The 278,943-nt window shown below is 57.3% G+C and overlaps 5 protein-coding genes and 1 long non-coding RNA gene across 7 annotated transcripts; 1 reads left to right on the forward strand and 5 right to left on the reverse strand.

Moving 5' to 3' along the window:
* Positions 1 to 21,497: 21,497 nt before the first annotated feature.
* On the reverse strand, positions 21,498 to 25,830 carry LOC142453056 (uncharacterized). The gene is made up of 3 exons (XR_012785359.1): positions 25,565 to 25,830; positions 25,354 to 25,470; positions 21,498 to 21,934 (listed from the first exon to the last, which is right to left on the reverse strand). It is a non-coding gene; the product is annotated as an uncharacterized LOC142453056 (long non-coding RNA).
* A 1,845-nt stretch (positions 25,831 to 27,675) lies between these two features.
* On the forward strand, positions 27,676 to 105,866 carry ITPR3 (inositol 1,4,5-trisphosphate receptor type 3). Its single transcript, XM_075555481.1, has 58 exons — positions 27,676 to 28,077; positions 49,360 to 49,430; positions 69,641 to 69,762; positions 70,991 to 71,077; positions 71,582 to 71,740; positions 71,870 to 71,968; positions 72,237 to 72,320; positions 72,795 to 72,941; positions 73,097 to 73,192; positions 74,084 to 74,134; positions 74,322 to 74,464; positions 75,341 to 75,440; positions 75,515 to 75,675; positions 76,600 to 76,741; positions 78,085 to 78,246; positions 78,765 to 78,937; positions 79,360 to 79,479; positions 79,855 to 80,037; positions 81,372 to 81,623; positions 81,711 to 81,855; positions 82,373 to 82,514; positions 82,871 to 83,070; positions 83,593 to 83,722; positions 84,239 to 84,296; positions 85,449 to 85,614; positions 87,081 to 87,245; positions 87,333 to 87,407; positions 87,812 to 87,937; positions 88,626 to 88,748; positions 88,830 to 89,030; positions 89,841 to 90,092; positions 90,259 to 90,384; positions 90,495 to 90,620; positions 92,792 to 92,912; positions 93,672 to 93,862; positions 94,621 to 94,769; positions 94,855 to 94,963; positions 95,099 to 95,189; positions 95,284 to 95,453; positions 96,264 to 96,435; positions 96,576 to 96,760; positions 96,874 to 97,074; positions 97,170 to 97,280; positions 97,550 to 97,645; positions 97,731 to 97,832; positions 97,911 to 97,997; positions 98,577 to 98,687; positions 98,766 to 98,958; positions 99,148 to 99,273; positions 99,845 to 100,017; positions 100,547 to 100,711; positions 101,187 to 101,379; positions 101,799 to 101,900; positions 101,991 to 102,118; positions 102,668 to 102,833; positions 103,249 to 103,409; positions 104,378 to 104,539; positions 105,055 to 105,866. Exons 1-58 carry the CDS (start codon positions 27,689 to 27,691, stop codon positions 105,121 to 105,123), a joined length of 8,310 nt encoding a protein of 2,769 aa, XP_075411596.1. The 5' UTR covers positions 27,676 to 27,688; the 3' UTR covers positions 105,124 to 105,866.
* UQCC2 (ubiquinol-cytochrome c reductase complex assembly factor 2) lies at positions 101,193 to 126,544 on the reverse strand. 2 transcript variants are annotated; one of them, XM_075555484.1, is made up of 5 exons: positions 126,371 to 126,544; positions 109,687 to 109,761; positions 108,494 to 108,563; positions 106,586 to 106,713; positions 101,193 to 102,775 (listed from the first exon to the last, which is right to left on the reverse strand). In XM_075555484.1, the coding sequence occupies exons 1-4, from the start codon at positions 126,506 to 126,508 to the stop codon at positions 106,586 to 106,588; spliced, it is 411 nt and encodes a 136-aa protein (XP_075411599.1). In that variant the 5' UTR covers positions 126,509 to 126,544; the 3' UTR covers positions 101,193 to 102,775. The 2 variants fall into 2 exon arrangements, with proteins under 2 accessions (XP_075411599.1, XP_075411598.1); XM_075555483.1 differs by lacking the exon at positions 101,193 to 102,775 and having other exon boundaries at positions 106,536 to 106,713.
* A 9,572-nt stretch (positions 126,545 to 136,116) lies between these two features.
* IP6K3 (inositol hexakisphosphate kinase 3) lies at positions 136,117 to 147,214 on the reverse strand. Its single transcript, XM_075555482.1, has 5 exons — positions 147,016 to 147,214; positions 141,219 to 141,420; positions 139,838 to 139,989; positions 138,742 to 138,917; positions 136,117 to 136,584 (listed from the first exon to the last, which is right to left on the reverse strand). Exons 1-5 carry the CDS (start codon positions 147,212 to 147,214, stop codon positions 136,117 to 136,119), a joined length of 1,197 nt encoding a protein of 398 aa, XP_075411597.1.
* Positions 147,215 to 184,728: 37,514 nt separating this feature from the next.
* LEMD2 (LEM domain nuclear envelope protein 2) lies at positions 184,729 to 205,893 on the reverse strand. The gene is made up of 9 exons (XM_075555486.1): positions 205,149 to 205,893; positions 202,802 to 202,845; positions 199,327 to 199,402; positions 191,271 to 191,347; positions 190,263 to 190,342; positions 188,684 to 188,829; positions 187,746 to 187,847; positions 187,557 to 187,659; positions 184,729 to 185,963 (listed from the first exon to the last, which is right to left on the reverse strand). The coding sequence occupies exons 1-9, from the start codon at positions 205,846 to 205,848 to the stop codon at positions 185,813 to 185,815; spliced, it is 1,479 nt and encodes a 492-aa protein (XP_075411601.1). The 5' UTR covers positions 205,849 to 205,893; the 3' UTR covers positions 184,729 to 185,812.
* Positions 205,894 to 208,994: 3,101 nt separating this feature from the next.
* MLN (motilin) lies at positions 208,995 to 220,701 on the reverse strand. The gene is made up of 4 exons (XM_075553848.1): positions 220,585 to 220,701; positions 217,653 to 217,763; positions 214,189 to 214,279; positions 208,995 to 209,017 (listed from the first exon to the last, which is right to left on the reverse strand). The coding sequence occupies exons 1-4, from the start codon at positions 220,699 to 220,701 to the stop codon at positions 208,995 to 208,997; spliced, it is 342 nt and encodes a 113-aa protein (XP_075409963.1).
* Between the last annotated feature and the right edge of the window lie 58,242 nt (positions 220,702 to 278,943).

The following is a 278,943-nucleotide window of genomic DNA, read 5'->3' on the forward strand; positions in this document are numbered from 1 at the left end:
GGTAAGGGCAGCCGGACGCCATCTCCTCCTTCCGGTCTCGGGATTGTGGAGCCCGGTATTGGTGTGGACTATTGGTCCGTTGCAATCATTGTTCCCATGTGATTTTCTATTTCCATCCATTCATCCTTCCTTGGGACACCGATCAATAGCTGCACCTTAGATGGCTGCTCACGAGCTTTTAAGGGCCCTAGTTTCTACCCACCCTTGTTAGGATGTAGACCATCGCCTTTGTGACCCGCTGGGCCAATTGACCTTACTGTCTGTCCGCTGAGACTGGGGTCCTGGGCCCCAGGCCCAGTGGCTCCCTCCCTCCAGGTGTTAGGTTCTGTGTAAGAAGTTTTCCAGGTGTTTGTTCTGTGCACGCCACCACACTCATGGACACGTTTGCCGCCGGAGTAGATACCCATGTGCAGATCTCCTGGCAAATCTAGCACTCCCGATGGACACACTCCCACTCTCCCTCCCACCCCTGGTCAGCTGGCGTGTCTAGCCAGGCATCTACTTGTAGACAAACCTTTGCAGAGTGTGTCTGTCCACAGCAGCATGTGCCTCTGTTGGCTTCACTCTGGCAAACCTCCCTGTAGCTTCCCGCTCTCCATCATTTTTTGGCCAACCTTCTTTGAACTGTAACGGTGGGGATTTTGTTTGATTTGCTCAGTGCTATGTCCTAGTCCCTTGAGCCTTCCCTGGCACTTACTACGTATTCCTTAAATATTGCTAAAATGGGTGAACTCACGTTATTGTTAGGTGCTGTTGAGCTGGTTCTGACTCATAGTGTGGCAGTTACATAACCTCCTGTCAACTTGGAAAGGGGTGGAGTCTAGCCTGTCAATGAGGTCACAGCCAATGAGGCCTCTGTGTGGGCATGGCCTTCTCCTGAGGATTCTGGGAACTCCCATCTTCCTCCCTGGAGGCAGGAAGCACACTCCCTCGGAGACATTCCTATTGAGGAGCCACATGGAGCTAACACTGATGGAGCCAGAACCCTGGAGCTGGAGGAGCCACGTGGAGACCCACGCCAGCGCTGAGATGCTGCCGCCACCACTGGATCCACAAAATTTCCCACCCATTGGCCTGTGATCTTCCTGCATTTGGCGTCATTGCATGTGTTGTGTTAGTCTGAAGAGGAATTTATAGACTGGTATTGAATATCTGGGCTAATATCGGACTTCTGGACTTGAACTGGACTGGGCTGGGATGTTTTCTTAGTCCACAATTACTCGTTGATATAAAGTTTTTTCCTGCACATATATGCGCCTCCCTGGATTTGTTTCGCTAGTCTACCCGGACTGACACACATTCGGGCCCCGTGTTCTGTGTCGTCCTCACAGTGGCGATCATGTTTAGGCCCTTTGCTGCAGCCTCTGTGCCAATCCATCTTTTCAAGGCCCTTCCTCTTTCCCGCTGCCCCTCTGCTTTACCAAGCACGGTGTCCTTCTCCAGAGACTGGCCTCTTCTGATAACATGTCCACAGCACACAAGACAAAGTCTCGCCGTCCTTGCTTCTAAGGAAGAGTCTGGTTGTGCTGCTTCCCAAACAGATTTGTTTGTTCTTCGGGCAGTCCGTAGGATACCTTCAATTTTCTTCTCCAGCACCATAATTCAAATGCATCAGTTCTTCTTCATTCTTCCTTATTCAGTGCACAACTTTCCCATGCTCACGAAGCAATTGAAACCAACACCACTTGGGTCAGGTACACCTTCGTCCTCAAAGGAACCTCCTGGCATTTCAACACTTTAAAGCGAGCTTGGGCAGCTGATTTACCGACCTCATTCACTCTAATGAATTCATCGCACCAGGGGTCAGAAAGGTAGGAGGGGAATGGAGAGAAACTGGAATTGTGGATCAGGGCAGGGGTCTGAGGAGACCTCTGAGAGGGGGCCAGACTCCTGGCACAGACTGGGGGACCGAGCCTTGTTCCTTTGTCCACTTCAGGCCCTCCCAACCCTGGGGCTCTCCCGTGCCTGTGCTCTGTTCTACCTGCCAGGACATGGCACCTCCAACCCTGGCAGGTGGCCAGGCCTGAACAATGCACCCTTTCCCCTCAGATAAGCTGCTCCTTTCAGGGGCTCACAAGGCAGGATGTGCCCTGCTGCTCAGGAAGTACCTGGGTGAGTCTCTAGAATGGGCACAGGGCTGGGCATCTGCCACCTTGGCAGCAGCCCTGCCCAGAGGCCAGGCACAGAGGCTCAAGGGGAAGGGGCTAGGCCAGATGCCCATCCACTCCTGTTCTAGAAATACTAAACCTGTTGCCGTCTGGTCAGCCCAGATGCCCCGTGGGTTCTGAAACTCACAGCGCCATGGGGTTTTCTTGGTCATAATCTTTCATACATTGGATCATGAAGCCTTTCTCCCGTGGTACTGTTAGGTTTCGGGCCGCAGCTGCCAGCATGTAGTGGTCACACACAGGCTGTCTGCGACACCCAGGGAGCGGACGTGCCCTGCTCCTCACTAATTCATGCTACGCAGCTTCCCCGAGAGCCCAGAAGAGCTCCCGTGGCACAGTGGTTACACACTGCGCTGCTCACCTGCCGGTCACCAGCAGCTGGGAGCCACTAGCCAGTCCTCGGGACAAAGATGCGGCTGTCTTCTCTTGCAAAGAATTACCATCTCAGAAGCTGGCATGACCCAAAGGACAGGGTTGGCATGGACTGGAGGGCAGGGAGGACGTTCTTGTTGCTGCAGAGAGCCAGGGATGCTGACCTGCCTTGGGCAACTTCACCCTGGGCTTCCCTGGTGTGAGGTGCGCTGGGGGATTGGAGCAGCCTGGAGACTGCAGGGCAGCCTGGTCCTCAGGGGCACTTTGGGGCTGGTGAGGGCACTGAGGACCGTGAGCACCCTCAGACCACCGCCCACCTGGTGGGTAGTGGGCTGCTGAGGAGCTGAAGTGGCTTCTCTGAGTGGCTCCGTAGCTGGCCCACCTGGTGACCTGAGACTCAGGACCCGAGTCCCAGAATGCCTTGCTCAGGACCCTCCCTTGACCTGGCTGCTTCCGCCAAAGCCCTTTCCTGCCCAGGGTCCTGGCTCACATTGCCCACTGTGGGACCCGAGGGGAGGAATCCATTCCAGATCCTTTAGGGACCAGAGTAGCCCGAATGCTGGCACCCCATGCACACATGGTGGTGGGACACTGCTGCTTGACCAACCTGACCAGCCTGAGCCCTGGGGGCCAAGGAGCCTTCACGGGAGGGAGGAGGTGAGAGTGGAAGGCCCTTGGGTCCAGGGTCTGCCTTCTCAGAGCTTCGGTCTTCAGATCTCATGGGGTCCTTGGAGGCTGATGTTCCCGTGGGCACAGAGAGGCCCTTTCTGCGATGTCTTCGGCACTCTGCCCACCAAGAAGTGGGCAGTTTCTGGGTGGCACCGATGGCTTGCCCTCCACCACCAGCCGGTGGCGCTGCGGAAGAAAGGCCTGGCACCCCTCGGCGCTGCGGAAGAAAGGCCTGGCACCCCTCTCCGTCACAGTCCCAGTGGAGGAGTGCCGGCGTGTTGGCTCCCTCTGACGGATGCATGTGGGTCGCAGCTGCTGTGCTCCGGGGGCCGGCTGCACAGTCACTGGCTTAGTTCCCTCGAATCTGGGTGGGCGAGGGACCGCCGCCACCAACGAGGCCCGTGGAAGAGACACGATGTGACCACAGTGACCAGGCCATACAGGGCCTCACGATTTCCACCTGCTTCTCTGGGGCGCTGCTCAGGGACACAGGGCTAATAAGCTCCACTTCCCCAAGGTTGACAAGTCATTGTGACCCACAGCCTCCAGGGCGTCCACAGGCCCCAGCCCCACCCCTGCTCTCTGCGGAGAGCCCAAAGATCTGGAGCCTCCAGCCACTCCAACCCGGGCTGTCATCCACTGCCATCATATGCAAACATCGAGCGGAGACTCCGGGCCAGGCCTTCCCCATTCCAGACCTCCCCAGTGGTGAGCAGGACTCCCGTGCCGCGTGAGCCAGCGCTGGGGCTGTCAGTCACCCAGACACTGGAAGACCTCAGGCTCGGCAAAAGGCAAAATCGGAGGGGTGACGCTTCTAAGTGACAGAATCAAGAGAAGGCTTTTCCACCCAGAGAAGCCGACTTTGATGGGTGTGGGAGGCCGGCCAGGGGGAGGCGGGGGTGGGGGGTGGGGGTGGCGCAGGGGGAGGAGGAAACAAATAAGCAAAGTCACACACAGGTAATGCAGACACACCCAGATAACACACACACACATAATACACACACACACCCAGATAATACACACAGACACACACAGATAAGACGCACACACACAGATAAGATGCACATACCCACAGATCAGACACACACACATGCCCACAGATCAGACACACAAATAACACCTGTGGGCACACAGGTACTCACACCCACCCACACACATGCAAATGAGCAGAAGAAACTGGGAGTGGCTTCGCACCCCTGTTGGGATCACTTCTTGTGCAGCACTGTAGTCAGAATGTCGCCTCAGAGCCCGTCCCGATCGTCCCATGGGTGCTGCTGCTGCTCACCCTGTCTGTCTGTCCATCTGTCCACACCCACCCAGGCAGGACTGGCCTCTGAGCATGCTGTGGGGCTGGGGATGCTGGGGCTGGCTGCCCAGGCAGTAAACAGGAAGGGCTTGGCTCACCTCCATGGCAGTGGCTAGCCAAGTACCTGGCAGAGGGGCTGATGGTTGACTAGAGTTACACTGGCCCTCCACCTGGCCCTGCCGGGAACCCCCTGGCAGACTGGAGGGCCAGTCTGTGAGCACGGCAGAGGGAGGGTCCCCTAGACTAGCCCGTAGCCAGCGCAGAGGTGCCTCAGGAGAGTGGGCCTTGGTGTGGCGGGGGTTGGAGGCAGCACTGGAAATGCTGACTGGTGTGCAAAGGACAGACATACTCCAGATGGGGAACAGCTGCTTCTGGGGAGGGGTGGGAGTGGGCGGTCTCAGTGGGGGGCTGGTATCCCCCCCACTGCCCTTTTGAACATCACACCTGTAACTGTGCACCTATTCCAAGATCCTTAGATGCTGAGAGTATCATGTAGAGAAATAATAAGAAATCATAACTTCCAGCTGTGGGGGGAGCAGGGTGAGAGGAACCAGAACCGCCAACTGCACCCCATCTCCTCGGTGTTTCCTGAGGTGTGGGGGCTCTTGTTGCCGGAAGGCCTCTTCCTGTGGTGCAGGGAGCAGGGTGGGGTGGGGGGGTTGGGCTTGGCCAAAGAGCAAATGGAGCAGCAGCCAGGGTTGGTGAACGGAGCCTTCCTGCTTCACCTCTGAGGAGGGCGAGTTCTGACCTGGCTCCCGGAGGGCCTGGACTCCAGTTCTCCCGGGGTCACTGGCTAGACAGGTCTGGGGAGCGTTTTTCCTGCCAAGACCACTTGCATATTTGTAACGTCGTTCACGGACCATACTGGTCAAACGTTTCATTAACTCGCCCCTCGTGTGTGTGATGGCTGGCGTCGTGGTTACCGCAAGGTCAGCGGTTCCCAACCAGCAGCCGCTCCGTGTGAGAAAAGAGGAGGCGCTCCACTCCTGTAAGGGGGTGTCATTGCTGTGGGTGCGTGGGACCTGACTGGGTGGCAGTGAGTGTGGTGGTAATGTGTGCACCAGCTGGCAGTGCTTCTCTGTGGCGAGGTGTGTGATGTGGGCTGGCACTGATGATTTTGGGGGCCTTCAGTGGCCCCTGGAGGTAAGCAAACAGAGCCTGTCCCCACAGCATTCACCTCCTTCATGGTGACCTCGGGGGTGTCAGAGTACAGTTGTGCCCCTGGGCTTGCCAAGGGCTGAATTTTTTGTTGTTGTTTGTTTGTTTTATTTTTTCTCTCCTAACCCTAACCCTAACCCTAACCCTAACCCTAACCCTAACCCTAGCCCTAGCCCTAACCCTAACCCTAACCCTAACCCTAGCCCTAGCCCTAGCCCTAGCCCTAACCCTAACCCTAACCCTAGCCCTAGCCCTAGCCCTAGCCCTAGCCCTAACCCTAACCCTAACCCTAACCCTAACCCTAACCTAACCCTAACCCTAACCCAACCCTAGCCCTAACCCTAACCCTAACCCAACCCTAAACCTAACCCTAACCCAACACTGGCCCTACCCCTACCCCTAACCTTACCCTTCCCCCTACCCCTAACCCTACCCCTACCCCTAACCCTAATCCTACCTACCCCTACCCCTAACCCAACCCTAACCCTAACCCTAACCCTAACCCTAGCCCTAGCCCTAGCCCTAACCCTAATTCTAACCCTAACCCTAAGCCAAGGGCTGAATTTTTGCAAGTGGGAAACCAGGCCTTTCTTCTGCAATACCTTTTAGGTGAACTTGAACCACCAGCCTTTCAGCTAGCTGGTAAGCTCTCACACTAACCACACACACACACACACACACACACAAACACACACCACCACCACCCCTCACCCGCTGGTAAGCTCTCACACTAAACACACACACACACTACCACCACCACCACCACCACCCCTCACCCGCAGGACTCCTTCCAAGAAAGCACAGGCCCCTGAATCCCCATCTCCGGGTCAGGATCTGGGGAACCCAAACCGAGAGAGACACCACTGGAGTCAGCTGGCAAGAAGGCTGGGGAAGGGAAGGCCCACCGTTGGTGACTTGCCAATGGGAAAGCCAGTGGACAATCAGTGCGACCACACAGACCCACGTCTTTGTGCATGGGACCTGCTATGCCGCGGGGACTCTGCTGTGTGCAGCTTCAAGGAAACGGAACCCGAGCTTGGTGGGTTCCCCATTGGGCTGCTGATGGCAAGGTTTGCGGTTCGAAATGACCATCTGCTCCTCGGGAGAAAGGTGAGACTTTCTTGCTCCCGTAGAGTGACAGTCTCAGAAACCCACAGGGGCCGATCTACCCTGTGTTACAGGTCGCTCTGGGTCAGTCACCTCGGGCCGTGGTGATTCTGGCAGTGAGGGCGCTACGCGAGCTGCAGAGACGGGGAAGGGTTGGGTCTGCCGAGAGTCTGCGCTCCAAGCCCCTCCTGCCCTGTGGCGCGCACACAGGGACATCGTGTCCAGTGGGCCTTGGGGAGGGGAACATTGAAGCTGAGCCTGGAAGGACGAACAGACGGGAAGATGGAGCGGTCTGGCGAGGGCTTTGGGCCTCAATTTCTTCATCTGTTCAGTGGGCACCCCTTTCACGGGCTACAGAGGGTAAAAATTGATACAGGCGAAACGGAATGGTGCAAATGGTGGCTGTGCTCAGCTGCTAACTGAAAGGCCGAAGGTTCAGGTGCACCCAGAGGTGCCTCAAAAGAACCTTCTGGTAAAAAAGAAAGAAACTTCTGGTGATGCACATGCTGAAAGCCAGCCGTGAAAGCCCTGCAGAGCACCATTCTGTTGTGTCACCCATGGATGGGCTCCCAGGGGGGCCGCTGGTTTTCCAGGGACAGAAAGCGCCTGTGGGCATGCTCAGCAAATGCACAGCTGCCGGGCGTGGCCCTGCCTGCCTTCTGGGCAGGCTCAGGTCCCTTCCAGCGCTCACCCCAGCTCTCAGGGGAGGGAGCGCTGGAGCTGAAGGCAATGAATTCGTCCACAGTCCCTGCACTTGGGTTTTCATAGTGGGTCCCGGGGGAAGTGCCTTTTAAAGAGCTTCCAGCCTCTGTCACCCAGTGTTCATGCCTCCTATCCCCGACAACCGGAAGTCCTTCCAGATGACTAACCTCTTCCCTTCTTGCTGTATGATTTGTCCCCCAGGAGAGCGAGTGAGTCAGGGTCAGTGGCTCTGGCGCCTGCTGGAATCAGACTGTGGTACCTGGCGAGAACCCATCCCATCTGGGCCAGCGAGGTCCCCAGGCTCAGGAGGGAGGGTGATGGATAGGCAGGATGGAGGATGGGCTCCGCTGGCAGGTGGGGTCCAAGAGAAAGATCTAGGTGGTAGCTATGGGTGGAGGCTTGGGCCTGTCCCAACTCGGTGGCTCCTCCCGGGCACTAGAGGCAGCGTCCACGAGGGAGGGAAGCAGCCTTCTGCTGCTGGGCTGGCGTCCAGGCTGCAGGCACCACTCCTGGTGAGCGATGATTTCCTCCCAGAGTCCCTATCGGAGGCCCCTTCTGACCTGCAGCCTCGGGGCTCTGGCAGATCTGAGTCTGAGCCTCCATTCTGTCGCCCCTGCATGTCCCTCCTAGCTGCATGGCCACGACCGACCACCATGATAAATTACCGAGTTTCCCTTCAGCACGTGTGACTGGAGGTAAACTGTTCAATTCATTAGCTCCTCAATCATAGGAGATTCTCTATTAGCTGCTCAGCCATTAGCTAGCTGCTCAGCCATCAGCTCGGTGAACCTGTTTCCTCACCTGTAATCTGGGATGGAGATTCGATCAGACAGAGTGCAGACCCCCTCTACCATCTAGCAGCCGGCCTCAGGCAGTGGCGGTGGTGGGCTATTGGGAGGGCCTGCTTCTGGCTCCAGCTCCCGGTGCCCTGTCCCTAGTAGGCCTGACTCTGTTCCCCCCGCCCCGCTGGCCCTGAGCAAATGTGGTGCGGAGGGGTGACTGCTCTGCAGGGCTCCCCCAGCAAGGCTGAGACCCCACGTTCTTTACAGTAGCAACGAGAAGGGAACCACCTCAATGCCCCCCAGTCGAACATGTACAAATAAACTTTAGTCCATGCATCCAAGCCAGCCCGGGGGACCAGCAGTTCTAATCTACCGGCTGCTCTGAGGGAGAGAGATAAGACTTTCTGCTCCCCTATGGATTTACAGTCTCGGCAGCCCACAGGGTCAGTTCTACTCTGTCCCAAAGGTCACTGTGAGTCAGAATCAACAGTCTTTTGGCCTTTTGTGTGGTGACATCCATAGAGTGGAATACTGCTTGGCATTAAAGAATAATGAATCCAGCAACACCTCATAAACCGATGAGCCTGCAGGGCCCGAGGCTGAATGAAACTGGCCAATCCCCGAAGGGCACGTTTTGTATGAGCCCATGATTGTAAAAAGTCAAGAGGAGGTTTTCACATGGAAGGAAAGATTCTTTGAGGGTTACCAGGGGTGGGGGAGAAGAGCAGGGAAGTCACGGGCCAGAGGGAGACACGTGGCAGCTTGAGTGAGTTTGGCAAGAATGATGGAGGAGGGGGGTGGGCTGTGGGGACACCGCTGGAGTCGGGGGAGGTAGCTGAGAGTTAAAGGCCACAGAAGCCAGTTCGGACACAGACACAACCCTGCAAACATGGGGACCTCGTCGATGCTCGGATGACCTGGCGGGTGCTTGGACGGTCAGGTAGGCGGAAGAGGGGAGCCTGCGCAGGAATGGGCGCAGCTTTAGCAGAGGAGAGTTGTACGTGTGTACGTGTGTATCCAGGGATGCAGGGGAGTGCACAGGGGGCAAGGTTTTGGACGCTTCTTCTGAAGACATAACCACACACCTTGGGGAGTGAGCCACTGGCCTGGGGGCTCAGGACCATCGTCTTGGGGGACAGCGGGGTCAATAGGCACGACCGCTCTCAAAGGCAAGAATCTACAAGCTCAATCGATGTGTAGGGACTGGGGTCTTGGGAGCAGCCACCTAGATGAAACCATGGGTCTGTTCCTGCCCGGGGGCAAGAAGAAGGGTTAGAAACAGGAAGACTGCTTCCAGTGGACTCAGAGCGCATGCATATCTCCTCCCAATGCCGAGACCACAAGAGATGGCCCCTGAGTACCACGACCTGCTCTGGAAAGGCCCTGGACAGAGAGGGAGGAAAGCGTAGAACAGAGGTCAAGACGAGGCCGACGGGTCAGACTGAGGCAGGTTGGTGGGACCCCCCTCAAGGCCATGGCTCTCAGTCGCCCTTCAGGCCAGGAACTGAATTCACTTCTGTGTGTTGTGATCGGCAACCACTGCAGATCAAAAGGGCAGCGTTGACCCAGGGGCAAAGTTCAGAGGGTGAGGAGGGGAGGAATGGAAACGGGGGGCACATGGAGGAGGCAGGGTAAGCGATGGGACATGGAGGGGACCGCAGTGGGTGAGTTGAACCGAAATGTGTATACCTTGAGGCTGTTCAGCTGATGATCTACTCTGTAAGCCTTCCCCAAATTCTTTTTTTTTTCTTTTTGTTTATTTTTCCCCAAATTCTTACTAAAAACTTCTTTTAAAAAGTGTTAGAGAAGGGAAGTGATAAAGATTTTGACCAGGAAACAAAAGAAAAATGAAAAGACAAGAGCGAGGTGTAGCAGGTCAGTAACGTCGAGCAAAGACAGGAGCTGCCGAGGTTACTGGAGTTCGGCTTCCCCTTGCCCAGGTTGGTCAAAGGCCTGCTGGGGCATCAGAGGCCTGGTGGGGGCTTGGCACCATGGCCACTAGGATCTCTTAGGCCCCACCCTTGAGAAGTCCTTACCCTTTGGCAGGGGTGGGTGCAGTCAGTGAAATGACTCCAAGGGACATTAGGGATTGTGTATCCCTAAACTTCAGACTGAGTAGGGGTCACACTTGGCGGGAAACCTCTCAGGCCCTTGTGAATATCCTTCCAGTCCCATGGGACCCCCTTCTTGCGACCTGCACTCTTGTGCTTCCTGCAGAAAGTGACAGGGATTCAGGTGCCACATGCATGGTGGGTTCCGCACCCAGCATGGCGGCCCCACAGCACAGAGCAGACCTACCCCAGAGGCTTTGTGGCTGTCCTCTCCATGGGCCCACATCACCAGGCCTTTCCTCCGTGGGGCTGCTGGGAGAGTCGAGCCATCAACCTTTGTGTGAGTGGTTGAGTGCAACCAGCACCCTCTGCAGGGAGATGCTGGGATTACATTTCCAGTGACCACCTGTCACTGCTGAGTTAGAGGTGAAGACCTGGCTTCCTGTCCTCTGGGGGGGGGGGGGGCCCTTCTGAGGAGAGTCCCTGGCAGGACTGAGCCCCAGGGGACCACAGCTCATTCCCTATCAGTTGGCCCCCTCCTCACTTTCCCTGCCTCCCTCTCTTCCATCCCTCACTTATCCTTCCTGGGATTATCTCCCCAAGAAACTTCTGCCCCCCCCCCCCCCCCGCCCAGGCCTGGTCTCAGGGTCAGCTTTGAAGGGGAACCAACTTTTCCATGACTTGCTGTGTCGCTCTGGGCAAGAGAAATGGTTCTGAACCATGATGGCTCCTGAGGTAGTTAGTTTATGGTGCCAACCTGGCTGCTAAACGCACGTGCGGTTCATTGAAGGGTGGAGGGATAAATGGCTCGGTCAGCCTCGCCTTTTGAGTTCTCGGGTCTCTTGCTTTCTGATGGTCGGACCAGAGTGCAGCTGCCTTAGCCAGTTCCCTGCTTCAGCTGGAAAGGTTCACTTCCTGCAAGACATCCCCGAGGAGAAGCTGCATGGACCTACCCCGATGCAGCCCTGGGTGCTGGAGCAGCCGTGTGGAGACCCCTGCCAGCGCTGAGATGCTTACACGTTCACTGACTCGGCTTTCCTCCTGCAGTCGGCATCATTGTGTCTGTTTTGTGAGATGGAGGAGGACTTTGTGGATTGGTGTTGGACATATGGGTTAATGTTGGACTTGTGGGCTTGGGTAGCACTGGGTTGGGATGTTTTCTTGATGCGCACTTAACCTTTATATAAAACTCTCTTATGCACGAGTTTCTGTGGACTTGTTTCTCTGAAGTACCCAGACTTACATAGCTGCCTCAGCAGTCAAGTGTCTCCTTGGTGCCCAGCTCCCAGCTGTGGGTTGGGGAGGGTGAAGCACAGCCAGGGACTGGCACTGTCTCTGGAACTGCTCTCATGGACCCTGACTTGCGTGATACTCTAGGGATGCACGAGGCAGGACAAACCTGTATGAGCAGGACGGCCCCACAGAATGGGCGGGCCGTCGTGGGGACGCTGGACTTTGGTTGGTTATCATGTGTCAATATTGGCTCATCCATTGTAGCAAAGGTACCACGCCACTGCAAGGAGTTAATGATAGGGGAAACTGTGCTGGTGGAGGGAGCCCTGGTGGCGTAGGGGTTATGCATTGGGCTGTGATCCCAAAGGCCAGCAGTTCGAAACCACTAGCCACTCTATGGGAGGAAGAGGAGGCATTCTACTCCCCTAAAGAGTTACAGTCTTGGAAACTTTCAGGGGCAATTTAACTCGTTTACAGTGAGTTTGGGTTGGGTTGGCTTGAGGTGCACGGGAACTGTGTCCAATTGTGCTGCCAACTAAAAGCTGTTCTACAGAATCAAATTATGTGGTTAAAAAGCCCAACAGGTAAAAAGCAATCTCTGGGCAGATCGAAGACGGCTGGAGCTCTCTCTGGAATTGCTCTCCCAGGACGGTAGCAGGACCCAGGATCTTAGCCTGCCCACCTGCCAGGACAATCCGCTAATGAGCGGGACAGTGATTCAACCACTGGGACCCCGTGCATCTACCTGGTCCAGGAACCCAGAGGGTCCAGCGCAGCCAAGACAGAACTCAGTAAGTCAGAACCTCCCCGTAGACCAGGTGGTTCTACTACTACCTGCTCTGGGTGCTTCTTTCTACAGAAAAAGGGGATAGGAGGAGATCAGGATCCCATCCCCACAGTCCCCACTACACGCACGCACGTGAACACGCACGCGCACACTCCAGACAGCTAGTCCTGCCTGCTCATGTCCCACCGCCCTGCGCAGTCTGGACGTGCCTGAGAGCAGAAGGGCACCTTCTTTCCTCACGTCTCATCCTCCAGAATCTGGCTGTGACGTTCTTGGTATTTTTCGGGGTTGATCGGATTGCTTCTCTCCATTTCAGGCCCCTAACACACGCGCGCACACACATGCGCACACACACGCGTGCACACGTGCACAAGCGAGTGAGCCAGCGAGTCCTGGTGGGGTAGTGGGTTATGACTCGGGCTCCTACCCTCAAGGTGAGCAGCTCAAAACCACCAGCTGCCCTGTGGGAGAAAGAGGAGGCTTCCTTCTCCCCTAAACCTTCACAGTGTCCTGGAAACCAGCAGGCAGGACCCTGTCCTCTAGGGTCACTGTGGATTGGAATCAGCTCGATGGCGGTGAGTTTTGAACACACACTCGCGCTCACACACCTGTGCTCCCCAGCTCCAGCAGCTCCCCTTGGGGCAGGTTTCAAAGGCCAGGTCCCTCCGGCGGAAGCCCGCGGTGCCGTGTGGGATCACCCTACGAGCAGGGTCACGTGGCACGTGTGCTCCTCTGGAGCGAACAGTTTCATTCCCCCCACTCCCTCCTCATTCCACATCAAAGGTTCTGCTTCCAGGCCTGGCGGGCATCTCTCTCTCTCCCCGGGTGCCACCGCACCTTCCTACAGAATCAAAGCCTCTCTTCTCATGCAAGACTCTCCCCTTTCCAAGGGCCCCTTCCACAGGTGATGGCTAGCCCGGTGAGACACAAGGTACGCAGTTCGAACCCACCATTGGCTCCTTTTGAGGAGGGTGTGGTTGTCTGGGTGGGAAAGAGCCTGAGTTGCAATCCAGTGGCTTGGGTTTGGGGGCCAGCAGGGACCAGATGTGCAGGTAAGCATGGGCTTGCGTGTGCTTTCTTATTCATCTGTAGTGAACACTTATGTGTCTTTCACCACATCAAAGACTGCACTACAGATGAGTAAGTAAGCACGAGTAAGCCTGTGCTTACCTGGCTTCTTGGGTCATCCAAGCACCCACAGATGGCTTCTCCCTGCCCAAGAAAAAGACTAAACCCTTCCCCCATGGCCACAAGGCCCTGTGTGACCTCACCTGTCACCATCAAATCATTGTACTCCTTCCAGCCGGAGCGCTCTCCCCATCTGCTCACGGGTCAAGGGTCACTTCCGCAGGAAAGCCCTCCTGTCCCCCACAGCCTCGCCACACCCCACGCAGCCACGGCGCAGAGCGTCACGTTGCTCTAATGTATAGCAGTGATTCAGCTCCACATCCGGACGTGAACTCCAGGAGGGCAGGCACATTGTGGAGGGGCTGAAGGCGGTCCTTGCACAAACCAGACCCGGTGGCCCTGGAGGAAATTCACCTCCTCTGACTATGCGTCCTCACAACGGGTGGGGGTGAGGTGCTTTGCAGAGTCTAGGGCCTGGCCGCCCCAGGAGTTCAGGCCCTCTGGTTGGAGGTGGGCACTGTGCCCTGCCAGCCTCAGCAAGACCAGCTCTGTTCCCCTGGGGCTGGAGGAGCCCGATGGGGTGTGGGAGATGGAAGAGGCCCAGGGCCCCCTCCTCTCCCGCCCGCTGCTCTCCATCTGGCTCGCAGCCTCCCCCGCTGCCCAGAGACAAGGGCGCCAGTGTCTGCCAGCGGCTCCCTGCTCCTGGGCAAACAGCGGGCCTTTCTCTCCTGCTCCCTGCAGGAGTGCCTGGGCCGTGACCCGTCCCTGCCCCCTGTGAAGGGCAGGCGCCCCCCTCCAGGAAGGTCCTTCTGAGTCACCCAGTGAGAGAGGCTGGGTCATCAGTGCCAGAGCAGGTCCTGCTTGGGGGTGAGCTTCTCCAGTTTAGCCATTTCCAGCTGCGGCCGGGCAGCCTGGGCGAGGGCCCCATTGGAAGGCCTCACTCTTGCCAGGGTGGATGTGGGCCGAGGCTGGAGGCCTGGGCCTAGCCCAGGTGGACCACATCATCCTCTTCATCTCCTGGCTGACAAAAGCTGCTCCTCCCTGGCCCTGGCCCTCACTCTCACCTTGGCCCCGGTCTTGTCTCTCGCCCTGGCTCTGGCTCTTGCCCTGGCCCCGGGAGGTTTGGCGAGCTGTTGCCCTATCCCATAGGCACACAGGGCTGACCCCCCCTCTGCTGGCCCCCTCCCTTGCTGCCGCGTGGGCTGCTGAGGCCTGCGTATCCTCGAAGAGACCTGGGCTGCTTCCTGCAGTCTGAGAAGCCACGGACTGGGCAGGGGTGGCCTCTCCAAGGGCTCCTACCAAGGGCACTGACCTCAGAGGACGACTGGGGACTTGAATCACACCCGCCACCCCCACTGTGTCAACAGCTCACACTCAAGGGGATTCATAGCCCTGCCCTGCCCTGCCCTGGGACTTCCTCCTTCTGGCCAGCGAGGGTCCCAGGCCCTCGGTAACTGTCTGGCAAATGAGGGAGGAGGCTTGGGAGGCCTGCTCTGTGATCAGTAATGGTCTGCCTCCCAAAGTCCCCTCGTTGGTCATTCATTGTTTTCCTGTTGGGAGAACCCCCCGCCCCCTCCTCACTAGGCCAAGAACGGCCATGGCAGAGAAGCGGCCCTGGCAGAGCTACAGTGGCTCCTTAGGCCATGTGGACTCGTAGCCACCGCTCTAGACCCACAGCTTTTTGTTCTGCCCTTGCCTTGGGCCTGACTGTCCACTCAAAGGTTGTTGGTTGAAACCCACCCAGAGGTTCCTCGGAAGAAAGGGCGGGTGAGCTGTTCTGTTGGAATGCCTTTGAGCACAGTTCTACCCTGCACCACGTGGGGGTGCCGGGAGTCGGGGTGTCACGGCAACTTTTAAACAAACAAAAAACAAGCAACCACCCCTTGGGGGACCATTACCAGTCTCAGGGTACTGTCAGGACCCTACTGCTGTGGGTCTACATTCTGATTTCACGCACGGGGAAACCGAGCCAAAGAAAAATGGGCCCTTCTCTATGCAGCTGGTGCATGGTTGGAGTTAGGACCCAGGCCACCTTGACTGGGTCTGTGAATGTGCCCTGGGAGGGGTCCCCTTGGCCTCAGAATCCAGGAACCCTTTGGAGGGGGGGAGTACAAATGGCTAACACGTCTGGCTGCTCACCAAGAGGTTGGAGCTGCTGGTCCACTCCGAGGTGCCTCAGAAGAAAGGCCAGGCAATCCACTCCTGGAAAACCAGCCAAGAAGAGCAAGCTTGGAGGGGGAGGGGCTCCCCCCACCCCGTGCGTGACCTATGGGAGCCCCAGGGGTCGATTGCTTTTATGTCTTTCTTTGGCCACCATGTGCTAGGGCTCTCTAGCTGCCTGGACAGAGGTCAGTTCCCCTCTGGTCCCTTGCATGTGGTAGGTGGTCAGCAAATGTCTGAAACAGATAGGGGCCTGGTGCTGGGGGAAGGGGACAGAACCGGTTCTGTCTGATGTCTCTCTAGTCCAGTGGTTCTCAACCTTCCTAATGCCACCACCCTTTCATACAGTTCTTCACGCGGTGGTGACCCCTCCCCCCCAACCATAAAATTATTTTCGTTGCTACTTCATCATGGTCATTTTGCTTCTGTGATGAATCGGGCAACTCCTGTGAAAGGGTCGTTCGACCCCCCTAGGGGGCCGTGACCCACAGGTTGAGAACCGCTGCTTTCGGCTTTCCCAGAGGGGGAGTGTGTAGAGGTGAGAGTGTGAGGGTGTGTGAGGCTCCTGGGGCAGGCAGCCCTGCGCAGGCTTCCTGGCTGTGGCTAAGTGGTTGGTGTGGGCTGGGGTGCCCGCCCAGGGAGGTTATGGCATGGGGAAGGAATTCTCTGGGAACCCCAGCGGGCCTGGGCAGGCACCCCACCCACAGCGGTGACCAGGCAGGGTGGCTGCTACACTGAGTCAGCCCTTCTGGCCTGACTCCGCCCACCCCTCCCCTGCAACCGGCTCACGAACAGGGTGCAGAGGAAGCCCATGAGGACTCCCTGTTATCTGCCCCAAACCACGAGACTGTCAGACAGTGCAGTGCGGCTAGCATGGGCGGGGGCTTGGTGGGGCGCGGAGGGGGGGGGGCGGCGTTCTCCTCGGGTCGCAGAGAGGCTGTGAAGGAACAGTCAGTACCAAGGGTGAAGTCTAGACAGGGTGTGATCCCCGTTTACAAGGCCCACAAGGTTGCAGAGCAGAGCCGGAGGCGAGGCGGGTAGCCTCCAGAGGGCGGGTGGGTGAGGGGTGGGGTGCAGCTAGGCCTGTGATGGAGGGTGCAGAGCTGGCAACGCCTCCCCACACTCTACTTCCTTTTATCCTCCCCACCCCACTCAGAGTCCTGGGTCCTCCTCCTCTGCTTCTCTTACCCCCTCAGGCCCCAGGAACATGGAGAGTGGAGGAGGGGACTGGGGGGGGCTGGGGGGGGTCTTCTGGCTGGGGTCTTGGAGCTTGGGGGTTGTCTTTGTAACACCACAGTGGGGGTGCTTTAAAGGATGGCAATTTATTTTCTCACAGTTTAGGGTCAAGAGTCTGAATTTCGGGCTCAGGTCTGCGGGGGGGGGGGGGGGTGTCGGGGGGGTGAGTGGGTGGGGGTTGTCTCAGTCTCTGTCAGTGTCTGTTCTCAGCTCCCTGGGGATCTCCTTGTGACACTGTCACCGGGTTGAGCTGCTGGCCTGGGCACTGCCATCTGTTCTCTGCATCGCCAAGCTGATTCGGTTTAAGGGGCATTGCACCTATCACGGGCATGGCCCCCTTCACATGCCAAAGAAACCCCTGTTTGCAAATGGGATGATACCCACAGGGACAGGGGGGCAGCATTCCAGGCTCTATTTTGGGGGAGACAGAGTTCAGTTCATACAGGGATGAATGCTTGGAACATCTTTACTTTTTATTTATTTTTAAGGTTATAATTTATTTATCTTTAAGGTTTCCATGCCAGGTTACACAGCCACATCGTTTAAAAATAGACTCACTTCAAAAAGATGGGGGCAAAGTCATTTTCCCTCGCCCAGCCCCGGCCTTGAGGTGCCCCACCCGCACTCACAGCTTCCTGGGTACCCTGAGCTTGGGTTTCTGACGGGCACTTCTCATCCCTCGGGGACAGACTCACAGGAGAGGCTGGTGCCAAGGGGCTGGCTGGTGCTGACACAGCCACCACTGAGACTGGGGCCCTGGCCAGGCTGGCTGGTTGTCACCATGATGATGGTGGCCTCCTTCCTGGGTCAGAACTGGGTCCCAGCCGAATAGCTCCCCACTGAAGCCCCTCAGGAGGGGCGTGGTACATCAGTGGGCCCTTCTCCCAACTCCTTAAAGCCACCCTGGCAGCCTCCCCTCCCTGCCTGGGGCCCAGGTGTCCGACACTCTAAGCCGAGGCTCCCACCGACTCCCCTTATCTCCCCGTGCGATTGATGTACTTCCTCTAACCGTCCTTCTCCTGGACACTTTCATTCCACAGAGATTTATTAAGCACTTGCTATGTGCCCGGCCTGGGAGCTGGACACAGTGTCCCGAGCAAGGAGCTAGTGGAGACACCAAGAGAAGAGAAATGAGAAGCCAAGAGGTGTTTGATATCCCTCTGATCGTGGGGAATAAAGTAACTGCATGCTTAAAGGCCCAGGAATGTCTAGTTTTCAGGAGCAAGTGTTTGGGAGGGAACATTCATACGCAGCTGAGAACGTCAGTCAGACCACTTGAGAGAGTCGCTTGGCAATTACTAGGAACTGGATGGAGGAGCCTGCTGGCATAATGGGCTGGGTATTGGGCTGCTAACCACAAGGTCAGCGGTTCAAAACCCCCAGCTCCTTGGGAGAAAGACGGGTTTATCTACCGTCAAGAGTTACCGTGAATGGGCATCGAGCGGATGGCAGTGGGTTAGGTTTGAGCAGATGATGCGCCCCCTTCTGATGTCGCCATTCTACTCTCTTTGTACGTTTTCACTGTAGAACAGGGTCCTCTGCACGTTCTGCCAGAGATTCTCAAGGAGAAACACACCGACCCTGAACACACGCACCCACAGCCTCCGATCAACACTTCCCCCGTGGTGCGCCACCTACCCTGAGATTCTCTCGCCCATTTCAAGACTTAGCCAAATTCTGATCTTCATCCTCGAAATTGATGTCACCACCCATCAACATCCAGTTGACTGACTCGCGGTGGACCTGTCTGTCACAGCCGGGCTGGGCTGCGCAGGGCTCTCTGTGACTGGTCTTTGGGTTGCAAGCAGGTTACCCGGTCTTTCTTCTGCGGCACCTCCGGGTGACTTTGACCTGCCGAGGGTGTTAACCGTTTACAGGGCGGCCCCCGGTGTGAACAGCTCAGACCTAGAGACTCTCAGGTGCGGGTATATTGAAGGAGGCGGGAAGGCTGACTGCAGCGTTGTGCTAACAGCAAACATTGGGGCGAGCCTCGTACGTTGACCAACAAAATGGACAAAATGGTTTTGGAATGGGCTCCCACATCTCAGGTGCATTTATCAGAAGGTACAGAAGAGTCGCCCCTGCACAGGAGGGGCTATCCCCCCCAAACCCCTGGAATTTCTTTTCTTTTCTGAATCATTTTATTGGGGAATCTCACAGCTCTTATCATAATCCATCCATCCACCCATTCATCCATCCATGCATCCATCCATCCATTGTGTCAAGCACATTTGTACATATATTGCCCTCATCATTTTCAAAACACTTTCTTTCTACTTGAGCCTGCCCTTGATATCAGCTCCTCGTTTCTCCCCTCCCCACTCCCTCCCTCATGAACCCTTGATAATTTATGCATTTTTTCACCTATGTCTTACACCAACCGCTGTCTCCCTTCCCTCACTTTTCTATTGTCCATCCCCCTAGGAAAGGGTTATATGTAGATCACTGTGATCGATTCCCCTTTCTCCCCACATCTTCCCCTTCCCCTCCTGGTATCTCTATTCTCATTATTGGTCCTGAGGGGTTTGCCTGTCCTGGATTCCCTGTGTTTGGGGCTCTTATCTGTAGCAGTGTACATGCTCTGGTCTAGCCGGATTTGTAAGGTAGAATTGAGGTCATGATAGTGGGCAGGGGAGGGGGGACGAGGAAACATTAAAGAACTAGAGGAAAGTTGTATACTTCATTGGTGCTATACTGCACCCTGACTGGCTTGTCCCTTCCTTGTTACCCTTCTGTGAGGGGATGCCCAATTTTCTACACATGGGTTTTGGGCTCCACTCCGCTCTCCCCTTCATTTACATTGATATGATTTTTTTGTTTTGGGTCTTTGATGCCTGATACCTGATCCCATCAGCACCTCATGATCACACAGGCTGGTGGGCTTCTTTCATGTGGACTTTGTGGCTTCTGAGCTAGATGGCCACTTGTTTATCTTCAAATCTTTAAGACCCCAGATGCTCTATCTTTTGATAGCCGGGCACCATCAGTTTTCTTCACCACATTTGCTTATGCACCCGCTTTGTCTTCAATGATTGTGTCGGGAAGGTGAGCATCATGGAATGCTGGATTGTTAGAACAAAGTGTTGTTGTGTTGAGGGAGGACTTGAGTTGAGGCCCAATGTCTGTCTGCTACCTTAATGCCAAACCTATAGCTATAAGCACATAGATCTATTCCTCTCACGTGATATAAAATATATTTACATATGCACATGCCCATATTTAGACCTCTATACATGTCCTTTGCCTGCTCGCTCTTCCCTCTATTTCTTTTTACTTTCCTCTTGTCCCACTGTCATGCTCAGCCTTCATTCAGGTTTACTAATTCCTCGTGGCTACATTGCCCCTCATTAAGCCCCGCTAGGCATTCTACGCCTTTCTCTCCAGCGATTGTAGTTCATTTGCTATTCCCTTGTCCCTGGGTTGGTTGGCAGCCCCCTTTATTCATCCCACCTCCCCCTCTCCCATGTCCCCCAGGAACCATGGGTCCAGTTGTTTTCTCCTCCGAATGATTTATCCCACCTATCTTATCTAGATAGACCTGCAGAGACAATAATAAGCATAAAAACAAGACAAAGCAAGACAAGAAAAAAAAAAGCACCCCAAAATAACAACAACGACAAAAAAGGAAAAGCTGATAAATAGTTCCAGGTCTGTTTGTTGACCTGTAGGAGTGTTTTCCAGTTGAGTCTGATGGGGTGCCACACTCTGTCCCCACAGTCTATTTTTGGTATTCCCTTGGGACTTCATTGCTTTGCTCCCCTTGCTGCTCTGTTGCACGCCCTTAGTGATTTGCTCCAGTGTGATGGGGTCAGATTGGCCACAATTCCTGCACTGTGTCTAAAGTGCTGCCTCCCATAGCTCTATGGTTAAATTAAGGGATGTGTCTTGTACTGGGACCAGCCCTATGGTCCTCTCTGTGCATGGGCTGCTCTGAGCAGGAATATGATCCTCAGGACTTGGTGGGCCAGGATGTGCTCCACTCTCTCTTCCTCCCCCTTCATTTGCTCCTGTGTGCTCTGATCAGACGTGTCCCTCTCCCCGAGCTGTAGCTTCGGTGCTGTCCTCTGAAGTGCATTCTTTCGGGGGGGGGGGTGTGCGGTGTGGGACCCACATAGTTGAGATTTGAGGCAGTCTCCTGGAATTTATTTTTCGAAGCTATGTATCTAAATTATTTTTACAAAACAATCTTATCACCTTCAAAATACTTTCTGTTACACTTAATCTATTCGTCAAATCTGCGATTCTGGGAAAGCTTTTTCAAACTCCTCTGTTTGGATGGCTGACAGCACCTTTTCTATGCCATCAAATGGCTGTCCTTTCATGTCCCTCTTCATGCGAGGAAACAAAAAGCAGTCGAATGGAGCGAGGTCAGGTGAGTAAGGTGCATGGGGCAAGAGAGGCATGCTGTTTTTTGCCCAAAATTGACACACTGAGATGGCTGCATGAGCAGGTGAACTGTCCTGGTGGCAAAACCAGTCCCATCTGCCAGATATCAGGTTTTTTTGGGGCACGTTGTTACGCAACCTTTTCAGAATCTTTAAATAGAAAGCTTGATTAACAGTCTGACCTGGTGGAACAAACTCCAAATGCACTATGAGTTGACATTTTCATCTGTTCAGGAAGTTGACGGTCGTCCAGAACAAGGTTTGTCATCTGTGTTAGTCTGGGTAAACTGCAGAAAAAAAATCCACAGAAACTCATATACGTATGAGAGAGAGTTTTATATAAAGGGTAAGTATACATTCAGAAAGCATCCCAACCCAGTCCAGTCCAAATGTCCGACACTGATCTACAAAGTCCCTCTCAAACTCACAAAACACACACAATGACACTGAATGCAGGAGGATCACAGGCCAGTGGGTAGAAAGTGTTTGAATCTAGTGGCGGTGTAAGCATCTCAGTGCTGGCAGGGGTCTCCACGTGGCTGCTCCAGCACCCAGGGCTGCATCGGGGTAGGTCCATTTGGCTTCTCCTCAGGGATGTCTCGCAGGAAGTCAGCCTTGGCAGCTGAAGCAGGGAACTGGCTAAGGCTGCTGCACCCTGGTCCGACCATCAGGAAGCACGAGACCTGAGAACTAGAAAGACGAGGCTCACCAAGCCATTTATCTCTCTGCCCTTCAATTAACCCCACATGTGTTTATTGGCCAGGTTGGCGCAATAAACCTTAACTATCTCATCATCAATCAACATTTCACCTTTTTTGAAATGAGAAAACCACTCGTACACTTGAGTTTTTCCCATAACCTGGCATTGTAAGCTGTGTTCAACATCACAACAGTTTCTGTGGCATCTTTTTCCTGAGCAGGAAGCAAAATTTCACAGTCAAACGCTGATCTCTTAAATCGGCCACCACAAAAAAACAGGGTTTGAGCGAAACTGCGTTTAAGAAAAAACTCACTGTGACCAGAGAGAAACTTCCCAGGCGATGCCATGGTGTGCACTGACTCAGAGCAAGTTGCTGGATGCTCGTCTAGTGGGGAAAATGTGTACTATGCAAGCTCTGCTCTGACCAGCGCAATTCCATTTTTCAGGGGGGAGGGCACCCTCATACACAATGTTCAGAACTGTATGGGGTACAAGCATAAAAATCTGCCTGGAATGTTCCCGCCCAAATCGGGAAATTGGTTACTTCTGGAGGGAGGCCCCGTGGCCTGCGGGTTAGCTGCTGGGAAGTTAATGGCAAGTTCGGGGGTTCAAACCCATCCGCTGCTCCTTGGAGAAAGACGAAGCTGTCTGCCCTATGAGAGTGGGCAGCCTGGAAGACCTTCTGTGGGTTCGCTGTGCGTTGGAATCCCACTGGAGGGCAGTGGGTTTGGGAAGAGGTGGGGAGGGAGGGGTGTATTGGGGAGGGCTGCCCACAGAGCTTCAATTAAACTTATAAGGTTTTGTTCTTAAAAATATAGCTTAGAAGCACGTTTGGCAAAATACTGGGTTTTGGTCAAGCTGGAGGGCAGAAGGGCTCAGGTCCTCACGGCATGTCCTCTTACAATATTTCAGTGGACTTTTCTTTTTTTTAAGTGGTGATCTGGTACCTCAGGGAAGGGGGGTGTGTCCTGATGGTGAAACTAGAAACAAGGAAGTGGTGGAGAGCACCCTGGGGAGCTCGGGCACAGAGGGAAGGAGAGGATGATGCCCTTGGGCAGGAGAATGAACCCGCTGAGCCCTCCCCGACCTGGGCTGCACTGTGCTGAGCAAGGACTTTGTCCGGCTTTATCCCTGCACCACAAAACTCCCTGCCGCCGTCAAGCGGGCTCATAGCGACCCCACAGGACAGGACAGCACTGCCCCTGTGGGTTTCCCAGACTGCAACTCCTGACGGGAGTACAAAGCCTCGTCTTTCTCCCGAGGAGCAGCTGGTAGTTTTGAACTGCCGACCTTGTGGTTCGCAGTGCAACACAGAGCCCACTATGTCACCAGGGCTCACGTGGGTTCAATTATGTTCCCATTTAACGGGTAGGGAAATAGAATCCGAGGCTCAGAACCGGAGTCCCCGTGTGACCGGAATGGCTGAGGTGGCTGACTGCTAATGTTAACTTTGGAGATTTGAGACGTCTCACAAGAAAAGACTGGGATCTACTGCCAGAAACTCAGGCTTTGGCACCTCTGTGGAGCTGGATCTCCTCCAGCACTCCCAGGGTCGCTGTGAGTCTGATTCAGCAAACGTGTGTGTGTGCGTGTGTGTGCGCGTGTGTGTGTGTTTTAAGTACTGGGGAGCGGCGGGCTGGGACTTGAACTCAGGTATATCAGAGCCAGAGTCCGCAACTGGACTGGTTCACAGCACAAATGCTCTGTCTGCAGAAGGTGCAGGGCAGGGAGGGCTGGGGACAGAGAGCCAGGCTTGCAGGCTCTGAGGGACAAAGTTGCGGGGACTTTATGCTTACTCTGCAGGCCGAGGGGATGCACAGGAGGGATTCGAGCTGGAGAGCAGCAGTGTGAATTCCCTGGAGCTGAGCCATCTATGTCTTCACCTTGAATTATTTTCTTAACCCTCTGAACCTCCCTTCAGACACATGTTCAGAACCCTGATGCACAAGAGCTTCCAGTGGAGTTGATGTGGCCGAAGCAGGTGACTGGGCCCACGGGTGGCCCTCTGGGAACACAGCATGGATGTCATGTTCCTGAGAAAGACCTAGGAGCAGTGTGAGCGGCAGGAGGCTGGTACAAGCAAGCCCTGTGCAGGACTTCCGAGTCTAATGCGCCTGAAGAGGGACTCATGCCTGGGCTGGGGACAGGGTGGGGGGTACCAATGTGCCTGCCCTCCACTTGCCCCGCTGTGAGACCCTGGCTGAATTATGAGCCATGCGTTTGAATCTCAGGGGAGGACCGACATGACATGGGCAGTGACAGAACAATGATGTCACGTGAGTGGCACGATGCCCCCCCCCCACCCGGGCAGTGTAACCCCCTCTCCCTCGGACCTCCTCGGGCTCCAGCATGCAGCATCCTTCGTAGTGTTGATCAATTTTACGCATAAAGTTACTGTGGTAAATCACTTCGATCGTTACTGTGGTAAATCACTTCGATGTAAAGTTCTTAGGCTCACAGCAAAACGAACAACAAGATTGTTTTGTAACCTCCTTCTGCGTTGAGTCACCCGTGAGTAACACAGGGGAAGCCTGAAAAATAAAAAAGGTTTCCCCTTCTTTTCCTTTAATTACGGCTTCATTCTCAAAAACATTACTGATATCAGTTCACACATGCTAATTACCACAGCAGAACTGAGGCACCAGAAAATTCGAGGGAATCAGCAGCCATAAAAACATCAACAGCAGCAAAAAACAACCGAGCTGCGCTTGTCCTGTGTGGGAGACGAAGAGGAAGCAGCAATGGGGTGGTGGTCATGGCAGTTCGGCCCAGGGTCCTTTAGGAGGTTCGCTAAACAAAGAGGCAGCGTTTCAGCTTTGTAGGTCTATCTGCAGGCTTGGAAACCCCGTGGCACCTGTCGGAATCGCCTCAATGGCAGTGGGTTTCCTCTTGTTTTGCTTTACGTTGGACCCAAAGAAACAGGGATAGACCCCAAACCGAACTCATGGCCACTGAGTACATGCTGACTCACAGCGGACCCCTGTGGGTTTCTGAGACTGTGACTATTTACTGGAGTAGAAAGCCCAGTATTTCTCCCTCGGAGCTGCTGGTGGTTTTGAACTGCCAACCCTGTGGCTCGCAGCCCAATAACCACGATGCAACCAGGGATAGATAAGTTTATTAAAAAAAATCAGTGTCTGCCGAAACACTGTACAGAAATGGTACAGAAAGTCATTTTCAGACTACCTCTGACGGTGTTACTGAGTGCTGCCTGAGCCTCCCCTTTGCATCACTCTATGGCCCTGAATGTGGCCAGAGCGAGGGACAACCCAAGTCTCCAATGAGGCCACTCACTGCCATGGAGCCAACCTTGACCCCTAGCAACCCTCTGGGCTTCTGAGACTAAATCTTATCAGGAGCGGACAGCCTCATCTTTCTCCCAAGTGCCTGGTGGGTTTGCACCGCTGACCTTGTTTTGAGCAGCTCGATTTCCAGCCCACTAGGCCACTAGGGCTCCTTAGGGAAGTCACTCAACCTCGAAAGATCCAGCTCACTGCCACGGTGTCGATTCTGACTCGCAGTGACCCTATAGGAGAGGGGAGAACCGCCTGTAACTCTCTAAGGAAGTAGAACGCCTCATCTTTCTCCCGAGGAGCAGCTGGTGATTTTGAACCACTGACCTTGCAGTTAGCAGCCCAATGCGCAACCGCTATGCCACCAGGCCTCTTAGTGAAGCCACTCGAGAAGGTGATTCTGGCTCGCTCTGAGTCATCCTCGCTGCCTTGGGAAAGAGAAAAGGCAGTTAGTCTGAGCTTGGTGTCCAGCTCTGGCCTGGCACATCGTAAAGTCTAGAAAGGGGCTTTGAAATGAATCCATGTGGTTCTCTAGTAAACCTGGCGAGACAAAGGAGACCCCGACTTGTAGAAGAAGTAAAGGAAGCCGCCCCACTCCTTCCCGAAGTGATCCAAAGTAAGACAGCTGTCGCTTCAGTATAGTCTGGGGTGGGTCACCCAGAGAACCCTGTCTTGGTTTGGCCTTCGGGGGACAGGGGTGGGAGTGTGTGGGGCAGGTGAAGCAAAATGCAGCAGCAGCAAATCCAACAATTCCCTGCCATCCAGCCAATTCTGACTGGTAGTGAAGTTAGAGGATGGAGTAGAACGGCCCATTTGGGCTTTGCAAGCTGACAGCAGAAAGCTTCTCACAGTGGGACTGATGGCTCCAAAAGGCTGATCCCCTTAGATGCCCATCACATAACCCTCGATGCCACCAGGGCTCTGGGCTCTGGGCTCCAGCGGCCCTGAACCTGACCTTGAGGCTGGTCCGCTCCCTCCCTGAGCTTTGGTTTTATCTTTCTGGTCAAGGTTTGTTGAACTACCGTTTGCAACCCAGGTGGTCAATTTAAAACACATCTTAGGGAGCCAGGGCCAGTATTTTTTTTTTTAAAAAACAACCCAACCCAAAGCAGCACTGAAATAGAAAAGGCATGCCTCACAGGTCAGAAGGGTAAGTATTGTTTTGTGAAAGCATTGTTCGCTTATACACAGACTGGTCTGCTGTAAAATGGATATTCTGACTGGGAGCCCTTGTGAAAAAAACTTGTGGGGAGGGGGGCCTTAGTGATCCTCTCCTCTCAGAGGCCTTTCCCTCCGACACCAGGGGGGAAGTCTTTGTAAAAAAGCCAGTCCTCTGGGACCTTTCTTCCCCCAAGTCAGGAGTCCTGGGGTCTCTGAATCCCCTCCTCCTTTCTCCCAGGCGCTAGTCACCCACCATCCTCCTCCCTAGAAGGGGCGGTGTATGTGTGTGTGCGCGCAACGGAGGGAGGAAGTAAATGTGATCACATGGACTCCGGTCCCAGGAGTTCAAATAAAAGAACTACTAGAGAGTGACCACCAAGGATCAGAGACTAGATCAGAGAACTGGTGACCGGAGAGCGACTGAAGGCCAGACTTTGGCAGCGGCGGCGGCAACCCGCCAGCCAGCCGCTCCCCAAAGGCCCGCACTGGCCTGGTCACTCTTGGCTGTCGATGCACTATTTTCACTAGCGAAGGTAGATTTCTCCCCACCTTTGCACCTTTTCTTTAAAAAAAGAAAAGAAAGACAGACAGAAGCCAAGAGTTTTGGAGCCAACTCCTGGCGAGGGAGCGGCTGAACTGATTCGGAAGTTGGATCCCTTTGTACACAGGAATGCGGAGAGAAAAAAACAAAACCCACCCCATTGCTTCATTTCCCCTCCAAGCCCAGCACTTTCTATTGTGCAATGGGAAGCCTTTCACGGTGAGAAAAATGCATCCTGATTTGCACCGCGAAGGAATGAGCGCGCGGCTCGCCGTGAGACGACTCTCAGCTGGACACCAGCGGGCGGGCGCGTCCCCTGCGCCCGGCTCGCGGCAGCGCCTGCAGGGGCGCGGGGCTCCCCTCGCGGCGGGGGAGTCGAGAGTCGTCCTTCGAGGGTCCCGCGGGGGGCGGGCGGCCGGAGGGTCCGCGGTGCAGGCCAGGCTTCCCGGGGATGGGCGGCGGAGAGGGAGCCGCCAGCACGGCGGATCCGTGAGTCCGTCTGGGAAGTTGCTGGAGCTGGGCCTCCGCCCCCCGGGAGTCTGCAAACAGGGCGCCCCTGGGGGCCCGCGACACCCCGAGCCGCGCCGGGCGCTCCTGGGGATCGGGAGGGTCAGCAGCCGCCACTGGGGGCCCGGAGGCTGGGCGGCGGGCGCGCGCGGGGCGCCGGGGCGGGCTGGCGCACATGGGTGCTGGCGGGCGGGTGCGCGGGGGCCGGGGAGTGGCCTCCCCGCCTCTCGGGCGGGATTTGCATGAGCCTGTGGCCGCCCCAGACTTCCTGCTCCCTCTACGCGGCAGGTAGGCGCGGGCCGGGCCGGCGGGCGGGAAGCCGGCGCCCCGAGACGCGGGCACCCCTTCACCCGGACGCAGCCGCCGGCCCCCGGGCCGCGCCGCCTCCCGCTCTCGGGGCCACCAGCCCGCGGCTGCCGCGCCAAGCGCCCGGCTCCGGAGTGGGCACGCGCGCGCCTCCGCCCCCCCCGGCCCTCGGTCCCGAGCCTGGCCGCGCGGGCCCCGGTGTCCCCGTCGCCTCGAGCCCGCGGAGGGCCGCAGCCATGAGCGAGATGTCCAGCTTCCTCCACATCGGAGACATCGTCTCCTTGTACGCCGAGGGCTCGGTCAACGGCTTCATCAGCACTTTGGGGTGAGTGGGCCGCGCTCGAGGCGGGGTGCGGGTGGGGAGGGGACGCGGCGGGCCCCGTGCCAGCCGCGCCAGCCCGGCTGCTGCCCTCCGACGGGCGCCCCCGGGCGTCCCCAGCCTGCAGACGGGGAGGGTGACTCCCCTCCTTGGGGAGAAAGGAAGTGAAATGTTTGCTCAGGTAGGAGATAGGCACTCGGCCCGAGCTGGCTGGGGGCCCCCCTCCGAAGCCGTCCCGCCCCGCTCTCGGGCTTTCTTCAGCGGGGGGCAGGCCCAAGACTTCCGGTGCAGGTGGTCCCGGGCGCGCGCAGGTGGGTGAATGGGGCTAGAGTTGGGGGAGGGCGTTGGGAGCCGGGACCTGCCCCCGGCTGGGGCCGGGACAAATCCGTACCTGAACCTGGCGGCTTGGAGGACTCATTCGGGATTAAAGGGGGCACACCTCCCGCCCCGCAGCTCTGTTGCGGCCCCACCCCCTTCGGTAGGAGTGTCTTTTCAGGCGCGTCCAAGGGCCCAGCCGGCTGTCCCCCTTCTCCTCCTCCCCTCCCACCGTCAATTTCCTGCGTGGCTCGGCTGGCGCCCCTAGGTCCCAGGGTCTCTCCAATACTTTGCAAACATTAATTAATTCCGGCCCGGGCTGGGTAAACAGGGAGCCCGTCCTACCCCTGGGGAGGGCCAGGCCTGAAGCTGAGATAGGGCAGGCGAGAACTGAGGCAGATGAAGGGCTTTCTGTTGAGGAGAGCGGTTAGGGGTGGCGTGCAGGGCAGAGTGGTACCTAGCTCTCTTCAGTCAGGGCCCACTGAGGCCAGGGCCTTGACACCCCAGTCCTGTTTTCAGTCTAGGGGCTGTTGTTAGTCCACCCCCAACTACTCCATCTATCCAACCATGTGCAGGTTGTAGCCTCCCCCGCCCCCTCACCCCGCTGGCCTCCCTCTGCTGGCCATGTGGTGTCTCATCTCTGGGGGCTTTGGAGAACAGCGCTGGTACCCATGGCCTAGGGCTGGCTCTGGACCCGACCCCCCCCCCCCACCTCCCCGGGTTCACCGTGAGTTCAGGCGGTCACGGTCAGCCAGGCTCCTGTGGTTTCACTCAGTGCAGTTGGGAGTTCAGCTGTAGTCCTGCTGGAAGGGCGGCTGTGTGGGGGTAGGAGGACTGCCTGTGCCAGTAGGGGATTTTGATCCGGAATTGTAGCATACCCTCCTCTCCTAATCTCCGCACCATCTGGGCCTCTCCCATTCCCCTCCTCAGCTGTGGAATCCCCTGGCCACTTGCCACCCTCACCCCGCCCCCACACACTTGAACTGATGTCTCTGGTGCCCGAAGTTCTCCAAAGTATGGAAGCACATCAGGACCAGCTCTGTGCTGGCCTCCACCGTCCGGGCCCTGTGCCTGAAGCCAGGGCTTGCACACAGTAGGTGCACAGCAAAGACCTCCGGTCATGATGAGGGAGCACAGGGCTTTCACACAGTAGGTGCACAGCAAAGACCTCCGGTCACACGTTGAGGGAACGAAGGGAAGGGGTGGGGAGGGCGGAGAGCTTGGGGCAGATGGTATAGGGCTTCCCCTCTTCAGGCTTCGAAGACGCTTCCAAAAGTTTGCCGAAAAGTGGGATGGAAAGATAGCGGAATTTCCGCACACCCTTTTTGGAGCTCTCTCGTTTGGTATTTGAGCAGCGCTTGGAGGCTTTTGGGAAAAGATCGGCTTGAGACCCCTGGTGAGTGCCTGGCCCAGGGCTGAGCCCCCAGGTGGCACTTCTTAAGCACCTGTGGGATTTAACTGGGAGAAAGATGAGGTTTTCTATTCCCCAAACACGCAGTCTTGGAAACCCGCAGGGGCAGATTTACCCTGTCCCATAGCGTGGCTAGAGGCGGAATAAACTCAATGCCAGTGAGTCTGGAGTTTTGGGTGCGATTTAACAGGATCAGAAAACATCACCGTGTCTGCCCTTACCTGCCTTGGTGCAGGCGGCATCTCCTCAGAAGGAGCTTCCCTCCGTGGCCTCCTCCCAGCATGACACGACTCCCTCCTCCCTGGCCCTTCCTGCTCCAGGAAGCCTGGTCCTGAGGAAACTGATCCCAGGGAAGGCCCCGGAGAGTCCTCCTGGGGGGGGGTTCCCCTTCCCCCTGCCCACAGCTCCAGCCCCTCCTGAATTCTCCCAGGTGGACCCCCACCTGCCCAGCCTGTCCTTCCAGCCGGTGCAAGCCCCAACAGAGCTTTCTGGTCTCCCTCTTCAGAGCCGCCAGGCTCCACTCCTGGTCCTGGGAACTCATCCCGCGCGGACTCCTTCTTTCTCTGTGCTCCTGTGTGTGCCCCCTGCCCCCTGCAGCTTTGGGTGCTGGGTAAATCTCTTCCACCCTCAGAGACCTAGGACAGTGAGCTCCGGACAGAATTAACCCCTTCTCCTTTGTGCTTTTGCCCTGCCTGGTATAAACTCCTCTCGGTGCTAACAGCATTGTTTTACAACTAGCCGGCGATTCTGCTGCCCATCTGACGCCGGGCACCTTGCCAGGATTAACGAATTAATTACACCATTCATCCATTCACCACTGTACTGGGCACCGGGGATTTGAGGCAAAGTAAGGGAGCTGCGTTCCCTGCCTTTTCAGAATTTAGGGTCCTCAGTGAACGGTTTCTACAGCATCCCCTAAAGCTCTTGAGAAAGACAGGTGGGGTCCTCCCGAATGGGCACCTGTGGTTTTAACTCTGTCCCCAGGAGATTCGAGGGCACTAAAGGTCAGCGGCGTGAAAGCACCGGTCCATCCCTGGAGAAAGTGATTTGTCTGAGTTCTCTGTCTTGATACCTGAAAGTGTCCCAGCCCACTGCCATCGAATTGAGGTGACCCTCTACAGCAGTGTCTCCCAACGTGTGTGTGTGTGGGGGGGAAGGCCGGGGGGGCTGCAAAACCCAACCCCTACACTTTATCTTGGATTATGGGCTGCCGTACAAAAGTGTTTAATTGCCAGGGGGTGCTGAGCAATTTTTTTCCTGAAAAGGGGGCAAAAGGTCAAATAAGTTTGGAAATGGATGCTCTATAGCAGGGGTCCTCAAACTTTTTAAACAGGGGCCAGTTCTCTGTCCCTCAGACCCATTGGAGGGCCGGACTATAGTTAAAAAAAAAAACAAACCAAAAACTACGAACAAATTCCTATGCACACTGCACACATATCTTATTTTGAAGTAAAAAACAAATGGGGCAAAAACACCTGGTGGGCTGGCTAAATGTCCTTGGAGGGCCGCATGTGGCCCGCGGGCCGTAGTTTGAGGACCCCTGCTCCATAGCTTTACTAACATGGTCTTTACAGGAGATGTTTGGCTCATCTTTCCCCCAAAGGTCAGCTCGTGGTCTTGAACAGCCAACCTTGGGGTTAGCAGCCCGATGTCTAACCCACAGTGCCACCAGAGCTCTTTGGGAGGTGCCCAGCAATGATGAAATTATTTCGGCGAAGACAGGGGTTGTGGTAGGCAGAGGGGCCAATGTAGCAGCGGGGTGGGTGGAGAATGGCAGTCTTTGGTCCCAGCCAGGCCTCTCTGCAGGCCAAGGAGGATGCCACTCAGACCTGCCTGGATAATTAGAACTCCTCGGGGGTAGTGGGGGGGGGGGAGGTTGTCCATTAACTCTGGGCCGTGGCTGGGGAGTGGAGGGTGGGAGGTGGGGAAGGAGGGACTTGAGAAGGGGATCCCAGAGCGAGCTGCCAGCTTGCCGGAGAAGGCAGGCCCACGCCTGCTCTTGGCAGGAGAGCATGCCCAGGGCCATGCCCCTGCCTTGCTCCTCCCTGAGGTTGGAGGCAGCAGAGGCTGGGCTGGAGCTGAGGGATCTGGGAGGCTGGACCCCTCGAGGGAGACTTGTGTCCAGTCCCCTGAAGATGTCTTTAGAGGGCCCAGACCCACAGGTAGTAACTTGGTGGCATGGAGGTGAACGGGTTGTGCGGTTGAGTTCCCATTGCTGGTCACGCTGCAGCCACCCTCCCCGTGGCTGGGCTGTGGAGCTCCACGGGCTGGGGGCACTCACAGCCTAGGGCTAGGTGATCAAGGGAGTAGAGTCCATGGCCTCTTTGCCTCCACAGAGCTCCTTGTTCACCTTCTAATGTGACCTGTTTCCCAGGTGAGGAAGTACTGAACTCAGGACCCAGGTGTAAGCTCCGTCCCAGAGGCATGATTCTTGTGCCTCTGTTTCTCCTGCAAGACCTGCTTCCCGAAGCCTGGGTGCCCCAAAGATGCTCTGACCGCACCCTCAAACTCCTGGGGGGCACTTTAGGAACTTAAAAAAAAGCCAGAGCCCAATACTCACCCTATGGAGCTAAGGGTGGGGTTTGGGTGTCGGAAGCTTCAAAGCTCCCCATGTGACTTTAATGTGGTCCCAGACCTGGGAGCTCTGATCTCAGACTGGGAAGAGCCTGCTCGCCCTTTAGCTTGGCCCTCCCTCCGCCCAGTAAGTCATTGAGCACACACTGGTCTAGGCACCCGGCCCTCAGCAGTAACCGAGACCCAGTTTCTGCCCTGGAAGAGCTGACAGCTTGGGGGGAAAAGAGTAGCCAAACCATCCAAGAACAAAAAATCATATCATTGTGAATGAGGGAGCGTGCAGAGTAGAGACCCAAAGCCCATCTGTAGATAACTGGACATCCCCTTACAGAGCCAGTCAGGGTGCAGTGTAGCACCGATGAAACATACAACTTTCCTCTAGTTCTTTAATGCTTCCTCCCTCCCCCCACTATCATGATCCCAATTCTACCTTACAAATCCGGCTAGACCAGAGCATGTACACAGGTACAGATCAGAGCTAGAAACATAGGGAACCCTGGACAGATAAATCCTTCAGGGCCAATGATGAGAGTAGCTATACCAGGAGGGAAAGGTGGGAGAGAAAGGGGGAACTGATCATAATGATCTATATATAACCCCTTCCCTGGGGGACAGACAACAGAAAAGTGGGTGAAGGGAGACATCAGACAGTATAAGACATGAACAAATAATAATAATTTATAAATTATCAAGGGTCAATGAGGGAGGTAGGGCAGGGAGGAAGGGGAAAAAAATGAGGAGCTGATATACCAAGGGCTCAAGTGGAAAAAAAATGTTTTGAGAATGATGATGGCAACACATGGACAATTGTGCTTGACACAGTGGATGGATGGATGGATTGTGATAAGAGTTGTACGAGCTCCCAATAAAATGATTTTAAAAAATGTAGCCAAACCAAACTCCCTGCCACGGAGTGGCTGCCGACTCTTGTGGGCCCTTCAGCACAGAGTAGAAGTGCCCTGTGGGTTTCCGAGATGGCAACTCTTCACAGAAGCAGGAAGCCTCCTCTTTCTCCCAAGGAGAAGCTGGTGGCTTCGAATTGCTGACCCTGAGGTTAGCAGCCCCACCGGTCACTGCTGCGCCACCAGAACCCAGTAGACAAACAGCAAGCTCGATTCATATCCTCGAGATCAGACTCTGTAGCAGGGTAAGGCAGGGAAGGGGACAGGGAGTGGTGGGAGGTGGTCCTTTCCCTCGGGTGGCCAGAGAAGGCCTATTGGGGGGGCACTGCGGCAGGCGCCGAATGAAATGCTCAGGAAGATGCTGGACACAGGCCTGCCCTCAGGGAGTCAGCACCCAGCCCGTGCCTCCCCCTGCCAGTGAACACACCCAGGGTGACCGACCGGACAGGACAGAGAAGAACTGCCCATTGGGGTCAGCCACCCCCCCCTCTATCTAGAAGACCCTGGCTCATAGCGCCCTCATGCACCACAGGATGAAATGCTGCCTGATCTTTAGACTGCTCGTGATCCAGAAGTTAGTCCCCAGGCCTTTCTTTCTAGTCTGTCTGAGTGTGGAAGGAAGTTCAGCCTCCTAGCTTCACACAAGCTCGTGCTGACTCCGGGGGCCTGGACACGAACAGCACTGGCTGGGGATCGAGCCCAGGGCTTCAGCATGGAAGGGGAGAATTCTGCCACTGTCTCTGTGGGTGGGTGCAGAGCTCAGCAAGGCTTCCTGAGGAGAAAGCAGGGTGTTGGATAGGCACTCAGAGAAGAGGTGACCAAGCTGGGGTGCGGGTTGGTATGGGAGACAAGATTGAGGGTGATCTTAAAAGGACATCTTTCTCTTGGTCCACTTTACGAGATGGGGCACCTCGCTGCGTCTTCTGGCTGTTGACTTTGGGGTGTCCTGGTCTCCTGGCATGGGGCCCTGTAGTGCCGTTCATGAACGCTGGCTCACTGGGCCTAGGAGACTGAAATTCGTTTTGCAGCCCCTGTTCGCTCGCTGCCTCCTCCCAACAGCTTGTTGGGCTCTTTGTTTGAGACTGCCGCCCCCCTGCCCCCATTCTTCCTCTGCCACCACCCTCTGAGTGAGCCTTGCTCTTCTGCTGGGCGCCCAGACCCTCAGGATGGCCTCGGAGCTGGGCCAGTGAGCTGGGCCCTGGATGAATAGTGGGTGGTGCCCTCCGGGCTGCAATGGTTTCCGAGTCCCCTGGGTCTCCTTCAGGAGGAGCTGGGTGAGACGGCCGGCCGCTGAGGGTCTAGTGGGCCCGAAGTCCCTGGAACACAGGCAATTCCCAGAGGCGGGGCTCACCCCTCCCATGTCCACCGCACTCCCCAGGTGGGTTTCAGACCCGTCCTTGGTGCCCATTTAATTGTGATTTCCCTGGACTCCCGCTTGCCCATAACGCAAGGGGCTCCGCTAACCCAAATCTCTCAAATCAGTTTAGTGTTTGTTTTCCCTTCCTCCTGATTAAAGAATAATAACGTCCCATGGAGAAAACACGAACGCCGTAAATAAAAAATGACCTGTCACGGTGCAGTGGACGCACTGACATTCCGAACAAGACCGCGAGCCTGTCCGTCTGTGTTCTCGCCTTCGGGCCTTCTATAAGGGAGGAGGAAGGAGCCCGCTACTTTCGGAAGGCCGTCCTGTGGCGGAAACCCCCAGGGGCAGGTCTACCCCGTCTTCAGGGTCGCTTTGAATCGGAAACCACCCAGTGACGATGAAGGAGTGAGCCTCGTATAGTTGCACCCAAGTGTTTATCAAACGATATCAAACTGCACCGATATCAAACTGCACCGTGGCTTCCTGGGCTGCCTGGTGGGGGTCCGGGCCCAGGAGCTGCTTTCCACAGGGCTGCTTCCCTGGCCGCCCGGACCATCCTTCATTAAACCCACCCTGGGGCTGCTCAGGGATCCGAGCGGAGGCTGTAGATTCTCATGTGAGAAGTAGTTTGCCGTGAACTTCAGTGTCCATGCTGCCCAAGAGCTTGTCCAGGTGTCCTCCGAGGATAACCCCCCAGAAGTGGGGCTAGGAGATCAAAGAGAAGGCCCGCTGGTGCTGGGGGGAAGGTGGGGGGTGGAGGGGGTCTCACTCATGTAGTGTCCGGCATCTGAGAGGATTGTACCAGGAGGCATGGGCAGTAAGACCGGCCTCACCCTCCCTCGAGGGGGTGGGGGGCGGCTGAGAGGTTCCAGCAGTGGGGGGGGGGCTGTGATGGGAGGGAGATGAAGGAGGCCGCCTGTGGAGCTGGCCCTGAAGATTGCTGTTGTAGCCACTTGCTCACTCTGCCCTGCCCTACATTCCAGACCCCGCTCCCCTCCCCTCCACCTTGGCCCGGTGGGTGGGGCTGTGGCGGGTGGTGTTGGTGGTGAAGTGCTGGATTGTGGGGTGGGGCCATGCCAGCCTTTCCTGAGAGCCATCCTCTTTGGGGGGAGGGCTCTGGGTTTCTGTCATCCCTGCACACACACATGTCTGGGTGCCCTGGCTGGCCACCTCCACCCCACCTCTCCATGTGGAGCTGTGGGTGAGGGGAGGAGGTGGGCCGAACCCAGATCTCCAGGAAGTTCACCAGCAAGCCTGCCTGCCATCTGCGTTAGACAGGGTTCTCTAGAGAAACAAAACCAGAACACTATTATAATTATATATATATTTATACAGATAGCTAGGTATATAACATAAGAAATAAACAGCTAATTAAATTAGAAAGCAGTACAAATGGCTCAGTGCGACTCACTCCCGTGAGACAGTTGTGAGACACTGGCAGTCCTTCGAGTCTTGAGGGCCTCTGGGTAGTCCTCTGCAGAGCAATTCAGGCTATCCTGGCACAGGCAGCAAACAGCAAGGCAGGTCACCAACGGTCAGCCAGATGACAGGGTCCGACAGTCCCCAGCTCAAGAGATGTCAATTCCAATGGTGTGGCAAAGCAGGTCTAGAAGTAACCTCAAATTACAGCGACACGGTCCATGGGTTGTGTCCCACAGGTAGTGTACCTTGCAAATTGAGGCACAGAACAAGCCAGGCAGCCGCACACTGGTCCAATGATCAAAGAGCAAGAGACAAGGAAGGTGAGGCTCGCCGAGCCATTTATCCCTCCGCCCTTCAATTAATCTCACATGTGTTTATTGGCCAGGCTGGCACAATAGACTAACGGTGCCCAAGATCTGCACAGTGAGGAATTGCGAGGCTCAAGAGAGTTTTAGCGACCGCCCTGCCTGGGGTCAAGTGACCAGCATCCAGGGGAGGAAAGAGACCACTGGGCCTTTCAAGTCTGGGGACTTCAGGCAGCAAGAAGACTGGGTGTTGGCAGGGTATGGGCTGAGCAACGGGGCTCCGTGGAGCCAGGCTACAGACCTGGGGAGCCAGCCAGGGGTGTTTTGACGTGGGAGTCAGGCTTGAGTGAGGGCAGAGCATGATCATAGGGATGCGTTTTTGTTTTTTTGTTTTGACTGGCAGGTGGGCAGAGCCAGCAGGGGCAGCAAGTACAAATCTGAGCCCGGTGAACAGCTTCAGGTGTCTAAAGGCAGGCACACACCTGTGTGGATTTGCTTAGCAAATCTCTCTCCCCACCCTTCAGCCTACCTGCCATCCTACCCTCCAGCCTGCAGGAGAGCCAGCCTCTCTGGGTCTGAATGTAGAAGCAGGTGATGGTGGTGATGGTGGTGATGCAGGTGATGGAAGAGATGATGGCAGTGTGTAGCACTGGGGCGGGGTGACTCCACCTTTACCTGTGCCACTACCTTGACAAGCCGGTTGGTCCTCAGGCAACGTGGCGAGAACCACTTAGAATGCACATAGTCCTGCCCAAACCAATCTCAACTGCCATCAAGTCGACGCCAACTCATGGCCACCCTATAGGACAAGGTAGAACTGCCCCTGCGGGTTTCCCACACTAACTTTACCGCGGTAGAAAGCTCCGTCTGCCCGTCTTTCCCCCGAAGAGAGGTTGGTGGTTTCGAACTGCGGACCTTGCAGCCACCAGGGCTGTTGTTAGAACCTGATGTTATTAAGGGGCCCCGGTGACGCTGCTGAGTAAGTGCGGGATTGTGAACTGCAAGGTCAGTGGTTCAAGCCCATCAGGGCTCCCTGGGCGAAAGACGAAGCTGTCTGCTCTGTAAAGATTTACAGCCAGAGAAATCCTTTGCAGGGCCCTGTGATTTGGAGTGGACTTGGTGGCATTGATGTTGGGGGTGCTCTTGATGCCAACTCACGGCGACTCCCTGTGTTCCACAGTAGATCCGCTCCAGCCACAGGGGTCTCTGGGCTGGCATCCTACAGGAGTCCTGATGGCGCGGTGGTTCAGCACTCAGCTGCTAACCACAGAGTAAGTGACTCGAACCCTCCAGCCGTTCCTCGGGAGAAAGGCGCGGCAGTCCGCTTCCGTAAGGAGTCCCCGAACTCCAAGCTCAACGGACAGCCAGGCGAGTCTAATTCATGGTGACCCTGTAGGATGGGGTAGAACTGCCCTTGTGGGTTTCTGAGACTCAACTGTTTGCGGGAGTGGAAAGTCTCATCTTTCTCCCGTGGGGCATCTGGTGGTTTCGAACTGCTGACCTTGTGATTGACAGCCCAAGGTGTAACCACCTGGGGCGTTCTGTTCCGTGCAGAAGCACCTGGACAGCACACAACAGCAGCCCCGTCTTCAGGGAAGCAGATCTCCAGTCGGCCTTTCTTCCTCGACACTGCTGGGTCGGTCCCAACTGCCCACTTCAAGTACAAGCGATTCAGGGCCACCTGGGAGGGAACCTTGCCCACCACGGAGACCTACTCACTGCCCACATTTTGCCATATTTGCTTCATCAGGGTTTTTTTTGGCTGAGATAACACGGCACAAAGCGACATTCTTCAGCTGTCCATCCTTCATTAGTCACCGCGAAGAAATAGGAACACGTTCCGTTCCTTGGGATCACAAAACTGCCGGCATACTGATGAGTAATTTCCTAATCACGTCGGACGCCTAATCTGCAGACAAAGGTGCTGTTTGTCCTCAGTCTGCCGGCTGGTTTCTTTGAAACAGGGTCCCACCAAGACCCACTTAGTGCCTTTGGTTCTTCTGCCCCTTACGGTACACCGCCGTTAGTCCCAGAAGCAAGGAGCCCTGGTGGTGGCAGTGGTTTCCACTTGTTCGAATCCACCGGCTGCTCTGCAGGAGAAAGCCGAGGCTTTCTGCTCCCCCTAGGGAGTTACGGTTTTACACACCCACGGGGGCAGCTCTGGCCTGCCCCATAGTGTTGCTGAGAGTCGCCATCACCAGCAGGGAGGAAGTCTGTCTTCTTGGGCGACGACACTCGGAGATAAAGTAGCTGGGACATTTTCGCAGGGGTGCAGATACGAATCTAGTTTCCTCTTTTCTGCTGAGTCAGGATGCCAGCCAGGGAATCGGACATGCCTCCCCCTCATCCCTTCTAGCTTCTGTGACCTGGAGTGTCTGGAGAAGGGGCTCCCAAGGTCCCCCCCACCCTGCCCCCCGCCCACCGCAGGCTCCTTCTCTGTGTTCTGTCGGTGCCTGTTATTGGGTGTGGCCTTCCTTGGGTCTGGCCTAGATCTGTGGACCTGACCCAGATCGCAAAGGCCCAGATTCGGGAGATCTGGAACTGGGGTCTGGAGCTGGCGGTTCCATTGGCTTGTTGCGTGTGCTGGGCTGGTTGGTTTCTTGGCAGGCTGGTTGGTTTTCACAGCTGTAGGGCAAGGAGCTTCGACCAGAGGGGAGCCAGGGTGTCATGGTCCCTTGGGTATCCTCCCAGTCTGTGGTTCCCCCTCCCCAGGATACTGGGAAGATGGTCAAGCTGTAGGTGCAGGTTTTGAGATTTTCGCCGTCTCTCTTCCAGCTCCGTCCTCCTCTAATCTCAAGGCAGCTCTGACCCCCCCACTGCCTTTTCTGTGGTTCCCACCTGCATCTCAAAGTCCACCCTAGGTTGAACAGGGCCACCCAGGACCTGGGCTGGGTGTGCAGGACCAAAGTCTGAGGGTGCAGACCCCATGAATCTCAGGGATAGCACCCTCCTTCACACCCTTGGGGAGCAGAGGGGTCGGTCAACCCCTCCGGAGATGCAGGGCAGCCCTGGCCACAGGCCTCCTGCCAGACCCTACTCTTACACCATCCCAGCCTCCTCCTCATACCCACCCCCCCACAACAGTGCAAGCTACAACTGGGCCGGTGACTTCCAGTGGGGGGAAGGCACATCGCAGGGACTCTCCTCAGGCCTCTGAGGGTCGGCTGGGCTGGCCATGGGGGACATGGCTGAGGAGTGGCGGGAGGACCTGGCTCCCGTCCTCAGGGCCTGGTGGGCATGAGCTCACTGAGGGTGGGGACCACACCCAGTGCAGAGCAAACAGGCAGGGCAGTATGGCGACCTGGGGTGTCCGGGATCGTGCCACCGGCTGACCAGCCTGGGAGTTCCACCTACCCACTGTGACCACACAGGACTGTGGGGAGGAGGGCAAAATGACTCATGCTTTGTATGGGCTTCTGCCCACTGGAGGGGAAGCGTTTTCTCCAGTGCTCTTGGCTGGATGTCTGGGACCATCCGGTTAACCAGCCCTGTAGGGGGTACGGGTTATGAAGGATGGGGGTCGGGGCACGCACTACAGCAGTTGGTGGGACTTGGCTGGGCAAAGGCTGGACTGCGAAGAAGAGGTCAGTGAGGTAGGCGGAGGGTGGGAGGTCAAAGACTGAGGCACAGGAGAGGAAGCGCAGGGGGTGGGTTGGAGCCCGGAGCTGGAAGAGAATGGACGGACGGAGGTGGGCACAGGCGCGGTGGCATGTCCCGCGCCCGCCCCTGCGGAGGCAGCAGCGCTCCCGGGCAGTGGAGCCAGGCCCCAGACAGTAGCACGTGGGGCGGCGAGTTTCACTCTGGGCGGGGGTGGGGCCGCCAGAAAGCTGTCTGCTGCCTTCCCTGGTCTGCGGTGTCCTGGGGGCGGGGCCGATGGCAGCCAGACAGACTCCCTCCAAGAGCCTCGCCCTTGGCAGCTGGGACGTGCCCACTGTCAAAACTCACCTGTCCGGTGCCCCAGCGCTCAGGGCTCCCCGCTGGCCCCAGTCTCCAGCTGGGAGTGGGGGTGGGGGTGGGGAGACCTTGGAGTGGGGAAAGGGATGGTGTTAATAAAATAGATTAGTACATGGACCAGATACTCCAAGGTGTCTTCTTGGCTGTACTGTTTTCGGAAGGTTGTCAGGCCTTTCTTCCGAGGTGCCAGGTGGGCTGGCTGTTGCCACCACTTAGGGGCCTCTTGCAGCGATCCATCCGTTGGCCCCTCCTTTGCCAACACAGGAGATGAGGGGTGCGCCGAGCACCAGGTGGGGGGATCAGGAGGTGAGGTTCACTGAAGAGGAGGACAGAATGTGGCCCAGGCCACGTGAGAGCCCCCCCACCCTTCCTGTAGACAGGGCATCGCATGACCTTGGGAATCATGTTAAAATGTAAATCCAGTGGATCTGGGTGGGGTCTCGTGCTGCTGGGTCATCTCCCTCACCTCCAACACACACACACACACACACACACACACACACATGCACGCATGCACGAGCGAGCGCCAGCTCGGGGATGTGAGAGGCCAGGTGGATGGAAGCATCTGAAGTCCTCACTGTTGACCTTGCTTTCCTGATACCTGCCAGGAGTACCCCTGTCCCCTGCTGCTGGCCCCTCCTGCCTGGCTTTCTTTTTTGCTCCATCCCTCTTACCCACCATTCCTGCCCTTCTCAGCAGCAGACCTGGGATGCTTTCCCTTTGAAATCCTGCCTGAAGAATTTGCGCCTCTCCCCATCGCTCGCCCAGCTCTAGGTGGCTTTGGTCTGCATTCCCTGCTTTGTAGCTGCGCTGCTGCCGCTTGGCCACGTGAGCCATGTGGAGGCACTGCTGTGGTCCCTGCCTGCTGGGCACCGGAGGGAGGAGAGACTGAAATAGAGACTTCAGAGGCTGTGAGAGTGGAGGGGACAAACCAGACAGACGGACACCCGCAGGATGACCTAGAATGACCGGGCTAGGCGTGTGAGGGACTGCGTGCAAGATGTCTGACTTTGCCTGTCTTTTCCCAACATGCACGGTCCAGGCGAGGAGTTCTGGAGACGGTATATGAAGGTTGAAAGTTTCTTGTTTCCCTCTGTCTTCCTCTGCTCGCTACCCTCCACGAGGCCTTGTGCATGGGCCAAGATGAGGGGTTACTTGGGGGGCTCCCCCAGCCTCTCCTCATCTCTGCCAACGTACACAACAGCCCTAGGGACACCAGAAACCCGTGCCGTGCCAGGCAGTGTCTTCTCTCTCAGTCGAAGTACTTTTACCTTGTGTCTCTTCCCCTCAGGGCTGTGCTAAGAGACAACCTGCTCATCGGATTCACGACTGTCTTAACAGGAAGTTCCATGAATTATTCAAAGCTCTGCATCCCTCCTGCCGCCCCTTCTTACCTTCTCTGATTGGCCAAGCTCTGAACTCGGGCACAACCTACAGCTGGTCCCACCAGTTGGCATGAGTACATGTTTCTCTGGCTATTAACTCTTCCGCCGAGTATGTGACTTGTCTTCCTGATGAGATTTTAAACGCTGAGCCGGAGGCTCTTCCTTCCACTTCTCCCGTCCTTCCCAGGGCCTCAGCCAGGATGCTGAGTGGATTCCGTCCCCACGTGTCTCTGCTGTGCCCTCTCCGTGCCTGGCCGTAGTCTAGATGCCGGGGCAACTTCAGGAAACAGGTTGAGACACGTCCCTGTCCTGGTGGAACTTTTTTTTAATCCCATGAGGTGGGGATAGGGGATGGTCAACAAATGAAGTAACTTCTCTAAGGGAGCCTGGGTGGCGGAGCGGTTGCCCCGTGGGCTGCTAACTTCAGGGTCGGCAGTTCGAAACCAGCAGCTGTTGCTGGGGAGAACGACGGGCATTCTGTTTCCGTCCAGAGTTACAGCCTCACAGGGCGCTTCCACCCTGTCCCGTAGGGCGGCTCTGACTCAGCATTAACTTGATGGCCCTGGGGTTTGTTTTGTTGTTTTCAAAGCAGGTCAAAGGCACCTGGTGGCACGATGGTGAAGCGCCCAGCTGTAAATCAAAGGATCTGGGGGTTGATTGACCAGGAGTTGCGTGGGAAAGCTGTGGCAGCTGCTCTCATAAGGACCAGGCTGTGGAACCCCTGGGGGGCAGTTCTGGCATGTCTCCTGAGCTGCCTGCGACTTCTCAGTTGGCAGTGGGTTTGGGGTGGGTGTAGCAGGTCAGGCGGGGCCGAATGCTGTGGGGCACAGTGAAGCCGGAAAGGAGAGAGTGAGGCAGGGTGTGGTTGGTGTGTGATTTTTAAGTAGGATGAAGAGGGGAAGGTCTCCGTCCTTCTTAAAATGATGTCTTAACAACACAAATAATGAGCAGAATAAGTTTATTAAAATACTCTGGACCTATGTCTTAGGTTTGTGATATAGAGTTAATTAGTACAAATGATCCACTATAAAATATAGTTTAATAATCGAACCATCCTCCATTTGAAGGACTCAGACGGGTGCTTTGAGGTCTGAAGGAGGTGGGGGTGTCTGGGGACAGAGGGCTCCAGGCAGAGTGAGGAACTGGGCTAAGCTATGTGGAAGTTGGAAGAACATGCTAAAGGTCTTGGTGGGGCTGGGACAGAGGGGGCAATGGAGGGTGGGAGGAGATGGGGGCTGGGAGGTGAGAGGTCACGGAGTTCATTGGTTCTCATCAGAGTGAGACAGGGGTCTCTGGAGGCTCCCCCGCAGAGGACTGCCCGGCTTTGGCTACCTTTTACAGGGATTCCCTGGGGCTCTGTGTGGAGACAGGCTGTGAGGGCCGACTTCTGTGGAGATTGGGGAGCCGGCTGCTGGGGTCCTGGACCAGGGTGCCGGCAAAGAGCTTGGATTTGAATCGGTTTTGGAAAAGAGCCCACAGGAGGTCCGGGACCCTCAGACAGGTGGGCATGGAGGAGGCTGGAGTCTGCATTTGGAGTGCGAGCTCCAGGAGGGGAAGACTTGGCAGCTCCGGTGGAAGGGCCTTGTCAGTTCCTTGGTGCTTGTCCTGTGGTGTGGCCGCCTGCCCTCTCCCATCGCTCTTAGGTCTCAAAAGTGATTGGCTTACGACACATCCCATACGGATATGTAATAGTTGCATAACAAAGAAACGCCTGTTCCCGTGGAGGGTTATACCCACAGGTTTAGGGGTTAGGATTGACAACACATATTTTGGGGAGGACACAGTTTAGTCCATAGCGAACCAAACTCCCCGCCATCAAGGCAATTCTGACTCACAGGGACCCTAGAGGACAGGCTAGAACTGCCCCTGGGATTTCCAAGACTGTCGCTTGTCTTCGTGAGCCATTTTCATTGATAGTTTGCGTATCATGAATGTAACCATTCGATCTTATTAAGAAGAGTGTGCAGGCGTCACCACAATCCATTTCAGAACGTTTTCTTCTTTCTGGTCCTCATTGTTATCAGCTCCCCATTTCCCCCAACCTCCCCTGCCGGACCCCCCTAGGAGCCATGAATCCAGTTCCTGCCTCTAGAGTTTTACCTACCCTATATTCCATATGCAGAAAAACATACAACAGCAATAAAACAAAAGGAAAGCAGAAAGCACTAAAAATGAGAACAAATGAAAGTGGGCCAAAAGGGAGCTCAAAGGATAGAGTGTTCAATGTTAACCTGCCTGTATCTGCATGGCCCCCGGTCCATGGTCAGAAGGGATTCACCAGAGGCCTAATCCATGAGTAGCTCCTCTTCTCTCTCTTTTTAAAACTGAACAACTTTAAAATGGGTCAAGAGGGAGATCCAGTGATACCACATTTTAACCAAACTACATCTGCCATAATCGACTTTACAGTGTTCTCTGTCCGATGACCAGGCTATTCACGTCTCTCACCTGTGGTCTGAGGGGATTCACGGGAAGCTTCATCCATGCGTGGACCATGCAGACTGCTGCCGGCTGCCACTGCCATCCATAAGCGTTTGCAAACCAGGTGTTCGCAATTTAAGCTCTGACACTTTTCCCTCCTTCGGAGTTGGGCTTTAGTGTTTACAGTCCTAGGATCACTCAGGCTGGTGTGCTTCTTCCCCGTGGATGTAGTTGATGCCTCACTTGGAGGGCTGCCTGTTTGAAGACACGTCTTAAAAGACCCCAGACGCTGTTCTCTCCGAGAGCCGAGCCCCATCTGGTTTCTTCCCCCACGTTTTGCTGCGGCACCCATGTCTTCAGCGCCCTGCCCCTGAGGACGTGCGTTAAACAGGTCTTCTTAGATTGAGACTAGAATTAAGTGCGAGCCCCCAGCGCATGAATTTACCCATGGTTGGTATACATCTCTGGTGCACTGTAGAGGCATGATTGTAAGTTTAGGATAGAGAACATTATCAGTCATCCCCTGGGGCATATTGGTAGTGTCACTAATTTAGCCAATGGGATATATATATATATATATATATATATATATATATATATATATATATATTATATATCCCACTATGGAGAAAGGAAATTATAAAGTATAGGCTAGCTGCGAACGGAAATCCATGAACTGTTGACGTGTACCAATTAAGATCGTAATGTGGCTGGGCCCTATTGACACAGACAGTGGGGGTGGGTGATAGGGCAAAGTGTTCACTAGCATTCACCTGCACAGGCAGAACCGTGCCTACCAGACGGATACACATTATAATAAAGCCAGGCAGGCATGCCCCTTGTAAGTCTATGGTCATCTCGGGCTCCCTCACAGCCATTGGGCTCCCTCACGGCCATTTGGCTCCCTCAAGGTCATTGGGCTCCCTCAAGGTCATTGGGCTCCCCCAAGGGAAAGAGATCTGAATGCAAATCCAAGGGCCACCAATTCCACAACCACAGGACAGCAGTCATCTGCTTCTTAGAAGCATTAGGGCGTCTCAGGCTTAAGTCCAAGGGCTACAGGTGAGCGTGAGGCACAGCCCGGTTTGCTTCGTGGGCCTCTGAAGGATGCTGTGCGCCTGGCTGGAGCAGAGTTCAAAGTAGAAGGCCTCATCTTCCTCCCACGGCGCATGGTAGATTTGAACTGCCTACCTCAGTTAGCAGCCCCATACGTAACCCACCCCGCCACCAGGGCGCCTACTCCCGGGCAGAGCCTTAGCAAGGGGAAGGCTGGAGACGGGCAGGACCTCCAGGGGAATGTGCTTAGCGGCCAGGAGCTCTGTTGGGGCATGTTGAGTAGGGTTTGCTGTGGACCTCCAAGTGGAGACGGTGAGGAGGCGTTTAGGTCTCAGCGTCTGGAGCTCGGGGAGTCATCCCTGAGTGGCCAAACGATGATTTGGACCCATGCGTGTGGCTGCGATGACCCAGGCCATGGGATGCAGCAGGGAAGGGGAGCAAGGACTGAGCTGGAGGTTGGGGAGAGGAAAGGAGACTGGGTGGAGGGGTGGGGGAGCCTCACAGAGCAAGCCCCCCTCGGGCCCCGCCTGACCACTGTGCGGTCCAGAGCACTCGCTCTAAGGCGGGACGGCCTGGGTGCAAAGCCCAGCCCTGCCGCTTGCTGGCAGGTGCCCGTGGCCAGACTGCTTCACCTCTCTGTCGCCCGTCTTCCCTGCCCGCAAAATGGGAAGAACACAAGTTAACAAAACGAAGGGAATTGAACAATTTTATATGGAACGCGTTAGAAACCGAATGGCGCTCGCTGGCTGTGACGAGGATCGATGAGGCGCCGTGCAAAGGCTGGTGGGCCTGAAGGCTGACACAGAGTCCTGTCCTCCTGGAGCTCGGCGCTGCTGCTGGCTGCCAGGGGGCTGGTTCTGGCTCAGGGAGACCCTGTGCCCAACGGGATGAGATAGCTTCCCGTCCCGCACCATCCTCACCATTGCCCCTGTGTCTGAGCCCACCGAGACAGCCGCTGTCCCATGTCACGGAGGTCTTCCTCTTTACCAAGCATGACGCCCTTTGCAGGGACTGGTTCCCCATGTTCACACGTGTAGAGCGTGTGCGAGGAAGGCTTGCCATCCTTGCGTCGCAGGGCCATTCTGTGTGCGCTGCTGCTCGAATTCAGGGCGGTTCGAATTCCTGGTACAACCAGGGCTGATGAGCAGCTGAGAGAGGAATGGCCGAGAGAGAAGGGAGAAAGACACAGCTTTCTCTTCCTGCTTCTTTTACACACAAGTTGACTCTTCAGGGCGCAGCGGGCTCCGGACAGCACTTCATTCCGACCATCGATGGCGAGAGATGTCGTAGCAGGGAATTCAGGTGCTTCAGCAGGAGTGGGATCAAGGCTCACCATGGCCGTCGGCTTCTTTGGGGACCGCATTTCTTCATTCCGCCTGCGGCCAAGGGGCCATATGTGTGCTGCGCTGCTGTTTTCTGTTCCTACCTGAAAGCCTTATCTCCCTGATCCATGTCCTTAATCTCCTACTTGGGTTCTTTCTGGGGCTGCTTCCCCTCGTCGGGGCCCCTTCCCCAAATCTGCCACCCAGAGCAGAGCTTCCGACCCCCAGCTTTTCTGTGCGCCCTGCCGGCACGTCTGTCGACGATGCGGATGCACCTGTTCCGGCGGTCCATGGTGCGTTCAGTGTTCCTCGCCAACACGGCAATTCAGAGGTTCCGGTTTTCCTTAGCTCTTTCTTAGTAATTGTTTAGCTTTCTTTTTTTTTAAACATTTTATTAGGGGTTCACACAACTCTTATCACAATCCATACATATACATACATCAATTGTATAAAGCACATCCATACATTCTTTGCCCTAATAATTTTCAAAGCATTTGCTCTCCACTTAAGCCCTTTGCATCAGGTCCTCTTTTTTCCCCCTCCCTCCCCACTCCCCCTCCCCCCTCCCTCATGAGTTGTTTAGCTTTCACACACATATGAGGCCATTGAAAACGCCCGGCCCACCTTGGTCCTCTGAGTGATGTCTTTGTGCTCAGAGTGACAGTGCGGGCACAGTAATGGCAGTGGACAGAGATGTAGGTGGCTGCAGGAGAGGCCAGGACTAGGTTCTCCTCCGGAACACAGGGAGGGAAACCCAGAGGGGGCTGAGGGTTAGCTCAGGAAGATGCGGTCCCAAGGCCAGGGGTCACCAATGAGAGCAGGGGCCACACCCACGTAGGCACCGCTGGGAACAGTATCTTCATCATGTGGAGAAGGGATGGGGCCCCGTCACGTGGGCTCCCACAGTGGGCAGTGGTCCCATTGGCTGGTGGTCTGCAGGCACCCCTCTCAGGCTGCCCTTGAGAGACCCTGGGCCAAGGTCGACTGGCTCAGTGAGCAGAGTCTGCAGAGGCCTTGCAGCAGGGCTGGGGTGAGAGGAGCCGAGGGTCGGGGGATGAATGGAGGTTTGCCAGGCTGGGTGTGGGTGTGACTGGCACGGTGAGACTGCCGCATCGTCTCTGGGGAGCCTAGGAGGTCAGGGACTGTGGAATCAGCTGGAGGCTCTGCATGACTCAGGCAGGGCAACTGGGAGGCTGGTGGGGGCGGCCAGTGGAGGCCATATCGTGAGAGGCCTTGTTAGCCGACTTAGGGAGGAGAGGTGCAGAAGGAACATGGGCTTGGAATCCACTCTGGCTTCAGACAAGTTAGTTCATCCTCTGACTCAGTCTCTCCCTCCCTAAGCGTCACTTATCCCTGGCCCCGAGAGCAGGGGGTGGGTGAGAATCAGAGACGGCAGGCATGAAGGGTTGGAGTTAGTGTCTGAAATGGTGATTGTTATCACCACTCCATTCCCGAGGCGAGCCGGAAGCGCTTTCAGCACCGGAATGGGTGGGTGGGTGCATGGATGGACAGGGCTGAGCGGACAGATAAATGAATGCCTTTCAGAGATGTAGGATTAAGCACATGCTTGGGACATGTCAGGAGCAACCAGCCCTTGGATACGGCGCGTGGTGAAGTAGCGGGGCAGCAGGAGCGAGGACGGCCCTCAGCAAGGCGGGCTGGCCGTATGAACGTTGCGAGGACAGTGCCGGCCCCGCCAGTGCTGTGTTCCGTTGCGCACAGGGCCCTTCTGGGTTAGAACCGAGTCAATGGCGTTTACCAACAACTACAACATGGCTGTGGGAGGGAACTGTAGGCAGCATGGGCCCACAGGGGCCTGGTGGCGCCGTGGATAGAGCGCTTAGTCCACCAGCTGCTCCGCAGGAGAAGCAGGTGGATCATCTACTTCCTGAAGGCGGCAGCCTGGGAACCCCGTGGGGTCTCTGAGAGCTGGGGTGATGGCGTGCGGACAGATCATGCCCTTGGCTGCCCCTCGAAGCAGTGGTGCGCCACCTTCCTCGTGCCGCGACCCTTTCACACAGTTCCTCACGTGGTGGTGACCCCCCACAACCATAACATTATGTTCGTTGCTACTTCATCACTGTCCTTTTGCTACTGTTCTGAACCGGGAGACCCCCGTGAAAGGGCTGTTCCACCCCCGAAAGGGTTGGGACCCATCAATTGAGAACTGCCGCTCAGAAGAGTGGCGATTGACCCCCCCACCCCCCCAAGGGCACCTGAGCAAAAAGGCTAGAGATTTACTTCTGAAAAATACGGTTGAGAATCCATGGGGCACAGTGGTACTGGGCACTGCCGCTGTCCTCTGCATGCCAATGGAAGGGCAGGAGCGGTGCCCGGTGGGAGGGTTGGGGGGCAGGACGAGGCTCACTGCCCTGACTTTGGGACCCAGCGGCTCTTGCCCCCGTGGCTGGCATCTCACTCACCCATGTCTCTCCCTCTGTCTCTAGTCTCTTTCTGCCACGGTGCCCCCTTCTCTTCCTCCTTCGGACTTAATTTCTGTCCATGTCCTAACTCTTCCTCGCTCTGACTTCGCCTCTGTGCCCTTCCACCCCCTGTGGGGCAGCTCCAGCTCCTTGAGGCTGGTAGGTGTGTCAAGGGTGGGCTAGGTGTGTCTCTGTGCTCTTCCTAGGGGTGCGAGGTGCTTAGGGCCCCCAAATTTCACCTGCGGTGGAGGGAGAGCGAGAGAGAACTAGATCTTTAACCCCAGAATGACCCAGGTGTGTGAGTGAGGCTTGTCAACAATAGAGGAAGGTGGTTTGGGACCCTCTGGTATGGGGGTGCCCCTCGGCCCAAGGGAGGGGTGCTGTGGGGAGTTGGGTCTCCTCTCCCCTGCTGACCCAGCTGCTTTGTTGCAGGCTGGTGGATGACCGCTGCGTGGTGGAGCCTGCTGCCGGGGACCTGGACAACCCCCCTAAGAAGTTCCGAGGTAAGGCTTCCTCCTCCATCATCCCGGCCCCTCCTGGGCCTGGGCCTGCCCCTGTCCAACTGGGTTCAGCACCAGCAGGCCCTGCCCGACAGCTCTTGGACCGTCTGCTGGTCCTGTCGCCATCTTGGCCCGGCGTGGCTTGTTCTTTATTTCCGGGGCCATACCCCACGTCTCAGGGCACACCCACTTGGGGGTGGATGTGGCAGGGCTGGCTGGCTGCTGGACGCTCTCCCTGGAACCTCCCACTGACCACAGGACTTTCTCGGCGTGCGGAACAAGGGTGGTGGGGAGAATGGCTTCTGGTTCCGGGAGGCCTTTCTAGCTTCTGCCTCCTTCTCCTGCGCTGCTGGAAGAGGGGGTGCAACCCCACCCCTGGCCCCGCTGTGTGGCGATGCCGGCCGGGAGGTCTTGTAGCGTCTCGGTGGCCTTGCTCAGGGCCTGTGCCATCCACGGTTGCTGGGCCCCTCGGCACCTGCCAGCTGGCTGGCTGCGGCGAGCCTCGGGGAGGATTTCGGGCAGCCCTGGCTGTGAAGATGTCATTGTTGGGACTGCCTGTGGAGGCCCACACAGATGGGTCCCGGGCGTGGTGGGCGCAGGCAGGAACACGCCGGGCGCGCTGCCACGCTCTGCCCAGGGATGCCGGGAGGGCGTGGATGCCAGGCGGCGGTGCTGTGGTGTCTCGCCTGCCCGTCGGCTGGGGCTTTGTCTGTGACACAGGTGGGAAGAGGTAGAAGGCTTCCTGCCAGCCTGCAGAGGGCCTCCGTGCCACCTTCCGTTCCATTCCCGCCACGAGGGCAGAAGGTGGGGGGAGGGGGTTGGAGAATCTCAGGTTGGGACCTGCGTGGGTATGTGGGGACTGCCTCTGGCCTCGGGCACCGCCTTCCTGCCCCACAGGATCTGGTTTCCCTGTCTCTTAGGTCGCCCCTCCCCACTGGGTCCCATCGGTCACGCCGGCCTCCCTGCTATCCCATGTCCCTCTTCTCTCGACTGCCCCTCTGCCGGGAAGCTCTCACCTCAAATGTCCACATGGCTCCCCGCTTCACCAGCCATCACTGACCGCCTGATAGGAAATTATGCTCACCGGCACCCCCCGCCGCCCCTGCTGGTTTGCCCTCTAGCCTGACCAGCCCCTGGTGTTCTGTCAGGCTGTTTCAAGTGCTCTCATCTGCCTCCCTCTGCAGGAAGGGAGCCCCACCCACCAGGGCAGAGGTTCTGTCTGTGTCCTCGGCCCCCTGGGCACCTGGTACCCATGGGAGGAGCGGGGGAGACCAGGGCACCCACTGGGCCCCTCTCAGGCTTCTGCTGCTCCAGGTCCTGTGGATGTGCCCTACCCAGAATTCCTCTCTTGAGCCGAGCCTGGGCACTGGGCCCAGGCCTGGGATTTCAGGGTGCTCCTGTGGGCCCCGCCTGTCGGAAGAACAGTGCTGGCTTCCGGTCCTGGGCTCCTGAGAGTTGGGGGTGGACTGGTCAGCTGGTCTGAGCTTCTCTTGGCACCAGAAACAGGTGCCCTTTGAAGCTGTGGAGGGAGGGGCTGAACGGGGGTTCAGGGGGTAGGAACAACAGAGAGAGGGTGTGGCAGGGTCCGGCGCGGTGGGCTCTGCCAGGACAGGACGGTAGGAGGGAGAAGGCGGCGAGTCAGGGGTGTGCCTGTCGGGTGTGTGCAGTCGGCCTGGTGGTGTGGGACTGGCTCCTGGCAGGGAGGTGGGTGTGGCCGACGAAGCCTTGCCTAAGGGCTTCAGTGGCCAGAGTTCAGGGCCAACTTTTGACAACAAAAAGCCACTTAGCAGAACAAGTGTCTCTTTGACTTCCTGTCCTTCTCTGCTTCTCCCCACTCCCGTCTCCACTGCCTCGCCATTGTCCGTCCCCAAGGCTGTGACAGGGCCACCCTGGGGTCCCGGGCTGCTCACAGGCCTCCGAAGCCTCACTGGGTCCAGCCACCTCCCTCTGATGGCATGGGGACTCCGACACCAGCCTCCACTTCCTCCTCGGCCCAGGCCTTGTGGCCATGGGGCACTGGTGTCTGTCTGTGTGGGCAGAGGCCCCTCTGTATTCCTTCTCTGGTCCCCCAGGGGAGCCGTTTCACGCTGGCGCAGGTCTGAGCGGCCAAGCTGCCTTGTGTCCACTGCTCTGTGGTGCCTGGTGCTGTTGAGACCCTCCGCCCCATGCCTTAAGTTGAGGCCCAAGGCCGCTCCACCATCCATAGTGCCCCTCTCCCATCCCCAGGGTGCCACCACCCCTCTGCTCCGTAGCCCTGGCCAGGATTGAGCTGTGGTCAGGCTGGAGGTGGGCAGGGTTGGCCTCAGCGACAGACCAGGTCTCTGTGCAGCCCCACGGCCGGGGCACCTGGAGTCCGTGTGACTCTCCACCCACCCGTGTCCGGACTCTCTCCTCTTCCGAGTGGACATTGATGCTCGCGAGGTGGGAAAGGTGGAGCTCGGCCTCAGTCTGGGAGGCCTGGCCACTGTCGTTTGGTGTTGGTCCTGCAAGCACCCTAGCCCTGGAGAGGAGGCACCAGTGGGGGCAAGGGACCATGGCAGGCACTTTAGGAGTGGGCCCAAAGTCTTGACCTTGCCTGAGGCGCCCCCCACCCCACCAGAAGGGTTGTCTCACTAGCCTGGGGTGGGCCTTACAATTTCTCGGACTCGGGGCCTGTCCCTCTCTCCCCACAGCCTCTGGCTCAGCTCCCTGCCCTCCCACCCCGTCACCTGCTAGTCCTGGACAACCCCGTGAAGCTCCTGCTTGATTCCTTGTTTATAATATTCTCTCTAGCCACTGTCTAGGACATCCCAAGCCCCAACATGTTCGGGAAGTTCTTTCCAGAGTCCGCAGGGCCCTGGGTGGCCCAGGCTGCTGGTGCCCCACTATCTGGAGCAACCCACGCCAGCCCAAGCCCCTGCTCTCAGTCTCCCTGAGGCTTTTTTACTTGGGGGGCGGGTTGGGGGGTCATGGCTGCTGTCAGTTCTGTACTACTGATTGGGCCTGGGGTGAGTCCCCCCCCCGGAGAATGTTGGGGGGCATTGCCCCTTCCTCTCCCAAGCCCCTTTCTTTCTCTACTCTGGGAAGAGGGGAGACCCAGGACAGCAGTCCATGGGCAGCTCTCCTCTGCTCCCCCATCCATCCTCCAAGCCCACCGCACTACCATCTTTCTGATGACGAGGCCACGGTCAGCGCTGCAGGAAAGTAAAGAGAAAAACCCAAGCCCTCCTTTCTGCTGTGAATAATCACTCGAGGGGGCCAGAGAGCGGATGGTTTAGAGCAACAGAAATTCATTCTCCCCACCCCCGGAGACTGGGAGTCTGAAGTCCAGGCATTCATGGGGCCTTGCTCCCTCTGACAGTTCGAGAGCATCACCCGTCCTGGCTCTGCCAAGCTAGGGCCAGGTGGCGCTTGACGGCCCTTGACTTGCGGCACTCCAATCTCTGCCTGCGTCTCCTCGCGGTCTTCTTCCTTGTATCCAAACCACACCCGCCGTCCCCGTGATTGTGAGACAGGGTTTCTGAGGCTGGACGTCCAGGAGGGAGCAGGTAGCCCCACCCCGTCGCTCTTAGGGTGAGCCACCAACCGTTCCCCTCCCCATCTCACGCTTCCTGGACAGCGCCTCCAGGCTGCCTTTGCTTCCGCCCACCCACTTACTTACTTGTGTCTGCGGGACTTCAGGAAGGAGGCCCCGGTGGTGTGGGGGGTTAAAAATTGGGCTGCTACTGACAAGGTTAGCGGTTCGAAACCACGAGCTGCTCCTTGGGGAAGAGAGGGGGGCTTTCTGCTCCCATAAGCAGTTGCCACCTTGGAAACTCACAGGGGCAGTTCTAGCCCGTCCTGTAATGTTGCTGTGAGCTGGCATTGGCTCAATGGCAGTGAGTTTATTTTTAATTTATTTTTTGAAGGAACCTCGGTTGCCCGATGGGTTAGCACTCGGCCAGTAACCAGCGGGCCAACGATTTGGCCCCACCAGTGACTGCAGAGAACAGACCTGCTCATTGCTCCCGTGAGGGTCATGGCGTGCGAACGCCCAGTGTTCTGTGTTGGAATGGATTCGATGGCCAAAAACATCATCGTCGTCGTCGTCAGCGATGACAACACCCTCCCCTTCACACGGCCTTCTTATAGAGCCACGAACCTCAAACTCAGGCCCGCTGCCAGTCGAGTCCCTTCGGACTCCTGGTGATCCTGCAGGACAGAGACGGTCGGATCCACAGGGCGAGAGGCTGCCCATCTTTATGGAAGCTTAGCCCCCTCCCTCAACCCCCCTCCCCCGCCCATGGAGTGGACTGTTTGGCAGCCTGACACTTTACCCACCACACCACCAGGGCTCCTGCCAGCGTACCCACTTTTGCATACCCCAGTGCAATAGGACCTAACTTTAATTGAACTCTCGATGTTTGCAAGACTGTTCCTCACGAGGTCACATGCTGGTGGGGGGCGGGGGGGCGGGGGGTGGACATCCTATTTACTGGGGCAGCATCATTCAACGCAGGACACCATGTTTACTGTAGATCCTTTTAAAGAGATGAAACCATGTAGCCACCGCTGAAGATCCTGGCATCTTCTTCCCGGCCTTGCCCCCCTTCACCTTCCGCGTCCACCCTCCCCACCCCCCAGAGCTCAAGGCTCTTCAGTCAGGGTGTGCGCAGTCAGCACCCCCGGGCCGTGTCCGTGTTTTTACCGCTAATACACGGGCTGCCTCCACGCACCGTGTGGTGTGGTGCTTTCCATTTTTGAACCCCATCTATGAATGGAATAAGAACTAAAAGAAACCTGTGAGCACTGTCGATTCTGAAGCCCACATTTCCTTCTGCGCTTTAAAATGCTGGGCTCTTGTGAGGTGTGTCCGTGTGGGGACCTGCCTGCTCACGGGTCTGGTGACAATGATTCCGCTGCAGCGTATTCATCGGTTCCCCTGTGATGCCGGCTTAGCTCACCTGCAGATCTTCACGATTGCCACAAGTACTGCAGGAGGGTCCTTGTGCCTGCCCCTTGTCCTCCTGTGCTTTGAGGGTGGGGCGGGGGCTGCTGGGGGCAGGAATGCTGGTCCTCTTAGGAGGAATGTGCAGTTGTCTGCTCCCAGGAGGCTGTGCCTGCGCGTCCCCTGCCGTGGACCGCGGCCCACTCCACCCTCCTTCCCACTCCACTTGGCTTTGCCCTACTTCCATCTCGTCCAACCCGCTGGGTGTGAAATGGCATCTGACCGTGGTTTTAATTGGCGTCTCTCTGACTTTTTCTTCTCATCGCCACCGCCCCCGCCCCGCTTTTTTTAAAAATAAAAAGTAATGCAAACACATGATCTGGGATTAGGATGAAAGCAACTCGCAGTCCCCTGAGGCCCCCCTTACTGGTCTCTTCTCACCTCTGCAGGGATCAGTATGTGAAAATCAAAACAATAAGCAAGAGTCTCGCTCCCCCCGCCCCTGTCCTGTCCAGCTCTCCCCTCCTCACGCTCTGGTTTCGGGGTACTTGTGTATTTTTTTTAACTGGGTTTTTTTCATCGTTTTATTAGGGGCTCATACAACTCTTATCACCATCCATAAATACGTAAATTGTGTAAAGCACATCTGTACATTCGTTGCCCTTCATCATTCTCAAAACATTTGCTCTCCACTTAAGCCCCGGGCATTAGCTCCTCATTTCCCCCTCCCTCCCTCCCCAGGGTACTTGTGTCTTGTGCCTCTTCTGTGTCCCGTGGCCTCCGTGGTCTTTGTGCCCCACCAACAGACTCAGACCTCCCCGCCCCACGTGCCATCTCCTCCCACCAAAGGTGCATCCGGGCACAGGCCACGCCTCTCTGCTCTCCGCCCCGTCCACCGCACAGTGGCAGATCCTACTGCAGGTCTGCCCGGAGTTAGTGGGCGGCGAGCTCGAAGCTGTTTTTCCGTCTCCCTTGCCTGACAGTGTCTCAGCGAAGACCTTTGTGCCCCATCTTTTTGCACAAGCACAGGCGCGCCCTCCGAACGTCTGCCCAGCAAGCTGGGGCAGCTGCGTGAAAGGGTGGAGGGCTGGGCTGGCTGGAATGCCCTCCACTCCCCCCCCCCCACACACACACACACCAGTCCCTGCAGCTACTCCTCAGAGGGACATCCCCGGAGGGCAGCTTCCGCACCAGAGGAAACTGTTCCTTCTTATGTTACATTGTGTCCTTTGCTAGTTACCGCCCCACCCCCAACCCTGTCTCCAAACACTATGCTTACTCCACTACGAAATCACTGTGGAAAGTATGTAACAAAACACTTGTCATTCTATCCGCTTTCCCCATTTTATCATCTCTGCGTGAGGAAGCCCCGCCCGCAGCCAGATGCACTGAAGCGATGGCTTCCCAGGTGGTTGCCGGTGGGTCACAGATGACCGTGATGGGGCAGGCCGGGGCACCCTTTCCATCGGACAGTACAGAGGGTTGCCAGGAGTGGGAGTGGCTGAGCGGCAGCCAATAATATCAGTCACGTCCCGCCAAAGCGGATGAGAAATTAGCTCCCTTGCCCGCCCCCTCGCCCTTCCAGCCGCTTCCTGCTGCTATCCTCAAGTCTTCTTTGTCAACTTCTAAGCACTCCCCCCAAACCCAGTGATCACAGTTACACCTGGCTTCCTCCTGCACTTGACCTCTCGCTGCCCTCACACCTATTGCTGTTGGTGCCTCACTGCTACACCACCAATGTGGAATCGCCAAATGGTCAGAAAGGCTCTCACGGTCCGTACTGCTGGGCTGCCCTGCGGCCTTGCTGCCCGGGGCCTTCCTGTCTCCCAACTGCCCCCAGTCCCCTTCCTCCTCTCTGGAGGGTCCTAGGTTCCTACTTGGGGTCTGACAGGGCTGGCTTTGGACAAAGCACGGCACACACACATACACACACACACACACACTCGTGCATAGGGTGGCCCCAGATGGTTTATTCATTGATTTGCTCTCTGGAAGCATTTTCTAACATGTATTATGGGCAAGGCTCTATGGGAGGCCCCGTGTGAGGAAAATGACAAATCTGGTAAGTTCCAGGTAGCGTATACGACCTTTCGTATTTCCAGGAAAGACATGGAAGAAGTAGGGGCAGATAGGAAGCACTTCTGGCTCCGTCTTCCAACTGGAGATGTTCCAGGGCAGGGCTTGTTAAGCCCGAGGTTGGACTCCTTAAAGGGTGTCAGGCCGCTTGAACGCAGCACAGGCATCCTTCCGTGAACCGCGTGGCGCAGGACCAGAGGGCATCCGCAGGAGGAGGCTGGGTGTGAGTCTTTAGCTGAGTCGACTCTCTGGTTAAATATGTCCAGTGCGTTAAAGTTTGGTTGTTAAAGTTTTGAGGGAGGGTTTTTTGTTGTTTGTTTACTTCTAGAGATTCCATGTGGTTCTTTTTCAGTTTTACTTTATTACTATTATGTCAGGGATAAGAGAATATCTACAAGAAAGATGAGTTAATACAACTCTTATTCAGCTATTACACACCAATCACTAATGCCCAGGATGAAGACACTGGAGATTTTTTGTCCCAACTTCTGCAGTCTGAAATCCATGAAACACCCGATCAATATATATGATAAGTATTGCTGATCAGAATTCAAAAGTTGAAACCAAGAAGAAGGATCAGTAGTTGGACAATAAGTCCCAGGTGGCAGAAATGACACAGGAGATTGTATGACCGAATTTCATACAATTTGTTCATCAGTAATACCTTTTACCAACAAAATCAACCGGGCCCAGACCAGGTGGACCTAGCTAAGTGGAATATCCAGGAATCAAATCCACTACATCTGTGGGAACAGACGATGCCGGAAAATCAATATCAGGCAGAACAAGGTCAAGGGCCAACCGTGGAACAGACTATTAACTGCTCATATGCAAGTTCAAGTTGAAGCTGAAAAAAAAAATTCAAAGGAGTCCACAAGAGCCAAAGTCTGACCCTGAGTGTTTCCACCTGAATTTGGAGACCATCTCAAGAATGGAACTGATGCGCTGGATACTAAGGAAGCTGTGGTGAGACCTTAAGAACATCACGAAGTGGGGAGACCAAGTGTGCAGCGGCGGTGGCAGACAGACCCCACGCCGGCCATCCCTGCCGCTCGCCGGGTGGCACACTCTACAGCACCACCCTGGGAGGTACCAGGATCATCCATGGCCGGAAATTCCTGACAGCGTGTCGGAACTCACCTGTGGCCCAAACACCCTCCCCTTGTGGGACCTGTCCACTATTCCTGAGTCACCTGCCCTGCCAGCGAGGATCTCTTCATGGACGCTGGGCAGAGCCAGCCCCCGCCAGCCCAGAAAAGAACCAGGCGGCAGGTGGTGAAGAGTCCCGGTTTGAGATAGACATTTAAGGGCCAGCCACAGGGCGAGCAATGCCCAGGCCCTTCTGGAAGGGCCCTTGTTAGAAGAATTCCAACCGGGTCTAACAACAACGTTACCACCCTGGCTGGCATTGGGTGTGTGGGGTCGGCTGACTGGCCCTCTCCTCCCTCACTCAGGGCACCTGCTTCCCTTCTAATGAGCACCAGCAGGTAGCTCCGGGCGCCTCTGGCTGCAGGGGGGAGTTGCCACCCACCAAGGGGACCCTCGAGCACACCCCTGCAGCCGAGGGCTGGAAGTGCAGCCCTCCTGAGGCTGGTGCTGCTCTTCCGGCCCCTCCCCTGCGCACGTCCCTTCTTTAGATTGGTGTGCCCTGGGAAGCATCCCTCCGCCAGAGAGGAGACAAAAGCCACCTTCATCCTGGGGCCAAGAACTGGGCCCTGTCCGGGTTGGGAAGAAAGAAGAAGAAGAAGAAAAATATAAAGAGAAGGCCAAAATGGATCTCGAGAGCCCCTGCATTTGCACCGGAACGAGCTCAGGCAAGAAGAAATGAGGTCAGCGGAAGGTTTTGAAGAGTGACTCAGGATTGTAATGCAATGTGCCGAGGCCCGGGGTGAGGGCCACAGAGGGGAAGACGCACTGGGCATAGGGACACACAGGCTCGCTGTCCCAATAAGACTTGGTTGGTACCCAGTCCTTTCCAGGGGTGGGATGCGATCACGACCCAATGGTATTGAAGGAAGACGTGCAGGCTGCCCTGCTGGTGTTGGCGCAAAGCAAGATTCCAATGGAGACATTTCGACCAGAGCGGTAGCACTGGACGTGCATCCTTGCCGAGGAATTCGGCCAAGCAGCCGGAAGAGATCCATGCCTGCGTCCTATGGAAGGAACGGTGATCTAGAAGAATGCCGAATTTATTGACCAATACGGTGAACGCCACGGGCAGGTGAAATGATGCTGGCCCATCCGGACCCGACCCACAGCCCTCTGGTCAGTTCTGACTCCTAGTGACCTGGGACAGAGTCACACGGCTCCAGGGCCTTCCCAGGGCGGTCAGGCTTCCAAAGCCAACGGTCTCATCTTGTTCCTGAGGATTTGGGCTGGGTGTTTCCACAGCTCACCTTTCAGTTAGCAGCCGTTGTCCCCGCAAGGGCACTTTTAAAATGACCTAAGGATAATTTAAAAATGGTTGCAGGAGTCCATCGAGAGATTGAAATTAAAGTTGGACTCACAAGAGGACATGGAATGAAGAATATTGGGGAGGGAGGGGAAAAAAAGAGGACTTGATGCAAAGGGCTTAATTGGAGAGCAAATGCTTTGAAAATGATTAGGGCAAAGAATGTAGATGTGCTTTATACAATTGATGTATGTATATGTATGGATTGTGATAAGAGCCCCTAATAAAATGTTTAAATAAATAAATAAAAACCTTGACAAAAAAAAAGAAAAAAATTTAATTATGAGTTGGGTAAAAGTTTACCGAGCAGATCAGTTTTCCACGGAATCGCTCAGACACGTTTTGTGTCATCTCATTGATTGCCGTCCCCATAACGTGGCCTCACTTAACCCACTGTTTCCTGTTTCCATTCCTCTTTCTTTCCTAGGGCGCCCTGGTGCCGCAGGGCTTGCTACCCTTGAAGGTAGCAGTTCAAAACCAGCAGGCAGTCCAAGGGAGAAAGGTTTCTACCCTGTAAAGGTGCCGTCTCAGGAACCCACAGGGGCAGTTCTGCCCTGTCCTGCAGGGTCGCCATGAGTCGCAATCGACTCGATGGCAGTGAGTTTGGCTTGCTTTATTCTAAGCCCTCTGAGCCTTGTCCTTGGGCAGATGCTGCCCTTGGGGTCTGAACTGGTTGATTATTTTAGGATGTTCGTGCTTCCCTAGTTCTGTGTGGTCCCCTGTAGTCCGAAAGATTGAGCCATGGGGGTGCGCTCAGTTCCAGACCTGAAGGGTGACTGGATTTGTAGTCTCGAGGTTCCACCAGTCTGTCGGCCCAGTAAGCCTGGTCTTCTCTTAACAAGATGATTTTGGGGGGACTTTTTGTTGCACATTTTTCTCTCACCCTGTTCGAGACCTTCTAACACAGTGGCTCTCCACCTTCCTCATGCCGCGACCCTTTAATCCAGTTCCTCATGTGTGGTGGTGCCCCCCCCCCCAACCATAACATTATTTTCATTGCTACTTCATCACTGTCATTTTGCTACTGCGTTGAATCGGGCGACCCCTGTGAAAGGGTCATTCCACCCCCAAAAGGGTCGCGACCCCCAGGTTGAGAACCGCTGTTCTAGCGTGCTTCCTTTCGGAGCAGTTGGAAGGGACCTCGTTGGTTTCAGATGGATCCTGGCTGAAAGAAGAGAAGATCCGAGAGATGATCAGCGCACCTGCATTTTACTGACGATGCAGAAGTACTCTGCTGGGTGCCTCAGGGCCGCATTGAGGAGCATGGGACTTCCCCTGCAGCTTGTGCAGGGGCCACGCGGCAGTCTGTCTGTGGAACCGGACAAGGGGCTGCAGCGTGGCTTACAATCAGGAGAAGTGCTGTGTGCTTGTATTGTGTCTACAAGAACCTGGTTGTATGACGAAGTAGCAGGACTGAGTGGGGGAAGGCTTGTGAACACTGTGATGTGCGAATGATACAAACTTGCCATTGGAAGGTGAAACGGGCTGAAGCGCTTCCTGAGGATCAAAGTCTTATAAGATTGCTCGATACAGAGAAACCAAACACCCTCACAGCGGAACCAAGAAGCTACGGCAGGGTACATGGGGGAAAGGGAAGTCATCCTCATCCAGGATTTCATTTTCCTTGGGTGCCCAATCAGAAGCAGCAGCCAGGAAATCAAATGATGAGGGCATCGGGCAAGCCCGCAAAGCTGCCCCTTTGAGGACTCAAGCGTGCCTGACCCAAGCCATGGTCTTTGCGATCACCTCATCTGCGTTAGAAAGTTGGGTGACGTTGAAGTATGCAACCGTTCTGGGAAACAGGAGGGCGTGTCCTTAAGCAAATTCAAATCAAAGGACAAAAATCATAAGATTGTGTTCTCGCCTTCCTGGTACGATCGCTGAGGACACATGGGGCATAGGCAAATGTGGTGGAGAAAGCTCATGGTGCCCGGCTATCGAAAGAGATAGCGTCTGGGGTCTTAAAGGCTTGAAGGTAAACAAGCGGCCATCTAGCTCAGAAGCAACAAAGCCCACATGGAAGCACACCAGCCTGTGTGATCACGAGGTGTTGAAGAGATCAGGTACCAGGCATCATCAGAACAAAAAAATCGTATCATTGTGAATGAGAGGAAGTGCAGATTGGGAACCCAAGACCCATCTGTAGGCAACTGGACATCCCCTTATGTATGGGTCACAGGGAGACCAGCCAGTCAGGGTGCAGTGTAGCAACAATAAAACATGACTTTCTTCTAGTTCTTAAATACTCCCTGCCCCCAATATCATGATCCCAATTCTACCTTACAAATCTGGCTAGACCAGCAGATGGACACTGGTACAGATAGGAACTGGAAACACAGGGAATCCAGGACGGATGATCCAGTGGAGAGAGTGGCGATACCAGGAGGTTGGAGGGAAGGTAGGGTAGAAAGGGGGAACCGATTACAAGAATCTACATGTAACCTCCTCGCTGGGGGACGGACAACAGAAAAGTGGGTGAAGGGAGACATTGAACAGTGTAAGATATGACAAAATAATAATAATTTATAAATTATCAAGGGTTCATGAGGAAAGGGAGGTGGGGAGGGGAAAATGAGGAGCTGATACCAAGGGCCCAAGTAGAAAGCAAATGTTTTGAGAATGATGCTGGCAACAAATGTACAAATGTGCTTGATACAGGATGGATTGTGATAAGAGTTGTACGAGCCCCCAATAAAATGATTAAAGAACAACAACAAAAATGGAAATACAAATACGTTCCGATCCTGTAACCTCTCTACTTGGTGCATCCTTTGAAGAAATCATGAAGAACAAAACACGAACAGACAGGTGCACACCTCCGTCGAGTGCAGCCATTTTTACCATAGCAAACAGACGGAATAAGAGAACAAACCCACTCTAGCGGAGCGGGTAAACCAGCTCTGATTCCTACAACGGAGTATTACGCATTCTTAAAAAAAAAAAACCGACGTCGAGTCTTTCAAACACTTTAAGGCACGGACAAAATTAGAGAACTTTGTGCTTAGCAAAGTCAGTCTTCTCATAGTAATAAATAATGTACGATGCCATTATTAGAAAGGGAGAGAAAGAATGGTTTTCACACCAAAGGATAAAACTTTAAAGACAATGACAAGGTGGGGGAGGGGTGTGCAGGGAAGGGAAGCTCTGGAGGGACGAAGGGTGGGAGAACCACATGTAGGGGGATCTTGTGGGATATTGTTACTGATTTGATTGGATGAGGGGCTGTGCTACTACATGAAAGATGCTCTTATTTCTATGTATTCCACCAACAAAGGGGCCAGTTATATAGATCAAATAAAAACAAAACCGAAAAAGCAAAGTTAAAATCAAAAGAGAGAGAGAGGTCCCAGCCTTAAAATCCCTCCGGATTCCTTTGCCATCAGATCTAAACGTGGGTCCCAGCGGTGATACAGGGAGGAAAAGTAAAATTGACACGGACTTGGATTCTTTTGTGACACGCAGGTTCGTTTCAAGCAAACAGTACAAGAAAGTTGGGCAGTGACTCACGACAACCGAAGAGCTGACGTATTGAGTCGTGGTGTTGGTGGAGGAGGTTGGGTGTTCTGGGGCCTTCCAAAAAGCAGGAATGCCCCTCGAGGCAAGGGTGGTGAGGCTTCATCTCATGTACTTTCCACCAGTCCTTGGAGAAGGGTGTCGTGCTTGGGCAAGTGGAGGGTCTCCACAAAGGATGGCCCTGGTGGCGGCTACATAACTTCACGTCAACTTGGAGATCTTTTACAAATGTAGGGTGGTGCTCAACCTGTCCGTCGGGCAGGTGCCTCCGTGTGGGCGTGGCCTCTCTGCCCTCACCTGCCTGCTGGCTGACGCTGGTGGTTGCCAGAGCCCCGTGATGCCTCCCCTGCCGTGGGATCCACAAGGCGGTGCACCCACCAGCCTGTGGTCCTCCTGCGTTCTGCGTCCTTGCATGTGGATCGGGTCGCTGTGAGTTGGGACAGACTAGATCCCTCATAGCACGACACGCTATTGAGAGCTTCTCTGGGTGGCGACAACACACGCATATAACACAGTATGTGCTGTCGTGACAAACTCTGCATGTACAATTCAGGGGTGTGGATTATACTCTGGGTTTCATAAGCCCCTCTCTAGCCTCTCCCAAAGCATTTCATCACCACAAATAAGTCTCCGGAGTGAAAACCTTCCCTTCCTCCGTTCCACCCCCAGCCCCACTCCGGCCCCTGGAACCACTCCAACGGCCTGCTTTCTAGGCAACGACCTTTCGTATATGTTGGGCGGATGTTTGCCTGTTTGTGAACCGCGTCTTTCTGTCACCGAGACGTCTTTGGGTTCACACACGCAGTGGCATGTGTCTGGACTCCATCCCAGGTTTGTGACGGAGTGGGATACACACTCCCCAGTTGATGGACATGTGCAGTCAGCTCCCCAGTTGATGGACAGGTGCAATCCGCTCTAGTTGATGGACACGTGTCCAATCCGCTCCCCAGTTGACGGACACGCGCTGTCTGCTCCCAGGTTGATGGACACGTGGGTAGCATGAGAAGCGAGGCAAAGGACACGGGTGTGCAGGTTGAAAGCTGTTCTTATTTGACTTCATTGTGTGAGCCATTTCAGGGTTATCGAGAAGCGGCCCTGGCCAGGCAGCGGCACTCACGTCCCCCCCCCCCCCGTCTTGCGTCGTGGATATCTGTCCCCACCGGGGAGCCAGTTGGCTGTTTCCTGTCCTCTCCGGGCTGCTTCGCGCTTCGTTCGCTTGGGTTAGGCAGCGGGAGCGGGCTGGTCTCGCCGTTGGTATCTGTAGCTGAAGTCTCTGCGTGTCTAGCTCGTGTCTGTTTGGGGGACTTGTTCTTCCTCATGGTACTTGGTTCCCCCTCCTCCTCACGGACCGTGGACTGGTTACTGCACCTGAGGATGTCTGTCTGCACACTAAGGATGGACGTGTTGGTGTAGTGGTGACGGGGAGTGCTGCTAGCTCCAGGGTCAGCAATTGGAACCGCTCAGCAGATCCGAGGGAGTTACAATTGTGGAAACTCACAGGGCCAGTTCTACCCTGTCCTCCAGGGCTGCTATGAATCGGAATGGACTCAGAGGCAGTGAGACAAACAAAGTAAAGTAAGATTATGCACTAAGACAAAGTACCCTGTTTCCCCGAAAATAAGACAGCATCTTATATTAATTTTTGCTCCCAAATATGCACTCGGTCTTATTTTCAGGGGATGTCTTATTTTTCCATGAAGAAGAATATGGTACATATTTATGGTTTATTGTTTCATTAAAAGAGACCTGACACTTCCTGTCTGCTCCGGCTGCGCTGCGGCCAACAGTGAGCTGCGCTGCGGCGCCCGCCGCTGTGGTCCAGAGTTACGGTAGCTTCGGGGGGGCTTATTTTCAGGGAGGTCTTATTTTCAGGGGTGCCTTATATTTCAGCGAGAGGCAAAACTAAGTAGGTCTTATTTTGGGGGGGATGTCTTACTTTCGGGGAAACAGAGTACCTCCCTCCAGAGAGGATCAACATAGCCTATCGCAGACTCCTGGGGTACTACCAGTCTGAGACCACCTAACACCAAGGGCAGCTGTGAGGTTTTCTGAGCCACGTAAGTTCCTAAAGGACTAAAGGCTCTAGTTTTCTGTGGGGGCTGCTCGGCCCTGTTGGGGTCCCAGCTCACTGAGCGTGTTAGGCCTCCCCCCATCCCCCGGTCTTCTGTAGACCAGGCTCTGATTTATGCCCCAGCTTCTGGTGAAGCTGTCAGAATAGAAGTCGGTTTCTTGGAATCAGCAAATAGCTCCAAGGCCAAAGTAGCTCGGGTGTGTGTTTCTCCCCTTTGTTTCCTGTTTGATTTTGTGTTGGGGCCAGGTCATTTCTCATGGTCTTGCCAATAGGAAGTTGAAAATGAACACAACGCCTCCCAATGTGGCGCCTATCGATGTTTTCTGCAGGTGGGTTAGTTAGACCAAACAGACCAGAACCGTGACTCTCAGCTCGGGGCTCCGCAGGGCCTGCCCACCATTGCCGGGGGCAGGAAGCAAAGGGGAGGACCTGAGATGTGTTCTTTATGTGCCTCACCTGGAACACACCCATGTGAAATCAAGCTAGGAGGCGAATGCACTAGGGACTTACACTGGTGTGGAAAAAAACCTGCCAAAGGCGTGTGCTGTTTGCACACAACACGGTAGGTTAGAGGGGCCCGGGCACACGGTAGGTTAGAGGGGTCCAGGCACATGGTAGGTTAGAGGGGTCCGGGCACACGGTAGGTTAGAGGGGTCCAGGCACATGGTAGGTTAGAGGGGTCCAGGCCAGGAAAGCGTAAGAACCCTCCTTTCTCATTCTCTGGGGCAGGGGCGTAGTTGGGCACTGTGGGTCATGGTGTGAAGCTCAACTAGCCTGCCAGGCTCCTGAACTCACGGCCCTCATCTGGTTCCAGATCAGCCTAGACCTCTCATACCCAACACCCTGTGCCCATCAGCTAGTCAGACCCGGTAGGTGACTGGGCAGGTGTCTGGCCGGCTCCTCACCTTGCTGGTTGGACACCCCGCCCCCGCTCCCCTTCTCTCCATGCTGGTCACTCCTCCTTCCTTCAAAGCTAACTCCAAGCCTCTCCTCAGTTGCGCATGTCGTTGTCAGGTGCCAGTGGGCACATTCTGGCTCAGGACCCAGTGTCCACTGGAAGGAAGCACTGCCCGGTCTTGAGCCATTCTTGCAGTGGGGCTTTTGGGCGAGTTCATTGGTCCAGCCACTCTGCCAGGCCATCATGTCGAGGGCCCTCCTCCTTTATCGCTGCCCCTCTGCGTGACCGAGCACGCTGCCCTTCTCCAGGGGCTGCTCTCTGCTGACAGCATCTCCCGGGTACGGGAGACCAAGTCTCGCCAGCCTCACCTCTCAGGGCACACTCTGGCCGTACTTCTTCCAAGAGAGGCTTGCTTGTTCTTCTGGCTGTCTGAATTAGTTTATTGTGCCAACCTGGCTGATAAGCACATGTGGGATTAATTGAAGGGCGGAGGGATAAATGGCTCAGCGAGCCTCACCTTTCTAGTTCTCGGGTCTCTTGCTTTGTGATGGTCGCACCAGGGTGCAGCTGCCTTAGCCAGTTCCCTGCTTCAGCTTTCAAGGCTGACTTTCTGCAAGACATCCCCAAGGAGAAGCCACATGGACCTACCCTGATGCAGACCTGGGTGGTGGAGCATCCGTGTGGAGACCCCTGTCAGCGCTGAGATGCTTACACATTCACTGACTCGGCTTTCCTCCTGTAGTCGGCATCGTTGTGTCTACTTTGTGAGATGGAGGACTTTGAGGACTGGTGTTGGACATATGGGTTAATGTTGGACTTGTGGGCTTGGGCAGCGCTGGGTTGGGATGTTTACTTGATGCACGCTTACCCTTTATATAAAACTCTCTCTTATGCATGAGTTTCTGTGGATTTGTTTCTCTAAAGTCCCCAGACTAACACATTATGGTACCGTAGGAGTGGGGTCCTGAAGAAACAAATCGTAAGATTGAGAGTAGATGTTTGACCTCTCCCTCGTGGAAGTTTTTCTTTCTTATCTAGCCAGAGGTCAGCTAAAGCCACACCATTTACTCGGTTGTTTTTGTGGGGCAAATATGGGAAGTAGGAAAATAGAAAGTTGATAAGTCCACTTGCTTTAGCCATTAAAATTTGATCTTTAGATGGGGTTAGGGCAGGTCTGTAAAAAAAAGCTTTGAAGAGATATGCCCCACCCAGTGCTTTGGAGTACTCAGGAACCAATGGTCTATTGTCAGAAGCTGGAAAAAATCTGGAACACAAAGAAAAGTCCTCTCTGGAACTGAATATTAAAGGGAGTCTGTGGGCAGGCTGAACTGCTTGCTAGGTGACCACCTGGATCTCCTTGTTGAGTGGAAGTGGGAGAAAGGCAGCAATAAAGAGACAGGTTGAGTTTGACTACTGACACCTGTGGACTTGGTTTACAGGAAAAAGAGATAAGAGCGGGTTGACTGGTCTAAGGCTCATGACTAGCACAAGGGCCTAGGCTTGTTGAGTGTTGGTGAGAGCCCATGGTCTAAAGGCAAGGCGACCAATGGGCACCCTGTGGAGGCTGAGTGAGGCAGCCAACACTGAATTGACCAGAACCCGACCAGACCAGATGGAACTTTGTGAGCCTGTGAACTGGTGCATATTGTTGCTGACTTCATGGATGGCCTGTCCAGATTTCACCTTGCTTATGGATACAGACTTCACAAGGTTCCAACTGGACCGAAGACTCTTCATGTCGAAAAAATAGAATTGTCTCCTCAGAGAACTGGGTTGCTGTAAGTGGGCAGTATGTAAATTGGATACCCAAAATTGGGGGAGATAAAGGCATGAAGTGGTTGGCTTACAAACTTTTATAGGTAGGGGAAAAAATTCACAGGATTATAGGGTTAAGGTGTTGGTGTTACTTAATTGCAATTGTGAAGCTAAAGAATTATGTACAGGTGCCAGGTTGGCAAGGGGTGGATTGAGTTTATTGTGCCAAACTGGCCGATAAACATGTGGGATTAATTGAAGGGTGGAGGGATAAATGGCTCAGTGAGCCTCACCTTTCAAGTTCTCGGGTCTATTGCTTTGTGATGGTCGCACCAGGGTGCAGCTGCCTTAGCAGTTCCCTGCTTCAGCTGGCAAGGCTCACTTCCTGCAAGACATCCCCCAGGAGAAGCCACATGGACCTACCCTGATGCAGTCCTGGGTGCTGGAGCAGCTGTGTGGAGACCCCTGCCAGTGCTGAGATGCTTACACGTTCACTGACTCGGCTTTCCTCCTGCAGTCGGGATCGTCTGTTTTGTGAGATAGAGGAGGACTTTGTGGACTGGTGTTGGACATACGGGTTAATTAATGTTGGACTTGTGGGTTTGGTAATAGGTGACCACAAGTCAGGATCAGGTATCAGTACCTGTTCTCAGCCAGCTGCCAAGTCTCTCTCTAGTTCTCAGCTTCTCAAACACGGGGTCCCCTGGTTTCTACCACCCAGGAAGCTGGGTGGTTCCTTTTTTTTTAATGGGGATGAAGTAGTGGCTCATTGTCATTTTGATTTGCGTTTCTCTAATCATTAATCGAAGAGCTTTGGTAGGATAGTGGATTTTAAGTATTGAGCTGTAACCCAAAGGTTGGTGGTTCAAACCCACCAGCCAATCCACAGGAGAAAGACGAGGCAGCCTGCTTCCATAAAGATGTACAGCCTGGGAAAGCCCCCTGGCTTGCAATCTACTCGATTGTTAAATAGCCGATTCCCTGGAACATCTTCCTCTTGGTGTGTTGGCTATTTGGGTATCTTCTTTGAAGAAACGTCTCGAGTCCGTTGTGCATTTTTAAAACTGGGTGGTTCGTCTTTCTGTTGGTGTGCGCTGAGTTGATACTGGAACCGCATGCCTGGGAAAGCAGTGTTTACTAAAACCAGGCAAGAAATACTTGGTGTTTACGTGTGACACTCTTGGCTGGGAGCTCTGCCAGTAGGTTTTCCACCTGCCGATGCATTATGCCTGGTGGCATAATGGTTACACGTTGGGCTACTAACTGCAAGGTGGGCAGTTCAAAACTACCCCCAGCTCCTCAGGAGAAAGACAAGGCTTTCTACTTTGGGAACTCACAGGGGCAGTTCTACGTTGCCCCACAGTGTCACGATGAGTCTACTTAGACTTGATGGCAGTGAGATTTTCTTTTTTTCTCTTTGGACAACCAGTTCCTTCCTTCTAGAGGGTAGGTGAAGGGCCTGGAGGAGGGGGCTCTCTGGCCCTGCCCCCAGGCCTCCCAGCAGGACTGTCTTCCTGTGCTACAGCACTGCGGCCCCCTGCAGTCATGGGGCCACGAACTAAACCTGAGGAGTCTCAGAGGCCACTGAGTCCAGCTCCTTGCCTCCCTGTCATGACGGGGGAACATACTGTCCACAGCAAGGCCCAAGTCACACATTCCAGCCTCCTCCAGGCCCTCCCACCACCGCGGGGGTTTCCCAGCGCCTGCCTCCTCCCCACAGACGGCCTCTCTGGAACTGGGCTTAGGAAAATGACTGGTGAAGGCCCTCTGCCTTCCAGCATCCAATTGTAATAGTGGGCCTGATTCCGTTCCCTGGAATTGGGAATGCTCTGCCTGAGGGCTGGTTCTCTGCAAGCAGAGCCTAAGCTGGATGCTTGTGTGAGTGGATGGTTGAGCAGGAGAGGGGTCTGGGCCAGAAGCAGCCGAGTGGCTGTGGCTTCAGGTGACGCTAAGCCTCTGCCTCTGGGGTGTGTCCCCTCCAGAGGCTGGGCTGTGGGATGCCCTCTGGAGAGGGGGCACGCAGCTTCCCAGGCACCTCTAGCCAGGGTGCTGTCCACAGCCTTACAAAGAAGGATGCCGGGGTGCTTGTCCGCAGCCGGGCACAGACAGGAATCACATGGGGGTCCACCTCCTTGTTCCTGCCTTGTGGATTCCGAGCCTGGCCAACTCATGTGTGTCAGGGCTGCGCATGCTCTGGAGGGTTTGCAATGGCGGATTCTCCAAGTCTTTCATGCGAGGCTCCTCTGGGCGGATTCAAGCCTCCTACCTTTGGCTTATCAGCCAAGTATGATAACTCTGCACTGCTCAGGGGCTCCCAGGTCCTGGCAGCCTGTGACAAGCCTGTGGGGAGGGGTCCCCGTCACCTTCAGAGACCTCCTCCTTAACTCAGCAGACTTCAGGCTTCCCCAAGCCACTTCCTTGTCACCCCCCAGAGGTGTAGCAGGGTGAGGAGGGGCTGGGATTTGGGGGTGGAGCGGCAAGCTGGGAGCTTCCTGGACAAGTCCCCCAGCCCCAGCTGACCCACTGCCTCTCCTGCCCACAGACTGCCTGTTCAAGGTGTGTCCCATGAACCGCTACTCAGCCCAGAAGCAGTACTGGAAGGCCAAGCAGACCAAGCAGGACAAGGAGAAGATCTCAGATGTGGTGCTGCTCCAGAAGCTGCAGGTGTGTGTGTGTGTGTGCGCATGCCTGTGCGTGTGCAGACGGGGCCCTGGGTGCACACTTGGGACCACCAAGAGGCATTTCCTACAGTGAGCAGCACCGGCCAAGAGTGGGCTGGGCAGGCCCCTTGGGGGGCTTTGGGAGTCTGGGGAGAGAGGGGTGGTGAATCTCACGGAGGGTTGGGAGAAGACGGGCCTCCTTGCCCTGCAGTTAGTCTGGGAAACTCAGGGGCAGCACGGGCCTGTGCTGAGGGTCCCTGTGAGTCGAGACCCGCCTCAGTGGCAGTGAGGTGGGGGATGGTGTCAGGCCCTGCTGGCATAGAGTGGGAGGCTCGGCTCGGCCCCGGGCTGCCCCTCTGGACCCTGGGCTGGGGTTTCCTCAGCAGAATTGTCGTTAGTGGAGATAGGACTGCTCCCGGGGGGCTGTAAGAAGGGCCTGGTGGCGCAGAGGGTGAGATGCTGGGCAGCTAACCAGTATCGGCGTGTTGAAGGCAAGAGCATCCCTGAGGCTGAAGAGGAGTTCCTGGGTTCCCATAAGGATGTGCAGCCCCTGGCACCCCAGGGACAGTTCTACCCTGACCCCTGGGCGCTCTGAGCTGGAATGGCTCTGGTGCCCGGGGTTCGGTTTGGGATTCTGAACCTCTCAGAAGGATTCCTGGTGGCACAGTGGTTCTGTGCGTGGCGGCCGACCCCAAGGTTAGTGGTTTGGACCCACCAGCCGCTCCGCAGGAGAAAGTTTTGGCGTCTGCTTTTGTAAAGCTTGTGGTCCCGGAGGTCACAGGGTCACCGCAGCAGTGGGTGTGGCCTAGAGCGCCCAGCCTCCTTCGAGGCTCCTCAGCTGGGTTTGTGCCACCAGCCTTTCGGCTTGTGTGCGCTACCAGGGATGCCTTCTTGCCAGTGGGCAGGCGAGCTGGGTGGGCTCCTGAGGGCCCGTCTGTGTGTAGTGTCACGGGCTGGGGTGGTGCTCCAAAGGGCTCGGGGGCCCGGCACACGTGTGTGCTTGCGTGTGTGCATGTACCGTGATGTGTGTGCTTGTGCATGCGTGCGTGGGCTGGGATGTGCGTGTGCCGGGATGTGCGTGTGCTTGTGCATGCGTGTGTGTGCCGGGATGTGCGTGTGCTTGTGCATGCGTGCGTGTGCCGGGATGTGCGTGTGCGTGTGTGTGCATATGCCTGCGTCCACGGGCACGCATGGTGGGAGGGCCTCCTGAGCCCCTGTCGCCCCGTGTACAGCATGCCGCGCAGATGGAGCAGAAGCAGAACGACACGGAGAACAGGAAGGTGCATGGGGACGTCGTCAAGTACGGCAGTGTGATCCAGGTGCGACGCTGGGGGGGGGTGTCCACGTGGGCGGCCTTAGTGACTAAATCTTGCATCTGTGGTGTCCCTGGCTGTGAACGGCGCATGGGGTTGACCCGCTGCTCGAGAGCACCGATTCGGGAGCCACTTGGTCTGGGTTCGCACCTTGGCTCTGTGGCTCCTGAACCGTGTGGCCTCGTCCTTTCCCCGGCTGCAGACTCGGGCGATGGTAGCGCCTCGGCCGCTGTGCGCTGTCTTGAGCCCAAACCGGTGACTTATTGAGAGCAGTGCTGGCTTGCCCTGGGGGGCCGCCTGGGTGCCAGCGAGGTGGGCACACTGGCATGTGGCTGTGTGTGGTGTATGTGGGGCTGTGCAGGTCTTGGCCTGTGGCTGCGGGTCTGACCATGGATGCCAAGGCTGTGACTGAGGGCCCAAGGAGATGCTCCCTAGAGGTCCTCCCTCAAGGGCTGGCATCCAGGCCCCCCCCAGACCTCAGCCTCCCGCCCCCACTTGCCCCCCCCCCAGCTCCTGCACATGAAGAGCAACAAGTACCTGACCGTCAATAAGCGGCTGCCAGCCCTGCTGGAGAAGAACGCCATGCGGGTGACGCTTGACACCACGGGCAACGAGGGCTCCTGGCTCTTCATCCAGCCCTTCTGGAAGCTGCGAAGCAACGGGGACAATGTGAGGGCGGGCCGGCCGGAGGAGCCACGGCCTGGCAGTGTGGGCTCAGGGCGAGGGCAGCATGCCCATTCCTTAGAGAGGGGAGCTCTTGCCCTCTGACCTCTCACCTGCCTCACCCGTCCCCCTTAGGTGGTTGTAGGGGACAAGGTGATTCTGAACCCCGTCAATGCCGGGCAGCCTCTGCACGCCAGCAATTACGAGCTTAGCGACAATGCCGGATGCAAGGAGGTGAGCGGGCACCCTGGGGGGCTGGCACCTCCCCCCAGAGGGCAGAGACACCCTCCAGACACCCTCCAGACACCCTCCACCCTCCAGCTCTGCCCTCAGCCCCATCTGACCTCCCTGACCTGGGCCCTCCGCTCCAGCCTGCAGGCTGATGGCTCCCCCTCCTTCCTGCTGGGGAGCGGCTCAGATGGGGCCCAGGCTGGTCCCTGCCCATCGTCAGCACTGCCCCAAGGGTCGGCATGGTCTCAGGGGTCCCTCTGCGCTTCCCCAGGTCAACTCGGTGAACGGCAACACCAGCTGGAAGATCAACCTGTTCATGCAGTTCCGGGACCACCTGGAGGAGGTGTTGAAAGGGGTAGGTCAGGACCGCCAACGTGGCTGCCACCAGCCCCTTGCTCACAGGCTCCTTCTGTCCTCCTGTCTGGAGCCCCTGTCTGACCACCCCCACCATCCCTGCTAGACGAATATCCCCTCCCCCTCCAGGCCTCTGTCTCTGCTCTCCGGTCTCACAGAGCCCACGGCCCCTCCTACCTGACTGGCCCCTGTGTGTTCTTTCTCTCTCTCTCAGAAAGTGTACCCCATTCTCCCCGTAGGAACCCTGGTGGTGTCATGGCTACTAGTTGGGCAGTCAGTAGTTCAAACCTGCCAGCTGATCAGCCGTCTTGAAGTTCGGGGTTCTGGGGATTGGGGTGAGGGCTGAGGCCTCGTTCCCCTTGAGGGGCTGGCCCCTGCTGGCTGCCCTCTGGCGAGCCCGGCTCCAGGCCCTGCTGGCCATCTGAGGCAGGTGGGCGCTTGAGCTCGCGCCCAGCCCACGGCCCTGTGCCTGCAGGGAGACGTGGTGCGGCTTTTCCACGCGGAGCAGGAGAAGTTCCTGACCTGTGACGAGTACAAGAGCAAGCTGCAGGTGTTTCTGCGGACCACTCTGCGCCAGTCCGCCACCTCGGCCACCAGCTCCAACGCCCTCTGGGAGGTGGAGGTGAGCCCAGCCCTCAGGCGACACCGCTTTCTCTCCGGCCCCAGCTGCACCGCTCCCTTCTCCCCAAGGGGCCAGGGACAGAGCTCCAGTCTCCTGAGGCCCCCCCGCAGGGCCAGCCTCGCCTTTCTGCCTCACCCCTGACCCCCTTCCCCAAGGTGGTCCACCATGACCCCTGCCGGGGAGGAGCTGGCCACTGGAATGGCCTCTACCGCTTCAAGCACCTGGCCACGGGCAACTACCTGGCTGCCGAGGTGAGTTGGGGGGAGGGGTGGGGCGGGGTGGGGGAAGGAAGGGCAGAGGGCATCCTCACGCAGGCTGGGTGCATAGCCCCAGTGCACGGGGCTCGGCTGTACATGCATGTACGTGTGCACGCGTCTGCACACAGGCATGTGTGCCCCATGCGGACATTGGCTTCCTCGTACTCGTGCATGCACTTAGCAGCCATCAAGTATGTGCAAGACTGTCAACAGACTTAATCACCGTGACCACGCCAACTATGCACCAGGGGCTCCTCTGAGGGCCGCGATATGGCAGTGAACAAAATTCCCAGCCCTGTGGGGCTACATTATGCATTCATGTCTGTTTATGTGTGCACAGTGTGTGTGTGTGTGTGTGTGTGTGTGTGTGTGTGTGTGTGTGTGTGTGGGCGCACCTGGGAGAGCGCTTCAAAATGTCCTGGGGAAAATTCCATACCCTTTTAATTCCACGTTCCGCGAGTTTTGGAGGAAAGACCGTCTCCTTATGAGTCGGGTGAAGGTTTCCAGAGCCGATCATCCTTCTCCCACTGGTCTCCCATCATCACTTGTAGCTCCTGCACTGTCATGGGACTTGTCGGCTCCTGCCTGTTTGTTTCCACCCGCCCCTCTTCTCGAACCTTTCTGCGCTTTGACCTTGAGTCAGTCTGCCCCCTGGAGCCCACAGGGAAGCCCCCTGCTATGTGTGTATGCGAGTATGTGGGTGTTTCGGGGTGCATGTTTACTTGTGGGACTGCAGAGAATGGCCAGGAAGGGCAAGGCTGGGGTTTCCCCAAGAGTGACATGGGCTCTGGGGCAGATGGTGCCCAGCCTGGCCCAGGGCCCTATGTGGGCCTTGTTTGGGGTGGGGCTGTGTCTGGTAGCTCTTCTTCGTCTCCTCTTGTCTAGGAGAACCCCGGCTACAAGGGTGATGCCACAGATGCCAAGGCGGCAGGGACGGTGAGGACCGAAGCAGGGCTGAGGGCCTGGGAAGAGTGACCCAGAGCCCCCCTTGGTGGGTGGGCAGGGGCAGGGAAGCTATGAAACCTCGAGAAGTGGGCTGGAGGAATTCCAGATGGTTGCAAGCGGGTGGAGGGTTGGGTCTGGGGCACGGGTACCTCTGGCTGAGTTCAGGCACTCACCTCAGGGTGCCCAGGGCCGGGCAGGCCGCAGGAATGCTGGGGAGAAGATCAAGTATCGCCTGGTGGCCGTGCCCCACGGGAACGACATTGCCTCCCTCTTTGAGCTGGACCCCACCACGCTGCAGAAAACCGACTCCTTTGTGCCCCGGTGGGTGTGCGCCCGGCTGGGGGGCGGGGCGGGCAGGGCGGCTGGCCACGGTGCCCAGGCCCACCGCTTTTGAGGTCTGTGGCCTTGGGGGTCTGAGCACGGGCCCCCCTCAGGGTTCTAGCTCTGTGGCCGCACGCTTACTGCGCAGTGAGTTTGTTGCTCAGATGGGCCTCAGGCTTGCGGTCACATCAAGTGCCTTCTCCTAAGGGCCATTGGGCTTCATGGGCGGCACGCAGCCTGGCAGAAAGTCCAGACAGTAGACTCTGTGACCCACCCTGAGAGTCCAGAAGCGGACCACAAGCATTTCCCCCAGTCTGACCTCGACCGAGGAGCCCTGGTGGCGTAGAGAGTGTGTATTGGGCTGCTCACAGCAAGGCTGTCAGTTCAAAGCCACCTGCCGCTCCTCGGGAGAAAGACGAGGCTTTCTGTGCCCAGCCCCCAAGAGGCAGTTCTGCTCCATCCTGTCGGGTCGCTTTGAGCCAGAATGGCATTAGCCAGTGAACCCTCTGCTGGAAGCTGGGCGAACTGATTGAGTCAATACAGATGCACAGTCCCCTCCCTGGGGCCCGGTGCAGTTTGGAATTCCGAGGGTTTTTCATTTCATGATATCTCATCATCAACGGTGTGAGCGTCTCTGCTATGAAATGCACTTGACACTAATGGGATAAATGGTGTAAAGAGGCTCGTTTGTCCAAACGAGTTTTGGTCCGAGCTCACAGAGGAACTCTGGCTGGGGAGCACAGTGGCTGCTGGCAGTGTAGCTCGCACGGGTGTCAGGGAGTGGTGAGGACAGGCCCTGGGTGGCATTGGTGTGTGTACCCTGAGCCCCCTGCCTCCAGTGAGACGGGAGTGGGGTGCACCCTGGCCCGTCCACAGGAACTCCTACGTCCGGCTGCGGCACCTCTGCACCAACACGTGGGTCCACAGCACCAGCGTGCCCATCGACGTGGACGAGGAGCGGCCCATCCGGCTCATGGTGCGCTGCTGGGCATCCCTGGGGAGGGGTGGCTCAGGGTGCCCGGGCTGCCCAGCTGACCGCTGTCCCTGCAGCTGGGCACCTGTCCCACCAAGGAGGACAAGGAGGCCTTTGCCATCGTGTCTGTGCCCGTGTCTGAGATCCGAGACCTGGACTTCGCCAACGACGCCAGCTCCATGCTGGCCAGCACCGTGGAGAAGCTCAATGAGGGCTTCATCAGCCAGAATGACCGCAGGTGGGCGCCAGGGGCCGGCCGAGGGAGTGGAGGGTTCACCCAGAGAAAGTGGGGAGGCCGGCCCTGCGTGGGGCTCATGCCTGCAGGGCCGTGGTTGAGGGATCCTAGGCCCTTGCAGCTGAGGCCTGCCTTCCTGTCCCCGCCAGAACTGACCCCATGTGGGGTCCCTCCAAACCCAACCCAACTCTCTGCCCTGGAGTCACTGCCAACTCATAGCGCGTCTGCAGGAGCGGGTAGAACTGCCCTGTGAGCTCCCCGGGCTGGGGCTCTTTGAGAGTAGAGGGCCCCGCCTTCCTTCTGGGCAGCTGCTTGTGGTCTCGAGCCGCCGGCCTTGCGGTTCACAGCCCAGTGCGTAACCACTGTGCCACCAGGGCTCCGGCATTGGTCTCCTAGGGCAGGGCCTAGGCTCGGTGTGGTCAGAGACCTGCCCAGAGCTACACGACTCATGGAGCAGAGTTGGGATGGAGATGCACATCCCTTCCCACCGAGCACCCTGTCCCTCTCCGGCTCTTCCCAGACTGGATGGCTCCAGACCAGAGCAGCTGAGCATCTTTGCCTGGGCACTTTGGGATCCAGGATGGGGCAGGTGGGGGTGGATGTGTTTTGAGACAAAAAAACAAACAGATTCATTGGCATCAGTCGTGCAGACTCGCAGTGACCCTACAGGATAGGGCACAACTGCCCCTCATGAGTTCCTAAGACTGACTCTTTCTGCCTTAGAGCGGCTGCTGGTTTTGAACCACGACTTTTGCAGTCAGCAGCCTGACTCGGAGCCACCCCCACCCCGCAGACCTCCTGTTTAGAGAGCAGGACAGAGTCAAGCTACCGGCCTGACGAGTGGGGCCAGTGAGTGTCTTAACACGAGAGCAGTGCTTGTGTGGGGAGGAGCTTCCCAGACGCACCGTGCCTGTGTCTCCTGCCCAGGTTTGTCATCCAGCTGCTGGAGGACCTGGTGTTCTTTGTCAGCGACGTCCCCAACAATGGGCAGAACGTCCTGGACATCATGGTCACCAAGCCCAACCGGGAGCGGCAGAAGCTGATGAGGGAGCAGAACATCCTCAAGCAGGTGTCCGCCTCGTGTCCGCGTCCCTGCAGGGCAGGTCCCGGGGGGAGGAAGGGCCTTGTCAGACCCGAATGTGCCCTTTCCCGTCTCCAGTGGAGCTGCAGTCTTTGCTTGTCTCAACGCCTCTTTACAACAATGCGGCCCTATGGAGCCCCTCGTACCCTGTGCCCTGGAGCCTGGGTGGCGCAGCAAGTGAAGAGTGGGACTGTTAAACATGAGGTTGGCGGTTCAAACCCGCCGACTGCTCCATGGGAGAAAGACGAGGCTGTCTGCTCCTGTAGAGATCTCCGACCTCGGGACCCTTTGCAGCAGCCCCGCCCTGTCTAGGGGTTGTTGTGAGTCTCCATCGACTCGATGGCAGTGGTTTGAGTTTGTCGCCTTACCACGCACGTGCCAGGCACCGTCCCAGGATCTCACACACAGCCCCAGGTGGTTCTTACTGTCCCCATTTTACTTGCGAGCCCCGGGAGGCTCCGAGAGGCTGGGATGCCCTGATTCGGATCACACAGGCAGGAGCAGGGCTGGGATTTGCACTCTGGGTGCCTTGGTCCAGAGCTTGTGTCTGTAGCCTGTAAGCGTCGATAAAATCTCGAAAGACGAGTACAGCGACCTTCCGTATCTGCCACCCGATGCTCTGTTCCTCACCATTGATCTGTTTGGCTTTTATGTAACCGCTCCGTCGCGGAGATTCAAACTAGATTATGGAAGCCACGCAGCCTAAATTGTTCGGTGTGCTGCTCTTAAAAATAAAGACATTGTCCTATATAACCACAATCCCACAATCACACCTCCAAAAATGAGCAGTCATTCCCAGTCCATATTAAATGTCCCTAACGTCCCCAAAGTGTCTTTTTAAAGCGGGTTTTATTTTGAGTCAAGAATCCAACCAGCAGTTTCTCATTCCACTCAGTGGCTCAGTCTCTCTGGTCTCTGTTCCAGTTTCCCACACCCACTCATCCCCTGCCTTTGAAAATCTGTGAAACTATACTAAGTGTTTTCTTTGACGAGGCCAGGCCTGTGTCCTGTCTCCCGACCGACCGTCACCCACTTGGCCTCCCATTTCCCTGAGCCTCGGACCCTGACCTGTTGTGTGACCTCTGCTCTTCCCCCATCACTGAGCAAGGCCTAAGATGGGTGTAGCGTTCCGTTGGGGAGGAATGGGCCGGCCTGGGAAGTCTAGGGGACAGAGCCAGAATCGGGGCCAAGGGTAGGGGAACTGGGGTTGTTGGTTAGGAATGAACTCGGGTTAATGTCATGAGGGGCTGGGCCAACCTCCGGGTTCCTGGGATAATTCGGGGTGCAGCAGGTGGGTGAGGGACCCCTGCTCATTCTCCCTGCTCCCTCAGATATTTGGTATTCTGAAGGCCCCCTTCCGAGACAAAGGGGGTGAGGGGCCCCTGGTGCGCCTGGAGGAGCTGTCGGACCAGAAGAACGCCCCCTACCAGCACATGTTCCGGCTCTGCTACCGCGTGCTGCGGCATTCGCAAGAAGACTACCGCAAGAACCAGGTGCGCCGCCGGCCCACCCACCCACTCCCGCCTGCCCCCTTCATCCATCCCTTCATCGTCTGTCTCCCCGTCCAGCCAGCCAGCGAGGTACTGTGGCAGGACAGCGTCAGGCACCGGGGCACGCAGTGAGGGCAGGCGGTCACGTCAGCTCCGTGACAGTGACTCGCCACCCCCTGTGCTCAGAAGGACCCACTGCCTTTTGGCTCAACTTTGCCGTCGCCATTTGAGATTATTAACAGTTTTCAAACTTAGGCCCTGCTCTTTCATTGGGGGCTGTGCCCCGCAATTTAGGCAGCTGGGCCTGCCACACAGACCGCGTCCTTACCCCTGTGGAGGCTCCGCTCCTTTAGGGGAGACAGGCCAGGAGCTAATAACTACTGTGGTGGCTGACCTCCCCACACACACACCCAAATCCAGGGCCTGGTCTGGGAGCGATGGGGTTGGGGGTGTCCTGGAGCAGAGCTGGGCCCTCTGGGCCCAGGCCGCGGCTCCGTGTGACCCTGGCCCATCTGCCCCAGGAGCACATCGCCAAGCAGTTTGGGATGATGCAGTCCCAGATCGGCTACGACATCCTGGCCGAGGACACCATCACGGCCCTACTGCACAACAATCGCAAGCTCTTGGAGAAGCACATCACCAAGACGGAGGTGGAGACCTTCGTCAGCCTCGTGCGCAAGAACCGCGAGCCCAGGTGGGCCCGCCCTTCCCCTGCCGGCTGCTTACAATGCCGACATATTCCTAACTGCTGCCGCCTTGACCCCCGGGCTCCCCGAGCCCCTCCCTGGGACCCCCTCCAAACATAGCTCAATCCAGCAACAAGAGAAGGGAACCTGAGACTGCAGAGAACATCCCCCCGCCCCCACCTGAAAGATGCTTCCCAATGCCCAAGTCAGGGCCTGCAGGGAATCAGTTGTTGAATATTCTGAACATCCCCACTGTCCCTGCAAGACCTTGAGCCCCAGCCCCTTGGGCGCCCCCTCTAATACTCCCCTCTCCCCAGAATGAGGTCCCTTCCTAGGGGAGGGACAAGAGCAGTCTGTAGATTCCAGGGAGGGCAGTTCCCACCACGGTCAGACCCTGACCCCCGCCCGGCCCCTGCTTCCACCACGCCAGGTTCCTGGACTACCTCTCCGACCTGTGTGTGTCCAACCACATCGCCATCCCGGTCACCCAGGAGCTCATCTGCAAGTGTGTGCTGGACCCCAAGAACAGCGACATTCTCATCCAGACTGAGTGAGCCATAGCTCCACCAGCCTCCCCCGGCCGCCTGAATGCTTGGGCCTCATCTGGGGGTGGGGGGTGGGGGGTCAGGCTAGAACCGGCGCTCTTGTCCTCTGCACACAGACGCCCCGCTCCTGCCGTGTGCTCGCTCTGCTTGGCACTGTGGATGGGCAGGGGGCCGGGAGGAGGAGGAAGTCAGGGGTCTGGCCTTGAGAAGGTCGGGATCTCCGTGGGGTCCCAGATGGCTGGGGCACCCTGCGGTGGGCAGCACAGCAGCCTGAGCCAGCTCTCGTTCTGCTCAGAGGGGCTGGGCCTTGGGGCTGAGCCTGCTGGGGAGGGGGCCTGGGAGAGGCATCCTGGCTCCCGGTGACGGGTCTTGGTCCCCAGGCTTCGGCCCGTGAAGGACATGGCGCAGTCCCACGAGTACCTGAGCATCGAGTACTCGGAGGAGGAAGTGTGGCTCACGTGGACCGACAGGAACAACGAGCACCATGAGAAGAGCGTCCGGCAGCTGGCCCAGGAGGCGCGGGCAGGCAATGCCCATGACGAGAACGTGCTCAGCTATTACAGGTGCCCGCCTGCTGGCCTGCCCCTTCTCTGCCTTCCTTGCTACCAAGTCCTTCCTGCCGCGGCCTGGGGGCCCGGGCTCCTGCCGGCATGCCTGCATCCTGGGAAGGAAAAGTGAAGGATGACCGTGTAGCTGGAATCTCCCGGAGTGGCCTTGGGGCCAGGCTTAGCACAGTGGCCGGGTTGAGAGGTTGCCCAAACCTGTCTCCAAAGAGATAAATCATGAAAAATAATATTGGATAACACTTACTAAATTCCTGTTCTATAACAGGCACTGCTCTGAGCGCTTCATCTGATCACTCATTTCAGTCTCATAGTAAGTAAGTAGGAGCACCCGTGGCATAGTGGGTTATGCATTGGGCTGCTGACCTCCAGGTCAGCAGTTCAAATCCATCCACCGCTCCTGGGGAGAAAGATGAGGCTTTCTGCTGCTGTAACGATTCACAGCTTCGGAAACCCACAAGGGCAGTTCTCTGTCCCAACTAGATGGTGGTGGGATAGCTTAGCAGTACTCTTAAGGAGCCCCGTGATGAGTTGGGTTGATCGCGGAAAGATTGGTGGTTCAAGCCCCTCAGCAGCTCCATGAGAAGGAGGTGGCAATCTGCTTCTACAAAGACTCACCGCCTTGGAAACTCTTGGCAGACAGCTCTGCTCTGTTCAGCAGGCTCAGTAGGAGCCGGATTGACCTGACGGCCCTGGGTCTCAGGCCCTTGTGGAGTTGGGGACTCTGAGGCAGAGGCAAAGGACCTGGACCTAGGAAGTCCAGCTGAAGGTGGAAGGGCTGTGAGGTACACCAGGGAGCTGCCTCCAGAGCCTGTGGTACAGGATCTGCCGCAGAGCGATAGAGGCTATTGTACCGCATGGCAGGGCGAAGCTCCCTGCATTCCTGTCTGCATCTCTCCCTCCAGAATCTCACACCTTGGCAGCTGCTCCTTGGGCCCTACTCTCCCAGGCTGGCCCTCACTCTCCCTGCCCCAGGCCAGCCCTGCCCACTCCCTCAGCCCTTCTCTCCATCCACTCTAGTCTCTCCACCATCCCTCTTCCCAGTCTGCTCAGCTCAGAGCTGCCTGGCTGGTCTGAGTGGCTTTCCTCCCCAGCCACAAACCCGTGCTGTTGAGTCCATTCCGATACAGAGGGCTGTATCCATCTTCTTTGTAGAGTCGGATCCCAGGCATTTCTTCGGCAGTGCCGCTGCGGGAATTGGGACTCAGCCTTCACAAACTCTCGCCTGCAGGCTCTGAGTGGAGCCCCGGTGGCATCTCTGCCCCCAGCCCTCAGCATACCCAGATACCCCTGCCACCCCTCTGCCAGTGGCCTCACCATCTGCCTGCCCGCAGGTACCAGCTGAAGCTCTTTGCCCGCATGTGCCTGGACCGGCAGTACCTGGCCATCCACGAGATCTCCCAGCAGCTGGGGGTCGACCTGATCTTCCTGTGCATGGCGGATGAGATGCTACCCTTTGACCTGAGGGCCTCCTTCTGCCACCTGATGCTGCACGTGCATGTAGACCGCGACCCCCAGGAGCTGGTCACGCCCGTCAAGTTCGCCCGCCTCTGGACCGAGATCCCCACCACCATCACCATCAAGGAGTGAGTTGGTTAGGTGGGAGCTGGGCGGGCGGGGCCGGTGGGCATTCCGCGGGGAGCCTGACACCCCTCTGTCCCCCTCCCCCCCAGCTACGACTCCAACCTCAACGCCTCCCGAGACGACAAGAAGAACAAGTTTGCCAACACCACGGAGTTCGTGGAGGACTACCTCAACAACGTGGTCAGCGAGGCCGTGCCCTTCGCCAACGAGGAGAAGAACAAACTCACCTATGAGGTGCCTGCGGGGGAGGGTGCAGGGATGTGGGTCAGGTGGCTCTCCTTGCTCTGTTCCTGTGACCTACTCCCCTCAGGGCTCCAGCCAGCACGGGGGCCACATAAGTAGCTAGGATGTCAGATAGAGAGGACCCCCTTTCCTCGGCCCCGTACCCTATCAGCATGGGGGCAGGGGCAGGTCACAGGAACTGGACCTTTCATCTGCCCAGCTGATCCTGCATGTGCTCCTGTGCTTCGGCCCTGCCCCTCCAGTACCACCTTCCTTGCAGGACTGGGCCCTGACAAGCCCTCCTGGGCTGCCCTGGAGTGAGACCCTAGACTCTGGTGCCCCACAGGCTTCCCAAAGGCACACCCTCCTGGAGCCCCGCCCACACTGACTAGGCCCCGCCTTCCCAAAGGCCCACCCTCCTGGAGCCCCGCCCATGCTGACTAGGCCCCGCCTCCCCAAAGGCCCACCCTTTGGAGCCACGCCCATGCTAACCAGGCCACGCCCACTTTCCACTCGCCACTCTCCGCAGGTGGTCAGCCTGGCGCACAATCTCATCTACTTCGGCTTCTACAGCTTCAGCGAGCTGCTGCGGCTCACGCGCACGCTGCTGGGCATCATAGACTGCGTGCAGGGTCCCGCGGCCATGCTGCCGGCCTACGAGGATGCGGGCGGTGAGGCGGGCTGCCAGGCTCCCAGTGCCCCAGAAGCCCTCTGATCAACCCTTTGTGCAACGGACCCCACCAGCCCTGCTGCAGTGGGTGGGCCCCAGGGACTGCAGGAACTCATATAGACCGGGCTTCTGGTCTCTCACGGGGTCCCCATATGGGAATTCCCCCTCAAATCTCCAGCCTGCTTATCCTGGCCTGAGTCCCCCATTCACCACCCCCAGAGAGTCCTCCTGGCTTTGCCCTCATTCCTCAGCAGGACCTTGTCTTGCGGGTGGCAGTAAGAGAAGGTGGCCATGGGGTGGGGTGGGGTGGGGGTGCTGAGCTGCCTCTGCCATGCCCTTCTGCCCACTGCTCCACAGGCAAGAATGTGAGGCGGTCCATCCAGGGCGTGGGGCACATGGTGTCCACCATGGTGCTGAGCCGCAAGCAGTCGGTCTTTGGGGGCCCCAGCATGCCCACTGGCACCGGTGCCCCCGAGCCCGTGGATCGCAGCAAGTGCGAGGAAAACGAAGACATCGTGGTGATGGAGACCAAGCTGAAGATCCTGGAGATCCTGCAGGTGGTGCCCATGGGCAGGGAATGTGGGTGGGCATGCCCCCCACCCCCGCAGATTGCTCACAGTGGTAGGGGCCTTGCTCAGGGATTCCAAAGGTTGGTCCCTGGATCAGCAGCATCAGCCTCCCCTGGGAACCTACTAGAAATAGGCTGTTCAAAGGAACCATGTTCTCAGTGTCCCCAGCTGCCACCCTCCATTGCTGCTCCTGCAGGACTCAGTGTTCTTGGCTCCCCAGCCCTGGGGCTCCTGGACTCTGTCTGCCAGGCAGAGCAAGGAGGCAGGCACCTGTGGGCCCCTGGCCTTGGAGCTTAGTGGAAGGAGGGTCTGAGTGGTCTGCAGGAGATGCCAACCCCATCGTGGGCAGGAGCTGACCCTCCCTTGATTGGTGGTGTGTTTCCAAGCATCATGGACACTGTTGCTGAAACCTTCCCCATAGAGTGACCAGACCTGACCAGGGGCCCCTCATGCCCCAGAGCGAGGATGGCATCCTGACCCCAGAATGTCCCCCCTCCGCCCACCCTGCAGTTCATCCTCAATGTCCGCCTGGACTACCGCATATCCTACCTGCTGTCCGTCTTCAAGAAGGAGTTTGTGGAGGTGTTTCCCATGCAGGACAGTGGGGCTGACGGCACGGCCCCCGCCTTCGACTCCACCAGTGAGCCCCCGCCCCCTCGTGCTCAGGAGGGGCCCAGCAAGGCTCTGAGACCCACCTGGGGTGGGGGGCTCGGCAGTGGGTGGAGCCTGGGCACTTACTTCTCTCTTGGGCCGGCTCCTGCTCTGCCCTTCTTCCGGATTCACGGAGACGCATCCTCTCCATCGTCACTTACTTGCCACCGTGAGCAGGGGAGGGTAGAGCGGGAAGCATTTTCTTAATGTCCTAAGTGGGGAAACTGAGGCCCACAGAAGGGCAGGAGCTTGTTGAAGGCAACGTAGCCATTGAGCTGAGCTGGACCAGAAGGAGTCTGGTCTCCCAGGCCCCAGTGGGGACTCTGCTCACCCACACTGCCTGCAGGGCAGCTGGCCTGTCCGCTCTCTGCCATGGTCCTTTCCAGCCGGGAAGGGGAGGCAGGGGCCAGAGGAAAGAGGCTGGGGGACTTCCCCCTGTTCTCGCACTCCCATGCCCCATTTCCTCCTGGACATGGAGCCCCATCTGCCCCCTCTCACCCCACAGCCGCCAACATGAACCTGGATCGCATTGGGGAGCAGGCGGAAGCCATGTTCGGAGTGGGGTGAGGCTGGGGTTGAGGTGGAGGGGGTGTGGGAGCAACACAAGCTAGAGACACGCTCTGCCCCTTGGGACAGTTTCCCGCCCTCCTCTGTCACTGCTCTCCCTCCACACTGTCCCTACTGACCTCGTCTCTGTGCTCACTGCTTGCTGTCCTGTCCGGCCTCTGTGAGGCTGGGCCTCTTGGTCCCCTCTGTTGACGTCATTGTCGTACCTCTGCTTCTGCTTGGGCTGCAGGACCTGGGTCAGGTAGCTGAGGGAACTACCCCCAGGTGCACAGCAGGAAGGAGGGGTGAGGGCCTGCAGGCTCAGCTCCTGGCCCACCCGGGGCTGGGCCTCGTAACTATGTCAGTGCCACCTCCTTGGCGCCCCCACCCCCAGCATCCTGTTCTCAGTGCACAAAGCCCATAAAGCCCCAAAGGGACCGAGTGGCAGTGAAACAGACATCAAACTATTGAAATGCCACAAACAAATTTGAAGTGACAGCCTGTGCACGGTGCTCTCTGAGCACGTTATCTAGTACCCCGCAGCGGCCCGGGTCTGCAAGGCCACAGCGCGAGGGATGAAACGGGATCCCTGCACGCCTGCAGCCTCCGCTGTGCACACCTGTGGTCTCTGCACTGACGGTCCGGGGCAGCACCCCGTTGGGTTGGCAGAGGACCCTTGGATAAAGACCATCAAGACGTGACTTTTCTCATCGAGCCCCCAGGGGGCTCTGTGCCCCCACCCCGTGGGAGGAGCTCCTGCATCAGCTGCTCAATCAGGGGGAGCTCCAAGGGTTCCCAGCAGTGGTGGGGACTCCAGGCAGTGGCTCCTCACAGGCTGGTGAGGAAATGTCCCCGGTCCTGTGTGACCCCATTTGCGATTTAAAGACACAGCGCGACCTGCTCCCCACCCCACGTTCTAGACATCACGGAGGGGCCCAAGATTCTTAGCACGGTTTTGCTCTGCTTGTGCCCTTCCCTGGACTGAAACTCCTGGTCCCCGCCCTTCTCCCACATGGCCCTTGTCTTTTGGTCTGAGAGAACATGGAAGGGATGAGGTTCTGGGAGGGAAGATTTGCGGCAGTGCCTTTGCTGCCCGTCTGGGGAGGCAGGGGGTGCGCGCGAGGTCCTCTCAGGCTCCTGTCTCTTCCCCCCCCCCCCCCCCCCCGCAGGAAGACGAGCAGCATGCTGGAGGTGGACGATGAGGGCGGCCGCATGTTCCTGCGCGTGCTCATCCACCTCACCATGCACGACTACGCACCGCTGGTCTCGGGGGCCCTGCAGCTGCTGTTCAAGCACTTCAGCCAGCGCCAGGAGGCCATGCACACCTTCAAACAGGTGCCCGCCCGCCCGCCCCTCCTTTGGACCCTGGGAGTCAGCCCGCGGGGGAGTCTGAGCTTTATCTCAGCGTTGCTAACCTCACGTTGACTGAGTGAACCCCACCCCCCACCATCCCGAGTGACCGTGAAGGAGAGACTCGAGCACGGCAGCCAGGAAGACTCAGTGTTGTGGGGCCTTCACCCCTACACCCCACGCCCCAGACTCAGAATCCGAGGCTGGAATTTTGTGGGGTTTGAAGACAACTGAGCTGCCTAGGAAGTGCCTGGGTGTGCAAACGTGAGCATGCTTGGCTGCTGATCCAGGGTTGGGGTCAGGTCCACCCAGGGCAAGCCTGGGGAGCCGCTTCTGAAGAATCGGCCCTAGGGACCGGATGGGGCTCAGCTTCACTCTGTTGCCCGGCGGGCTGGGCTCCACAGCACCTGTGCTTGTGGGCTCGGACCTAGGCTCGGCCACCTTTGCCTCCTACCCTCTGGACCCGGCCCGGCCCGCAGCAGTGTCTTACATGAGGTGCACAGCACGTCACAGACTGCCACCCAAGGAGCGCTTGGGTCGCGCCTGGCACGTTCAGGGTGTCGTAGTCGGGAGGGCTCCTTGTTTAAGGGGGCACCAAAGAGTTTATAGATAAAAAGTTTATGGAAAGAAAAGATAGTGGGGGGGGGTGTTGAGATACTAGGACTTTCCAAGGAGCATTTTGAAGCCCTCCTCCCCGGGCACCAGGACCTAGACTGGTCTGGCAGATAATGCATGCTTGTGCAGCGTGGTGGTCACACGTTGGACTCCTAACTGCACTGTCAGCAGTACCAAACCCCTAGCCTTTCCTTGGGAGGAAGACAAGTCGTTCTACTCCTGGAAAGAGAGTGCAGTCTTGGAAACTCATGGGGGCAGGCCTACCCTGTGCTCTAGGGTCGTGATGAGTCGGCATTGACTCAATGGCCGTGTCTTTGAGTAGAACCGCGTGCTGGACCTTGGGGGGAGGCCGTCCATACTCACATGACCTCCCAGAGTCCTTGGAGGTATCTTGTTGGCATGGCTAGTCCTCTGAGTCCCAGCTTACAGGCGGGGAAGCTGAGGCCCGGCCAACCTTCCGTCCTTTCCCACTAATCCAGAGCCGGCACAGTGGGGTCCAGACTCAGGCCCGGGCCTTCCTTCAGGGCTCAGGATGCACCTTCAGTCGGGAGTCAGTGATGCCAATGTGCTCTGTCCTGCCCCGTGGCCTGTGCGCAAGGGACAGGCTACAGCATCAAGTGACAGGGGGCCAATGAGAACCTCCGCCTGGGCAGAGAGTGGAGGAGGCCTAGGCCAGCAGAGTGCTTCCTGGAGGAAGTGGGCTGTGGCGGGCTTGGGGATATTGGGTGGGATGTGGCTTGTCGGGTGAGGTGCCAGTGGTGGTGAGGAGAGGGCCCTGGCAAGGGGAAGTGGCAATGGACCGCGGTCTCACTGGCCAGCGCGTGCTTGACCTTCAGGTGCAGCTGCTGATCTCAGCCCAGGATGTGGAGAACTATAAGGTCATCAAGTCGGAGCTGGACCGGCTGCGGACCATGGTCGAGAAGTCGGAGCTGTGGGTGGACAAGAAGGGCAGCGGCAAGGGCGAGGAGGGCGAGGCAGGTGCCGCCAAAGACAAGAAGGAGGTGAGCAAGCAGGGGTGCCTGGAGCTGGGCCAGGGCTGCCTGGGAGGCCCGGGCCCGGCTGACCTCGGGCTCTGTCCATGCCCCTAGCGGCCCACGGATGAGGAGGGCTTCTTGCACCCCCCGGGGGAGAAGAGCAGTGAGAACTACCAGATTGTCAAGGGGGTGAGTTGGCGAGGGCCCTGGAGGGTGGGCTCTGCACCCTGCTCACCCCTGGCTCCAGCTGGCCCGCCTCTCCCGCTTCCCCCTCTGCTGGCCTTTGGCCCTCAAATCAGACACTATCCAGTGTCTCCCTGCACGCTGAACAGCCCTGCCGAGGTCCAGATGGAAGGGTTTTAAAGCTGCAGGAATTTAATGAGATCCCACCTCGCCGCCACATGGCTTTATTTATTTCCATGCTGCGTTGGGGTTGGCGTTTTCGGTACTTCCCCAGGCTGGTTGCGGTGATGTGGCTCTGCGGCTGTGGCCTCCTTCCCCTTTCCCGTCCCCCGGGTCCTCGCCCAGAGCTGGGGCGTGGCTTCGGGCCAGGCTGAGGGGAGGAGGGCTCTGACTCAAGCGGGGCTCTGCAGATCCTGGAGCGGCTGAACAAGATGTGCGGCGTCGGGGAGCAGATGCGCAAGAAGCAGCAGCGCCTCCTGAAGAACATGGATGCCCACAAGGTCCTGCTGGACCTGCTGCAGGTCCCGTACGACAAGGTGCCTGCCGCTGCCTTACCCCTGCCTGCTGGCCTGACCCCAAGTGCCCCACAACCTCTAGGACCAACTTAACCCTTGGCCAGTCTCCAGGCAGAGCCCCACCTCTGAACCCTGTCACAGCATCGTCTCAACCTTTGACCCTAAGACCCCGCATCCAGACCCACTTGACCTTGATTCTGCCCTTGCCACACCCCGCTGCTTCCCCCTATCCCCACCTCCTGCCTCCCACACTCCCACCAGTCTCGCCCTGAACCCTCTAATGCATCTCAGATGCTGACCCCCGTCCATCTGATTCACACCGACTCTCATCTGACCCCAGCCTCTCCTTGACCCCTGACCTCAACTTTGGCCTCCCCTGCTTTTGGATTTCTTACCCTAGATTCACTCTGCTCTCCTGCCCTGTTCTGTCCCCAGACCCCTCTAGACCCTAACTCTCAATCCTTCACTTTGACTGACCTTGATCGTGATATGTCCCAAACTTGCTCCTGACCCTGACCCCGACCCCCTGGTCCTGACTTTTTACCCTGGCTCTCTGCTGCGGCAGCAATGGTATCAGGCCTCAGCCGGCCACAGCACCACCTCTTGTCCTCGGTGCCTGATCGGGACGGTCCCAGCCCCCAGCCCCGGCCTTGCCTTCCTCCCTGTGGCCTGGCCCAGCAGCCCCTCTCCTCCCCCTCCTCGTGTCCAGGGAGATGCCAAGATGATGGAGATCCTGCGCTACACACACCAGTTCCTGCAGAAGTTCTGTGCGGGGAACCCCGGCAACCAGGCCCTGCTGCACAAGCACCTGCACCTCTTCCTCACGCCGGGGGTGAGGGCGCAGGGAGGGGGGTGCCTGGGGGGGCAGGTGGGCCCCCCCACCCCGCTGTCTGATGCCCCGCCCTCCCCCCAGCTCCTGGAGGCGGAGACCATGCAGCACATCTTCCTGAACAACTATCAGCTGTGCTCCGAGATCAGCGAGCCAGTGCTGCAGCACTTTGTGCACCTGCTGGCCACGCATGGCCGGCACGTGCAGTACCTGGACTTCCTGCACACCGTCATCAAGGCCGAGGGCAAGTACGTCAAGAAGTGCCAGGACATGATCATGACAGAGGTGAGGGCGCCCGGGGGCCCAGGTGGCGGGTCACACAGGAGAGCACCCCGGCAGTGGCCTGTGGAGAGGGGATCCTCCATTTCCAGGTCACAGAGGGAGACCTCAGGTGGCGGCGGGCCCAGCACCTCTCAGTCAGGGCCCCCCCCCCAGTCTCAGGACTGCACAGCAGGCCCCAGCCGCCCTGCATTATCGGGGATTTAAAGTACATGAAGTCTCCCCTCCGGGCCGAGGAGGACGTGTGCCCGGGGGAGGTCAGTTGAGAGTCAGCAGCTGGCCCGAGTGTAAGAGGCGCCCATCCCTGGAGCCTCGGTGGCCAGCATGCAGCGAGCACTTGGTGAAGGTGTGCTGACGGAGGGTGTGAGGGGGAAGGGCTGACCCAAGGCTGGAGCATCGTCCAGGGTGGTCTGGGACCTGATAGGCAGGCGGAGGTGGCGCGTGTGAGAAGTGCTGGCCCTGCTGGCCAGGATGGTATCCCTGTGAGCCACACAGTCGCTAGCTGGGACACTGCCCGTGCTCCCTAAGTAACAGCCATAGGCACACGGGAGCAGGTGGGTGGCATCCGAAAGGGCTTCCTGCAGGGGGCTACCTCTAAGATGGGCTCAGGTGGGAGCTTCCTGGGGCCAAGGGTCAGCTTCCCAGTGGCAGGGGGTCTGAGACATCAGCCCAGTACCCCAAGGGCCAGGGAGCTCCCAGATGCTAGGCTTTTCCTGCCTATGGGACAAGGGCTGGAGTTAGAGATCCCACTGTTTGCTCTCCAATGTGGGGGAGTGATGGAGGCTGAGGGGTCTGACAGTCCCCCTGCTCCCGCAGCTGACCAACGCAGGCGACGACGTGGTTGTGTTCTACAATGACAAGGCCTCCCTGGGCCACCTGCTGGACATGATGAAGGCCGCCCGTGACGGCGTGGAGGACCACAGCCCCCTCATGTACCACATCTCCCTGGTGGACCTGCTGGCCGCCTGCGCCGAGGGCAAGAATGTCTACACGGAGATCAAGTGTACCTCTCTGCTGCCCCTGGAGGACGTGGTGTCCGTGGTGACCCACGAGGACTGCATCACCGAGGTGGGTCAGCGCAGACCCACTGGGAGGGAGAGGAGGGGGCAGGAGAAGAGGCCAGGGCAGCCGCTCTGTCCTGCGGGGTGGGCAGAGGCGGGCGGTGCAGGGGGAGGCTCGGGGTCTGAGTGGGCCACACTGTTGGTGACCCTGGACCCCCGCCCGGGCTGCGCAGGTGAAGATGGCCTATGTGAACTTCGTGAACCACTGCTACGTGGACACGGAGGTGGAGATGAAGGAGATCTACACCAGCAATCACATCTGGACGCTCTTTGAGAGCTTCACCTTGGACATGGCTCGGGTCAGTCTCGCGCGGGCACAGAGGCAGCGCTGAGCCGGCCTGGACAGCATCCCAGGAGGGCGGGAGTGGACTCTGCCGTGTGGCCTCACCTGGAATGCCCTCTACACCAGGTCTGCAGTAAGCGGGAGAAGCGCCTAGCTGACCCCACGCTGGAGAAGTACGTGCTGACCGTTGTGCTGGACACCATCAATGCCTTCTTCAGTTCCCCGTTCTCCGAGAACAGCACCTCCCTGCAGGTGAGCCCCCACCCACCCCACACGCCTGCCCCGGCCGGCTTCGGTCTAGGGAAGGGAATCCCAGATCTGTGTTTGTGTCTGCTTGCGCTGCCGATGGAGAATGTACCGGTTCTCTGCTGTGCCACGGATTTCCCCAGAGGTTTGCCGCCAAGAACAGCAAATTCGATCTTTCAGTTTCTGTGGGTCGGGGTCACGGGGAGCTGTCCCCTTGAATCACACCGACTAAATTCACTGCCACGGAGTAGGCACCGACCGACTCACGGGAGCTAAAGTCAGCGGGCGTGCTGCGTCCTGGTGGCAGGGCCGAGTGACAGCGCCCCAGGTGGCTGCGTGGACAGCAGCAGCTGCGCAGTGACCAGAACAGCCTGGCTCCAGGGACCTGGGTGCCAGCTAAGAGGCTGCGGTGGGGGGTGTCCACAGAGAACGGAAATGTTGGCAGTTGGAGCCCGCCCAGAGGGCCTCGGGGGAAAGTCCTGGGTGCTTCCTTGTGAGAGACCAGGGGCCAGGGAAACCCGGCCGGACACTGTTCTTCTTGGACACCCCTGGCCACCAGGGGTCAGTCTGTTCAGTGACTGCCGGCGTGGCTCACCGTGGTCTCTAGAACTGCAGTGAGGTGGTGGCCTGTGTGTGAGCTCGGAAAAACGCCGGGTCTAGTAAGCACCGTGTGACCTGAATCCCTGGGAGTCTCAAGACAGCCGGTCCCGGCTGACTGCAAGGGAAGACCCTAAGAAGGGCCCTGCTGAGCTGCTGCAGTTGCTAAGAGACAGCGAGGGACACTGAAGACCAATAAGGGAGGGAGGCTGCCGCGGGCTGGGGCGGGTGCCGAGGGGGAGGGAGAATCTCGTCCACGTCTGTCCCGAGGCCGGCAGGGTGACATCGTTGGATGAGCAGCCTTTCCCTGGGTGAACGGTTTCGCCGCACACACAGATCCCAAGAAAAGGAATTTTTAAAAAGCAAGAAGAGATGTTGGTCCTACCCTCTTGATCCGGCCCCCACCCCACTGCCCCAAAGCCGCGTCCTACAGGACACAGGACGACTGCTCCCCAGGCCTCCTGGAGCTGTCACTCTGGTGACATAGAGCCGCATGTTGCTAACTAACCCCAGCGCCAGCAGTTCAAAACCACCAGCTGCCCCAAGGGAAAGCTGAGGCTCTCTCCTCCCATAAAGTGTCAGTCTGGGAAACCCACAGGGGCAGCTCTGCCCTGTTCTTCAGGGTCACTGAGGGTCGGAATGCACTCAATGGCAGATGGTGAGAGAATTCCCTACGGGAGCAGACAGGGTGGTCGTTCTCCCACCTTCTTGCCCAGAGTGGGCTTTATTTATTCATTGTGTTTGTTTGCTTGTTTATTTAATGCTTGTTGTCGAGCATTGCATCTAACGAAACTTTGCCAAGGCGTCCACTGCACGTACCCATTTGAGCGACATTTGTCATCTGTGTGATGATCTACGATCATCAAGGGGGTGCTTTTATTGTGACACACGTGTTTGGGGCCCCAGGTCCCCTTTGGGCCCCAGGCTCCGATTGCTTGTATCTCCTCTCCCCGCCTGGAGCATCTGGGGGCCAAAATGAATCTGGATCCACTCGGGAAGTGAGTTTGGTTTGAGCTCCCCGCCTCTCATCAGCCCCAGGGCAGAGTGGGAAGTGCGGGTGATGGGGGGCCTGAGGCTTCCGGCAGTGTACCTTTTTAGAAAGCCTTTCCGTACTTGAAAGGGGCCCTGGTAGCTCGGTGGGTTATGTGTTGGGCTACCAGCCGGAAGGTCAGCCGTTTGAAACCACCCGTTGCTCCTTGGGAGAAAGACCAGACTTTCTACTCCCACAGAGTGACAGTCCTGGGAATCCACAGGGGCGCTCTGCTCTGCTCTCCCTGTCCTATAGGCTTGCCCGGAGTCAGCACTGACTTGATGGCAGCAACTCTGGAAGTTTTCGATGTTTGAACTATGTCCTGAATATGTTACTTTTCCACAATGTCAAGTTCATTAAGACCTTTTTAACAGAGAAATAAAGGTCTGCAGCAGGGCTCTGACCTCGGGGGTGCCCCTCTCAGGGCTGCCAGGTCCGGATGGGCTCGACTCAGCTCTAGGAGAGGGGGTGCTCTTGTCCAGCTGGCCCAGAGGCATGAGGTGCTGGTGGAGGCCTGGTGGTCACAGCAGCCGCGATGTGTCCTCTGCAGACGCACCAGACCATCGTGGTACAGCTGCTGCAGTCCACCACCAGGCTGCTCGATTGCCCGTGGCTGCAGCAGCTGCACAAGGGCTCCGTGGAGGCCTGCATCCGGACCCTGGCCATGGTGGGTGAGTGTGCCGGGGGCCTGGCTGGCTCCATTCTCCTCCCCGCCCTTCACCTGGGACACCTGCCCTCAGAGGGCAGACCTCACCCCTAAGCTCGCCCATCACCTGCCCCCAGGGCTTCTCTGTAAGTCCTTCTTTGTGTCTAACGGGTATCTCAGTGGCCGAAGGCTGCTGTTTTCTCATGGGAATTCACTGGAGAAGGGCATGCTTGGTGTTGACTGGTCACTCCCCAACCAGCTTCGTGTTTTGCTTGAAAATGGCTTCAGGCAGGAGGGAGGCTTGGGATTGTTAGGCGGGGGAGGAGGAATGGTGGTGGGGGGTGTTTTCCAGTGGATCCAGGCTGGGACGTTATCAGAGTGAGGGGAGGAGGAATGGTGGGGGTGCTGTGGGGCCGGGATGGCACCCAGAGGCAGAAACCACTGCACCAGTTGCTTTGGGGTCAATTCTGAGTGGCAGCAAGGCAGATAGGGTTTCAGTGGCCCTATTTTGGAACTCCATCTCCAGGCCTTTTTTCCAAAGCACCGCTGGGCAGACTAGAACCTCCAACCCTTTGGCTAGCAGCTGGTTAGCAGGTATTAACTGTTAGTAACACCCAGACAGAACTGCCTCTTTTTACTCCCCCCCCCCCCCAAAGTGAAGAGGGTCCCACAGTCTCAAGACTGAAGGCCTTCAGTTCAGCAGCTCTAAGCCCAGCCCACTGGCCAGCCACCCACCCCTATACCAGCCCCCCACCCCCAGCACCCCACCCCTCTCCCCACCCAGCCAAAGGCCGGGCCATTCTGCTGCCCCTGGACCTGGACGCCCACATCAGCTCGCTGCTCAGCACTGGGGCCAGCTGTGCCGCTGTCGCCCAGCGCAACGCCTGCAACTACAAGGCGGCCACTCGAGCCTTCCCGCGTGTCATGCCCACTGCCAACCAGTGGGACTACAAGAACATCATCGAGAAGCTGCAGGTGGGTCTGCCCCCGGGGCTGGCCAGCCAGCTCTCCCCCTCCTCAGGGACCTGAGAAGCCACCTTCCAAAGGGAGCTGGGAGCAGCTCTGGGATCCTGCAAGGCGGGGGTTGGGCACCCCCCTCACCCCTCCCTTCACCCCTCCCCTCACCCCTCCTCCCTCCCCTCACCCCTCATCCCTCCTCCCTCCCCTCACCCCTCCTCTCAACCCTCCCCTCACCCCTCCTCTCAACCCTCCCCTCACCCCTCCTCTCAACCCTCCCCTCACCCCTCCTCTCAACCCTCCCCTCACCCCTCCTCTCAACCCTCCCCTCACCCCTCCTCTCAACCCTCTCCTCACTCCTCACCCCTCACCCTCACCAGCACCTTCCATTTTCTGCTTCACATTCCTACATGCTGTGCTATCACCTGTAGAGCTGTGTGTGTGGGGGGGTAGGGGGGTGTCACTTCCTGGGATCTCTGAGACCCAGCCCAGAGAGGGCCTGGGGTTTGCCTGCGGTCACAGAGCTGAAGGAGGGCCGGGAAACAAGCCAGGGCTCGCTGCTCCAGTCTGGGAGCGCCAAGTCCTCAGGCTTCATGCTTTGTTCAGGTGGCCCTATGGGTCTGGGTCTCTGGGGCCACCCGTCAGGCCTCCTGTCTCCCAGGCCGCAGGCCTGTGCTCCCTCCCTGGCCTGGCTCGGGCAGGGGCGGGGGGAGGGCTGCTGGGTGCTCTCAGGGCCCAGTGGCCTGCCCTGGTCTGAGGTGACTGCCCCGCCACAGGACATCATCACGGCCCTGGAGGAGCGGCTGAAGCCCCTGGTGCAGGCCGAGCTCTCGGTGCTGGTGGACGTGCTGCACTGGCCTGAGCTGCTCTTCCTGGAGGGCAGCGAGGCGTACCAGCGCTGCGAGAGTGGTGGCTTCCTGTCCAAGTGCGTGTGGCCGGGTGGGCGGGCTGCCGGCCGGGGAGGGCAGGGTGGTGGGGGCCGTCCTGAGTGTGCCCTCCTGCCGGCCCAGGCTGATCCAGCACACCAAGGACCTCATGGAGTCCGAGGAGAAGCTGTGCATCAAGGTGCTGCGGACCCTGCAGCAGATGCTGCTCACAAAGAGCAAGTATGGGGAGCGGGTGAGTGTCTGCCCACCCGCTGACTGGCCAGGCCCAGGGCGGAGGGCTGGTGGTTGAAGGCTGAGCTGTCTACTTGGGTGACCAAGAGCCATAGCCTTCTGTCCACCGCGCAGCCTCACTCCCGCCTCCCCGCAGGGCAACCAGCTACGCAAGATGCTGCTGCAGAACTATCTCCAAAACCGAAAGTCCAGCTCGCGGGGGGACTTGCCGGACCCAATGGGCGCCGGTCAGTACCACTTCGGCTGCTGTGCCCCAGGGTGTGCCCAGTGCCCAGGCTGGGCACTCCCCACCCCCTCAAACCAGTTCCCTGCCCACTGCAGGCGCGGACCAGGACTGGTCAGCAATCGCAGCCACCCAGTGCCGTCTGGACAAGGAGGGGGCCACCAAGCTGGTGTGCGACCTCATCACCAGCACCAAGAATGAGAAGATCTTCCAGGAGAGCATTGGCCTGGCCATCCGTCTGCTGGACGGGGGCAACACTGAGATCCAGGTGGGCATTGGGCATGCTGTCCCCCCTCCCTTCCCTGCCCCAGCCACACTGCTGAGGCCACAGGGACTGGGTGGCAGGGCTGGGTGCTGGCAGCCAGTGCATGCCTTGGCCACCCCATGGCAGGCACCATCCCCCTGGTCACCATCCCTGCACAACTCCCTGACCCAGCCCGGCTGGAGCTCCTGCTCTGCTCAGCTCTGGCCTCCTTCCTGCTGCTTCCCCATCCTTCTCAGCCTGGGTGCTCAAAGCAGGGCCCGCCGCCTCCTGGAAGCTCTCTCTTCCCATCTACTATGTGCCCCCCCCATGAAGCCGTGGAGGCACCCCATCTCAGTGGGGGCGTCACTCCACACTGGGCTGGCGGGGCCATGGGAGCACTGGTGTTAGGGCTAGAAGGAGGCAGTGCGGCAGTAGCTGCTGGGGGCAGAGTGGTGGCCAGCGAGGAGGCCAGGAGGGGCGAGGTGGAGCAGTGAGAGTGGGTGCTTAGGGGCAGGACGCAGGTGAGAGGGAGTGGCCATCATGTGGCCTTGTGCTGTGGTTCCCTCTGGATGAGGCAGGGGCCACGGCAGGGTCTCGAGCTAGGGGGGGTGGCATTGGCTGTTGTGTGGGAGACACAGGTGTGCAGACACTGGGACTGGACACCAGGCTGGAGGGCGCAGCGTCAGCCACAGCAGTTTGGCCTCAGGTTCCCCATACTCCCCCTCCCCCAGCTCCCCCTTAGTCTCAAGGCACAGGGGAGGCCCTCTGTCCCCAGCCTTGACCCTAGGGTCCAGGCCCAGCGCTAAGGCTGCCCTGCTCTCTCCCTTCCCCCAGAAATCCTTCTACAATCTGATGACCAGTGACAAGAAGTCGGAGCGCTTCTTCAAGGTGCTGCACGACCGCATGAAGCGGGCCCAGCAGGAGACCAAGTCCACTGTAACGGTCAACATGAGTGACCTGGGCAGCCAGCCTCGCGAGGACCACGAGCCAGACCCTACCACCAAAGGTCCGTGCAAAAGCCAGAGGCAAGGGGTGCAGGGGAGGGGGTGATGGACAGGGTTCAGAAAGGCGCTGGGTTACAGGGAAGTCGGGCGTCTGCTGGGAGCGAAGGGCCAGGGTTTGCCCTCACCAGACGTTGGCCTGCAGGCCGCGTGGCTTCCTTCTCCGTGCCCAGCTCCCCGTCCCGCTATTCGCTGGGCCCCAGCCTGCCCCGGAGGCACGACGTGGGCGAGCGTGTGCAGAGTAACGAGATGGGCATGTCCGTGCTCATCATGCAGCCCATCCTGCGTTTCCTGCAGCTGCTATGCGAGAACCACAACCGGGACCTGCAGGTGAGCCCTGCCCGCTGCCCCACCTGGCTGGCCCCGCCCCCGGCTCCATGGCCCCGCCCCGCGGCCCCGCCCCCACGAGCGGTCCCAGACTCCGCCTCTCCTGTGCGCCCCAGAACTTCCTGCGCTGCCAGAACAACAAGACCAATTACAACCTGGTGTGCGAGACGCTGCAGTTCCTGGACATCATGTGCGGCAGCACCACGGGCGGCCTGGGACTGCTGGGGCTCTACATCAACGAGGACAACGTGGGCCTCGTCATCCAGACGCTAGAGACCCTCACCGAGTACTGCCAGGGCCCCTGCCACGAGAACCAGGTGAGCCCCCAGTCCTGGCGGGGGGCCGGGGGCCTTGGGGGCCACGGCAAGTCCTGAGGGGCCTGGGCCCTGTGTCCCCCTCTGCCCTCTGCCAGACCTGCATCGTGACGCATGAGTCCAATGGCATCGACATCATCACCGCGCTGATTCTTAACGACATCAGCCCCCTGTGCAAGTACCGAGTGGACTTGGTGCTGCAGCTCAAGGTGGGGCCCGGGGCGGGCTGCGCGTGCAGCGTGCTCTTTCAGATGCCCGTAGAGTGAACCTGGGAGCACACCCGCTGCGTGCAGCCTCCTAGAAGCCCGCACAAGCCGGCAGCGCTGCCGCACGCCTTGTCTGGGGAGCAGCGGAGTGTGCCCGCCACAGGGTGGGGAGATAGGCACAGAGCTGGTGTGCAGGATACACGTCTCAGCAAACCTGGAGGGGGTGGGGGGACGTGGTGGGGCCCTCACATGTCAGCCACGCCCCCTCCCAGGATAACGCCTCCAAGCTGCTCCTGGCGCTGATGGAGAGCCGGCATGACAGTGAGAACGCGGAGCGCATCCTCATCAGCCTGAGACCCCAGGAGCTGGTGAGGCTGGGCCGGTGTGGGAAGCGGGACCCGGCCCACCTTCCCGCCGAGGGAGGGCCTTTTTGAGCCTGTGCTGTCCTACCAGGTGGATGTAATCAAGAAGGCCTACCTGCAGGAGGAGGAACGGGAGAACTCAGAAGTGAGCCCACGAGAAGTGGGTCACAATATCTACATCCTGGCGCTGCAGGTACCAGCCCCTGCCGGGCCCGCCCAGTGACCCCGCCCCTGGGGCCACGCCCCCTGACCGTGTACCCCTCCTGCCCAGCTCTCTAGGCACAACAAACAGCTGCAGCACCTGCTGAAGCCCGTGAAGCGCATCCAAGAGGAGGAGGCCGAGGGCATCTCTTCCATGGTGGGTGCCCCAAAATTAGCAGGGCTGGGAACTGGGAGGGGTGGGGCTGGGAATTGAGAGCGGGGCCATGAGCCGCAGGGCTGAGGTTTGAGCTGAGACTTGAACCCTGCTAGCGTTGTGGTTACACGTTGGGCTGCTAACCGACAGTCTAGCAGTTCGAAACCATCAGCCTTTCCGCTACAGAAGGACGAGGCTTTTGACTCGTGTAAAGTTTTGCAGTCTCAGAAACCCACAGGGACCGGTCTATCGTGTCCTATGAGTTAGAATCGACTAGATGGCAGTGAGTTTTGGAGCTTGAGCCTGCAAGACTTGCTGCGGGTGTGGACCTAGAGTTAGGGGCTGGTACTGGGTACCACCTGAACTAGGAAGTAAGTGGGAGCCAGGTTGGGCATCTTGATCAAGCCCAAAGGGGCACCTATGCAGGACTGAGGAAGGTGCTGGTTACCTCGGGTCTTCTGGACCCTAGGCACTGAGACTTGGCCCAGGCTGCCTGAGCTCAGGCGGCTGGAGGTCAGAGGCTAGACTGGAGTGAGGGAGGCTGCTGGCCTGACCTCGGCTCCCGGACCACCCGCCCCGCAGCTCAGCCTCAACAACAAGCAGCTCTCTCAGATGCTCAAGTCCTCGGCACCGGCTCAGGAGGAGGAGGAGGACCCTCTGGCCTACTATGAAAACCACACGTCCCAGATCGAGGTGGGCCTGGGCCTGGGGCTGGGGGCCGCGCTCAGCGTGAGGGGCTGTGTGGCCGCGGTGACACCCGTGTGTGCCCAGATCGTGCGGCAGGACCGCAGCATGGAGCAGATCGTGTTCCCGGTGCCCGCCATCTGCCAGTTCCTGACAGAGGAGACCAAGCACCGGCTCTTCACCACCACCGAGCAGGACGAGCAGGGCAGCAAAGTGAGCGACTTCTTCGACCAGTCCTCCTTCCTGCACAACGAGATGGAGTGGCAGCGGAAGCTTCGCAGTGAGCAGGGCCCTCGGCGGGAGGGCGGGCTCAGCGATGCCCCCTCCAGTGTGTACTGGAAGCGCCACTGTTGCCACCTCCCCGTCCGCCCCCGGAGGGATGCTTCAACACGCGATTGTTTGGCTCACAAAGTGGAGCTGTGTGAGGGCACTGGGCAGAGGGGTTACTGGCTGGTGCCCATCCACGCAGGCATGCCGCTCATCTACTGGTTCTCCCGCCGCATGACCCTTTGGGGGAGCATCTCCTTCAACCTGGCCGTCTTCATCAACATCATCATTGCCTTCTTCTACCCGTACGTGGAGGGCGCGTCCACAGGTGAGGATGGGGGGAGGGGGCTGTGGGGGGGGGAGGCCTTGAGGCTCCAGCCCAGATGAAAGTAGAGCATGGGGCAGGCCAGGCTCTGAGGGGACTGCCATGGATTGGCGAGGAGGCCCTCCTGCACTGCCCGTGGGCTCTGCATGGGTGGGGGTCCTCGCCCCCTGGGCCAGAGCGAACAGGGCGTGGGCTAGTTGGAGAAGCACATGCATATACACACACTCACAAACATGCGCACACATGATCCCAGCCACCCAGACTTGCTCACACGCTAATACTTCCTCATGCAAACACACACCCATGGGTATTGACACATACATTAACAGAGGTACAATGCTCACACATGGATCGGCACACAGGAACACACATGGCCACCCCACTTACTCGCTCACTAACATGCTCACATACACACACCGGCACGCTGGGCCGTGGGATCCGGGAATGGGAGGTAGATGTGCATGTTTCCACAGCAGCAGCTGGATAGGGATGCGGGTCTGAGGGGGAGGCTGGATGTTAGGGACCGGGCCCGTGATGGGGCCCTGCTGAGCACTGACGCCTGCCCGGCCCCCAGGCGTGCTAGGCTCCCCACTCATCTCCCTGCTCTTCTGGGTCCTCATCTGCTTCTCCATCGCGGCGCTGTTCACCAAGCGCTACAGTGTCCGCCCTCTCATCGTGGCCCTTCTCCTGCGCTCCATCTTCTACCTGGGCATTGGGCCTACGCTCAACATCCTGGGTGCCCTCAACGTGAGTGCTGCTGGGGAGCCCCTCACCCTCAGCACCCCCGGTTCCTATACAGTTAGACACACAGCTTCCTGCCAGCCCAGCTCTGCTCCAGCCATTCTGCCCCTCCCCAGGCTGGAAGTCTCAGCCACAGACCAGCAGGGCCCAGTCCATTCTGCTGCCTCCCAGCAGCCCGGGCTCCAGACACCCAGCAGGCAGGCATTGCTTGGGGTCCCCGGCTTTAGGGGTGCTAATGCCCGGCCTGTTCCCACTGTCAGCAAGGGTGTGTGTATGACGACTCCCTGACAGGGAAGAATCTCCTTGGGAAAGGGTGCTTTTCCCTCAGGACGCTGTACAGGTCAGGGATGCTCTCTGCCCTATTCCCCTGGCGCTGGGGGACCCCAGGGGTCCCGATGGATTGCTCAGTTTCTCAAAGCATCTTTATTCATGCCACACATGGGGTGGACACAGCAGCGGGGGTCAAGGAGACTCAGGGTAGACAGTGGGCACTGATCCCTGTGCCCTGTATACTCTACCCTGCCTCCCCCCACAGCTGACCAACAAGATCGTGTTCGTGGTGAGCTTCGTGGGCAACCGTGGCACCTTCATCCGTGGTTACAAGGCTATGGTCATGGACATGGAATTCCTGTACCACGTGGGCTACATCCTCACTAGTGTCCTGGGCCTCTTTGCCCACGAACTCTTCTACAGCATCCTGGTGAGGCAACCGAGGTGGGCGGCTGGGGTTCGGGCATGCCACTCCGGCGGCAGCTTCTGTCAAGGCCTGGAGAAGTGAGCTGTCAGGGACCACCCCCACCCAACCCAGCCTGGCTCTTGGGGCCCTGGCGGCCACTCCAGCCCCTGAGTCACCTGCAGTCCCATGCACTTGGGGGCCGGCCTGCCCGAGTCTGGGTCCCAGTGTGTGCCACTATTGGCTGTGAAATTTGGAGCCTGTTTTAGACTCAGCTCCCCATCTATACGCCGGGGAGGGGAAATAACGTGCCTTCTGCCAAGTGAGGACACATGAGCGCCTCCTGGTGGGCAGTGAGAGCTGGCGTCCATTCCTTCCCTCTCCCTCCTCCCACCCCCCATGTCCCATGGGCGAGGCCACTCCTTGGTCAGCCTCAGTGGAGGAAGCAGTGGTGAACCCTGGAGCTGACTGACTCCCCTCATCCCCCTCCCCACCCCGTCAGCTCTTTGACCTCATCTACCGCGAGGAGACGCTGTTCAATGTCATCAAGAGCGTCACCCGCAATGGCCGCTCCATCCTGCTGACTGCCCTGCTGGCCCTCATCCTGGTCTACCTCTTCTCCATCGTGGGCTTCCTCTTCCTCAAGGACGACTTCATCCTTGAGGTCGACCGGCTGCCCAGCAACCAGTCCAAAGGTCTGGGAGGCCTCCCTCGGGGTGCACAAGGGCTGGGGGCACAAGTGACCAGCAACAGGGCAGCACCTGTCCACCATGAGCCTTGCCGCAGGTTGTCCTAACAGTGTGGTGGCTTAGTTTCCACTCGTTCCTGGGGCAGACCACAGAGTCTGTCTCAGCGCCCTAAGGAGCTGCTTGTCGGCCCTGTCGTTCATGCTCTGCTGTGTACCAGGCTCAGGTCCCAGCTTAGGAAGTCCTCCTCCCTGCCCTTGGTTTACCGCCTACGGGAGCTGGGGCTCGAAGACTTTCACCTGTAGCCAGCCGAGAGTGGGAGCGGGCTGCATGAGGGGGGCTTCCTGGGTGTTAGGAGGCTGGGCCCGGGTGTGGAGGGAGTGATTTGGCATTTGGGGCTGCTATATGACTTAGCGTGTCCCCTCCAGCCAGCACCCTGGGAATGCCACAGGGTGCCGCTACCTTTGTGGGCACGTGCAGCAGGGACACGATGGACTGTGACTCCGTCTCGGTGCCCCAGGTGCTGGGAGGTGAGTGTGTGTTTGTGAGGGTGGTGTGTGTGTGTTTGGCGGGTGCACCGCGCCCCCAGGCTGGGGTACAGGCATGCACTCTTGTCACAGGGGACGAGGAGCCGGGCAGCACGGAGCGGGCCTGCGACACGCTGCTCATGTGCATCGTCACGGTCATGAACCACGGGCTGCGCAATGGGGGCGGCGTGGGCGACATTCTCCGCAAGCCCTCCAAAGACGTACGCCCCAACCCCCAGATTTGTCTTCACTGCCTCCGTTTCCCTCCTTCCCCACCCACAGTCGGTGGAGAGCGAGTTTGCTGCTGAGGCAGGCTGGTGCGGAGAGATCTCCACAGACACACTCACTGGCTGTCTGGGGGCGGCAGGGGGTCCAGGGAGGCTGAGTCTGCTTTATTAGGAAACTTCGAATTGGGCTTGGGTTGCCCAGCATTCCCAGAACCTCAGCCCACCCCAGTTGCATGGGAATGCAAAGTCTCTCCCGGCCGACCAAGTTTCTAGAACTTCTCTGAGTCCAGACCAAACTGAAGTGTGTGACAGCAAACAGCTCCCCATCGACTCCCCCAGGGCATTGTTGCTGGCGGGCAGCCAGGCCTGGACAAGCCTGCCTGTACCTAATGGGGGTGCCTGGCCGTTCCTGCGCTTTGGGGCTGGGTGGCGTGTACCGCACTATCTTTCTGGTCCCTGAGCCGGGGTGCCCCTTGCTGCCCACGCCCTCAGTCCCGTAGAGAACGGGCACCGTGGGCCCAGCCCCCTGCCTTGCCTCTGCAGGAGTCGCTGTTCCCGGCCCGAGTGGTCTATGACCTCCTGTTCTTCTTCATCGTCATCATCATCGTGCTGAACCTCATCTTTGGGGTGATCATTGACACCTTCGCGGACCTGCGCAGTGAGAAGCAGAAGAAGGAGGAGATTCTCAAGACCACGTGCTTCATCTGTGGTGAGGCTGCACGGCCGGAGGACGCCCTTCCCAGCCCCGGGACCCCGGGACCCTCCCCGATGCCTCCGTGGGCTGGTCCTGACACTGGGGAGAACGTCCCTTCACTCTCCGCGTGGCGCTGTTTCCCCCTCCGAGATGACGTGCCCAGCCCCCAGCCCCGTTCGGCTAAGGGGGTGTCCCTCACAGGGGCGTCCTCCCTCCTGCTTCCCAGGGGTGGAGTTCTGCCGCTGCAGGCAGCTGCATCTGTGGCAGTAGGCTCTCCGAGGCTAAGTGGCTGGTGCTCTAAATAGCAGTGACCTCAATAGCCCCCAGCGGGCTGTCGGAAGTACTCATCAGTCCTCTTAACATGAGGCGAGCCCGAGCCCCCTCCTGTAGCACGAGGCCGGCGGGAGCCTCAACCACGCTGTTCCCCCAGGTCTGGAGAGGGACAGGTTCGACAATAAGACGGTGTCTTTTGAGGAGCACATCAAGCTGGAGCACAACATGTGGAACTACCTGTACTTCATCGTGCTGGTCCGTGTGAAGGACAAGACGGACTACACCGGCCCTGAGAGCTACGTGGCCCAGATGATCAAGGTGCGCGCAGGGGCTGCGACCGGCTCGCCCGGGGGCCCAAACCACCTGCTTCTGCAGCTGCATTCACCAGAAGCCCTACCTTTCCAGCGTTCCCGGGCCCAGGAGAGGGGTGGCCTCCTGTGTCTGTGTGCCTGAGGCCGAGGCGGATGGGCAGGGGGGACAGACAGCTGCAGACACTTGTGAGAGGCCAGCAGGGGCTGCTGGAGCCAGCCCTCCGTTCTCGGGAAGCCTGCCAGCTTCCTACCGCTGCCAGGGGCCTCCCTGCTCCCTGTGAGCCAGCATTGGTGGTGGGAAAAGCCCACTGGAAACCACTCAGCCCAAAGCCATGTGGGGGCCAGGCCTGTGGGAGCTGGTGCCCTGAATGGGGCCTGCTGGGGGGTGGGCCAGCTCAGGCCATGGAAGAGCCTTGGGAATCTTATGATCATTGGACTCGGGAGCAGTGTCCCAAATTTCTGCCGTAATGGCGGGAGGAAAGGCAGTGAGTGGTGGTTACACAGGAGTTTGGACTGGTCCCTGGTACAGGTCTGTGTGGTGGTTGGTCTGAGAGGCTTCTAGGTGGCCCCTTGCTTCCTGCTCTCTTGCTTGGGAATTGGGAATGGTGGCTCTGTGGCTTGGACATGTGGCTGCCAGCCTCATCAGTGTCCTTCGCCTGACTCCACCTTCCCGGGGTCTGTGGGGTGGGTGTCAGGGCAGGGTCTGCAGCCAGCTCGACAGAGGAAGGGAATTTCGAGCCTGGGTTCAGAGGCCTGGCCTTTGGCCTTGCTCTGGGTGTTGAGTAAACAGAGGGTCCACACCAGTGCTAGGAGGTGGAATGGAAGCCGGGCCCGTCACTGCGCTGTGGCCCTTCAGAGCCACCAACTGCTGGCCAGCTCAGCCTTTCCACAACACACCGTGGCAAGGCATTCAGTCCAGGGCGTGGCTGGGCCCGAGCCTGCCCCCCCCACCCACCCACCAGGGCTGTGTTTCAGAACAAGAACCTGGACTGGTTCCCCCGGATGCGGGCCATGTCCCTGGTGAGCAACGAGGGGGAGGGCGAGCAGAATGAGATCCGGATCCTTCAGGACAAGCTCGGCTCCACCATGAAGCTGGTGTCTCACCTCACTGCCCAGCTCAGCGAGCTCAAGGAGCAGGTATGCGCCCACCCCATGCCCATTCTCCGCCAGCCTTATTGTCACCGAGGCCACCCGCCCTATTGGGCCTGCGACGGAAACCTCCAAACCCTCTTGGCTCTGTGGGAAGCTGGCCTCGGGTTGGCAACCCTTGCCCATGCCTGAGACTTGGTGGTACAGTTGGGGGGGGGGGGGGGCAGGTCTTACTGCTTCCTCAAGGGGTCAGTGTTGGGGGGAGGGGGGAGTGTTTGAGGCCTCCTTCCGCAGAGCCAGCCCCATTCCACCTGGAGTTACTAAATTCGGGTTAGGCAGCCCCTCTCAGGCGGGGTGGCTTCCCAGCTGCACCATGTATCGGGGGGTTTGTGACAGGCTAATTGAGGACATGGGTGTGGGGGCTGGCATTCTCTTGGCACCCTGAGGGGCCCTGGCCTGTTGCCAAGACTGAGGAGCAGCTGGGCCTCCTGGCAAGGGGGTGGAATGCCCACAGAAGAGGATGCTGGGCGGTCTGACTGGGCCTGTGGGCATGTGCACCCTAGATGACTGAGCAGCGGAAGCGCCGGCAACGCCTGGGCTTTGTGGACGTCCAGAACTGCATGAGCCGCTGAGCACTGCTGGAGAGCCAACTGGGAACAACACTGCCTGCCACTGCGCTGGGGGCCCCGCTGGCTAGGTGCCCACCAGCTTCCGGTTCCCTCTGCCAGAAACCCCCCCCAAGCAGCTGAGCTCTGCTCAGTATTGGGGGTGGGGAGGGGAATGTGGAGCCTCTGAGCTAGCAATCCTGCCTCAAGCTCTTGACAAGATTCAGAATGTCACTGGGACTCAGTTTACCTTAGTGCCTTAGACAAAGATAAGTCCTGGAGACTTTTGTCCTCTAAAGTAGCAGCTCACATTCCTCTCTAGTCCTCCTTGTGGGTGATCAGGAGTGGGGTCTCTATCTCCAAGCACTACATTTTAGCCGCTACCTGCTGCTCGGGTAGATGGCAGTAATGCTGTTACTAGCGATTGTAGGCCTTTGTTTAACTTATTCCGAGGATGCACTTCCCAGCACTGCCCACCCACCTGCCCATCTCCCTCTCTGCCTAGCCACAAGGGGCCCGATGGCCCCGGAAAGGAGGACCTCGCTCCTGAACTGGCCCTGCCAGAGTAGGGTACGCCCAGGTGACAGCTCGGGTGTTAGACTGGCCGCGTCTTTCACTCGGGGTGAGGGCGGAGTGGGTTGTTTCTTCTTTGGGTGTAATGTTCTACAAATCCTCCTTTGGCCTGAGAACTAATATGTTAATTGCCTTTAATAAATTAATAGAAATCTAGTTAATTAAAAGTCATCTTTCCTGGTGCTTTCCAACTGACCCAGGCCTGCCTCTGAAGCATTCCTAACCAGGGGACCCTGGTTTCCAGAGTAACCCCGTACATTACTTTATGCATCTGAAAGCATCCTGAGTAGTCTAGGGCACAAACATGGTGAAGACCACTTCCTCCCACTCGTCCCCTCTTGTCCCCACTGGCAGATATGCTATCCCACTGCCCTGCCCTCGAGCTCAAAGAGGGGCTGTGAGGAAGGGGGGGTGGGACAGAGACCCAACTGTGACACTGCCCAGAGCAGGGCCACTCTAGCCTGTTCAGGGCTTTGCAGGCTACCTGGAAGACCGGGTTCTGTAAACTCAGGGCCGGGGACAGAACAAGCTCCTCCTCCAAAGCCTGGGACCAAGGCCCAAACAGGCTTTTCCATCCTCCTCCTCCTTGCCACCCTCCCACCCCCACGGCTTTCTGTGCAGCAGGATGCCTCTCGGGAGTGGCGGCTTCCTCCCAGGAGCCCATACAATACAGGGGAGTCTGAGAATCAGCCACGAGACGCCAGCCCCCTGCTGCTGAGGTGGGACGTCAGTGGCCATGCAGGAAGCACCTTGCCCAGAGAGGTTTCCTCTCCCAGGGGGCCTCCCCAACCTGCACAGGGCCCTGCGATGCTCACTCACCCCCTCTCCCTTTGTGAAGACTAGGTGACACTCTCAAACCATGAGGCTGGGGGGAAGGCAGGGCAGTTTTATTTATGACAGGTACAAGACCCCATACTTAGGGCCGTGGGTGAGACAAGGACCTCGCCCAGGCCTTGTGCTTCTCCTCGGGACTCTTGGGGGCAAACTTCTCCTGCAGTTTCTTCCACATGCCTTTATTAATTTCTTTCCATTCTTCCAAGGTGTCTGCAAAAGGGGAAAGACCACACAGAGAGAAAAATGGAAGTCTGGACTGGTTCCACAGCCTGGCCTCCCAGGGCCGCCTCCACACACAGCATATTCTTAAAGGGGCGGGTCAACAACTTCTGACGAGCAAACCAAGCAGGGCCCCTGGCTGCCAGCACGTTGCCCGAGCATACGAGGCTTTCTCAGCCTTGGCATTAGGAGATTCCGTGCGTGTGCACGTGTGGGGGAGAGGGAGGTGCACTGTACGATGCCAGCACCCCAGTGCTCACTCCCCAGCCACGCCCACCATCAGGCATTGTCCCATACCACCCCCCAAGGAGCCAAAATTCCCTCTGGCTGAGCACCACTGGTCTAGAGACTTCTCCAGGGCTGACGTTCCGTGACACCAAAATGTCTTTAGGTTTAGCTGCCCGTATGTTGTTTTCATTCTGTGGCTAGGATCTGGGTCTGCCACACTTGGGAACAACAGTAACTTCCACTGTCCATGGTCAGTGCTTGTCATCAACACTCCACGGCGCTGCACCGCAGCCTCCAGGCCACGTTCAGCCCAGAGCGGGGGCGCTGGGGCCAGCCACAGCCACCTCTCAGAGTGCCCTTCAAGCCGCTCACTATGAGGCCCTTTCTTGCACCGTCAGGGGAAGCTCATTCCGCACGGTGGCAATACCAATACGCGGCTTGCTGTGAAAGGATCAGCAGGTTTCCTGTAGCTGAACAAGCTGTAGCCAGGGCCAGTGGTGGGGAGCCACCGAGGGGAGGGGGTACCCAGAGTGGACAGGAGGCTGGGCCTCGAGAGCTGACCCCCATTCTCCCTGCATGCTCACCCTCCTCCAAACTCTCCTGGGGCCTCCCAGCAACAGCCAATTTTGGTGCTGGTAATTACGGGGGCCCAGGACCTGAGAGCGTCTATACATTTTTAAAGAGAACTGACAATAAAGCAATCCTGTCAGATCAGAAGAACCTCAGCCTAGTGTGCCGGAGAGCACTGTGACAAAAATAGGGTCAGAGTCGACACTCGGCAGCGGGTGACACCGCCAGGCTTTGATCTGCTCAGAAAGTGCAGGCTGCCTGGAAGGTCAAACCTACAAAACCACGCTGCGAAGCCTGCCTGCCTGCCAGAGGAACAGCAGAGAGAGAGTTCTAGAGCACCAGAAGGCTCCATGCCCTCCCAGAAAAGGCTAGCCTATTTTTATATACAATATCCTTGGCAATAAAAATAGTAATTTTCCAGAACCTGCCCATTTCAGCCCTGGCTCCCGCTGCCCGCTTCGGCGGTGACAGTGGAGGTGGGAAGCAAGGAGAGGAAGGACGGGCTTGGCCGTTTCCTTTCTCGCTAATCAGGGTCTAGCAACGACTCCAAGCACCTAGCTCAATCCCTATCTAACCCACAGACCGTGTCCCTGGGGTCAGATAACGCGCAGGCGGATACCCACACACGATTATTGAATGCCTTTTTGTTTTAATTAAAACCCTCATTGTTTATAAGGCCCCCTCAGGACCATAAAAATAAAATTATTTGCCTTCCATCCGGATTTCAATGACTTCCATTTGGCAAATACATATTCCCCTGTTCCTTGCTGCCCAGCCTCGAGTTTCAAAGCACTAAAGATGGATTTTGTGTTTTAAATAAACGTCTTTGACCTTCTCCACGTTCAATGGGCAACAAGAACGAGCCCTGTCGTGTCACAATTTCCTCTGGGCTATTCCACAGGACTTTCCATCAAAGCAAAGCTATCTCATCAGACAGGCACAAGGCACAGAAGGACAGCAGACCCTGCGATACCTGTGGACAGGACGAGCTTGTACTCTTCCAAGGACAGGCCACTGAAGTTTGTATCTCTGGGGCGAGGGTACTGGTCACACGCAGGCGGGGGCCGAGGGGAAGAGAAGGAAGAAGGAAGAGGCCATTAGTTCAGCACAGGGCTGTGAACCGCCTTGTTCTGTGTCAGCCTCCCTCCTGAGCACGTGCATGGAATCAGACCCTGCATCTTAGCAAGGCTCCCCAGGGACTCTTACTGGCTAGTGGTGCAGTGGCTTCCCAGTTAGGCTACGAACGGCAAGGTCAGCAGTTTGGTCTCACCAGCTGACCTGCAGGAGCAAAGAAGAGGCTTTCTGCTCCCATAAAGATTGAGAGCCTGGGAAAGCAAGGGGCACTTCTAATCTGCCCCATAGGGTCATACCCCATGGCACTGAGTAGAGCCTCAGGTGACCGATCAGTGCAGATTCCCAGCAACGGTTCAACCAGAATGAGCTGGCTTCAAGCCCCTGACTTTGCAGCAAGACCCTCAGAGCTGATGATTCTCCACTGTCCAGGGCCTGGGGGGAGTGGTGGTATGGAGGGACCAGGCTGAGATAAAAGACGTGGCATCCAAGAGCACGCAGTCACCTCGAGATGCCCGTCCAGCTTCTGGAGTTTTGCCCAGGGGCCATGACTGCATTTCGAACTAACACTCGAGTGATGTCCGAGGACCACACTGAGTAGCCAGGGTTTAGAAGCAATCCCTCTCCCATGCAGGCCAGACCCTCGGCCTATTTGGGGAGTCTTGGGCACATTTTTCAAATTTGGGGGGGGGGGGAGTAGTTTATGCCAGTAACCATGCCAGGGGCCTGAGGACAAGCCAGGCCTGGCCGTCCCTAGCCTTCCCTCCCTTATCACCAAGCTGGGAGCAGAGAGCCCAGCAGAATAGATGGAGTGACACTGAAAATACATACACAGCCCAAAGCATTGTCAGCTACTCCTGAATCACACACTAGCACAGAAAATACATGGCTTTTACTCATAATTAAAAATAGCTTTTATTTAAGTGATCTGAAAGCCACTACGAGGCACCTTTGTTGTCTTGGCTGAAATTGCTGGTTGCCCTTGGAAAGGAACAAAACCTCATTCTTCACAAACATTGACTAATCAGAGTTTCACACATTCTTACTGGCTGCCCCAGTCAGAGGGTAGAGGTATGAAAGACCGGGCCCACTCACCTTGTGTTTGTAATAGTTTGAATGGAGCCGTGCTAAGCTCTCGTACATCTGATCACAGGCTTCAGGCTCTGCGATCTGAAAAACAAAGAAGCCCAGGGACTTGAGCTGAAGAGCCCAGCTACCAAGCAGACCCTGCCCCACATGCACACCTCGAGGTGGTCGGCCTTCTGGGGAGAGGGGCCTGCAGTGAGCACAGCAAGGCTCCATTCCGAGCCTCCTCCGGAGGAAGCGAGTTGGGCCTAAGGCTTTCACTTTAGAAACCCCCTCTTTGGAGTCATGGCTTGCCCCATCAACCAACCAGCCAGTAAACAAACTTCCGCCCAGCACCTGTGACCAGCACACTGCCAGCTGCATGTGGAGCCCCAACAGTACCGGAGGACGGCTTTCTGCTCTGTAAAGAGTTGCTGTGGAAGCCCGTCCTAGGGGGTCGCTATGCGTTGGCATCCACTCGACGGCAGTGAGTTTTTAGTTGGACAATAAAAACATGGAAGCACTGACATCTTCCAGGAAGGAGCCCTGGTGGGGTAGGGGTAAACACAGGCTGCTATAGGCAAGGGCGGCAGCTCAAACCCATTCTGGGGGAGAAAGACGAGGCTGTCTGCTCCCATCAGGATTTACAGCCTGGGAATCCCAGGGAGCAGCTCTAACTTCCCTAAGGGTGGCAGTGGGGTTGGCTTTTGGTTCCACCTCGCACAAATGGGCACTGGGGAGTGCTGGAGGCACGCTACAGGAATTTGAAGGGGGCTTAAGCGGTCAGTGCGGCCGGCCGGTACCAGGCTGCTCTGCTCGGTGTCAGACGGTATCACCTGCCCTCGGGCCTGGGTGCAGGCAGGAGAGCCAGGGCTGGAAGACAAGAATTGGCTTCTGAGTTAGATCTTCAAAATGAAATGCATTAAAGACCCTTTCATGAAGCTTTCGGGGGGGGAAAAAAATCTGCACTTTCATCTGTGGGAAGCAGGGAGCGGCTGAAATCCTACAAGAAAGTGATGCTTTAAGATGAAATAGGTGAACTACGGAGAACCGAGAGAGAGGCCAGGCAGGCTTGGCTGAAGGGGCAAGGCTGAGAACAGAGAGCTGGCGGTCTCTGTGAATAGATGGGGGGCAAAGAAATCCTCTGAGCACCCCTACTGGAGGCTCCTGGGACAACAGCGTGAGCGCTGAGGAGAAGGGTTTTTTTGCTAGTGGTAGGTACCTCAGTCTTTGGAGTCCCAGTGCCCTCCCACCCACCCACCCCCTCCCGCCCCTTGCTGGTATTTATCTATTGCTCCTGACATTATTCTGCCAAGAATTCTGAAGGCTGCTCAGAACAAAACTTTCTCTTTTATGTTTTCCCCTGAATTCAAATGATGGATTTGCCCAACTTAAATCCTTTCTCGAAGCAGGCAGAGCATAAAGCATAAATAAATCAGTAGTTAAGCGTTTTAATCAGGCAGCCCCGCTTCCGCCTGTGTCTGCGTGTCAGATGAGGTCCCCACTTCTCAGCAGACAAAGAAGACGAGCCGTCATCTAGCACTGCTTGATCCGTCCCCAGGTTCAGGCCCCTCATCTTGAGAATGCCCAGGTAGCCACATCAGAGGGAAGAAGGATTATGGGCTGAGGAGGTAGCCAGTGCTCCCTGAATCACAATCAGAGGATTGGGGTGAAGAGCTGACAAAGAACTGCTGGAAAACCGACTGGTGGGTGGGTGGGTGGGATCAACCCACTCCTCGACGGTTGGTCGGCCATTCAGGGGAAGTCCAACTGGAACCCAGCCCGGAAGCACACCCATGGGAGCAGAGCATTTTTAGACGGTTTCTGCAGCAGGACATGCCTAACCAGGGATCGGCCAACATGCCCGGAAGGACCCCGGCACAGAGGGAGGGAAGGAAAAGGATGCTGGCCGCCTGTGACGGACAGTCAGCGGATTCTCAAGAGTGTTGAGCATGTCCTCGTTTGCCTGCTTGCTTCTTCCTGGTGCAGATCTGCTGGTTATCCATTTAAAAGGCACCCTGGGAGAAGAAGCTCGTGCATTATTGGTGGGTGGAAAACAATTTGGTGGTTCCTCAGGAAACATACTCCAAGAGCCAGCCCCACCCCCCCCCTCTAGATAGAGAACAAAGACTAGACGGCAGGGGCGACACAGTTATTGCACCCGCTGCTCACTGCAGCATTACGCACAGTGACGAAGGGCAGAAACACCCCAGGGGACCGGATGGGTAAGACGCCTTCCATCCACACAGTGGAATACTACTCAGCCACAACGCGCCTTCAGGACAGAGTGGAACTGCCCCTGTGGGTTTCCAAGGTTGTAAATGTCTAGGGGAGCAAAAAGCCACAAAGGGAAGTGAAACTCTGACACACACTATGACATGGATGAGCTGAGTGAGTGAACAAGGTCAGACACAGAAGGGCAAGTATCGTATGACCCACTCATCTGGAGGGTCCAGACGGAAGGTAGCACAGAGGTGCCCGGGGACTGGAGGCGGGGGAAACGGGGAGTCTACTTGGGGTGGCGAAGTAGGTCTGATGACAGTTACACAACACTGCGAATGCACATGACGCCACTGAATTTCACATTCCAATACGGTTAAAATGATGAATTTTATGTTTCACGTATTTTAACGCCACCCAAAAGATTCTCTCATCAAAACCTCCGTGCGCTTGGCCCTGTCAGGCTGGGTCACTCGAGACTATGTAGGTAGCTCCACAGCTTGGGAGAGCATGGAGTCACAGCTTGAACCCAAGAGCCTTCTTAGCAATGGGATGCTGGACAAATAACTTCATTTCTCATCAGTAAGTTCCTATTATTAAGACACCTAACCAACACAACACCTGCCCGTCAGTATGTTTTCCACTGACAACTCAGAGACACCAGTTCCACGACTCCTGTTGCGCTGCCATCACCAGTAGTTGCCGAGTGTCCCACCACGAGCAACAGACAAGGCACCCGGGGCTCGCTAAGCCCCTCTAGGAACCATCCCACCGCACTTGCTGCACCCTTCTGCCGACATTGTCCTCTAGCACGATCCAGAAATATGTATTTGAATTATGGTCCATTTGAGAGTAAGGCGGAGCATATAGTCCCTTCACCCCACTATGTTTCCAAGTGCATTTCCTAAGCACAAGACCAGTCTCTTCCAGACCACAATTCTATGACCAAATTCAGGGCCTTTACTACTGACATAATACTAACACCCAGACTTCAGTTTTGCCAAATGTCTCAGTAACAATCGCTACAGAAAACAAGTCCTTCCACTGACCTCATGCACTGCATCGGGTGTCATCGGGGTGGCTCCCGGCCTTGCTTTGCCTTTCATGAGCTGACACATTTGAAAGTACTGCCCAACCTCATCTTTCTTTTCAAAGAGAAGCAGCAGCAGTCCCTAAGTCTGAGGGTGGTGGGAGGCCAGCGGAGGAAATGGCTGGCTGCTCTGAAACCTGGGTCTGGAGGGCACCGACAAGTGCACGTGCTCCACGCTTGCCCAGTTCGTCTTGGTGGTGTAATCGTCAAGGTCGGTCCCACAGGCCTATCGCTGGCTGCAGCTCATACACAAAAGGGGGGAAAGCAGAGGGCAGGTCACAACCACTGGGCCGTGGGTGCTGGCGGGGCAGAAATGCCGGACGGAGAGTTGCCAAGGAGGAAGTGGGCAGGTACCCCAGGCACAAGGAGCAGCCTAAGCACATGCCCAGGGGATGGTGATGAGGTATTATCAGTGGAGCAGCACCGATTTCCATGGCTCTCAGGGGTCAGTGAGCAGGGTATACACCACCCTCAGCGGAAGCACAAGGGTAGGTGGAGGACGAGCAGGCCTCTACCACACCCAGAACCCCTCACCAGTCACCTAGACCTTCCTTTACACCCCCAATCCCCCTTCTCTCCAGTCCAGCTCTGAGGAAAAGAGATTCCTGTGCGCATCCCCCCACCCCCACCCACCATGCCTCTTTCCAGGCATCCATCTCTAGGGCTTGCCACCCAGCAGTCAGACCACCAAGATTGCTATCAGGCCCCTCAGCGCCACCCTGCCGACCAAAGTCCCGCTCAGGGGCGCATCGGCCAGAGGTCTGCCCGTCAGCTTCTGTAAGCAGATGTGGAGGCATTCTTCTTCAGTCAGAGAGGCAGGCTGACGCCTGCAGAGCGCATCTGGTCTAAGTGGCCACAGAGCCCAAGTACAAAACACCGAGACCCGCTGGGCTCCTTCAACCTCTTAAAATCCCCACGTATCAAAGAGACAATCTCTGGGAGATGTTACGCAATGCCTAGAACTCAATTAATAATCTAAGAAGGAACCAGTCACCTGTGAGTCCTAAAAATGGACCTGTCATCCAATTTTCCACGGAGTCAGGAAGACGGCTATGAGTGGCTTAGTGAAGGGGTGAAGGGTGAGGTCTGCCAACTCTCTAGCCAAACTCTTACCGCCTGCGGAAAGGCAGAGTCAAGACCAACTCTGGGTTCTCAGTCGCACTCCAAGGGCAGTGGCAGGAGGTGCTCCCTCCTAGGCGGCGCACCACATGCGCAGCCACCCTGCTGTCAGGGCAGGCTTGCAGACGCCCACAGATAGGAAGCCGGGCCTGGTGATCACCTTTCTGAAAGCCATCCACTGAAACCCGTACGGATGACCACAGGGTCAGTTACTCAGCATTCTGTCCCGCTGTGCGCAGAGAAGTGCTGCGTTGGGGAGCCAACTGGATGGCACTCAGCCACGAAGTCTTGCCTACTACCTAACAGGGCTCGGGCGGCACTGCCTGTCCAATCCCAGACGCCCGGCTTCACGCCCCTGCCCTCCCCCGCCCCACACACATGTAGCCACACTCGGCACAAACACGCTGGCGTTTTGAAATATCGTTTCTCTGATGAAATGCACCGTGCGGTTTTGGAAATGTTCCTATACACAAGCTTTAAATTACCTGATTTTGTATTCACACCTAATGAGATTACGGACATTTGAGGACTAATAGCAGTGCTGGGTTTGAAAAAGGCAGCAGCAGGGACATTATGAAAAATTCAGCACTGCTCCCTAAATGTGAATAAAATAGATGTTCAACTGACAAAGTGTCCTTTATAGCTCTATTTTTGCTCCTTTTGCATTTCCCCTGCTCAGTCGTCAGTAAATTTCTCTTTACCATATTAAACTTTTATACATACAAATCTACATCAGTGCCGCAGGCACTGATTTCGATTTTCAAAATTGAATTTTGGGTGGTGACAGCAATTGGTACAGCGGCCCCTATTCTAGTCACACAAAGGGACGCATAAGCACTTTTGGGAAAGGGTGTCGCAAATTGCTTTGCTAATTAAGGTAGAGTTGGAGTCAGTCCAGGAGGATCTATGAAAAAAGGTTTCATGACTTGGTAATGAACTTATGAGATGAGTTCACATTCTGTTACGGGGACCTGTTCCCTTCAACTCAATGGAAAATATCTTTCTTGAGCGCCTACTAAGCAGAGCGCAGCTGTAGGGGAGGTAAACAGGGAGACCCCGGTCCCGGCCCCGGCAGGAACGAGGCTGGGAATCAGGCTGAGATGGGCAAGCTCCACCAACTTACACAGCCACAGGCTGCCTGCAATCCGCTTCAGTCTTGGAAGGGCAGGCAGGCTGCGGCAGGGGCCCAAAGGCGGGAGCACACCGGGTCACGGGGTGGAGCCCAGTTGCAAGGCAGTGGCAGCTCACCAAGTGTGTCCCACCCAGAGCGAGGGAAAGCCAGAGTCCCCGCATGGCCTTCAGAGCTGGACCTTGGGATGGGTGGTGTGATTATCTGAGGGGTGTCTGGGAGCAGGCATGAATAAGGCACAGGGTAAGGGTGTTTCAGGCAGGAAGGGATCTTAAGCTGAGCCCAGGGAGGGCTTCAAGGGCCTGGCAAGACACCACGTTTTTGGCAAGCTGTGTGACTGGGCTGCGTGTGTGATAGCGGTGGCCCAGAATTTACACACTATTTTTCTCGAAGGTTAACGATTGGCCAGTCTGGGAGGCAATGAACCGACAGCGTCCCTGAAGCCAGGGTTCATGTTGAGGTGGTGATGGGCAAGCTTGCGAGCAGGCCGGGACAAAGGTCAGAGGGAAAGGAAAGGAGTTTGAATGGCTCCTTCCAGGAGGGGTCCCTAGATGGGGAAACCTGCCAAGGGCTTGCCATCCCTGGTTCTAAGCCCACCCCAAACCCTGGCCATGGGGTCCATTCTGACTCTGTGAGCCTTTCTCCTGCAGCACCAGGCCTCATTGCTTCACAGTCGCACAGCCTGCGGCCAGCAGTCCAACACCTCACCCACAGTGCCACAGCAGCCCCACCCCACCCCACCCCCCAGCAAGGGAGAGCTATGCATCTCTTGGCAGCAAGTTCACCTGTCAGGGTTGGGGGGGGACACCACACTGAGGTGTCTTCTCTGCCAGCTGCCAGCATGGGTCAGACAGCTGGGGAGCTCCTAGTCAAAGAATGCCAGGGGCCAAAACAAGATTATGTAAAACCTTTACATTCTCCTCAGAGAAGCTCATTTACATTGCTATGAACCCAAGACCAAGTTCAAGTCTTTCAAACAGGCCCAATCTTATTTACACCTGGATACAATGCAAGTACCAGATCTGCCTGGTGGGTGAGCCCTTTCAGGAGGGCAGCGGTCTCTAGGCCCCTTCCTGAGCTGCACCCACGCTAAGAGAGTGGGTGCTGGTGCGAAGTCGGGCCCCTAATGAACTCATTCAAAGGATCTGCTCCTTTGCCTGCAGTGAAGTCAACAATTACAGTTGTCTGGGCCACCTCTGCCCATGCTGTGAGCCTCTGTGATTCAGCCCTGGGCGCTGCAGGGAAGATTAGTACTGTCTTTCAAAGAGCCAAACCGGTACACATTTGCCTTGCGAAAGGCCTGCAAAAGGCCATGGTGTGTGAGAGGTGTGGCGTGTTCCTGCTTCCCACGTCTCCTCCCCTCGTGGTGGGTTCAGGGGGGAACGGGAAGACTCCCCAGAGGCGATGGGAGGTAGTCAAGCCAGGAGGTGGTTTCTGTATTCCGCCATCAAATCTGAACAATGCATTGGCTTCCTCCTGTCCCTGTGAGCTTCTCTGCTCTGGTAACCCACCTGACAGCCACCTTCTCCCCTCTACCATAGGAGGTCCTGGCTAAGGAGGGCAGGGGCAGCAGGTGGGTTGAGCACCGGGAGACTGACTGTCCATGGCCCGAAGACGGGTTGAGCAGGGAGCGGGGTGAAACCAAAGCTCAATGTGTGTGGAACAAGGGACTGTCCAAACAAGCAGCTCGCTCTGGAGAAAGGGCAGCGCTGAGGGCCAGGGTGCTGGGTCTACCCCCTCTGCTTATTTTCCTGATTTTGATTCCTTGTCTGTAAAATGGAAACAGTAACAGCAACCTCACCATGGTGACACAGTGGGTTATGCGCTGAGGTGCTAGCCACAAAGGCAGCAGTTCGAAGCCACCAACTGCACTGTGGGAGAAAGGAGAAGCTTTGTGCTCCTGTAAAGATTTATAGCCTCCCTTAGAGCCCTGCAGAGGCAGTTCTACTCTGTCCTGTATGGTTGCCGTGCATGAGTGTGAGACTTTGAGACCTCTAAGGATTAGATTAATGAGCTCACATACACCAAACCATCCAGTGTGGTGCTGGTTCGAATGGACGCAGGAAGCCAGGAGGCTGAGGGTGGGTTGCCTGTCTTTCCCTGGGAAAGGAACAAAAAGGATAAAAGGGGAAGTGCCTCCCATGCCAGCCTGTCTTTCAGAAAGCAGCCTAATCCGGGGAGCACCATTTCTGTAGCCAACAGGCCCAGCTCCTGCTTAGCCAGGAGCCTACCACAAACCACCTCTCTCTCCTGGTCCTTGTGGAAGTGCTGGGGCTGGGAGTGACTCACAGGGCCATCTTCCATTTCAGCCCAGACGCACGCTCAGATGACATCAGCATGGTGATGGGCCTGCTGCACCAGGATGCACAGGCTCCTGCCATCAAGAACGCATTCATTAGCTACGACGCAGCCGGTAAGAGCGAGCTCTGTGATTTGCCTCTGCGACTATGACTCAAACCTGAGTGGGCCCTCAATGGAGCCGGGAACCACCTCACTCGGTGACAACGAAGGATGCCAGCTCCAATGAGAACTCTCTGCCCTGCTCTCTGGACCCCTCTCTCTCTCACTCACCTTCAACTGGGTCAGTGTGACAAAGGCGTTCTCACCACCTCAGGGAAGTGTGCTTGCCAACGGACCCAGCCTCCGCTGCTCTCTCAGCCGCTGGGCTTGCAACTTGAATTTTGAAGGAAGAGAGTAGGATGGAGCTAAAAGCTCCTGGGAGGCAGCGACACGCTCAGGCGCCCTTTCTGTTGTTCCTGCAACCCCCCACAGCCATTAGGCCCTCCAATGCACTCTCACTACTCCAGACCTAGAATAAGTCTATCCATCCAGTTCTGCTACACCTGCAATTCCATTCAAATAATCTGTCTTGTGAGCCATAACCCATCTCTCATGTATCTGTCCTCTCAGACATGTACTGAGTCTTGTATTAGCTACTTTAGACACCAATACTGCTTGGTCACGGTGGCACTTGCTCCTGGAGTGCTATGGTGACCCCACTGTCAGACTTGGGGAATAGAGGGTGGCATACTGCTAGTAACAAGGCCAGTCAAGCCTGGCGCACAACTGTCCCACCCTATCAACACCACCCTCATGGGCATGGCATCTCTTCTGCACCAACGGGAACCCTGGCTCCCATCACTCCATGTTCCTTCTCGCGTACCGTCCCAAACACACACCGCCTCACCCACCTTAAAGCTGCCTCCACACACTTCCCTCACCCCCCCCCAACCAGTCCACTGCCATCGAGTCCATTCCGACTCACAGTGACCCTACACAGGGGTTCCGAGCTGTACATACATCTTTATGGAAGGAGACAGCCTCATCTTTTTCCGTCAAAGTGGCTGGTGGGTTTGAACTGCCGACCCTGTGGTTCAGAGTCCAGTATCTAATCTACAAATCTACCAAGAATCCTTTCCCCCCTCCTGCCCCAGTACTTCCCACAAAGAGGAAAACTCATATTCTAGCCCTTTAGTCGCTGCAGCTTGCAAGCTGGTTTCCTTGTTTTAACAGTCCCACCAGTTTGCAGAGCACTTGCCCCGCCTGAGCTGTGGTGCTAGCTACTTTACACGCCCCGCTATTCAAGGGTCAGTTTGTCCACCTGGGGTGGCTGGGGGGTTGTAGTGGTGCTGGAAGCTGTGCTAGTAGAATTTCAAACACCAGCAGGGTCACTCACCCATGGTAGACTAAAGCAGACTATGAAGCACTTCATGGTCACTTCTGAAACACAAAACACCCTGGCCACTGAAAACTTAAGAAGAGCAGTGGAACACTGTGTACACAGTGCTGGAAGTTGAGCCCCGAAACGCCACTGGGAAGGAGGTAACTCCCCCAAACAAAAGTAGACTTTAATGATGTGGACAGAGTAAGGCAGAGCACACGTTCATTTGCTGGGGCAGCACAACTGGAAATGAGAAGGAACATTTGCAAACATCCATCAATAACGGGAATTTGGAATGCATGAAGTATGAAACTAGTCTAGGAAAACTGGCAGTAATAAAAAATGAAGTGGATCTTCTAGGCATTATTAGTCAGCAGAAAAGAACTGGCAATGGCCATTTGAGTCACAGAGTCTATTACTCCAGGAATGGCACGGCATGCCTGGTCCAAAAGAACATGCCAACCTCTATCCTGAAGTACGAGGTACCAGACTACCCATACATCTCCAAGGGAGATCGATGATTCTGACCCTTATTCAAATTTATGAACCAACTCTAGTGTGGGAAACTGAAAACCGGGACGAGAGAGTACGCGGGCAAACTCAACATTCACAGGCGTCTGGGAGGCCAAGGCTCCTGTGGTTATTCATGTTCGTGGGCTGGAGATGCGTCCCACTCACATTCTCCTAAGTAAAAGTTATGCCCCTCAATGACCACCCCCCCCGCCCCTCCCCCCCATAACAATGCCAAATTTCAGGTGCTGTCTGCAAGCACATGGTCACTGACTGCACACTTGGAGGCCATCTGCTGGGAAGTTGTCAGCCATCTAAGGCAATCAGACAATTGTCTGTCCCACCCTAAGTAGGGCCCTCTCCCTCTGATAAGGGTCATAGATGGTTCCCCTGGGGAAGGGCTCCAAGACACCGAAGGTCAAGCCAACAGAGACCAAGGCTAGGCTGCCATCTTGACGCTAGAACCCATCCATCTTGTTACATCTGTGCCTTCCTGCCCCATGCGTGCCCCAGTATCTCCCCTTCCTACTGCGTGCACACCCCTGGCTCGTCCCTCTCCTGTCACACGTATGCCTACTGAACAGCCCCTTCATGTTACGTAAGCGCTTAAATTGGCCTGCGTGCCTGAGATTACATAATCTCATGAGAGTAGATTATGTGCTCGTGCTCTGCTAGGGCCTGGCTGCTGAAGGCATAACTGAGAGCCCTGGCAATGCTTTATCTGGTCTGATGTCTCTTTAACCTCCCTGGTGGTAATCGCGAGTGTGGCTGGGGGTAAATGTTAACTGTCAGAAGCAGTAACCCTGAGCCGCACTCAGGATTACACTGCAGAGAAGTCCCTTATCAGTGCCCTGGTCCAGCGGTGTCCTCCGCTGTGATTGCAGAGTGATCTGACTTCCTCCTTCCGTTCTGCTCCAGTCTGCAGACGGAGGCAGAACTGGCAGGAAATTCAAAACTGCAAGTCTAAAAGAGACATGCACACACAAACAGTGATACAGTGTAACCGGTGAGGATTACAATGTATCAAAGCAAATCGCCTCAGATTTCTCTCTAGATCAGTCTCCAGTGCCCTACCTGCCCTTTTACTGTCATTTAGAAAAATTTTTGCCTGGAAATTTTTTTCCATGGCATCAAAAAAGTGTCACTTTAGCACAAAAGGAGTTTTAGACCATATAAATGACAGTGACTTAGAATTACTTGCAGAATTAAGCGATAGTGGTTCATGGGGAAATTCATCATCCGACACTGCCACTGATCTGATAAGTGACAGCAGTGACGATTCCGCACCTGAGCTCAGCGATGTGTGAACGTGGTGCTCTGTTGTCTGTGGTATGGATCAGGCAACTCCCCCAAGATTCCCGTTTACTGGAGCATCTGGTATGAGTAGATGTTGACCAAAACAACCCTTTGGCGTATCTACAATTATTTCTGACCCATGAGGCCACTGAAAAAATTGTTACGGAGGCAAACCGGTACAAAGAGCAACAATCCGCTACTCTGCTTCATAAGTTTTCAAGAAGCAGACAGTGGGAACCAATGACCAAAGATGACATTTGGAAATTTCTGGGCCTAATAATACTTCAGGAAGTGGTGGGGAAACCCCTGCAGAAATGGTGTTGGACCACCAATAAGTTACTTGCAACTCCATTTTGGGGCACCGTCAGATTTTCCCTGATTATGATATTTTTTCACTTCAAAAACAATGAAGAATTTGATGAAATTACTCACTCTGCACCAAAACTAAAGAAAATTTGGGAAGTATCTCAAATGATTGTAAAGAATTCCCAGCAGACCTATGTGCCCTAAAGAGACATCAGCATGGATGAAAGTCTAATGGTCTGTAAGGGACGGCTCAGCTTGATACAACACATTGCATCAAAGAGAACACGATTTGGCATAAAATCCTATGTGCTCTGTGAATAGTCAACTGACTACATTTGCAATTCGGTCATATACACGGGAAAAGGCACACAATTCAATCCAAAGTACAGCGACCATGGAATGGCAGCATCTTCTGTCCTAACACTCATTGAGCCATTGCTAAATCAGGACTATTGCGTTTCAACTGACAACTTTTATACATCCCCTAAACTTTATGAGTTTCTTATAAAAAACAGAACTGATGCCTATGGAACCATGAGGGCTAACCGGCGTGACGTGCCAGCAATGTTTGTCAAGAAGCAGCTAAGAACTGGAGCAATGGTTGCCTGGCAGAAAGGCAAGATGCTGGCCCTGTGAAGGTGTGACAAGAAAGATGTGTGTCTAATGAGCACAGTGCACAATCCCTCAGCTGCTATGGTGCGCACGGAAGGTGGGAAGAAGTCATGAAGCCACAAGGAGTGACAGACTGCAATCAAACCATGGGAGGTGTCGACAGAGCCGGCCACACACTTACATTCTGCCCAGCAACGCGGAAGCAGCCAGAGAAACACGCCAAGAAGATCTTCAGGTATCTTCTCGAGCGATGCTTGTGGAATGCCTGCATTTTGCACAGAGCAAAGGGTGACAAGCCTTTGGTTCATCCTGACTTCATTTGGAAAGTTGCTGAATGGATCTTTGTGAACCACCAGACACCATCAATGGCTGTGAATGGACCTGGACGTCACACTGTTGACGCTGTCAACCCAGAACGCCTGACTGGTCGTACTTCATGGACTATATCCCACCAACCAAAAAAAGTCAGCTTCCTGCAAGGCTGGGTGTGATTTGTTGCTCAAGGCGAGATGTCATTGGAAAGAGACTAGAAAGGAAAACAGGTTCCATTGTCCTGATTGTGACGCCGGACTTTGTGCAGTCCCATGCTTCAAAATTTTTCACACCCAGGATTTTTATTGAATGTACCCTTGATGCTGCACCCTTTTTGAAAAACTGCAGTGTTTTTTATTTGATTACATTATTGAAAAAAACATATTATTTTTATATTTATCATATTATAATTTATGATTTTGTGTATTAAAGTTTATCATACCTGGAATGTCTACTAAAGAGATTAAAATGAGTAATTTCTTAAGAATTTCAGGCCTACAATATAAAATAACAAATTTTATGCAAAACAATGCAATGCTTTGGGTACAAAATTACTGACATAATTGGACCGCCAGGGAGGTTAATTTACCCCTCAGTTACACAACCGCCCCTTAGACCCTTTCACTTGTAGGGAGACTGATCCCCCGCCCTTTAGGGAAAGAAATCAAACATTTTTATCAACGTCTTTGGCCTGAAATTGACCGTGCATGCCATCAGGACACACTGGTAGTCACTGGTGAGGGGAATGCAAAAGTTAGAAAGAACCAAACTATGGTTGGAAAATGCGGACTTGGTGACAGAAACGACATGCATGTAAGACTGCACGACCAATGACAACATCCAACTTGTGACCTCCCTGGATCGACGCTTACCTGTGTAAAGAGACGGTGGCGAACTCCCATCATCAGTCAGAGGAAGGCCAAGGGCTGGCTAGGGAACAGACCATCCGACGCCAAAGGACGCACTAGCTGAAGCTGGAGGACAGTGAAACCAGTCCCCGAGAGCCCAACGACCTTGCATCTATCCCACCTGAGCCATCTCAAGAGTAGATCTGATGCACTGAACACCAAGGAACAAAGCTCAGACAAGCTGTGGGATGACATAAAGGCCATCACACATGAAGAAGACATTAAAAAGGTGTGTGTGTGTGTGTGTGTAACCAAAATGGATGTTAGAAGAGATTCTGAAACCTGCTTGTGAATACAAAGTAGCTAAAGCAAATGAAGAAATCATAAAGTACAGAGCTGACTAGGCGACTTCAAAGAAGCTCAAGACCAGGTAATTAAAGCATTATATACTGAAACGTGCAAAGACCTAGAGTTAGGAAAGCAAAAGGGAAGGCACACTTGGGCTTTCTCAAACAGAAAGATCTGAGCAAATCCAAGGCTGGAGGGCACTACTGAAGGAGTCTCTATTGGACAACACAGAAAGCATCGGAGAGAGATGGGCTGCAATACAGAAGAACCGGGCAGCGTGCAGCCCTCCAGGAGGTGTTGTACAAGGAAGCCCAAGCTGCACTAAAGGTGCTGCCAAGACCAAGGCTCCGCGAATCGACAGGATAGCAAATAGCAAATGAGTGCTTCAGCAAAGAGATGCACTGCTAGAAGTGCTCACTCGTCTAGGCCAAGACATTTAGGAGGCAGTTCTCTGGCCAACCAACTTTCCAAGGAAAGGTGACTCAGCAGGGTAGAAATTATGGAAGAGTATCATTAAATATCCCATGAAAGGAAAATTTTGCTGGAGAAAATTCCAATGTTGTTGCAGTAGTATACTGACAAGCAGCCAACAGAAATTCAAGACGGATGCAGAAGAGGTGACAGATGGATCTATGCAAAGGCAATTGACTGTGGATGACAAAAAATGATAGACGGCATTTAGAAGAATGAGAACGCCAGAGCACGATCAATTGTGCTCATACGGAACCTGTATGCACACCAAGAAGCAGTCACGTGAATAGATCGAGGGGAGACGGATGAAAATAACATCACTTCTCTTCTCAAGAAGCCCACGCCGAAGATTCCCAGGGAGTAACCAATTCCGACTCAGAGGGATACGATAGCAGGGAATCAAAGGCCATCTTAGGGACTAAACCTTTCAGGTACAGGCAGCCTCTTGGTCAGAGGTTCAAATCCACCAGAAATCAACTCTGCCCTCAGGGCCCCTCGGTATGAGGGAGTCGTACTGTCCTAGAAATCTCCAGTTTACACACTTGGAGCTGGGTGATTTTTACCTTCAAGATCTTTATATTTGGGGGGCAATGTTTGTTATCTAAATGGTATGTGGGCACTCACATATAACAGAAACCCTGGGCCAAGCACTCCCTCCACTTTGTTACCTAGTTAGTTCTTAGTCTGGTGACAAGGAACCCATAGTATATGTTATTACTCTATTAAGGCTGGGCTGGGTTCTGGGCTAAGAGGCAAGAGAATATATTCCTGCTCCAACAGGTCCTGGCTGAGTTTCCTAAAAGTCCTTTCTACCAAGTGTGTGCCTGTGTCTTATTTCATAGCTCTGACCTCTTGCCTGAGCCCCAGGCTCAAATAAACGCCTGCTTACTTGACATTTCCACTTGGAAGTAAGTCCACTTGACATCTTAAATTTAATATGTCTAACTTCAAACTTGGAAGGTTTTTCCCAGACCCTCAGCTGTTCCTCTCTAGTTCAGCGGTTCTCAACCTGTGGGTCTCGGCCCCTTTGGCAGTCGCCCAATTCATAACAGTAGCAAAATGCCAGTGGTAAAGTAGCAACTAAAATCATGTTATGGTTGGGGTCACCACAACATGAGGAAGTGTATTAAAGGGTCACGGCATTAGGAAGGTTGAAAACCGCTGCTCTAGTTGTTCCTGTGTTAGCAAATGCCATTACCTTCCAGCCAGTTGCTCAGGGCAAAAAATAAATAAATCTTGGGGTTATTCTTAGTTCCCCTTACCCTTTACCCCACATGCAATAATCTGGCAAGTCTTACTCTTTTGACCTTCAGATTCCAGACTCATTCCATCCACGTGTCCCTCCTGTGATGCGTTTTTCATTCAAGTCCCCCACCATCTCCTGCCTGGCTGAGCACAGTAGCCTTCCGTTCAGCATCCTTCAATCCATTCGCCACATACAATCAAAACCAGTTGCTGAAAGATTCTAGCGCACCGTGACCCCGTGTGTCAGAGGAGACACCATGCGCCCTGGGTTTCAAGGACTCATTGCAGCAGACCACCAGGCCTTTCTTATGAGGCCCCGCTGGGGCGACCAAATTATCCTTTGGGTTAGCAGATAAACGTGTTTGCTGTTGATAACATTCAAGGACTCCCCTAAACCAAAGTGATCTTTGAAAAGAAGCCTATTAGGTCCTATCAGTAATATGACTGAACCCCCGGAAATGGCTTCTCACATATGATAAGTTCAGCTCTGAAAACACGGCCTATGGGGCTCTACAGTGGCTGGCTCCAGCCTTTGCCTCACCCATTAATCTCTATCTAACTTACTATACCCTTCACCACTCCGGCTTCTCTAACATGCCAACCCATTTCCTGCCTCAGGACCTTTGCATTGTCTGTCTCTCCCTGGAATGCCCTTCTGGTCATGTGCACACATTTACTTTTCCTTACGTCCTATGTGTACTATCCTTTAGAAAGACCTCATGACTACCATCTGTAATGTTACTCCCTAGTCATGGTATTCTACTTTATATCCATCATGGTATTTATCTGGACCACCTAATAATATGAGGAGACTTCAGAAAGTTCATAGGAGAATAGAATTTAAAAATAATGGAATTTTCCTACAAACGTTCTGAAGTGCCTTTGTATGTCTCCGTGCGTTTGATGTGTCCTAAACTTAATTGGGACCGCAGCCGTCTTAAGCTACATCTAGCACAATTCCCGGCATATGGTAGGTAGTCGGGGTTTCAACAAGTTTGTGAGAAAATGGAAGAGATCAGAGGCATTTTCCCACAAGCGCCCCGAAGTCCCAGCATCCAGCACGAAGTGAATGAATGAACTCCACAGCTACCTGCTACAGGGGCGCCCTCCTGCCGGGGCTCTTAGGGTTCACCTACGTCCACGCTCCATGTCGTGGGCGCACAAACCCGCGACTGTCACCACCCGACGACTGGTAGTGTGGCTCTCAACCCTGGCTGCTCCCTGCGCGGTCTGAGCAGCTTTCGGAAAGGCCAAGGCCCGCCGCCGGCGAACCTGGTTCAACATGGCGGGGCGGGTCCCGGGTACCCCTTTTTTATAAAACGTTTCCGCGGTGAGTCCACGGTGCAGCCGGGGTCCGGGTGGGGGGGCGGTGCACTGAGCGCAGGGAGGGGCGTCGCTCGCCAGCTCGCAGAGGAGCGAAAGGTGTGCGCGCACGTGCGGCCCGGGGAGGGAAGACGCGCGCATGCGCCGCCCCGCCGCCGGCCCCCGTCCCGGCCTCGTCCTTCCGGTGCCTCCCCCTCTGTCCCCAACCGCCACAGTCCGGTCACCTGCGTGTTCTCTCCCTCCCGAAAGGCCTGGGCTACCCGCTGCCGCAGGTAAGCGCCCAAGTCCCGGCCCCGTTTGGTCTCGTCCACAGGCCATTCCTCACAGAGCCTAAGGAAACGTCGGTAGCGGCCGGCCGCCATTTTGGGCCCCGCTGGTTACCGCCCCGAGGGCGGAGTCGTCGCGGGCGGGGGCGGGGCCGGCGGCGGCGCGTGCGCACGGGGGCTCGCCGGCCTTTCCGAGCAGTGAGCATGCGCGCGGTCAGGGCGCGCGCCGCCCTCCGGTGAGGGGCGTGGCCTGCCTGCGTCTCTGCGCACGGAGCCGATCCTGGACCGGGTCCGTCTCCCGGGGGCCAGTCGGACCGAGCGCCCGAGGTCTAGGGACAAGTTTGCGCCCCTGTTCAGATGGCCGCACATCTTGAGACTGAAAAAAAAAAATGCTCTTCCCAGATCTCCGCCACTTTCCCAGAGTGAATTCATTTGCATGTAAGCACAGGTTGAAGAAGCGTTTGTAAGCTTAATTAGGTAGCGCAGCGCGTTGTGGGAGGCCCCGCTCCGCGCCTCCTCTTGCTCCTGCGTTATCCCGTGGTGACCAGCTGCCCCACTTCCTTCTTGAGTCTCCCTTCGCCCGCGTCCCGCTCTCCCTCTTGTATCCCTCCTCAGCCCCTCCTTTAGGAGCCGTGGTGGCGCAGCGGTGAGCAGTTTGGGCTGCGGTTCTCAAGGTGTGCAGTTTAAACTACCAAGCGCTCTGCGGGAGAAAGAAGAGGCTGTTTTCTTCTTCTTTCTGCTCCCTCCCTTAACGAGTTACCGCCTCCGAAACCCACAGGGGCAGTTCTGCCCTGTCCCGTAGGGTAGGGACGTCACGAGTCAGAACTGACTCAATGGCAGAGAGTTTGCGTGTTTTGGTAAGCCTCCCTGGTCCCAAGTCAGGCACTTTCCCCATCATTTCCGGGCAGGAATCCTAGCTGGATGGACGCAGCTTTGATGAGCCCCCAGCTGGCTGGCAGCATCTGGGAGCAAGGGACTGGGGTTAGGGAAGAGGGACATTCGGGGCCAGCAAATGATTTCTTCTCACTGAGCCACATGTACTATGGGAAGTGGAGAAGAACGTCTGACTGCCTTTGCTAAGGCAGCCGTTCTCAATCTATGGTTGTGACCCCATTGGGGGTGGAACGACCCTTTCACAGGGGTCACCCAAGACCCTCGGAAAACACATGTATGATGGTCTTAGGAACCAAGACAGCAGCTCCTCTAGCTGTCTCCAGGCAGGACCACCCACGTACGAGTACCCAGTATGAAGGCTGTTACCCATGCTACACCATGCTTCAAGACAAAGTTTCACTTATTTGTCATTAGTAATAAATATTTCACAAGCTATAATTACATATTGCTTTTGGGATGAATCACTATGCTTTAATTATGTTCAATTTGTAGCAATGAAAATACATCCTGGATATCATATTTACATGATGATTCATAACTAATTACAGTTATGAAGTAGCAACAAAAATAATTTATGGCCACATAGTATGAGGAACTGTATTGCAGGGTCTCGGCATTAGGAAGGTTGAGAATCACTGTGCTAAGGCTCTCTCTGTCCTCCTCACCCCTCCTACCCCCACTCCCTGTTGGGAGGCTTGCCTGGCATGAGGGTTATGCAGTAAGTCTTGGAGTTGGACAAGCCTGGATTGGAATCTAGGATTATTCATTCATTTCTCCAGGACCGGCTATGTAATTTGTAGGGGGTCTAAGTCAAGTGGTTCTCAACCTGTGGGTCGTGACCCCTTTGGGGATTGGTGTCAAGCGACCCTTTCACAGGGGTCGCCCAATTCGTAACAGCAGCAAAATTACAGTTAAGAAGTAGCAACGAAAATAATTTTATGGTTAGGGGGTCACACAACATGAACTGTATTAAAGGGTCCTGGCATTACTGGTCTAAGTGGTTAACTTAGGAGCCCTGGTGGTGCAGTGGTTACACATTGGGCTGCAATCTGCAAGGTCAGCAGTTCAAATCCACCAAATATTCCTGGGGAGAAAGGGCTTTCTATTCCCATAAAAGAGTTCAGGTCTTGGAAACTCACAGGGCAGTTCTCCCCTGGCCTATACGGGGTCTCTCTGAGTTGGTATCGGCTCGGTGGCAGTGAGTTTGGTTGGTTAAGTGGTCACTCGGTCTACCAACCACAGGGTCAGCAGTTCGAAACCAGCAACTACTTCTCAGGAGAAAGATGAGGCTGCTATTCCTGTAAAACTATAGTCTTAGAAACCCACAGAAGTAGTTTCAACCTATCCTGTAGGGTTGCGATGAGTCGGAATTGCCTAGATGACATTAAATTGAGTGATGCGGACTGGAAGGATCCCTGGTGGCACTGTCAGGTATCACTTGTCCTGGTCACCGCAGGTTGGTAGTTCAAACCCACCAGCCATTCTGAGGGAGAACGGCGAACTGGTCGTCTGCTCCCATGAAGATGGACAGCCTTGGAAACCCTACATAGCGTCGCTGTAAGTTGGAATCGATGCGTTTGAATTGTGGTCTTCCAAAGAGTATTGACAGTAGCATGGGCTGCCTGTGCGAAGGACAGACACATCTCTCCCGGAATAAGCAGAGCCAGCATGCTGCTTGGAGGCAAGGACGGTGAGAAGGACCTGATCATGCTTCCTAAGGCAGAGGGCAGCCCAGCAGGGGAAGGCCTCAACAAGTGGCCTTGACCCAGTGGCTGCCACGTGGGCTCCAACATAAGAAGCAGGGGAGGATGGCCCGTTGTGTTGTATGTGGAGTCCCTTTGAGTCCGGACGGGTTCCATGGCACCTAACAGCATAAGGTCGAATAGACTTGATGTCCGTGGGTTTGGGACGGTTCGTATAAAATGTCAACGTGAGGCCTTGTTTTAAAAAGTATTAGGAATTTCAGGATGCCACTACCCACCCAAACCCCACTGCCATCAAATTGGCCCCTAGATTGGGTTTCTGGAGCATAGCCTCATCTTTCCTTCATGGAGCAGCTGATGGGTTTGAACCACCAACCAACCAGTTTGCAGAGAAGTGAGGACCCTGCTCCCCTGCATTTTACATCCAAGAGACAACCATCAAGGACAAAGACAACCGCAATAAAAAGATAGCCGCTGGTGTCATTGACGGGAGACCTACTCTGTGGTATTTCCGGAAGACACCGCTCTAAGTGCTGCATTTGTTTTATTCAATTACGTGATCAAAGTCAGGCAGAGATCAAGACAAGGTGCTGGGTCCACACTGACTGGCGCTGGGGGGTGGGGTCGGGGGGCTGGCTGATCTGGACCAGAGGCCCGAGCCATCCCAGGGGACAGCAACATGAAGGCAGCCAGAGCAGTCAGAGAGAGGGGCTGCAAAGGTAAGTCCTTAAGAGAGGAACCCTCCTGGGATGGTGGAAAAGTGGTGTGGTGAGGGCCTAGCTGGCTTCCTCTGGCTGCCCCACTACCCTGAAGCCGAGGTCAGACATGCCTCCTCCCTCCATCTTTCTGGACCTATTCTGACACCAACTGTTCTGCTCCCAACACACTGTGTCAACGCTGGGCGTGATAATTCATTGCAATGGCCACACAACTCACAGACCAAGCTCACAGTTACGGGGCTTTCTTAGGGAAGTTAACAGCTTACCAGAAGTCAGGATCAGTAAACGGTTACCAGCAGTCATTGGGACACAGCAGCGCCTCTCCTCAGCCAGGAGCCAAGTCTCCCTGTGGGCTTCAGCCTCTTAGCTCCATCGCCTTTTGGCCTCTGCCACAGTCTCACAGACTCAGCACTGCTGCTCTGGCCTGTCTCCTGGTCTCCTGGCCTTGGCCTCTGGACTCGGCCTGGCTCCTTTGCTCGCTCCACAGCCCCCACCACTTTAGACTGCTATCTTGGACGGGCTCCGCTGGCGACACATCTTCCAATGGTTCTGGGATGTTTCTGTTGCCAAGACGGTTGTGGTTGTCTTCCATCAGACCAGACCCCCAAGGAAAACCAAGGGTGATGACAGAAGCCACACCCTCTGGGAAAATGGAGACTGAGGATCCATTTCCCACTTCAATCCTGTAACAGAGAACCCCTTCAAAATGGGATTTTAACCGCAAGCACAGGGGCCAGACTTTACACGGCATTTCAAAAGGTATTATGACTAGATGGGCCATTTTAAGTAATCAACTGCCTCTCAGCTGGGTTATTTGACCGCTTTGAACTTCAGTTTCTTTGTCTTAAAATAGGAATTATAATAATATATAAACACTAGGTGGGCACTAGGTACCAATCCCCAAATCAAGCTCACTGCCAGCGAGTCGATGCCGACTCATAGCCGCCCTGTGGGACAGGGTAGAACTGCCCCTGTGGGTTTCCCAGATGGGAGCACTTGATGGCAGTAGAAAGCCCCGTCTTCCTTTCAAGGAGTGGCTGGTGGTTTTGAACCCCTTCCAGGCTAGGTACAGTCAGGTGGCGCTTCGATCCTGCGCATCCCCATGTAACTGTAGACTAGAGAAACACCACCAGGCTTTTTCTTCCTGGAAGCCAGGGGGTGGGTTCCGATTGCCAACTGGCCTGCTAGCAGCTAAGCGCCAACACTAGGGCGCCCGTTCCATTCTTCTCGCACGTTGTGACTCATGCAGTCTTCACAGAGCCTCTCAGTGATAAGCACCAACGGCATCCCCGTTTTCCAGAGTGGAAATGGAGGCTCACAAAGTGGTGGCTGGGACTTGAAATGGGGCTGAATAGCTCCTGAGAGCCCTTGCTTTCCCTGGCTCTAATGCACCTTAAGGCTGTTGGCCAGGGTGGGCACAGAGTAGGCCAACCAGCAGGTCCCAGTGGCTCTTAGCTGTGTTTCCTAGGGGCTCCAGGGTCCTCACCAGCCTGTTTCCATTTGGCCTGGTTCCCCTCATCTCATGCGTGTGGGTGGTTTGAGCTTGTCAATCGCCCAGCGCCAGTCTGGGCACATTCATAGGCGCGGCTCAGTGGTGCCAGCCCCTGGGGAGTTGATGGCCACTTTAACGCCCACCTGCCGCTGTGCTCACTTCACAGAGCAAGGAGAGCAGCTTCCCTGCTAGGCCCGCTAAAATCCCGCCTTCCCCAGAGCAGCCCCTGGGCGCTGAAGGGAATGGGTCTTTGGGCTTGATGGCGCCCAGATCGCTCTTTATAGAAATGAGGTGCCCTGGGGGAGGAGCCGTGAGGGAGGGCGCTCACTGCTTCCTTATTTCACGTTGTAATGATCCCCGTAATCTAGACACCGGATGGCACATTTAAATCGCTGCAAATGTAAGAATACCGTTTAGTAATGCTGCTGTTAATAATGTAAATATTAAAAAGGAATTAAGCACTCAGGTGCATTGCGGGGTCCAACTGCCTGGTGGTTCTCCTTTCAACTCACCCTGCTGGAGGAGCGGAGCGGCCCCAAGCCCCAGATCCTCAGGAAGTGCGCCTGGGTTTGCCTCCGTGTAAGTCTTTAGCTGCTGAATGCCCCTGGAAAGGTAGTCCAGAGGGCAGTGCTGGTCGGTGATTCTGGAAGACAGCATCTCCCCTCCCTCCACTTTCTTTCAAGATGGGCTGGTGTTTGAGGTGTGCTGGAGGGGCGGGGGGCCGTCTAGAAGGGTAGCCCCATGCATTCAAAGCCTCTTGGCACTGCTGAGCTGTCTGTCCTCATTGGCCCTCCGATCACTGCTCTCAGGTCAAAGGTCACATCAGGGAGGCCTTGCAGCACCTGCCCCTCCTCTCATGTCACAGCACCCTTCTGTTCCGGAGCACAGGTAGCTCTTTGATAAAAGGGGCTGGGGCACGGCCATCTCCCAGCATACACGTGGATATTCAAAAAGTTTGGGGAGTGGGGAAGGAGGAATGAAGGGTAGTGGTATTTTTCCACAAGCTTTTTAAAGCCTCTTCCTGTTTGTTGAGGACATGAATCTGACGTGTCTTTGACCTCCTGTGACCACCCCACCCCCACCCCTTTAAGGAGGTCTGAAGGAGAAAGACTCAGGCTGGAGGTTTTCAGATTCCCCTCTGGGACCAGCTCGCCAACTTTCTGCAGCTTGAGAGCTAGGTAAGAAAAGGCGGAGCCCCAGCCGCACTTCAGCCTGCTTGGCTCCTGCTAGCACAGAGGGGGGGGTGTCTGAGGGTGCTCGCTCTGTCCTCTCCCCACCTCTTTGATCCTTGGCTTTCATTTCGGTTCGTTCCCCCACCCCCGCTTTATGTTTTTGGCTCCCGAAGATGCAGATTTTAAATCAAAAGTCTGAGGTCCAGATCACCGGGAAGAGCTGCTGGTGAGCAGGCTTGCCTCCCCATTTGTTTTCGGAGACGGCGTCCTGCCCTTTCCAGAGTGGTCTGAGAGGCTCCGTGCAGCCGGGAAGAGTGATGGGGCTGCCAGGGTGCTGCCCAGAGGCCCAGGGCTTCCTGATGACACTGCATTATGGAAAAGCTGTAATAACATTCCGCACTATAGCCGCCTCTAAATCACACAGGGGACACCAGAGGGACGGGGTGGGGGTGGATGACTGTCTCCCAATTGCCCTTGCTCCTGGCAGGGACGGTACAGGCAGGCTGCTCCAGTGAGGCCATGTCGAGACCCACATCCGCTCCTCCATACCACCTTTCTTGGGGGACCAAGTCCCAGGCCCTAGGAGGGACCCAGAGGGGGAAATGGAACGCGGGCAATGCTAAGCCAGTCTCCCAGGGTCCCTAGGACACAAGTGATATGTGAGGACACAGCGGGGGGGGGGGGGAGGATCTGAATCAGAAACCAGAGTCCTGGCACTGCCAGGCCAAGCTCCCCTCCCCCATCCACCTGCTCCGTGTGTCTCTCTTTCTCCCCCCAAGTTAGTGATGCTCTTGACTTAAGGATTATGGAGAAGGGGAGCTGGCAGCGATTGGCCGAGTTCTCATCAAGTCTGGTTCCTACGAGCACATCTCAGGCCCCAGGCATCTGGGTGGGGCCACATGACTAATTCTAGTTCATGGAATGTGGTACCGCTTCCCCGCGCTGTCTTGCTTGACTCTTGGCATCAGCAGAACTTATTGAGCATGCTGGAATTCCCTCTCCCCTTCCCTCCCGCCCCAGCCAGCCCCCCAGCACCATTCCCATTCCTGTCTTCATCCTTCGGGACTCAGATGAGGTCTCACCTCCTTTTGCAGTTTCTGCGATGTCTCAGTTCTTAGCCAACCTCTTCTGCTTTAAATCACAGGCTTGACCATCTGCACTGCAGTGTAATCCTCTGTATCACTGGGTGCTGTCTTGTGTGGTTCGTTGTCGGTGCCCATGTGTTACACTTACCTCCTGGAGAGCCAAATCCTCCACAGCATTTAGCACAGAGCCCAGCTGGGATGGTGCTCAGCATACAGTTGCTGACTGCTGGAATATCAAGAGATCACTCACTCCTACCAAGCAAAGATTGAAGACATTCAGACCCCCATATCTTCTGTACTTTCCATACTTTATTTTGCCCTCCTTCCTCTTCCCAGGTTCTGATCCGTCAGGTGGGCTTACCGTGCCGAGTTCCTCCATTGGGAAGACTGTTGAACCCGGCTGTCCTGTACGAATTGCCTCACCCCGTGACTCAGCTTTGTCTCTTTCTTTGAATCCCACTGTGTTTTGGCAGGGACCCCTGGCAGGAAGGGGTGGCTCCAGGCTGCCAGACCTCCCATGATTTGGAGAGGTAGAGGGCATCTCAAGTGTTGGAGTAGTGGAGGTGGGCAGGTAGAGGGACGGAACCCTGGCCTGCCCTGGCCATCTAGTGCTGTTTGGAGTGACTTAAACAAGCAGACTGTGTTTTCTCACCGCTGAGGAGGGTACACATCCGAATCCAGGGGACCAGCCCCAGGGGAAGGCCTTCTCTCTGTCCGCCCTGGAGGGAGGGCCTTGTCTCCTCTGAGCGTCCGCTCCTGGGCCCTCTTCACGTGGTGTGGCGTCTCTCTTCTTCTGCCCCCATCTGCTTGTTTCATGCCCTTTGTCCCTCCCAAGGCCTTCATCAAGACACACGTGACCCTCACCCTGCCCACGCGATGAGAGCCGGGCCACGCAGGCTAGGACTCGAGTACGTGCTTCCAGAATACAGGGGGAGCGGTTGGGGCACAGTTAGCGGCAGATTCGGTTCTAGCGGCTCATCCTCCTGAGCTGCCACTTCCATAGTGTGCTGGGCTAAAAAAGGGTGGAGGAATCAGAAGCCGGAGGAGGCTTCTTCAAACTTGGCTGTGAGGTAGTAAGGTAGGTGCCCGCTTCCCTCAGAAGGAAGGCGCCCAAGGCAAGCAGTATGTGGGGCTCCTTCTTGTCATTAGCAAATAGTTAGTCTAATGCCCTCTGCCGCCCACCACGCCTGGACCCACCTCCCCACCGAGAGCACTGCACATGTAAATTAATCGCATCATTACCCAGGCCAAACATAATTAGGCAAGTTAACCTGCTTTCAAGGCCATAGAATGTATTCCAAAATTAATCAAAAGTTGTTTTCTTTATTATTACCCAGGTCGCTCTTGGCTTAAAGTAATGTGGGTTTTGGAAAGTGGATGGTAATTGCCCCTGAGAATCCCAAAATTGCTGTTTCATCTTGCATTTTATCCGGCTCACGTGGAAGGACCCCTTCCTTCGCAAGTCTGGCGCGGGCCTGCTTTGCAGCTGCCTGCAGATATTGCCTGAGTCACCATCCCCCACCTGCCCGGGCCCCCAGAGGGCTGCAGGAACCCGCAAGCCGCTCCTGCTGCATGCTCCAGGTCGCCTGTCAATCCAAACCCCCAAACGATGGGGTGACCCGAATAAGCAAACAGAAAGGGTAATAGGGTGCACCAAATAATCACTGGTGACCTCAGCAATTTTATCAACAAATTTATTTCCCTAATTGGGGAACGTATTTCAGTGCTTGGCTCCAGGGCACTGCAATAGGTTTCCAGGCTGCAGAAGAAGGAATCAATTAGGACGGTACTTACACTTGTCCACCAGTCTTGTAAACATTGCCCCTAGCCGCCTTGGCCCTCCCTCGTGGCCTCTGCTCTACCACCCTACCCACCCCCACAATAAATAAGTAGGAAGCAAAGAATGTAGTTGAAGTTTGAGGCCCCTCAGCATGCCCAGCGCACGCCCCCCCCTCCCCCCCCCCCCCCGCCCCGTAGCCGCGTCCTCAGCAGGGGGATCTCTCCGTGGTCAGAATCTGGCAGACCTATCGCCTGGGAAAGCAGTGGAAAGTCCCCCAGGCTCAAGTCCCTGTCCCTTCAGAACCTGGGTACAAAGCAAGGTGAGGCAGGCAGATCTGTCCCACTCGTCCTCCCGGGAAGGTAAGGAGCAGTCATTAGCGCTGCCTGCCCTCTAAGCGGGCAGCCCATGGAGCGGAACCCCGCCGCCTCAGGCTTCTTCAGGGAAGGTGGCTGAGCTGGTGGTTTTAGGGGCAGCTCCTCCCAGACCCTCAGGGCGATACTGGCCTCCAACCCTTGTAAAGCGCTTCAGGTCGGCTCTGCTTCACAGACGAAGCCAGAGCTGGTTTCTTTCCTGCTGTTGACATGGCCTGCCTGCCCAGAGATGGCTTTTGAAGGTAGATGGGATTACTGCAAAGCTGGGGGTTGTCCAGACCGCCCTAGCTACCAATCGCGGTCCCTTTGGGGTCCGTACCCTACAAATGGATCCCCACAGTGGCTGCAACAGTGGGCTCCCAGCTGAGAGCACTGGTGAGGGTGGCGCAGGACCGGGCTGCTTCCTTGTGTGGTGCACAGGGTCCTGTGAGTCCAGACTGAGTCCACAGCGCCTCGCACCACCACGACGACCACCACCCGAGGCAAGTCTATTCTCCATCCTGGATGTCCCGCAGGATCTGGAGGAGGTTTTCCAGGCCGAAAATATAGCCAGGGTCCGGTCCGTCGTAGATGGCGCCCTCCCCCCAGGAGCCCTTGTACGTGGTGTGAGCGAAGTCGATCATGCGGAGGTCAACTTTGGCGAGGTTGCCAGGGCCGCTGGCCGGGGCCCCCGGGGAAGCCTCTGGAGGAGCTGGGGCCCCTGGCGTGCTCTCTGTGGGCTCCTGCCCGTCGTAGATGATGAGGAGGGAGCTGGAGTAGAACCGGTAGGAGCTCTGGCTCCGGATGACCAGGAGGAGGGCCCGGAGCTGGCGCAGGATGGGCTCCAGGAGCTCCGTGCGGAGGCGCGCCCCGTCGTGCAGGAACTGCCGCAGGGCCTGGTGGAAGCCGGCCACCGAGAGCTTCCGCCCGTAGTACTTGTCCTTGCAGAGGAAGCGCTTCTTAGCCGTCTGGTAGACCTGGCGTTCAGAAGAAGGAGGCGGGCATGAACAGAGGCAAACGGCAAGGGAGCGCACGTCGTTCTGGCTGCAGCAGCGCAGGCGGACATGCTGTCTGAACGACCCCGGGAGCCACGGGGCGAGAGGGGCTGCAGTGACCGACCTACGGACCGACCCCCTTGCTGACCTGCCAGCAGGCACCAGCATGGCCTCTCTGTGTGAAGACGCCTTCTGAGCCCGCCTCTACTTGTTACCCACCCCAGAGGTGACCCCTCCTCTCACGGGGAGAAAGCTCCATTCTCCTCTTGTGAATTTCCAGTGCCAACCTCCAAATCATGATTAAGCCCTGGCATCTGGCCCTGCCCGCTCAGGCATTAGCAAACCCGAGCATGAACGCTTTAGTCGGATTCTGCAATCACGGCCAATGGCCTTGGAAAGCCAACTGGATTAAATTTTCCCCAACAGAGTTCATTGTCAGGACCTTTCTCAGCAGATTCAAAGGAGACCATAATGGCCCTCAGAGGTAGAGTGAGGTGACTTGTGTGGGATACAGAGTCAGGCCACCTCAGGTGTGTGTGGGGGGGGTTTAAGGCACCCCCGTATAGCTGAGGGGTTCAGGGGGGAGAGGGAGGCTCATGATACTGCCCCCTCACCGGAAGAGAGATTCTGTTGGGGCGACAGTGGCAGTCACCCCATTCCATTCCAGTGGCACAGACAGGAGATCCTGAATGCAGGCCTGTGGCTGGCATGGCCAGAGGGTGACTTGGCACCCCTCCACCTGGCCCACCTGTCAAGGGCTGCCCCTAGCCGGTTGGTAAAACCTTTCCTAGCTCCAGATTCGGTGATATGTGCATGGAAAGCCCAGGGTTGAAGAAAAGCAGCAAGCCATGATAGACCTGGCGTTATCTTTGGAGGGCCGGAGATCGGCTGCTAAATTAGCTGTCATAAATATATGACAGACCCCACTTTCTAAATAAATCAGCTCAATTTCAGGAGGTTGAAATCCAGGGAGAGATTCCATTTACCCCACAAATCATCCCAGTTCATTCCCTTGAGGACCGCATTCCCAGCCTTGCAAGGGACACCTGTGCGACAAATTTATAGACTCCACTTCCAGCTTCAAGGGGTGGCAGTTTCAATTAAGGAAAGCAATAACGTTTACCATCAGATCAGTGTCTGGTTTTGCTCCGAGTAGACAGTCCAGCAGAGTGAGCCAGGGGGGGAGTTTATTTCCGCCTGCTCTACCCACATCAGAGCTGCCGAAAGGCAGCCTGGCGTCTGGGCCATAAAAGTGAACCACTCCTTTGCCCGGGTCCAGCCCGCAACAGCCTTCCCACTCTGCCCTGCAGAACAGGTAGCAAAAAGCCCCCGGCAAGGGCTCTGAGAAGGGGCGGGCAGCTAGTAGGAATTCAGGGAGCAGGCTGCCTCTCAGCCTCTGAGAAGGAGAGGTCCCAGCGGCACCAGTCGTCCGGGAGACTGAGGAAGCAGGAAGCCGAGGCGCACATGCACACAGGTGACGCTGCTCTTAGGTTGCGCTCAGCCTGCGCCGGACCCACATGGCCACCGCTGAAGGACTCAGCTGGCAAACCCTGAGACTGGGTTTGAAAAAAAAAAGTGGATTTCCACAACACCTCCCGGCTGCCAACTGGGAGACGGGTGGTTCGAAGCTACCGGGCAACTTGCTGCTGTGAAAAATCCCAGCCTAGAAAGCTCCCACAGGGCTTTGTCTCCCTCTCAGTGCGTGGTTCCCTAGGCCTGCGAGCGGACTCGGTGGCAGTGGGCTTAATGTGTGTGTGCGTCCCCCAAAGGCACAGTCCTCAGGTAGTATGAGCGGTGACCGTTCCCCAGCTTAGCAGTGTGAACCCACCCAGAGGGATGGCGGAAGAAAGTCCTGGAGATACTTCCAGGGAAAAACACAGCCACTAGATACCCTACGGGGCCCAGTCCTATACCCTTGACATGCCTGGGGTCACCATGGTCAGCATCGACTGGACAGCGCCCGGCAGTGGCTCTGCCTGCATCTTAAACCCTCCCAGTGGATCCGATTCCAGAGTAGACATCTTCTCGTTGACAGAGCACGCCAGGTCCCCTCAAAGCAGCAGTATCTGGGTGGGGCCCTCCCTCCCCACCAGGGCTCATGCCAGGTGGCGACCCCTGCAGCAGCCCACCGCCACCGACCTGCATGCCGCAGATGCGCACGCCCAGGCAGGCCGAGGTGCTCTGCGCACACTTCCTCATGTGGCGCGCCTTCTTTTCCTCGGACGCGTCGTCCCCGTGCTGCCGGGTCCCCATCTTCAGGTCCAGGATGCAGGGGTGCTTGTACTGTGACACCACGTTTTCTAGCAACAAGAACCCTGCCACACCCAGTCAAGGAAGGCTCGGGGACACAGCGGACACTGCCCCCAGGAGGCTGGCTGCCAGCCGCCTCAGAAGATGCCTGGCGACCCCCCCCCCCGCCCTCCCCTCCCTGTCCTTCAGTTATGGACAAGCCCTTTGCTGCTGTTAAGAATTCAGCGTAATCACTGGGGGCTGCCTCCATAAGCCCCTTTATGTACGGGGAGTTAATGAGTACCCCAAGGTTTCTTTCCCTTTCTGCTCTGAGGGTGGAATTTAAACCAGATGTGACATTCCTGGCCGGCCATTTTATGGCAGGCAAGCAGAGGGCTGAGACCTCAAGCCACCGACTGGGCCAGTACCCTTTGGGAGAAGTGGGCTGATGTTCGCTCGGAGAGGAGTTGCAGGGATATTAATTTCAGCCGAGTAATTATCCTGCAAAAGCTTCTTGGGGATTAAGGCTGCAGATGTGTCTTGGTAAATACTATGAAACCAGCCACCCGCTGGCCCGCTGGCAGGCAGGAGCCAGGCGGCCATGAAGGGGCATCTCAGGCTTCCATCTGCTCGCTGGGAGCATGGTAACCGTGGGCGTGGGGGTGTGCCCGTGTAAGGGCCACCGGCAACCTCCCTGGAGGTGGTTCCTACACCAGATGCCCGTCTGGGAGAGTTGGGAAGGATAAAGGGGAGGGGGGCAGGGGTGGAGGACCCAGTAAGCCCTTGGAGCCGCTGCTCCCCCCCCCCATGAGGCAGCCATCCCTCCTGGTGCTGGGGGACCCTCAGGCCAGCTTCTCCAAGCACTGCAGCTCAGCCTCCTCCCATCCTGATACTCAGACTTGGGCTTTTCTTCTGGGCCCAGGCTTGAGGGCTCCCGCCCTGTCTCCCTCCGCCCTCTTGTCCCTTGGGCCCCATGCTGGGCCCTGGGGAGGGCAGCCGAGGATACGGTGCCGCTTGTTCTCTGGGTACTCGGAGCACAGGCGGGTCAGGTGGGCCTGGTGGCAGTGCAGGCCCCACGGGTTGAAGCTCCTCTCTGCCTGGCTCCCGCTGGCAGCAGTGTTGAAGTGGAACTCAGACCTCAGGAGAGCTTTGGCCGGGCTGGGGAGGGAGCACAGACAGGGCAGTCAGGGGAGCCGTGGGGCAGAGGTGACTGGTCGCTGCCTCAGAGAGCTGCTCTCTGAATGCCCACTCGGGCCCTGGGAGTCAGACCCACCATGCTACAGCCTTTGGAGGGGGTCTCTGAGCCCCGGAATGCTTGATTAGAGTGTCACTGCCTCAGAGCCCACCAAAACCAAACCAAACTCTGCCATTGAGCCAGTGCTGACCCGTCGCCAGCCCGTATGGGTTTCCGAGACCATGACTGCCGACAGGAGTAGAAAGCTCAGTCTTTCCTCCCTTGGAGCAAGCAGCTGGTGGTTTTGAACTGGTGACCATGTGGATCGCAGCCCAACATGTAACCACTACACCACCAGAGCTCCTTCTCAGAGAGCTGAGGTGGTTTAACTTCACATTTAAGTGATCGAGAGCAACGGTCTTCTTTTTGAAAAAGCCTTATTCTTGAGGCAACACAGGATGCGGTCAGCTGCCTCCCTACCTCCGTCTCGGGGCTCTCCCATCCCCAGCATCCGACGCTGGGGTCGTAGGGCCTGTCCCTGCAGCACCGTGTGCTCTCTGCACCCCAGGCCCGAGTGCACGAGGTGGGGCCCTGAGGGGGCTGCTGCAGAGGGTGGCGTCTGAGAAATGAGATGATGCGCACGGCTCCCTGACACGGAGCCAGCAGGCTTAATGAGAGCCGTGTGCTCCTTGGGGAAGGGAGGTGTTTTCATGGCATTAGCTCCTTTTTGTTTCCCATCAACGTTTTAAAAGTCCCCAAGGAAGAGGCAGGCTTTGCAGCTGAGAAAGGTCAGCTCGCGTGTCCAGCGTGGCAGGTGACCTCTCCCATCACCTCCTGTGCCCCCCGAGGGCCCGGCGGGCCTTTCCCAGGCTGCCCGAGGTGCAGGGGAGAGGAGACTGCTGAGAGGAAGCAGCCCCTCAGTCCTTTGCCGGCACTGTTTGGTCCCAGTGAAACGGGTATTTAATTCAACAAATACGGGCCTGATGCCAGCTTTGTATAGGAGGCGGCCTTGCATCAAGTTCAGAGATAAGATGCGCCTCACCCCTCCCTGCTGGCATGGCATGAAGAAGGCCCGTCCCTGGGTCACACTGGCGATTCCAGACAGCCTGCAGCTGGGTTTCTCATTTTCTCTGAGCCAGCCCGCAGGCGAGCGTGGGCCCTGGCACAGCGGGAGTCTCTCGGGGGCTCTGCCAACCTGCCCAGGGGCCCTCACCTCTCCGAGAATGAGTGTGCCAGGTGGGCCAGGGGGCGAGTGCCACTGCCGACACCACTGGTGGTCTTTTGGAGCGTCTCCCACATTGCCACGGCTGCCGACTCAGAGGAGACCTTCAGGAGGTCCTGGGCCTCCTGCAGTGGGCTGGCCACCAGGCTGAGGTGGCCCCTGCTGTCTCGCCGGAGGTGCACGGTGACGGTGCCTACAAAACAGGAGGAGAGGGAAGCAGGGAGATGGGGTGGGTTGACTTCCAAGTGACAGGAGGCAAAGGGTGACATCATTGTGCGGGGTCATTTAATGGTGTCGGCTTTCAACGCCCTGCGCCCCCAACTCCTCTCCAGGAAGAGCTGTGAGAGCAGCCTGGTTTAGTTTGAACCCCGTCCTGCTCCAGAATGAACGCAGAGCCAATTCACTGTACAGAACACAGCCCTGGGCGAATCTCGGCTGGCTCTCTGCCTTGTCCCCAGCCCGACCCCTCCCACTTCAAACAAAACCAGCCCGCCCCAAGCATGCCACTGCCCGTATGCCCGCAGCTGACCATGGGTTGGTGTCCTCTGTGCGGGGAGGGGCAGGGCAGGAAAGGTGTTTGTGGGGGGTGCCGCCCAGTGGCCCTTCCTCTTTGCCCCTCCATCATAAGCTGGCCATCCCCGCCTGCTGATCTTCCCTGGCCCACTTCTTCCAGAGAGCGTCCCGACCCCCCGGCTGGGGCCCCGGCCTTTCAGGGACCCACCCCTGGGTCTGGCTGTAACACTCACACTTGGCCACTTCCTTTGGTTGGAGAAGGTGCAGCAGGAGCTGTGTGATTGCCCCAGCTGGTGGTACCTCTTACCCACCAGGGGCTGGAATCAGGCATAGCAGCCGACCCCAGTTAGCAGTGACATGGAAAGTGAAGAGCCCACAATTACCCTGTGAACAGACATGCTAGTTGGTCTTCTCTTCTGGGATGTTGGCCAGGTTGGTGCTTAGCCCTGGCACCTACATCGGAGTTTCTGTGGTCACTCTCCTTAGGCTTCTGCACTTCTGCTTCTGGTGGCAGAGTCCAGGCCTTCCTCTGTGGGGTGGCATCCTTGGCCGGTCTCCCCAGAGTTCCAGTGGTGATGAGCCACCAAACTGGTTTCTCTAAGAGTGGTTGGTCTTTGCGTGACCCGCCACTCACTGATACTGTAAATACTCCGTTTGCTTCCTCGCCGCCGCCCACCACCCCTGCATCCATCCCTGCCCCTCCATCCAGAGTTTGATCTTGGTTCTGCTTGCTTCTGGCCACTGGCGGGAGACGGGAGGTTGGGAGGAGAAAGGCTAGGCTGTGATGCCGCCGGTCCGGTTCTTCCCGGTTTGCTGTGGTTTCCGCTCAGACTGTGTGCCCCTCTGGCCTCCGCTCTCACTGGCTCAGGCTTCGAGAAGGCCACCTGGTCCCAGTGTTGCCAGTCCCAGGTGTCACGCTACTGATTCTCTTCATCCGGCAGGCACGTCTGCAAACAGTCCCTTTAAGCTGTCCTCCGCCAAACCCTGCGAGCGCCTGGCTCACTTCCACAGGGACCCTGGCCGGAAGGGACCATGCCCTCCAGCCTTTTTCTGCCCCACCCAACAGCTTCTGAACACCGCCCTTGAGGTCTCGGGGCTGGCCTCACTTCTGCAGAGCAGGCAGTAAAGATAGGCCCCGGTTTCCTTGGTCACGTCCCCTTGCAGGCCTGCTGGGTGGGTCCGCCCAGGCCCCGGTGTGGAGGTTTGCTTTACGTTTCCACAAGCCCTGCTTCAGGGCCAGCCGTGCAAGCGTGCCCTGCTCAGAGGTCTCCCTGGGCCAATCCGGGCTTCTCGCATTCCCTGTGCCCGCATCTTGTAGCCGCGAGTGGCATTTGGTGTTTTCCAGCAGCTCCTCAAAAGACCCTGCCTTTCCCCATGCCACCCCTGGCTCTTCCTGGGTGCCGTGAGGGAATACGTATAATTAGGATAAGAGGACCACCAGCCAGCCACTCGGCCAGTCCCATCTCAGCGCTCTGCTCCTGGGTCCCGGGGGCTGCTGACAGCAGGCTCGGGAGGTGATTGTGGTAGGAATAAGAACTGCCGCTGCCCTCCCGCCACCTCTGTGCTGGCACCATCCCAGGTGCTCCTGGTTTGTCTAAAGAGGGGACAGGCCTGTAAGATACTTGACAGTGGACACGGAGACCCAGAGACATGGTGGAACTCGGCCAAGGTTGGCAAGAGGGCCCCACCGGATGTGGGTGCAAGAAGGAACAAGATGTCACAGAGAGCCTTGTCCAGGCACTCTTTGGGAAGTGTGGTGTCAGCTTGTGCTTACGGTGGAGGCTCAGGTGGATGAGAAACACTGCTGCCACCCCACCCCCACTTGTTGTGGGACACCGACTGGCAGACAAGCCCCACCCCTTGTTTCTGGAGACGGCTCTCAGCACAGGGTGCTGGAACACCGAGGGCACAAAGCGAGGTGTTGACATTTTTAGGCATTTCCGAAGACAGGAAGATTCTGTGCTTTGCTGTGCTTGTCCCCGGGAACGTTCTAGAAACAAGAACCAGGCCAGAAGCCAGCTCTCAGAGGAGCTCACTGGCCCCCATGCTTGTCTCTTGAGGAGCTCAGAGCCCTCCTGGCTGCCCAGGGAGCCCAGAAAGTGTGCTAGTCCAGGACAGGGCCCCTGCTTGTTCTTTCCCCGTGGCTTTCCCCTCATGCATTTGCTGTGAGGTTACAGGGCCAGGCTGACCACAACAGACTCAGTGTCGGGGTGTCCCGGGCCCAGGGGGCCTCCCTGGAGGGACGAGGGACATGACCTTGGTCCCTGTCTCTAGGCCCCAGTCCTTGTCTAATCTCATCCGTTCTAAGTGTCTGAGTCAATGGAGGCAAATCACCCACAACCAATAAAATCCAAAAGTCATTTCTATTTCTCATATTGTCAGGGCTGGGCAGCCAGCCTCCGTGTCCCTGCCTGCTCGCTGGTGTCTCTCTCTGGGCTGCCGACCACCCCCCCCCCCTCCACAGGCACAGCCCTGGAGGCCTCCGCTGGCTCGTCCTTCCCAGGCCTGGGCTTGCTGGGCAGGACCAGCAGACAGTCTCCAATTGAGGAGAGGCACACACCCTGGTGCCAGGGTGATTCTTGCCACCCAGAGCCATGCTGGCTTCAGTCTGGCCTCCAGCCTGCCCTTTATGTCCTGGGGTCTGTGCAGATGGGACCCCCAAGCCCACTGGCTCCGATTGACTGGGAGAGTGGGGGCCCCTCTGCCTGCTCACCAGCCAGCGCCCCCATGCCTCCCCCAGACATGAGCACTAGCTGCCCCGGCTGGCATGCCCCGAGCACCGAGCCATTTCCGCGTGGCCAAGCACTTGGTGAGATCTCCCCTGAATCCTTTGTCATGCATTTATTTTAAGCCTTGCTTGGCCACTGTCTGTAATATGAATCTGGTGCACCGTGCTGCGCTTGGGCTGCAGGAGCCTGTCCTCATGCGCCCAGGCAGGCCGGGAGCACAGGGACCAGCCCCACATGCTGTCCTGCCCGAGGAGGCCTGGGCGAGAGGCCCAGGGTGAGGTTCTGACAGCGGAATGGCCCACCCTTCTTCCTGGAGGCAGCCACGAGGGAGAGGGTGGCCTTGTGGGGTGTGGGGCCCCTCCAGAAATGACCCTTTTCTCTCGGGGTGCTTGTGGGACCACGAGTGAAGCAAGAAGCCTGCTCCGCCCCAGAGCCCTTTGGGGACCCTTTTCCATGTGAAAGCTGACCTCGATGTTTGTCCACCTCGGCGCTTTCCTCAAGCGCCTGGAACGCAGGGGTCCCTGTTCTAGGCCCTTCCATGTGCACGTCCCACTAGCTGTACAGTACAATCACTAAAATTGTCTTCAGGTCCGTGAGTGGAATTTCTGCTTCTTCAAACCTCTCCCCTGCCTGTAGGTGGTCAGCCACGTGGGCTCGTGGACGGGTGCCCCGAGGAATTGTGACCTAAGAAGCCCAGCTCCTATGTGATGCCCACCAGGCCAGCCAGCGGGCATCAGTACATCCTTCTGGGTGGGATGCTTTTGTTAGGATACCTCAGCTGTCATTCATTGACCCCAGGGGCAGAGCCTTGACCACGATGGGGTGGCTACAGGGGCTGAAGTCTGGACAGTGGTCCCGTGCCTGAGGGTGTCTGAGAAAGTGTCCCTCCTCACCCCCAGTGGGGCATGGCCCTGTGCAACAAGAGACGAGCCAGGAGGCAGCCTCTCCGACTTGCCAGCTCTGCCCCCAGCCTGGCGGCTGCCTTGACCACCCCTCTCCACTACAGAGCTGTTCAGAGCAAGTGTGAAATGCCCATGCCAGGCCCCACCACCTTTTCACTGGGCTGAGTTCAGTCTCAAAAGGACAGGCATTAATTCCAGGGGGTGCCCTGACAAGATGGGCAGTGACCCACAGCCAGCGGGGCAGCATCAGCCTGTGCACTCCAGGCGAGGTGGGGGGAGAGGCACAGGAGGCCTACACCATCCCCAATGCCTGAGAAAGGAGGAGAGCCTTAGACCTGGGCGTGCTGCTGACCTGCCTGTGGCACATGCAGCCCTACGCTGAGAGTCAGGACATGGAAACAAGGTCTGGGGCTCAGGGCCGGGGTCACCCTCTACCAGTGAGCCCCTACCAGGAGCAGGCCGGGATCCTACGTTTTAACACACACACACACACACACACACACACACACACACACACACACACAGAGCACAGCTGGGACCCTACGTTTTAACACACCTCTCTCTGTCTCTCTCTCTCTCTCTCTCTCTCTCTCTCTCTCTCTCTCCCAGTGAGCCCCTACCAGGAGCAGGCCTGGGACCCTACGTTTTAACACACACAGACACACAGCAGGCCTGGGACCCTACGTTTTAACACACATACACACAGCAGGCCTGGGACCCTACGTTTTAACACACACAGACACACAGCAGGTCTGGGACCCTACGTTTTAACACACATACACACACATACACACAGCAGGCCTGGGACCCTACGTTTTAACACACACACACACACACACACAGCGTGGGGAGGGTGGGGGAGGCAGCCTGCACAGGAACCGGAGGCCTCCGTGGCCCCCCTCCAGCCCAGAGGACTCTAGGCCAGCAACAAGGCAACAGACACTAGCTGGGCTTGAAGAACCCCCCCGTTAACCCTGTAATGGCCTCTGCTAACTGGACAAATCCGTTTAAGCCGAGGTGTCATACTGAAGTGTCCCCGCCTCCCGTGACTGCCCTGCCACCTGCCCACCTGCCTCCGTGCGTCACGCAGCAGGTGGGAGAGAACTAGACCCCTCTTGGTGCCCTCAGATGTCCCACCTGTGGTGAGGATGAGGCAGAGTAGCCCCCGGCCCAGGAGAACTTGAGGGAGGTTCAAAGGCAGGCCCTTCTCCCCAGACCCCATCTTGTGCTCAGATGCAGACCACGCACGACGACCCGCCGGCCCCTCAGCGTCTGCTGTCCTAGACCAGCTCACTCAATGGTCTGCCCCAGGCCTGGGCCTCGGGGTGCGGGGGAGTGGGGACCCTCCACCCAAGCCCTCTTCCCTGTGGTCAGGTGGCCTGGCCATGACACGCTCCCCTCTGCCCCCTGCCAGCTCCCTGGCTGCAGGAGCCTTCTGTTCCAGCCTCCACTCCTCGAAGCCTGGCGGCCTGAGCTCATTTGCAGAGAAGCCAAAAGACTTTCAGCTCCAGCCCCGAAGACCTGAGGACCACGGAAGGCCTCCACGTCTCCGTGACGACCCTGGGCACGCGCACACCACACTGGGGAAGCCGTGGGCACCTGCACACGAGGCGCACGTCTGCGGCCTGGCTCCCAGACCCTCACCTTTGTAGCGGGGCGTGAACTGCCGCATGGCCTGCGGCAGGGACTCGTAGAACCTGTGCTCCTGGGAGACGAGCGGCTTGCACACCGTGTGCTCGTCGTACCGCAGGACGCCCACGTGCCCCCCGACCTGGTGCAGGAAGGGCTCCAGCCGCACGCCCCCTCTCACGTCCGCCGCGTCCACGCTGTCCTGCACGACCATGGCGCTGCCCAGCGCGGGCACTGCTGGGCACAGTCTGCCTGCGGAGGGCGCCAGGGGAGGTGGCAGCTCCTGGCTGTTAGTGGCCCTTGACTTTCTCCTCGCCGGCCCAGGGCTTTGGCTCCGTTTCTGCAGGTTCTCACTGGACCCTGGAAGGGAGATGAGGAGGCTGGTTGGAGATGGGGGGTGTTCTGGGAAGGCCCACCCGGCCCCGGCTGGGGTCCTGAGCAGGCTCTCACTGGTGGTGAAGCACAGCGGGGAAAATGCATCGATTACTTCTGGAATACTCTATGACAGTGGCCGCCTCCGGGGAAAGCTTTGTCGCAAAATCCCATCTTGTACTCTTTGCATTTAAATATTAAAACCTCTTTGGAAAAATCTTAATACACACGGCGGTAAGTCCTTTGAGCGGGGGGACGGTGGCTTGATTGCTCTTGCCATTTCTCCCTGTCTCAAGCTCAGGCCCACCAAGAAGAAGGCAGCCCACCCCTGCTTTGGGAGGCCTGCCATGCAGGGGGAGGCTGGGGAACAGGAGTACTTGATATTCATAGGGCTCAGCTGTTTGCCCCCTGGCTCCTCTACCCAGGTGCTGTGTGGCCTTGGGCCAATGGCTAAACCTCTCTGGGCCCGCTTCCCCACACAATAAGGATGCCAGCCCAGTGCCCAAACGAAGGGGTCCGTCCACGTGATCCGCTATTCTTTCTAGCGGTGTTGACATGGATCAGATTGTCACGACAGCCCCAGGTCGCCAAGTCCAGTCCGACTCCTGGCAGTCCCGTAGGACAGGACAGAACTGCCCTGCGGGTTTCCACCGCTGTGATGCTGTGCCAGACAGCCTCGTCTTTCTCCCGAGGAGTGGCTGGTGGTTTCACACTGCTGACTTTGCCCTTAGCAGCTCAGTGACTAACCACTTCAAAACCCCAAGCCCCAAACCAAGCTCACTGCCATCGAGTCGCTGCTGCCTCATGGCGACCCCTGTGGATTTCCCAGACTGTAACTGTTTACGGGAGTAGAAAGCCCACTCTGTCTCTCTTGGGGGCGGCGGGTGGGTGGTTTCAAACTGCCGACCATTTGGATCTCAACCCCATGCATAGCCACTGCACCAGCACTACAAGGGCAGGCTCGATCACCACCAGTTGGCAAGTCAGGACACAGAAGCCTGCATCCACTTACCCAGGCCTCTGCCCCCCCCCCCCAGGAGCAGACCTGGGGGAGCAGCAGGGTCCCCTCTGCCTCCAGTCCCATGCACCACTGGCTGCTCCCGGGCCCTCCTTCGGTGACCTTGCCAGGCGGCAGGCTTTCCTGGAACTTTGGGCTGGACACACAGCCCTGACAGATGTCCTGACTTGTTCCGGGAGAGTGCCCGGAGATGCTCCTTGCTCATTCTGTCCAGGAGGACGTCCCCACAGCGGTGCCCGTCACCACCGAGTTATTAATACTTTCTCCCTCTGCTGGACTCCTAGCCAACCACCTGAGTAGGCCAGGGCAGCGCTGGGCCTGATGGACCCGCTGACTGACCTTCAGTCCCTGCCCAGGCTGCATGTCAGTGCTCAGGACCGCCTCGTCCACCTGGGCCTCAGCAGGCTCCGGCACTGAAAGGCTCAGCCCATCCACTCATTCCCAAGCCAGGACTGTTGCTCCACATAGACCCCACCACATCCTGTCGGCCCTGAACACCCCTTCTAGGGAGAGAGGGCCAGGACACAGGGTGGGGGCTTCTCAAAGGTGCCTGCATGCATGGCCAGACCATAAGGGGCCAGTTGAGGTAGCAGGGGTGAGGGCCTGTGGTGGGGAGAACTGAGCCCGATGGGACCCATCCCCCAGCCCTTCTCTGAAGGCAGGACATGTGAGCCCTCGCCCCCCACCCCTGGAAACCCGTTCCAGGAGCAGAGAAAGGTAGTGGGTGGGAGGGGTCTGGGTGCAGAGGGAACCCGCCTACAGAGGAGCTGCCTGATGTCTTCAATGCCCACCAGTTACTGGACAGAGTCACTCTTGCAAGCAAACTTGGAGACAAGACGGCAAGAAGGAGGTCTTAGGAGAGAGACCCAGGTGAGCGGCCCAGTTCTCTCCCCTCTCTGGGCTCACCTGGGTGCCACCCTTTGACCTGTCGGGCAGGGTGAGGGGGCGGAGACAGTGGCACACAGTGTCCCAGGCAGGCACTCCTGCAGCCTTTTCCTCCACGGGGTCACAGCATGGGGAAGAAGTCATTAAAGAGATGGCCTGGCATTGGTCCCCTTGAGCCTCCACGGTGGCCCTCTGAGGTAGGGTGCCGGCCCCGCTTTATAGGCACAGAGAGGTTAAGCGACTTGTTCACCCACTAGTTTGAGGGGAGCAGGGGTCTCGGCCCTGGCACCTTGGCTGCAGAGTCTGCGTGCTCACCTGCTGTGCTGCAGGGCCCCAGGGTTGACATCTCCTTTGGAAGTCAGGAGAACGGAGCCCCAAGGAGGCAGGGCCTGGCAGCCCAGGGCCAGGGGCTGTGTTCTCTCCTTCCCCAGCCTGCCCTGACTGCCCCTCCTAGATTGGGGGCAGCGGCACTCCCACACTTCCGCAATGCCATCGGGGCATAGGTGGGTACACCCAGGCTGGGCTTGGTGTTGCCCTGCTCTTGGGCTTCCTGGCCGGACATCGGCCACCCTGAGGGATGGAGTCGCTGCTGCCACGTGGCACGGGCCCTGCGCTGTTTGTGCAGGCTTGGCAGCTGGGAACAGACCTTTCTCTCAGGTGGGGATGATCGAGGGTCCTCCCACCGCTCGCCCTGGGCCCCTGATGCTGACTTTGAACCCGCAAGGGAGCAGACGGTTCTGTCCACTGCTGTCTTTGCGTGCTACTTCCGGCTGCCTAGGGGTGGGCGAGGGAGGGCATCAGATTCCCCACCACCACCCACTTCAACAGAAATCTCTTCAATAGTTCAGGTTGGGCCCTTCTTCCGCCCCGTCTTGCCTTTTGCCACATGCATGCACCTGTCTTCAGCACAGCCTCGGTCTGACTAGTGCCCTGCACCCTGCTCTGCTTCCTAAGCGCATTGGACAAGGACGCAGGGCCCCAGGGTCTGCCCCACACACACCCCCTACTCTCCCCCAACTGGCTTGCCCAGGCTCCTGAGATGAACTAGGTCATTGCTCTGAGCCTTGGTTTGCCACCTCCGGCGTGGTGGCAGCTTTGTCACCATGCTCCAGTGAAAAGACGCCCAGATCCCTGGCCGAGTCCTCTCTGAGCATCTCCACCACTCCTGGTGGGCGAGTGTCACTGGCTGCGTGGGCCACACTCAGGCCCGACTCCCATGAGTCAGCTAGGGGGCTGGGAAGGCAGGTGGGGTGCTCACTGGAGTCTGGGCTCCCGCCCCCACCCCGACACACTTTCTGAGCATGCTGAGCTCCTCTCAGTGCTCCCACAGGAGCCGGATGCCCCTCTGTGCACCCCATGCCTCCTCCCACAACCAGGCCAGGCCCCGCCCAGCCTCCCCTGGCCCAGCCAGGAAAGCCCAGCTCAGCAGCCCAGCAAGAGTGGACACATGGCCCCAGGTGTCCTCCCACTCTGTCACTGGGTCTCGTCTGAATGTAGCCACTCTGGCAGGGCCGCACTCCAGGAGATGGGAGGGCTGCTCTCTGCTGATGGGGCCTGGCCGCGAGCCTGGTAGTTAAACGAAGCCCTGGGCGGTCTGGGTCAGGGCAGGTCCTCTCTGCCTTGCGGCCCCGAGGGGCCGGGCTGACAGCCAGTCTCCCTGGTCTGAAAAGGCCGTCACGGATCTCGGGGCCTGCGGTTGCACTGGGCTTGCAGACAGCGACAATCCCAGCGGTTCTAAGAGCCCCAGACCTCGCTCATGCCAAACACAATGACAGATGCCACCCATCAAGGGGAGGTGGATGAGGGCCCTGTACTTGTCACTCCCAGGAGGGACAGCTTATTCCTGACAGCCTCTGTGCGTGTGTCGCCTCTCCCCGCATGCTACACCGGAATCCAGTACAAATCACAGGCCTGCCCCTTGTTGGAAGTCGCCATTCCCAGCTTCGGGAAAGCGGACAGATGAAGCCACAGATCAAGCCTGTAAGGAGTCAAACTTGAGATCAGCTCGTCCCAGACTCTATCTTAAAGCTGGGATCTGGGAACCAGCTGGCCTCCTGTGGTAGGAGCCGGGACTGTCTGCGGGCATTATGGTTCTCCCCTCGGGCACGGGGCACCTTCCCGGTGACGTGCCCTCCTTTGTCCAGGCTAATGTGGACAGGACTCGCGTGCCACTGTGGCTGGCATCTCAGCCGTGGTGATCTGGGAGGCACGTGCTGCAGTGACACGCAAACTCACTGCCACCGAGTCAGTGTGGGCTTCCGAGGCGCTAACTGTGTACAGGAGTAGAAAGCCTCATCTGTCTCCCGAGGGGCGGCTGGTGGTTTCGAACCACCGACCATGCAGCCCAGTGTGTAACCACTGCCCCACCAGGGCTCCTCCTGGCCGGGTATGCAGCACGAGACAGAAGTACTAAGTCTTTCTTCCATTAGGCCTTGCGGTTTGCAGGGTGGCTTTTGTCCAGCATAGCCTGCCGTGTCCTGTCTAATTTGCCAACCCCCACGTATGTGGCTAACAGCATGGTTGAAAGAGACGTCACCTGAGTCAGACACTCAAACATGATTGCGCAAACCTGCCCTCTATAATAACACCACGCTTGTTACGCCTCCCGCCACCTGTCTTCCATTTGCAGTACTGTGGGGGCCTGCGTGTTTCTAGGAGGATGGAAAGTATGCCACCAGCGTTTCCAGCACCAACAGGGTCCCCCGTGGTGACAGGTTTCTGCTTCAGACTAAGACTAGGAATAAAGGCCTGGCACTCAGCTCCAGAAATCTCACCACCGGAAACCCTCCAAAGCTCACCGGATGCTGCCTGACAGAGCCTGCGGGTTGAGCTGCGCTCCCACATGCACTGACTGGAAGAGCGGCCTTGCACACAGCAGGAATGGAAAAGATGGTGCAGGGCTGGGCAATGCTTCGTGCTGTCATGCACAGGTCTCCCCGGGCTAGCCAGTCACCAGCAGCTAAGACTAAGGCAGCACCCACTCTGGGACCACTGTCACTGCAGCCACCCTCTCTGCTTCCCCACATGGTCGTTTTCAGCTGGAGCATCAGCCCTGGGACTCAGACCCTGATGGCTTCTTCTGCAGTGGACATCCAATTGGCCCCACTGCGCAGACCCCCTTGAGCCGTGGCTCCCAGGGCCAGAGTCCTACCCAGGACCGACACCAGAGTCAAGAGCCTCCCTGGGGTTTCCAGGGACACTGGTGGGGTTCACAAAGCCCTCGGCAGTATGCACTCACGGTGCCAGGGGAGGCCTGCCTCAGCCGCGGGGCGCCGAGACCTCAGCCAAGTCCACTCCCCACCACCAGTGTCTACAGGCTGGAACAGCGGTTTCCTGGGGGCATGACCACGTCCCCAATGGATGCAGGCGTTGGTGACTACGAAAGTACAGTTCATTTAAAGGCGGGTTTTGTTCGTTATCTGTCTTCCCCATCAACATGTAACTAAACGTATCATGATCAGCACATAGGGACTGCTAGTGGGGAAATGAGGTCGAAGGACAGGATATATTGCTTGGAGCTGAAATTTGAGTGGTGGGGGTAGGCATGAGAGGTCTGTGGGAGGGCCTGCTCCGGGGGGGTTGGGGTACAAGGAGCAGTGGAGTCAAGACAGGAGAGGAGGCTGAGTGGACAAGGAGTGGGGGGCCTCCTTCTATCCCTCTCCCCTGTGCTGCAGCGGCTGCCTCTCCATCTAACCAAAACCCAAGCTTGCTGCCGTTCACTCAGGGGCCCCCAAGGCAGAGGGGCAAGGACTGGGTGCCCAGTCCACCCAGAAGTGAGGTAGTCCCCTGAGATGGGCGAGGTGTTGACGCCCCGAGGCCACATCCCGATACATGTTGGGTGGTGGGGAGGGTCTTCTGGGCGCCAATCCTTACAAAGGGAAGCAGGCTGCGGTGTGGACCGGTCAGACTGCCGAGTGCCCAGCAGCACGGTTGACGGCCTGCCCTCTCACCTCGGAGGCGCTAATGTACACGCCTGCGCAAGTGCCATTCCATGTCTTTCCGTCACCCGAGGGAGCGGTTCTTAATCTGCAGGAGATGAGCGGGCCGCTTAGGTCACATAGTGGGTGGGGGAGTGGCGGAGGGGCTGCGCATCATCTGGGGCCACCCAGGCGGGGAAGGTGGTGTTCTGGGGGGGTGGGGGAGAGCGAGATCCCTGACACCAAGAATCCATTCTGCAAATGACTGCAGGCTGCCTCCCCTCACCCCACCCCTCCGCCCTGACCGCCCCCCTCAGGCCCAGGGTGTCAGGCTGGGTAGGATTAATACAGCCAGGCTTGGGGGGAGGGGGGGTTTGGGGAGGGGGCTTGGCTCATCACATGCCCAGCTGTGGCTGAATGATGTGGCTCTGGAGCTCATCTGTTTCCCGGGAAAGTCTGGGTTTCCAGCCTCCCAGGGCAATACTTCATATTCCTCCATCTCAGAAACTTATTTCGGGCCTGATTTTATCCTTTCCAAGGGTTTTTTTTTTTCTTCTTCCTCTCCTTTTTCTCTTAACATTTAAAATCTCCCAACGCTCTCCAGCTTGTGGACCAAATACAATTTTAATACAGCGACTATTACTTTAGAAGCCCTTCAGCCACTGACACATGTACTTAGTGGCGCCAGCAATGTTCTGCTCTTGCTGTCAGGGCGGGAAGAACAGGTGGGGTGGGGAGAAGACTCTAGAAGCAGTCATCTAGAAGGGCCACTCCTGGGGGTGGGAGGCCCAGAGGGCTTCTCCTCGCTGTCTGCCGCCCCCAGGGAGCTAATATCTGCTGCCCACACTGGCTACTAGGGAGGGTCCCTTGGCACTGTCTGGAATGGTTACTAGCCCCCCTTCTGGGGGTTGCTGCTTTGGACCTCACCCCCTTCAAGATGCACCCAGGACCTTAGAGATTGCTAAACACCCCGACCTCCACATTTCCCGACTCCAGCACCCCTCCCCGCGCCTTCCTGTCTTTCTCCAAGTAACCCGATCTGATCTGTCTTATGCAAGGGCCCCTGAGCTGGAGCAGGGAGGTTTCTGGCAGAGGCTAGCAATCCGGTCCAAACACAGTGATGCAAACTGCTGAATATGCTTGTGAGTTTAGTGTGTAGACGTGTGAGATTTATGTGTGAGTGTGTGCGTGTATGTGCATTCACACATGCGTGAGAGGGTGTGTGTGTGGGGGGGGGGCTTCAGACCCTAGAACTGGAGGGCTAGTGGGTTATGTTGGAGCTGTTAATTGAAAGATGAGGCAGTTGGCCCCCATGAAGATACAGACTCTCAGGAACCCCATGGAACAATCCCATTCCACCCAAGAGTTGCTGGGTTGGAAGGTGGGGTTTGGGCTTCAGCGTGGGTGAGGTGTTGGATTGGTAACTGCAAGGTCGGCTGTTCAAATCCACCAGCGGCTCCCCGGGAGAAAGATGAGGTTCTCTGCTCCCATAGACTCAGGTTTCTGCATAGGGCCTACAGGAGTTGGAGGCACCCCACTCGCTGACCACAGGTTTGGGGGTTTGGATCGGGAGCCCCTCAAGTGAGGCCTTTCCCCAGCAGAGGGCAGCAGCGGACGGACACTCTGCGGCCAGCATGCCCAGCAGGGTTACGTGGTCTGAAAGCTCTCCTGCAGCCTTCTTTGCCCCTTGGTGACCTGGGAACCTTCCCATAACACCCCAGGTCCCCAGAGAGCCTGCAATGACAGCTGAAGTTCTCCTGCCTTGGCTAAACAGACTTCAAAAAGCTTAGAAGTCTTCATCCTGGCTGACTTTTCTCCAACCCCCACTTTTAAAGGTGGTCTGGCAGAGAGGGTGGTAGGGTGGGGTTCAGGTGGAAGAAATTCCTAGTAGGCCAGAGCCACTCAGCTGCCAGGGGCCGGGTGAGGGGACTAAGGGGAGAGACTTTAGGTCTGTCTGCGCTCAGGGGAGGGAACCCCCAAACCAGGAATGGGCTTGCCAGGAGAGGAGGGATCCTCCAAGCATTGCGGAGCCTCTGAGCCCAGCAGGCAGGAGTGTGAGCAGAGCAGGCTCAGTTCACCCCCAGACCCTGATGCCTGCCCCTGCTACATCCCCTCTGCCCAAGTGCAGGTGGGTCAATACCGTTTCCCCACAAGCTTCAAGCCTGGTGTTCTGGTCTCCCCAACAGCAGGGGGGCAAAGCAAGCATAGTAAGAGGCCAGGACTACACAGGCACCTGGGTGCTGTGCCCGTCCACCCCACTCACCCAGCGCTGCCCGCCCCCACTCGGCTGCCATCCCCAGCCCTCAGCTCCCCCTGCCAGCACACCGGTTCCCTTCCCTGCACAGCAGATGCTTGTCAAATTAATCTCGGCTCCTGTGGCAGCCGGTGAACCAGAGAGCACTCTGGATGAATTTCTGCCTGGGAATAAGTTCTCCAAGTGCCCAGCTCAGAGCTGGAGGAAGCAGGGGCTGGCCCGGGGCCTGTCCTGCAGCTTCGGGATGCACTGGGGCAGAGGCCAGGGAGGTTCCCCAGGGCCTCGGGGTCCCTGGTGGGGCAGGGACACAAGGAGAATTCATCATCCGGGTTGAATTCATCATCCTGGTTCCACCGCTGCCTTCCTGCCTCTTCCTCTCTGGGCCTCAGCTTCTCCATCTCTCTAGAGAGCTGCCTGACCTAGCATACCTTACCCTCCTTTGGGACAAGTTGCCCTGCAAGCCGATGACACAGGGCGAAGTGACACAGGGCGAAAAAAGGCAAGCAAAGACTCCAAGGCTAAAAGAGCCTCCAGAGACACACCGACCAAATGTAGCCCAAGTGGGTCCTGATCCGCATGCAGTATTAAAAGACACATAAGGGTGATTGGGAACATTTCAGAGGGGACTAGAGGCAGATGCTTCCTGAGAGTTATTCCTTTTGTTCCGGAACACGGTATTGGAGTTATGTCAGGATGCGTTGAGGTACTTTGGGGAAGACTGTGACCTGTGACATCTATGTATTATTTCACATACTTCAGCAAGCAGGTGAAGCTTAAAGTCCAGGTGCAATATGCAAGTGTTCATGACCTCACTCGCTCTACCTGTGGGGCCTTGGTGGCAGAATGGATTACATATTGGGCTGCTAACCCCAAGGTCAGCAGTTCAAAACCACCAACTACTCTGCAAGAGAGAGAAGAGGCTTTATACTCCTGTAAAGATTTGCTGTCTCAGAAACCAGAGAGGCAGTTCTCCTCTGACCTATAGGGTCATTATGAATCGACTTGATGGCAGTGAGTGAGACATGCCCTGTAGGTATGAAGTTTTTTCAAACGTTGTTAAAGTAATAATGATAATAAAAGGATGTCTTTTAAAAATCAGCAGTGCCTAAGTCTCAGCTCCGTGGGACTGGCTCTCTGGTGCAGGAGCCCGGGTGGATATTTGGAAAGCTCCCGGGGCTCTGAGAAGCCAGGGCAGAGGTTGCTCAGATCATTCGATCTAGGATCCCAAGTTCTCATGGGGAGACACTGGTCAGGTGGGGCCTCAAGGACTCTTCCTCGTCTGCAGGTGCCACCTCTATATCCTCACCACCCACTTCCTGGGGACTTCCCCACACCCAGGCCCCAGGCTGCTGCCCGCAGGTGCTGACGTCACCCCAGGCGGAAGGGTAGGGCTGCCGGGCAGGACATGCCGTTCCTGCCTCCTGCTTTTCCTGGGGACAGCCCTGAGGTTCAGGGTTCAGGTGGGCCTGGCATGGGAACTGGTGACTTCAGCCCCTGTACTTTGCCCCCCGTGTCCTCCCACGGGGGCCTCCCTGGGGAGGAGGGCTGGCATGACAATCAGGGACAGGGGAAGGGGTGGAAGAGGAGCAACACACTACAATTGTGCTACATGCCACCCTCCCCTGCCCCTCCAGGCTGACCTGCACCTACCCCTGCAGACCCTGCAGTAAGAGTAGGCCCTGTGGGCACAGAGCCCTCTGTCCCCTTACTCAGCACCCACCCACCACCCTTCTCCCACCTCTGAGCACCACTCACTCTCCAGCAGTCTTCTCTTCTCCGAGGGGCCAGCCAAGCCAAAGTCAGCTTCTCTCTCAGTGTACCGGAGCAGAGCACACGTCTGACTGCCCAGCCTGAGAGGAGAGTCTGCCCAGGAGGCCCCGCTGCCAGTGTCCTGGGCGGGGAGGGTCACCTGATGCTTGGGGAACGCCTGGCAGGGCTGGTGTGTCTGCAGGGCGGGCGAGTGGCTGCTCTGTGGGGGAGGGGGCCGTGGGGAGGGGCAGGAGGGGGAGAGGCGTTGTCTACAGAGTGGGGTGTGTAGTGCAGCTGCTGGAATGCTTGCAGGCCCTGGGCACCAAGGCCTGTGGCTCCTGGAGGTGAGGTCAGGGTGATGGGCCAGACTGCCCCTCCCCATCCTCCCTGCTCCCAGTCACCAGGAAACCACACAGGAGACACCCTGCTCAGACTGACCCCAACCCCACTAGACAAGCCCCTGCAGTTGGAGGATGAGGCAGAGAGTGGGGTAGGGGGGTGTTCCATTTCAGTGTAAGTGGGCAAAGAGCCTGGGGCACAGGAGGGAGCAGGTAAGGCTTTGTGTAGGAGGTGACCAGTGGAGACCCGAAAGGGAAGTAGGGGTCATCAGGCTGGGGTGGAGGAGGGTGGTGAGGACAGAGCCAGGGTGCATTCAAAACACTGGGGTGGGAGGGTGGGTGTCAGGGCACCTGACAGTGGGAAGTGATGAGGGCTGGGGGGACAGGGTGGGAGGTGAGCAGAGGCCTCCCTGGTAGGCAGAGGGTCTGACCATTATCCTTAGCTTCTGGGAGCAGCTAAAGGCTCACGTGGGGGCCTAGCGCCTGTTCCGCTGCTTCGAGGAAAGGGACCGGGGATGGATGGATTCACACGCACAGAGACTGGTGCTCACCGTGACTGTAGCAATGGCTGGGCACAGGTGCCTTCAATGGTGCAGAACCATCAATGTGGCAGAGGGGGGCCCAGCAATGACAACAGGTGGTTCTGAGGCTTGCGGGAGCTGGGCGGGCAGGGCCCGAGGTGAAAGGGGTGGAGGTCAGAGATGTCAGGGGGCAGCTGGACCAGGTCTGTGACTAGGGGCAGGGGGCAGGGTTCAAGGCACAAGTTTCACAGGTCTTCAGGTGGCTCCAGCTAGCCCAGACTCTGGCCAGAGTTCCCTGGGCCCTAGCCTCTGCCCTCCTGGCTCCCTCCTCCTCCCTGTGTGAGTCAGCTCAGTAACAGCCTGCACCCTGTTAGGTAGCTAAGGGACAGGGGCAGGGGGTTGTCCTGTACAGGCCCCCATGGAGGAGGTTGGAAGGGAACCAGGTGAGCGCTAGCTACCCGTGAAGACCCCGAAGTAGGCATGCTCAAATTCAGGCCCCAAGCCAGGTGGGCAGTACACCTGGGCGGCCCAAGCTACACCCAGGTGGGCTTAATTCAGCCAGTGGGGTCAACCAATACCTCCCCAGCCAGGAAATGCCCTGGTGGGGGGAAGGCTGTTCTCTTTTTACCCTGTTCCCGATCAGAGGCAGGTGGCGGTAGGAGGTGTACACATTGTGCCGTCTGGGTGGGCCCCCTCAGTGCCACCTTCCTGCTTGGGGCGCACATGTGCCGAGCCTACTGGGGGCCACAGTCTGTCTCCCTCCTCTCCCTCGTTCTCCCCTCCCCTTCCCTCCCTCCCCCAGAGCTTGTTCTTGCTGTGCCATGTGCTCTCTGGCCTCAGCTCATCAGGATGGGTGCACTGTCCCACAAGGGTGCTCCTGTCAGTGGTGAACCCCAGCGCGGCTTACACGCAGCTTGGCATGATTCCCTGAAACAGTGTGTACTCTTTTGAGACTAAAACCTGAGACCTCTCCCCTCCTTCATAAACACCCACTTGGATCACAAGCCAGGCTTTGGCGTGACTTCCTTCTCGTGCGAAGCCACGGACCAACGTATTTCCCACTTGGAAAACCTCACAACCCGACTTCCTATGCCCGTCCCTCGGGCCCAGCTCACCCCGCTGTGGTCCAGCTTCCTTCTGACTATGGGCCTCACCCCCACTCCCGGGTCCCTGCCCCAGGGCCCTCACACATCTGTCTCCTGCGGAATTCCATAGCTGCTCAATCAGCCTCTCCCAGGGCCTGCTGGCTCTTCCACCTCTCCTTCCCCAGCTCCACGTGGCCGTGAGGACACTGTGTACCAGGCAGCCTGGCACAGAGAGCCTGAGTGTGGACAAGGTCGGGCTAGAAGCTGGAGTCCCAGATGGTCATCCCTGCCTGGGCTGTGGCCCATGGACTTGCCCTCCCGCGCTCAGGCACCTCCAGCGTTGCCAGTCCCCATGTGTTCATTTCATCGTCGCTTGGTCCTCTCTGCGGCTCTCCTGGGGAGGGCTGGAACCTGGGGAAGTAGCTGTGTGTGTGTGTGTGTGTGTGTGTGTGTGTGTGTGTGTGTACACGTGCTCACAGGGCTGAGGGCTGCAGAAGGGGACATCAAGCGTGTCCTTGACGCCCTGGAGCTTGTGTTTAGGGGTGTGCACAAACCACTTCCTTCCTGCTCCTAGTACCCCCGTCCCTGCTCCCAGTCCACCAAGATGCCCCAAGTCCCTCCACAGAGCCTCTGCTGAAGGATCGACTCTGTGGCCCAAAAGGTGTCTGTGTGGGAGGGTGGACTCTTTGGGCCGCAGAAAGCAGGAGGTGGGGCCACAGGCCACAGGCTGGTGAGTCTGACCAGAGCAGTCGACCTGCAGAAGGGGGTCTGTCGGCACGCTGGGGTGCAATGGGTCAGGGTGCTGGCAGTCGAGCAGGGCCCTGGGCACCCACCCAGACCCTGGCATAGCCCGGCTGCTCAGTGTGTCGCAGTGAGCGCAGGCAGGAGTGAGGGGGGAGGGGCAGCTGGCTCCACAAGGATGGGGGCCTGCGTACCCTCTGCCCACCCTGTGAATGGCCTCCTGTCCCGGCTAGCTGTGCCTGGGAAAGACAGGGGTGAGACCCCCTTTGTACTTGCCTTTCCCCTCCTGGTCCTCCTCCCTCTTTGGGGACCCTTAGAGATCCAGCAGGAGCTCTGGTGGAATACTGGTTGCGTGTGGGCTGCTAACTTTGAGGTTAGCAGTTCAAAACCAACAGTCGCAGGGGAGGATGAGCTGCAGTCTCTGAAACCCACAGGGACATGTCCACCCTGTCCTCCAGGGTCTCCATGAGCCAGAACTGACACAGCCAGGGGTGGCTGCGCCTGGCCGGAGCCTGGGGCGCAGAGGGTGATGCCAGGTGCCACCCCCTGCTGCGTGGCTGTTACTAAGCAACTCCACACTGACTGCTCTCTGCCTTTCCATCCAGCCAGCGGGTGTCATTAACGTGGGCACCAGCCCTTCGCCCACAGCACTGCAGGGCCGGCCCAGCGAGAGGCACGGGCAGCCCGGTGGGAGGCTTCGATTTGCTCACTGACGCCAAGTTCGCGGATGGCGATTTCCCCACCGTCCGGCGGCCTTTCAGAGAGGCGCGTGCCAGGCCTCGCTCTACAGCCACGGCGGGGCCACGGACCAGCCCACGCTTGCTCCAAGTCCTGCCCACTGGGCGGGCTTCCTCCGGGGTGGCCCGGAGGGGCGGTGCCTTCGCAGCGGGGCGCTGGGGCTTCTGCCCACAAGCGCCAACTTGGGGGCGGGGGAAGAGAAGGGAGCTTCCCCACCCTGACTCCGCCGGCCCCGACTGACCTTTCCGGGGCTCCCCCAGCACAGCCTGTGCGTTCACATCCCAAACCTTGCTCTCCTCCTCCGAGGCTACCACCCGGTGGCTTCGGTAGCCCCTCCCGCCCCCACTCCACGAGCCGCTCTGCCAGCCCCGCCCCTGCCTCATTCTCTGAGGCGCGAACCGCAGGAGACTGGAGTCCTGCTCCTTCCCGCAACCCGGCCCCGCCCACCTGCTCACCACACCTCCCAAGGCCTCACCTGCTGCCCTCCTGCAGGCGGTGCTTGCTCCTCCCCCCTGCTGGCTGACTCCACCCCCCTGGGGTCAGCTCCAGCATCACCTCCCGGAGAAGCTGACGGCACACCATCCCCCCTCCCGCCCGCCCCCGCATGTTCTTGGCATGTGGTTCACATATCACACAATGCCATCCGTAGTTCAGCCACCACCAGTTTAGAACGTTTTCTTCCCTCTTGTCATCCTGAGCTCCCCACTTTCCCCATGACCTCCCCGCCCACAGCCCGCAGGAGCCCCCACTCTGACCCTTGCCCTGTGTGTTTCCTGTGGGCACCTTCGGCCCCCTCCCTCAACCCTCCGCCCCAGGTTGTGGTCAGGCCCCCCGGGGAGTAAAGAAGGGGTGCGGGCCCGCCCCTGCTTCTCACCATTGGGGCGGGCAGGGAGGCCTTAGGGTTCCCATGGCCTGTGTCTGAGAGGTGACTGTCTGTGTGGCCCTGTGGCCTTGTCACCTCTTAGCTGCTGCTCCCCGTGACCCAGCAACAGGCCTCCCTCTTCCACGACACCCCAGCTCAGGCCCACACTGGGGCCTCTGCGAACAGCATGTACTTTCTCCCCACCACCACGTGGGTTCAACCATCACACTGCACATGGGCTCTCCATGGCCTCAGGGGGCAGGCCGGGACACTGAAGCGCAGACAGGGGCCCCTGGCTCTGCTATCCTGGCCCCACAGCCTCCCTCCTCGCTCCATGTCCTTTGCTCTCCTCTCCCTTCACACTGGGCGTGCCACGCGTGTTGGGTGAGTGTGAGCAGTGTCTGCTGGCCTTGATGTGGCGGAGCACCTGGGTCAACAGGTATGTTCTAATCGGTCGGCCTCTAGCGGTTGACCTCCCCTCTGCTCTGACCCTCGCCTGGCCCACTCAGGCTCTCAGGTGGTAGGGTGTGCTGGGCCCTCTGGGGGTCCACCGGCTCTTTCTGTCACCCCTCTCTAGAAAGCTCAGGGTGGAACCAATCCCCAGAGGGGCTGAGCAGCCTGCGGCTTCACTAGAACTGCACCTGTGCAAGGTCTGCCCCAGCCCCAACCTGGCCCGCACCCAAAAACCTCTGGTGGGGCTTTGGATCTCTTCGGGGCTCCACTGAGGAGCTAGCCTGGGGGGGGGGGGAACTGGCCTTGAGGAAGGCTGTGGCAGCCACTAGGTATCCCCAGACCACTGTAGCCCCATGCCCCATCCCCCTTCCTCAGCCTCCACCTGTCCCAGGGGAACCCTGGAATCAGGGAACGCTCATCTGTGGAGGAGAGTGGGGAGGAAGGACACTGGACACAGCACCTCCATGCGAGTCCGAGACCGGCACCCCACACTTCCACCCTCTGTGCAGTGTCTGCGCTGAAGTCTAGGAACAGCGACACCCAGGGCAGGGCGAGGGGTCCTGGCCAGGCGGGCGAGAGGTGGGAGATGCAGAGCAAGCTGGCTCAGGGGGCCCCAGGCCTGGGTTGTACCGGGTAGTGTTGAGCGGGCGCCTGTGGCAGCCAGGCATTGCTCTCACCCCTCCAGGATCTCCCCCCTCCCCTGGTGCAGTGCTCCAGGCAGGGGCTGTGTGGTTCACCTGCATGCACAGCTGACAGAGGGAAGAGCTGGGGTTCGAACACACGACCCTACTTTCAACCCCCACAGGATTCAGCAGGTAGCCCATGGTCACAGTAGTGCCAAGACGCACACCCAAAACCAGGAGGTGGGGCATGTGGCTGCCCCTCACTTACTCTGCCAAGCCCAGGGAGCGGGCCTGGGTCTCTGGAAGGCTGGCTGGAGGGGAGGTATTGGCTGCCCACCCCCATCCCCTGCCCCAACTCCCTGCTGTCACCCTGAACGTGGACACAGGCTGGACACTGGGCACAGGGCTGGCTCTCCCAGGTGCTCTCACACCTGAGAAAGAATGTCACACAGTGACCGGAGGCGGAGGCCTCCCAGCCGTTGCTCTTCCCTGGCCACCGTGAGGCAGTGGCCCAGCTTCCGAGAGGGTTCTGGGAAGAGCTTCCAGAAGAGTCTCAACCCATTGGAGACCCGCCGTATGGCACCCAGACCCCAACTACCCACCATCAATGGAGCGGTGCGCCCCCTTTGGCCTTAACAACCCAGCTGGGAGATGACGAAGCTTCTTTGGTGGTGACGCCAAAGGGACCCTGGGTCCCTGGGGACTCTGTCACCCCTTCTAGGGCTGGGGCAGCAGGAGAGCCTTGCCCCTGAGCACCTCCTTGGGGACACCTGCACCACAATCCTTTCCTGCAGTGTGAGCAGCTGATGGAGCAGAGCTTTACAGGTAAACCAAATTCCAGGTTATTGGAGCTTTGGTGGGGTCGGGGGCTCACTGACCCCCCTGCAATCCTCTCACTTCCCAGGAGTGACAGAGCGAGGCTGACAAGAGGCAGTTCAAAACCACCAGCCACTCCGCCAAAGACAGACGGGGCCTTCTACTCCCGTAACCAGTGACAGTCTCAGAACCTCACAGGGCAGTTCTGCCCTGACCCAGAGGGCCGCCATGACCCGGCATCGACCCGTTGGCAGCGAGTCTGGTGAACAACATGTGGAATGATTCACAACAGATTGGTAAATAAGCACAAGCAAACCTGTGCTTAACTGGTGTACTGAGTGCGCCATCCCCGGCAGGGACGGTCCCTTGAAAAGAGGTTTCGATGCTATAGGAAGGTTCTGGGCTTGGGAGAGAGGCAGGCGCCAGCCAGGCCCCGGGCAGTACCTTCTGTGCTCTGTGAACGTGAACCGTCCACTTTGGATGAAGTGTTCCCTTGGCTTATGGGCAGCCCAACACGGGGCCCAGAGCTGGTCAGCGGAGAGCCAGGTGGGGCCCGAGCCCTGCTGACCCCCAGGCTGAGCTCAGGGCGGTGGGGCTGTGGGCAGCGGGTGCAGGACTGGGGGGCAGAGTGATGGCGGGGATGAGAGCCTGGGGGCGGCTGGCGTGGGTTATTGATGGCCGGGCCTCCGCCAGTCCTTCAGGGCCCCTAAGGTAATTGAATAAGTGAGCATGAGCAAGCGCGGCCGATCATTTAATTGTGGCAGAAAATGAAGTTGGTTGCAGCTGGGGGCCGCCAGCCCATTACTGCCAGGCCTGCTTTCTGCTGAGCTGGGCACGCAGGGCTGCAGCCACCATCCATCCTCACCGGCAGCCTGCCCAGCACCACCCCCGCCGGCCCGCAGGGCCTGTCTGGGAGGCTGGGGGCCCAGGAGTTTGTTCCTGGGGCAGCCCACGCAAGTCCCCTTCTGTGCCCCAGCCCCAGCAGAGTGGATGTGTGTGTGTGTGTGAGATGCTTGCAACAGGCAGCAGGAGCCAGGGTTCGAACCAGCCTCACTAGATGCTCTCTGCACAGCCCTCTCCACTAGACGGTGTCAGCACACGTCATCCTCCCGGGAGGGCGGCACTGCTGTTGGCCCCAGAGTTTACAGGTGAGGAACCTGAGGCATGGGCCAGGGAAAGGGTAGGCACAGGGCTCCGTTGCTCACAAGGTCCAGAACCAGCATTTGAACCCAGGTCCTGGGCTCCATGCTTTATAGTGCCCGGGGGTCCAGCCTGAGGGTTACAGAATGGGTGACTCCATGTGCTGGGTTGAGGGGCCCGTGGGAGGTTCTGCGGTTCTGGGGGGCTGGTGGAGCTGCGGCAGGAATGCACGTGAGTGAGGACCCCACGGTGTGGGCCTGGCAGCACTGGGACCCTACAAAGCCAGGGGGCCATGGAACACGGCTCTTGGGAGTTCCCGCTCCTCTCATTGTATTTTAGCGAAGTTGCCCACCCACTGCCTGCAAGGCCGGGTGTGGGGGGGAGCCCTAGCCCCAGGTTCTGAGGCAGGAAGACCCGCAGGCCAGGCCTGCACAGTGTCCCCAAACTCAGCTCCTCTGAAACGCAACGAAACGGCCACTGAGTCCAGTCGATAGCACTGCCCCTGGGGGGTTGAGACTAACTCTTCCCGGGAGCAGAAAGGCTCATCATCCCCGCAGAGCGGCTGGTGGTTTTGAACTGCTGATCTTGTGGTCAGCCTAACTCGGAGCCCCCTGTGCCACCCAGGCCCCTCAGCCCTCTGAGGACGGGGATAACATTGGAGCTGGGATGTAACATGCCAGTTTACCTTCTAGCCGGGCCAGGGCCAGTGGCCCCAGGGCAGGGCCGGGCGGTCATGGCCCATAGAGCGTGGGGATGAATAGACAGTCCATGGACTTTCTGAAACCCCTTCTCCAGGACATTTGTGTCTCAGAACAAACTTGAATGGCCTTTGGCACATCCTGTGCAAGGCCTCCAGCCGCAGGGTGCCTGCCTTCCATGCGGGAGACCCGGGTCTGTCAGCTACTGCCCCCCATCCGACAGCGGGGGTTGGGGGGTGGGAGGGCACGGTGGGAAGGAGGGGTTATGTTGTTATGATGCTCAACAGACTTAAGTGGAGCGCGAAGACTAAGACACCAGGAAGAAAGCCCGGGCTGTCTACAGTGGGTCCACAGCCGGTGACAGCAGCTAACAACACGCCCACGTGGCACACGAGACCCAGCATTAGGCAAGGGGGGGGTCCTCATTTTACCGTAACCTTCCCTCAGCCCAGACAGAGCCGTGTCAGTTTTCTCTTCTGTCCGGCAGGGTGGCCGTGAGTTGGCGCTGACTCAACGGCAGTGCGTCTGGTTTGGCTTTTATAAATCATTTCATCGGGGGCTCGCACAACTCTTACCACAATCCATTCATCCATCCATTGTGTCAAGCAAATTTGTACATTTGTTGCCCTCATCCTTCTCAAAACATTTGCTTTCTACTTGAGCCCTTGGTATCGGCTCCTCCTTTCTCCCCCTCCCTTCCAGCCCACCCCTCCCTCCCGAGCCCATGATGATTGATGAATTATTGTTTTGGTTTGGGTTTTGTAGGTGGAGGATTTCTGTCTTCAGTGTGCTCACCCTGGATGCTGAACTTTGACTGAGTCTGACCCACTTACCCGAGTCCTCCCTTTCTCTTCCCTCGTCCTGCGCTCCTCATTCCGGGGGCCCATGAGCTCTGTGAGGGTGGAGGGTTTTGTCTCTTCATCGCTCCTCAAGAACCCCTTCCTCCATCTGCCCACCCAGCCAGCCAGCCAGCCAGCCATGCAGCATGTGCTGTCAGGCTCTGTGTTGTTCGGTATCAGTTTGGCCCGTGGAGCCCCGACGTACAGCAGAAGGAAACACTGCCAGTCCTGGACCATGCTCATACTGAGTGTTGTGTTTGTGCCCGTTGTCGTAGCGGTTCCTCGTGGATTTGTCACAGTAAGTCAGAGATGTGTTTCCAGTTAAACTTGTGAGTGAACGCCGTGTGCAAAGACAGCCAGGGGACAGTGAAGGGACAACTGGGTGCCACACGGACAAAGAGAGCCGCCCTGACCTTGGGAAGAGACAGCGGAGTGGTAAGGAACTTACCTCCAGCTTTCTCCACTCTAGGGTGGGCACACAGTCAGGAGGTGGGCATGGACCCTAGGAGGCAGGACATGCAAAACTAGCGAGAGTACCCTGGTGGATGGTGGGGCTGGGGTAGGAATCTCAGGATCTCAAGGCTCAGCTGGCATGGTGCCCTGCAGGGAGGACATTGCAGAAGATAAGGACTGGCCTGGTCATGTGACCACAGAGCATGTGGATGCATCCACAGTAAGTATACCGGGGAGGAGCCTGGTGCTGGACTGCTTACTCATGGGACCGCTCACTAGAAGGTCAGCAGTTGGGAACCGCCAGCCGCTCCTGAGGAGAAAGATGGGGCTTTCTACTCCCACACAGAGGTAGGGTCTCAGCAATGCACAGCGGCAGTACTGCCCTGTGATGTGGGGGCCCTGTAAGTCGTCATCCCCTCGATGGCAGTGAGGACTGAGTTGGAGTATGCACACAGGAATCTCGGCTAACAACGCTAAATCAAACTTATACCACTGAGTGGACTTTGATGCGGAGTGACCCTACAGGGTACAGTATCCCTGTGGGTTTGCAAGGCTGCACAGCTTACAGGAGCGGAAGACCTCCCCTTTCGCCTGCAGAGCGCTGGTGCTTTAAACCAGGGGCCCAGTCACTGGAAGCCCAGTGCCGAATCAACTAAGGTGACTGGTACCCTCCACATAGCAGACCCAAACCAACACAAGGTTTACCAAAAAGGACAGGCATTCCTAGTCCACCCCATGACCCTGTATCAGTGCCCATGTCTACAGGAATGACAGGACACCCCATGACCCCGTATCAGTGCCCATGTCTACAGGAATGACAGCACACTCACTGACCCTGTATCAGTGCCCATGTCTACAGGAATGACAGGACACTCCATTACCCCGTATCAGTGCCCAGGTCTACAGGAATGATAGGACACTCCATGACCCTGTTTTAGTACCCAGGTCTACAGGAATGACAGGACACTCCATGACCCCGTATCAGTGCCCAGGTCTACAGGAATGATAGGACACTCCATGACCCCGTATCAGTGCCCATGTCTACAGGAATGACAGGACACTCCCTGACCCCGTATCAGTGCCCATGTCTACAGGAATGACAGGACACTCCATGACCCTGTATCAGTGCCCATGTCTACAGGAATGACAGGACACCCCATGGCCCGTATCAGTGTCCATGTGTACAGGAATGACAGGACACTCCATGACCCTGTTTTAGTGCCCATGTCTACAGGAATGACAGGACATTCCATGACCCCGTATCAGTGGCCATGTCTACAGGAATGACAGTACACTCACTGACCCTGTATCAGTGCCCATGTCTATAGGAATGACAGGACACTCCATGACCCCGTATCAGTGCCCATGTCTACAGGAATGATAGGACAGCCCATGACCCCGTATCAGTGCCCATGTGTACAGGAATGACAGGACACTCCATGACCCTGTTTTAGTGCCCATGTCTACAGGAATGACAGGACATTCCATGACCCCGTATCAGTGGCCATGTCTATAGGAATGATAGGACACTCCATGACCCCGTATCAGTGCCCATGTCTACAGGAATGACAGGACACCCCATGGCCCGTATCAGTGCCCAGGTCTACAGGAATGATAGGGCACTCCATGACCCTGTATCAGTGCCCATGTCTACAGGAATGATAGGGCACTCCATGACCCTGTATCAGTGCCCATGTCTACAGGAATGATAGGGCACTCCATGACCCTGTATCAGTGCCCATGTCTACAGGAATGATAGGGCACTCCATGACCCTGTATCAGTACCCATGTGTACAGGAATGACAGGATACTCCATGACCCTGTATCAGTGCCCATGTCTACAGGAATGACAGGACACCCCATGGCCCGTATCAGTGGCCATGTCTACAGGAATGACAGGACAGCCCATGACCCTGTATCAGTACCCATGTGTACAGGAATGACAGGACACTCCATGACCCTGTATCAGTGCCCATGTCTACAGGAATGACAGGACACCCCATGGCCCGTATCAGTGGCCATGTCTACAGGAATGACAGGACAGCCCATGACCCCGTATCAGTGCCCATGTCTACAGGAATGACAGGACACTCCATGACCCCGTATCAGTGGCCATGTCTATAGGAATGACAGGACACCCCATGGCCTGTATCAGTGCCCATGTCTAAAGGAATGACAGGACATTCCATGACCCCGTATCAGTGCCCATGTCTACAGGAATGAGAGGACACCCCATGACCCCGTATCAGTGCCCATGTCTACAGGAATGATAGGACACTCCATGACCCTGTATCAGTGCCCATGTCTACAGGAATGACAGGACACTCCCTGACCCCGTATCAGTGCCCAGGTCTACAGGAATGACAGGACACTCCATGACCCTGTTTCAGTGCCCATGTCTACAGGAATGACAGGACACTCCCTGACCCCGTATCAGTGCCCATGTCTACAGGAATGATAGGACACTCCCTGACCCCGTATCAGTGCCCATGTCTACAGGAATGACAGGACACCCCATGACCCCGTATCAGTGCCCATGTCTACAGGAATGACAGCACACTCACTGACCCCGTATCAGTGCCCATGTCTACAGGAATGACAGGACACTCCATTACCCCGTATCAGTGCCCAGGTCTACAGGAATGATAGGACACTCCATGACCCTGTTTTAGTACCCAGGTCTACAGGAATGACAGGACACTCCATGACCCCGTATCAGTGCCCAGGTCTACAGGAATGACAGGACACTCCCTGACCCCGTATCAGTGCCCATGTCTACAGGAATGACAGGACACTCCATGACCCTGTATCAGTGCCCATGTCTACAGGAATGACAGGACACCCCATGGCCCGTATCAGTGTCCATGTGTACAGGAATGACAGGACACTCCATGACCCTGTTTTAGTGCCCATGTCTACAGGAATGACAGGACATTCCATGACCCCGTATCAGTGGCCATGTCTACAGGAATGACAGTACACTCACTGACCCTGCATCAGTGCCCATGTCTATAGGAATGACAGGACACTCCATGACCCTGTATCATGCCCATGTCTACAGGAATGATAGGACAGCCCATGACCCCGTATCAGTGCCCATGTGTACAGGAATGACAGGACACTCCATGACCCTGTTTTAGTGCCCATGTCTACAGGAATGACAGGACATTCCATGACCCCGTATCAGTGCCCAGGTCTACAGGAATGATAGTAGGACACTCCATGACCCCGTATCAGTGCCCATGTCTACAGGAATGACAGGACACTCCCTGACCCCGTATCAGTGCCCATGTCTACAGGAATGATAGGACACTCCATGACCCCGTATCAGTGCCCATGTCTACAGGAATGACAGGACACTCCCTGACCCCGTATCAGTGCCCATGTCTACAGGAATGACAGGACACTCCATGACCCTGTATCAGTGCCCATGTCTACAGGAATGACAGGACACCCCATGGCCCGTATCAGTGTCCATGTCTAAAGGAATGACAGGACATTCCATGACCCCGTATCAGTGCCCATGTCTACAGGAATGAGAGGACATTCCATGACCCCGTATCAGTGGCCATGTCTACAGGAATGACAGTACACTCACTGACCCTGTATCAGTGCCCATGTCTATAGGAATGACAGGACACTCCATGACCCCGTATCAGTGCCCATGTCTACAGGAATGATAGGACAGCCCATGACCCCGTATCAGTGCCCATGTGTACAGGAATGACAGGACACTCCATGACCCTGTTTTAGTGCCCATGTCTACAGGAATGACAGGACATTCCATGACCCCGTATCAGTGGCCATGTCTATAGGAATGATAGGACACTCCATGACCCCGTATCAGTGCCCATGTCTACAGGAATGACAGGACACCCCATGGCCCGTATCAGTGCCCAGGTCTACAGGAATGATAGGGCACTCCATGACCCTGTATCAGTGCCCATGTCTACAGGAATGATAGGGCACTCCATGACCCTGTATCAGTGCCCATGTCTACAGGAATGATAGGGCACTCCATGACCCTGTATCAGTGCCCATGTCTACAGGAATGATAGGGCACTCCATGACCCTGTATCAGTACCCATGTGTACAGGAATGACAGGACACTCCATGACCCTGTATCAGTGCCCATGTCTATAGGAATGACAGGACACCCCATGGCCCGTATCAGTGGCCATGTCTACAGGAATGACAGGACAGCCCATGACCCCGTATCAGTGCCCATGTGTACAGGAATGACAGGACAGCCCATGACCCCGTATCAGTGCCCATGTCTACAGGAATGACAGGACACTCCATGACCCCGTATCAGTGCCCATGTCTACAGGAATGACAGGACACCCCATGGCCCGTATCAGTGCCCATGTCTAAAAGAATGACAGGACACTCCCTGACCCCGTATCAGTGCCCATGTCTACAGGAATGATAGGACACTCCCTGACCCCGTATCAGTGCCCATGTCTACAGGAATGACAGTACACCCCATGACCCCGTATCAGTGTCCATGTCTGCAGTAATGCCAGGTGGGGGAGTGCTGGTAGTTCCATGGTTAAGGCCTAATCAGTACGAGTCCACCGCCTGCTGGGTGATGATCTGTAGCCTGTGAGGCTCTCCAAGGCACCCTTCTCTGTCCTAAAGGAACACTCTGACTTGGCATCAACTCGATGGCAGTGGATTAATGGTTTTTAAACTTGGGATACTGACTTAATTTTTTAATTTTGATGTAAGTATAGTCATGGCAGCATGGGGGAAGGTGAGTGGAGTGGCGGGGCAGAGGTGAAATGCTAAATTTCTAGGAGAAGTCAATAGAGGGAGCCTAACACGGATGGAAACATTCAGAATTTGCATGTTGCTCCTGCCCATTAAGTAGAAATGAGACTGTGGAGGTCAGAGGCCCATGTTAAAGGTGAACAGAGAATCCTTAGTTATGGGTTGATTGCTCAGCGCTCCAGCAGCTTCCTGCAGGCACACCATAGAATCACGGACTGCAGTCAGCAAGCATCTCCTGACTGGCAATGCAGCCCGTCCTCCACCACCGGCACCCGCCTCCCCGAAATGATGGGACGGGACAGTGGAACTGGACGCTCCACCTCTCCCTTTCTCCACGGATTATTTGGGCCCAGACACTGTGTCCTGGATTCCTGAGCATGTGACATTTCTGCACTACCTGCAAATGCATGGGGAGGGGAGCTGCAGGGCGTGCATATGGAAACAGGTGTCTGTGCGCAGGGGGGTGTCCAGTCTCGCCCCTGCTCTTAGGACGTGGACGGCGAGCTGGCCCTTCACCACCACTGTGAGGTCAGCAGAGCCGATCCTGATGACCCCACCTGCTTCCCAACACCTCTTCCCACCTTCCTTCATCAGCATGAAGTAATAGGCCTTTTAACAATTGGGCCTTGGTGGCACAGTGGCCGCATGTTGGGCTGCTCATCACAAGTCAGCAGTTCAAAACCACCAGCGGCCCCGAGGGAGAAAGACGAGGCTCTGTACTCCTGTAGCGTTACGGGCTCAGAAACTCACGGGGGCAGTTCTGCCCTGACCTGTAGAGGGCGCTGTGATGAGTTGGCATTGACGATGGCAGAGAGAGAGAGAGAGAGAAGCTAAAGAAATGAATCTGTGATAGTCCTGTTTTCCAGGTCTCTTCCTGTGAGGAGAAATGTCAGATGTTGGTTTGGTTCTGGCAGGGAGCCTTCCCTGTGACCCTGTGGCCTTCCTGTGCCACCCCTCCCGTCCCCCCTACCCCCCCGAAGCCCGGGGCTCCATTGCTGGTCAGCTCATGGCCTCTATCCATTGCCAAGACCCTTTTCTGGGACAGCACTTCCTCTGGCTCCAAAGAGAGGGGTCCACTCCTCCCCGGGAAGAGGGCAGCACTGCAGGGCCCGGGAGGGGCCTACACCTCATCCTGCGAGCCGGGGGCTGATGCAGGCCCTTGGCAGGCGGAGGGCGCCCGGCCATCTCTGAGTCTGGCCTGGCAGCCGGTCAGCTCTGTCCTGGCATAGACTGCTCTCCCAGCTGAGCGGCTGCAGCGGATGGTGGCGGATTTGGTTGGCTGGCTGGTTTGTAGCCTTAGTCTTGGGGGCAGAGGGAGTTCAGCGGTGGACTCTTCGCCTGCTGCCTGGGAGAGCAGCCAGCACTGCCCATGCAGGGCGAGGCCTGCGCGCCCCCGTGTTGACGGATAGGCTCCGCGAGCTTTCAGGTGAGGAGGATAGCTGGAGCCCAGCCTGTGAAAGCCCGAGGGCCCTGCCCACAGGCGGCCCGTGCAGGGGATTGCTGCCACAGCCACTGTGACAGTGACCTCAACTCCCAGGGCCCTCTGCCCGCTCTGACTGGGAGGCTTCTGAGGGCCCAGGAAGGGTGGGATCCCTCATGGACCTTCAGCCCTCCGTGATGCCTCCGCTAGCCAGCCCCAGGGCTCCAGGGACTTTGTTCAGCAGGGTGGCTGCTGGAGCTGTCAGGCTCAGCTTCCCCCAGGCCCCTCCCCACCCCAATGCTCCCCAGTCCTGCAGGCCGAAGAGGGAGAAGCAGCGTCTTCGGGTCTCCTACTGGGACAAGGCTGAGACCTGCCCCCACCCCAGAGAAGGCTCAATGCTGGGGGGAGGGATGGGAGGACACTGCCAAGCCCCACCATGGGCATCAGATGGACAGGGGGCTCCGGCACAGACAGCAGGTGTCCACTGCTCCAGGAGCCGAGCTGGGTGAGGACTCTGGCCTCGGCCCTGTAGGACAGCCTTGTTCAGACACAGGGCAGCACCAGCTGGACCCAGCTGGCACTCCTGCCCCAGGGCTACAGAGACGGGCGCTGTGCTGCTGACCCCTGCTGGCCATCCCACACCCAGGGGGGCCTCTCTGCCTCTCAGGAATCCCTCTACGTGCCCCAGTGCTGTACTACTTGCGGCTGGGGGTGGGGGGGTGGGGGGGGGCGGTGGCGGCTCAACACTCCTGGAGCAGCCTGCTCCACGCAGAGAGGCTTCTGCTCTCAGGGGAGCTGTCTCATCCTGGGTCATCAGCGGAGTCTGAACACTGGTCACTTGCTCCCGTTGCTGGGTCATGGCCCCTGGAGCCACACGCCGACAGCAGCCGCAGCAGCAGAGGCGGCGTGTGCAGCCCACAGTTCAAACACCATTTCATGCTTGTGTTTTAAAGATAATTTTATTAGCGGCTCTTCCAGCTCTCCTGACAGTCCACCCGTCACCGTCATCCAGCATATGTGTACCTGTGCTGCCATCAACACCATTTCAGGCTTTCAACAGCTGTGAGGGTGATACCTCCGCTAGCCCCCTCTACATGGATGGGAAACCTGGGGCCCAGAGGGAATGTGTCCCCCCAAGGCCACACAGCCAGGGAGCCCCAGAGCCTGAGCGTCACACCCAGAGGGCCTGCTCTTGTGACTTTGACTGCCCACCCCGTATCTCCAGGTCCCCAGGGTCAACGCCCCTCCCTCTCTGGCTTATCATCACTTTCCTGCCCTGTGCCTCCCATGGATCCCTGGACAGTACCAGCCCCCTCTTCCTAGGCATCCTCGGGGACAGCAGGACGGGGAGGGAGCCTTCAGCAGGCTTTCGGGGGCGCTTTAAAGCTGGCCCCTGTTACAGAGCTGGCCGCCCTGAACTCACAGCCAACCAGGAAGGCAGGGAGGGCGTGGGGCTGGCCTGTGTTCAGTGGATGCCCAGTGCCCCAGCTGGCCAGCCCCAGGAGTCTGTGGCACAGAGCAGGCTGCTGGTCCTGGTTTCACAGTGGTGAGCTGGGGCGGTGAAGTTTGGGAGGCAAGGGTGACCACTGCCCACCAGCCTGTCCTAGCCCATGCCCCGAATGCTTCAGCTTCTGCTGGGGTCGGAGGGCACACACATCACTGCCCACCAGAGGAACGGGCGTGGTGAGGGCTCCAGGGTCCACTCAGCAGCCCCCTCCTCAATCTGGGTGCTCCAACTCCAATAATGCAGCCAAAGCCCGCCCCATTGCTGCCCAGAGAACTGACCTCCTTAGGCCACGGTCCACCCCCCGAGGTCTGCACAGCCAGGCCCCAAGGCAGCCATGCCACCCCTTCCTCTGGTGAGCTGCCACTCTGCCCATCCCCCTCGCCCGAGACGCCGGGCACAAATAAATAAAGCGAAATAAACACGTTTGTCCCTGTTAAGTTTCATCTCGTTAGATCCACTCCATTGCTCCGGCCTGTCAGCTTCTCTTTAGACGCCAGCTCTGTCATCTGGCGTGTCTGCCCCAGCTGTGTGACATCTGCAAGTCTGATAAAGTGCATGGAGCGTGCGGTCTCAGGGGACCCCCCCTCCCACACACACACACCCACACCTCCCTGCTCTCTCTCCTGGGTGCGGCACCCCTCCAGACATCTTCCTGATCTGGGTGGGCATCCTAGACACCTGCCCCCGCCGAGGGCACCTGTGTCCTGGTTGGGGCTGGGATGCTCTGGCTGGTCTACATGCACCCACCTCCCCTGGTGACCATTTAAACAGTCCTGACCTGGCCACGCCTACCTGCCTCTCCATCAGGCCTGCTCTCCTGGGTCTGCTGTGTGGCCCTCCCTTCCCTGCCGGGCCCAAATGCACACCCTCATTCTCCTCCTTGTGGCTGCGCTGCGGACACGGTGCCTGCTTGACCGGGGTGAAGACTCCTTGTGGACGCACCTGCTATCTACGCCACACGCACCTGCGACGTGCTATATTTCCCAGATGCTGTATACGTTATACGCACCTGCTATACACTGTTTCCCCAGACCTTCTCTTTGGGGATCCGGGGCCTTGTCTTTCAGTCACAGCAGAGCCCAGCCATCAGCTTGGAATGAGCCAGCTGCAGCTTCTCACAGTGAAGCCCGACAGTGAGTGCCCTGGTCTTCACACGAAGGCTTCTCACTGCCATTGAGTCAACGCCAACTCATAGTGACCCTAGGGGGCAGGGTAGACTGCCCTCGTTACGGCAGTAGAAAGTCAAGAGAGCCCCATCTTTCCTCTCCCTGTGACCTGGTTTTGAACTACTGACCTTACAGTTAGAACCCAAAGGTGTAACCACTCTGCCACCAGGGCTCCTGCACTGGATGCCGGTCTAGGCAGGGACCAGGTGCTGGATGTGGGTCTAGGCAGGGGACCAGGTGCTGGATGTGGGTCTAGGCAGGGACCAGACCCTGGATGTGGGTCTAGGCAGGGACCAGGCCCTGGATGTGGGTCTAGGCAGGGACCGGGCCCTGGATGTGGGTCTAGGCAGGGACCGGGCCCTGGATGTGGGTCTAGGCAGGGACCGGGCACTGGATGTGGGTCTAGGCAGGGGACCAGGTGCTGGATGTGGGTCTAGGCAGGGACCAGACCCTGGATGTGGGTCTAGGCAGGGACCAGGCCCTGGATGTGGGTCTAGGCAGGGACCAGGCCCTGGATGTGGGTCTAGGCAGGGCCCAGGTGCTGGATGTGGGTCTAGGCAGGGGACCAGGCCCTGGATGTGGGTCTAGGCAGGGCCCAGGCACTGGATGTGGGTCTAGGCAGGGCCCGGGCCCTGGATGTGGGTCTAGGCAGGGGACCAGGTGCTGGATGTGGGTCTAGGCAGGGGACCGGGCACTGGATGTGGGTCTAGGAAGGGCCCAGGCACTGGATGTGGGTCTAGGCAGGGTCTGGGCCCTGGATGTGGGTCTAGGCAGGGCCCAGGCACTGGATGTGGGTCTAGGCAGGGCCCAGGCCCTGGATGTGGGTCTAGGCAGGGACCAGGCACTGGATGTGGGTCTAGGCAGGGCCCGGGCCCTGGATGTGGGTCTAGGCAGGGGACCAGGTGCTGGGGACCAACTCATAGTGACCCTAGGGGGCAGGGTAGACTGCCCTCGTTACGGCAGTAGAAAGTCAAGAGAGCCCCATCTTTCCTCTCCCTGTGACCTGGTTTTGAACTACTGACCTTACAGTTAGAACCCAAAGGTGTAACCACTCTGCCACCAGGGCTCCTGCACTGGATGCCGGTCTAGGCAGGGACCGGGCACTGGATGTGGGTCTAGGCAGGGGACCAGGTACTGGATGTGGGTCTTGGCAGGGCCCGGGCACTGGATGTGGGTCTAGGCAGGGCCCAGTCATTGCTTGTCGGTCCAGGCAGGGGATCAGGCATATTCCGGAGCCTCTTCTCCCACAGCATCAGTGGTTGGTTCTCAGGGCGGTCTCTGGGCAACCAGGAGCTCCCTGGATCACTCAGATGGCTGAGCCGATGCTGCAGTGACAAACAGGCCTGGGCTCTCGGTGGCTTTTATGTGAGTAACAACCTAGGTTGGTTTCTTGCCTGTTTGTCATGGGTTGGCTGGGGGTTCTGGGGCCCAGGCTGAGGGGGTGCCATCGAGTTGATGCTGACCACAGCGACCCCATGGGCCAGGGTGGCACTGCCCTGGTGGGTTTCTGAGACTGCCACTCTTTATGGGAATAGAAAGCCTCGTCTTCTCCCGAGGAGTGGCTGGTGGTTTCGAACTGCCAGTCTTGCAGTTAGCAGCCCAAGGCTTAACCGCTATGCTTAACCACTGGGCTCCTATGGCAGAGAGAAAATGCATCAGCTCTTCACGTGTCTGCCTCAAAGTGCCGTTCGCTACTACCGTCACACCCCGTAGGCTAACGCAAGTCATAGTCGGGTCGTATCGTGCCCTGACTTCCCATGACCCCATGCACAATGGACCGGCTGTGCTCTGCGTCACCGCCACTCTGTGACCCAGAGCCTCCATGAGCTGATGGTCGGAGTGGACGACCAGACCGTTCTTCTCAGTGCGGCTCATCCAGGTGTGCTGAGACCTGTGGAGCATCACAGCAGACGCGAGCCCTCACCGACAGACAGACAGACAGACAGACAGACAGACAGACGGGGCGGCCGGAATCACTCCCAGGCCTCGCGCACCAAAGGCAAGCGCTCGACCGCTGAGGCCGTTAAATCATCGCCTGTCAACTTGAGCAAAGGGGTGGCTTCTAGCCTGTCGCAGCTTGATGACCTCATTTGGAGGCACAAAGGAGATAGATAGCTGCCAGACTCATTCTCTCGGCCTTCCCTTTCCTGCTGCTGAGACACCCAGAGAGCTGGAGGAGCCCCGTGGAGACCCGTGCCAGTGATGAGATGCTTCCACCGCCACTGGATCCACAAGACCTCCACTGACCTGTGATCTTCCTGCATTCGGCATCCTTGTGAGTGCTGCGTGAGTCTAAAGATGGATTTGTGGACTGGCATCGGACATACAGACTAATATTGGACTTATGGACTAGGATCTTTTCTCAGTATACAATTGCTCTTTTATATAAAGCTCTTTCTTATACACATGCGAGTATCTCTGGGCTTGTTTGTCTAGTCAACCCAGAGTGACACAGCCAGCGAGCCTCCCTGCCTTCTCAAAGATAATCACTTGGCCATGCTTCAAAGGTCAGGGAAGCCTTTCCTGGCGCCTGGGAGGCCGAGGTCAGGAACTCGGGGCGCATGGTGCCTGGGGCCACCCTCTTCTGCTGAGCACCCTCGATGTTGCTGTCCCTCAGGGCCACTGAGCTCCTGTGAAGCCCATTGGATGCTTCTTCACTGAGTGCCGTGGCGAATGTCCTTCTACAGCCTGCCCCCAAGCCCCCAAGGGTTCTCCATTTCTGTTCCAGCCCCTCCCTCCTGCCTTCAAGAATGGCTCCTCCCCACTCCAACCATGACCTTGTCTGTCTGTCTGTCTGCCTGGGAGTGTATTGTGTGACTAATCCTGGGATGCCTGGACTCTGCTGATCAGCCAGGGTTCCCCCACCCCCAGCCGCCCACCCTGGGAGAGACCGTGAGGTGGGCCCTGGACACCAGCCAGCCCGGCTGAGCCCTCTTCCCTCCTCACCTTCTTCTGGAATGTCCTCGGAGTGGTGGCAGCGTGGGAGAAGTCCCTTCAGAGCGCTCGGAGGTCTCAGAGAAGCCTCGGCTGCTTGGCCCTGGCTCCAGCAGCTCCCAGGCCCTTGCCGGTCAGTGGGTCGGTTTCAGCGAGTCGGTCAGATCCACTCCACGCTTCCGTGTCTGAGCCATACTCTGTCACTCTCCATAGCCCCTCCTCAGGCATCTCGTGCGTGCCCGTGTCCACCGTCTTCCGTGAGAGGGCGACACACTTCCGGACGCTTCGCAGCTTCGTGCCATAAAATGCCGTAGAACTCCGCACACACGGCGCTGCCTATGAGGTTGGGGAGATCTGAACAATGCCTGCCACCCCCCCGAGTTAATGATGCCGCAGCCATGTCCCCTCCATCCTCCTGGGGATGTGCTGTCCTCCTGGGCTTTCCTCTTGTGGCTGGTCCTCCCCTGGCGCAGGACACAGTGGGGACAGCCCATTGCTTTCCACAGGGAGCTAGCTGCTCCAGCTGGGACATCCAAGGTGCCCGACATGTCTGGTGTGACGGCTGGGGGCTGGCCAGGCACACCTCCACCCCTCTCCCCCTCCCCCCTGCAACACCAGCCCCCACCCCACCCCACCCCACCCCCGCTCTCTCTAGCAGACTTCAAGATATCTTTGCACCATGGCTCACAGTTCAAGAAGCTGAAGGCGGGATTGACAAGGCTTCTTAAGACCTAGGACTGGGGTTGGACCTCGTCCCTGTACCACGTTTCATTGTCAAAGCCCCTCAGCCCAGATTCCAGGTTCCTGGAGGAGGAAACGGACTCCATCTCTTGGGCCCATCCCCACAACCAACTGTGTCAGCGGCCCCTATGCCCCCCCCCAGCCCACATCTAGTCTTGGGATGAGGAGAGGGAGGCTGAGAGGGGAAGAGAGTCATCCACACAGAGAGGCACCGAGGCCAGGCCAGAGCTGATCTTCCGGCCCAGGGTGCCTCTGGACTCCCCCACCACAGGCCCTGGCTCCGTCACAGGGCCACCAAGACCGTGTGGCAGGGTGCCTTCCCCTTCTGCTTTGTGCACGCTGTATCTGCAATCAGAAAGTTCACCGGTCCTGCCAGCACACTTAAATTAGTTCCCATGAAAACCAAATCATTTCATTCGCAGAGAAGGGTTTAATTGCAAGGAGAACGAGGCGAAGGGAATTCTGTTGCCTGTTTTCATTGAAGAAAATTACTGTACTTTCCCCTGTCTCCTTACTAAACAGAAGCCACTTAGAAATTGGTCTGTAATCACCAGTGATGCCTCTTCTCCTGTTCCTTCTCCTCAGTGCTTGCCGCTCCTCTTCTAAGCTCGGGGCCTGGCTCTGGATGTTCTCGGGCCCCTGCCGGCCCCGGGAAGCCCAGCCACGGCCTGCTTCCTTGGCAGGCAGCCCTTTCCTGGCTGTCTCCTCATGCCACTGCGGGGTGGAGACGGTCACTTTCAATGGCCCGGCCGGGGCCGCAACAAGGAACTGGCTCTGAAGAACGGGGTGCGTTCTTGAGCAATCAGGGTAATTGGCCCTTGCTCAGTGGCGTTGGTGAGAAATTGTATGTGCATCACTGAGGGCAGAGGGTCTCTCTGACCAGGGTCCCACACAAATGCCAGGCTTGTCTGGTGTCAGAGGAAACCAGACTCTAACAACCGAAGGGTCACAGGCGCACTTGTACGGGTACAATCTATAAAGATCACAGTAAAGTCCTAGAGGATAGGAAAGAGAGTACAATAAAGGAGTCCGACACATTGTACGGTAGCATGCTCACCTCAGCCCCTCTTGGTGGTCCACACAGAGTGGGAGAAGAGAGCCTTTGGGGTATTTATAGGTAGCCATAAGACATGCATATTCAGTAGTTACACACGTCACAAGGTGGGTGGAGTCTACAGGAAGGTCCCCGAGCTCACAGGTGAGGACACCTAATACCTGCATTGGGGGAAGGGATGAGAGGGGCTGGGAGACAAGGCGGAAAGAGATAGATGTCTGCTTCTGTAGGGCGATAACATCAACCATGTACTCACCTTAAGGTAGCAGAGCTGTTAGGGGAGAATCTGGGGGACCGATATTTAATGCAGGATCATGTGCTTGGACTTTACCTCTAACTTACCAAAGCGGAGGTTTTCTGACCGTGGAACACCAGCTTTCCAGATTATCCCTCTGTGAGAAGTTAGGGAATACAGCCGGGCAGGTCCTCATCGCTGCGGGGCATCCCCCTTGGGGAAATCCTGCAAACATACCAGCTCCCGCCCAGGAATGCCGGCACCCTGCTCTCTCCTTCGGGAGAGCCCTGCCACCTTGCACAACCCAGACTGGTCCCAGTGTGGCTGCTGCTGACCTGTGGGTGGGGGTAGGAGCCTTGGGGCTGTGATCAGGGAGTGGGTGCTGTGCCTCAAGGCATTCAAATTAAAAAGGGGGGGGGGACAGAAAGAGATGCTGACCAAACAAAGCCAAGGCTGGAAAGAAGGTTCTGGAAGTGTTCTGGACTTAATGATTCCAACGCCGGGCTCCCCTCCATCTGGGTGGGGCATTTCCTTTGGCCCACTCACCGGCTTCCCTGGAGCACCCGCAATGTGCCGAGCGCTGGGCTAAGTGCCAGGGGGCAGCCAGGAGCAGAGCAGGGTGACGCCCACACAGCCGACCCGGGGCAGTGGCTGCAGGCACTGCAATGGCACCAACAGGACAGATGGCCTGGCTGGGGCATCTGATGTCCTCTAACGTCATAAAGGGGCAGGAGCAGGGTCTAGGTCAGCGCCAACCCCAAGCTGATCCCGGTGAGGTGGGGGTCAGACTACCTCCACCCCCCAGTCTTTTTATGAATCCTGAAGGCAGCCGTCCCCACCACGGCACGCTCTACTGCTTCCCGGGATTTGATAACTCCTTGGCCCCGCGGATCTCACAGGTAACAGTTATAAGTAGGGGGTCTCATAGGGAAGGGAAAGGTTACATGCAGCTCAGGGTCAGGAGTGACTCTGGATCCAGTGTTTGCTAAGCACAGCTTCTTGGCCCTGCCTGCAGGAAGGTGTGTCATGGCAAATCGGCCCCTTGGGCGGGTCCTGCTCCTGTCTTGGTAGGACAAGTGCTATAAAGCTCTTAAGCTCCACTGGTAAGTGTCCAGTGTCCCCCACTCCTCCAGTAAACCTTGGCCCCCCAGGTTTTTGCTCTGTGAGTCAGTGAGCCTGGCTCCTGCAGTGGGGCCGGCAAGCCTCCTGCCTGAGGTGCTTAGCTCTCCCTGTGGGCCAGGCCTGCCACCCCATCTCCTGCTGCCACTGCTGCTCTGCCACTGGTCACTGCTGGGCATACTGACACTTCTTGCCATCGCTGGCATTCCAGCTCCTCTCTGCCTCCTGGGTCGAGGCTGTTCTCAGTGCAGGGACCCCGAGTTCAAATGATCTGCTCCCCTCCTGGCTCTTTCTTGATAGTAGATGGGATGGGTTCTCCTTTAAGTCTAGCAGGTCGGCAAAGCTCATCAATCCCCCCTTTTCAAGTTCCATGCACCTCATTTGCATGGTACCACTCCCATAGGGGTTCCATGCACCTCATTCGCATTAGGAGCAAATGTTCAATCCCTTTGATGGGTCACATGCACTTCATTTGCATAGCCCCGCCCAGCCAGCTGCTTGCTGAAAGTGAGGACTTGAAGCACTTGCTGATGAAGAGGAAGGATTGCAGCCCGCAGTATGGATGGCAACTCCATGTGCAGAAGCCCAACCTCCTCACACCTGGACCAACAGGTGACATCAAGGTAAATGGGGTAAAGGCTGATGTTGTCAGGGATGTCTTCTCACTGGGATCCACAACCAGTGCTGACGGAAGTAGCAAGAGATCACACAATGTATTGTCCTGGACAAATCTGCTTTGCGGGTCCTCCAAAGAATAAGGGCGTCACTCTGAGGACCCAGGGGCACCCGACCCGAGCCATGGTAGTTTCAGTTGCCCGCACACCTGTGAAAAGTTGGACACTGACTAGGGAAGACCGAAGAAGAATCGATGCATGTGAATGAAGGTGTTGACAAAGAACGTGGAAAGTACCAGGGACTGCCAAAAGGACAGACAACTCTGTCCTGGAAGAAGTGCAGCCAGAACGCTCCTCAGGGGCAAGGCTGGTGAGGCTTTGTTATCGGGAGAGGCCAGTCCCCGGCAGAGGACATCAAGCTTGGGAACGAGGAGGGGCAGCGGAAAGTCGAAGCCCTCACAGTGGTTGCAGCGATGGGCTGGAGCCTGACCATGGTGAGGGCGGTGCAGGGCTGGGCAGCTCTGCCCACCACCGCACACAGGGGCGCCTGGGTCACATGTACTGGATGCCACCTCACACCAGCAACAACCCAGTCGCAGGACCGAGGGGAGAAAGTCTATATGAGAAGGCTCTGCTGCATCTCTGTGGGGGTGTAGCTTCGTCCTCCAGTGGGCGGTGATAATGGATGGGACCAGGAGGAGGCAAGGGAGGAGCCTGGTGGAGATCCAGGGAGGCGAGGAGTGGCAGCTGGGTCAGCAAGTGCTCGGTAGGAGGCCTGGGGTGGGTGAGGGCAGTAAGGAGGGAGCTGTGGGAGAGCGGAGGGGGCTGGGGCCCAAGAACCCCCGGGAAGGTGTGCCGAGCACGGCAAGCCTCCCCAAAGCCTCTCTTGAGATCTTGGCTCTGCCCCCGCAATGCAGCTGTGTGCTTGTTCTGGCAACGCACCCAGCACCCGGGACAGGAGATGGCATTAGCTCCAGGCCCGGGTGTCTGGATTCAAACCCTAGCCCCACGACCTGAGCCACTTGCCTGGCCGCCCGTGCCGCAGTTTCCTCCCCTGCAGGAAGGGAGTAGCAGCTGCCCCTACCTCAGGAGGCCGTGGCGAGGCTGCAGCCCCGGGAAGAGCACAGCGTGTCCAACTGCATTGCTTGTTGGCTGTCGGGGTTTCCTCATAGCGCTCCTGCACAGGGAAACAGTGACTTGCCGGAGGTCCTCAGCCCATATAGGGCAGAGCCAGCCCTGAGGGCGCTGGGCTCCGAACCTCCACTCCATCCCCCCCCCCCCAGGAGTGCACACTGCCCACAGGTGCATGTCAGGTGAAGCCAGGGGCCCCTAGGGGTCCTGTTGCCTCTCCTACCTCTTCTCTCTGGCCTAGCAGCGGGGCCCTCCTTCCAGTCTCTGTAAGAGCTGTCCAGAGGAGTTGGCTTTGGGGTTAACTTACCCCCCCTTCGGGAGAGCCCAACAGGATAATGGATTTGCATCCACACCTGCCGCAATGAAGGGATTTAAAAAAAAACTTATTTTCTATTTCTCTGAGGCTCAAAGTCAATGGTGTATTAATTAAGGGGGAACAGCTGCTCCTGCAGTTCTTATAAGTCAGTGACAAATGGCCGCGTTTACCTCCCCGCCCGGCCCCAGCCCCCGGCAGACTCGGACGGTAGCCTGGGGCCCCTGGCTGGATGGCCCTGACTGAGATTTGTGAGGTCCAACCTCTCCTTCCCTCCACCACCAGTACTGGTTTATGAGCGCCCACTGAGGTTTGGGAGGCTGTTTGTCACCAAGGAGAGGCAGGTCTGCAGATGAAAGGGATTTGGGGTGAGCAGCTGAAACTCCCCAACCATAGCATCCATCCAAATTATGTCCTCAGACCCCAGACCTGGGCAGGCTCCCTCCCACCCCACGCAAACACACCACCTCCCTGGTGAGCTAAAAGCTGCTTAAAAGTGAAACAGGGGGTCTTCAAAGCGAAGGACGCAGCTAAGGCTGAGCCTGGCCTCTGCGCCCCGGAGGGGGAGCGGGCGGTGGGGGCCTTTGTAGGCGCATTCGCAGTATTTTGATCTGAGTCTGCTTTCCAAACAGTGCTGCAGACGCACAGGCCTGCCCGGCATCCTAGACAAGGAGGACCGGCTCATTCTTCTCTGGGTCTTTTGTCTGTCCGTTTACCCGTTGAGCTTGGTGCGTCAGCACGCACAGCTGGGGCCTGTGCGCATGGGTTGCAAACCCAGACTTTGGGCATCTGCCTGAGCTGGGTCTGGGGGCCAACTTCACATGCCTGCAGTTTTCTGGAATCCTGACACGCCTTGGCCACTGCCCTCTCAGGTTGCGGCAGAGCTGGGGGTCCGCAGGATGCATGCGGGGCCCCATGGTGGTTAGGGTTCTTTCCCTTCCAAGGGTGGGGCTCTGATGGGGCAAGTTGGAGGCAACATCCCGTTTCTTAGTCAAGACACCCCCACCCAGGGGTCCACTGTGCTCCCTCCCAGGGCTGAGCCCCAGCAGCTTTCGAGGTCTCACCAGGCGGCAGAAATGGACAGAGGTTCTATCCACGCCACCCACCGCCAGTGACCCCTCGCTGTAAGTAGCGTTATCCGGTCCCTGAAGCTACCCTCCTTCCAAGGCCATTTCTTACACGCTGCTCTGGAGGGAAAGGAGACAAGGAACACAACGGATTTTAATAAATAGTTTATTCATCCGTGGTTTTCCACGCCCAAACTGTTGGTGAGAACGGCTCTTGGCTCCGGTGTCAGAGTCCAGCCCTGCGGATCCCAGGCGTCAGAGGAAATGAGAGTATTGCTACAATGGCCGAGACTGGAGCTTTATTCAGGAAACCAAAAACACACTCAGACCGGAGAGGGGTGGCCATGTCTTCTGGAGGCAGATGCTGGCCTCCGCCGCCCTCTCCCCTCCATGAGAACGCACGGACGAGGCTCCGCAGGAGCGGCGCTCACACTCACTAAGGCCCCCCCGCAGCTCCGCACAGGAGCAGCGTGGCCCACCCGGCGTGGCTGGCGGGACCGTGGCTGCAGCGGTCAAACGGCATTCCCGACCGTGTGCACGGCCAGCACGCACCGGTTCAGCAGCGGGCGTTGGTGAGAAGCACCATGTAGGGCCTCGCTGGGAGGCTGGCACGAGGCCACAGGGGAGGGTGGCGCCCACCCCCACTGGCTTCCGCCCGGGGGGCTCACCCCTGGACCAGAGGGTCCTGCCCACCAGGGCTCCTTTCCAGGCAGTGCTCCGCTCCCTGTTTCTTGTTCCTGGCATCCTGTCCCTTTCTTCCGGACAAAAGCGGTCCCACCCAGCCAGAAGACAGGCTTCCTCCCCTGACCCTAAAGCTCCCAGGTAACCCCCATGAAGGCACATATACCAAGCTCCGCCCACCCCAGCTGCCCGTCCCACGACCCGCCCCACTGCCCACGGATGGCCCGGGCCACACTTGCTGCGTTCTTGTTACCGCCCCACACCTTGGGCCTGTTGGCTGGGGACCCACAGGCCCTCCCTCTTCCTGCCTGCAAAGGGTGTGAAGCAGCTGCCTGCCTGCACCGCCTCGGCCTTGGACCTTGCGGGAAGTGCTCATCTTCCTGTGCACTAGCCTCTGCGGGCCTCCAGGGAGACCCTGGGGGTGGGAGGCTGGAGGGGACGAAGTCAAGGCAAGTGTGAATTCAGCACCGGTTGGGCTGGTGGCCCTCTAGCCCCTGGAGTGGGCTGTCCCGGGGGCGGGCGGGCGGGCTGGGAACAGGCCCCTCCCACGTTTGTTTATCGCTCCGAGTCCGAGAAGGACGAGGGCTTAGTCCATCTCCACACCAGCATGTCCTCTCCGGCCACGCGGTGCGACTCTGTCTGGATGCGGGACTCGTTGGAGGCCAGGAACTCCACGGCTCGGTCCCAGACCCGCTTCAAGCGCCGCCTGCAACGAGAGGCGGCTCAGCAGGGCGGGTCACAGCGCTTGACCGGCAGCGCAGAGGCCAGGGCCTGTGGGCCCAGTCCTTTGTACAAGCTCCGGCACAGGATTTATGCAGGGGGTGACCTCACAGGGCTCCTGCTGAGGAGACACTTGGGCTGGGGAGAAAGGATGCCTCAGCTCTGGCTTCCAGAGCTTCCAATTCAAGGATGCCCAACAAGGTGCCTGCAGCTCCCACATGAGGGCCTGCTGGGCTGGGCGGCTCTGGAAGGCACCTGTGATGCCGCTGCCCTCACCAGGCCAGCCCACTACGGGAGCTGGCTGGGTTTTAATGCCCCGCGTGGACTCACTCGAGAGTGACCATTGGGCTGTGGAGTGCTCACCCCCAACTGTGACTGTGGAGGCCTCCCTGTTGGAACCCCTGCTCTGCGGGGTCCCCAGGGTAGGCCTTGCAGAGGAGATGGGGCTACTGCATGGACTCTAGGGGGGCACCCCAGCCTTTTCTCAGCCTTGCATGGCCCCAGGGTGGGGGGAAGCTTGGATAGGCAGGAGCAGGGTAGACCAACAGCTAAGGCAAGAAAGGCTTTTTTCCCTCCTGGGCTGAGGCCTGCCTGTCACCACCTGACCCTACAGCCTGGTGAACAGCCAGCCCCCACTTTTTGTCAAGGCCACACCCTCACCGAGGGCTGACTGAGTGCCAAGGACGCCCACTGCACGGCAGGCAGGCAGGTCTGAGCCGGCCCCTCCTTCCAAAGCTGCCCATTAACAGGTAATGAACATGCCTTCAGAAGCCAGTTGCTCTAATCAGCTCCCTTGCTTTTCACAGGAAACAAGCTCTTGAAATCTCTCTCCATCTCCTCCAAACAGCCCTCAGATAGTGAGCCCAGATTCCCACGCAGGGCCACGAGCTAGTTAATGCGTCTCCAAGAGTCCAGAGCTGGGCGAGGCTGGGCTGGGTGGCTTGGGAGATGAATCAAGAAGTAGAGAGCCAGAAACAGCAAGGGGGCTTCCCAGGAGGGGAAGTGTGCAAGACCCCTGCTCCTCCCCCAGGAGCAGCATGGGGCAGCCCAGGGTGCCCCTGCCATTGCTGTGCCCAGGTGGGAGGGGTGCAGGTGACTGGGCTGTGAACAAGTGCACCATCCTCTGCCACCTGATTTGAGTGAGAGTATGTGTCAGAGATCATTGATGCCCAAACAGTCACAGCCACTCAAGTGCCAGGCACTGACTGGAGCCACCTCCTGGGGCTCCTTGGCACCCCCCTTTCCCTCAGGACCGGTCACTACTGACTGTTATGCACTGTCATCTGTTGCTCCCTCAAGACAGGACAGGGAGTTTTCCTCTCTCCTCTTCCCCAAGGCCCAGTCGGGGGCCTGGCACACAGCATGTCCTACAGACACACTTGCTGAGCAAGCGAATGAGCAGGTGGAAGAATGGCCACCTCTCTTCACGACTCTGGGCTGTATGGATGTGGCCCAAAGAGGCCGAGCAAGTTAGCCGTGGCCAAACAGCACACAAGAGGCAGGGACTCCTTGATGCTCAACAGGGTCCAGACTCCCGGGCCCCACTCCCGGCAGCCTCAGTGAAGGCAGGTGGACTCACCGGCTCTGCGGGGGGATCAGGGTGTCGCGCACGTGCAGGATGCCCACGTACGGGTAGCGCTCCATGTCCTGCTCCCAGTCCACGTAATGGTCCTGGACCACATCTGCAGGGGGAGGACACTGCTGAGGCAGGGACTTGTGGGCGGGCATCCGTGCGGGCCTTTCACCGGGGGTTAGGGGTGTCACGCACCGATAATCTTCTTCACCATCTCATACATGGCCTGCTCCTCCTCCTCCAACTTCCGCCACCGGTATTTCAAGAGGATGAGGACTCCCCACAAGAAAGCCAAGCCTGAGTGGGAACAGGACACCATTAGTGTGCCACCTCTCCCTCGACCACTCAGATGCCCAGGGGCCTCTGCTGGCAGTGAGTCCCTGTGCGGGAGGTTGCGGCCCTGTCTGTCCCCAGCTGCGTTCAGAGCCTGCATTCAGTGAGGCGGGCAGCCTGCAGACGTGCACTGTGAGGATGCACTATTAAGCAACTGCATTTGGGGTTCTCACTCCCGCCTCATGCACGAGCATGTACGTGCCAGGCCTTTTGCATCTGCAGCTGCTGCCGTGGGCCATCACTGTGGTCCCTGGAGAGGTGACCCCACCACCGCTAGAGAGCTGGCTGTTGCTATGACTTGGCCTCTCACCACCAGAGGCCCCCGGGACCTTTGCTCAAAGGTGGCACTCAATGTTGGGGGGGGGGGGCGGGAGGGGGCAAGGCCTGGTTCTCCTCCTCAGCCGCCCAGCACTCGGGCTCCTTCCTGCTCTGCTCCCAAGCCTGCAGCCCGTGGAGTAAGGTGAAGCCAACCCCTTACTGAGTCCTGGAAGAGGCACCACCTGCCCAGCCCTGCCGGGTCCCCGTTTGGGGAAGCTGACATTCCTCCCGCCCCACCCCAACCCAGGGACATTTCCTAGTTTTCCGTCCAGGTCAGCCTCCAACTGCCCACGGTAAGGACGGCCCAGGGAAGGGGCTTCCTCTGCCTTATTAGACCTCGGGTCACCAGGCAGACGTGAGCCCTCCGGGACTAGGTGTCTCCAGCTCAGCACTCAGGCCTGAGTGTCGCTCTGGGGTGGGGGTGGCAGGTGGTATGCATGCATGTGTGTGCGTGTGTGTGTTGGGGCAGGCCGCGGACTTACACCAGAAGAAGATCAGCACGTGGGTGACTGCGGTGAGCAGGGCGCGGCTCAGGCGGCAGCCGACACCCATGCGAGGGCGGGTGGACTCCAGGCACACCACCTTGTCCAGGGTGGTCACCAGCTCTGAAGGGTCTTCCCCTTTCAACCTGAGACAGGAACACGGGCTCTAACTGGCTGAAAGCAGAAGCCTCACTCTCAGCAGGCAGTGCAGGAAGGAGGGCCTGCCAGGCCTCTGTGTGCTGACAGCACAGCTTGGCAGCTCGATGCCCTCTTTCCAGAAATTTCCAACACCGGCTACTTAGAAAGACTAGAGCTTTAAAGACGGCAGCAGGCTGGAACCCCTACCGCTAAAGTGACGTCCCCCTCTGTCAGCTCTTTGACGGCCCCTCTCAGCGTGTACAAGATTAAACTGTAAATTGGATTCCCACCTCCCAGCACAGAGAAATGGAAATGTTTACTGAGTCGCTGGCTCAGCGACGGCTGGGCAAGAGCGGATGAGGCAGCACGGGGAGGCTGTGTTTTCCTCTGTGATGGGAGGCACACGGCTGCATAAGTGCAGAGAGGGGCCTCCGCCAGCCGGTGGGGATGGAAGCTGCCAGAGTCTCCCTGGCCAGCCCCCCATCAGGGGCCATGAGGACGTGCACAGCCGCGCCAGGTGACCCCCCTCCAAAAGCTGCATCCCGGGACGGCTGGTGAGTGACTGAAGTGTCCCTACTTCTTCCTGGCCCTCTATAAAACAGGTCTCTCAGGCTGTGCTCAGCCCCCCCCCCCCCTCCGCCCAGCTGTCACTCTAGTGGCTCCCTTAGCTGCACAGGCACAGGCACAGGGCCATTGCCTAGCCACGCCCAGCAGACTCCTGCCCTTTTGCAAGCCGCTGGACCTGGATGGTGCGGTGCGTCCAGTGATCCAGCTGCTGGTGGAGTGGCCCCGGGGGCTCGGCTGGACGCGCTGCTGGTGGAATTGCTAATTTGGGTGGAGTAGTAGCTAAAGAACAAAACCTGAGTGCTTTAATATCAGCGGCTGGCACCTGGGCAGGGATCCTGACACACAAAGAGCCTGGGAAGGGGCTGAGATGGCTCCATTCCCAAGCGGAGCGCTCCGGTCCTCTGATGGGCTGCCAGGTTGGGGTGGTGGGTGGGGGTGGGATGTAAAGGCCCAAGATTAGTGAACGGGTTGGCAGTGACAGAAAATGAGGCAGAACAGCTTGGTTGGAATGAAACCGGTATTTCCATGAGTAGTTTTCACATTGAGCAAACACAACACCCAGTATCACTTCCTCCACAAATGACCACAGCCCCGAGGGCAGGGTATGCTGCACAATGCTTCTGCCAGCAAGCGTGCAGGCTGGTGGCTGCAGAGTGCCGACTGAGAGGCTGAGACAGGGCTTGGGAGCCCGTGGAGGATGTGCAAGACCTGGCTGTGTCTCAGCTTGAATCTGCTCCTCCCCAGCCCACTGTGGTGACGCGGTCCCGAGGCCTCTGGGATGGAGCCCGGAGGACGGCAGCGGACAGTCGAGGAGGGGTGGTCCACCCGTGCCCACTGCTGCCCTGCCCTCCACGCAATGCCCGTCGGCACTCACCAGATGCCTACATCCTTGTTACTGCTCAGGATCCAGGCCAGCGCCGCTTCGAACTTGGCTCCGGAGCTGCCAGTCACATTCTGGGAGGAGGGGGAGGTTAGCCGTGTACAGGTGCTGGACTAAGGAGGCTTCCCCTGGGCCCTGCACAGGCCCAGAGCCTCCAGCCTCTAAACGCACCCCAAGCTGGCAGGGGGAGGCAGCTGAGGAGAGTCGAGGATGGGGGAGGGGGTACAGAAGCTCACACGGACAGATGCAGGGCGGGGCGGGGGCGGGGTGGCTGAGAAGACCATGTGCTGGAGGACAAAATGACCAACAACACTGGACAGGGGCTGGGAGCCTGGCTACAGATGATGCTCCACTGTGACTGGCGGGGTGCCCTGGGCCAGTCCCTTCCCCTCTCTGGGCCTCCAGTTCTTCATCTAGCCCAGTGGCTCCCAACCTTCCTAACACCTCGGCCCTTTCATACAGTGCCTCATGTGTGGGGACCCCCAACCATGCCATCATTTTTGTTGCTACTTCGTCACGATAATTGTGCTACTGTTATAAATCGGGCGGCCCCTGTGAAAGGGTCATTCGATCCCCAAAGGGGTCTTGATCTATGACATGAATGATGAACCAGACCCACCCTCTGTTCCCTTTTTAAATTGCACACCCCCCCCCCCCACGGGACAATCAGAAAGACTGGGGAGCAGGGGTCCCGGTAAAGTAATCATGAGGGCAGGAAGAGGGCCGGGCCCAGTGTCCTCAGAGCTGCAAAAGGGGAGGGAAATGGGGCCCAGGAGCAGCACAAAAGCAAGGCCGAGGCTGAGCCCACTCCCGGTTACACCCCCCCCATGCCCCGCCTCCCCCCTCCCGCCTTGACTTTAGGTAACTGGCCACTCCACTGGGACAGACAGCAAAACAAAAGCAAAGTCAAGGAGCAAGCATGAAAGGAAGCGGTAGGGAAAGCGACACCGGGAAGCCCAGGGCCTCCTGGGAGTGGGCGTGGTCCACCTGCAGCCTGCTCACCTGGATGTGCTCCTGCGCCTCGGACACGGGGATGCACTTGCTCTTCAGCTTCTCTGGATTTCCACACTCGAAGTTACCTAGGCCGCACACACACACACAGACAGAGAGAGAGAGAGAGAGAGAGAGAGAGAGAGAGAGAGAGAGAGAGAGAGAGAGAGAGAGAGAGAGAGAGAGAAGTGGAGAGAGGACATTTCACTCTGAAATGGCCGTGAACAGGCAGCAAACCTCAAGCCGTCAGCTCGAATAAGGAGCCGTGGCCCGGCAGCGCCCCGGCTTCTGGGGCCCTCTCCACTCTGCAGCAAAATCAAAAGCCACTTAGCTTGGATCGATTCCAGATCATTAAAACCTGACCTGCAAAGCCATGCGGCTATTTGCATTAAATGACTAAAGAGCTGCCCAATACCAAGGTCTGCTTGCAATTGATTCCTAAAAGGATCAGACAGTCCGCCTGGGAAGGTGCGGGAATGACACTATAAATAAACAGAGCCTGAGAGGAAGAAGGCAGGGGGCTGTGGGCGTCGCAGGCAGGGGGACCCTGGACAGAGGCAGGTGACCTGGCACGCAGGCCCATTGTTTTGGGGGTCCCAGGGAGGATGTCTACTGTGGTCCCCATGAAGGAAGGAAGGGGGACGTCTATGTGTCTGGGAGCCTCCCTCTTGGCCTGGCCCAGGTCTTCTGGGTCCTCTTCTTGGTCCTGACTGCCCAAGACTCAGTGACTGGCTTCAGCTCGCGGTTTGGCCGTGTGCTGAGTGTCCCCTGAGACAGCGGGGACAGACGGGAGGGAGGCACAATCAAGTGGCCTTGCCTTGTGCAGTCTGGGAGGTCTGTGTGTGTCAGGTGAGAAGTAGCTGGATGACCTGAATCCCCCAATTCTCATGCTCAAATCCGTCACCTTCAAAGTTAGTCTGGCCCTGCTGGGTCCCCGAGACCCAACTGGAGTTCCCTTCCCTCGTCAAGCCGACCCCACGCTGTCCATCCCACCCACACTAGTCTCCCACCCCCACCCCTACTTAGATGACCCCCATGCCAGTCCGGCTGCTGCCACATCCACTGTCCTGCCACCTAGCTCTCAGCATGCAATGTCCCCACCCCAGAGCTTCCTGGCCCTCACTACCTGCAGAAGCAGCCCCGGCCCGTCGCCCACGGCCTTCCATGGGGGCATCCAGCCAACCGTCCCCAACTGACTGTCCTCCGGTCTTCCCAGGCCTGACCCAATCCCTTCCCCTGGCTCCACCGGGCTCCTCACACACAAGACAGAAGCTCTCTGGTCGCCAGGCCTCTATCAGAGGCCACTGGCCCATGACCTTTCCTGACTGCGGCCACCTCGCACCTTCTGGGTGGTGGTTATGAAAACACAAAGCAACTAGCAAGCGTTGGCAGGAGCCCTCCTCCCACGCTGTTGGGAATGTAAGACGACGCAGCCCTGTTGGAAAACGGGGCATCCCACACCACACGCCCTGGCGCTTTCCCCGAGGACAGGAGGGCCGAGTGGAACCAGAATGCTGTTGCAGCATGGGGTCCCACACCGATTCGGCTGGCTGCCCTCTTCTCAGGAAAACCACGGTGTAGCGTCCTCCCTGGCCATCAACGCGTTTTGCCCGACAGCCCACAATCCTAGGTAAAGTGTGGGCATCTGCTGCTGTGCCCTCCCTCCTGGGTTATTCCAGCACCCCCAGGGGGAGGTAGTCCCACTCTGGCACAGAAGGCTGCATACCAATGTTCCTGGCAGCGCCGTTCACAATAGCTGAGGCCTGGACGCACCTAAATCCATCAGCGGATAAGCAGATAAGCAAACGTGTGTGTGCGTGTGTACCCATCCCACAAAACACACATGGTGGAACGTGACTCGGCCCAAAGGAGACAGGAAGTTCTGGTACTTGCTTTGACGGGCGGAGCCACTAGGCTGAATGAAAGGATGTAGCCAGGTTTCCCAGGCTGTAATCCCTGGGGAGCCAGCAGAGGAGGAGCAGGAGGGGCAGGAGAGAGTGCTGAATGGATACAGACGGACTTGCTGCTTGGGGCAGAGGGAACGTGTGGGGTAGCGCTGCTGGCTGTGAACGTGTGCAATGGCACGGAGTGAGCACTTAACCAAGTCTATTCCCTCGCCCTGACCACACGCAGCTGTCGCTGGGTACCCCTGGCTGGGTCCCTTCCAGCTCACAGGGACCCAGCGGGCAGCACAAGGAACCACCAGGTCCTGTGCCATCCTCACGATGGTCCTGTTGGTGCTTCCTGTTGCTGACGTAAAAAGCTCACCCCGCATCCCTGCTAAGCACCACTCACGCACTCACTGGCCCCCGAAACCCCTCTGGCTTTCCACGGCTGTCACGGGCTGGGAGCGGAAAGCCCAGTCTTTCTCCCGAGGAGCTGCTGTGGCTTCAGTGGCAGCCCGGCTAGTGACCACAACAGCACCAGGGCTCTGCACTGATAAGCGTGAGTCTGCTAACGTTACGCACTGACCCCCTTCGTGGCAGCAGCGGTTGTGGAGTGGGCTATGTGTTGAGCTGCTACCCGCAAGGTCAGCAGTTCAAAACCGCCAGGCCCTCTGAGGGATTAAAAAAATGAGACTTTACTTCCGTAAAGGGGCAGTCCTACTGTGCTCTATGGGGTTGCCATCAGCCTGAACCGACAAGGTGGCTGGGCGGCTGTACCGCCTTCTCTCCCACGGTGGTGTGGCGCCCCTCAGCTGATCAGCTAGGAGATGCAAATGAGGCGTTTGCAGCTCGCCAAGGGGCTAGGGCAGCTGGTTCATAAAGCAAACCGGAAACATGGCACCCTCGTGGGGGCGAGACCGCGCACACAGGTGAATGGAACTCTGATGAGGGAGCGGCAGTTCTGTCCTCCCAGCAGTTTACAAGGAGCCATCTCAAACGTGGAGAAGGGGCCTCAATATTGCCACGAGGGGTCAGGGTGGAGCACACCCTTCAGATCCGGGGTTCCTGCACTGGGAACCTCCTAGACCCAAGAGACAGAAGCAGGGTGGGGGTGGGGGGTGGGGAGCATTGAGCTATACTACCAGAGAGGGTCGGAAGCAGAGACAGAGTCATCTGGCAGCAGAATGGGGTGCCCAGCACACCGGGCTTAGCTCTTCTGGAATAAATTGTGTCTTCCCAAAAGATGTGTTATAAATTCAAACCTCTATGCCTGTGGTTATAACCCCATTTGAGAATGGGCTGTCTTTGTTATGTAAATGGGGCAGGATTAGTGTAGGGTGTGTTTTCAGACATAAGCAAGGAGATTAAGCAAGCCAGGGAGAGATGCAGAGATGGGGGCCCGAGATGCCAGGGCACATGGGGATCTCAGAGGGACCAGGACAGAAGCTGACAGGCAAGGACTGCCCTCCACAGCCCACGGAGACAGAAAGCCTCCCCCTGGGGCTGGGGCTCTGAATTCAAACTCCTGGCCTCCTCGTCTGTGAGAAAATACATTTCTTTATCGAAGTCACCCACTTGTGGGATTTCTGTCTGAGCAGCACCGGATATGTGAAGCAGACTGATCCCGTGAGAATGGGGAGATCTTTCACAGATCCCTAAAATGTGGGGTGGACAGGGACTGGGCTAGAAGAAACTGAAGATGCCCGAGAGTGAATGCCAGGAACTCCCAGCAGGCTGCCCGTAGAGTGATGGGCATCAAAGGCACTTCTGGGGAGGGATGAGGAGGCGAGGTCTAGAGGTGTGGAGAACCCGGCAGCAGTGTGGGCCTGAAAGGAGCTTCTGGTGATTGGACAATGGAGGAAGGGCGATGGTGCTTCAATGCCGGGGCAAAGGGCTTGTCTGAAGCAAGGTCAAGTGCTCCGTGGAAGGCAGAGCTCTGCCAATGACAGACTAGCTGATGAGATTTCTAAGCAAGGTCTTAAAAGGGCTGTGTGGCTTCTCCTTGTCACTCAGAGGGGAACATAGGAGGAAAGAGATTTAAAATGAACGGCACAGAATGAAAACAGAACTCAAACGTTGGGCATGTCTGTTGTGCACACTGCGGACGTGTGTCCTAGAATGCTCAAGGACAGGTCTCACTGTCATTTGTTACAGCCATTAAGCCCGTGACCGCCGGATCTGACCAGCTACCACACAGAAAACCCAACAGCGCAGACTGAGGGTCAGATGGAGGAGTGAAAGGAAACACCATGGCCGGTCTGGAAATCCTACAGGCCGAAACCAGGCCAAAGGGGCTGTGGCCCTCGTTCTCCACGAGAAGAAACCCCCGTCCCGGAGACTGTGTGGAGACCGCAGCACTGCTGGACGGAGCGCGGGAAGCATGGCTTTCTGGATTTCAAAGGGTGGAACCCGGCATGCTGGGTCCTAAGGGGCAGGGCCACAGCCTCCCAGTTTGCAAAGAAGGATGGATCTTCACCAACCCAGGCTCAAGGGCGGCTGCCGTTGGAGTGACAGGGGCCGGTGCCATGCCACGGGGAAGGAGGAAGGGGCCTGCTGGGTTTGAGAGGTAGGCACAGCTCAGAAGGAGTCACCCGAAGCGGACAGAGTGGTTGCCATCCTTAAAGACTCATTCATGTTTGATTCAGATGACTGAGCAGAGGAGACTGAACGTGGTCATGATTTAAGGCTCCGAGGAGGATGTGCTGGGGTGAGTGTGTTTTACAGGTGACACGGCATGGATTTTTCCGGACCAAAGAGTGGAATGTTAAGAGTCTGGGTTGGTATTCCGCCCACAGGATGGACTGTAAATCCTAGCTTCTGTGTCTGCAGGAATGGGCGGTGATTAAGGCAGGATTGGGGGAGGGTGTGCCTTGAGTTGATCTCTAGAAAGCAGAGATGGGGAAGAGGGGAGGCCTATTCAGGAGTCACCCAGAGTCAAGGTGCCCACGGATAGACAAAGCCTTCTCCAGAGCCCGCACCCTGAGTTTGGACGTCTAGCTCCTGACTGAGCCCTGGTGGTGTAGTGGGTTACAGGTGGGGTGGGGCTGCTGCTAACCACAAGGTCAGCCGTTCAAAACCACCAGCGGAGAAAGATGTGGCTTCCTAGACTTGTAAAGAGTCGAGTTGCTCTGAGCGGGGGCTGCCCCCCAACTGGAGAAAACACGTTCCAGCCTGTTCTTGTCCCCCCCCCCCCCCCGTGTGGGGCTCGGTAAGAGCAATAGATATCTCAGACAGTCCCTAGCGAACTTCTCCTTCGTAGGATGACCTGTTGTTGAAACAACGCTGAATCGTGAGCATGTTTTGAACCTTCAGTAGCTACGACTCCTGCCTTCAGTGCCCGCTCCCCCTGCGGTCATCACGTCGGGTCTCGTTAAGGAGTGACCCTGCGGGATAGGGCGGAACTGGCCCCGTGGGGCTTCTGAGGCAGCTGGCGCATCTTCCTCTTGAGGCGTGGCTGCTGGTTTTGAACATCTGACCTTGTGGTCGGCAGCCCAACTCGTAGGCCACTCTGCTGCCGGGCTCGCGCTCAGTGCCTACTGGAAGCAGTAAAAGAACTGGCGGTGGTGACACAGACTTGGGACCCGGGGGACTTGAGTTCATCAGGCAAATGCAAACTTCCGGGCTGTGTCACTTCTGCAGTTTCTTACTGTCTCTGCGCCTCTGTTTCCAACAACTCTGACCTGACATGCGAGGCTAGATAATGACAAGCTAGTTAATAAGAACTGATTCATGTATGCCGCATTCCTGAGGTTTTTGGAACTTTATTTCCATTCATATATTTAAGACACTGCAAGTATTAAATACATGAATCGACGATCCTTCTGAGCTATCTAACCTACATGCAAAACTGAGTAACAGCATCTCCGGGGAGAGTGCCTGTCGCCATGGCTGGAGGGTGGTGCTGCGCATGGCAGGGGCCCTTCTACTTGGGCATCTGTGATGGCCACTCTTCTACCGTGAGCCCTTCCCTGGACACGGGCCGTCTTTCTGACGGTTTCATGTCAACTGTTGAGTATCCGGTTAAAATGGCCCTATGTCTTAAGGACTGTCTGCAGCACTGTAAAGAATATTCCGGAGACGACATGCAAGGTTTCCTTTGGGAACGGCGACCAGGCTCTGAGTTGCAGTGGCGGCTGGCTTTCCACGGGACTCTTGGATGGTTCCCATGTATCACTGCGTGCGTACGTTACTGGTTCAACTGCAACCCGGGGCTGCTGGGAGTCCGAGTGGATCCAACAGGGCTAGCTTTCCATGCCAGTTACAGGGGAAGGGAAGAGGCAGGGACAGAGACTAATGGGGCTTCCTGATGGCGGGCCATCCGTCTGGCCTCCGTTCTTATGCCGTTGCATCTGCCCAGAGTCTTCTACTAGGGACACGGCAGTCTGTGGCAAGGACCTCTGACTGAGCCATCTCCTGTCCTCTGGGGCCAGCAGTGCCCTGCCCACAGCTGGCCTCTGGCATGGGGAAGAGTGAGTGCGGGCTCCCACCCCGCAGGCCTGTCTCTGTGACGTCCACTGCCACAGGGCTCCCCTTGCCAGGCTGCTAAATGGCACGGGCCAGGCGCACATACGGAAAGGGAGGAGAGATGTCTACTGGGGCACTTTGCAAACTGTAGGCTGCACAGGAGTCCCCTGGGGCTCTTGTGAAAATGTAGCGCCTGACAGGCTGGGGGTGAGGCCCAAGGTTCCCAATGCCCTATACCCTCCCGGGTGGGGCCCACACTGCTGGGCCTTGGGCTACGAAGGCGAGGGCCACCCTCTCAGGCAAGAATGTAGGCAGTGCGGGAAACCCCCGCAAGGACCACTGTGCTGCTGGAGCAGCAGCGTGGCCTTCTACCTCTCTTCCCGGCCCTCCACAGAGGCGCCTGTCCAATGGTTTCCCAAAAGGCAGGAGCGGGAGGCACACAGACGGTGCCCCAGAACCTAACACTGAACACCGAGGAGCCGCGCGGCCAGCCCTATCTTCCCAGCAACTGCCTTAAACCGGGCCCCGGCCAGCGCTGTCATCCACCGGAAACATCTGTCAGTCAGTCAGTCCTGAGCAGCTGGCTGGCCCACGTGCCAATGGGGCTCGAGCCCTGGGCTCTCGAGTAGCTGCCGTGACGCAGGTGTCGGGGAGACCAAATCAGGCAGTGACCACCTGATTCCAGGGTGTCCCTGATGGAAGGGGCTTGAGGACACCCTTTCCTGGGGCACAGCTTCTGCCTGGGCTTTACAGACAAACGGGCCCAAGTTTACTGGCTCAGAGGGATCAGGGACCCATTGAGGGGCCATGGCCAGAGGGGGGCCATCAGGACCAGCAGCCAAGGAAGACCAGGGCAGTGTGGCCTGTTGGGTAACACAATGCAGACTTCCCAGGTGGACACTGGTCAGGGCAGCGCTCAGGCAAAGAGTCCTCACCTTCATAGCACCAGGGCCCTGGCAGGCTCCTGCTACCTGTCCAGGTCTCTGTACCTGCTTGGGCCAACTGACCCAGGCAGTGTAGGAGGTATGGGCTGATCAAGGTGTTTGCGAAATGACTGTTATTTGTGACCTTGCTGCTAAAAACATTGAGAGAGAACTCAGTTATTGACCATCTCTTGAAGGCTCTCTTGAATCTTGCAGATCCATGTGACTGTCTTAGAACTTAGTGCTTTTATTATTCAAATGTTAAGAATGTGTGACTAGTTAAGTAACATTTGCATAGCTAAGAATGTTTTTTACGTTCCTTGATGTTTGTATTGTAACCAATCCCTTGTCAGAAGAGTATAAAAACCAAGCTTCGAATATACTCGGACTTCAGTCCATCAGATTGTTGTCCTCCCAATCCCATACTCTGTATATATTTCTTTCTTCCCCTTTCATCCGCACGCCTCATTTCAGACCCAGCTTGATGCGCAAAGCAGGCACCCGGTCTAAGGACACAGACTCTGGGAAGGTGCAGCCCCTTTCAATGCCCACTCGGAGAGCCCCTCATTGCAGCCTGGTGTGCACACAGCAGCCCCCGGGGCTCAGTGAGGCGGAGCCGAATGCCAGGCTTGAAGAAACACGGGGGTGTCTGAGCAGTAAAAGCAGGGAAGGCGAGGGTCAGTTTCCGGGCTTGTCTTTGGGGAGAGGGCCACAGAGCGCCTGCCAGCCTGGCCGGCGCCCCCCCCCCCACCCCCAGCAGCCCTCAGCCCCTGGGGCGACGGGTGAGCTACTCACCGGCTTGGATGGCCAGGAAGTTGTACAGTTCATGCAGCTGCTCCAGCAAGGCCGCCTTCTGCTGGGCCCGGCAGAACTGAAAGGCACAGGACAAGAGGTCAGAAGGGTGCGGGCGGCAGGCTCTGCCTCCCCAGGATGAGGACACAAAGGACATCTCATTCTGGGAAAAGAAACTGAAATCAATCCAACCAAGTGCTGGGCCGAGGGTGAACGGATTGAAAAGGCACCTTGTACCCATGGAGGCAGAGCTGAGCGTGGACAAAGAGACAAGGAGCAGCCGCCCGCAGGTTCCCTGGACTCTGCCCCCCTTGATAACAGGTGGGCCCGTGGCGCAGAGGCCGTGCGGGGGTGCGGGAGCCCATCTTCCTGGGAGGGAGAGTGCGTGCTGTTGGAGCCGGAGCGGCCAGGGTGGAGCAGAGCGCACCACTCGGGCCTCGTTCCCCCTGGACGGCCCTCTCTGTCCACCATGGGAGAGGGGGCGAGCTACAAAGGGACCGACTGTTTAACCTTGGACTAACCTCCACAGAGAGAGGAAATTTCTAGAAACCGGAAACTGGGTGTGTGGGATGCGTCTATGCAGCCCTACGCCCCCAGCACCTGTAACAGAATTGCTATCAGTTCCCCTGCTGTAGAACCCCACCAGAGCGCTGGTCTCAGAAGACGGCGTCAAGGGCAGGAGGAGGGTGTGCGATGTGTGGCTGACTGCCTGCTCTGCGTGGAGCCAGCTACCATCAATGGACGGTTTGATCCGATCCCACGGAAGAATCCTGCTCACACAGGGAAATGCAGACCAGAACGTCAAATCCCCCTAGACTCTCGACTTTCTGGAGCCGGGGAGGCAGGCCTGAATCCCTGGGAACTATTGCAGTCAGTCTGTTTAACTTTGCACCAAGAGTATCCCCTGCAGACTTTTAAAACCTGGACATTTCCCCTTCACTATCGGCTGTCTTCAGCAAGTGCCCTTTTAAGCAGCAGCTCCACAGGACCAATGGGGAAGACTGGAGGGCACCTCAGGGAGCCGCGGGTTTATGCTCACGGGGAGGAGCCGAGGGTGAGACCGGTCACAGAACTCCAGGAATGTCTCCAGTGCGGCTCGGCGGTAGATAGGGGAGCCACTGAGCCGGTGCGTGCCGCTGGGTGGAGGGCATGTTGCACACAGACAACCACACGCAATGAGACGGCGGGCTACTCGTCCTGCAGCGGCTGATGTTCGAACACTACCGGGCGTGGAATCCTCACCCCTGTCCTGTGGCAACTCCGTTTCTCAGAAGAGCATGCAAGGCTGAGGGGGCTCTGGTTAGGCCAGATTCACCCGGCTGACCACAAGTCCATCCCACCCATGTTGGGAGGAGGGCTGGGCACTGGGCCAGCTCTGCTGACGGGCTGGTGGCAAAGTCCCTCTCCTCCCGGGTCTCACTTGCCGCTCTCGCCTGTAAAGGGAGGGCCTTGGCTGCTAATGGTCTCTTGGTGGCCAAGACCCGAGGCCCTTGACCTTCTACAGCAGACCTCCAGGAACAGGCCTCACCATGGCGTCAAGAGACGCCAACCGCCCGTGAGCGATGCCTCAATGCTATGGGAAATGCTGCTGATAAATGCCAAGTGTAACCAAACATAGACTAGATCTCCATTTTAGAAACATCATACTGCAGAAGGCAGGCTGGCAGGGAAAGGCCCCCCAAATGTTAACGGTGATCACCTCTAGGTGGTAGAGTCAGGATGCCTTTTCTTTCCTCTGCTAGAGTTTCCTAAGTGTTTACAGTATACACCTGTTACTGTCACAACCCGGGGTGGGGGAGCCATAACAGCTAATACTGCTGCCAACGTATCCACCCGCACGGGAGCCCGGAGCAGGCAGGTCCCCCACAATGAGCCGGCCCCGGGGAGCCGCCAGCTCCTCTGGGGGCACCGTGGCAGAGCATATACAGCAAGTGCCAGAGTTCTGCGGCAGACATGGGGACTCACATGGGGAACCCTGTGCCTGCTGGGGTTTGTTCAGCAAGGCCCTCAGAAGCACTCCCAGACCTGCATGCAAACGCTGGGGGTGCTGTGGACTCAGCTCGAAGGCTGCAGTCACTGGGCCCAGACCAAGGTCCCTCAGGCTGAGCCTCTGTTAAACCTGGGCCCCAGAGCGCACGCAGCTCCAGGGAGCACCTGCCTGCCTGGCTGCCTGCCTGTGGGAGAGGGGCGCAGAGGAGGCCTGGGAGAAGATCTACCATCCTGTGGGGTGACTGATGGAGACACGAGGGACCAGAAGAGAAGAACACAACCTGGGGCCCCTCTGCAATGAAAAGACAAGCAGTACTAACAGAACGGCAGAAGTCTCACAGAAAGGAAAAAAAACCCCATTCTCTTCCCATCGTTTCTGCTTCCAGCTGTCAAAATTCGAGCTGCTTCTCTGGCTGCCAGTGTTGCTGGGCCACTTGGTCTAATCCTCAGCTGGGTTTTTAGATTTTTCCCCCCTGTGATGAAGGGCAGATTAAATTCAGTATGAATCTGTTTTTACAAAACAATTGGCAAGCAGGGCTATCAGGAGGGTGAATGTGGTAAGGCAGCGAGATAAAATGCCCCCGAGTCTGCACATCAGATAAAAAGCTAGTGGCAGCACTGAAAAGACCCTGCATTACCTTGGGGTCTCAGACCACCCCCCAGGGGGCCCGCGACGACCACATGACCTTTCTTTCCAGGTAGCCGGCCACGTGAGCTCCGGGCTTGGGGGATGGGGTAGTGCTGGCACTGTGCACTCAATAACGAGACGACTAAGTCATAGCCTCTGGAAGCACAATCTGCTCCTGGTAGGATTTATGACCTGAAATTTACTGCCTCGGATCGAGCCCAGACGATCGCCGTGTACCCAGCATCCCGTCTCCCTGCTAATGCTGCTTTCATGACTCACAAATGGCTGGGGCTGCTCGCCTTCCCCAAATATTATTTGTAGGGGACATTAGCGCTTCATAAAACAAACCAAAGTGTAGGCGAGGCGGGCTAATTCCAAGTAAGATGTGTTTTACAGCCCCCCCCTGTCACCGAGTGTGCAACCCCCCTCCCCACCCCATGATGCTTCCAATCAGTACAGCGTTTTCAGAGCCAAAGATGTACTGCCAGGCTCTGGAGAGGAGGCTGTGGAGTCGAAAACCTGGCAGAGATGCTTAAGAACTGACAGCCCTTCCTCTCCAATCCAGGACATGAGAGGTCCCTTAGCAGGCACCCCCTACATCGACTCAGGTGGAAGATCAAAGTCCCCGATACGAGTGATGGTGGGGCACTTCCCTAATAAGCTCAGGATCTTGGGAGCCTCATTCTCCTTTGCAAGGACTCCTTTATTGGCTCAGTTGAGCCCAGCATAAGCACCGCACAACATTCTGGCGCATCCGGGCCGCTCTCCCTGAAAATGATCCGACCGTGCTCGCTCTCTGTCCTGGGGCGGTCCCGCACGCGTGTGGGAGGGGGAAGAAAGGCTGGAGGACGCTGGACTCACCTCACCCGTTGTCTCCCTCTCACAGTCCACCGGCAGCAACTTCACTGAGGCCAAGAGAGAAACACAAAGGACATTAAAAACGGGGGTTGAGGAAAAGGGATACAAAACAGGGATCTGCTCAAAGCCTGGGGAGGGGGTGGGGGGGACAAACCTGACTGGCCTGTTGTAAAGACACCAAAACCAAACTCACTGCCATCGAGTGGTCGCGGGCTCACAGTGACCGCACAGGGCAGGGTGGTACCACGTCTGAGAGTTTCCCAGACGCGGGTCTTTTTCCTGTACGGTGGCTGGTGGTCTTCATCCAGGCTGAGGCATAACCACTCCACCACCAGGGCTCCTCAGGGTGCAATAGCCGAACAAAGGGGGGAGCGGGTACAGGAGGAGGATGTGGACTGTGTGGCTAACGGCCTGCTTGGCCGGGAGACCAGAACTGGATGGTGCTGGCTACCACGACTGAGCATTTTGATGGAAGATTCCACAGAACCCCGATCCAAAGGGGGCCAGCGAGAATTTCAAATTCTCGTGGACCAGGCTCTCTAGAGCCATAGAGGTTGGATGAAACCCCAGCGACAATGGCCCGGAGATGATCTTGAAATGTTAATCCCAAATGACCCTTGAAGTCATCGTAAAACTGAGCAGTACCTGCATTAGCTTAACCAGGGTCCTGATAGGGTTGCCATGAGTCCGCTTCGATTTGGTGGCAGTGAGATTGGTGTTTGGGTTTGTAGTTAAAAAGGGTATTCCTGGAGCATTATGTTTCTAGGAAGGGCCTATCTATATGAGATCAAATGGACAACAGCCACTGGAAAATCAGGTAAGAACCGTAGAGGGCGGTGAGTCTAGTTAACAAGGGAGCAGCGACTCCGAAGAGGGAGGTGATAATGGTTGAGCATGTGGGAAGATACATACAGGAACTGCCAGATTGGTCTGTTTTGCTGTGCGCCCCCCCCCCCAAAAAAAGAGGAAGATCGAAAGCAGTAAAATATCTGGGTTTCCCAATTCTGGATTAGGAGCCCTGGTGGTGTCCTGGTTACACGTCAGGCTGCGATCCGCATGGTGAACAGTTCAAAACCACCCGCAGCTCCGCGGGAGAAAGACCGGGCTTTCCACTCTCGTCAACAGTCACCGTCTCGGAGACCCACGGGGGTGGCTAGGAGTCGGCACTGGCTCGCTCGATGGCTGTGAGGGAATTCGGGATGAAGAACGGGTAGAGTTTCGCTGCTTACGGCAAGGTAGGCAGTCCTAACTCACCAGCCACTCCATGGCCGTCTGCTCGCACGGAGACTGGCAGCCAGCCGGTGGGCCCTGCGTGGGGCCATAACCAACACGGCGGCGGGCAGCAGGTCCCCCGTATAGTTTGGCTCTAGCCTGGGAACAGGCAGTATTGACCACCATGCTTTATAGAGACTATTAAAAATGTGATCTAGTATCGCGTTAGCCTTAAGTTTATGAGGTCACATAAACTATTTAAGCTTATGAGGTCACACTATGCTATTTTCTGCTGGAGGCCAGATTTAAGGGAGAAGGTTTCTTTGGAAGAAAGGAAATCTACAAATCCTCATCCAAACAGAAACACTGTCCGCCCCGGCCTCTCATAAGCACATCTGATCCTACAACCGCGGATAGGGGCATGGCTGGGCATGTCCTCGAATCTCACATCTCTTTGGAGACGTGCTGTAAGAAGGCTCCAGGCAACCCCAAACTCGCTGCCCATGCGTGGATTTGGCTGTACATCTTTAAGGGAGTAGATAGTCTTGTCTTTCACCCAGGAAGCAACCGATGGTTTTGAACGGCAGCCCTTTATAATAACATACCCCTTTCGCTCCAACCTCAAGGTACTCTATACCTGCTCCTATGACGGGCTAGTAGATGATCTCTTTTTGACAAACAGGCCCCCAGTGCCCCAGGGAGGTCTGGCGAGAAGCCGTCTATGGTGCTGCAAGGCTGGGCGCCCATCAGCTCTATGAGCGTGAACTCTGGGGTGCCTCCAAGCCAGCACTAAAGTGTGAGATCAAAAAGGTAAGGGCGATCTAAAAAGGGGGTGGGGGTGGGCCCGTCTGGCAGAGGGGGTGTGGCTTTCCGTCCAGGAAGGAAAACCAGTGGTTGGGGTAAGAGCGACCACAGATGAAGCATGCTCCCAGCTCCGTTGGAAAGGGAGATGATTAGAAGGGGGGTTAGGGCGGAAGCAAGAGAGCAGGGGGAAGTGAAGGCAGGCTTTCTTGCAGATGCAGGCGCCTCAGCCCTGCTTCCACAGCTGGAGGAAGGGCAGGAGGTGAGCAGAGGCAGGGGGCAGGCTGGACCCCAGGACCCCCCCCCCCCGCTCTGCACCGGCCGGCCGGGGACGTACTGTTGTCCTCTGCCTCCTGCGGCGCCGAGGGCTTGCCCATCTTCACCCAGAGGATGCCCAGGAAGACGAGCAGCAGCCCCACGCTGGCCCAGAGCAGGACCCGCGACAGGCAGCGCTCCAGTCGTCGTCCCACCCCCGGCCGGGCCCGCGGCGCCGTCGGGCCCGCTCGCGGCGCCCGCAGGCCGGGGCGGGGCTCGGGGCTGTCGAGGGAGGCCGAGGGCGCGGCCCACCAGCGGCGGACCGCGGGGCCCGAGCCCGGCGCGGGCCTGGGGGGCAGCCGGGCGTCCTCGTCCTCCTCGGAGCTGCCCCGGGCCGAGGGGCGACGCCTGAGCTGGGCGGGGCGCGCGGGATAGGCCAGGCCGCGGCTTCCGGGCCAGGGGGCCGTGGAGGCGCCGAGGTCGCCATAGGCCGCGTGGGCCGCGCCCGAACCCCAGGCCGAGCCCTGCGGGGAGCGCCAGGGCTCCGCCCGCGGGGGGGACGCAGCGGGCCGGGCGCGCAGCGGCACCTCCTCGCGCAGCCAGGCCTCCTCGCGCAGCCGCGCCTCGGCCCGCGGCCGCGCCTCCTCCCGCAGCCGCGCCTCGCCCCGCAGCCGGCGCAGCTTGTTGCGGTACACGTCCCGGGTGGTGTCGGTGATGGGCCCGGGTTGGAAGCCCAGGGCCTGCAGCTCCCGCCGCAGCTCCAGGTCCGACAGGCCGGCCATGGCCAGGACGCCGCCCCCGGCCCGCCCCCGGCGCGCACCGCACCCGGAACTGCTCCCGCCGGCCGCCGCGGCGGCGGCGGGGCGGGCGGGGCCGGGCGCCATGATGGGGAGGTCAGAGGAGTCCGGGGGCGGCCATGTTGAGAAGGTCGGAGAGGGACTTTTTGCGCCCGCCAAGCCCCGCCTCTTTTCAACTCTTGCTCCGCCCTTTACCGGGCTGGGTTCGTCTCGTCGCCCATTTCCCTGGCCTCTAGCATGCACGCTGGCACGTGGTAGGCACGCAATAAAGTCCTGCTCATTTAATGGATGAATTACTTAATGCTAAAAGACAAGCCACTAAAAAAAAAAAAAAGAGAAGAAAAATATTTTAATTAAAAAAAAAGACAAGCTACTGCTAAGAGCGGGAATCATTTGCTGCCCTTTCAGTGCTTGGGACTGATGCGTGATTGCTTCTGGGCCCACAAAAGCACCCTGTTTGGTGGATGAAGTAGACCCCAGGCATGCTCAGAGACCTGGCTGGACTTTAGGAACAGCTACCTGGGCCCTGATGTTCTGTCACTTGTCTGATACTGAGAGGTGACCTCCACCGTCACATAGTCACTGTGGGGGCAGAAGAGCTGTGGGCTACTGAGGGTCTGGACGGGAATGTAAGTGGCCGGATTCTCCCAGCTCGGAATCTCAGGGTCGGGAAGGCTGGCCCTGGTGAGTGGGAGGCTCTCACGGTTCTGGGATAGAGATGACTCCCAAGATACATTCTCCAGACTAAAAATCATCCCCACTCTAGCTCCATAAAGGTGCTACCATAAAAAGATGTCTCCTGCTTGCGCTGCCTGGCTGCTCCCTACGGGCCCAGAGGCTATCGAACTTTTGTCTGCCCCATCCTAAGTGCAGCCAATTCCCCTCTGCTACTACTGATCATAGATGGCTCCCCTGGAGAGTTCAGGGACATCCCAGGTTAAGCCACTAACCTAATTCTGGTACCAGTCCACTCTATCATGTATGTGCCCGCTAGAGGCTTTGAAACCTCATGACTACATAATCCCAACGGAAAATACATTTGCCCTCTTGATCCTGACATCAGGAAAGGTGAGCCCCTGTGCCCCTTCTTTCCGTCTCTTTCCTTCCTAAAATTACACCACTGCTGCTCAGTGCCCGTTCAGTTGTGGGCTGGTCCCCACAAAGAGCCTACCTGACTTTGGGCTCAAGTGAGCTGTTTGGCTCCCCGAGGCAATCGTGTATCTGGGTAGTGGGATCCCAGTGGCCAGAGCTGTGCTAGAGAGCTCAGAAGCACACAGCCCTGTTGCCTTAACTTGTTATGGGCTACAGAGCCAGATGGTTTGATTTTGAATCCCATCTCTGCCTCTATCAGATAAGCAATCCCATCCCACGAAGATGTCTATTTGCAGTACATTTCAGAGAGTTGTGAGATCAGAGTGCAAAGTGCTTAGACCGGTGCCTAGCGCAGGTGCATTTTACCCTTACCTGTGTTTGCAGTGGCAGGGCTGTGTGGAGACTCCCACAGGACACCGTTTTCCCTCCCATGAAGGCGCTTAGCCAGGAACCCCCGAAGGGAAGCGTGGAAACAGGGCTACTGTGCTACTGACCATCTCACTCACTGACATTTCACATTTCTGACCTGAGTGAAAAATAGCTGTCTGTGTTTCACAGTAACGCACACTGAGGTGCCAGGCAAGCGTGACACCGGCTGTGAGGGTTAAGGTTGTGCGTCAGCTCGACGGGGGGCGTGATTTTCAGTGGCGGGGCAGTCTTGTGATGCCGTGTTTGAGCAGGTCTGTAATAATGTGCTGTGGCCGTTTGGGCGCAGTCCCCTTCCATCTTGTGATCTGATGTGGTGATCCTCCATTGGCATAGCACCGATGGTCCCATAACGACCTGTGTCCCTGGGCGAGGACACCACCTCCGCCCTTCTTTAGGATGCCTTCGACACCCCCCCAGCAGCTCCCTTGCCGAAGCGTTTACTGCAGCTTCCAGTCTGTCTCGCTCCTTCCCGTTTAATTCTCCTTCCTTCCTGGGCCTGAGCTCCCTGTGTGTACCCTCAGAGTAGCCCCCACCTGTCTCCCGGGAGCTTGGGCAGGGGCCCTGGGCTGGTGTTTTGCATCCTTGCCAATTCCTGTACATGGGAGGATGCGGCACTGGCCCCGACTGCTCTGGAAAATGACAGCCTCGGCTTGGTCCGGCTTCATTGTTGGGCTCCCCGGCTTAGCAGCTCCCATGTGGTGTGATTCCTCTCACCAAGTGTTTTCTTTTTCTCTGCCTGTGTTTGCGCGGAATGCCACGAATTTGATATAGTGATTGCCTAACACATAGACCACATAACAGTATTTTATTTCTTTCTGAAAGCACTGTTTGCATGACAAATGAGTTGGTAACGTCTGTGCAACTCCTTGCAGCTGTACAGTTCAATATCTAAAGAACGAGCCTTTCGGCATCAATACTAGCCCTGTGTGTTCTAAGACTGACGCTTAAACAAAGTTAACGGTACAGCGCTGCCCAGAGTTACGGCCTAGTGCAGCACAATGGATTGCAGGGCAATTCAGACATAGGTTCTGAACCACAGCCCGCCCCCAGAGGAGGTCCACAGAGCAGACCACCTGCAGGGCCTTCTTGGTGTTTGGGGCCAGTGCCGCTGAGGCACAGACCCAGGACCAAATGACCCACAGCCTCCCTCCTCGGTACCCTGCTGGCTCCCCTGCAGTTGAGTGGATGGTAATTCATAGCGAACCCACATTGCGAGTGGAATGTCCTGTCGAGTTGTCTAGGCTGTAATCTTTATCGGATCAGATGGCCACCTCTTCCTCCCACAGAGCTGCTGGGTGGCTTTGAACCGCCAGCTGTTCCCTTAGCAGCTGTGTCTGAACCATTGCACCCATGGGGCTCCTCCCCCTCTAACTTAGAGCCCATCATGTTGGCCACCGTGACCTTTGGTTGCCCGGTTACCCAGAGCCACGGTGGCTTTTGGCAGTCGATGGCCCTGTCTTGCTGGGTCCTACAAGCCTTGGATGACGTACATGCTAACAGGCACCCAGGCAAGGAAGGCTGCCGCGGGAATTCGCGCAGGAAGGCTTCCCTGACCCGCCTCACAGCACTGCTGCCAACCGACACTGTCCATTGTTGGTTCCTCCCAAGCCTCAGGCCCTACTGTGCTCAGGGACTCTGGCTCCAGGCTGGCCCTGATTTCTGTTCGCTGCCGCTTGGCCCTCCACCAGCAATCCCTTGTTTTATTGATTTATTTTTTTAGCCATTGAAAAATTAAAAAAATTATATATTGTGAAATATATTTCTTTTAAAAATCATTTTATTAGGGGCTCATACAACTCTTATTACAATCCGTACACACATCAATTGTGTAAAGCACATTTGTACATTCATTGCCCTCATCATTCTCAAAACATTTGCTATCCACTTAAGCCCCTGGCATCGGCTCCCCACTTTCCCCCTTCCTCCTCCCTCCCCCCTCCCTCATGAACCTTTGACAATTTATAAACTATTATTTTGTCATGTCTTACACTGTCCGACGTCTCCCTCCACCTACTTCTCTGTTGTCCATCCCCCAGGGAGGAGGTCACATGTAGATCCTTGTAATCGGTTCCCCCTTTCCAACCCACCCTCCTTCCACCCTCCTGGTATTGCCACTCTCAGCACTGGTCCTGAAGGGATCATCTGTCCTGGATTCCCTGTGTTTCCCGTTCCTATCTGTACCAGTGTACATTCTCTGGTCTAGCCAAACTTGCAAGGTAGAAGTGGGATCATTGATAGTGGGAAGAGGAAGCATTTAGGAACTAGAGGAAAGTTGTATGTTTCATCGTTGCTACCCTGCACCCTGACTGTTTCCTCCCAGTGACCCTTCCGTGAGGCCCACCCCTATTTTAGTGAAATCCTCTCCTGCCCATGCGAGTCCGCATTTCCTTCTGAAGGGTCAGGCATCAGGCCACGTAGGCCACCAAGCGCCTGGTTCAGGACCTGGTTGGCGCTTCCGTGGGACTTGAAAGAAAAGCGCCACCTTGCTGAGTCAGGCTGCCCTGCCCGCCTTCGTTCGCCTCCCTCTGCTGCGGGTTTTTTTAGGTGAGCGGCTTAAGCTGCAGCCGGCCTTCCTGATTTATTAAAGACAAAAGAGGGATGCTGCCTGCAGCCTCTGCGGCTACTTAGTAACCACGTCTGTCCTCGCGGTGCGCAGCGGGGAGGCCGCCCAGGGTGGACCTCGCTCGAATTCCGGTCGGTCGGGAGCCTGCCACGCAGCCCTCTGTCCTGCTGACCTCCCTCCATCTCAGTTGAGCCTTATCCTCACGGCCATCAATTTTTTAGTGGGTTCCATCCTCCTCCTACTCCCCAAAAAGCCCTGTGTGCATTTCTCAGGTCCTCAACGATGACACTCCAGCACGGGCACGGGGCGCAACCTTGATCCGCCCGCCCTGGGCGGGCAACCCACCCTGCTATTCCACATGGGAGCGGGCAAAGTGGGTGCCCTGCGGGACTCAGGTTTGAGCTGGAGGGATGACACCCCTCAATCAACACACACACATACACACACGTTTGGGGCCAATCAACCAGGGCACAGCCCACCATGTCAATAACAAACGGTGGATGAAGCGAAGCCGCAGGCTTCCCGGACATCTTCTTTTGGGCTTTGTCCATGATTAGATTATACTAAATTACAGAGTACCGATATCTGGCAATTAAGCTCTGCTTTAAACTGTTCAATTTCATGGCAAATCCACGTTAGCTCGGTAATTACAGAATCACACGGAGGTGGGTCCTGAGAAAATGCCTCATCATCTCCACGTCTTCTGAAGCTCAGCTCCAGCCGGCCTGTGATGTACCCGTGGTCCCTGTTGGGTGTGATCAGGGACCTTCTGGAGGAAGGCCAGCCTGTCTGTGTCTGTCCCTGCTGTGCAGCGTCTGGCCCTCTCCTGGCCTAGCCCAAGGCCCGGCAGGGGGTGACCAGTGCTGGCCTTGGTCCCCTGCCCCAAACCCCTGCTGGTGTTCCAGTCCCCCTCGCTCTCGCCAGGCACGCGTCCCTTTGCTCCCTTCTGTTTGGTGAAAACCTGGGCTCTCTCACGGAGATCCACCTCGCTTCCAGCCCCACCTCCTGATTTTAATTTCTTCCAGGGGCTATGTGCTTCCCCGGTACGCAATCGAGGCTGCTGTCCCGGAAACTTCAGAGAAGCTGGCTGGCAAAAAAAGAATGATTTGAGCCGATTGTGAGAAATCGGACAGTGGCGGGGGAAGGAAACAGAGAGAAGAAAGAGCCGGCACTTCTAAGCAGCAGCGGGCGGATGCTGTGCATACAGATGTCCGTAGCTGCACAGGCTGCAGGGGAGAGGGGAGGGGAGGAGACGGAGGAGAGGGGAGGCAGCTGGACTGCAGCCTGGCCGTGGAACAGGGCTTCTCTGGGGACCAGATGGCACTCTTTCCCTTCCTAGGCACTCTGGTGACTGGACCAATTCCTGGTTTTAGAAGCACCGGCCACCTCAACTAAAATCTCCCCCTGGGGGCCCTAGCTCCCTGCACGCCGCCTCTGAGATTTAACTCTTGGGGTCCCTGGTTGGGCTAATGCTCTTGCTGTTCGATGCGAGGTTCCAGTCCACCTAGAGGAGCCTCAGAGAAAGGCCTGGTCATCTACTGCCAAGTGAGTCAGGAACCCTGGTGGTGTAGTGGTTGCGAGTTGGGTTGCTAACTGCTAGGTCAGCAGTTCAAAACCACTAGTTTGAAAGATGGGTGCTTTCCTTACTCTAAGAAGTTACAGTCTTGGAAACTCACGGGGTGAGGGCAGGTCTACCCTGCCCTGTGGGTTTGATTATGGTTGTTGGCTAATGATTCAATGGCAGTGAGTTTGGGTTTTGAGGGGGGGGGCAAGCAAATTAGCTGTTGAACAAATTCTGTGGGCCCCTAGTTCCAGTCTGACATGCACAGGGTCTCGCAGCAGGCTGGAGTAGCTGCAACAGCAACTGGTATGAAGGTAGTGGTGGTGGTTCGCTGGTACAATCCTTGCCTTCCACGCAGGAGACCCGGGTTCAATTCCTGGCCAGGACCGTTGCCTGCACAGCTCCCACGGGTCTGTTAAGTGAAGTCCGGCATGCTGTGATGGTGCTGAATCAGACAGACTAGGAAGAAAGGCCTGGTGGTCTACAGCTGAAAGTCCACCAGGAAAAAAGCCTATGGATCTGCAGCTGACCATGGGGATGGCTCAGGACCAGATAGCATTGTATTCCGTTGCGATGGGTATTAGGGTCCCCCTGAGTCAGGGGCTTTCAGATCTTAGGAGACATTCCTGGGGCACCCCCTGCTGATAGCGGGAAGGTCAGCATTATGGGGGTGGAGGGGGTGAGGGAAGGACACACAATCTGTGCCCCATGGGGCTTTGGAGCATGTTAGAGCCAGGGGGTGGCCTGGATCCAGAGACTCCCGATCGGTCGCATGCACTGTAATTCCCGTTTGCTCTTCTGTTCCCACATGCCCCCCTGCAGCCCCCTGCCTCCATTTGTTTTACTATTGTGGCTAAGCCCTTACAGAGGTTGGGGTGTGTTTGCAGGGTAGGGGAGTAGAGGGCTGGGTTGCGAAGGACCCCAGTGACTGACCCCAGCTTATAAATAAATGAACGTTCATTAATGTTCAATTAAAATGAGAATAAAATTTCCCAGCCAGTTTTTGTTTAGGAGGCAGAAATAAGTGGGTTGGCTGGCTGATTGTGCTGCGGCGGGAGCAGGCAGTCTCACAAGGTGGTAATAAGAATGGTCGTTTGCTCACTGCTGGCACCTCCGTCGCCAGCTCTCTGGGCAGATCTTACCACCTTGCTTTTGCAAAGGCTCATTGAGGCTAAAGGGCTGGTTAGAAGTTGCTCAGCGAGGGGCTGAGTGACAGGGCCTTACAATCTTCTGGCCCATTAGGTACCTCCAGCTTGTCGGCTGCTCATTAAATGCAGGGACCTGAATTCCAGTCCTTGTCCTGTGACTCGGGCCTCGGTGTCCTCGCTCACAGTGAGAAGGCTGCCCCAAAGCTTACGACGGGATGAGTCTAACATAACATGTAACGGAGCCCTGGTGGCATCGTGGTGAAGCTGTCACCCAGCCCGAAGGCTGCCAGTTTGAGCCACCCAGCAGCCGTGGGTGGGTGGGGGCCAATCTATGGAGTAGCCCATGGGAAGCTCTACTGCCGCAGAGGGCCCTTAGGGGTCGGGCCCACCAGGGTACCCAGCAGCCACAGCAGCGTCCCATTTGAACCTAGAACGTCCAGGAGGCACCCATTCTGCTAGCATCTGCACTGTGGGCAACCAAGTCCCCAGGGCTTTGTGTGAGTGCGTGTGTGTGCGTGCACTTCCATTTCCAATGACCCGAGCCTGCCCTTTGGAAATTAAAACATTAAATAAAGGAGTCATTTCTGTACGGTCCATGCTTTATTTGCTGTCGGGGTAGGGGTGGGGGTGGGGGTGAAGGAGGTGTTTTCTTTCCCAGCTCAGCTGCAGGGCAGTGTCAAGTTCAGGGTCTCACTGGGTGTGGGTGGGGGCGCCTGGCTGGCTGGCTCAGGCCTCCTCCTTCCCCCAGCAGGACTCCTTCCTCAGCTGCTGGGGGAGAAAAGCAAAGGGGGCTTGCCCAGGAAGAGTGTCAGCGGGTCCTAGGCTGACACCACACTGCCATCCAGCCCTGCAGATCCGAGGGGGAGGGACACCCTGAACCGCAGGTGGGGTGGGGGTTTGGGCTAGGCTTCCGGAAGCTCTGCGGCTGCTTTTTTCCCTCCGTAGCCTGGGGCGAGTCATTTAGTCTCTAATTTCCTCCATCTCTAAGAGCCCTCGGCCCCCTCCCCTCCCCTGCTCTCCTCCCTCCCTCCCTCCCCTCCTCCTCCTCCTGGGGACCATGAAAAGTAATTCGTGGCTGTTTGTCAGCCCAGATCTGGCTTTGAACCACGAACTAGTGGGGCTCAGGACCGGGGCTAGGCTGTGGTGACTGACTGCAGCATGCACCTGCCAGCCCAGTGGGGTGGTCTGAGATGGGGAGGGAGGTGGGCAGGGAGGAGGGCTGGGACAGTGGTCCTCAGCCAGAGAGGCATTCCAGGGGCAGGCCTGAAGGGGTGAGGAGGCCTTTAGGAGACAACAGTCACCAGCGAATACCCGCCACCCGCACCGGCTGCCGCCAGCGCCATCAGCATGCTATCTGTGATTAGGTTCTGCTCTGAGACAGGGTGGGGGTGGAGCGCCCCGTGGGAGAAGACAGCTTAATGTTCTCAAGTGTAAAGCTGGGCAAAACAAATTGCTGTCCCGAACCCTGCTCAGCCGGTGCGCCTGGAATATCAGCCACAGGGTGGGCGGGGGACACGGGACGGCGGCGGCGCCTACCTCTCTCAGCAGCCCTTCCAGGGCGGCCCGGTACTTTTCCAGCTGCCTGGAGTTCATCCTTATTCCAATTTCCATGGGCGCAGTCAGCTGTGAAATAAGCCAGCGTTAACAAGAAAGGAGAGGCGAGGAGGGCACCGTTAACCCCCAGCTGCCCAACAGGTGGCAGGAGGGGCCCCTGGGAGCCACTCGGCCGGGCAGGAGACCCCACTCTCCCGCACCTGAGACCTGTGGGGCTCTCTGGGAATCTCGCTAGGGGGAGCCTCTGAGCCCTGCCCCCGAGGATGAGCAGACCTCTCCCTGAGGACGCGGCTCAGTCGGAGGGGTGGGCGCCCCCCTCCCCCTAGTTCTAGCCTCAGCACCCCGCTAAGGGCTTGACCAACAATGGGAAGCCTCTCCATGATCCTGCGCAGCAGGGACAGTAGCTGTTCCCAGTTTGCAGATGTGAAGACAGACACAGTGAGGTCAAGTCCTGGCTCCAGGCCACAGGAAGAGAGCAGCCCGGGAATAGACGCTAAACCCAAGCCCTTTACCTAGAGGCTGTGCCCACTGGCCCTTGCCCCAAGGGGGCAGGCACCATGGCCGGCCTAGCTCCGTGCCAGGGGAGGCTGCTGCAGTCAGGCTGACTGGTGTCACAGCGTCCCTCCTCCCTGCCCCCCATCCCTGAGAACCCAGCAAACTGGCTGGCTGGGACAGAGACGTCCCAGTGCCCACTCCCGGCCTCCTGCCAGATCCTTGCAGCTGGGGACTGGCTGCTTCCTGAGAGGGCTCTCTGGGGCGTGTTCGCAACCATGGCATGCCCTTGCTGTGGCAATGCCTCTGTTACCTCACTTCAAAATGAGGATGCTCTCTGGCTTGCCCACAACGGGTCCCTGCCCTGCTCTGGTGCCCGGTTCCAGGGAGACCCCAGCCTCCTGAGAAGGACGCGGTGCCAGATGTCCGTGTGCCCTTGAGACCTCGAATGAGTGCCATGAACTCGGTCTCAGGTGCAGGGTGAATATTGCTGTCACATTCCCCTCCTCGTGGGACGCCCTCCCAGCTCTGCCTCCCCTGATGCCCCAGGAAGTGTTGTTGAGAGGCGTGGGGAAGAAAAAGAGCCCCGGCCTGCTGAGTTTAGGGACAGCCCCTGGGTCACCCTCTACGCTGCACCCTGACCTCTGACCTTGCTATGCCTATAGACAGCGTGCAGGGGCCACCTGAAGGTGGGAGGGATTACCCCTGGTCCAGATGTCCAGTGGGAGGCAAGAGGTGTCAAGGCCCTGCTCCATCCAGCTGGGAATAGAGTGTGACTTCTGTTCTCTGTTGCCTCATTTCACCCGTCCTCCGCCCACGTCCACGCTCAGAGAGCGCATCCTGCCCTGGCTTTAAGTGCCACCCAACCGCCCATGGTTCGCACACTGCTGTCCCTAGCAAGCCCCACCTCTCTCTGGACCGAAGACTCAGACATCCACCTGCCTGTGCAGTGCCCCCACGTGGCTGCCTGACAGGCCCAACCTGACCTCTGGGTCCGCTTCCCACCCAAGAGTCCCTCCCCACTCAGGTTTCGCTGCCTCGGGGTTTGCAGGCGGTCCAGACGCAACTCTGGAAGTCAGCTTTTACTTCGCTCCTTCTTTCCACAGCTACAACCTGTGGACTTCGATTCCCCAAGAGCTCGCCCATCACCACCGCCGCCACCACCACCACCACCACCTCCACCACCACCTCCACCACCTCCACCACCACCACCTCCACCACCTCCACCACCACCACCTCCACCTCCACCTCCACCTCCACCACCACCACCACCACCACCACCACCACCACCACCACCACCACCACCACCTCCACCACCACCACCACCTCCACCACCACCACCTCCACCTCCACCACCACCACCACCACCACCACCACCACCACCACCACCACCACCACCTCCACCACCACCACCACCTCCACCTCCACCACCACCACCACCACCACCACCACCACCACCACCACCACCACCACCACCACCACCACCACCACCACCACAACCACCTCCACCACCACCACGGGCTGGTCTCAGGTAAGGCTGCAGCTGCCTCCCTCGGCTCCCTCGGACTTCCTGCTGCTCAGAGCTGGTCTCCATCCAGCCACAGGATGCAAACCGGACATGCCCCTCCCCAAGAGCCCCTCAGCTCCTACCTGAGCAGGGTGCAAGTCCTCTGACTCCCTGGGCCCTTCAGTCTCCCTCTGGTCTCCTCTCCCCCCACCACTCGGCTCTTTCACAGCGCCTCTGCCTCTGGCTAGTCCTTCCCACAGCTGTGGGTGGCTCCCTGCTCTCTAGGCCTTGCTATTCCTACACTGTGGTTCAGGCCCTTCTATGAAAAACCGACCACCTCGTCTCCTTTTCTCGCTTTGTTTGCCTCCCCAGCACCTGTCGTCCGTGAGGGCCTCCCATAGGCTCCTGGGAACTGGGAGTCGAAAGAGACTGCAATATCTCCACGGACTTTTTGAAGCCGCCTGGTTGCTAAGAACCATCAACAACCCCAAACCACTGCCACTGAGTTGGCGCCGGCTCACAGCGGCCCAGCAGGACAGGGCAGGGCCGTCCCTTAGGGTTGCTCAGACTGTCCACCTTGACAGTCTCCTCCAAGTGGCTGCTGGGTCTCAGCCGCTGGCCGGCCACTGCGTCCCTGATTTTCTTCACCAGCAGCTGAGCGAGGAGGCCTTGAACTTCACACTGCTCTGCAGCTGAGAAGGGTGACCCTCTTTGTGTTCTGTCTCCCCCAGGGCTCTGCTCACCGCTGTGGCCCCAGTGGCTTGCACAGTGACCAGTCGCCCCCTAGACCTGACTCACGGCCGCCGGGAGCGTCTGCACGGGTGGGCGGGCAGTGCTTCGTCGGGTGCGCAATGGCTGGTTGCTTTGGAAGTGGATTGTCAGGCAGGCCTCTCTTCTGAGATGAGCGTGTTAAAGGTTTGTGCCCCTCGGGGACTCCTTTGCACATAGTAGGGGCTCGATAAATATCCATTGGGTGAATCAAGGAGACTGGGAAATTAAAAGGCAAGATTGGATGCCCTCCATTGACTGTCCCTGCCTGCTGCTGCCTGAGGTTTTTCTAAGTCAGGGCAGATCCAGTTCTAGCCGTAGTGCCTGGGCCCAGAGCCTGCCCGCCTCAGCTGGCTGGCCTCCTCCCTGCATCTCTCAGCAGACTCTGGCCACCAGGTGCATCCTGAGCAGGGGCTCTGGGTTCCTTCTCCCTCCTTCCAGCACTTGCATCTTCCCTGGCTCATCTCCATCCAAGCCGTCTCTCTCTCTTTTCCTTTGGGGCCCACACGGTCTACTTGCCTCCTGGTTGGTGCTCATATGCTCCTGCCAGGGGGAAGCGGCTGCCTGGACACTCTGCTCACTGCTGTCTTACAATTTTCCTTGGCAGGCCTGGCTTCCTGGCCCTGGCCCGGCCCTCCGGAACCAGCCTCCCAAGAGCGTCTCCGTGCGGCTCACCTTGAACGGTCTGCTTCCCTCTCCCTCCAAGGGCTCTGTGGGGCCCAGGGACACCTCCTTCTCTGACCTCTGCTGCAGGGATTTCTTCTGGCCTCTGTCTCGCTCCTGCTCCTGGGGGCGCCGCATAAAACCAAACACAACCCAGAGAAAACACAGCAACACGTCACAACACAAAGCGAGCTTCACACCGTTGAGTCTGCCTCACAGCGACCCCGGCATCCCCGAGGCAGGGACTGAGCCCCAAGGTGTTTCCTGGGCTGTAGGCTTTGTGCACAATTGCCAGGCCCCACCTGCTGGGTGGGCTCCAATCACCAGTCACCAGGCATAAACCGATGGAGCACCCCAAAACCTGCCTGCCCACAACTGGCCCAGTTGGCTGGCCCATTTTCAATGGAGGTGCCAACCGGTGTTAGCATCCCACAGACCCCAAGAGGAAAGAGCCCTTCCTCCCAGGTGTCTGCTCCCCGGGGACACTCAGACTCCTGGGGGTTTAGAGTGGCCCTGCCTGGTGCCCACCAAGAGGCCAACTTGAAGAAGAATCCGTTTCTCTGTAGTTAACACGTTGTGCCCAGATTATTACGGTTAATTAAGTTAAAATGCTGAAAATAATAGCCGCCCTTCATGCATATAAAGTATGAAAATGTGTTTTTCTTAGCAGAGAGAGCTATAAAAAAGGTAGCAAGACAGCCTAGCCGGTGAGGGCGCCATGGGGTGGCCCGGGAACTTGGAGTCCCTGGGAGGTGATTTATAGGAGGAGAGACAGGGAGATGAATTATGTCAGAGGGAGTTTGCAGCTTCTCCATACAAATCCCGGGGCCTGGCAACTATGAGAGGAAGGCACGGAGCAGATGGGCGCAAGGTGCCCTTGGCTGCCTTTTGTGTTCTGCTGGGCCGGACTGTTGCTGTCCAGACCCCCTTCTGGCCTGGCATCCTGCGTGTCCGCTCTCCTGCCTTCCGACGCACCCACTTCCATTGGCTTCGCTAATGACACTCTTGGGATCCTGCTCTCAGCATGGCCTGTTATACAGTGATTCTAGGACAGCCAGCCATCTCTTTGGAAGAGTGTAGGCCTCGGCCCTATCAGCTTCAGTTCCTGCATCCAAAGGGGAGCTGGGCTCAGCCTGGTCTCTGCAGAGGACCCTGTCTCCCCAGCATCCGGAGCCTTCCCTGTACACAGAGTGGGTAGATACGGATAGACTCTATTCTGGGGCCACAAGAACCTTCCATCAGGCCAGTTTCCTGCATCTGTCCCTACTGAAGCCTTGCTCTCGGGCAGGGTGGCCATGAGAGGCCATGTCCTCTTCCTCCTCCTTGAGCTAAAGAGAACCCAGTGCCTGCACACAGTCCTAGAGTGGATTCAGGTTCACAGTGACCCTGCAGGACAGGGTACAACTGCCCTGTGGGTTTCCAAGGCTGTAACTTTTTAAAGGAGTAGAAAGTCTCGTGGCTTTGAACTGCCGACCTTGCGGCTAGCAGCCCAACGCGTAACCCACTGTACCCACCAGGGCTCCTAGTGCCTACACAAACTCAAAACCAAACTCAGTCACCGAGTCGATTCTGACTCCATAGGACAGGCTAGAACTGCCCCTGTGATCTCCCGAGACCATAACTCTTTACGGGAGCAGAAGCCTCATCTCTCTGCAGTGGAGAGGCTCGTGGTTTCCAACTGCTGACCTTAAGGTGAGCAGCCCAAGGCTCAACCCACTGGGCCATCTGGGCTCCTAGTGTCACACACACACACACACACACACACACACACACACACACACACACACTCAGAATCCCTTCAAGCCCAAAGGCAAAGGCCCCTGGAAAGTAGATCCAGCCTTTCCGTTTTGGTTGGTCCCCACTGCCCAGGTTGCATTCCAACTCACGGCCACCCCATCTGAGACCGCGCGTGACAGCCCACAGGGCTTTCTTGACGATGGCTTTGACAGTGCAGAGTGCCAGGCCTTCCTCCCACCGCTCCGTGTGTGTGAGCTGTCTACAGCCCGCTCAGAGCAGCAGCATTGCCCACGCGCCTCGGGGGACTCTTGGGCTCAAGAGAGAGGGTGACTGTGTCAGGCTGAATGGACAGCTACCTTCTCTCCTGCCTCCCAGGACTCTTCCCTTCCCTCATGGCCTCCCCCTTACCACTCAAGGCCCCCCACTCAAGTTTTCCGCTTTCCCCGCAAGCTTCTGAAAGTTTTCTCCCCCCCCCCACCCACATGGCTCTCTTCCTCATCCAAACCCTGCACTTCTGATCAGCCTCGCTTATTGGGCAATTAATCATGTTCCGCCTCATGGCATCTCTCTTTTGTCTTCTATTGTTAGCTAATTTTTCATATGTTGCTGTCCTGGCTCCCCGGCCTGCTCACTGGAGACAAGGGGAGGGTCTGAGACTTCCCTGTCTGCTCTGGCCGAGCGCCCAGGGGCGCCTCCCACAGCAGAGCGCCTCCGTAAATATTGATGTGCTTGTTAATTGAAAATTTCCTGCAGAGGCTGGGCAGGGGTTGGGGAAAGCTGACACTCAGGAAAGCCATGGACACCTTTGGGGGGTGGCTGGGGAAGGAGTGGAGGAACGGGGTGGCGCCGTGGCTAGGAGTTGGGCTTCTAACTGCAAGGTCAGCTGTCGGAAACCACCAGCCACCCTGTGGGAGAAAGACGAGGCTGTCTGCTCCCGTACAGTCACAGGCTCGACAACCCACAGGGGCAGTTCTACCCTGTCCTGCAGGGTCGTGAGGGGTGGGAGCAGACCCGGTGGTAGGGAGCTTTTGGTTCTGAGGGAAGGAGTGGAGGGGCTGGGGCCAGGGCTGGAGCTGGGGTTATGTTGGGTTTGGGTTCTTAGGCCCGCCTTGGTGCCGCTTCTGTTGTGGAAAGAATCCGTGCATCAGAGAGACCAGCGCCAGGGCAGGGCCAGAGAGGCAGCGCCCCCGCCCACGGGTTGGCTCACCTCCATCCTCTGGAGCTCGCTGTAGGTGAAGATGGGCACATAGGCTTCCGCCCGGGAGGCCAGCAGGGCGGCCACATGCACCGCCAGCAGGGCAGCCACGGCCTTCGGGGACACCATCCTGGAGCTGGAGAGTGACGGGGGGGGGGGGGGCTGTCACCAAGGGCAGGTCATGGGCAGTCACGCCCCCATCCCGCCTGAAGCTATGTGACCTGGGCCTGGCGCTGGACTTTCCCAGGGGAGGTCCACACGCCCTCTGCTTGGAGCTGGGAGAACAGACCACTGGCCGGACCCCAGCCCAGGGCACACGCCTGAGAGGGGGTGCTCGGCTTTGCTGCAGGCCCGTTATCTGGGGTCAGTTAGACTCATGAGGGTGGAGGGACCTTGTCTCTCAGAGGAAGAACTAGATCATCAGCAGAAGCATGCATCACCCCCCCCCATCCACTCCCCCCTCCAGGTAGGATGTTAAAGGGAGTAGGCCCAGGCCACCCCAGCTCCCCCTGGGCCCACAGAGGCAAAGGCGGAGACCCCTCCCCATGCGGAGGCAGAGCCAGATGGGAAAGTTCAGCTTGGAGCAGCATCTGAGATTTGACAGTGGCGTCCCACCCCTGGGGGGGGGGGTGTGTGGGCTGGCTCTGGAACAAGCCCCTCTACAACAGCCTGTCTAGCTGCCTGTTGGCTGCAGTCCAGAAATAGCAGGATGGTGCATCTTCCCCGCCTCCTGAGACACCTCGGGATGCCGTCAGTGCTGGCACTGGGCCAACATGCTCCGGGCTCGCCCATATCCTGGGGAGTGGGGTGTCTCTGAAGTGGGGCTGTCAGGGCTGCGGGGGTGCCGGGCTCTGCATGGTGACGGCAGGGGAGGCAGAGACTTGGGGATGGGGCCAGGTGGGCAGGCTTGGGGGCAGGGGCAGGATGGGCCGGTAGGGGAATGCAGCCTGACAAGGTGCTGGCTTCGGTCCATCTCTTCAATGGGTTCAGGGCAGTCTCGTGCCCTCCTTAGGCCTACCTGGGAGCAGGTGAGGTGTGGGGAGGACAAGGAAGGGACACATTCTCGGCTTTGGGAGCTGGAATCCCAGTCTCCTGAGGAGCTCTCCCAGCCCCGGGCTCCCTGTTGGGTCTGCCCACAGCCCCTCCTAGGAAGGTAGAGGGCAGTGGGGCAGGGAAGCCCTGCAGAGTGTACTCTGGGTGCCACATTTGGGCAGGTGGCCTCCTAGGCAGGGAGCAAGCAGAGTGAGCTTGGGTCTTCCCTCTGGCCACCTGCATGCTGGTGGTGGGAGAGGGTCTGGCCGCGGGCTGCCGCCCCTGCCTCTCTGCAGGCCCAACCCGACTCTCCCTGTGGACAGAATTGTCCAGGGCCGTGGGCTTGGGTTCTGCCTCTCTGCTGCACCTGCTTCCTCTGTCATCCAAAGCTGCCTCGACCAGGCAGGGTGCTCGCTCTCCCCGCTGCTGTTCTTGTGTCGTCCTCCACCCCCCTGCAGACCCTCCTCCCCAGAGGGCTTAAACAGCCAAAGCAGGGCTGTAAGGGTCGCCCACCTCAGGAAGCCTAGGTCAGCAGGCCCCCCTACCCCCACCCCCAGAGGACCGGAAGCTGAAGAGAGGTGGGTGGGTGAGGCCCCGCAGATCCCTTGGCCCCACGCCCCCTGAGGGCGGAGGGGATGTGTCATATTGACAGCATCCCATTCCCTGTACACAGATGTTATAGATCCCCTTTCTTTCTGCTGTTCGCGTTCAATTCACGCCATGAGAATCAATGAAAAACTTGAAAGAAAAAAAAAGGCAAGATCCAATTGCTGCTCATTTTCTTGATCCGATTGGCAGTCGGTATGTCACCTACACTCATTTGTGTCTGGCGAGCTCGGAGCGGAGCGGGAGCGGAGCTGTCGCCCGCCAGGAGCCGCTCCTCCCTGCAAGTGCTGGGCTCAGTCAGCTCTTCCTCCCCAGGTGGCATGCCTCTAGGGACCAGCTCTCTCTGCGGAACACTCTGGAGCAGAGCCACAGGGCTGTGCCTGGCAGCCAGTGCCTGCCTGCGACCCAGAGCCCTGGCTTGGACTCCTGGTCTGCTGGCCACAGCGGCAGCCAGGCCTACCCTGAATGGACTCTCCTTTGCCTGGAATGCCAGCCGCCGCCTCCTCTCTGCGGCTGCCATGCCCTGGGTGTGCTGTCCGGTGCTCCCTTAGTGCAGTGTGGCATGCTCTGTTTGCACTTGACTCTTAGCCTTAAAGATTGATGGTTTGAGCCTTGGGGCTGTCAGTCTGAACCCAGCCAGGCATTTGCAGCCGGGCGGGAGCAGGTCAGCTCCCCTGACTGCTCTGTGGTTTCCTGGGCTTACTCATGCACCCTAATTCTGCTGCTTGGCTCCTGCTAAGAGCCCTTCCCTGCTTTCTCCTCTGGCTCCTTACCGTGTGCTGGGGTCTGCGAAGGCCGGGAGGACTCTCTCTCTGCTCTCTCTCTCGGCTGGGGTCTGGTGTCTGGCCAGGCTGACCGGCCCTTATATCCCGCCCCTCCCCGTGGCGCAGCCCATTGACCTTTGGTCGCACCTCTGTGGGCTCTGGGTGGGGGAGCCCAGATTCTTGGCCCTCCCAGAAACAAGTGTGGCCCTCGCTGTGGGTTTCCGGGCCTCCTTGGACCAGCCAGGATTCCGGGGAAGCCAGACCCCACCCATGGGGTACCAGAGGGCACCTTCCTGTCCACTCCAAGGCCAGCTGTCGCCCGGAGGATTGTTGGCCATCATCATCAGCAAACACCGTTTTCTCTTTAGTTCCTTAAATATATGATGCTGTGGAGCGTCTCCAGGCCCACTCTCCAGCGACCAAATTCTCTGTCAGCCTGTCAGAGCGCTGTATTTGGATGATAACTTCTCTTCATACTTCCCCCTGAAGCCCCTCACAGAAAACACTCAGGAGTGTGGCAGCGTCTCGATTGATTGATGGCAAAACGCCGGCAAGGGACTGAGGGCTGGGAGAGCTAGCGAGGAGGGGCGCCGTGGTGGGTGAGGCCTTAGGTGGCTGACAGGACACCTCTCTAGGAACCGTTTAAGAAGATGGTTTAAAGGGCTGAAGAGGGGAGAGATGGAAGCGTCCTGGAATCCGATGGCTTCACGCTGCTGCTTCCAGAGCCTCAACGGGGGCTGTCCAGGGTGCTGCCCATGCCTCGATCTCATTCAGGAGGCTTTGGGGTCTACACTCAGCCCACTGCCGTCCTGTCCAGTCCTGACTCTCCGTGGCCCTCCTGCGTGGGGCAGGACTGCCCCGAGTGGGTCACGGGCTGTGTGAGAGTGCACTGGAAAGTGGATTCCCCCCATCCCCTGGACTAGCCCACAGGAGTGTGTGTGTGTGTGTGTGTGTGTGTGTGTGTGTGTGTGTGTGTGTAGGGGTGGTGATCAAATACCCTTTAGCGGCTCACCTGGGCGTGTCCTTGGTGAAGACCACTGAGCCGTGCTCAACTGCCTGGGGCAGCCCTGTGAGCAAGCGCCTCTGCCTGACATAATGCTCGCGGCCCAGTCGTGGCCCCTGCCCCTCTCGGGAGCCCCACTGGTAGCCGTGTTATATTGATCCGCCGCTAACCATGTGTATGTGCCCTTCTTCCTTGACCTCCGTGTCTTTGAAGCTCCGTGTCGCAGCAGACCCTCGAGCACCACTCTGACCCTGGGCTTATGGTCCCCTCATGCAGAGGAGAGGTCTCAGTGGTTCTTCTGTTTCTGCCCAATTTCAGACGTCATAAAGGTCCTCTCTAAAAGAGAGTGCTTTTATTGTCAAGAGACAAACAATTTGTACACTACCCCATACACCACCCCCCGCCTTCCCGCAAAGACAGTAAGTCTAGCTATATGGCTATACCAGCTGCTCGGAGCTCCGTGCATTAGCGTATCCCTCCAGACCAGCGGTTCTCCACCTTCCTCACGCCGCGACCCTTTCATACAGTTCCTCATGAGTGCTGACCCCCAACTATCACATTATTTTCTTTTAAAAATCATTGTATTGGGGGCTCGTACAATTCTTATCACAATCCATACATCATCCATTGTGTCAAGAACCTATGTACTATAACATTATTTTTGTTGCTAGTGCTTCACTGTCACTTTGCTACCGTGATGAATCGGGCGACCCCTGTGAAAGGGTCGTTCGGCTCCCAAAGGGGTCTCGACCCACAGGTTGAGAACCTCTGCTCTGGAGAAAATAAAAGAGCCTGCGGGTATAATGGGTTACATGCTGGGTTGCCAACCGCAAGGACAGAAGTTCAAATTCACCAGACACTCTGGGGGAGAAACGAGGCTTTCTACTCCTGTAAAGAGTGACAGCCTTGGAAACCCAGGGGCAGTTCTACCCTGTCCTACAGGGTCGCCGAGAGTCTGCGTCGACGCGCTGGCAGTGGGTTTGGCTGGTTTGGTTGTAGTCAGTGATCACCCCCAGCGACAAGGAACCCGGTTCTGTGAGACCGGCCTTGTCTGAATGAGCCCATGTGCTACCAACACATGGGGTGTGTGTGTGTGTATCATTTTCAGTGTTACTCTTCCTCCTTGTACGCCCCCCCACCCGCCCACAGACCAGTGTTTGGATTTGGAGGGAAGGAGAAGGCAGGTTGCAGTCTGTACATCCGTGAGGAGGTAGATTGCCACATCGTCACATCGTCCCTCCCTCTGGGGTCTGGTGGATTTGAACCGCCAATGTTCAGTTGGCAGCGCTGAACCGCTGTGCCACCAGGCTCCTTATGCTTGGTGTCTGTCTTCTAATTCAACCTCAGCAGCACCAAGAGGATAGGCCCCTCCTTGCCCCACCCTCTTTTTCAGACAGGAAACTGAGGCTCCATTCAATCAAGACCCCACAGCCCAGCGTCTCCATAGGAGGGCCGTGGCTTGGCGTGGCCATGGCTGGGCGTGGCCAGGAGTGGTGGAGAGCAGGTGCTGCCAGGTTTGGGGAGAATGACTCAGAGACCAGGTGGCAAAGCGGAGGGCCAACGTGCTAGGTTCCTCGGGGTGATGTAACAAGAACGGAAATGTCCTGGAAGTGGAGAGGCAAGCTGGGAGCCAGTGTGTGGGCTCTGTTGATTTCTTCTGAGGTGTGGAGGTCTGAGAATCTGCTGCAGGCCTCTCTCTTAGCTTCTGGTAGATCTGGCGTCTGTGGCCTGGCAGTTGCCCCCTCACACCTTCCCTGGTATCCTCTCTTTTATAAGAACTCCAGTTACATAGGAGCCTCCCACACCAGCCTCACTGCCATCGAGCAGAATCCGACTCCTGGCGGCATTATTGGGCAGCGTAGAGCTGCCCCTGTGCGTTTCTCAGACTAACTCTCCGTGGGAGTACCAAGCCTCATCTTTCTCCCACGGACTGACTGGTGGTTTTGAACTGCTGACCTTGCTGTTAGCAGCCTGACATGTAACCCACTGCTCCACCAGGGATCCTCCCGAGCAGGATTGCAAGACCCACCTTCCAAGCAGGGCCACGCTCCCGGCTGCTGAGGTCCGGCCGCCAGCGCGTCCTTTCGCGGGAGGCCTGCGAGGTGCCACGTGGTGGGTGAGGGCCGGGGCACTTTCAGTCTAAGATGGACTAAGAAGGAAGGCCTGGTGATCTGCTTCTGAAATGTGACTCACGGAGGCTCAGGTTCCGGGCTGCTGGGCCAGATGCCAACTGCACCCCAACCGGCAGCAACAATTCCTGCCATTACAGCCAGGGGTGCTCAGACACAAGCCCAGGGTTAGATTTGATTGGGAGGAAAGAGAGGGTCTTCATGGGGCCTTGATGGGGGTGGTCTGATGGAAGCACCAGACTGGAAGGTCCCTCAGTGGCTGGGTGCCATCTGGGGGGAGGGGAGGAGCAGGGGGCTGGGAAGCCAGAGGGGAGGCAGCTGGGGCAGTCTGCGTGTGAGGGCCATAGGGTCCACCTGGGCAGCAACTTTTCTCCAAGCCAAGCGTGCTGACTCGCGGTGCCTTCCAGAAACGTGGCCCCAGATGTGCAGGTGGGGCCCGTCTTTTGCCAGGAAACCCTTCCGGTACCAGTCCACCCGTCTGCCTTGGCCTTTTCCCTCGGACAGAAACACATGTTTGCAGTGTTTCAAACCAAACACAAATAACCTCTAAGCTCCCCGGGGCTCAGTGTACTCTTCCGCTACCAGCAGGGCGTCTGCAGGCTCTGCCCTCCCTCCCCGCCCCCCCCCCCCCCCCCGCAAAGCAATGGCCAGGCTGGGCTGCCCGCGAGGTTAGCCCACTTCCAGGAGGCTGGGCCGGCGGCGGCAATCAGGCATGCATGTTGTGTCTCTGCGGGCCCGGTCTATCTCAGAGGAATTAGAGCTTGAAATGCCGGGGATCGGAGCGGAATTGTCTCCCTTTGGGTTGGAGTCACTCATCATCTTGCGATCTCCTTGCTCCAGTTTTGGGAACCAGCAAAGGACATGCTGTGCCCTAAAGGCGAGGGCAATGGAGACAGAGGAATGGACGGATGGGCCTTATAGCTGCACCGTCAGGTCCAACCAGACCAAAGGTGGAGAAGATGCTGCAGCATGGGGCGGCGAGTGTCCGATAACGTATGGGTGTCCCAAGTCCAAGCTTTCTTGACAAGAATCTTGGGCCAAGATTCCATCTCGCAGACTCATTGTCTCGGTTTGAAGAGGGGGGGCTCTGCATGGGGGGTGGGGGGGTGTGGGCTGCCCGCACAGAGGGCCCCACAGCTCAGAGATCCTACAGGACAGGGCAGGACGGCCCCTGCGGGCTTCTGAGACGGTCACTCTAAGGGAGCAGTGGGTGAAGGAGTTTCAAACTGCTGACCTTGTGGGTCACAGCCGAGCGTGCATCCACTGTGCCATCAAGACTCCTTTCTACCAAGACCGGGGTGGGCCACACACAGCCCGGAGACCACGCTCACTCCACGGTCTGTGTTTGTCTGGCCCACGGACAGAGAATGAGTTTCGCATGTCTTTAAGGGTTGGGGGGCGGGGGGAGAAAATGACAAGGGGAAGATTGAGCGATGGGAGCGGTCCTGAAGCTTCCATTTCCGCGTCGCTGAGTGGTGGCCCTGCTCATTCACTGAGACGCCGTCTCTGCTGTTTCCCCGCTCCATTGGGCTACGGACTCCAGTCGCGTGGGCTGCAAAGTCAAGAATGCTGATCAGAACTCGGATAGAAAATGCTTGCCCTTGAACGTGATAGTGGCTCCAGGTGCAGCAGAGCACAGCCCGCCTCTGCACCTCTTAGTTCATTCAGTCTCCCCCAGCCCCACCACGACCCTGTCAGGTAGCCGCCAGGGCCAGGGGATTGCCCCTCCCATGCCTCACAAGCCCCTCCAGGAGGCTGGGAAAGGAAAATTCAGGCGACCATTTGCCACCCAGAAAGACCTTAACTGGGCATGCTCCAATTCAGGCCCCCTGAGCCAGGTGGGTGGTACACCTGGGTGGCCCACACTAGGCCCAGGTGGGCATGAGTCAGTTGAGAATACCCTGCAGTGGGAAGGTCGGTCTCTTTTTATTCTGCTCCTAGGCAGAGGCAGGTAGAGGTAGGAGGTGTACACGTGGGCCCCTCATCGCCCGCCCTGGGCCTGCTCAGGAGGGATATGTACCTATTTGGGGCCCACAGCCTCTCTTCTCACTTGCTCTCTTGGACCCCCGCTCCGGTCAGTGGCAGGTCGGAGAGGATTCCCTTATCTCTTTTACTGCTCCTGTGCCTGTTCAGCCGTGCCGCAGTCTCTCTGGCCTCAGCGCCCACGTGTGGGCGCACAGTGCCCACGGGGTTGTCCATGTTCAATGGTGGGCCCCAGCGAGGCTTCCTCGCGGTTTGGCATGCTTCCCTGACATAGCGTGCACTCTTTGTGGCTGTAAAACCTGAAACTTCTCCTGTCCTTTATAAAAACCCACTTGGGTTACAAATCAGGCTTCGGCGTGAATGCTTTCTCGTGCGAAGCCAAGCACCGAGGTGTTACCCATGCCAGAAACCTCACCGTCCCATTCCAAAGCGGCCCAGCAAGCCCAGAGAGGTGAAGCAGCGGCTTGAAGTCGCACGGCTGCCCAAGGTGGGATGCCAAGGCAGGCGCAGTCTGAGCTTGTGACGGCCATGGATGCTCTTTTAGGGGTGGCCGTTTGGGCCCCTCAGCATTGAATAGGCGCTGTCTCCAGCAAGGAGCAGTACAGTCCCTCTCACCCTGAGCCTCGGCGGGGGTGGGGGCTGTGCCCAAGGGTGGCACAGCTGGAGAGGACCAGTCAGGGCAAGTGCCCTTTCTCTCATTGGTGGCATCTGCCGGGGGCCAGGCTTGGGCTCAGAGGAGGAATGCAGAGGGCAGGCCAGCTCGATCTGCCGAGCTCAAGGGGGGCACTGAGGCTGCCCCCCCTGCCTCCGGGGGCCGCTCTCCACACCAGAGCTCTGAGCTCCATACCCTGCCTCTGCTGGGGCCAACCTGGGCTCTGGTCCAGAGGCACCTCCAAGACACTCTGTCTGAGAAATCATTAGGAGCCTCCGAAGCCAAGCCAGCCCAGGAGTGCGGGAAACGCCAAATAACCCAGATCAATTTTCTGGGCGTGAATAACATTAGTGTGAGTCTGTCCATGCTTCTGTAGTTCCAGTCTAAGCAATTTACAGGATTACAGCCTCCGACCTGCCGCTTGCTCGGTGCGGCACGCAGGCAGAGTGGCCTTCGCCCTGAACTGCTCTGAAGAGAATGGGGACCAGTAGGAGGTGGGGGGGCTGAGGGGTCAGGGGCTGCCACTGGGAACAGCTACGGGGCTGGAGAAGCCTCTCCCTCCTCCCCTCCTGTTGCAGCTCTTGTAGGCTGGCCTCTAGGAACCCCAACCCCTCCCCTTGTCAGGCCCCCCTTGGTCCTCGGTGTGTGTTTGCCGCTGGCTCAGTTGTAGGAGACTCAAAGAGCTGGGTGGATAACAAGCCTAATAGCACCGACTTTGTCTTTACCATGCACTTGCTCAGTCCTTACCAACGCTCAATTATCGGCTGTTCCTTCTGCTAGAAACTGGGTAAAAATAAAGGGAGGCATGCCCGATGGTCCTAATTTTCCACACGAGAATTGGCCTGGGTGTGCAGGCAGCTGAGACCAAGGGGCGGAATAAACACAGCCCGGAGGCTGGGAGTAATTTTCAGAAGCCAGAGCAATGGCTGAAGCCGCATGTGGGCCCTGGAGTGCCTCCGTCCCGATGCTGGGGTGGGCTCTGAGCAGTGTAGCGCTCTTCCCCTCGTGACCTTGAAAATATCATTGGCCGGACACTGCCGTGACATCTTCATTAGTGGCCTGAAACAGGGAGGCCTGTTAATTAAATTTGCCAATGATGCTAAATTGGGAGATGTAACGAACAGCAGGGAGGACAGAGGCCTAACACAGGGAGACCTGGCTGGGTTAGAACTGGGAGCTGGGGGTGGCCAGGCGAGCTGCTGGGCACTGGTCCCCGAGGCCCCAAGGGCACAGGTGGGTGGAAAGCTAAGGCTGGGGGCACCGCACACCTGGGGGAGACCTGGTGGCTCAGACACTGCCCTGCTTTCTAGATGTTTCCGCAATGAGGCGCAAACCAGGGGCTAAGGCGAGGCAGCGTTCAGATGAGCTGAAAGCGCCCAGGGATGGCGGAGGATCCAAAGCCGAAGGTATAAACATGAGAACTGAAAGGTTCCCAAAGGTTGACTTTCCCTGCTCACTGGTAAGAGTTAAATGTACATTGCTTGTGCTAAGCGAAGGCCAAGGAGAAGGGAAGGAGTTCGGATGGGGGGAGGGGGAGGCGGGAAGGGGGTAGAGATCGTAGCTGCTAAGCCTTCATTCACACTGAAGGTCTCTGGTGTCTGTAATGGAGCTGGAGGTGTGCGCCTGGACCAGTTGATGGTGATGACATTTAAAAGTAGGTCGAGCACAACACCGAGAGATGTATTTTAGGCACAACTGTGCGCTGGTCCAGCGACACAGGCTTCGGTGACCCACGAGCTCTTTTCATCTTTTCCCTTCTATGGCTCAGGGTCTTTTTCTCTTTTGGGAGCTCACAGGTGCTTCCGTGAGAAGTGATGCCCAGCAGAAAGCGCCTCCCCAGGGCCCCGGGGTGGGGGGGGCGGGGGGGGGGCAGGAGGAGACCTAGCAGCAGACTCAGACAGGGTCTGTCCTCCATCCATTTGCAATTTGTCAGTCTCCTGTTTTGCGTGTTACACCTGTGCCTGGAATTAGCGTTCCTGTGTCTCCCGATTTCCCGTGGAGCCGACTGAGTGAGCGCCACACCCGGGGCCGAGGCAATCTGATCAAACGCTCGCCTCTTGGGCACGGACTATTGACAGTGTGTGTGCAATTTGAGTCTCGGTGGAGTTTTACAGCCGCATCCCTGCGGACTTTCCGGTCGATATTTCTCCTGGCAATCCAGATGCTCCTGGAAATGTCCCTGTCACCAACTTGCTTCTGGGCACCCTTTCTATTTATGGGGGTTTATCATAAAAGCTGCTGCCATACCCCCCCGGAGAAGAGGCCACATAACGATTCTTCCAGGGCCCAGTTCCTGTTCTCTGTTCCTGCCCTGCCTTGAACTGGTGACACGGGGTCTCCCTTTCCTTGAATTTTAAAGACACGTATTTAGATCTTTTTTGAGTGTGGCGATGATGGATGTGTGTGAAGAGAAAGCAGATGGCTTTGGAAGGGACGGACTAATTACAAGGAAAGGTTGGCATCTCATAAGCCAGGCTCTCGCCATCCTCCTCAGCCCCTTCAGGGCAGGCAGCTCCCACTCCCTGCTCCGAGGGCAGGAGGCGAGGGAACCGGGAGGTAGGGACAGCTGACACATTTTCATAAATGATGAAGGCAGGAAATGATGAAGGCAGGCTTCGGCTGAGAAGAGCTTGGGCTCTCATGTTGGAGTTGGCGAGAGAAGTCTGGGGAGAGGTTTTACGCCGGGTGGATGGGAGCGAAGTCGTGTCAAATGTCAGGCTAATCCAGGAGAGGCAGGGAAAGCCGAGAGCTGTCCAGACCTTTCTCCTTCCGCTGCATCAGCCAGCAGTCCTTCTCTTCCCAACCTCTGCTGGGCGGAAGGTTTGGGATTTGGGTGAGGGGACGGGGGCTGCCGGCAGTTGCTGCTGAGAGCAGCTGGGTGCGCACAATCTCCCAGCCTGGCCGCCACACAGGCCTCCTGCTGTCTGCCCCCTCTGGGGCCGAGGGACAGAGAGGGGGCTGGGTGCTGGGTGCATGTGGGGCAGGTGGAGGAAGGTGAGCCCATTCAGCCCTTTGCAGATTAAGAGTGAGTGAAGATTTTCCACCTTCTAAACCACTCTGTCCAAATCCACCCTGCGGTGGACAGGATGGCGCCTCTGGGCTCACCCCACTGCCTCCCCAACCTCGAGATCTTTCCTCTGTCGCTGCCGCATTGCCTCCAACTGGTGGCAGCCTGACCATCAGCATGCATTTCCATGAACGTGGCATGTGAAGTGCCACAAGGGTTCGGTACACGAGGGGCACGCTCGCCGATGGTCACCGGGCAGGCCTCTCTGGAGGGTGATCCTTGGCTCACACTGACCTGGGTCCTCAACAGGGAGGAGCCCCTGGGGGTGCAAATGCAATCATGTCGTTGTGGGGTGCCTTCAGGTCGGTTCCAACCCACAGCGACCCGAGGCGCCAGCCTCACAGCTGTTCTCATGTTTGAGCCCGTCTCGTTGAGGGCCTTCCCCTTGGCTGTCAATCACAAGATGGGAAGTTCGAGCCTTCCAGAAGAAACACCTGGTGGTGGACTTTTGGAAAAGCGGTCCTGAAAACCCCACAAGGCGCAGTTCTAGTAGGCCGGGCATGGGGTTGCTATGAACCTGCTCCGTGGCAACCTAAACCCAGAAAACCCAAACCCACCACGGAGGAGGAGGGGCCCAGAGCAGCTCTGAGGCTGGGGGCCGCTGGAGCTCCTCTCTGCCTCCCCTGGCAGCACGCATCCCCGCCCCCACTTCTTTTTCTAGAATAACGCTTTTTCTTCAAGGAGCAAACAAGTTCTTGGGACGCTGCAGCCAGAACACCGAGGAAGGACTTAGAGAAGCTCCCCAGACCCTCAGCACAGCCCGATCACACCTGACGATTCCATCCTCTGCTCACGGGGTGCTGGCACATGACGTCGCTGTCAGAATTCACTGTCAACTGCAGTGCAGCTGGAGGAAAAGCCCCCCGCCACCTTCTGGGGCCCTGGCAGTTGTTCTTTGTGAAACGGAGAGAGAAAGGGGGGGCTGGGTTAAAACAGACCCGTGTGCACCCCCAGGGACAGGGGGCAGACATTGCAAAAACAGCTCCAATCAAACTGGGGCCCTCGTATTTCGGGGTCCTCCTGTTTCTGAGTTTGCTGAGGAGGATGGAGGAGATGGAAAGGGAACACCTCCCCGCTCACTTCAAGTCACATCAAGGCGGTTAGAGGGGGACAGGCAGATGGCTTTGTTTCATGTGCAAAGGGCTAAAGTAATTTTAACAGATTAGAAAATTCTCCGAGGGGGTGAGGGGTGAGGAGAAGCGGGGATGGGAGTTGGGCGGGGAGGTGGGGGTGCGAAGAAATTCCCCAAGTCTCTTGGGACAGGAAAGTGCTTCCGGAGATTTCCCAGGAAGATCTCTTTTGAGATCTCCCCAGAAATAAGGGGAAACAGGCAGACTTGCTTTGTGTTGGACATACAGGCTTCCTCGTGAGTTTGGGGGTTCTCCTTTGGGGAGAGTAGGGTTGTGAGGAGGTCTTGGGGGTGGGAGGAGGGGGCAGGGAAAGCTATGTTTGTGTAGAAGCTACGTCCAATGAACCCATCAAAAAGCACTTGATGATCCCAGTGGATCCCAGCATGGCACCAACACAACATTGTGTGTTCAACCAACAACTGCAAGGTTGGGGGTTTGGACCCAGTGTGGCGATCCAAGGCCTGGTGATCTGCTTTCATACAGATCACAGCCAAGATCACCCAGTGGAGCCATGTACGCTGTGACCTTGAGTCCCCATGATCGGACTTGCCTCGAAGGCAGTGGGTTTAGGGTTTTCTGTTTGTTTATTTATTCGGTGCTCAGCTGTGTGCTAGGCAGTGGACTCCTGTGCCCTGAAGGTGACATTCTGGCTGGAGCACATATCTGGTTGAGAATGGAGGGTGAGCAGGCAGGAATCAGTGGGGTGCTGCACCTGGAGCACAAGCAGTCCGCTCTGGAGGATGTCTGAGAGCAGCCTCAAGTTCAAAGTCGCCAGCAAGGGCCTGACGGGCTTGGATAAGCAGAATTTGGCCATGTGGTGGGAAGGCATGTGATCCTCTACATGCTTCTCTATAGCCCCCCGTCCCCCCTTCCTTCTCCCTTTCTGCCCTTTCTCTTCCCTTGGTGCTGTACCCCACCTCCCTCCGCACCTCCTGGCACCCCACCTCCACCCTCCCCAGAGACGGAGGACACATTTCAGGCCAGCCGTGTTATTGGATTTTAAATGATGCTATGGCTTTTTAATTCTTGCTTTAATTGCCTTTCCATGCGGGGCACTGAGAATGGTTGATTGCCAGGCAACTGGGCTCGGCGGTGACATTCCTTATCCGATGTCCCTTCAGGCTGCAGTGAAGGGAACGTGCTCCCAGAGCGGGAAGAGTCGGGCTTCCATAGACAGATGGAAGCCCCTGCATCCCCAGCGTCGTCTGTCTGGTTTGCGGTCTCTGAGTTCACCGCCCGGTGCGCTGTCCGTGGTGCTGACGGCTCCAGGCCACCCCTGGAGATCATTCACATGGCTTTGGAATTTGAAGGGCTGAATCGAACAGCCTCGGCCTTAGTTCCCTTTCCCCCCAGGGCAGCAAAAAGCTCCCTGCTGCACCTCTGGAATAAGTGTCCCTTATTCAAGAGTACCCAGCTTTGTGGGAGTGGGCAGGCCTGCTGGGATCTGGGAGCAGGGTTTGGGGAGAGTGAGGAATGAGGGTGGGACTGGTTCTGCAGTGGCTGGCCCTCTGTTAGCCCCAGGAGAGGGAGCCCTGGAAAAGGGGCTCAGGTAACTGGGGCCTCTAGGCCTCTGACCTTGCCCTGCCCCCAGGGGGACTAAGGGATGTTGCTTGGGACATGGGCTGAGGGTGGGGCAAGGCAGATACCGTCCACCATCTCAAGGGCGAGTAAGGGCAGGAGGCCAGCATCTCTTAGACAAATTAACCGAGGCTGCCATTAGGGGTTTGGGACAGGGCACCTTCAATCCATTTGTCGGCATTCCCCTCCAGGCTCCCTGTCCTGAGTGAGTAAGCCCCCAGAGCCAAGCCTCCCACGGAAGCGACGCAGACAGAGGCTGTGGTGTGAAGACCATCCGGGAGCGTGAGCAGTCTGGGTAAGTGCCAGCCATGCCGGCGGGCACCACGGCTGCTGGGCCTCCAAATGCACTGGTGGCCTTCCTGGGGTCTTCCCTGACCCCTCCTGCCTGCATCTGGCTCAGTACCAGAGGGTGCCCCTCCTCCCTGCCCTGCTAAGACGGGCCCCTCTTCCCAATGGTAGGCACCTTTCTTGACCCCCTTTCAGGGATTCTGAGTCCATCAGGGGCCCTCCTGCTTCCGGCAGACCCATGGTCTTAAGTCAGTGGCCCCGGGACTGAGAGGTGCCCTGGGTTCTGGACTGCAAAACCTCCCTCCCCCCCCACCCCCGGAAGGCTCAACTCTCTTGGGGGAGAGTAGGGCAGGAGAGCCACTTCCCCTCCAGCAAGCCGCTGTCTCTGACAAATCCTTGATCCCATTAAATGATGTGTGTGTGTGTGTGAGGGGGGTGGGTGGGGGACAGTTAGGTACAATGTTGTGTGGGGGGTGAGGGGTGTTGAGACAATAGATTTCCTTCCTATCATACAGTGTGAGCTGGGGCGGGGGCTTGGGGGGAGTGGGGAGACGATGGAAGCCCAGGGGCCCAGAAATGATGGTCCAGAGGTTGTCAGTGGGGTGGGGTGGGAATTCAGGAGTCTGAAGAATGGGAGCACTGGTCTTCTGGCTGGGGGTGTGGGGTGGGGCTCTTCCCAGCTGGGCCTGCCTCCCCCACTTCACTACACTGTCATTTCCAGCACGGGTGTGACAGGCTCCTCCCGGCCTCCCACTTTCATCTCCGGCATTTCAATTCGCTGATTTCACATTTCCCCAGAATGCAGGCTTGGCTGGGCTCTGTTTCTCCCCTGCCTCCCTCCACATGATTTCCTAGGGGTTGTCTCTTCATTGTTTTTCTTCTTAAAAGAATAAAGTCAAAGACAAGCACCTGTCTCTCATGCTTTGGGCTGAAATTTTGCAGCTGGTGGTGAAGGAGGCAGGGGAGAAATGAGGGGTGCCTTTGGGAGGCGGGAGGCAGAGCAATAGGGCTGCCGAGCCCCTGAGCACCAATCCAGTTCTGGGAATACCCCTCCCTGCCAGAGGCTGACCCGAGGTAGACTGGTCCCGGACCACACTCAGGGCTCCAGACACATTCTGGCCCAGAGTTTGGGTTGGGTCGGCCACCACGGCTGACTGACGTGGTTGTTCCCCACCCCCTCCTTCCTCTCAGACAGGAAAAGTGGATGGAGTGGGAAGGTCCTGGGCAGTGGGGGTCAAGGGGCACCACTCCTCTTGGAGAGGTACCACCCCGTGGGAGATGGGAGAAGCAGGAAAGAACTGGACTAGTTCAAGAGGCTGGCAAGTCAACAGCACCCAAGGTGATGTGGCATGAGCCCTGGGGGTGAGGGGAGGTGGAGGTGGAGGCGGAGGCAGGAGTCCAGTAAGGCAGGTGAGGACATTTGCCCCGCTGTTGACGGTTCAGCATTCACCCTCGCCCTACCCGTGGGACTAGCTACCCAAGTTCTCGTCCTCCGCGGTTAGCACCTGGCATGTGGCCTGGCCATTGGCTCGCTGCCACCCTGGATCGGATCTCAGGGGGCCCAGCATGGAAGGAAAGTCAGGCTCTTGTCCACGGGATGCGTGGGGTGTGGGGTCTAGAGCCCCTGGTGCTTCCTGTGCAAGTGGTCACCACCAAAAGCTACTCCCTGCCCCTTTCCCAAGCCCAATCACCTGCCATCCGTTCTGAGCGCCCTTGGCTCGAGGTTTCCAGAGCAGGCAGGCCTCCCGCAGATGAACGCAGTCTGATGGGTGCTGTGGATTCTGATGGACGGACATCCTGGAAACCTTTTCAGCGGGGATGGGCCTGGACTGAGGCCTGCTTTCAGACAGTTGCTCAGAGGGCTGTGGGGAGCCGAGTGGACTGTGGGCAACCAGTGGATTGTGGGGAGGCCAGGGGGTTCTAGGGAGACCAGGGGGCTGTGGGGAGACCAGGGGGCTGTGGGGAGCCGAGGAGGGAGCAGGGACACTCATTGGCGGCCACCAGTCAGATGAGTGAGGGTGGTGACGATGGAAGCACGGATTCCAGGGAAGGTATTGATGAGAAGCCGGTGTGCTGGAGGAGGACCCGTCACGGAGGCGCTCAGCATTCCCACTGGAGCTCTGGGCAAAAGTGTGGCCGGTGGGGGTGGGGCAGAGCTGGAGGAGCGGGCAGGAAGGAGGTGGCCCAGGGAGGCGGGAGAGGGTCCTGCTCTGGCACTCTAGATGAGAGCTGTCGCACCTGGCCTGTCCGGCCGCCCCGAGAAGGGAGGTGAGCACAAAGAACCCCGTGAGAGCGGTTCCGGTTCTGGAAGATCCACAGCTGGAGACACCAGAAATCAAACCAATGGCGGGGGTCTTCATTGATCGGAACTGGCCCATGGGGCACGGGGTCATCTGGAAAGCTGGAGCTGGGGGAAGAGGGGACACAACCTGGTTTCACAGCATGGATGGGGCTGCTGCCGGCTAAACACCACCTCCAGAGGCATAGGCCGGAGCAGAGAGACACACCTTGACCTCCAGCCTCCCTCTCGCCTGTCTCCAGCCAGAGACGCCCTGGTGACACTTTCCTCTGGAATACCCGCATCCTTAACCCGGGCCAATGTCCTGACCTGGGGGAAAGGGTGTGGGGTGGGGGCTGGTTTCATGGACAGGGGGGTCAGGGTTGGCATGGGGCCCCTAGAGCCTCTCCCACACAGACCGGAACCTGGAGACACTGGATGAGACCTTCTCTGGGAGTGGGGTCCTTCCCAGAGCCAGCCCTCTTCAGTCCTCAAGAGCCGCTGCTGCCCCCCACCCCACCCACCCCACCCCCAGCCTCAGTCCCCAGCACCCTTGCCTCCTTCTCAGGGAAGCAGAAACAGGCTTGTCAGAAGCTGCCTGCAGGATGAAGCGAAGGAGAGACGTGTGGTTAGGGGAGCGATGAAATGGTGATGGCAGCAGCTTCTTAATATGAGAAAGGGATTGTAATTACTGCTTGGACAGGCAAGGAAGCGAACGTCAGTCAGAGCCGAGGCAGAGGCCAGGCGGGCGTCACGGCACTCTGGATCCCTTGGCAAGCGGAGGAGCCTCAGATGGGGAGGTGAGAGACAGGGACCCGAGGGAGCTCAGTCAGCCAGGTAGTCAGTGGGTCACCCCCGGGAGGGACCCGGCTGCAAGAGAGCTGAAGCCCCTTCTCATGCAGCTTGGACACAGGTTCAATCCCCTCCATCCTCAAAGCTCGGCTAACACAGGGCTTACACCTGTTTTACTTAGACCTGACCCACAAGAAAAGTCAAGTCGGCTGTGGGTGCCGGCTTCCTAGGGTCTGAGGACCCCCCACCCTCCACCCTCCACCCTGAGCAGCTCTCACCTAAACCTGGACCTCGTCTTAGTTACCTAGTGCTGCTGTAACAAATACCATGAGAGAGTGGCTTGAACAAACACTGCTTTTCGGCCTCGCGCTTTCAGAGGCTAGCTCTCGGGGAAGACTTTCTCCAGCTCTGGGCAAAGATTCTTGTCTCCTTTCCACACCCGTGGGCCTGGCCTTCCTCGGAGAGCTCCACGTGTGTTGGCATCACCCTTCCATCCCCTGGGTCTAGGAGGTTCTCCGCTCAGAGACCCTGGGCCCCAGGGGTGCCCTCTGGTCTTCTTTCTTGGTGGCGCGTTGAGGTCCGCAAACTTTGATCTCTTGTCAGATGACAGATGATGCTGGCTGCAGCTGCCATCCTTGCCAGTGACTAGCTGAGCGCTTCAGATCAGGGAGGATGATTCCCTCCTTCCCCAACAGTGCGCACACGTTGTTGTGAAAAACAATGTTTCCAGGACAAGGCCGTTGACCTTGCAACATTCTAACCTGCGTTTCCAACTTCCTTTCTGTCACCACAGATGTGTTTTCCAACGACTGCACCTTCCTCTCTGTTGCCAACGTTTGCCTTCCAATTGCCAGCGATTATCAACGCACCTTGATTGCATGGTGGACCCATTTCAGTCTGAAAAAATTCTTCATCATTAGCTTTAGTGATGGGGGCATACATTTGAATAAGAGTTGAATTGACTGGATCCCCTTGTCTGGGAAGAGGGGTTATCCTGTCACAGATAGCATGGTCCGTCCAGACAGGTCAGGTGAGTGAGATCCCATCCTCCCGAATCTGTCATTCTCAGCCTTGTGAACCATAGGACTGTCTGATTCACAATGGTTAACACTGGTCCATGGCAGTTGATTAAGGACATCAGCCGTTATGCATTGTATTTCATTTTGGATGACTTCCAATTTTCCTAGATTCATACTTTTTTTTTGACACATTGTGTTTAATTTTCCGTCCTCCTCAATGTAACTAAACTTATCTCACTTGTTTTCCATTTCCTTCCTTCCTAATTCTTTTTTTAAAAAATCATTTTGTTAGTGGCTCATACAACTCTTAACACAATCCATACAGACATCGATTGTGTCAAGCACATTTATACATTCGTTGCCCTCATCATTCTCAAAACATTTGCTCTCCATGCAAGCCCCTGGCACCAACTCCTCATTTTCACCCTCCCTTCCCACTCCTCCTCTCTCATGAACCCTTGGTAATTTATAAATTATTATTTTGTCATATCCTGCCCTGTCCGACGTCTCCCTTCACCCACTTTTCTGTTGTCCGTCCCCCAGGGAGGAGGTCACATGTAGATCCTCCTAATCGGGTCCCCCTTTCCAAGATTCATTCTTTTCCCTCTCTAAGTTGCAGTTATTGAGAGACACTTGCAGCTGTTTCTTCTCATTTTTTCAATAAATCACTTTATTAGGGGCGCATACAACTCTTATCACAATCCACACATCCATCAATTGAGTAAAGCACCCTTGTACATTCGTTGCCCTCAACATTCTCAAAATTCACCTTCCACTTGGGTTCCTGGAATCAGCTCATGTTCCTCGTTTCCCTCCCTCTCCCTCCCCATGTTTCTTCTCATTTTGAGAAGCGACTGCTTTGGAATGACGTCAGAGTTGTCCTGAGCAAAATAATTTTTTTTTTCATTCATCAAGATTTTCCTTTTGACTCCCTTCTCATCCTTCCGGTCGACTCTCCTCTGAGAAGGCAGTTCTTCCTCAGTCTAATCCTGACGGAGGGGCTCACCCCCCCCCCCAGCACGATCCCTGACGGTGCTCTGCTGCCAGTCATAACGTTCTCAGTCGCTGGTACCTCCTCCGAGTGGTCTTTGTCTGGAATCAAGAAAGCAAAGCGTCCCAGCCCTTCCGTGGTAACCAGGTAAAGGGTGACACAGCTGGGAATTGCTGCAGATGAACGGGGCAGTGGTGTGACTGAGACAAGACAGGCCAGGAGTCGATTGGTAGCTGTCCAGTGTGTGAGGGGCGCTGGGGGTGGGGTGGGGGTTGTGAGCGGGTTCGTGCTACTTCTGTGAAGTGTTGCTAGTCTCCAGGAGGAGGCAGCTAAAAGCCATAAGGAATCTTGAGCAACGTCATTTGTACGAAAACAACGATGATGACAAGGAATCTCAGTGGCATCTTCCGTGTCCGTGCTGGCAATTCATCATGACGAGAGTCGGCTGCGGATGCAGGGATGCTCGGGCACTTATCAATCACCATGGCTCATCTTTAGACACTTGAACAATGGCCGCAAAAGCCTGGGGGACCCCGAGCTTGCTCAGGAAAGCTCCGAGGCTGTTTTAAAGCAGTCAGCTTAGGGGCAGGTCTTGGGGAGTGGACATCAGACGCCTCCAGCCGCCCAGAAGGAGGCAGGCACCCAGGAGGCTCAACGGGAGGGGTGTCGCGCTCGACTGGGCTGCAGACCTGCCACATCTGGTTAGTGTGCATGGTGTGTGAGATGGGAAGTGCGCCCACTGGCACCTTGTAACTTAATTCTACCTGTTGCATCACATTAGGCAGGTGACAAGCACTCTGTAGGCCCCGGGGAGCACCGGGGATGGAGAGGACAGCAGCTGGGGGGGGGGGGCCTTGGCTCTGCCTGGCATATCTGGAGGTCAACTTTGGGTTAGGAGGGACAGGAGTTGACGCTTGCGCAGTCTCCCAGCCTTCTCCAGACCCTGAAATTCCCAAGGCAGGTTCACAGGGCCTACTTGGCCTCCTCCCCACCTGTTGAAGTGGGGGAAGGGGGTGCTCCTTCCTCTCCCCTCCCTCCTTTGGTTCATCTTTCTGGTCTTTCAGTCCTTAAAGGGTCATTCCTCCTGGGAGGGATGGGGGGGCCTCTTCCTAGGAGATATTTAACCAAGACACAGGGAGAGGACAATGCTTAACTCCAAGAAACTCTACCCACAGAGGAGGATATTGGGGGGCTGGGGCCAGAGGGAGGGAAGGGAAAGAAAAGTGGGGGGAGAAGGAAGGCTGAGGATGGGCTAGGAGAGAGAACAGAGCTTGGTGGAGAGCGAGGCTGGCTGCAGACAGCTGGCCATGCTTCCTGCTGTCACCCAGGCCCGGAGCTGTCACCCCAAACTCCAAAGCACAGCCACTGCTATGACGTCAGGGCAGCCAGCCCCTAACACATCATCACGGGCCCGGCAGGTGCGATTGTACAGTGACCACATGTAAAGATTACAGTAAAGTCAGAGGGTAGGAGAGACAAGAGAGAGCACAATGAAGGAGTCAGACACATTTCATGGTGGCATGCTTACCTGGTGGCCCATGTGGAGATCTAGAGACCAGAGAGGGAGCCCGGGGAGAGAGAGCGTCTATATTGCTTGGGGGCTATTTGTAAGTAGCCATAAGACATGCATATTCAGCAGTTACCTACATCACAAGGTGGGTGGTCATCAAGGGGGAATGGGTGCCTGTCTGCATCTACAGGGAGACAGGATCAATCACGTGCTCACTGTAAGGCAGCAGAGCTGCTGGGGGAGAATCTGCGGGAATGACATTTGCTAGTTTCCCACACCATGGAGTCCATGTCCACACGCAGAGACCCTGTAGGACAGGGTGATGCTGCCCCCGTGAGCTCTCCAGACTCATGGGAGCAGGAAGCCCTGCCTTGCTCCCGAGGAACGGCTTGTGGTTCAAACTGCGGACTTGCAGTTAGCAGTCCACACGTGGGATGCATCCCGAAATGGGGGGCCTGGCTGGAGACGGGTCTTCATCCTGCTCTGACCCAGCACACGGATCTCCGTCCTAGCCTGACCGATGGGTCTGCAGTTGAGACATTGCGCGCCTGTCAGAGTTGTCACTTCTATGCAAGGCCCTGGCCAGCAAGGTGTTTTCAGGCGCCTGGCTGGGCACCCACGGGGCCTCTTCACCCCCCACCACCTCTGCCAGGGGCCCTGAAGTTTGCGGTTGAAGCTCTGGAGTGAAGGTTTACAGACCCCACCTCTGCCATGCCAGGCTGGCGGTGCCTAGAGTGGGGGCAGGGAGGCATCAGCCTGACACCACCCTCCCTTCCCCCTTCCCCCCAAGCCTTTTGCCCAGCAGCTTCTTGGAACCAGCTCTCCCTGCCCCTCCGGCCCCAGGCCCAGCCTCCTTCCCCTTCTGGGTTGCTTTGAGCTCTGCCCAGCCCCTGAGACTCAATTCCCTCCCCAGCAGTCAGCACCAGGCCCTCAGCTGGCTCCTGAGTCAGCACCCCACCAGCCTGGGTGCCCCACATAGGCTGGGAGAGCTGCTGCAGGGAGCTCTAGCCAGCCTACCTACCTCCCCAGGGGAGCGTGACCTGGATTTGGGGGCTGATAATTGGCCGTGTGGCCTGAGGCGAGTCGCCCATCCTCCCAGAGCTCAGAGCCTCACCTGTCTGGCTAGGGTTTCAGGCCAGGGAGTGGGGGGCAGGGGACGACCAGGGACCCTTCTCAGGGATGTAGGGCTGATCAGGGACTTCTCCCCCAGGAGCACTGGAGCAGGATTAGCCTGGTCCCTTCTAGGGTCGCTGCGAGTTGGCATGAACTCGATGGCAGTGAGTTTCTTTCTTTCTTTCTTTTTTTTTTTTTTAGTTTTAAGAACTGGCTTGGCCCTGAGCTCCTTCCATCTGCTCCTGGCTGCCCCTCTGCCCATCTGAAGCCTACTCCCTCCTCCAGGAAGCCCTCCTGGAATGTACCAGCCCCTTCTGACCTCCTATTCCCTGAGCACCAGGCTCTGAGGGCGAAGCCCTGAGCCGGGGCAAGGAGAGAGGAGCTGTGTCAAGGCTGAGCCCTTCATTGTCCATACAGAGGCAGAAGAGCCCCCAGGGAAGAAGGTCCGTGTAGAGTGGGTCATTCGCGGGCACCAGGACATGATCAGCTCGCAGCCGAGGCGCTAAGCTGAGGTCACATGATGCTGTCATTTCCCAGCTCTCACGCCGATCTCATGGCACACCTGTCCCCCATCCCTGAGCACATTTTCCATGCTCCCTCCTCCAGGGACCCCTCGTAGAGGACCCTCACTCTCAGGGGCCATCAGCACCCCTCCCCCCTGGTCCCTGGGCTCCCTCCCCTGCCTCCTGTCACCCTCTGGGATGTGCTTCTGCCTCTCTGCTTCTGCCCTTTGAGGGTTGGCTGCAAAGTCACAGCCACCTAGCTCCATAGATGGGGACTGTCACCACCTGCCCACCACCTGCTTTTCCTGGCTGGCCTCCAGTGCCTTCCTCCCCAGCGCCTTCCCGGCAGCCACCCAACATCCCGGGTTCTTGGTCTAGTTCCTTCCAACTGCAGCCGGCGTCTGCGGGCTGTGTTCACGCTGCTCCTCTTGGCCGGGGTCCTTCAAGGCTGAGTGGAAATGCTGCCTTCCCTCTGGCAGCGTCTCCGGACTCCTCAGGTGGAATTAATTGCCACCTGTGTTCTCATTGTACCTGTAAACAGTCCAGGGTCAGCCCTCCTTCTCTCTGTGACTGCGGGTTTATCTGTCACTTCCAGACAATGGGCCCTGCGTCCTCCTCGTGTACCAGTTTGCCCCGCACACAGTAGGCGCACACTAAATGCCGGGTAGGTTGAAGCAATAATTGCCGCTCCCACGGGGCCCGCACTGCTCGTTTTCTCTGAAAACCTTAATCATTGTTATTACAGGAGTAAGCTTGACGTGTTCAAAGCGCGCCTAACAATACTGAGATGAGGAAGTAAAGGCGAGTTCCCCCTCCCGGCTGCAGTGCCGCAGGCTGCAAACAGCTGGGAGAGCCTCTCCAGCCAGCGGTTCTCCAGGCCGGTGCCCAGGGAGCTGCATCAGCATTTCACAGCCACCTCGGAGTGTCTCGGAAGAAAGGGCTGGTGACTGACTTCCCCACCAAAGCCAGCGGAACCCCCTCTGGAGCACAATCCCATTCCCTGACAGGCGTGAGGGCTTCTCACCGTGGATCGGAGCCCACGGCAACAGGGTCAGTGTTGGGTTTGGGGAGAGCCGCTGGCCCAGGCCATCTGAGACACTCAACGTCTCAGGCTCGAGACCGCAGGCTTAGTCCTGAAGGGCTTGGCCCAGGGCTGCCCGGCACCCACGGCCCCACCCCGTGGCCTCGCCTACCAGGGGGCCTCAAACTGTACTTTGAAACAAAACTCCCGAATCGGTTCATTTCCAAGCCTCTTGACCCTCTCAGGTCCAGTGGTTGGCAGAAGGAAGGCCGTGTGGACAGGGGGTGAGTGCCCTGTGCCTAGGGCAGTGATGAATGGGGGCCGGGTTCAGCCACCAGGTTGCTGTGTGACATTCGGCGAGTCACTGTACCCCTCATCTCAAAAAGGTGGGCGATGTCTCTAGTTATGACCGCCACGTCCCTGAGGATCACGGCCCAGCCAAGTGGACATGTGTTCTTGGGGCGAATGCAACGCGAGCCCAGCCGGCGTCCAGGTCCTTGGTGTAAAGCACGTGGACCCCAGCCACCGTGCTGTCCGCTCGCCGAGGGCTTACGTGGAGCTAATGGACATTTTATGAGGCCATACCACCGCTTTCGAGGGTTTGAAGGGGGGACATGTAAGCCCCTAAAATGGACTCATGACCCCCTGTGCTTTCACAGGCAGAGCAAAGCCCTTCCGTCGGCTGGCTGGCTGGTCTGTGCCCGTAGAGAAACATAAGGGGAGGTTCCACTTTACAAATTCACTTAGAAGAAAATGCGTGTTTTGTTGTTACTCTTGAAGATACACGCAGAAAAGCACAGTTTCCGCACGCAGCGTGGCGTGGCGGCCATGACGCCCACGTTTGGTCACCGCTCTCACCCTCTCCCTCCAACAAAAGTCCACTGTCCCTGAGGTTTCGGCCTAAGCTGCTTAGTTACTGTTGTGAAATTTGAGCCTACAGAGATAGTTCTTTAAAAAAAAAAAGTGTCACGCCTCACGTAGAGGTGCGTTTTGTTTGTTTTTAAAACTAGCGAAGCTAAGCGACGGTTTGGGTTTAAAATGATTGCAGAGGATATTTTTGGTTTAAGCTTTAAAGGTCATTTCCAGGCAAAAGTCGCAGGAGTTCATCTAGCCTCAATGACTCTAGAAAGTCTGGAGTCCGTGAGAAGGGACACTTGAGCTGCAATTCCCCCTCTTGATCGGGATTCCTCTGTGGAATCTTTGATCGAAATGTCCCGGAGTGGTGGTGAGCTTACTCATTTCTTCTAGCCTCCCGCCCAACGAAGCAGTTACGGAAACAAGTCGCCACACATTCCAGTTCTCCCTTTCCTCACTCTTCTTTCCCTCCGCTCTTCCAGGTGAATAGAGACCAATGATGGCGTCTGGGATGCTGTTTACAAGCTTTGAAGACCCCTGGGCACTACGCAAGGCACAAAGAGATAGAATGCAAGCGTTAAACATGGCCTTAGGACAGTGAACGGGGATGTCCCACGGAACCAACTTCTTAGGAAAGTTTTGGTTGTACATGGTAGCATCCGTAGTCATTCCTTTTGCCTTTGTTGGAAGTATATTTGTCACACGACTTTGGCCAATTTCATTTTTCACCGGGGTGCAACTTACTGACAGCAGTTCCAGTAACCAGCTGTGCAACTCTTTCCTTCGATGTGATCTCCTTCCCATCCCTGGTGGTCCCCCTTCCCTCCCTCCCTTCCACTCCCAAACAAGCAAACAAAGCAGAACTTGCTGACACTGAGTTGATTCCGACTCATGGGACGCTATCGGACAGGGTAGAACAGGTAGTTTCCAAGACTGTCAGTCTTCATGGGGGTGACAGCCTCATGGGTCTCCTGTGGACGGGGGTGGGCAGCTCAAACCACAAGGTCAGCAACCCAGTGCATAGTCCACTCTCAGCAGGGCTCCTCCCACCCCCTGCCCTCCCCTTCCCCCTTTCCTCTCCTTCTCCCTCTCCTGGGAACCACTGACGGACTTTGTTTTCTGTACATTTGCCTTCTCTTGTCCCTTTATGGAAGCGGGCATCTCTGTGATTGCTACTCTGTGATTGGCTGTTTCAGTGACATAAAGTCTCCAAGCTCCAGGCGTGTCATTGCACGCATCACCGCGTTGCCGTGAGTTGGGGGAAAGGAGGGGCATTCTGCGCCCGTAAAGAGTTACAGGTCTACCCTGTCCCCCTATGAGTCCAAATCAGCTGGATGGCAGCCATGTGTTGAGTTGATGAGCCAGAATGGCCAATAAGGGCAGTGGGGTTTTGGGGGGTTTGGTTTTTTTTTTTGCCATTCCATATAAGGTTAAGCATTGGTTTCTCTATTTCCATTAAGAAGGCTGTTGCAGCTTTCATTGCGATTATTTACCTTGAATCTGTAGATCACTTTGGATACTATTGACATCTTAACAATATTAAGTTTTATAAACTGTGGGCATGAAACATCTTCCCATTTATTTAAGTCTTCTTGACTCTCTTTCAACAGTGGTTTACAACTTTCATTACATACGTGCTTCACTTCCATGGTAAAATTTATCCCTAGGCATTTTTTTTCCTCTTGAGATGGTTTCCCTGACTTCTCTTTCAGAATGCGCCCTGCTGGTGTTTAGAAACCCAAATGACTCCCGTGTGTTGGCCTTGTTCCTGCAGCTGTTAGGTTTTTCTAGTAGCTCATTACAGTTCCCATGGACTTTGGGGAATTTTCTATTTATAGGATCGTGTCATCTGAAAATAGAAATTATTTACTTCTTCTTTCCCAATCAGGATACCCTTTATTATTTTTTTTTCTGGTCTTATGCTTGGCTAGAACTTCCACTCCACTCTTTGAAAAAGGTGACGAGAAGGTGCCTCCTTGCCTTGTATTTAAGGGAGATGGATGGAGAGCTTTCCCTTAGAGAACCATGCTCACTGTTGAATTTTCCTTCTGTACTCTGAAGCATAATGAGAAGTTTCCCTGTTAGTCCAGTCTTTTTAGGGTTTTCACCAAGGAAGAGTGTTGATTATACCAGATGCTTTTTCTGCATCTATAGAGATGGCCACATGATTCTTTGTCTTTGTTCCATTGATGTGGTGTGGTACACAGATTTACTTCCAGAGGTTGAATCAACTCTGCATTTTTGGAATAAATCCCACGTGGTTATGATGTACGAGTCTCTTATTTTTCTTTTAAATTGTTTCCCGTTTTTAAAAAGCATTTTATTGGAAACTCTGACAGATATCTTAACAATCCATACATAATTCAATGAGATCAAGCATAATAGAACAGTGACCACCGCCATCATTTTCAAAACATCTTTCTTCTTGAACTTCTTTGATATCAGCTCTCCTTAACGTCCCCCCACCCCCAAGGACCCTTATTCTTATAAATAATAATGTTCTTTGCCATACTTTCACCATCCACTGTAGCCATTCACCTACAATTCTGTGCTGAGGGTTTTTTTTCTGAGTCTCTTCACTGGCATTTTGTTGGATTCATATTCATAAGAGGGATTGACTTATAGTCTTTTCTTCTGATGTCTTTGATTTGGGTAACAGGGATATATTTTCATCATAGAATGATTTACGGAAGAGTCTTTCCTTCTCTATCTTTCCAAATAGCTTAAATAGGATTTGTGCCAAATCTTCTCGAAACCTTTGGAGGCATTCCCTGCGGAAGCCATCTGGTCCACGGCTTGTTGTTGGTCGGATTTTGACCTCGGATAGGATCTCTTCACTTGCTGTGCATCTGCGGAGACGGCCCATTTCCTCTTCCGCCGGTCTGGGTCCTTAGTCTGGGTGCTTCTAAGAATGTGTCCATTTCATCTAGATTATTCGGTTAATTTCCATACAGATGCTTACACATGCAGCACTCTGTCAGAAGTGTCTTTATTTTTATGGGGTTAATTGCACTGTCCTCTCTTTTAGTTCTTATTTTATTTGCATCTTTTCTGTCTAGCTACAAGTCTATAAAAATTAAAATATTTAAGGGCTCAAGTAGAAGGCAAATGTTTTGAGAATGATGATGGCAACAAATGTACATACGTTTTTGACACAATGGATGTATGTATGGATTGTGATAAGAATTGTACGAGCCCCTAATAAAATGATTAACAAATTTTTTAAAATTTCCCAAAGAACTATGGTGTTATTGGTTCTCTGTGTTGTTTTTCTATGTTCAATTTTATTCTTCTCTGCTCTGATCTTTGTTATTTTCTTTCTCAGGGTTAGATTTTTCCTTTCTTTCTAGTTCTTTCCAGTCCCTGGACTTGTTCAGCAGGGTTGTTGGGTTGAGATCTTTCTCTCCCTGTAGGCGTTGGTGACTACAAATCTCCCTCTGGGCTCCGTCTCTGCTGCCTCTCCTGAGGTTTCATATCTTGTGCTTTCACCTTCGTTTGACTCTAAGAAATTTGTGATCTCTTCCTAGACCCACAGTTTCACAGAGTGTTGTTTAATTTCTGTATGTTTGCTCGTTTCTTTTGCTGTCATTGCGTGCCATGTATGATTTCAATGCTTTTAAGTTTACTAAGACTTGCTGTAGGACATTAACAGGTGGTCTGTCCTGGAGCTTGAGCCATCTGCACTGGAGTGGAACACATGCTGTTAAACTTTTGGGTGGAGTGCTCTATGTCTGGTAAGATAAACTCACTTTGGGGAAGTAACTGGATATAACAAATACGAAGCACCTACGGGTGTGGTGCAGGCTGGGTACGCCCCCCCGCCCCCCCAGCAGTCCCACCTGTGTGACTTCCAGGTGCTTGCTGTCCCACCACAGCTCCTGGAGGTGTATTTTGGACAAGGTGGTGAGTTAGGCAGGGCGCCGGCCAGAGACCCCTGAGGGCGGGGCTCCCCCTGAGGAGGCTTCTGGTGTGTTTAGAGAAAGAGACAGAGGGACCCCTGGGCATGGCGATGCTCCCACAGGCAAGGTGACTTGAGGCAGGGGTCAGGGGAGGTGGCCGGCAGGAGGGTGGTTCAGAGTCGGCTTCCTAGGGGCAGTGGCATCTGGGGGGGCCTCAAAGGCTGAGTGAGTGCACCCCAGGTCCAGAGGAGCCCCACGTGAGCTCCAATGTGGCAGGGGTGTCCCCCCTACCCCAACATGTTCCTCAGCTCTTCCCACACTGCCCCAACCCTCCTGTATCTACTCAGCTCCCAGCTCCCAGCCTGAGCTTGGCAGACACTGTGCCAGACGGAGTCTGGACAAGTCAGACCCCGCACAGAGCCTGCATTGACATTGCCCTGGCGCCTTCTAAAGGCCCGGGGTGCCAGCCTTTACCCTTGGCAGTGCCATAAGGTGATTCCTTTGCTTCCTCCCCACACTTTCCCACCGCCAGTCTCTGGCCAACCAACGACTCCCGGCAAGAACGGAAATAGAAAGTTTCCACTTGGCTATGGCTTTCCTTTCCCCCAGAGGGGTCTTGACATTGTCATGAGGTGAGGGGGATAAAGCTTGGCTCTCCTGCAGGCCTGACAAGACTGGATGGGCAGAGCCAGGATAGGTAAAGTAGGCCTGGTAGTCCTCTAAGGGGTTGGGAACAGTGCCTCGGTTTCCCTACACGGGGCTGGAGGGCCAGTGTGGGCCCAGTCCTGCGTCTTGGATCGTAAGGGCCTGGCTTTGCTTGCCGGTGAGATGACCAGTGGCTGGTGTTTTAGGTCTGACCTGCAGCTCATTACAGGATGACAGACAAGCCTGGGCCGCAGGGGCCTGTGGCTGAAATAGGGCCGGGGAAAGGGAGGCTTGTAGGGTGGCCAGGTGCCTGATGACAGTGACCGGGCCATTGCTTAACCACGCTGATGGGCCGTGCTTCCCCAGTGGGGACATTTTTGCCAGGATTGTTTCAAAACCCAGCAACGGAGCCTTGTCGGGTATCTGTCTACACATTCCCTATAAATGAAAAGACAGCACATTTCCCAGAGGGGCTGCCGCAAGAATCTCATTTCTCCCCAGCCCTTGGAGCCTGAGTAAGCCGAGAACTGCTGGGCCCACCGCCTTGGCCCTCCCTTCCCTGCACACTCCTCTGTCTTACGCCCCAGGCCCCACCTCCTCCTCCCAGGCCTCCTAGCCTCAGACTCCCCCTAAAACCTTTGTTTCCTTGGCTGTTTCCCTCAATCTGTTCTCCACACCGCCCCCCTCCGCACCCCTCTTCCCCTTTTCAGACTTGGCCCTCTCTCCGGGACTAACCCCTTCCCCAGATCTCTTCTCCTGCTCCCACTTTCTGGACCCCGCTGCTCTGTCCATCTGTTTGTTCTCCAAGTGAGCAAACAGAGAAGCAAAGGGGTGACGGAGCACAGCTCGCAGGTCTGCCTCCAGAGCCAGGCACGTCACCTTGACCTTATAGGCCTGCTGTATGCTCTGGCTGTGGAGGCTGGAGCACCGGGGGGCTGGCTGTCTGGGCTGCGGCCTCTCCAGGCTCTTTCCTGGGAGGCCCCAGGCCCCAGGTCTGGATAGACAGCCCCGTACTCTGTGGCATCGGGTAGCACCAGGGAGCTGAGTAGGAATGCAAAGGCTTGAGGTTCACAACCTCCTCTCGGGCGGTTGGTGGGCACAGGAGTACCTCCAGTCAGTCCATACCCAGCCCTGGTAGCAGCCCCCTCCTGCCCTGCTTCCTCTGTGTACCTCCCACCTCTAGCCAGGCTGCCAGGCACAGGGGCCATCAGTAGGCAGGGACTTGGCAGATCACCTCAGAGTCTCCGGAAGCATGATTATGCCCCAGTAAATAAGGGTTTGGAGACCTCCGGAGGCATAAGCCGGCATTAGTGGGCCGGGCTTGGGCACCTCTCTCCTGATTGCAGGCCATCGTGGGCAGCTCTGGCCTTTCTCCAGGGCCCCTGGCAGGGAGCGGTGCATCCAAGCCCAGGTGCAGAGGTCGAGAGAAGGGGGAGGCTTGAAGCCTGGGTCCCTGTTGGTGGCGCTTCACAGGCAGTTGTCCTCAGCCCAGCCTCAGGCTTCCTGAGAGGGCCCCTGGGAGAGGGGGTGCATTTTCCTTCTAGGACTCACAAGCAGGTGCAACAAGAGGAAGGGACAAGGCTCACGGCCCTGGGAAATTCTCTGGCACTTTTCCGCTGAGAGGCCCAGGGCGAGCCAACTTCTCCGCCCTTGAATCTGGACTAGCCTTAGCGATCCACTTGACTAACGGAAAGCAGTAGAGACCATGTTCGGTGATTTAGCTTATTGTGCCAACCTGGCCAATAAACACATGTGGGATTAATTGAAGGGCAGAGGGATAAATGGCTCGGTGAGCCTCGCCTTTCGAGTTCTCGGGTCTCTTGCTTTGTGATGGTCGAACCAGGGTGCAGCTGCCTTGGCCAGTTCCCTGCTTTAGCAGGTGGGGCTCACTTCTTGCAAGACATCCCCGAGGAGAAGCCACATGGGCCTACCCCAATGCAGCCCTGGGTGCTGGAGCAGCCGTGTGGAGACCCCTGCCAGCGCTGAGATGCTTACACATTCACTGACTCGGCTTTCCTCCTGCAGTCAGCGTCATTGTGTCTGTTTTGTGAGATAGAGGAGGACTTTGTGGATTGGTGTTGGACATACGGGTTAATGTTGGACTTGTGGGCTTGGGCAACACTGGGTTGGGATGTTTTCTTGGTGCACACTTAACTTTATATAAAACTCTCTCTTATACATGAGTTGCTGTGGATTTGTTTCTCCAAAGGACCCAGACTAACACATTTGGGGACTTTCAGGCTTTGTAGCACCCCCCTTAGATGCCTGGAACAATGGCTCTCGGAGCCCTGCTGCCACACTACCAACAGCCTAAGCAGCCCCTCAGGAGCCCTGGGTGAAGAGGGCCCAGGCCCTCGGGCCACATCCCGGGAAAGGTCGGTCAGGAAGCGGCTTCAGTCCAGCCGCCTCGCCATGTCACATGGGACGGAGATGGTTGAATTCTGTGCAGACAGCAGCGTCCTAAGCAGAAAAAATATGCCTGTGGCTGTTTTAAGCCACTGGCTTTTGGGGGTGGTTTGTTGTGAAGCAATAGATAACTGGAACATACCCCGCATCCAGTCTGTCAGCAAATGTTGTCAGCTATGCCTTCTAAATATACCCAGAGCCAGCCCCCAGCAGCCCTGCTCGGCTTGTGGCTGTGGCTTCCTAAGTGGTCTCTCTGGCCCTGTGAGGGCCCCGGGTCTGAGCTAAATCAGAGTACACGCTCCCCCCACTCTTCTTGTCCTCGCTGGCTGCTGTCGCGACGACGGGGCCCCAGCAGTGGAATGCACGCTTCCTTCTGGATCGATTGTGACCCGCAGGTTCTTCCTGGCTGGTGCTCAGGAATGGATCGGAGGGCCTTCCTTCCTCGTCCACGGCAGTCTGAAAACGTGGTGGCTCCGCACTGCAGCCGCCGGGCTCTGTTGACGGCAGGCTGTGGCTGTGTACTGGGGCGGCTGGCGCTGAGCTTCTGCGGGCCGTATTGGATCCTCTCCTGGTTCCACATTTGCTGGACGCAGCAGCTGAAGGCCTTTTGTAGGCATTTATGGGGAATGCATGAACACCCACAAGGCCTGCCCCCCCTTCCTCTCTTGGGGCTCCCTTTACAACCACCCCCCAGCTCCCCATTCCTGCCTCCCTGACCTGTGCTTCTGCTGGCAGAGTCTGAAGCCCCTCTCAGGACTCCCTCCCTCCCTCCACCCAGGTCTGGGGTCCAATCTCCCCGGTTGCGAAGCGCCATTCCCCTGAGCCTGTTCCCTGCCATCCTCCAGCCACCTCTCCCTCGGGGCGCAGCTCGGATGCAGCTGGGGGTTCACCAACACTGCTGAGAGCCGCGTGAGTCAGTTTGGGGAGAAGACTGGGGCCCGGAGAGAGCCCCAGGGTGACTGGCTTAAGGAACCTCCACCCCAGCCTCTCCTCCATCACGGCCTTAACGTTCTCAGTTCCCAGCTTTTGACACCCAGCTCCCCGAAGGGCAGGTCCTCCCGCTGAGGAGGACCCCACCCAGCCCATTAGCACCAGGAAAGGCCACATGGCTCCTGGCCCCCAACCCTCCTCCCAAGAAAGTCTTTGGCATGGGAAGCACCCACATTTACCTTCCTCTCATCCGGCCCCCCTGCGACGCTGGACCACCTTCCGGCATTTCCACTGTGGTTTCCGAAGGAGGGTCGTGGCTGCCGTGGCCCGCCACGCTGTTGGAGCTGAGATGAGGGCTGCGGGCACAGGAGGGCACTGTGCCCACTTCTCCAGAAGCATTTCTGTTTGCCAGTGGAACAGGGCTGTTCTCCGTGTGCCTGCGGGCAGCCCTGGGAGCGACGGGGCCACTGAAGTGGGAGGGGCTGATGCGCTCTGCAACCTTGGGGGGCCCGGAGCTCCTCCCCTCTCAGCCGAAAGGGCAGCCCTCCCCCCACCCCATCTCTCTCATTGATGCAAAGAGTCCATTTCATCAAACCTAACCAAGCATCGACCGGACAGGACACCATTGTTTGAAGGACCAGGAAAGGGGGAAATGCGGCTGATTGACCCTGATGTGCCATCGATTGTTTGGGGGGAGGGGGAGGCGTGCACTTTAGAGGCCCTCATGCCCCTTCCTCTCCAAGTAGCCAGAGGAGCCCCCAGCGGGGGTGGGAAACCCTGGGCTGCTAGTGGCACGGGAAGCAATGTGAACCCCACTCCGCTCCGAAGGAGAGAGACAGGCTTTCTGCTCCAGTAAAGAGGTACAGCCTTGGAGACCCATGGGGCGGTCCTGCTCCATCCAGTGGGCTTGCTGGGTGTCAGGCCCGACTCCACGGCTGGGGCTTTGGGTACAGTCTCCAACCGGCCGCCCCCAGCTCACGCCTTCCCTGGAAAGAGAAAGAGGGAAAGTTTGCTTCGGAAACAAAGGCTTTGGCTCTCGATGGGACCAGCTGCTTGTGGAGAAGTCTGTGGGACCGTGGCAGGCGAGGGGTGGGGTGTCACCAGGAGGCGGGGGGCTTCAGAGAAGGGGTCCTGTCTGCAGGCAGCCTCCTACAGAACCCGCTGAATAAGCAAGCTGTGAGCCCACGCCTGGGGCCCTCAGCCCCTTCCCGCTGCTCTGAGTCACAGAGGATTAGCAAGCATGTGGGGGGTGGGGTGTGTGTGTGTGTCCGGGATTACTCAGATCCCCGAATTCAGAGATGGTCTCAGAGCCTGGGGGATGAAGGGGCCAGCCTTCCGGCTTCTGGGCAGAGAACCACAGCCTGCAGCCTGGGATCATGAGCAGCAGCTGGGGGAGCCGGGATGAGTCGGGGCGGGGCAGGGCAGGCAGCAGGGCCCAGGAGACCCACATTGGGAAGGGAACTGGGCATCTCGGTCTTTGGAAATTACAGTGGGTGCTGCGGGCCACCACCCAGCTGTAGGGGATGCTGATGACCCCATGAGGCTCCTCTGTGCCCCGGGCGAGCGTTGGTGGTGGTAGGGAAGGCGCTGGGCTGGTGAGCGCCTCACCGGTTGTTGGATTTACCCCACCTGGTGACTGGTGAATTCCCCAGGGCCAGAGACAGGCGACTCTGCAGGGCCATCCTGGCTCCACAGCACGGAGGGGACAGCTGAGGTTTTTGCCGTGACTGCATGGTGGCCCAGTCCTGCCACCTGCCTCCCTCAGAGGCCATAATCCCAGCAGCCCTGCCCAGTATGCCTCGGGCACAAATCCGCCTCCCAGTCTGTTTTGTGGGCACCTGACCCGCCACAAACACCTTTGAGAAAGCAAGCCAGCAGCACTGGGCCAGGAGGAAGCAGCCGGGTCTCAACCAGAGGCCATGGGCGGCCAGGTAACTGCTGTAGCAGCCTCACCAGCCCCGGAGTCCTCTGTGCAGGTGCCAGCTCTAGAGGGCTCTCCTGGGAGTGACCCCTCCCCCCGGCCCACCCTCAGCTATGAGCGTGCCCTCCATAGCGCCGAGGGTACATTAGGGCGCTGGGCCATGACATGTGGGAGCCCAGGCAAGGGGTGCAGGGCCTTTTGACAGGCCGACGGAAGACTGAGTGTGGCGGGGCAGCATCAGGCTCCTGCCAGGCTTGCGTGTTTAGAAGTGTGTCTGGGCATGGGTGCCCTGCGTGGCCTCAGCCATCCTCTCTGGCTCTCTCTCCACAGGTCCTCTGCCCCACAGGTCTTGAGGCCATCTGCTTCCCCTCGGGTCTCCACCTCCTCCAGGAAGCCTTCCCGGGGGGCCAGCACACGTGCAAACCTACCTTCTCTGGTCATGGTGCTTTCACTCCTTCTGGGCTTGTCCGGCTGTGTCTGACTGTTGCTGTCCTCAGACTGGGCGCTGCCTGAGGGCAGGCAGTCCCTGTACCGTCAGATTGAGATCAAGCACGGGCTCTGCCTTGACCATCAGGTCAGTATCTACAAAGATGGGGCCCACCCCTCCTCCTAACCCTGCCCCCAGAGAAGCCAGAGGACTGAGACCACACGTTCCCTAGCCAGCTCTGTCCCCTCTCTGCGAGGATGCTGGCTAGCGTGGTCATCCTCATGGGTTGTTCCTGGGCCCAGGAGAGCTGCATCTCAGTCTTGACTCTGGGTGTGACTCCGGGAAGTGTTTGTCCTGGGATCCAGGTACCCCGGTCATGGGAAGGTCAGATGGCCCCAGTACCTCCCTGCCCTGCCCCTGGCCCACGCTCCAGGCCCTGGGTGGCCCCTTAAGACTTCCCCCAAGCCTGTCTCCCCTGCCCATGCCAGTCTCAGCTACTCAGTTGGCCAGGCACCCCAAGGCCCCTGCTCCGCAGCTGTGCAGACGGAGTGAGGAGGGTCAGGGACTATGTGTCCTGGGTTATTGCATTCAATAAACTGACAAAAGCCATCACCAGATAGCTAGTTTAGTGGGAGATTAAAAACCAGCCAGGGTGGCTGGGGTTCTGACCCAGAGTCTCCATGTTTTTAATTTAATTTATTTTGCCACTCACACCACAACATTCGAAGATGAAAATGTCACTGCTCGTTCCAGAGTTTTATCAGTGTCAGTGTTGCTACTCCAGCATCGGGAACAGGGAGGCAGGGGTGGTGTGGGCCCCGCCCCAACCCCGTGGGCGGGCGGGGTGAGTCTGATTGGTGGGGGGAGCACTACTCCCCACCAATTCTGTGCATTTCTCCTTCCGCCCACCCCTGCCATTACTCATCTCTATCACCGCCCCTCCATGCAGAGGAGCCCACCCCACTAGGACTTTGAGGCTCCTGCCCCAACTTCTCCCACTCACCTGCCACGTCCCTCATGACACCCCGAGCCAACCAGGGACGCAGGAGCGGCTGGTCAGCCTTTGACTGGGTGATGAGAAAGCCTTGCTGGGCAGGGCTATTTCTATCAGCCCTGGTGGCCTAGTGGTTCTGCACTGGGCTGCTCACGGCAAGGTCAGCAGTTGGGAGCCACCAGCTGCTCCTCAGGAGAGATAAGACTTTCTACTCCTGTAAAGAGTCACAGTCTTGGAGACCCACAGGGGCAGTTCTATCCTGCTTAAAGGGGTCACCATGAGTCAGAATGGACTTGAAGGTGGTGAATTTGGTTGGTTTGTCCTTTTAAAGGATGGGTTAGATTTTTTTTTAAAAGCAGTAATAATGCTTATTTACTTTTCTGATTACAGAAGTAACCTAGGTGCTTACCGTAGCAAACTTGAGAAATGTAGACAAGTAGTGTGTTAGTCCAGGTCCTGGGGCAGGGTGTGTGTGTGTGACAAATGTTTTGCACTTGTCTGCTAACCTCACGGTTACGGGTTGGAATGGACTCAGGTGCTGCGGAAGAAAGGCCTGGGATCGGCTTCTGTAAAGAGTCAGCCAAAACAATTCTACGCTGTCCCACACGGCGTCACTGAGAGCACAAGTGCACTTGATAGCCATAGTTTTACTATTTAATTGTGTTAGTCAGGGGCTGGCCCAGATCCCAACTACGCGGACAGCTGCCCCTCCCCCAGAAAAATTTACTTCAGAGGACGGCACTGAATTTGCAGCTCTGAGAGAGGGACATGTCTGATCAGAGCATACGGGAGCAAAGGAAGGGGGAGGAAGAGAGAGTGGAACACGTCCTGGCCCACCAACCCTTGAGGACGATATTCCCGCTCAGAGCAGCCAATCCACAGAGAGGACCATATGGCCGGCCCCACTATGAGACACGACGTCCCTCACTGACCCTTAGCCCTACAGGAGACAACACTGGAGGCACAGTGTGGGAATTGCACCCAATCTGACCCCACCACACCGAGGCAAAACACTAAGGGCATGCAACAGAACAGCAAGGGGAGCAGAGCAACAAAGTCCCCAGGGAATACCAAAAATAGACTTTGGGGCCAGAAAACACTCCTAAAGGCCTACAAATAGTCCTTGAACTAACTAAAAGCTTTTCTTTCTTGTTGTGTTTTGTTTGTCATTGACTTGTTTTGTTTTGTTGCTTGGTTCTGCTTTGTCTTGTTTTTGTGTATGTTATGATCTCCGCAGGTCTGTCTAAATCTGGATAAACTATCTGGAGGAGAAAACAACAGAACTGACAGTTCCGAGGGGATGTGGGAGAGGGGAAGGTGGGGGTAGGTAGTGGTGTTAACAAACCCAGGGACAAGGAAACAACAAGTGATCCAAATCGGTGGGGAGGAGGGTGGAGGAGGCCTGATAGGGCAGGATCAAGGGTAATATAACGGAAAGGAATTACTGAAACCCAAATGAAGGCTGAACATGATAGTGGGACAAGAGGAAAGTCAAAGGAAATAGAGGAAAGAACTAGGAGGCAAAGGGCATTTATAGAGGTCTAAATACAGGCATGTACATTGTAATTATATTTATATATGAGGATGGGGAAATAGATCTATGTGCATATATGTATAGGTTTAATATTAAGGTAGCAGAAGGACATTGGGCCTCCACTCAAGTACTCCCTCAATGTAAGAATACTTTACTCTATTAAACTGGCATTCTATGATGCTTATCGTCCCTACACAATCTCTGACGACAAAGTGGGTACATAAACAAATGTGGTGAAGAAAGCTGATGGTGCCTGGCTATCAAAAGATATAGTGTCTGAGGTGTTAAAGGCTTGCAGGTAAACAAACGGCCATCTAGCTCAGAAGCAACAAAGCCCACATGGAAGAAGCACACCAGCCTATGTGATCATGAGGTGTCGAAGGGATCAGGTATCAGGCATCATCAGAACAAAAAGTCATATTGTGAATGAGGGAATCATTGTGAATGAGGGGGAGTGGAGACCCAAAACCCATCTACAGGCCATTGGACATCCCCTTACAGAAGGGTCTCAGGGAGGAGAGGAGCCAGTCAGGGTGTGTTGTAGCAACGATGAAACATACAACTTTCCTCTAGTTCCTAAATGCTTCCTCCCCGTCCCCCACCATTATCACAATCCCAATTCTACCTTACAAATCTGGCTAAACCAGAGGATATACACTGGTACAGATGGGAACTGGAAACACAGGGAATCCAGGGCGGATGGTCCCTTTAGGACCTGTGGTGATACTGGGAGGGTGGGGTAGAAAGGAGGAACCGATTGCAACAATCTACATATAACCTCCTCCCTGGGGGGTGGACAACAGAAAAGTGGGTGAAGGGAGACATCAGACAGTGTAAGATATGGCAAAATAATAATTTATAAATGATCAAGGGCTCATGAGGGAGGGAGGAGTGGGGAGGGAGGGAAAAATGAGGAGCTGATGCCAGGGGCTTAGGTGTAGAGCAAATGTTTTGAGAAGGATGAGGGCAATGAATGTACAGAAGTGCTTTACACAATTGATGTATGTATGGATTGTGATAAGAGTTGTATGAGCCCCCAATAAAATGATTTTTTAAAAGAGAGAGAAAAGAGCACAAAATTGTGTTAGATTTTATTTATTTATTCTTTTTGCACTTGAATGAACACTGAGCTTTCCGGGCCACGTGCTGTGTTTCCAGCGCCTCGTGGCTGTGTTTAGACCAGTGTAGCGGGCCTTCCTCCACCGTGGTGTTTATGCTTCTTGAGTGCAGCTGCGTGTCTCTGTGACCTGTGCGGCTCGAACACTGGCCCCCTCCGCACATCTTCACCATGGAGCAAGAGCCAAATGCTGCCTTCCAGCTCCAGTTCCACAACATCCCGGGGATGTCTTGGATCACCCGCCTAACCCTGGGCCAATCACTGCGGGTGGCCTGTGTGGCGAGACCTGGAAGAAGCTGGCGGCTCTCACCTGGAGGGTGTGGATCCCAACGTGCAAAGGCGGACAGGGCCCGCTCCTCAGGTGCAGTGCTCTGTTCGTGTAAAGAAGGAACAAGGTACTTGTTAAAGGCACGTTACCATTTGGGCGTAGCCCATCCTAACAGATTCTACTCAATAGGCAAATACTCAGTGGAAAAAGAGGCAAAGGCAGATACTAGATTCTAACTAGCAACTAGAGGATGAACCGGAGTGGGAATCAACCTATGAAAGATGTCGGCAAGGCCGGCAAAGCGAAATTCAACGTGCTGCCCCTGGATTGGCGGGCGTGGGTGGGCTTGGTTTGGCTACGGGCGTGGGCAAAGGGAGCTCGCCGGGTTCTCGCGGACCGCAGACTTGTAGGGCACGTCGCCAGATCTTCGCAGGATGGAGACCCACGCACGGGTGCGCGGCGCACACCCTGGGCTCAGGGTCACCCCCCTGAGGCAGTCTCACCGTGTGCACGAGGACGGCCGAGCTCTGTGGCGTTTTATAGCAAAGCGTCCTGCACGGCGGTCATGAGCCATGTCGCGCAGGGTTCTCCGAAGTGGGGTACGCCCCAAGCGGTTAAAATTTATGCGCGTGAGCTACGTGCTATCAAGACGGATTAAAGTCACAAGTATATTGTGGATGGAGAGAGCAAAGCACGTGGCAGAAAATCCTCGTATTGATTGAAAGTATGACAACCCGTACAGATACAAATCCGACTTGGAATATGTGCCTAGCTAGCCAACCTTTAGAAGCATGTGTGGGAGCGAGGCCGGCTTAGAGGGGCGGCCTTCCGAGAGGAGAGGGCAAGGGGCTACGTAAAGGATGAGCAGAGGGGCAAAAAATGGTTCCAACTGTCTGCCAGTGAGCTTGGCTTGGTTTGACGTGTGTGTGTGTGTGTGTGTGTGTGTGATGTGCATGCCTGTGTGTGTGCAGAATCCCTGGGTTGCACACCTGGTTGTCCAACGGGAGTTCTAGAGGCACTTCACAACAAAGCCTGGTGCTCGGCTTCCGAAAGCCCGGCCATTGAAAACGCCCGTGTCTCCCGGTTCTCCACACACCTGGGCTCACCACGACGGCACTGGCTGGGTGCGCGCACCTCTGTGTCTTCACACTGAGCCTGAAACCATCTTTTTTAGTGCCTGCGTGCTACTCCCATAATTGATGAGCCTGCCTCCGGTGTTGGCAGGTATAGGCTGTCTCTATTTTGTCCCCCAACAGTGATTGTTCTTATTTTCTGGGGGAGGGTTGGGGTGGGCAGTGGAGGGGGGAAGCTGAGTTTCCTGCATCTTGACTTGAACGCTTCATAAGACTTTTCATTTTTATCAGTTGAGGCTGTTGGATCGCTTTGGGTTTCAAGTGACAGAACACCAGTTTAAGCCAGCGTAAGTAGGAAGGGGGATGATGTATGGACTTCCCGTTGCTGAAAGGGGTGCCTTCAGGGTCACCTGTCGTCCTCTGGGCCCTCCCCAGCCCCCCACCCCCACTGTCCCTCACCTCTGTGTCTCTGCATCAGCTCCCTGCCCAGGCACGCCTGTCCCACGTGGTCCAAGCTGCCCTCAACTCCACATACTCACCATCTCCAGTCATTTCCCGCGGCTGCAGTAACACAGAACCACAATTGAGTGCATCAGAACATCTTTATTCTCTCGCCGTTGTAGAAACCACAAGTCCCAAATCGGGATGTAGGCAAGGCCTCCCTCCCTCTGGCAGCTCCAGGTTTAGTGCCGGTCCTTGGCCTCCTCCAGCTGCTGGCGACTGCCGGCAGTCCTTGGCTCCTGGCTGCCTCCCTCTGCTCCGTCTTCATGGTGCCTTCTCTCTGCGGTCTCAACTCTCTCTCTCTCTCTCTCTCTCTCTCTCTCTCTCTCTCTCTCTCTCTCGCTCTCGCTCTCGCTCTCGCTCTCGCTCTGGTTTGTGGTGGCATTCAGGGTCCGCTTGGATAATCCATCCAGAGAATCTGGGTCAACTCTTCCTCTCGAGACATTTAATCCTTTGCTCTTAAAGGTAATATTCACAGGTTCTGGGGATTAGGGAATGAATATGTTTTCTGGGGAGGGGGCCACCCCCCCCAGCCTACAACACCCATCTATATAGTACAGAATCCCAGAGGACCGGCTCAGGCAGAAAGCCCCCGGGGAGGGCTCCGATTGGCTAGCTTGGGTCACCTGCCCGTTCCTAAGCCAATTGCTGTGGCTGGGGTGCAGAGGACCTCTGGTGGGCTCTCCTTGTAGCTGGAGGGTGGGACACTGGACTGAGCAGTGTTGGGGTGGGGTGGGGAAGGGGACCGTCCTGAGGAAAGAAATGCCCACGACCCTTAAGGAAGGGAGGGGGTTTGGTGGGCATTCTACACAGAAGACACAGGCTCAAGCATTGGGAGTGGAGTTAGTGCAAAGCTGGTGGCAACCACTGCCCACTGACATTAAGGACTCTGTGTGACAGACACGGTGCTCAGAGTCCGAGCCAGGGAGGCTGGGAGGAGGTAGCCGTGTGGCATCAGCGAGAAGAGGCATTGCATGTGAGACGCACTGTGTTGATGTGATGGTGCTAAGGTGTCCTTCACGAACCTGGAGCCCCATCTGCGGGGCCCCATGCCAGCCCAGGAGGGCCAGCGGCAGAGCGGCTATGGCCTTTGGTTGGCAGCCCAGCGTATCCGTTCTAAGTGACCAGCCACTCCGCGGGACAACGCGGAGGCTCTCGACGCCCGCCCGCAGAGTCACCTCAGCGTCTCGTGTGCAGGACGCAGAGGATAATCAGGGCCACTGAGTTCTGCAAGGGCCAGTGGTGGAACTGGAGATGTCTTCTTGTGTATGTTTCTGCCACAATTAGAAAGAAATAAAAAGGACACGAAAAACAGCGAAGGCAGGAAGAAGAAGACCTTCTAGAATTGACCGCAGGGACGGTCGTACCCCTCTTCTTGATGTGCCTGAGTTCTTGAATTGTGTGACATGCCAATGAAGTGCTAATAAAACTCTTAAAAAATTTTTTATATAATGCCAGTTAGTAAAAGAACAATAAAATTCCTCACTTTGTTTAAAAAAGAAATAAAGGAGCCACCGCCTGGGAAGCCCCCAGGGGCGCTGCTCCCTGCCCTGCGGTGGCTGTGGGTCAGAATCGACTTGGTGGTGGGGAGGTAGGCCCTGAGATCATGGGCTGGGGCACTTCTTCAGGCAGACTACCACACCCAAGAAAGGAAGAGCCCCTTCCCCAGGCCTCTTGGCAGTGGCACAGGAAACCCCAGCCCGGTGCCTCCCCCACCTCCGACGGCCAGCGTCCTGGTGCCCTGAGTGTGCCCCCTCCTGCTTCTGCCTGGCTCCTGGTGGGGGCTCCTTCCTCTTTCCAGGGAGCAGCGAGTGGCCCAGCAAGAGCCTCGGGCCGCCTGGGGTTCTCTCGTTCTTGATTCTGAGATGCTAGAATCAGGGTCAGGCAGACTTGGGGCCTCCTGGAGAGAGTGTCACAGGTGACTCTGAAGGGCTTGGCTGCAGGGACACCCAGGAGGAGCTCAGGGCGCCCACTCCCTGCCTCTGGCTTCCTCACTGGACGGTGTCCGCCTTGGCTTTGGCTGCGCCTGGAATCAGAGGCCCCGTGAGAAAGTGGTTCAAGCTGAGCTTAGTCTCCCAGACCCCGAGGACCCCTCTGTTCCTAGTCCCCAGGTGCATGCGCACACGTGCAAACACACACGCACACACGTGTATATGCACTCATACCCATGTAGCCCACCCTCCAGTCCATCTGAGCTTCCATAGCCAGGCGGCCCCTCAGGTGCTCCGTCAGCCTCCCCAGGGCTGGTCAGTCACCGCAGGTGGGACTTTACCAGCAGGGCCAGTGTGGGCTCTGGAGGACTTAGATTCGGGCTCCGAGACGCATGCTTGCCCTCAGCATCCCCACTCCATCCCTCTGGAGTCGCAGAGGCTGCCAAGCAGAGAGTTGCCTCCCAGACTGCTCTGCACCTAGGGTTCTGGACTAGGGGTTCGGTTTGGCTAAGCGGACATACTCACAGGAGAGTTGAAGCAGAGGGGACATGGAGGCCAGCTTCCTGGGCCTGCTGGCTGTTAGCTGGGGTCTGGTACGGTGGTGACAGTAGCTTCTGATCACCTGGGCCGCAGCTACAGCTGTGCTCCAGTGGGGGCGCCCCAGTCTCCACCTTGCAGGTGAGGCGAGGGGAGGGGCAGCCCGTCTTGGTCAGTACCATTCCCAGAGCATAGAGCCAGCTCCTATGGCCTGTTCAATGATGTTGTAAGCATCTCATTCCCGATAAGAATTCCCTCGGTGGGAATGTCCCTCTTGGCTTCTGTTTCCTGCGCTGGGCCTGGTCTGACACAGGTATGCACTTGATGGAGAAAACTCTGCCCAGCCCGGTGGTGCTAACAGGTCCAGAGCTGACCCCCCAATGCCCCCAAAACTCAACCCCCCCTGCCAACGAGTCCATTCTGACGCATAGAGACCGGACAGGGCACAGTGGACCTGCCCTGTGCATTGCTACTGTAGCAGATAGTCTCACTTTGCTCCCACAGAGCTGTCGGTGGGTTTGAACCGCTGACCTCGCGGTCCACAGCGCTCTGCTCATAGTACCACCAGGGCTCCTCGAGGGGCCTGGGGACCACGAGAAAGTGAAATCGGAAGCCTAGAGGTTGGCAGAGAGGAGCTGGGTCTGGACAGTCTCCCAGGGCCCTGCGGGGGAGGCCGCCAGGGACTTCTGCTTGGGCCTTACTTATGTTCCCCCTGTGGCAGGGTAATGTGCTAAAACGTCCATTCGTGGTGCTGGGGATCGCACCATCCCCGGGCTTGGCCATTTCCCAGAGGGCTGGTGTCTCAAGGAAGGGCTGAGGCAGCCGGAGAAATGAGCAGTGCTTGCCTGGCTTCTGATGGGTTTCATAATCCCGGCCCTCAGGGGGAAACGGAAGTGACTCCTGTGTGAACAGTTGGGTAGGTTTGGGGATGGCGGGAGCATGCTTCCCGTCCCTCCTACCTCCTCCCTCCTCCTCTCCCAGTGTGCACAGATTTTCCTGAACTTAGACTCGGGGGCAAAGCAAGCAGAGCCCAGGTGGCTTGGGCCTCTGGGGAAGGTCAGTCCTGAGGTTCCCCCTTCAGGATCCCTCAGCTCGGCTCCCTCTGCCACCGGATGGGGTTGCTTGCTGGTGGCTTAAAGTTCCAGCTCCACACCCTCTAATCGGATTGGCTTAGCTCACCGTTGTCCAAGTCAGAGGGCAGTGGGCAGCCTCCGGGAGGCTGTGGTTAGCTCAGGAGCTGGACCACATGGTCTGAGGCACAGTGATGGGCAGGGGGCTGACCATTCCCTCGGAGGGGGCTGCAGAAGGAGGCATGGTGGACAGTCAAACAGGTGATGGATGAGCTCCTCTCTCACCTCAGAGCTCTGCAGTGGGGCCGCCGAGAGGTCACCTTGGTGGAGTTGGCTTTTTTGTTACCAGATGGACCATGGCCTTTCAACGTCTTCCATGCCGCAAGCTTCAAGGAAAATCCCAGATTTTTCCAGAAGAAAATGTCACGGCCAGGCTTCTGACTCTTGTCATGGCAGCAGGGACCCGTCACCTGAGCGTTCTGTGCCTCGGTTTCCTCATTTTGGAACATGCACACCGCTTGGGAAGCTTTGGAACTACGAGGAGGCCCAAGTTGGAGCATGGGGAGCCCCATCCCTGGCTCCCTTTCAGCCCCAGGTCCCCGGGCCCTGGGTGGAGAGGGGAGCAGACGGCCAGGCCAGGCTTTGGGGCAACAAGGAGCTGACAGGGCCTCTCTCCCCATGATGGATGGCCCAGAGGCTGGAGCTGCAGCTCCAATTTGCTCCCCGTTTGGACAGCCCTTTCAACGTGTCGGGGGCCACAAATCACGCAGCACCGTCAGGCTGAGGAAGTGGTGGGGACCGGCCTGCAGGTGGGAGGCGGGGGTGTGTCTCAGGGCTAGGGTATGGATTACAGGAGGTTTGGCTTCACCCTGAATTCTCTTGCCCCCTCACCTCTCCCCCAAGCCTGTCACCTGCACACTCCAGCCTTCCTCACAGGGCTCCACGGGACCCAAACTCTGCCCAGTCCTACTCCTGAACAACCCCCACCCCACACACCCCAGCTTCCTGTCGGAAGGACCCTCTGTCACCCTAGAAACAAGGACAGGGAACCCTGTGTTCATCGCCCTCCTGCCCGCGGTTGTCCTTGGGCCCCGCCAACCATCCTGGCTTTGCTTGTACTTGGACATCTCCGTCCAGGGGACGGGTCCACTCCGCCTCCTGGTGAGAGTCTAGCCATTCATTCATTCATTCATTCATTCATTCATTCATTCCCAAGACACTTCTGCAACATTAATTATGTCACAATGGTGCCACTGCCCAGCAGTGACGGCAGGCATTTAACGGAGCATTCGGACAGAGACGCCGAGATGACCCTGGCCGATGGCTGAGGAGACCAGGGTCCGGGGGCAAAGGGGTCTGTCAGGGGTGCAGTCTCGCTCCACCCTCTTCCTGTACCGTTCTGCTTAGGCTCACCTGCTCTAGGAAGCCTCCTGTGCTGGCCTCACCCATACATCACACCCACTGCACTTCCCAGCGGGCCTCTGGAATCAGGACTTCTCCTGGAGGCGTGTCCTCTTCCCATCAAGAACAAGGCCTTCCAAAGGCTAGGCAGTATCTTCTGATGGAAAGACTCTGCAAACACAGGGTGGGGTGCCGGAGGGGCTGCTTGCCTGCTTGCCCAAGTATGGCCCGGGCACACTGGAGCCTCCTCAGGACTACGGCTCCTTTCCCCTGGAATGAGGCTTGGGCCTGGAGCCCCTGCTGTGGCCCTGACCACTTCCTGGACTCAGTAGACCTCAGAGCTGCCCCCTCACCCACCAGCTGCCTGCTGGCCTCTTGCCCCAACACTGCCCTCTTCTAAAGACTATGTCCAGGGAGAGCGAGCCACCCTTTGATCTCTGCCTCCCCCATCCAGCTGAAGGAGCTAGTAAGACTGATCTCTTGGGATGGCTTGGGAAGTGGCTGGTGGGGAGGGAACTAGGCCCCCACTGGTGGTGGTGGCGGCTGGGTCCGGAGCCCCACGAGGCTAGAGGAGCTGGGGTTAGAGAAAGGAAGGCGTGGGGTTCACGGTCTCCTCATCCAAGGGATTCATTCTTTGTCCTTGGCTCCTGTGGGAAAAGAGCCTTAGACCACTCCCAGGGATGGACGTGTCTGTGTGAAGAGATTATAGACTGATGAGAGATAGGGGCAGATGCACGGGGGAGGGGGACAGGTAGTGCGCGCGCGCACACACACACACACACACACCCCTCTTTGGGGGACATGGAAGGTTGGTGTTGAGGACCCTCCCAGGCCTCACCGTACCCCATATCTTCTTTTGGTATCTTCTTTGCCGTCACAAAGGCCTCATTTCAATGAGAGCCCTTTACTGAGCTCTGCGAGTTGTTCTAGGAAATCATCCAACCCAAAGTACAGTGGGGACCCCCAGGTGGGAAGGGAGGGGGCCTGGGAGCCTCCAGGCTTACTACGGGCAGCCTCAAGGGTGAGAGGGTGCCCTGCATTTGCAGCCACAGCAGGTCAGAAGTGAGGGGAGGGGGGCACAGGGAACCTCTAGGCAAACAGCAGGCATCCAAGAGCAGCACCCTACCCCCATGGTGAATAGCCAGCAGGTCAGAAGTGAGAGTGTTGTGGGTACCCCTGGGCTCTCCAGAGGACTGCGGAGGCTGGGTGGGGGGCGGTGTCTGGTTACCCCGCAGTGTCGGGATTGAGGCGTGTGGGATTGGGCTGGTTCAACACAGGAGGGCCGGTGTCTCGTGGGCCCCAGTCTTCTGTGAGGTCAGACCCATCACTTTTACCGCTCGGCAACAGGGGCACCTCCCCTCCTCCGCATGGTACGTGCAGGCACGTGGAGGGCGGGAGCAGGTCTGTGGGTGCCGCGCACATGTGCGCGCGGTCAGCTGATCCCACATGTATGGACATCTGCTTCTGGACAAAGGCCTGGCAGAGGACCACTGCTCTCTTTGAAGAGGAACCCACTCTGGGATCCTGGGCGATGGGTTTTCACAGCCACTTTCCACCGAGAAGCAGGCTTCTCTGCCGGGCGGGGGCGGAGGGGGTGTGTGGGTGCTCACATGTCATACCTCGGGGGAAGGGCTCTGATACTTGGAGATTTGGGGCTTGAACCTTGTCAACAAGCCCACTTCTCAGAGGGGACAGAGCCAAACTGCCTCCACCCCGAGGCTCTGCTCACTTCCCTCGTTCCTCTCTCCTCCTGACTGCTTTCTTCCAGGCCTTCCCTTTTGGTGGGCTTGCAAGTTCAACTCTTCCCCCCTCCCCTCTTCTTTCACACCCCACAGCTCTCTCCCTAAGCTCCCTTCCCCATCCAACCTGCTCCCAGGCTCTGAGTGGGTTTGGGACCATCTGACAGGGAGCGGGCAATCCAGAGGGGTGTGACCTCTAGAGATCCAGTCTCAGCAGACTGAGGGCACCAAGGGCTGTGGCCACCCTGGTGGGGTCACTCTCCTCCCCGCCCCTTCAAACCTGGCCTCAAGCCTGGCTCCCTGTGCTCCCTGGAAAGCTCTGCCTTTGCTGGCCCCCTCCCCTGCCTAGTGACCCTTTGGGGGGGGTGGGCGAGCCGATGTCCTGACCTCTCTCCTGCCCATCCACCACCATTCTTCCTCCGCTACCCCTTCTCTTTCTTCGGTCTTTGCCCTCTCCCTGTTTCATGTTACTTCCCCAGTCCCCATCCCCACCCCCTTGCCCTTCTCTGGACTCACTCCTGCTGGGAGGGCAGGGGTGGGGAGCTAAACAAACCCCCAACACACAGTGGAGCCACACCGGGTGGCTTCAGGGATTCCCAAAGCAGAAAGAAGTAGTGCCCAAGAGCCCAGACCAGGAGGCCAGTGGCAGCCTGGACAGTCAGCCCGCAGCCCCTTGAGCACCTGCTCCTTCCGCTTGCCTCTGCGGACCGTGTTTATGGCTTCCAGGGGTGTGTGCGGCCCAGATGTGCCCCCCCACCCCCCTCAGCTCTCCTTGTTCTTTTCCTAGCTACAGCAGGGCGGGAGACTAGTGGTCCCTCAGGACACATCTCAAATCCCCAGGAGAGAGCATCTGATCGGCTTGGCTCTGTACTGTCCTCCCAGCTGGGACCAGGGGATTCCCATGCCCGCCATGCCACGCCATGCTTCCGGAGCATCTCTAAACAAGCTTTGGACCCAAGCTGAGCAGAGGCCGCAGGATGACTCTGGCCCACAGGGTCAGTGCCTGGGCAGGGGGCCCGCCCGGCTGAGAGACTTTTGTGCCTTTGGCTGAGAAGGCAGTGGCGGTGGGTGCAGGAATGGCAAGGACAGCCATCTCTCTGGAAGCTCTGCCATGCCCCCACACACCCCTTCTTAAACCTTCCTTACATAAAGCCACCTGGCCACCCAGCACAAGGCACCTCCAAAAAGGGAAAAGCGATGGTTCTGGCCTGCCTTTAAAAGGGAGCATGTTTATTCATCAGCGTTTAGAGCCCCGGCGGTGCTGGAAGGTAAGCACGGGGCTGGGCTGCTAACCACAAGATGGGCGCTTCAAACCTAACAACTGCTCCCAGAGACGGCCCCCCGAGGCTGGCTGCTCCTGGTTTTTTTTTGTTTTTTTTTAAACTTCTTACTGCGAATTAGGCAGGGGGGGGCGGGTTACGCATCAGATCGTCATGTTTGTACTCTGCCACTTTGACAACTTCCAACCCTCCCCGTAGCTTGCTGGCCCCCGACGCTCCTTCCCCCAACGCCCTCTCATAGGATATTTATTCTTTCCCTTTGCCAAGTTACCGCCCGTCTGCCCTCTACCCTCTTTACTGCCCCATCCCTGCTTGTCTCTTCTATCCCGGGGCAGTAGCTACCAACGCCTGACGTCTTTGAATAGAACCTTGATCTTCATGAAAACCAACAAAGAGTCTTGAAAACGCTACCCAGGGCGGCCGTCAGTCGGGCTCCGCGCGATGGCAGTGACTTTGGGAAGTGGCCGAGAAAGACGCACTGCTAAGAGCAATGTCCCCACGCTAGCCCAACGCTCCTGCAGAAATGGCGACTGGCCCAGCAGCCGGTGTCAGGGTCTGCCCAGGCAGCCGCAGCTCTTCCAAGCGGGGCTCAGGGGACTGCCTCCTCTCTGCTTGTGGGCGAGGGGCTCGCTACTGGCCGGCCTTGGTCCATCTGTACCTTCTAGAACCCAGGGGAGAACGCACAGCTCTGAGCCTTTGCCCGCCTCATTCTATGTGCGCCCCAGAGACCCTTTCACTCAAGTCCAAGACCACAGTGCTGGGCGCAATGGGCAAGCCTCTGCCACTGTATGCCCCCACTCACCGCCCGCTCCCACTCCCACCCCCGCGCGTCACCTCGCCCAGCGATTTGCAGCGTGGGCAACGTTGTGCATCTTGGCTGCGCTGTCCAGAGGCTTCAGAGGACAGTGAGAACCGAGTCAGGGTCTTGACGGCAGCAAGCCCCCCTGCTAGCGTCCTCACACGCACCCCACACACCTCCTCACTGCAGCTGCCCCGCCTCAGTGTCCGAAGGTCTCGCCCTGAGTGTTGAGCTCTGGGGCACTGTGGGGTCCAGCACGGGAAGTGGAGGTGCAAGTTTGTATGGCAGCGCGTGGGCCACGGGCAGTGGGGGGCTCCATGCGCTCTGCACCCTTTCCTCAGGGAAGCACAGGGGAAGTTCTGCCAAAAAAAACAAACCAGGGAGTCCTTGATTTCTACCCAAGCAGACCCCCCAGGGTGTTGATGGTGGGGCTTTCTGCAGCTCAGCCTCAGTGGGCAGAACCACCACCGACCCCCCCCCTCCGGGCAGCCCTAGGGCAGGCCGGCCTGTGGCAGGGGGTCACCCGGAGTGGGGGAGGGTTTGGGAGCACAGGGTGAGCGCCTCACCTGCAGAGCCACAGCCACGACCTCAGAGACAAATGGCCAGGGGTCCCAAAGGGTTTCCGAGAGAAGATGGACAGGGAGGGGCAGGCCCTCCCAGGAACAACAATTAATATTTCATTTTCCAATCAATAAAAACATATATATATATATATATATATATGCATACGTGAACCCCTGGGTGGTGTTCGCGGCTAACTGGTTAGTAGTCTGAGCCACGGTAGGATGATCTGTTTCAGGAACAAACCCCACAGAACACAGCTCTGCCTGACCCTTGGGGGCGGGGGGGCGGGGGGGCAGTTCTGCGAGTTGGAATCCGTGCAAGAGCAACTGTTCTTTCTTCTTTCTTTAAAGGCAAGGCACCGCGCCGAGAAAGATAACCGGCATACAACAAAGCCCCAGAATTCAAAACAGAAAAAGAACTCTTATAAATCGATAAGGGAAAGACAATCTGATTTTAAAAGACGGCCCAAGATCTACTCAGGCATTTCATAAACCACGAGGCCCCCAGTGAGCAGTAAACATGAGAGGGAAGACGGGCTCAACATCTCCAGCCGTTGGGGAAAGGCAGGCTAGCGCAGAAAACAGCACCGCCGCCCATGCACCCAGCCCAGGGGCTGGCGGTGGAAGTCTAAATTGGCACAGCCCCTTTGGAAAAGTCGTTGTCGGTAGCTATTAGAGCCGAGCACTGGCAAGCCCCTGGGTGGCCTAAGAACTTCGAGACAAACCTAGCTGGGGACAGCACTTAACTGGCCAGTGAGAAATCACTCCAAGGGCCACAGCCCCCCACACCACCAGCCACGCCCACAGACCACGGCGACGCAGCCACATCGAGTTCCAAGCAGGCACCACGGAGCTGCGCTGCTGCTAGAAGCTGGATCCTAGCAGGGCGGGAGAGTGGTGACTGCATAGTGGGGGGCGTGGGGTGCTTCAGAGGGCCGTCAGAGTGCGGGTTCTCCGTCTGGGTGTAGATCAGCCCAGATGGAGCCTTTCAGAAAGGCGATGGGCAATCTGCTTCGCACTTGCATGCTCTCCTGGATTTATGGATTTTAATATATATATTTTAAAGAGCAACTCGCAGAGCTTGTAAACAAAACAAAACTGCAGGCTTACAGGAGCAGAGCCCCTCACTCCCCAAGGTTCTGACTACCCCAGGTCACGGGCTGGAGGTCCGTGGTGTAAACAACCTGGCCCTGGCTGGGGTGGGAGGCTGGAAGCTAGGCCGCCATCTCCACCTCCTGCCCGGGTCCTGAGCAGGTGATGGGGAGGTGGAAGGGGCAGGCTTGGAGGGTTGGGAGGAGCGGCTGCTCTCTCCGAAAAAGCAGGGTGTGCACTCTCGCTGCGGGGCTCCTCTGAGCGCCAGCTTTTCTCTGGCTGGACGTGGGAGGCTGGAGAGCCCCTCCACTGCCCCAGGGCAGTGAACCCCTGGGCCTTGTTTTCCTGTGCTCGACACCAGAAGAGCACTCTCTGCGGCCACAGAGACGCGTGCCAGCCTGACTTCCAACTCCAACCTGACCGGGAGGCACTGTGGGCCCCTGGGCCGGGGGGCTGTTCTCTCTGGGCTTTAGGGTGTCCAGCCATAGACTGAACAGCTTTCCCCACCCAAGCTGTCCTCCGCCCAGACGTTGGGAGCAGCTGGAGGAAGTCATACTGACCTTAAGGGGCTCTGCTTGTATGTCTCCCCCTTTCTGTCTGAGCGTGAACTCTTAGAGAGTGGGGCGGGGGTGGGGTGGGGTGACTCACTCATCTGTGTCCCACACAGTAGGTGCTGGAATGAAGCCCCTGGTAACCCCATCCTGGCAGCTGAGACCCGGCTCCCTCCTCTGCTGGGAATAGATAGGAGGTGTTTCCCCCTCCTCCCGGGGGACGCTGAAAAGGGCCCTGAGGGGCCACCAGGTCATCGCACCTCAAGCTGGCCAATGGGGTGATCCCCACTGCCGGGGGCCCGGGCCGGCGGGCACTGCTGCCTGTGTCTCAGCTCAGTTCATTAGAGGGTGAGTTATGAGTTCCTGGCGTGGGCAGGGCAGCCAGGGCCCTGGGCGCCCCTTGGAGCCGGCAGGGGCAGGCCTGCGCTAATTGAAGGCTTAATTAATTTTCCCAGAGGAGGCTGTAGCCAGCACCTTCCCTCCGCCATCTGGCCCTTTTCTTCACCTGGCGGCACCTCCCTCTGGGCCCTGGAGCTCGGCCTGGCACCCAGCCTGGGCCTCCACCGCGCCCGCCCCACCACCCAGCCGCCCCAGGGGGCTCCTTCCTCAGCCTCTCTGCCCAGGTCCTGTGCCCTCGGGTTGCTCTAACCCTTGGGCGTTTTCGCCAGATACCTGGACGCGCCCACTAGAATGTTCCAGAAGTGGACATGCTCAACACCGTGGACCCTCCTGCTGGACTCTTTCTGAGGCGCAGTTTCACCTGTCATCGCCACCCCCACGCCCCAGGCCAGAACTGAGAGCGGGGTCCTCAGGGGGTCCTGCTGGCTCTAGGGGCAGGCGTGGGAGCCAAGGGGCTTCCCAGAGAAGGGCCAGTGAGGACAGAGACAGGGTGCCGAAGCCAGGAGCATCTGCAGTAGACCAGACAGGGCGGGAGGTGGGGGGTGGGGAGGGGAGAAGGCGGGCAGGCAGCAGTGCTTGAGTTTACCTCTCAGCAACTATTTGAGGTGGCTGCAGGGTCCCAAGTTCCACAGGGGGCTGGGGGGGGGGTGCTGGGCGCCGGCTCACTGGATTACTGTCTCTCTGTTGGTAAGGGGGGACCAGCTCAGAAGGGACAGGCAGCGGAGTGCCGAGTGGTGGCCAGTCCAGCGATGCCACAGGGCAGTTCTAGCTCAGGTAGCATGCACCCCTGTTCTCTCGGGGGGAAGCAAGCATGCTCCGCTGAGACCCCATCCCCACGGGCTCCCCCCCCCCCCCGTGTGCACCGTCAGTCCCATCTCCGTGTCTGCTGTTAAAATTGTTATCGCAGCATATGGTGCCTCACAATTCAGAGCTGGGCCTGGCGAGGCCTGGCGATGACTATAGAGTTTGGGTTGGTTTAGGGATTGATTTAACTGGGATTCTTGTTAAATTCCAGGTGAGGCATCACGCTTTGGACCAGGGCCGAGCTCGGGCTTTGTGCTTTGCGCTTCTGGGCCCCGAGGTGGGGTTTGGGCTGGGGGGATCAGGGATTGTTGTGGGGAAGGGCCAAGACCGGGGGAGTGGGGCTGCTGCTCTCCAATTCTATCCCGACTCCAGGCCACCCCACCTTCAAGTGGATCCGAAGCGGCAGGCTCGCTGCTAATGTTTTCTGTGCACCGGCTTCTCAGTGATGGCCGGCAAAGGGAGAGAGAGGCGGACCGTTGACTATGCAAAGCTCCAAGAGACGATACGGAGGAACGGCCCGAGCTGTCTTAGGCTTCTCCCATGTCTCCAGCCGCGTCCCACACAGCATACGAGATGTTGATGCCTTTACATCTGGCTGCAAACCGGACAAGAAGTGGGGTCTCCCAAGGATCATGTGGGACGGACACCCCACTATCACTACTACCACCGCCTCCCTCCCACCTTTCCCTGCGTGCCCCTCAGGCTGACGGAGACCCGCTCTGCGGCAGAACTAGCTACTCCATGGGACCATTAGGGGTCCAGGCTCCTGCTGTCTTGAGTGTGTGGCCGTGGACCCCACAGGTGGAGGACAAGAGCCTGCTGGCGGGGGGGGGCCCCTTCCTCCTGCCCAACACCCGGAATGTCAATAGCATGTGCACCCACTAAGCTGTGCCAAAGCCGCTCTTGGGGCAGGTGACCCTGGGGGGCTCCACAGACAGAAGCCACAGAGGGGCAAGGACTTTATCTCTGGCCCAGACTCTGAGGTCTGCTCATTCCTTTCTGCACAAGGCTTCACACCTGCTCCCTCTCCTCTCCTGACAGCGACGGATGTTGGGGGGATGTGGGGGGTGTGGGTCCAAGGTGAAGGTAGGAATGAATGGCCTGTCCCTTCCCTGCTCTAGAATCTCCTGGGATGTTCCATCAGCTTGATACTGTCACTCATAGTGGGGACTTTCTGAGGGTGTGCTCTTAGCCCCAGCCTATGACTACAACTCCCTCCCCGCCCCCCACCCACCCTCGGTCCCGACCTCTAGCTCTTCCTCCAAGGGGCCCAAGGACGCCCACCAGGGTCGGGCTGCTGCGTCCCTGAGGTTCCCTCTGCCTGCACTGCCCTTACTTCCTAAGGTCAGGTGCCCCGAAGGCCCCAGAAGACCTAGCCTGGCTTGTAGCTTGGGGCACAGAGGTGGCTGCAGGGGCAGGGGGGGCCCTGCCCACTCATCAGTGCCTGTGGAGCACCCGCCGGGTGCCTGTGTCAGTCAGCCAGGCAGACCTTGGCTGTCACTTGCCCGGGCCTCTCAGCCTTCACTTTTGGGAGGACGGTGGGTCCCTGAGACCCCCTCCGACCCAGGTATTTTCAATCCGGAGGATCTGAGGGCTGGCCAGAGAAGCAGATGCATGGAAAGGGTTGTGGGAGAGGGAAAGCTCTGACCCCAAAGGTGGGCGAGGGTTGTGAGAAGAGGGGTGACAAGGCCTGCAGGTGGGGGGGAGGCTATGCATGGGGTCTCGAGGCACGTGCCCACCCCCCAATCCTGGGGAGCCTGGCGTGTGCTGTGAGGATGCACTAGGGGGCGCTGGGCTCCTTGTGAACGTGGCTTAACTTACACTCTTGGGAGGGGATCCAGGGGGCACACTGAGCTGAGTAGCCAGGCTGATCGGTGGGGGAGGTGGGCAGCAGGCTCCCTGCACTAGGGCTGACAACTATGGGGACCCCTCTCCTGGCCCCTGTGGGGTGGGACTCGCTTCACCCCAGTTGCCTGGAGGCACCAGCCTTCGACCACGTGGGGGTGGAGGGGTGAAGGGGGTGGTGCTCCAGCAGTAGAGACAGGATGAGGGGAGATGTGGAGGAGGGGGGCGGCCTGGCCCCTGGCCCTCACGGCTGGCTATGGGGTGTTCATGCTTTGAAGTCGCTCTCCCACCCCCACCCCCCTTCCCGCAGCTCCAGTGACTTATGAGAGCTTTGGGGAGGCTAGTGGACGGCTCCTTTTCAAATCATAAACACAGGGGCTCTGGTTCTGCTCTGGCAGAGCGAACAGGCTGGGAGCAAGAATCTGGGGGCCACTGTTGGCATTCCAAGGGCTATGGGGGACAAAAGGAGGCCATTAGGGGTGTGGCGTCCCACCCACTGGACCCTGGCTGCCTTCCTGACAGGGATATCTTCATTGTACCCACCGCGCGGGATGGGAGGAGGGGGCGTGTTCCATCTTCTCCGAGGAGCCCTCCTTGACTGTGTAGAGGTGGCCCAGGCCGTGGCCCTGCCCCTGCACCCATCGAGCCTGCTGCTCCCACCTTGGCATGGAAGGTGTGGACCCCAGCGTCCCTTGCAGCTCCTGGCACAATGTCCTTTCTCCTGCTCCGGGCCTGGCTCGGAGCATCTGCCTTGGGCTTAAGCCTTTCCCGTGTGGGAGCGGTCTCTCTGCCCAAGAGTGGCTTGGCTGTCCCTGCACCCACTTCTTGTCTGGTGGGCCCTGGGGCTTCACACACAGAGGAGTGGTTGCACTGCGTGGCAGATACTGAGCAGAGAGAGCTCCTGGAGTCAGACTGCCTGGGGGTGAGCCCCAGCCTTGCTCCTCGCAGCCGAAGGGCAGAGGGCCTCGGTTTCCTCATCTGTAAAATGGAGAGGATGAGAGCACCCCCTGACACAGGGAAGGCCCCCACACAGTGGGCCCCCCAGACACGCTGCCGAGCACCCGGTGAGGTTCAGCTCATCAAATAGGCGGGCATGGCTCGGGAGGGGAAACACACAGCATGCAACCCCAGGCTGATTTGGGGCCCCCCCTCCCTGCCTGGCTGTGTGGCCCAGGCCAGGTCTGTTCGCCTGTTTGCTCCTCCATAAAAAATGGGGTTCTACACAAGTACCTGTATCCCTTAGGTTCTCATTGGCTCTGAGGGGTTCATTGATGTCCACCGGGGTTCAGCATGCCCACCCCAATTCCATCATCTCAGCACCGTCTCGCTTGCTTGCCTGCTGGCCCTCTGTCCTCCTACGCGGTCTCGACCGGCCACACGGAGGGTGCCCACAGTCTCACTAGCTGACCCTCCACCACCGGCAGATGCCTGGGAACGGCCATTAGGCATGGCAGCGTGCATCTCCAGGCCAGGCTTCCGGGGGGAGGAGGCAGCAGGTGGGCGCGCTTTTTGGCACGTGTACAGAGGGCTCTGCATGCGTGTGGCGTGACAGCGCTGCCCACGTCTGACACACACGGACCCCGCGAGGCTCTGGGCCAGCAGAATGTCCTTGGTCCCCACACGCTTCCCCACCGGCCTGGAGGCTGCTCCCAGCCAGCGCTCTTGTCTCTCCATCCTAAATGCCATTTCCCCCCAATCTAAATGCCATTTCCTCCGTCTGGGCCAGAGCCGTTGCCTGCTGTCTGGGGCGGCTGGAAATTTCTCAAACGTCTCTTTGATTTATGGCTCTAGTTAATTCTCGAGGAGGCCCGTAAGATGCCCTGAGCGCTGGAGCCTCAGTGGGATAAATCATTTAACAGGTGGTTAACTGTTCTTTAAGGTCTGGGGAGCACAGGCCGGGTGTAGACTGGGGAGGGGCTCAGCCGGAGGTGTGTGGGCAGGGGGAGGACAGGAAAGGGGGGCTGCGGCTTGGACAAAAATGGAGCAAGGGGAAATGATGTGGCCACTTTGGAGCCCGATGGGGGCAATGTGTCATACGCCACGGTTGGAGGCAGCACCTGGGATCCCTTCTGTTTTGAGACCCAGGAGGCTGAGGTGCTGGGTGGGGCAGAAGGCGGAGGCAGCCTTCAGCGTGGCCTCCAGATGAGGGCCAGCTGTAGGGTCTCCCACACGCTTCCAGGAGCTTCCAGTTGAGCGTGACAACGTGATACGGCCTCCATCAGGGCAAGCTGGCAGGCCTCAGAGAGCAGGCAGTGGGAGGCCTGGGCCAGCTGCAGGGCCACAGGGCCAGCTGCAGGGCCACAGGGCCAGCTGCAGGGCCACAGGCCCTGCCTAGGACATTCAAGTATGAAAGTATGAGCTCATCGTGAGCTAGGGTTGCCCCCAGCCTCTGCCTCGCAACTGCAGGGAGCTCGATGGCTTCGAGGCATGGTCCGCTCCGGAGTAACATTTAAGCCTCTCAACAGGCTCCAACACCAATGGGGCCAAGAATCCCAACCAGAGCGGCTGAGCTCTGGCCAGTGGCAGCACCGTTGGTTATGGGCCTCGGGGAGACCAGGCCAGAGATTGAGGGGGAGTGCACTGACCAAGGAAGGCTGCCAGGGGAATCAGGAGGGAGCCAAGAGGTCGCCAGACTCAATTGCTCATTTTACAGGGGAGGCGACTTTGAAGTCCCCTGGAGGGGTGAGCAAGGGTCCAGGGCAGGGAGGACAGTGGTAGAGATGGGTAAGAAGACCGAAGGGACCAGGTCCAGGGTGGGTGTTGCCCCACCCCCACCCCCCGCGACCCCAGGCCAGAGTCTCACTTCTCCACGCCGGACCTCAGCTTGCTGTAAATGAAGTTTCCTATCTGGGAGTCCTGGTAGGGGTGCCGTGGGTTACACATCAGACTGCTAACCACAGGTCAGTGGTTCAAATCCACTAGCTGCTCCCCAGGAGAACAAGGAAGCCTTCTGCTCCTGTAAAGAGTTACAGCCTCAGAAACCCACGCAAGGGCAGTTCAGCCCGGGACCACTACAGGGCCACAATGATTCGGAATCGACGAAATGGCAGTGAGGTTTTTTCATTAAAAGAAAATAAAGAAAAGAATCAGAGTTTGGGGATGCTGTGACAACAGAGGTAAGTGGCTGTAAGCAGCTAGTCATCTTCCTCTGGGCCCCCAGGAGGTGTAGGGGGGCTGCCCATCTGCCTAGCAAGCTTGGGGTGTGGGTTCAGACTGGCATCAGCGAGTGCTGCTGCAGGACAGCCCCTGTGGTGCCAGGGCTGAGGTCAGTCATGAGGGTAGGGTCTGATACCAAGATTCAGATGGACCCCTGGGTAGAAGAGACCATTCCCAGAGAGGCCGCTCTGCTCCACGACATCCTGGGTCCGGGGTTCAGGCCGGGCCTGGGTATCCCCCACCCTGGCTCTCTGACCTGACTTGGGAGGCCCCAGGGCCTCAGTGGGGTATGCAGTGGGCTGTCCCCACCTGCACGTCATCTGGTTATTATCCAGGTAGAATAACCTGCCCTGTGGCTAACACGGCCTCTGGGCCACAACCGAACTGCCCCATGGGCCTTTAAAGATCCACAAGCCACTTAGAGGAGGTATTTGGCTGACACGCTGCCAGTTTCTTTGCTCTTGTCAGGAGGCGGGCACTACAGCCCCACTGGCCAGCGTAGGGGGCACGTACCATGCCCGCCTCCCCGCTGCTGTGCGTGCCGATGTACCTGCCTGCCATGGCCTCCCTGGGAGTGTGGTGCAGTACCAGTCACTTATCCTGGACAGGGCCCCCGAGAGCAAGATCCCTGCACCCTCACGGCGATGCCCACCCTACCGCCCGCCCCTCAGGCATTTAATCCCTGTATCTGAGCCTGTCACCTAGTTCAGAAGTGTGGCCAGGACCAGAGAGGGCAAGGGCAGGGCCCAAGAGCCCCCAGCAAGCCTGGCCAAGTGACCCCTGTTCGCAGGTGGGGGGCTGGGATGGCAGCAAGAGGAGCCGGTTCTTCCGGCTGTGCGTGGTGAGGCAGCACCTGGAGCCACCGGGCACCCAGTCCTCCGAGCATCCCATCACTCTCCCTCTGAAAACAAACGGAGGATGAATAATTCACAGCGGAGCTGCCTCTAGGAAGTATCCATCCACCTGGGCCTCCGGAGTAATTAACTGTGTGCCCGCACTTTGGCGCATCACCAACAGCCCATTAGCAGCGCCCTGCCCCTGGTGCTGCCATCAGACCGCCCGCCCGGCGGCCACGGGTGGGTGGCTTGGGGCAGAGAGGCTAGAGCAGGTGGAGAGGAGCCTGGGCCCCCAGCCAGAGCACGGGGCATGATACCCATGGGTTGTGCAGGGAACTA

The sequence above is a fragment of the Tenrec ecaudatus genome, chromosome 7 (assembly GCF_050624435.1).
Source record: "Tenrec ecaudatus isolate mTenEca1 chromosome 7, mTenEca1.hap1, whole genome shotgun sequence".
Lineage (NCBI taxonomy): Eukaryota > Metazoa > Chordata > Mammalia > Afrosoricida > Tenrecidae > Tenrec > Tenrec ecaudatus.

What these genes read in the sequence shown, in the direction of transcription:
- ITPR3 (XM_075555481.1), top strand. Translation starts at nt 27,689, where the DNA reads ATGAGCCTGTGGCCGCCCCAGACTTCCTGCTCCCTCTACGCGGCAGGT. An exon ending in AGGACATGATCATGACAGAG is followed by an intron (nt 89,031 to 89,840) that starts GTGAGGGCGCCC and finishes CTGCTCCCGCAG; the next exon opens with CTGACCAACGCAGGCGACGA. An exon ending in ACGAGGACTGCATCACCGAG is followed by an intron (nt 90,093 to 90,258) that starts GTGGGTCAGCGC and finishes CGGGCTGCGCAG; the next exon opens with GTGAAGATGGCCTATGTGAA.
- UQCC2 (XM_075555484.1), bottom strand. Translation starts at nt 126,508, where the DNA reads ATGGCGGCCGGCCGCTACCGACGTTTCCTTAGGCTCTGTGAGGAATGG. An exon ending in GGGAGGGAGAGAACACGCAG is followed by an intron (nt 109,762 to 126,370) that starts GTGACCGGACTG and finishes TTTGTTTTTCAG; the next exon opens with ATCGCAGAGCCTGAAGCCTG. An exon ending in CAAACTATTACAAACACAAG is followed by an intron (nt 108,564 to 109,686) that starts GTGAGTGGGCCC and finishes GCGTGTGACCAG; the next exon opens with TACCCTCGCCCCAGAGATAC.
- IP6K3 (XM_075555482.1), bottom strand. Translation starts at nt 147,214, where the DNA reads ATGGTCGTGCAGGACAGCGTGGACGCGGCGGACGTGAGAGGGGGCGTG. An exon ending in GCACACTCATTCTCGGAGAG is followed by an intron (nt 139,990 to 141,218) that starts GTGAGGGCCCCT and finishes CTCCCTCCCCAG; the next exon opens with CCCGGCCAAAGCTCTCCTGA. An exon ending in TGCGCATCTGCGGCATGCAG is followed by an intron (nt 136,585 to 138,741) that starts GTCGGTGGCGGT and finishes TCTGAACGCCAG; the next exon opens with GTCTACCAGACGGCTAAGAA.
- LEMD2 (XM_075555486.1), bottom strand. Translation starts at nt 205,848, where the DNA reads ATGGCCGGCCTGTCGGACCTGGAGCTGCGGCGGGAGCTGCAGGCCCTG. An exon ending in CGTGCTGATCTTCTTCTGGT is followed by an intron (nt 187,848 to 188,683) that starts GTAAGTCCGCGG and finishes GTTCCCACTCAG; the next exon opens with GCTTGGCTTTCTTGTGGGGA. An exon ending in GATGGTGAAGAAGATTATCG is followed by an intron (nt 187,660 to 187,745) that starts GTGCGTGACACC and finishes CTCCCCCTGCAG; the next exon opens with ATGTGGTCCAGGACCATTAC.
- MLN (XM_075553848.1), bottom strand. Translation starts at nt 220,701, where the DNA reads ATGGTGTCCCCGAAGGCCGTGGCTGCCCTGCTGGCGGTGCATGTGGCC. An exon ending in GCGAGCTCCAGAGGATGGAG is followed by an intron (nt 217,764 to 220,584) that starts GTGAGCCAACCC and finishes CGGCGCCCCCAG; the next exon opens with GAGCAGGAGCGAGACAGAGG. An exon ending in AGGGCTGCTGAGAGAGGTAG is followed by an intron (nt 209,018 to 214,188) that starts GCGCCGCCGCCG and finishes CTGGAGCCAGAG; the next exon opens with TCCCTGAGCACAGTAGGGCC.